Source organism: Hyla sarda, chromosome 1, assembly GCF_029499605.1.
Source record: "Hyla sarda isolate aHylSar1 chromosome 1, aHylSar1.hap1, whole genome shotgun sequence".
NCBI classification, from domain to species: Eukaryota; Metazoa; Chordata; class Amphibia; order Anura; family Hylidae; genus Hyla; species Hyla sarda.
The window spans coordinates 391,260,277-391,548,634 of NC_079189.1; the positions used below are offsets into that span (position 1 = coordinate 391,260,277).

General features: G+C 43.1%; 1 protein-coding gene across 11 annotated transcripts; it reads left to right on the forward strand.

Annotated features, from left to right (window-relative positions):
* The first annotated feature begins 68,484 nt into the window (after positions 1 to 68,484).
* Positions 68,485 to 192,905, forward strand: SYK (spleen associated tyrosine kinase). 11 transcript variants are annotated; one of them, XM_056525507.1, is made up of 15 exons: positions 68,485 to 68,560; positions 68,685 to 68,749; positions 118,978 to 119,416; positions 121,146 to 121,306; positions 153,446 to 153,584; positions 156,547 to 156,637; positions 157,189 to 157,238; positions 159,787 to 159,855; positions 177,990 to 178,065; positions 179,330 to 179,516; positions 180,139 to 180,348; positions 181,253 to 181,442; positions 188,339 to 188,479; positions 191,243 to 191,355; positions 192,201 to 192,905. In XM_056525507.1, exons 3-15 carry the CDS (start codon positions 119,015 to 119,017, stop codon positions 192,271 to 192,273), a joined length of 1,902 nt encoding a protein of 633 aa, XP_056381482.1. In that variant the 5' UTR covers positions 68,485 to 68,560; positions 68,685 to 68,749; positions 118,978 to 119,014; the 3' UTR covers positions 192,274 to 192,905. The 11 variants fall into 11 exon arrangements, with proteins under 11 accessions (XP_056381482.1, XP_056381557.1, XP_056381473.1 ...); XM_056525582.1 differs by lacking the exon at positions 118,978 to 119,416 and having other exon boundaries at positions 68,528 to 68,560; XM_056525498.1 differs by lacking the exon at positions 68,485 to 68,560 and having other exon boundaries at positions 68,581 to 68,749.
* The last annotated feature ends 95,453 nt before the right edge of the window (positions 192,906 to 288,358 follow it).

A 288,358-nucleotide genomic window follows, 5' to 3' on the forward strand; every position in this document is an offset into this window, starting at 1 on the left:
TGAATACTTTGGGGGGTGCAGTTTTTATAATGGGGTCTTTTGTGGGGTATTTCTAATAAGAAGACCCTTCAAATCCACTTCAAACCTGAACTGGTCCCTGAAAAATAGTGAGTTTGAAAATTTTGTGAAAAATTGGAAAATTGCTGCTGAACTTTGAAGCCCTCTGGTGTATTCCAAAAGTAAAAACTCGTCAATTTTATGATGCAAACATAAAGTAGACATATTGTATATGTGAATAAAAAAATTTTTTATTTGTAATATACATTTTCCTTACAAACAGAGAGCTTCAAAGTTAGAAAAATGCAAAATTTTCAAATTTTTCATCAAATTTTAGGATTTTTCACAAGGAAAGGATGCAAGTTACCACAAAAATTTACCACCATGTTAAAGTAGAATATGTCACGAAAAAACAATCTCAGAATCAGAATGATAACTAAAAGCATTCCAGAGTTATTAATGTTTAAAGTGACAGTGGTCAGATGTGCAAAAAACGCTCTGGTCCTAAAGGCCAAAATGGGCTTGGTCCTGAAGGGGTTAAAGAAGTTACAGGTCTGTGAGAGCCAGAAATCTTGCTTGTTTGTAGGTGACCAAATACTTATTTTCCCCCATAATTTGCAAATAAATTCTTAAAAAAATCAGACAATGTGATTTTATGAATTTTTTTTCTCATTATGGCCCAGATTTATCAAACCGAGTGAAAGAAAAAGTGGAGGTATTTTCCGACAGCAACCAATCACAGCTCAGCTAACGAGCTGTGGTAAAGTGAAAGCTGAGCTGTGATTGGTTGCTGTGGGAAAATACCTCCACTTTTTCTCTCACTCAGTTTGATGAATCTGGGCCAATGTCTCTCATAGTTGAGGTATACCTATGATGAAAATGACAAGCCTCTCTCATCTTTTTAAGTGGGAGAACTTGCACAACTAGTGGCTGACTAAATACTTTTTTGTCCCACTGTATATTATAATTTCTAACTATCACACATTTTACGTTAAATTAATCCCAATAAAAACTGTGAAAACAAAACACATTGATGTCATTTAGAATATTCGTGGTCGCATAAATACGTATTGTCTTTAGCTTTTTCTGGGAAAGGAATTCACACTTAAGCATAAGATGTGGATGCAGAGCAATAGGAAGACATGATCAATACTGTCAGTATGTTTCCTACAGCTCGCCAGAGAAGGATATATTTTGTAATTATATTTGACTCTGTTAATGAATGCACAGCAAGGAGAATGTGTGCCAAATTGTGATAAAAAAAAAAAAAAAGAATAAAATGTGTGGTAGCTGAAAAAAGCACAGTTCATTGTAAGCCTCTTAAATTATACCGCTCCTGATAATAGCTATTGCATATCAATGAACATGTGAAGGAAGCTGGCTTTGAGCATGCAAAAGCACTTGGGAAAATAGGTCTTTTGATATGAAAATCGGAACTACCAGACACCAGATGATGAAAACTGGCAGAATTTCCTTGAATCCACTTGTTTAGTTATATAATGGGGGTCATTCATAAATGGCTGTTGTTTTGCCAATGCTGCACCATCATATATAATGTTCCTGTTCAGCACACAGCTTTGTGCCACAGCGTGCAACTGAATTGTTCAGAATCTATTTTTCTTCTTGTGTATGTAGCACCAAAATAAAACAATCCAGAAAATAAAGCTTATTAGGCATTAGGTGCATGACTATATTACAATCTATATTGTACAGATCCTTTAAAAAGCTCCAATGGCTGCTAAGGTCCCACATGCTCCATTACAAGCTGAATTGGGGGGATGTTTTCTATTAGAAACATTGAACCAGATTTATTATTACAAATGAACTCTGATGTAATTTGTGCCAAAAAACATCTTTAGTTTTAGACTTATTAGACCCCAGTGCCCCATAAAATTGTTGTGGCCTTGGTAAAAGAGTCATGGCAGTTTAAGCCGTCTAATAGGTAATTTAAACTTAAACTATGCAGTCCACGAATACAACAGCATGATACACTTTGACAAATCTGGCACAAATTTAAAGAGTACCTGTTATTTCAGGTCACTTTTTTAAGATAAACTGCCATGTGTGTGTGCGTGAGGAGCAGCCCTATCTCTGGCAATTTTATAACTTGTCTATGGTATTTTTCAGCAGATTTTTACTCTGCAGGCTCCATCTCTAATTGGGAGTTCTCCCAGAGCTGGTGGTCAGAACATCTTCTTCCCCCTCTATACACTTGTATTAGTTGTCTTGCAGAGACAGAACAAAGCTGAACTGATTTTCAAAAATTGTTTTAACAGCAGAATAAGTGGGGAGAGGTTAAAAGTTTGATAACAGTAGAAAGAAGCATTTTTGTCTGATAATGTTTCTTATATTTGCTTGTAATATTGATCTTTTTAAATGACAGTGCCTATTAGAGATATGAGATATGATAAAAAAAAATGTAATTGCATAATTTTAAATATGCCACAATAAAATGTAAATCATCAAAAGCACCAATTATACAACCACCTTTGTGAAGTTGTAAAACAGCTCCCAATAAGTAACACAGACCAAAGTATAGGTAAATAGAAACAGTCTTACCACCAATGTGTTCATAGATATTCAGATCGTGTATGCAAGGAGGGGAGTTGAAGACCGTATCTGTTCCTACATAAACCACAAACACACAAACACCTGGCGTTTTCCCCAAAAGGGAACCTGATAAATTTAGTTTTATACATCATCTAGTCTATTCAAAAGGTTATCCTTTGAACAATGTTACTTCTTAGGAATCTTTGGTTTAATGCCTTCTAAATTAAACAGGCCATGGGGCAGGTGTTGTGTTTAGGGCAGCTGTTGTTTCAATATATGTTCACTTATGGGCTTTATTTTGCCACTATTTTGCAATTACTTTTAGTTACTTTTTGGAATGGGTGATGCATTTTGGAACCAATTCTAGATCTTCCTCTTTATAGTGCCTAGAGAAGGTTTTATGTCATTTTCTATTGGACACATTTTGTTACTTTATAAAGCGCTTTGAGTTTTCTGAATCAAAAGAGGAGATAAGGACTCAGCAACTACAGTTTCCTTCTCAGGTATTGAAATAATCATTTAGAGGGGTTATGCAGGAATTGATAAACAGAGAAATTTTTTTCCAAAGACCGCTCCTTGTCGGTCTCCAGGTTGTGTGTGGTTCTGCAGCTAAGTTCCACTGAAGTGAATGGAGCCAAGTTGTAATACCACACCCAAAGTGGAGACAGACAGGGAGTGGACTTTGAAAGAAATTAGGCCTGTTTTTTTAATTCTGCCCATTAATTTGGTTTTCCATTTGTCTTCCCAGAAAGGTGACTAAACTCATTGTTTTAGTGAATGGGTTTGCTGTTTACAAAGTGTCTTTGTGGCAGGTGGAGTTGTTAATAATTCTTCCAATTTTCTATTGTTATGTCCTGCTTGTGGGCAGGGTTTTCTCCGTGGCCTTTCCTTGGCAACTGGCTGGAATAAATGGGATGAATACTGACTACATACTGTATAACTGAGCTGTCCGTACTGATCTTCTAAGCTTTCTAAAACTGAATCCCTCCAAGTCATGCAGTTTGGTGCCATTGTGAATGATGTGCATCCTCTGGGCCCATTGCTTGGGCTGATATGTGCAATAATTTAACATAGTAATTTGCCCAAATTGTTCCATTGTTGAAATGTTGGAGTGTCAATTCTCTATCTATCTAGACCTAAATATATGGTTAATTTCTTAGCATTGTGCCCAGAGTTTAAAGAGAATCTGACAGCTATTCACCCACACTAAACCCAATATACTGGGTTATAGTGTGGGTGTATAGCTGTAAAAGGAAGGGTTACTTACATTTTTAGGAATTGTATGTCCAAAGTTCTGCCAGTTACAACTGCATTTTGATTGCGCTGCAGGGCACATTGGAAGTGGGGATCTGTGATCAGTATAAAAATAAATCACATCTAGGGGGCATTTATCATTACAATTGTGGAGATAATGGTACAAAAAGTCACATAAAAAGGTATTTGCATAAAAATGATATAACTTTTTGATTATATAAGTTTTTGATCGCCGAGTGGTTAGAGTTTTAGGGAGCTTCACACGAAGGTGGCGTCCCTTTGCCAACTTTAACAAAGTTTGCGCTTGCTAGCAAGAATAAACGGTTCTAAAAATCTCCCCCTGCTCAGAGCTACTGGAGATTTCAGGGAGAGTGCACAGGCAACCGGATACGCAAGAATTGATGTAAGGCTGCATGCTTTTACAAAAATCCTTTGAGCCTGTGTGCTGGAGAGGCATCTATTTCTATGGTGCCAGTCTTAAAAAAAAAAACCAAAAAAACTGTTTTTTTTAAATACAATTTATAGCTTTGGCTACTGTGATTCCAGCTGTTTTTATTTTGATGCTATGCCCCTTGTTTCCAAGGTATATGAAGTCTATTATTTGGTTGGCTATCATCTTTTCCCAGAATATATTGTAGGTAATGTGGATGTGAACTTTATTGCTGGATATCTCCACTGCCGACCCATTGTGCAATGAAAATAAATAAGGACACATTATAAAAGCAGTAGCAGTTAATGCCCAAAATCATGGGGGGATTACAAAAATGGTCTACAAATGCCCAAATAAGAACAGAATAAGTAAAGTTAATAACACCACAATTAAAACACTCAAATAATGTTGATGTGAAAAGCTAGGAGGGACAACATTGCTAGAGATATTTCCAAGTCAAAAGAAGTAAGAAACAGCTGAAATCAAGATGTTGTAAAGATGCTACTTGAGTGACCATATAAAAAGACTGCAGAGGGACTACAGACTGCAGAGGAGCTTATGAAATGGAAGTTGAGAGAGATGACATTGGGAATTGTGATGCAGGACAAGTAAAACACCTTTGCAGTTAGACACAAGTTTTTGAATGAGAAGTGAGTAAGCTGCTTTGTGATCAGGACCTTGGTAATCACGGCTTGTATTGTTCTGGGGACACCGCTGCTGAAGTTGGGTAGAAATAGTGCCCTGTCAGCTTGTGAGTAGCTGAATCTGGAGTTTGCTGAATCTGGATGTGGTCAGCCTAGTACCCTGTAAAAGTGGGGCAAGCAGTGGATTGCTCACACTCAATGGATTGTAGTAAGCTCTTAAATGAGGATTGAAGAGAATTCCCTAGAATTCTTAGTGGGCTGGTAGAGAGATGTATCCTGTGGACCTGTTAAGTGACCTAACTTAACCCCACCCCCACTTCCCCCCGCGCAATCTACTGTAAAACTATTTACCTGTCCTATGCACGATTCAACCCCCACCTTTGTGGACAAGCACAAGTGATGATCCGCATAGCCAATCACCTGCTTCAGTGATGTCCCACCTCAGTCGACGATTGGGGTTCCAGCAGTCAGGACTCACCTGGATGAGGGTATAAGGGTCTGATGATTTCAGTTAGGGGAAGTGTGTGTTTACTCTGTTTTATTGCAGGAACTGCAAGGCGGTGGGACACAATATTCAGCAGCATTGCCATGTTAGACTGTAAAGTTAGGTTCACACTACAAAATCTGAATCAGTCAGCAATACGACTGCATGGACATTGCCATCCACTTAGAAGAATGAACAAGACCAATTTTTTTGGCAGCAGAATTTCCGCATTGGAACGTCCACTGCTTAAATTCTGTGCACTGTGCTGCATAATTCTATTCCCAGCAGCGCGATTCTGCTAAACTGAAATTTTCAAACGAAATTTCTAAGCAAAATTCAGGTCAAAAATTCTGTAGTGTGTAATTCTGTAGTGTGAACCTAGCCTAATGGTTGGTAACAAGTGGGCGTCTTTTGGGTAGAAAAATATAAGGAAAGTTACATAGGCTTGAAGAGTCTGGTGCTAGCAGAAGTATGGCTGTGGTGATGCTGAAGCAAAGTCAATTTTGATCTAAAATTACTGTTTTCTTCTACTGAGATGAGTAGGGATAGATTAAAAATACTAAAACTGAACTTTGTTTTAGGGTATGTTCACAAGTTCAAGTTTTTAATTGCAATTATTATTATTATGAATAATATTATTATTATTATTATTAATGTCATTGCCATTACAAAGCCATAAACAGATCAGAAATGGAGGACATATGTAAAGGAAAATCTCACTGCACAGAGCCTCAATGCACAGAGCCCTGCTTGTTCTCACTGTTCAGAGCCCTGCTTGTCCTCACTGCACAGAGCTCTGCTTGTCCTCAGTGTACAGAGCCCTGCTTGTCCTCAGTGTACAGAGCCCTGCTTGTACTCACTGTACAGAGCCCTGCTTGTGCTCAGTGTACAGAGAAGTGTTTGTCCTCAGTGCATAAAGCCCTGTTTGTCCTCAGTGCACAGAGCCCTGCTTGTCCTCAGTGTAAAGAGCCCTGCTTGTCCTTAGTGTACAGAGCCCTGCTTGTCCTCAGTGTACAGAGCCCTGCTTGTCCTCAGTGCAGAGCCCTGCTTGTCCTCAGGCTACAGAGCCCTGCTTGTCCTCAGTGTACAGAGCCCTGCTTGTCCTCACTGCACAAAGCGCTGCTGGTCCTCAGTGTACAGAGCCCAGTTTGTCCTTAGTGTACAGAGACCTGCTTGTCCTCAGTGTACAGAGCCCTGCTTGTTCTCAATGCACAGAGCCCTGCTTGTCCTCAGTGTACAGAACCCTGCTTGTCCTCACTGCACAGAGCCCTGCTTGTCCTCAGTGTACATAGCCCGGCTTGTCCTCACTGCACAGAGCCCAGCTTGTCCTCACTGCACAGAGCCCAGCTTGTCCTCACTGTACAGAGCCCTGCTTGTTCTCAGTGAACAGAGCCCTGCTTGTTCTCACTGCACAGAGCCCTGCTGGTCCTCAGTTTACAGAGCCCTGCTTGTCCTCAGTTTACAGATCCCTGCTTGTCCTCACTGCACAGAGCCCAGCTTGTCCTCACTGTACAGAGCCCTGCTTGTACTCACTGTACAGAGCCCTGCTTGTCCTCACTGCACTTAACCCTGATTGTCCTCACTGCACAGAGCCCTGCTTGTCCTCAGTGTACACAGCCCTGCTTGTCCTCACTGCACATAGCCCTGATTGTCCTCACTGCACAAAGCCCTGCTTGTCCTCAGTGTACACAGCCCTGCTTGTCCTCAGTGTACAGAGCCCTGCTTGTCCTCAGTGCAGAGCCCTGCTTGTCCTCAGGCTACAGAGCCCTGCTTGTCCTCAGTGTACAGAGCCCTGCTTGTCCTCACTGCACAAAGCGCTGCTGGTCCTCAGTGTACAGAGCCCAGTTTGTCCTTAGTGTACAGAGACCTGCTTGTCCTCAGTGTACAGAGCCCTGCTTGTTCTCAATGCACAGAGCCCTGCTTGTCCTCAGTGTACAGAACCCTGCTTGTCCTCACTGCACAGAGCCCTGCTTGTCCTCAGTGTACATAGCCCGGCTTGTCCTCACTGCACAGAGCCCAGCTTGTCCTCACTGCACAGAGCCCAGCTTGTCCTCACTGTACAGAGCCCTGCTTGTTCTCAGTGAACAGAGCCCTGCTTGTTCTCACTGCACAGAGCCCTGCTGGTCCTCAGTTTACAGAGCCCTGCTTGTCCTCAGTTTACAGATCCCTGCTTGTCCTCACTGCACAGAGCCCAGCTTGTCCTCACTGTACAGAGCCCTGCTTGTACTCACTGTACAGAGCCCTGCTTGTCCTCACTGCACGTAACCCTGATTGTCCTCACTGCACAGAGCCCTGCTTGTCCTCAGTGTACACAGCCCTGCTTGTCCTCACTGCACATAGCCCTGATTGTCCTCACTGCACAAAGCCCTGCTTGTCCTCAGTGTACACAGCCCTGCTTGTCCTCAGTGTACAGAGCCCTGCTTGTCCTCAGTGTACAGAGCCCTGCTTGTCCTCACTGCACAGAGCCCTGCTTGTACTCACTGTACAGAGCCCTACTTGTCCTCAGTGTACAGAGAAGTGTTTGTCCTCAGTGCATAAAGCCCTGCTTGTCCTCAGTGTATTATTATTATTAATGTCATTGCCATTACAAAGCCAGAAACAGATCAGAAATGGAGGACATATGTAAAGGAAAATCTCACTGCACAGAGCCTCAATGCACAGAGCCCTGCTTGTTCTCACTGTTCAGAGCCCTGCTCGTACTCACTGCACAGAGCTCTGCCTGTCCTCAGTGTACAGAGCCCTGCTTGTCCTCACTGTTCAGAGCCCTGCTTGTCCTCACTGCACAGAGCTCTGCTTGTCCTCAGTGTACAGAGCCCTGCTTGTCCTCAGTGTACAGAGCCCTGCTTGTACTCACTGTACAGAGCCCTGCTTGTCCTCAATGTACAGAGAAGTGTTTGTCCTCAGTGCACAAAGCCCTGCTTGTCCTCAGTGCACAGAGCCCTGCTTGTCCTCAGTGTAAAGAGCCCTGCTTGTCCTCAGTATACAGAGCCCTGCTTGTCCTCAGTGTACAGAGCCCTGCTTGTCCTCAGTGTACAGAGCCCTGCTTGTCCTCAGTGTACAGAGCCCTGCTTGTCCTCAGTGCAGAGACCTGCTTGTCCTCAGTGTACAGAGCCCTGCTTGTCCTCAGTGTACAGAGCCCTGCTTGTCCTCACTGCAAAAAGCGCTGCTGGTCCTCAGTGTACAGAGCCCTGTTTGTCCTTAGTGTACAGAGACCTGCTTGTCCTCAGTGTAAAGAGCCCTGCTTGTTCTCAATGCACAGAGCCCTGCTTGTCCTCAGTGCACAGAACCCTGCTTGTCCTCACTGCACAGAGCCCTGCTTGTCCTCACTGCACAGAGCCCAGCTTGTCCTCACTGCACAGAGCCCAGCTTGTCCTCACTGTACAGAGCCCTGCTTGAACTTAGTGCACAGAGCCCTGCTTGTCCTCAGTGAACAGAGCCCTGCTTGTTCTCACTGCACAGTGAACAGAGCCCTGCTGGTCCTCAGTTTACAGAGCCCTGCTTGTCCACAGTTTACAGATCCCTGCTTGTCCTCACTGCACAGAGACCAGCTTGTCCTCACTGTACAGAGCCCTGCTTGTACTCACTGTACAAAGCCCTGCTTGTCGTCACTGCACATAGCCCTGATTGTCCTCACTGCACAGAGCCCTGCTTGTCCTCAGTGTACACAGCCCTGCTTGTCCTCACTGCACATAGACCTGATTGTCCTCACTGCACAAAGCCCTGCTTGTCCTCAGTGTACACAGCTCTGCTTGTCTTCAGTGTACAGAGCCCTGCTTGTCCTCAGTGTACAGAGCCCTGCTTGTCCTCACTGCACAGAGCCCTGCTTGTCCTTAGTTTACAGAGCCCTGCTTGTCCTCAGTGCACAGAGCCCTGCTTGTTCTCACTGCACAGACCCCTGCTTGTCCTTAGTGCTCACCTAGTGCATTTTGTCAAACAATAAGGTGAATAGGGGTGTTATGCTGAGGGCACAACACCTGTATGCGTATTGTAATGTCCCAGTACAGGATGCAATCCTGTACAATAACATTAGGCCGTGTCAGGTTGACACCTTTGGAGGACTAATGTAATTGTCTAAAGGACCTTTGAGAGGTCACACGATATGTTCACATGATGTTATCACATGTTACCCAGAAAGCACCAGCTTAACACATGACCCAGAGCTTGACCTATGGGCTTCTAGTACAGCCACCCTTTATAAGGTAGGGAGGCTCTGCAATCTGCCTCTTTTGGTTCTTTTGCTGCTGAGGAACAGAGAGACCAGAGATCACAGTGCTAGTGTCCAGCTACCTGGAAGGCCTCAAATCTACGGTCACTTCCAGGCAAGTCTATGTCTGCTGCCGCTACCTACAGTCCAGTCAAGCCTAAAGTTAATTATCTAAAGTCCATTACAAGTACAATTAGTCCCAGCAAGATGTGAGGTCCTTCTGTGTTCCTAGTCACCTCTCTGGGATTCTGGCCAAGCTGTAGAGACTATAACAACTGTCTGACCTCAGTAAAGCCTCCCATAAACCTTAACCTGGTCGTGGACTCTTATTTCACTGCCTAGCCATTGGGATAGCAGAGATATTGTTTGGGTGGTTCCCGATAGCCAAAAACCACTCTGGCAACACGAACATTAGGGGTTAATAACATCTTGCTCCTGAGGTTGCCCCATCCACCTACAATGCTACATCCCGTGGTCCCACCATTCACCGTGGCTCACCACAGAATATATAGGAGAAAAAGATCATCTGGATCCACAGTCAGGTCACCGGTAATAAACTGAACATCAAAGGGTGCTCCTTAGTGCACAGAGCCCTGCTTGTCCATACACACGTCTTGTATTTGGACTCCTCATAGAGACACACATGCAGTAGCTGCAGGGACAAAAAATATACACATTTTTTAACTGATGTAAATTACAAATATACATATAATGGCATTATCTACATTATATAAAACACTTTTGTTGATGACAGGTATACTTTAAACTAACCTACTGCAGTACCTTATATTTCAGATAGAAAATGCAAAGCAAAGGAAAAAACAGTGTGCATCTAGTGCAGCTCGTCAAACAAGGTGAAATGGAAAACGTGGATACAGATGGCACCTTACCAAGGGGTGTTATGCTGAGGGCACAACACCTGTATGCGTATATATAGGAGAAAAAGATGTATTCGGCAGCTCCAGGTTCCCTCTGGATCCAGTCAGGTCACCGGTAATAAACTGAACATCAAAGGATGCTTCTTAGTGCACAGAGCCCTGCTTGTCCATTCCCACGACTAGTATTTGGACTCCTCATAGAGACACACATGCAGTAGCTGCAGGGACAAAAAAATTCATGTTTTTTAACTAATGTACATATTACAAATATATGCACTGCATTATTTCAGATACTTACATCTATAAATAACCTCTCACAGCCCAGAAAAAGTCATCCAAAACACTTAACAAATGGAAGAAATAGAGTGGAGAATTACATTACTAATAATTAGGGCATTAAGACTATCCTGTTTAGGGAGAAAGAGCAATAATTATAATATTTCCATTTTTGTTGTATACTGGTTATGAATAGGATTATCTTGGGTGAAGTAATATCAGCTTTGCGGCGGGCTCTGGTGAATTCCAGTAGTAGCTTAGAACCGGTCCACCGATACGGTCCACGCCAATCCCTCGCTGACACAGAGGATCCACATCCAGCCTGCCGAATCCTAACAGTAGATCTGGCCATGGATCCCGCCGAGGTGCCACTGCCAAGTCTCGCTGACCTCGCCACTGTGGTCGCCCAACAAAGACAGCAGCTGTCACAGTTGTCCGCCATGCTACAGCAGCTTCTGCCTCTTCAGCAGCAACCATCTCCTCCGCCAGCTCCTGCACCTCCTCCGCAGCGAGTGGCCGCTCCTAGCTTCCGCTTGTCTCTGCCGGACAAATTTGATGGGGACTCTAAACTCTGCCGTGGTTTCCTGTCTCAATGTTCCCTACATTTGGAGATGTTGTCGGATCAATTTCCCACAGAACGGTCAAAGGTGGCTTTCGTGGTTAGTCTCCTGTCTGGGAAGGCTCTTTCATGGGCCACACCGCTCTGGGACCGCAATGATCCTGTCACTGCCACTGTTCAGTCCTTCTTCGCTGAGGTTCGTAGTGTCTTCGAGGACCAGCCCGAGCCTCTTCTGCCGAAACTGCCTTGTTGAACCTTGTCCAAGGAAATTCTTCTGCGAATACGCCATCCAATTTCGTACCCTCGTCTCTGAATTATCTTGGAACAATGAGGCCTTCTGCGCGACCTTCAAAAAAGGCCTATCCAGTAACAACAAGGATGTGCTGGCCGCACGAGAAATTCCTGCCAACCTGCATGAACTTATCCATTTGGCCACCCGCATTGACATGCGTTTTTCTGAAAGACACCAGGAGCTCCGCCAGGAAAAGGACCTTGATCTCTGGGCACCTCTCTCCCGGAATCCTTTGCAGTCTACACCCCTTTGACTCCCACCAAGGAGGCTATGCAAGTGGATCGGTCTCGCCTGACCCATGAAGAGAGGTCTCGTTGCAGAGATGAAAATTTATGCCTCTACTGCGCTAGTACCGAACTTTTCCTAGTGGATTGCCCTATTCATCCTCCACGTCTGGGAAATGCACTCACCCAGCTCACGTGGGAGTGGCGTCTCTTGGTGTGAAGTCTGCTTCTCCACGTCTCACTGTGCCCGTGCGGATTTCTCCTTCTGCCAATTCCTCCTTCTCAGCTGTGGCCTTCTTGGACTCTGGTTCTGCGGGAAATTTTATTTTGGCCTCTTTTGTTAATAGGTTCAGCATCCCAGTGACCCGTCTCGTCAAGCAGCTCTACATTTCTTCTGTCAACGAAGTAAAATTGGACTGCACTGTGCGTTACCGCACAGAACCCCTGCTTATGAGCATTGGACTGCATCACGAAAAAATTAAATTTTTTGTTCTGCCCAACTGCACCTCTGAAGTCCTCCTCGGTCTGCCATGGCTCCAACGTCATTCTCCTACCCTTGACTGGACAACCGGGGAGATCAAGAATTGGGGTCCTTCTTGTCACAAACGATGCCTCACATCTGCTCCCACTTGTCTAACTCCTGAGGTTCCACCCATACCGGCTCCTCCCAAGGCTTACCAGGATATTTTTGGCAAAAAGAAAACTGGGATTTTGCCTCCTCATAGCCCCCTTCCTGCTAACACTCTGCCCCGTGGCAAGCTTCACCCTCTGCCCCCCCCTCCCCATTCCACTTCTTCTGGATTGCCTGCCTTTGATGAAGTTTCCCAGGACTTCTCTGTCATCCGGAAGGAAACTCAAGAATCGCTCCCAATGGTCTCGTCTCGGATGAAGGGACAAGCAGACAAAAAGAAGGGGAGACCTAAGGGGCTGGGTACTGTTACGCCGAGCGCTCCGGGTCCCTGCTCCTCCCCGGAGCGCTCGCGGCGTTCTCCTCTCTGCAGCGCCCCGGTCAGACCCGCTGACCGGAAGCGCTGCACTGACACTGCCGACGGGGATGCGATACGCATCCCAATCCACTTACCTGTCCCGCTCCCAGGCTGTCACATCCTGGCGTGCGCGGCTCCGCTCCCTAGGGCGCGCGCGCGCCAGCTCTCTAAGATTTAAAGGGCCAGTGCACCACTAGTTGGTGCCTGGCCCAATCAGTGTAATTAGCTCCCACCTGCTCCACATCCTTATAACCTCACTTCTCCTTCCCAGCATTGCCGGATCTTGTTGCCCTTGTGCCTAGTGAAAGCGTTTCCTGTGATTGCCATACCAGTGTTTCCAGACCTTCTGCTGTTTCCTTTGACTACGAACCTTGCCGCCTGCCCTGACCTTCTGCTACGTCTGACATCGCCTCTGTCTAGTCCTTCTGTCCCACACCTTCTCAGCAGTCAGCGAAGTTGAGCCGTTACCGGTGGATACGACCTGGTTGCTACCGCCGCAGCAAGACCATCCCGCTTTGCGGCGGGCTCTGGTGAATACCAGTAGCAGCTTAGAACCGGTCCACCGGTACGGTCCACGCCAATCCCTCGCTGACACAGAGGATCCACATCCAGCCTGCTGAATCCTAACAGGTGTCGGGTTAACCCTTTCTATTCGTGATGCCAGGGTGAGGGCTCCTCTGTAATGCTTGTCCTACCGCCACCCTTCCCAAGAGCGATAGGGAGTTATAAAATAATTGAATGTGCACAACTGTAGAGTTTGCTGAAAACAGTTGGAACTTTACTGAAGATTTTATGCAAGCTTCATAACCAGAACAGTCTCTATACATGCAAAGTCTCTTGGAGATTGACAGTGATTGGGACCTTAAGTGTTTTAGAGTCTGTAGACTGATATGCGCTATTCCACTGGATTTTGGGGATTTAGTTGTGGTCCAGTAGTCACGCTAGCTTTAGCATGGATTCGTTTAGAACTCACAGTTTAGTTTAGGCTGAGGCCGGTAGGTTTTCTGGCCTAGCGTGTCTTTGAAAGTTGCGCAGATCTGTCCTGCTAGTCCGGCATCCAAAAGAGCAGCAACCCAAGAGAGCGATAATTGGCTACAGCTCCCTTATATGGGCAGGGGCTGCACTAGAGCTAATTGGTCCAATACTTCTGCCAATCACCTTCACATAGAATTATGGGTAGCATGTGACCCAAGGACCTCCAAAGGTCCTCTAACATACCATAGAGGAATTAACATGGTCACATGACCGAAGGTCCTGCGATGCTAACAAGGTAAGTACTAATATGCATTATATTAAATATACATTATTAAATATGTACATAGAAACATTATAAAATTAGAGTAGAAGAGAGGTGACTAGGGGCTGTCCCACCTGGGGGACCCTACCTGAGCGTAATAACTCTGACTTTGGGGACCACCATACAAGGTACGGTATGTAATACGGTACCTGGACACCACATTATTTTCCACAGTATTTACTAAGGTTTCCCTACATTTTCCACTTTCCCTACACTTTGCTTTTTTTACACATGTTCTGATCTGTCTGGTTTTCCTCAGCTCAAATCCACCACATTTTATGTGGAAACCTTAGTAAATATGTAGTTTTTTTGTGAAAATGTCGGGAACACGTCCCTTTTCGGAGACCACGCCCCTTTTTCGGGTTTTCTTACCAAAATGGAGAGTTAGTCTGGGTTTTTTAAATTCTGGCACACATTCTGGAGCAAAATCTGGCGCAGACAGAATTTCTGCCGCAATGCGACAGAATCTGGCGCACGACCCGACAAAACATGTCGGGTTTGCAATAGTAAATGAGGGCCATTGTGTAATAATTGACATGTATGTTTTTGCATAGGCATGTGCTGTATCTAAGCCAGACTAAAATACCGACATCATCCCATATCTGCTTCTAAGTTCCTTGAGAAACCCCGACATCATGGGGGGAAATGCGTCGGAACAGATAAAACTGTAATGTTTTAACTTTTCACATTATTCATGGGTGTTTATTTTTATCCTAGTCTGGTGCCTTTTGGTGAGTGACAGCATCCACACATATCCCATTGTGTTATATCCGTAAGGGAACTTCTATTAATATACGTGCTTGTCCCTGTGCATTTTACCTGGTGCATGAGTATAATAGGACATGGCACCATGACTTTTTGCATCAAAATGAGACTATCATGTGGATGATTGTTGGATGTTATCAGAAGACTGAAGAATCACCATTGTACACCTAAGCCCAAACAATAGAGGATATTATTGATGTCACTAAAAATTGTTTACACAGTTTGTCACAGGGGTATATATTTTAAAGCATATTAATAAATAAGTAATTTTATCAAAACAAGGGTTGAAAAAAGCTGTGAGAATTACATGGGTAAATAAGCCCAGTTAAAAAAAAAAAAAAATATATATATATATATATATATATATATATATATTTTTTTTTTTTTTTTTTTTTGTAAATAATTCTACTTTAGACAAATCAACATTTTTGTACAGTAAGTAAGGGATCTCAAATAATAATTCTACTATGCATAATTGCTCTTTTCTGCCATCTAGTGGTCTGAAGGTAATGTTAGCCTGAAAGGACCTTTGCTTCATTGATCTGCAAATCCACCCAGTGCTCAGGGACAGTGAGTACTGCAACAAATGAACTTGTGCTGCTACTTGCTTTTAGAAATAATCTAAATAAAATGGCTCATAAATGAAACAGTATTTCTGCAACAATAGAGAGTACAAATAATATATCATCTCTCTCTCTCCTTCCTTGTATGGGATGTTGCACTGGATCTGTAAACACTTTCAGCTGTTCAATAAAATAGTTCAGTTATAATATACCATTATAATGAAACAAGATAGCAAGTGCTCACATGATGCCAAAATACAGAGCTCAATATAGTACAGTTCTCAAATAGGACATCTAAACAATGCCTTAAAAACATAACCACACAGTGTCCTATCTATTAAAAGAAATATGTCATCAGTTTCTCCTGCATTAACCTGTTGGTACAGACAGGAAGTGCAGGTGACACTGATGACAGCCATCTTCCTCCGTATCTTCCGTTCCGGGGCACACTTGGAGCACGGGCGGAGCTTCCTGACGTCACTGCAGATTTTTGCTAGCAGCGGAACTCAGCAGAGAAACTCCGCCCCAGCTCCAAGTCGGCCCCAGAACGTACAGAGGAAGATAGCAGGAGAATGTGAGGATGGAGCGGGATCAGGTAAGTATGGTTGTAACCAATAGGTTAGTGCAGGTGACACAGATTTTCTTTAAGCCATACAGCGTTTAACGGCTATGTTCAGACATTGTAAAATAAATAACAAAAATCTGTCCATGTTTTTAATTTAATAATGTGCAGAATGAAGGTCTATGGAAAAGTGGCACACACTTTTTAAAAAAAATAACAAAACAGTGTGTTCACTTCCATTGACTTTTTTAGCACACATTATTAGATTTAAAATATGCATGTATTATAGACATTCATTTATCCAATTGAAAATCTATGGAACAAAATTGCTGTACACAGACTCTAGAAATGAAAAGCTCATAGAGACATACCCCAAAAGACTTGAAGCTTTATTTATAGAGAAGGTGGTTCTACCAAGTATTGACTAGGGCAGTGTTTCCCAATCAGGGTGCCTCCAGTTGTTGCAAAACTACAACTCTCTGCATGCCCGGACAGCCAACAGCTGTCCGGTCATGCTGGGAGTTGTAGTTTTGCAACAGCTGGAGGCACCCTTCTTAGGAAACACTGGACTAGGGAATATTTATGTATCCCACAAATGCCATCTTTTGTGTTCTCATTATTGTCTGTGTCACAATGAAAAGTATTTTGCTCTTTCAAAGTACTATGCATGTTGTGTTGACCAAATGGTAAAAGTCTATTAACAATAGCAAAATGGGCAAAAGAGGGTGAGTACATATGCAAGATACTGTAGATATAAAAGAAATTATATTGAACACAGAAAACAAATTGGACAGTGTGAGGAGGAAAAAACCTAATAAAATGACACAAAAATATACCCATCACAAACATATAAGAACCCCAAAATAACCTCACTGTTCACATTAACCAAAACAATAACCTAAACAAGATTATCACGGAAATACAGTGAAACAAAAATAATTATTTAAACCTTTTAAGGCACCCAATAGCATCATCAACAGTAGACAAAAGAGAAGAGCAAATTTTTTGAAAAATTCGATTAGGCCGATGCGCCAAATGTAAAAAAAAATCAGGTTCGGTCCGAATTTATTCGCGGCGAATCACTATCAACCCCTTAAGGACCAGGCCATTTTATACCTTAAGGACCGGAGCGTTTTTTGCAATTCTGACCACTGTCACTTTAAACATTAATAACTCTGGAATGCTTTTAGTTATCATTCTGATTCCGAGATTGTTTTTTCGTGACATATTCTACTTTAACTTAGTGGTAACATTTTATGGTAACTTGCATCCTTTCTTGGTGAAAAATCCCAAAATTTGATGAAAAAAATGAAAATTTAGCATTTTTCTAACTTTGAAGCTCTCTGCTTGTAAGGAAAATGGATATTCAAAATATTTTTTTTTTGGGTTCACATATACAATATGTCTACTTTATGTTTGCATCATAAAATTGATGTGTTTTTACTTTTGGAAGACACCAGAGGGCTTCAAAGTTCAGCAGCAATTTTGAAATTTTTCACAAAATTTTCAAGCTCACTATTTTTCAGGGACCAGTTCAGTTTGGAAGTGGATTTGAAGGGTCTTCATATTAGAAATACCCCATAAAAGACCCCATTATAAAAACTACACCCCCCAAAGTATTCAAAATGACATTCAGTAAGTGTATTAACCCTTTAGGTGTTTCACAGGAATAGCAGCAAAGTGAAGGAGAAAATTCAAAATCTTCATTTTTTACACTCGCATGTTCTTGTAGACCCAATTTTTGAATTTTTGCAAGGGGTAAAAAGGAGAAAATTTTTACTTGTATTTGAAACCCAATTTCTCTCGAGTAAGCACATACCTCATATGTCTATGTTAATTGTTCGGCGGGCGCAGTAGAGGGCTCAGAAGGGAAGGAGCGACAAATGCTTTTTGGGGGGCATGACGCATTTAGGAAGCCCCTATGGTGCCAGGACAGCAAAAAAAACCCATGGCATACCATTTTGGAAACTAGACCCCTCAGGGAACGTAACAAGGGGTAAAGTGAACCTTAATACCCTACAGGTGATTCACGACTTTTGCATATGTAAAAAAATATATATATTTTTTACCTAAAATGTTTGGTTTCCCAAAAATTTTACATTTTTAAAAAGGGTAATAGCAGAAAATACCCCCCAAAATTTGAAGCCCAATTTCTCCCGATACAGAAAACACCTCGCATGGGGGTGAAAAGTGCTCTGCTGGCGCACTACAGGTCTCAGAAGAGAAGGAGTCACATTTGGCTTTTTGAAAGCAAATTTTGCTCTGGGGGCATGCCGCATTTAGGAAGCCCCTACGGTGCCAGAACAGCAAAAAAAAAACACATGGCATACCATTTTGGAAACTAGACCCCTCGGGGAACGTAACAAGGGGTAACATGAACCTTAATGCCCTACAGGTGTTTCACGACTTTTGCATATGTAAAAAAAAAAATGTTTTTTTACCTAAAATGCTTGTTTTCCCAAAATGTTTACATTTTTAAAAAGGGTAATAGCGGAAAATACCCCCCAAAATTTAAAGCCCAATTTCTCCCGATTCAGAAAACACCCCATATGGGGGTGAAAAGTGCTCTGCTGGTGCACTACAGGTCTCAGAAGAGAAGGAGTCACATTTGGCTTTTTGAAAGCAAATTTTGCTCTGGGGGCATGCCGCATTTAGGAAGCCCCTATGGTGCCAGAACAGCAAAAAAAAAAACACATAGCATACCATTTTGGGAACTAGACCCCTCGGGGAACGTAACAAGGGGTAATGTGAACCTTAATACCCTACAGGTGTTTCACGACTTTTGCATATGTAAAAAAATATATATTTTTTTTTACCTAAAATGCTTGGTTTCCCAAAATTTTTACAATTTTAAAAAGGGTAATAGCAGAAAATACCTCCCAAAATTTGAAGCACAATTTCTCCCGATTCATAAAACACCCCATATGGGGCTGAAAAGTGCTCTGCTGGCGCACTACAGGTCTCAGAAGAGAAGGAGTCACATTTGGCTTTTTGAAAGCGAATTTTGCTCTGGGGGCATGCCGCATTTAGGAAGCCCCTATGGTGCCAGGACAGCAAAAAAAACCCCACATGGCATACCATTTTGGAAACTAGACCCCTTGGGGAACGTAACAAGGGGTAATTTGAACCTTAATACCCTACAGGTGTTTCACGACTTTTGCATATGTAAAAAAAAAAATATTTTTTTTTACCTAAAATGCTTGTTTTCCCAAAAATTTTACATTTTTTAAAAGGGTAATAGCAGAAAATACCCTGCAAAATTTGTTAGGCAATTTCTCCCGAGTAAGGCGATACCCCATATGTGGCCCTAAACTGTTGCCTTGAAATATGACAGGGCTCCATAGTGAGAGAGCGCCATGCGCATTTGAGGCCTAAATTAGGGACTTGCATAGGGGTGGACATAGGGGTATTCTACGCCAGTGATTCCCAAACAGGGTGCCTCCAGCTGTTGTAAAACTCCCGGCATGCCTAGACAGTCAACGGCTATCTGGCAATACTGGGAGTAGTTGTTTTGCAACAGCTGGAGGCTCCGTTTTGGAAACAGTGGCGTACCAGACGTTTTTCATTTTTATTGGGGAGGGGGGTTGTATAGGGGTATGTGTATATGTAGTGTTTTTTACTTTTTATTTTATTTTGTGTTAGTGTAGTGTAGTGTTTTTATGGTACAGTCGCACGGGCGGGGGTTCACAGTAGTTTCTCGCTGGCAGTTTGAGCTGCGGCAGAAATTTTGCCGCACCTCAAACTTGCAGCCGGATACTTACTGTAATCCTCCGCCCATGTGAGTGTACCCTGTACATTCACATTGGGGGGGGGGGGGGAACATCCAGCTGTTGCAAAACTACAACTCCCAGCATGTACGGTCTATCAGTGCATGCTGGGAGTTGTAGTTTTGCAACAGCTGGAGGCACACTGGTTGTGAAACACCGAGTTTGGTAACAAACTCAGTGTTTTGCAACCAGTGTGCCTTCAGCTGTTGCAAAAGCTACAACCCCCAGCATGTACAGCGGAAGGGCATGCTGGGTGTTGTAGTTATGCAACAGCTGGAGGCATACTACTTTGGCTGGGGATGCTGGGGATTGTAGTTATGCAACAGCTGGAGACACACTGGTTTGCTACTTAACTCAGTGTGCCTTCAGCTGTTGCAAAACTACAACTCTCAGCAGTCACCGACAGCCAACGGGCATGCTGCGAGTTGTAGTTATGCAACCACCAGATGCACCACTACAACTCCCAGCATGCACTTTAGCTGATTGTGCAAGCTGGGAGTTGTAGTTATACAACAGCTGAAGGTACACTTTTCCATAGAAAGAATGTGCCTCCAGCTGTTGCAAAACTACAAGTCCCAGCATGCCCATAAGGGAATGCTGGGATTGTGGTGGTCTGCCTCCTGCTGTTGCATAACTACAGCTCCCAGCATGCCCTTTTTGCATGCTGGGAGCTGTTGCTAAGCAACAGCAGGAGGCTGTCACTCACCTCCAACGATCCAGCCGCACAGGTCAGTCCCTCGTCGTCATCGCCGCCGCTGCTCCTGGGGCCCCGATCCCAACATTAACGCCGGGGATCGGGGTCCCCAGCACCCGGGGTGCACGTCCCGCACCCGCTCACGTCCTCCGGAAGAGGGGCGGAGCGGGTTGCGGGAGTGACACCCGCAGCAGGCGCCCTGATTGGTCGTCCGGTAATCCGGCCGACGAATCAGGGCGATCGTGAGGTGGCACAAGTGCCACCTCACTCCTGCTGGGTCTGGCTGTTCGGGGCCGTCTCTGACGGCCCCGATCAGCCAATAATTCCGGGTCACCAGGTCACTGGAGACCCGATTGACCCGGAATCCGCCGCAGATCGCTGGACTGAATCGCTGGACCATTGCCGACATGGGGGGTCATAATGACCCCCCTGGGCGATATGCCCCGATGCCTGCTGAACGATTTCAGCAGGCATCGGGAACCGGCTCCGCTCCAGATGGTTGCGGGGGGCCGGTAAAACACAAGACGTTCTCATACGTCATGTGTCCTTAAGGACTTGGAAATGGAGACGTATGAGAACGTCATGTGTCCTTAAGGGGTTAAAAACAGCTATTTCTGGCCTACAGAGAGGCTCAATATGGTGTAGAAGACTTTGCTTTGTCCTAACACGCATAGGGAGTGTGCTGTGTTAATGAAATAATACTATTATTCAGTATGACATGCAGATTACAGGCATCACTATTAGAATCACTGCCGCAGAGCGTCTGGACTGTGAAAGTTTGAATGTTTCATTTAATCAGTTATGGTTCATTGTTATCGCTCCAAGCTGTTTCATTCAATTCTTGTGATAATTCCACAGGTAATATGATGGTGACGACCATAGGGCCTCAGTCTTGTAAAGATTACATCATTTTTTTAACCCCTTAAGGACACATGACGTACTGGAACGTCATGTGTCCACTCCCGATCTATAACGCGGGGCCACGGCGTGGCCCCGCGTCATAGCGGTTCGGGCCCGGCCTCTAACAACGGCCGGGACCCGTGGCTAATAGCGCGCGACATTGATCGCTGTGCCGCGCGCTATTAACCCTTTAGACGCGGCGTTCAAAGTTGAACGCCGCGTCTAAAGTGAAACCGAAAGCATGCCGGCTAGCTCAGTGGGCTGTTCGGGATAGCCGCGGTGAAATCGCGGCATCCCGAACAGCTGACAGGACAGCGGGAGGGCCCCTACCTGCCTCCTCGCTGTCCGATCGCCGAATGACAGCTCAGTGCCTGAGATCCAGGCATGAGCAGTCATGCGGCAGAATCATCGATCACTGGTTTCTTATGAGAAACCAGTGATCAATGTAAAAGATCAGTGTGTGCAGTGTTATAGGTCCCTATGGGACCTATAACACTGCAAAAAAAAAGTGCAAAAAAAAAGTGAATAAACATCATTTAACCCCTTCCCTATTAAAAGTTTGAATCACCCCCCTTTTCCCATAAAAGAAAAAACACAGTGTAAATAAAAATAAAAATAAACATAAATGGTATCGCCGCGTGCGGAAATGTCCGAATTATAAAAATATATCGTTAATTAAACCGCACGGTCAATGGCGTGCGCGCAAAAAAATTCCAAAGTCCAAAATAGTGCATTTTTGGTCACTTTTTATATCATGAAAAAATGAATAAAAAGCGATCAATAAGTCCTATCAATGCAAAAATGGTACCGTTAAAAACTTCAGATCACGGCGCAAAAAATGAGCCCTCATACCGCCCCATACACGGAAAAATAAAAAAGTTATAGGGGTCAGAAGATGACAATTTTAAACGTATTAATTTTCCTGCATGTAGTTATGATTTTTTCCAGAAGTCCGACAAAATCAAACCTATATAAGTAGGGTATCATTTTAATCGTATGGACCTACAGAATACATATCAGGTGTCATTTTTACCGAAAAATGTACTACGTAGAAACGGAAGCCCCCAAAAGTTACAAAACAGCGTTTTTTTTAAATTTTGTCGCACAATGATTTTTTTTCCCGCTTCACCATAGATTTTTGGGCAAAATGACTGACGTCATTACAAAGTAGAATTGGTGGCGCAAAAAATAAGCCATCATATGGATTTTTAGGTGTAAATTTGAAAGAGTTATGATTTTTTAAAGGCAAGGAGCAAAAAACGAAAATGCAAAAACGGAAAAACCTCCGGTCCTTAAGGGGTTACATTTTAATTTAAGATATATATTAGATTCCCAAGTTTAATGTCCCGGTGTTTACTTTGAACTAATACTGTATGACCACAAAACCCAAATTAACAAGGTGTCACATGGCCTCACAATGACAGAGCCTAGAGGTGGCAGCAGCATGAGGAGACCATAAACTGGCAGAATGACAGGAATTGGCGGCACCAAGAGGAGACCATATATAGTGGCTGAATGACACAGCCTGCAGGTCACGGCAGCATGAGGAGATCATAGGGCCTCACAATACCTAAGATTAAAAGATGAATATTAAAATTTAAATTGAAGATTTATGGTAGCTAGTGCTATCATAAAAATTTGTAGGTAATGTCCTAGGCCCAGCAGCATCAGTAAACCATATAGTGGCTGAATGACACAGCCTACAGCTTGAGGCAGCATGAGGAGACCATACGGCCTCACAATCCCTAAGATTAAAAGATTAATTTTAAAATTTAAATTGAAGATTTAAGTTAGCTAGTGCTATCATAAAAATGTGTAGGTAATGTCCAAGGCCCAGCAGCATCAGTAAACCATATAGTGGCTGAATGACACAGCCTGCAGCTCGCGGCAGCATGAGTAGAACATATAGTGGCTGAATGGCACAGCCTAGAGTTGGCGGCAGATGAGGAGGCCATATAGTGGCTGAATGGCACAGTCTGGAGTTGTCGGCAGCATGAGTAGAACATATAGTGGCTGAATGGCACAACCTGGAGTTGGCAGCAGATGACAAAACAATAGGGCTTCACAAACCCTAAGATTAAAAGATGAATTGTAAAATTGAAATTGAAGATTTATGGTAGCTAGTGCTACCATAAAAATTTGTAGGTCATTTTCCAGGCCCATCAGCATCAGTAAACCATATAGTGGCTGAATGACACAGCCTGCAGCTCGCGGCAGCATGAGTAGAACATATAGCGGCTGAATGGCACAGCCTGAAGTTGGCGGCAGATGAGGAGACCATATAGTGGCTGAATGGCATAGCCTGGAGTTGGCAGCAGCATGAGTAGAACATATAGTGGCTGAATGGCACAGCCTAGAGTAGGCGGCAGATGAGGAGACCATATAGTGGCTTAATGGAACAGCCTGCAGTTGGCGGCAGCATAAGCAGAACATATAGTGGCTAAATGGTACAGCCTGGAGTTGGCGGCAGCATGAGTAGAACATATAGTGGCTGAATGGCACAGCCTAGAGTTGGCGGCACATGATGAGAACATATACTGGCTGAATGGCACAGCCTGGAGTTGGCGGCATATAAGGAGACCATATAGTGGCTGAATGGCACAGCCTGGAGTTGGCACCAGCATGAATAGAACATATAGTGGCTAATTGGCACAGCCTGAAGTTGGCAGCAGCATGAGTAGAACATACAGTGGCTGAATGGCACAGCCTGGAGTTGGCGGCAGATGAGGAGACCATAGGGGAACCAATCAGATCGCTTCTTTCATTTTTAAAAAGGCCTCTGTAAAATGAAAGAAACGATCTGATTGGTTACTATGGGCAACTGGTCAACTTTTCCTCTGCACAGGTTTTGATAAATCTCCCCCATAGTGGCTGAATGGCACAGCCTGAAGTTGGTGGCAGCATGAGTAGAACATATAGTGGCTGAATGGCAAAGCCTGGAGTTGGTGGCATATGAGGAGACCATATAGTGGCTGAATAGCGCAGCCTGGAGTTGGCGGAAGCATGTGAAGACCATATGGTGGCAGAATGAGACAGCCTGGAGGTGGCAGCAGCAGCATCAGGAGTCCTGAAAGTGACCCGGTGACGAGTGGCGAGTGGTGCAATGGGTGGCAATACCAGTACCCGGTGATGAAGGTGGGTGAAAAAAGGTCTGATGCGGAGGAATGTTTGTAACTGGGGAGCAGCGCCTAAAATCTGTTTGGCACTATGCATATTTGTGAAGTGTTGGTGTGGCACCATGGTCAATCTACTCTGATGCATCAGGGATTGGTGGGTGAAAATCCAGGCTGATCCATGCCTGATTCATCTTCACAAAGGTCAGTCTCTCCACATTTTTCGTGGACAGATGAGTTCTCCTTGGGGTGACTATGGCCCCCGGCGCACTAAACATCTGCTCTGATGGCACACTACTGGCCGGGCAGGAAAACTTTTCCAGGGCAAACTCTGCTAGTTGCGGCCACAAATCAAGTTTGGCTGCCCACAAGTCCAGCAGATCTTCAAGGTGTGTTGGCATGGGCATGTCAAGGTATGCCACCAGGCCACTGTTCAGGTCCTGCTCCAGGTCTACCTGCTGATGATGAGTTGCTTCACTATGCGGGTGAAGAAAGGTACTCAGCGACTGTAGACTCAGGCTGCTGCTGATGGAGCTGGTACTGCTCCTGCCATCCCACCCCTCCCTAGCAGCCATGGCAGTGGAAGGGGAGCACAGGAGGCCCCCCTAGTCAGACCTGCGAGAGGACTGACGATGGTGGCAATAGGCATCAGCCAACTGACTACGTAGGATGTCTCTGTAGTAGGTCAGTTTGTCCTCCCTCTCAGTGGGTGTAAAAAAGGCCCCCATTTTGTGGCAGTTGCAAGGGTCCAATAAGGTGGAGATCCAGAAGTCATCCCGCTGCTGAATGGTGACAATTTGACAGTCACTACGCAAGCAACTGAGCATGCATTGTGCCATTTGTGCATGTGACTCGGAGGGACTCCCTGACTCCATCTCCACTGCATACTGCCACGGTGTGTCTGGGTCCTCTGTCTTGCCTTTCTTATAACCCTCTAGCTCCTCTGGCTGCTCCTGCTCCTCCTCTCCTGTCAGATGACTAGAAAAACTGCCCATTTTGCGAAACCTAAACTGTGCACCACTGTGCCCCTCCCCCTCCTCCAGTTCAGGCTCCACATCTCAATTGCCCTGACCAGCCATCGTTTCCAGCACGTGTTGTAGGAAATGAAGCAGTGGAATGACGACGTTCATCCCATAACCCTGGCGACTTAATAATAATGTGGCTTCCTCAAAGGGCCTGAGCAAACGGCAGGTATCATGTATGAGCTGCCACTGGTTGACATTGAAGTTACACAGGGGAGTCCCCCTATCCGCTTGGATCATCAAGAAATCTGTGATGGCTTTTCTCTGTTCGCATAGTCGGTCTAACATATGAAGGGTGGAATTCCAACGTGTGGCAAAGTCTTTGCAGTGCTTTGCAGTGTTCGAGTGGCTGAAGTGCATGCAAAGTTTCCTTCCGATTGTCTAGACACGACCGCTAGCTCAGGCCTCTCGCTGCGACTCCTGTTGCCACTCGCCCCTAGTCTGCTGCGACCTCTGCCTGATGAATTTAGGTATTAAGCTATGCGCTCCGGCCTCATACGCTGGCCGTGAGCGCATGGTCCCCTTACCTTCTGCTGCCGACGGGGCTGGGATTCGCACTGCGGGACGCACCCGCATGCGAGCCCCAGTCCGTCCCTCTCTGGGTGTTTCCCCTGCCTCTGCTTCCACCTCTCTGATCCGGCGCATGTGTCCCCGTCCCTTAGGGCGTGCGCGTGCCGGAGCTTTAAGATTTAAAGGGCCAGTACGCTCATTAGTGTAACCACCTGTGTCTTGTTGATAAATGCCTCCACCCTCCTCAGTTCTCTGCCGGATCTTTGTTGCCTTGTGCCCTAGAGAAAGCGTTCCTTTGTATTGTCTTGCCGTGTACCAGATCTCCTGCTCTTGTGACCTTGACCTTGCTTCTCTACCGCCTGCCTACTGAACTTCTGCTACGTCCCGACTACGCTACTGTGCGGCCTGCCCTGACCTACAGCTATCCTGACTACGAGTTGTCTCATCCCTTCTGTGCTTCACATCTCCTCAGCCGCTTAAAACAGTATTTGTCTAGAACAGCAGCAGGTGTGTACTTTTGGCTGTCCTTTCACAGTATCTAGGCCCTTGACAGATTAACAGGTACAAAATAGTACACTACTTAGATGTAGCTATGTGGTATGCACTTATGTGGGCACAAAAATGCGCTACAGTACGCTTAAAGAAGTAGTGGAATAAAACACCAGCTGGTGATTACTTTTGCCTGGCCTTTCACGGTATCTAGGCCCTTGACAGATTAACAGGTACAAAATAGTACACTACTTAGATGTTGGTATGTGGTATGCACTTATGTGGGCAGAAACATGCACTACAGCACTCTTAAAAAACATATTTTTGCACAACACCAGCAGTACACAACAGTGCTGCAGCACACAGTCGCTGTGTACTAAACCCAAAATTTCACTCTCTCACAGACTATCAGGAATGGACTGCTGGGTGTGTATTATACCATCTACAGACTAATATAACCAGCAGACCATTTGTTGTGGAACAAAGAGGGCAGAAAAATGCGCTACAGTACACTTAAAAAAGTATTAGAGTAAAACACCAGTCAGTGATTACTTTTGCCTGGCCTTTCACAGTATCTAGCCCCTTGACATATTATAAGGTACAAAATAGTACACTACTTAGATGTAGGTATGTAGTGTGCACTTATGAGGGCAGAACACAGTCGCTGTGTACTAAACCCAAAATTTCACTCTCTCACAGACTATTAGGAATGGACTGCTGGGTGTGTATTATACCGTCTACAGACTAATTTAACCAGCAGACCATTTGTTGTGGAACAAAGAGGGCAGAAAAATGCGCTACAGTACACTTAAAAAAGTATTAGAGTAAAACACCAGCTGGGGATTACTTTTGCCTGGCCTTTTACAGTATCTAGGCCCTTGACAGATTAACAGGTAAAAAATAGTACACTACTTAGATGAGGGCAGAAAATTGCGCTACAGTATGCTTAAAAAACGTATTTTTGCACAACACCTGCAGTACACAACAGTGCTGTAGCACACTGTCACTGTATACTAAACCCAAAATTTCACTTTCTCAAAGACTATTAGGAATGGACTGCTGGGTATTATACCATCTACAGACTAGTACACAGAGTTGCACTGAAAAATTATTCCTCCATCCTCTGCTGTTTCTCAAGCTGAGCCAGCTTGTTCAAATGTATGAGGCAGCACACAGCTCTCTGCTCCTCTCTGTAATACACTGCTGTAGAAAGTGACTGTGAGGTTAATGGCTGCAGCAAAAATTATTTTCTATGAAAAATGCACTGCTCTCTGTGCATCAGAACGCTGATGTGACTATGAGGTGAAATGCTGCTGTAAAAATCTTGTCTGTGTAACACCCAGAGCTGTCCTATCTCTCTGCAGTGAAAGGATTAAGTGACAAGCCGGAATATAGCTGCCGATTATATAGGGATGTGACGTCACAGGGGTGACTGGCTGCTGATAGGTTGAATCCTGCATGTGAATCAGGGTCATCCCGCTTACCCTCGTTCCTGCCTTCCCAGAGTTCCTTGCCCCATGTCCTTACATATAGATCTGCCATTTTAGATGCCCTAGAGCCTGGACCACACTAAATAAAGTTTAACGAAGCAATTTGCGCGATAGAATCACGGCGATATTTGCATTTGTTGCAAACCAAATTTTTCATGAAATTCATAACGAATTCGGGTTCGTCAGATTTGATTCGCTCATCTCTAGTAGACAACATAAACATACCATGATAAAATCATGAGCCACAAGTGAAGCTACCAAGTCCAAACCAAATTCCTCCAGGCCTGAGTCTGTCCTTCCTCTAGGATACTTTTCCTTCCAGTGATCTGCCAGCGAGATCACACCCAGATCACTGCCAGAGATGCCTCTCCAGAAATGCCACAGCTGTCCACATAACCCAAGCCTAGATATTTTATCCTTATATTTTTTTGAATCCCTGCTGTGCACTTCTTATTCATGACGGAGATGCTGTTTCTCTGTGTTTAATCAAAGAAACTTTTCTGATCTGTTTGGGCTTTTTTCTCTCAATGTGCAAGAGAATCAAGACATTATGGGATGTACTTATCAAGAGTGATTTTTTTTTCTCTCCAGGCTACAAGTGGCAAAAAAAATCTATGTTTTGCCCAAGATCTAGCTGTACTCAAAGATTTAGCAATTTTTTACCATTTACACTAGCATGGTTGCGGGCATTAGCTATCAAAGCTGCTGACAAACCAACACAGAGGTTGGGGAGGAGAGTCCATGTATATACCTGATGTCACAGTCATGCAGCTTGCATGATGAGATAAACACTGCTGAAGATAGTGGGGACTGCTTCCACAGGTTGTCCAGGGGCGGGATCTTCTTCTTAGGTGTCCAATCAGGAGACTATATATGCTAATATTATAACCAAATGTGTTTTTTATTATCTAAGTAAAACACATGTAACACATTTGTATGCTTTAACATGTTAAAATGATTATAGTGCAAAAGATGAAAAGACAGGAAAATGTAATGTCTGCCTTAATACTTTATTTTAGATCAATGCCATATCCTGTTTGCTTTTCATATGAATTATACTTAAGGGTAGATGTTTTTTTCTATATTTTCAGCACAATGAGGTTGCATATAAAACAGCCTTCAAATAGCATGCATATATTAGTGGTGTATAAATTTAGACCCAAGAACAGTAAAGGATGGCTAGAACAGATGGATGTACTTTAACAGATTGGGCTCTCTAGCTAGATTGGATCTAAATGAAAGAGATGTCAGATTTTAGCAAAGACAAATGCAAAGCAGTAGCAGATAGAGATTCATCATTAAGTATTACTATTCTTCTGTACACTTGTGGCCTAGGACTAAAGGGGTTCTCTATTATTAGTATGGTCTCCATTAAAGGGGTAATCCAGGCAAAACCTTTTTTAATATATATCAACTGGCTCCAGAAAGTTAAACAGATTTCTAAATTACTTCTATTAAAAAATCTTAATCTTTCCAATAGTTATTAGCTTCTGAAGTTTTCTGTCTAACTGCTCAATGATGATGTCACGTCCCGGGAGCTGTGCATGATGGGAGAATATCCCCATAGGAACTGCACAGCTCCCGGCACGCGAGTCATCAGAGAGCAGTTAGACAGAAAACAACAACTCAACTTCAGAAGCTAATAACTATTGGAAGGATTAAGATTTTTTAATAGAAGTAATTTACAAATCTGTTTAACTTTCCGGAGCCAGTTGATATATAAAAAAAAGTTTTGGCCTGGAATACCCCTTTAAGAACCCTCAGCAGTTACCTGTATGTAAGTCTGACAGTGAGTGTTCAGTTTCCTGCAGCTCCACCAAAGGAGAAACTAAGCATTACACAGTATCCTGTCAAATGAATAGGCTGTCCATGTAATATGGAAAAAGAAAAGCACACACTACTTTCCATTGCATTATTTGATATTGACCCAGACCCAGATAAGGCCCAGACTAGTAAAGATGAAGATATATTCAGCAAACATCTTCTTGTCACTTTTAATAGATTGAAACAAATGTAATAAGTTTTCTATAAGAAGATGTATGTGGGACATATCTTCCCCTGAAGTGGTCTATGAAATGCAGAATAGGATGTGTCCTGGCTCTTTATAACTTATCTCCACTGTAGTAAAGAGATTAAGATCCAAAAGAAAGGAGGCCCTGTATTAAATTCCTTAAAAACATGTATGAAATTAGAATGTTGCACATAACTATCCTATTTTTATGTCATTGGGCAACCATACAGTTACCACATTTATGATCATATATATTTAGAAAGACAATGAATTATTAGGGAGACATGTGTTCAGCATTTTGTATTGGCCCTTACTTTGTAGCATGCAGAATGCATAATGCCTGATGTCAAAGGCCATTCCCCTGATTCTAATTATGGCAGGTAGGGATTTAAAATTCTTAAAGGGATACTCAACCCCAGGACATATTATCCCATGGATAGGGTTAACATGTCTGATCGCTGGGGCCACAGTCCCTGGGCCTGCGCTGTGGCTTTCATGAACACGGCTATGGTTGACCATTCATATCTATGGGAGGGCCATGCCGGCTAGTACACAGCTGCCACACCCCCTCCCGAAGACATGAATGGATGGTGCAGAGTGTGACATCATGAACGCCACAGCGCCATCACGGGGGGTCCCAGCGCATAGACCCCCCCGCGATCAGACATGTTATCCCCTATCCTATGTCTATGTAAAATACAATATATACATGTAATATATACAGAAGATTTCAGAGCGGCACCACAACTTGAGAACCACCCAATAGCATGTGCTTATGGATATTGGATACACACTGCAGGTACTTGGGCAATACACGTCTAATGGTGGTGCTAGGACATTGAACAAATAGTGCAATCAGATATCAATAGCAGCAGAACACAACAGCCGGCGCTGTTCTCTGTGAAATCCTCTCTGCGCGAAACCGCCGGCAGCTACCTCTGAGCGCCCCACGCTGATCCCGTCTGCCCGTCTGTTCGAGGTCCTGAGAGAGGAGCCATATGACCCGTACTACTGCGGTGAGTGCAGGATTGCTGTTGTGTTCTGCTGCTATTGGTAAAATATACTATCCAAAGCACTTCCTGACGTTAGTTGCCCATCCTCCAGCTCTGCATTGGAATGTTTATTCTGGTCCATATCCATTGAGTACAGCAGGAAAATGAAATGGATTGCAAGCCCTTTATTTAATCTGGCCTCTTATTGACATCTCTGTCATATGGGGCTTGGTTTTTGCGTGACCAATTGTACTTTGTAATGACATCACTCATTTTACGAACCCAATAATGTATTATTAATGTGAGGAAATTTAAATGAAAACCACAATTTTGCAGATTTTAGAATTTTTCGTTTTTACGCTTTACACTTTACAGTAAAAATGACTGTGGGCCAATACAATTAAAATGATACCCTTTTATTTTACTGCTTTAACCCCTTAAGGATGGCAGACGTATGCATACGCCCCCGTTTTAAAGTCCTTAAGGACTCAGGGCGTATGGATACGCCTGTGGGAATTCCGGTCCCAGCCGCTCGCCGGGCGGGGACCAGACCCATGCCACAAATCGTCGGTCAATTCAGCCCAACTATTTGCGGCTTTTCCGGGTCAATCGGGTCTCTGGTGACCCGGAAAAAAAGGGTGAATGGAGCTGTCCGAGACAGCCCCATTCACCCTTACCCAGCAGGAGGGAGGTGGCACAGGTGCCGCCTCACGATCACGTGATTGATCGGTCGGAACGACCGATCAATCACGACCCTGCTGGGTGGCAATCGGGACGGCGAAGATGGCAGCTGTTGCAAAACTTCAACTCCCAGCATGCAGAGACTACCAAAGGGCATGCTGGGAGTTGTAGCAGTGTGCTTCCAGCTGTTGCAAAACTACAACTCCCAGCATGCCCTTCAGCTGTCAATGCATGCTGATTGTTGCAGTTTTGCAACAGCTGGACACACATTGGTTGTGAAACTGAGTTTGTTAGCTAACTCAGTGTTTTGCAACCAGTGTGCCTCCAGCTGTTGCAAAAATACAACTCCAAGCATTCACTGAGAGACTGTACATGCTGGGAGTTCTAGTTTTGCAACAGCTGGAGGCACACTGGTTGCGAAACACTGAGTTAAGTAACAAACTCTGTGTTTTGCAACCAATGTGCTTCCATCTGTTGCATAACTACAACTCCCAGCATGTATGGTCTGTCAGTGCATGCTGGGAGTTGTAGTTTTGCAACAGCTGGAGGTTTGCCCCCCCCCCCCCCCCCATGTGAATGTACAGGGTACATTCACATGGGCGGGTTTACAGCGAGTTCTGCTGCAAGTTTGAGATGCACATATGGGGTATCTCCGTACTCGGGAGAAATTGTGTTCCAAATTTTGGGGGGCTTTTTCTCCTTTTACCCCTTATGAAAAGGAAAAGTTGGGGTCTACACCAGCATGTTAGTGTAAAAAACTAAATTTTTTTACGCTAACATGTTGGTGTTGCCCCATACTGTTAATTTTCACAAGCGGTAAAAGGAAAAAAAAAGACCCCCAAAATTTGTAACACAATTTCTCCTGAGTACAGAACTACCCCATATGTGGGCGTTAAGTGCTCTGCGAGCGCACAACATGGCTCAGAAGTGAAAGCGTGCCATGTACATTTGAGGTCTAAATTGGTGATTTGCACAGGGGTGGCTGATTTTACAGCGGTTCTGGCATAAACGCAAAACAATAAATACCCAGATGTGACCCCATTTTGGAAACAACACCCCTCTTGAAATGTAACAAGGGGTATAGTGAGCCCTAACACCCCACAGGTGTTTGACAAATTTCCGTTAAAGTTGGATGTGAAAATGAAAAAAAAAAAATGTCACTAAAATGCTGGTGTTACCCTACATTTTTCATTTTCACAAGGGATAATAAGAAAAAGCCCCCCAAAATGTGTAGCCCCATTTCTTCTGAGTAAGAACATACCCCATATGTGGATGTAAAGTGCTCTGCGGGCAAACTACAATGCTCAGAAGAGGAGCGCCATTGGGCTTCTGGAGAATGTGTACGAAATTGAAGGCCATGTGTGTTTACAAAGCCCCCATAGTGCCAGAACAGTGGACCTCCCCAACATGTGACCCCATTTTGGAAACTACACCCCTCACGTATTGTAATAAGGGGTGCAGTGAGCATTTACACCTCACAGGTGTCTGACAGATTTTTGGAACAGTAGTCCGTGAAAATGACAAATTAAATTTTTAATTTGCACAGCCCACTGTTCAAAAGATCTGTCAAACGCCAGTGGGGTGTAAATGTTCACTGCACCCCTTATTAAATTCTGTGAGGGGTTTAGTTTCCAAAATAGGGTCACATGTGGGGGGTCCACTGTTCTGACACCACGGGGGGCTTTGTAAAAGCACATGGCCCCTGACTTCCATTCCAAACAAATTCTCTCGCCATAAGCTCAATGGCGCTCCTTCTCTTCTGAGCATTGTAGTTCGCCCATAGAACACTTTTCATCCATATATGGGGTATTTCCATACTCCGAAGAAATGGGGTTACAAGTTTTTGGAGGCTTTTTTTTCCAATTACCCCTTGTGAAAATGAAAAATTTGGGGTAAAACCAGCATTTCAGTGAAAAAAATCTAATTTTTCATTTTCACGTCCACGTTCATTTTAGCGGAAATTTGTCAAGCACCTGTGGGGTGTTAAGGCTCACTGTACCCCTTGTTACATTCCCTGAGAGGTGTAGTTTCCAAAATAGTATGCCATGTGTGTTTTTTTTTTTTGCTGTTCTGGCACCATAGGGGCTTCCTAAATGCGACATGCCCCCCAAAAACTATTTCAGCAAAATTTGCTTTCCAAAAGCCAAATGTGACTTCTTCTCTTCTGAGCATTGTAGAGCGCCCGCAGTGCACTTGACGTCCACACATGGGGTATTTCCATACTCAGAAGAGATGGGGTTACAAATTTTGTTGGGCATTTTCTCCTATTGCCCCATGTAAAAGATGGGGGAAAACCAGCATTTTAGTGAACAAAAAAATTCATTTACATATCCAACTTTAACGAAAAGTCGTCAAACACCTGAAGGGTTTTAAGGCTCACTGGACCCCTTGTTACATGCCTTGAGGGGTGTAGTTTCCAAAATGGTATGCCATGTGGGGTTTTCTGCTGTTCTGGCACCATAGGGGCTTTCTAAATGTGACATGCCCCCTAAAAACCATTTCAGCAAAATTCACACTCCAAAATCCCATTGTTGCTCCTTACCTCCTGAGCCCTTTACTGCGCCCACGAACACTTGACATACACATATGAGGTATTTCCTTACTCGAGAAAATTTGTTTTTAAAATTTTTCTCCAGTTAAAATTTGAAAAACTGGGTCTACAAAAACATGCGAGCGTAAAAAATGAAGATTTTGAATTTCCTCCTTTACCTTGCTGCTATTCCTGTGAAACACCTAAAGGGTTAACACACTTTCTGAATGTCATTTTGAATACTTGGAGGGGTGCATTTTTCATAATGGGGTCATTTGTGGGGTATTTCTAATATGAAGACCCCTCAAAACCACTTCGAAACTGATCTGGTCCCTGAAAAATTCTGATTTTGAAAATTTTTCGAAAAATTGGAAAATTGTTGCTGAACTTTGAAGCTCTCTGATGTTTTCCAAAAGTAAAAACATGTCAACTTTATGATGCCAACACATTTTCATGAAATTTGTGGATTTGTCACTAAGAAAGGATGCAAGTAACAATGAAAATGTACCACTGTGTTGAAGTAGAATATGTCACAAAAAATAAATCTCGGAATCAAAACAATCGGTAAAAGCATCCCAGAGTTATTAATGCTTAAAGTGACAGTGGTCAGAATTGCAAAAAAGGGCTCAGTCCTTAAGGTAAAAAAGGGCTCAGTCCTTAAGGGGTTAAAAAAAATCACAAACTTTTATTTTATTTTTTTCATAATAAGTATGTTTAAAATTGTCGGATTTTGACCACCTAAAAAATTATGTATAGGCTTATTTTTGTGCCATGACCTGTAGTTTTTTTAGTACCTCTTTTGCATATTTATGACTTTTTAGTCACATTTTTATTAATTTATAATTTACTTTTTTGGGAATGAGATGGGACCAAAATACAGCAATTTTTTTTTTCAAGTTTACGCCATTAACCAAATGGATCATTAAAATAATTATTTGATAGTTGGGACAATGACAATACCAAATATGTTTATTAATTTTAATTTTTTTATGCTTTTTGGGGGTAAAATGGAAAAGGGGTTATTTAAAATGCGCTACAGTACACATAAAAAACATATTAGAGTAAAACACCAGCCGGTGATTACTTTTGGCTGTCCTTTCACAGTATGTAGGCGCTTGACAGATTAACATATACAAAATAGTACACCACTTAGATGTAGGTATGCACTTATGAGGGCAGAAAAATGCGCTACTGTATGCTTCAAAAATTATTTAAGTAAAACACCAGCCGGTGATTACTTTTGGCTGTCCTTTCACAGTATGTAGGCCCTTGACAGATTATTAGGTACAAAACAGTACACCCCTTAGATGTAGGTATGTGGTATCCACTTATGAAATGCAGAAAATGCACTACAGTACGCAAAAAATAATAATTTGCCCACAACTCCAGCAGTACACAACAGTGTTGCAGCACACAGTCACTGTGTACTATACTAAACCCAAAATTGCAAAAATACTCTCTCTCAAAGACTATTAGGAATGGACTGCTGGGTATGGATTATACCGTCTACACACTATTATAACCAGCAGACCAGTTGTTGGGGAACAAAGACACAGAGTTGCCCTAAAAAAATATTTCTCCCTCCTCTGAAAACATTACTGCAGCTGAGGCAACACACAGCTCTCTGCCCCTTTCTGTAATACAATGCTGTTCACAGTGACTGAGGGGTTAATTGCGGCAGTAAGAGTTCATTTCTGTGCAAAAACACTGTGCTTTGTGTCCAACAGAAGGCTGAGAGGACTAGGAGGTGAAACGCTGCTGAAAAAAGCTCTTTTCTGTGTAACACACACACACACAGCAATGTCCGTCCTATATCTCTGCAGTGTAATGAATGAAATGACGAGCCGGAAAATGGCTGCCGAATATATAGGACTGTGACATCAAAGGGGTGACTGGCTGCTGATAGGCTGCATCCTGCATGTGAGTCAGGGTCATAAAACCTTACCCGCCTTCCCGCCTTGCCTTCCCAGCATTCCTTGTCCCATGTCCTGACATGTGGATCCACCATTTTAGATGCCCTGGAGCCTGGAACGCACTAAATGGAGTTTAATGAAGTGATTTGCGCAATAAAATCGTGGCGATATTCGCATTCATTGCAAATTGAAATTTTCAGGAAATTTGTAACGAATTCGGCTTCGTCAGCTTCGATTTGCTCATCTCTAGCTGAAATATTGATGCATCCCTAGTTTTTGGTTAATTGTACTTATGTACATTTTTAGTTTATTACGCTTATTTACATTTTTATACTGCAACAATAAAAAAATTTTATAAAAAGTTATTATTAAAGGAATACATATCTCTGTCTGCTTTTTTTTTTACTTTATATTCAGCTAAATTATAGTGAAACTTTATTGGCAGAACGTCTTTACAAATCCCATTTACACTGAGTCAGTTGGCAATCCAATAGGAGTGGTTTAATGTATTCATGCTGGTATGTTTCCTTCTTGCTGGAACTTGCTTAACGTCTTGGGAGTGGAAAGAAAGAAAATGTAGTCAGACTGATGTAATGCTGGAAGCAGGATGTACTTGGCATATGAAGACTGGCATAAGTAAGGTATGATACATTTGCAAAAGGAAACTAAGTTACCATACAGTAGGTGAGACTCAAAAAAAACATTATTTGTGCGCTAAGCTTCTGGTTTCAATATAAGCCAGCTGTTTTTCTTACAATTTGTTTATTAGCCTAGTGCCGGTGAACCATGCCCTGACTACTCTCATAGCGACACACCTGTCTTTGAGGAGTTCTCACTTTATGTGAGAACAGTTTTCTTTCTCTGCTAGTACATACTTCTATTTAACTAAATTATATGTAGGTGACATTTTTCATATTATGTCCAATAATTACAAAGAGCTTTACCACGTATTACTACTTTATAAGGATTAACTAGGGTAAAATGTTATCGGTAAATAGGTGCTAAATGGTTAAAGTGTAGCTCCCACCATCCATTTTTTCTTTCTTTCTGTCCCTGCCTATTGCCCATCTCTCCCTAACCCCCTCCCTCCCTTTACATTTTTTTTTTACTATATTAAAATCCCTTTTTGTCTGCCTGGTAGTGTGCTCACTACCAGGCAGACTTCCCCAGCAGGCACCACGTCACTGATGCCTGCTGGAGCCGGCACTTCCGCCCTTAGCTCACTATACAGGGTGCCTCCAGCTGTTTCACCACTACAACTCCCAGCTTGCCCTAACATCTACTGGCTGTCAGGGCATTCTGGGAGTTGTAGTGGTGAAAAAGCTGGAGGCACCCTGTGGTGAAAACAATCACTTTATTAGCGCAGCAGTGCTACTTCGGGAGCAGCAGCAGCGGCGGCGGCGGCGCTCTCCCGAACCCCGCTCCCCACCCCCATACCTCTAGTGCTGAGCGGCGGCACTCCCCCGAACCCCGCTTCCCCCACCCCATTCCTCCAGTGAGGAAGACTTACCAGAGGATCAATGAGCTGCCTCCGGACACGGTAACGGCCTCCGGACAGGGTAAGGGGGGGGGGGGCGGGGCCGCGCGCGAGGCCAGTGGAGCTGGCCAATGCGCGCAGCCCCAGCTATCAGCGTGCTCGCTCTCGCCTGTCTGATTGACAGGCGCGAGCGAGCACCGCAGTGACTGGATTTCAACTCATTTGCCAGGCTGAAATGAGTCGAAATCCAGTAGTGACGTCACTGCAGAATGCATTCGGCCACTAGGAGGGCGACCCCTAGTGGCCGAATTTAAAAGTGATTTTAAACTTGTTTAAAATCACTTTTTTTAATTAAAGTATATTAGAGATATGTTGTAGTACTTAAGTACTACAACATATCAATTTTTAGATTTCATGACAGTGCCCATTTAAGTAAATAGAGAGTTAGATAAGAGATAGGTGGATAAATAGATAGATATAAGATAGATAATGGATATATATGAGATAGATAGATATGAGATAGATAGATAAATAGGTAGATAGCAACAGAAGAATACAGCAGCACACTGCTAGCACAAAGATATAGATAAAACATGAGTATATAGATAAAACATTAAAAGCTATACAGCTATAGTGCAATAAATGAAAATATGAAATTATGAAATAGTGAGGTACTTAGCTTGCAATTTGGCAGCCAAATAGCTTGGACCATCCCACCACGGTAAGGTGACCTAATTGGGACGGACCCTACACTATGAATATGCCTCTGTGTGAACAGTTCAGCAGGCACTGCAAGACCTGAAACATCCGAGACACCTTATATACACCTGATAGTGGTGGGTGGGGTGCAAGAGCCAACATGGAGGTAGCCACTCCCCTGTATATGTAATACTGACAAAGAATAAGTTAGCCAGCACTATTGATTCCAAACTATTATATGGACCTGGCCCAGCAGCGTGCACCTGTAAGCCAGGTCCATATAATAGTTTGGAATCAATAGTGCTGGCTAACTTATCCTTTGTCAATATTAGATAGGTATATAGATAGATAGATCGATGATAGATAGATAGATACATAGATACATACCCAAATAGGGAAGCAGCACGTCAAACAGAAGTCTCAATGATGCTGGTGCACGCTTAGTCAAGACCAGGGTCAAAGGTCCATATGCAATACAGAATAATCCAATATCAGCAGCACACAGATTCCAAACAAATTCAAAATATATTCCAAAAAGTGAGTGTCCATAGCAACGTTTCGGCTAGCTGAGAATGAGCTTGAGAATAGCTAGGTGAGCTAGCCGAAACGTTGCTATGGACACTCACTTTTTGGAATAAATATTGGATTTTTTTTGGAATCTGTGTGCTGCTGATATTGGATTATTCTAGATAGATACGTAGATAGATAGATAGATATTAGATAGATAGATAGATAGATAGATGAAAAGCAAGAAAAAGCAGCATCTCCACACATCAAGTAAAAGGAAGAACACTGTAGCACACCAGAGTGTAGTAAAAAATCTTGTGAAGATATTTATTCCATCATAGATGCAAAGGCAACATTTCAGCTGCTAACATGCAGCCTTTCTCAAGCCAAGAAAGGCTGAGAAAGGCTGCATGTTAGCAGCTGAAACGCTGCCTTTGCATCTATTTTGGAATAAATATCTTCACGAGATTTCTTACTACACTTTGGAGTGCTGTAGTGTTCTTCCTTTTACTAGATAAATACATAGATAGAAGCAGCACATCCAGAGTGTTCAATCAGTTGTGGGTGTATGTAGGCATAGGATTGTAGTAAATCAATCCAAAGCAATATTTCTTGGATAAATGCAGCACACAAACACACAAAAAAAAACATAGATAGATAGATATGGGATAGATATATCATTTTTATGACACTAATAAAGAAATCATGGTGTGCTCACCTATTACCATGGTCGATAGGCAGATAATATATATATATATATATATATATATATATATATATATATATATATATATATACATATATATATATATATACATATATATATATATATATATATATAAATATATATATATATATATATATATAAAATTTGAGTAGAAAGCCCAAAATAAAAATTGAAATTACATGGCAAATAAATTACATGGCAAAAGAATTGAACTTGTCAGTAAGATATTATTTTGTGTAAACTCTGAATGTCTACTTTAGAAATAATAATAATTATCATTATTAGTAGTAATTTGACTGCTACTACTACTTCTTTTATAGACAGTGTACAAAGAAAAAAAATTGAGTTATAACAACACCTTTAATATAAATATATAAATCTTTATTAAGAATGTTTTACGTAAAAAAAACCATGTATATGCAAGGATGAAGTAATGCAATGGAAGTCCAATGCAAAGAAAATTGGTGCAGAGCAATTAATTTACATATAAATAGATCAAGCTATCCAGCTACTATATACAGCGCCCATGGAGTATATAGTTTACCACTGTGGGTTATCCATGCAGGAGCTATACATATAAGTACAAAGTATTAATATGCATCATGATATTACCTGAGGCTAATGCGCCACCAAACCACAGAGTGCACAGTAAAATGAAGTGATAACATGAATAGTATATAAGAAATATCAATAGGATCTATGTATATCCTTACCCATGTGGGATAACGAGCTCTGTGACCGAAACATTTCATAGTTAAAATATTATTTTTTTTATATATAATTTTGTTTTTGATTCAAGAAACACATAATACTAATAAACGTATATTCTACTACTAAGTTAAAAAAGTATGTTATGACAAGACTTACCTAATCTCTTTTGTTTATTTGTGTAATATAAACATGTTATTGATCAATTATTTACTAGTAAAGTGGTCCTGTATTCTTCTTCAACCATAGGGTTTTATTCACTTATAAGATAAGGCTGTGTAATTGCTGACAACATTGTCATCAAATTTACACAAGTCAAAGTTCATATGAATAATTGGCTATGATGCTATGTCAGGTCTCCAGTACTATGGACAGAACAGTGCAACATGCAATACTATTCTACTCATCAAGGAGTAATGGAGTCCCAAAAGGAAAGAAGCAAAACAAAAGACCATGAGTTCTTCAGGGTTAGAAGATGGCAAACAAAAAAGCTGCACCCCCAATGCCCCCCCCCCCAAAAAAAAAAAAAAAAAAAAAAAAAAAAAACAAAGAAGATACAACAGCCCAACCATCCATGCACACTACATTGGTATATAAAAGCATCAAGCTTTTCGGCAACTAAGGATCTGGTTCCCTGTAAAAAAAACAGCTAAGATTCTTTAGAAAAAAGCTTAAGTACATACATAATTGGCATATCAAAGCATACAGAGGAACATGAATACTTTAAATGGGCTAGCACTCCTCAGTGCTCTCTCCTGTCTGATAGCACTCCTCTGTGCTCTCTCCTGTCTGATAGCACTCCTCAATGCTCTCTCCTGTCTGATAGCACTCCTCTGTGCTCTCTCCTGTCTGATAGTACTCCTCTGTGCTCTCTCCTGTCTGATAGTACTCCTCTGTGCTCTCTTCTGTCTGATAGTACTCCTCTGTGGTCTCTCTTGTTTGATAGCACTCATCTGTGCTCTCTGATGTCTGATGGCACTCCTCTGTGCTCTCTCCTGTCTGATGGCACTCCCCTGTGCTCTCTCCTGTCTGATAGTACTCCTCTGTGCTCTCTCCTGCCTGATAGTACTCCTCTGTGGTCTCTCCTGTCTGATAGTACTCCTCTGTGGTCTCTCTTGTCTGATAGCACTCATCTGTGCTCTCTCATGTCTGATAGTACTCCTCTGTTCTCATTCCTGTCTGATAGTACTCCTCTGTGCTTTCTCCTGTCTGATAGCACTCCTCTGTGTTCTCTCATGTCTGATAGTATTCCTCTGTGCTCTCTCCTGTCTGATAATACTCCTCTGTGCTCTCTCCTGTCTGATAGTACTCCTCTGTTCTCTTTCCTGTCTGATAGTACTCCTCTGTGCTCTCTCTTATCTAATAGTACTCCTTTGTGCTCTCTCCTGTCTGATAAAATTCTTCTGTTCTCTTTCCTGTCTGATAGTACTCCTCTGTGCTCTCTCTTGTCTAATAGTACTCATCTGTGCTCTTCCCTGTCTGATAGGAATCCTTTGCGCTCTCTCCTGTCTGATAGCACTCCTCTGTGCTCTCTGCTGTCCGATAGCACTCCTCTGTGCTCTCTCCAGTCTGATAGTATTCCTCTTCTCTCTCCTGTATGATAGTACTCCTCTGTGCTCTCTCCTGTCTGATAGGACTCCTCTGTGCTCTCTCCTGTCTGATAGGACTCCTCTGTGCTCTCTCCTGTCTGATAGCACTCCTCTGTGTTCTCTCCTGTCTGATAGTATTCCTCTGTGTTCTCTCCTGTCTGATAGTACTCCTCTGTGCTCTCTCCTGTCTGATAGTACTATTCTGTTCTCTTTCCTGTCTGATAGTACTCCTTTGTGCTCTCTCCTGTCTAATAGGACTCCTCTGAGATCTCTCCTGTCTGACAGTACTCCTCTGTGCTCTCTTCTGTCTGATAACATTATTTTGGGTTCTCTCCTGTCTGATAGCACTTATTTGTGCTCTTCCCTGTCTGATATGAATCCTTTGTGCTCTTCCCTGTCTGATAGGAATCCTTTGTGCTCTCTCCTGTCTGATAGGACTCCTCTGTGCTCTCTCCTGTCTGATGATACTCCTTTGTGCTCTCTCCTGTCTAATAGGACTCCTCTGCGATGTCTCCTGTCTGACAGTACTCCTCTGTGCTCTCTTCTGTCTGATAACATTATTTTGGGTTCTCTCCTGTCTGATAGCACTTATTTGTGCTCTTCCCTGTCTGATAGGAATCCTTTGTGCTCTCTCCTGTCTGATAGGACTCCTCTGTGCTCTCTTCTGTCCGACAGTACTCCTCTGTGCTCTCTCCTGTCTTATAGCACTTCTCTGTGCTCTCTCCTGTCTGACAGTACTCCTCTGTTCTCATTCCTGTCCGATAGTACTGCTCCGTGCTTTCTTCTGTCTGATAGCAGTCCTCTGTTTTCTCTCCTGTCTGATAGTATTCCTCTGTGCTCTCTCCTGTCTGATTGTACTCCTCTGTGCTCTCTCCTGTCTGATAGTACTCCTCTGTTCTCTTTCCTGTTTGATAGTACTCCTCTGTGCTCTCTCCTGTCTGATAGTACTCATCTGTGCTAACTTTTGTCTGATAGTACTCCTTTGTGCTCTCTCCTGTCTAATAGGACTCCTCTGCAATCTCTCCTGTCTGACAGTACTCCTCTGTGCTCTCTTCTGTCTGATAACATAATTCTGGGTTCTCTCCTCTCTGATAGCACTTATTTGTGCTCTTCCTTGTCTGATAGGAATCCTTTGTGCTCTCTCCTGTCTGATAGCACTCCTCTGTGCTCTCCCCTGTCAGATAGCACTCCTCTGCGCTCTTTCCGGTCTAATAGTATTCCTCTGTGCTCTCTCCTGTATGATAGTACTCCTCTGTGCTCTCTTCTGTCTGATAAAATTCTTCTGTGTTCTCTCCTGTCTTATAGTACTCATCTGTGCTCTCCCCTGTCTGATAGGAATCATTTGTGCTCTCTCCTGTCTGATAGGACTCCTCTGTGCTCTCTCATGTCTGATAGCACTCCTCTGTGCTCTCTCCTGTCCTATAGCACTCCTCTGTGCTCTCTCCTGTCTGATAGTACTCCTCTGTGCTCTCTCCTGTCTGATAGGACTCTTCTGTGCTCTCTCCTGGATGATAGCACTCATCTGTGCTCTTTCCTATCTGATAGTACTCCTCTGTGCTTTCTCCTGTCCGATAGTACTCCTCTGTGCTCTCCTGTCTGAAAGTACTCCTCTGTTCTCTTCCCTGTCTGATAGGACTCCTTTGTGCTCTCTCCTGTCTGATAGGACTCATCTGTGCTCTATCCTGTCTAATAGCACTCATCTGTGCTCTCTTTGGTCTAATAGTATTCCTCTGTGCTCACTGCTGTCTGATAGTTCTCCTCTGTGCCCTTTCCGGTCTGACGGTACTCCTCTGTGCTCTCTCCTGTCTGATAGTACTCTTCTTTGTTCTCTCCTGTCTGATAGGACTCCTCTGTGCTCTCTCCTGTCTCATAGTAGTCCTTTGTGCTCTCTCCTGTCTGATAGTACTCCTCTGTGCTCTCTCCTGTCTGATAGGACTCTTCTGTGCACACTCCTGTCTGATAGCACTTTTCTGTGCTCTCTCCTGTCTGATAGTACTGCTCTGTGCTCTCCCCTGTCTGATAGGACTCCTCTGTGCTCTCTTCTGTCTGATAGGACTCCTCTGTGCTCTCTTCTGTCTAATAGGACTCCTCTGTGCTCTCTCCTGTCTGATAGCATGCCTCTGTGCTCTCTCCTGTCTGATAGTACTCGTCTGTGCTCTCTCCTGTCTGATAGTACTCCTCTGTGCTCTTTCCTATCTGATAGTACTCCTCTGTGCTCTCTCCTGTCTGATAGCACTCCTCTGTGCTCTCACCTGTCTGATAGTACTCCTCTATGCTCTCTCCTGTCTGATAGAACTCCTCTGTGCTCTCTCCTGTATGATAGGACTCATCTGTGCTCTCTCCTGTCCTATCAGACAGAGGAATGCTAGCCCACCCTCACTCACTGGACTTTAGCCATGCCTGTGCTTCAGCTTGGACAAAAGCCATGATTTTATAAGCCATGATTTCCATAAAAAGGAAATAAAATGTTCTTATGATGTATATTAGAAAGGTTAATGTTTTGCCAAGATGTACAACATATAAAAAGTTTTTGTATCTGACAGTGCCCATTTAACCCGTCTGCTAGAATTCTTCTTCAAAAAAGATTTGCAAGGTTGAGCAAGCATTTAATTCATAAAAACTGGATAAGTATGTAAAGATGGGCTTATTCTTGCAGGGAGGATGATTTTTTGTGTAAGAGAAGATACTCAGAAAGGGAAAACAGTGGACAGCAGTAGACAACATGACTGTGGTCTAGAAAAGAGACCATGGATATTGTAGAAAATACTGGAGCACTATACATACAAAGTACATATAGAAAAGAGCTTTGTGGACTGTTAGCTACTGTCTTCCGAATCCTTTGCATATATATATATATATATATATATATATATATATATATATATATATACTAAACGGGATGAGTATTTAACACTCCTGGTGTGACGGAGCTTTCAACGGCCACTAAGCACTCTGCAGGCATTCTGGGTAGGGAAATATGCAAATCAGCTCATTACATCACCTTTTCAGGCAATGTTCCCTGGTATCAGTTTAGCTCCAGTTACAGAATATAAAAAGCTAATCGGGATTAATGCCAAGCCAGAACTCTCACACTATCTCCAGAAGGAAAGAGCACCCATCTGTACACAGCTGTTATGGGGTACTTGCCCCTCGTCAGTACAGAGCAGGGTAATCTGTCTTGGCTGAGATGAGGGGCCTTAGACCAACTAAATGGGATGAGTATTTAACTCAGGGAGAGCTCACCACTCCTGGTGTGACGGAGCTTTCAAGGGCCACTAAGCACTCCGCAGGCATTCTGGGTAGGGGAATATGCAAATCAGCTCATTACATCACCTTTTCAGGCGATATTCCCTGGTATCAGCTGTCTGCAGATGGGTGCTCTTTCCTTCTGGAGAGAGAGTTCTGGCTTGGCATTAATCCCAATTAGCTTTTTATATTCCGTAACTGGAGCTAAGCTGATAGCAGGGAACATTGCCTGAAAACGTGATGTAATGAGCTGATTTGCATATTCCCCTATATATATATATATATATATATATTTTTTTTTTTTTTTATGTGAAAGATGTTGAACAATGTCTCTGTACCTCTAGTTTCAGAATAACTTGATGCAGAATATAAAGTAACCCAGTATTTTGTTTTTTAGAATCATATTTGTAAATACACAAAGAGGGTCATTGACCACTAGGATGTTGTCCATTAATGTGCTGAATGTTTTTGTCTTCACATCATAAATATTTGGACGTTTCTCCTGCAAGGAGGCTGTTTATGATGACTGTTATGTAGTGGACAGGCAGGAAATTACTTTGAGTCAAGAAATTCTCCCTATGCCACAGCTAAAAATATAAAAATAGCAGATCTGCCTTTTATGAGTATATGAAGATCACATGCTAGCTCCTAACCACATGCTTCAAAATGCCGATTTTTCACATTCTCCTGACAACACTGACCATATTAGGTAATCCAATGAGCAGGGAATTTTATTTAATTGTAATTTATGTGAAAGAAAGATCAATCTTATTATGTGTTGTACTGATCTTTTGAGTATCTATTTGCTAGCAATTTGGAGCAAAGATATTTATGTGTTGTGCCAAAACAAAAGCATCATATTAATAAAAAAAATTTTTTTAATTTAATAAATAAACAAACCCCTGGTTTGGACAGAGATATATTGGTACATGAAGGGGTAGTCAAAGCTGGTCTGTGGTAGTGTATCCACCTCACAGTAGGTGTGTATTCAATTATCCTCTTCCCAGCAATAGAGACCAAAATCATAAGGGGAATAATTCCCAGGGGAAGTGCTCTAAAATATAGCTTTTAATGATTCATGATAAAATAACACCATTATCAAAATATGCGACCCATTAAAAAGTTATTAAACAATATTGGTACCAAAAAAGTGCAAACCAACGCGTTTCCAATGTATATGACAGTTTCTTCAGGGGAATAGCATTGGTACAATGACTACAGCCCAATCATGGGCTAAATGCAATAGTCAGAGTCTATATTGTGGGTATGCAATATTTGCCGGATTTCAGATCAGCCCTGGTTAGTGGGCCCTGACATCCAAACAGGCAAAAATGTTACTCACAATATGGTGTGTAGTTCATAACATTATATTGAACTGAGTTATTATAGTTCACATCAACTTGTTACTCAAGATAATATATTAACAATACAATGTATAAAATTGTTTATGCCTATACCGGACTGGTTGTTGTTCCACGGTGACCTAGGAATAAAGGACAGCAGAAATAGGAACAATTACTTCTAGTTTAACCAGTATATGGGATTGATCAAGTAAAACCCAACACAGTATCTACCTGCCGTCACCTGCGAAATAAGTAAAATAAACAGAGGAAAAAGAATTCCCCATCAGGGGTACTGTCTCACTCTTGAATACCTGTAAGCAAAAGAGTGCAGGCAAAAGCCTGGCTACTCACGATTAGAAGTCCGAGTAATTGGAGCAATGAGCGCTACCTACAGTGGTAGGGAGCCACGCTGCTGGCGCTCTGCTCGAACTTGGTGGTGTCCGGCCTAATATCCGGAACATCGCGCTCACGTGACCCGCATCATATGATGCGAGCCTCGCTCACCTAGATCGCCGCGATCTTGCGAGAGGCGCATTAATGCACATCCCCATCGTGTGCATAATCCGAACATGACCACGCCCCGGTGCGCTCATGTGATCAGTGCTGGTCACATGATATTAAACCCGTTCCGTAATGACAAACATGTATGAGCAATAGCGCCCCCAGGCTATAGATAGTAATTTACTACTAATAGACAAAATAGATGGGCATATTAATGAAACAGAAGTAATTTAGGCTGATGGGCAAATCCAGTTTAGGTGTTATGCCCATAACTATGACATGGGATAAAACAAAGGGGAGGGGGGGTGCTGGAGCGATCAGGAGATCAATTCACAGTATGAAGATCAAGAATGAGGTAAGGCACGCATAGAGTCACCGCAATCGCAAAAGTTTATGGAAAAATGCATATTCTTATTTTTCCATAAACTTTTGCGATTGCAGTGACTCTATGCGTGCCTTACCTCATCCTTGATCTTCATACTGTAAATTGATCTTCTGATCGCTCCAGCACTCATCCCCCCCCCTCCCCTTTGTTTTATCCCATGTCATAGTTATGGGCATAACACCTAAACTGGATTTGCCCATCAGCCTAAATTACTTCTGTTTCATTAATATGCCCGTCTATTTTGTCTATTAGTAGTAAATTGCTATCTATAGCCTGGGGGCGCTATTACTCATACATGACTGTCATTAAGGAACGGCTTAATATCATGTGACCAGCACTGATTACATGAGCACACCAGGGCGTGGTCATGTTCGGATTATGCACACCCCAGGAATGCGCCTCTCACGTGATCGCGGTATCGCGATCTAGGTGAGCGAGGCTCGCGTCATATGATGCGGGTCACGTAAGCGCGATGTTCCTGATATTAGGCCAGACACCGCCAAGTTCGAGCAGAGTGCCAGTAGCCAGCAGCGTGGCTCCCTACCACTGTAGGTAGCGCTCATTGCTGCAATTACTCGGACATCTAAATGTGAGTAGCCAGGCTTTTGCCTGCACTCTTTTGCTTACAGGTATTCAAGAGTGAGACAGTACCCCTGATGGGGAATTCTTTTTCCTCTGTTTATTTTACAGGTTTCCCAGGTGACGGCAGGTAGATCCTGTGATGGGTTTTACTAGATCAATCCCATATACTGGTTGAACTAGAAGTAATTGTTCCTATTTCTGCTGTCCTTCATTCCTAGGTCACCGTGGGACAACAACCATTCCGGTATAGGCATAAACAATTTTATACATTGTATTGTAAATATATAATCTTGAGTAACAAGTTGATGTGAACTATAATAACTCTGTTCAATATAATGTTATGAACTACACACCATATTGTGAGTAGCATTTTTGCCTGTTTGGATGTCAGGGCCCACTAACCAGTAGTGTTGAGCGGCATAGGCCATATTCGAATTCGCGATATTTTGCGAATATATGGCCGAATATTCGTAATATGAGAAAATTAGCATATGCAAAAATTTGCATATGCAAAAATTTTAATAAGCGAAAATTAGCATATGCGGAAATTAGCATATGCGAATTTTCGCATATGCGGAAATTCGTACGCTAATCTCACACAGTAGTATTAGAGCCTTCTTTACGCCACACAAGCTGGAAGCAGAGAGGGATGATCACTGTGATGTGTAATGTGAAAAAACAAAAAACGAATATTCGTAACTATGAATATATAGTGCTATATTCGCGAATATTCGCAAATTCGTGAATATGCGATATTCGTGAATAAAATTCGTATTGTGAATATTCGCGAGCAACACTACTAACCAGGGCTGATCTGAAATCCGGCAAATATTGCATACCAACAATATAGACTCTGACTATTGCATTTAGCCCACGATTGGGCTGTAGTCATTGTACCAATGCTATTCCCCTGAAGAAACTGTCATATACAGTGGAAACGCGTTGGGTTGCACTTTTTTGGTACCTATATTGTTTAATAACTTTTCAATGGGTCACCTATTTTGATAATGGTGTTATTTTATCATGAATCATTAAAAGCTATATTTTAGAGCACTTCCCCTGGGAATTATCCCCCTTATGATTTTGGTCACATGAAGGGGTATGTTTTACGTAATTATCTAATATATTTTATTAAATTAACTCCCTAAAAGAAGAAGCTAAGTTTAGTTTGTTTTTTCATGTTCATTTCTTTCTTGGCCACCTTCTAAAGGCTATAGATTGTTTACTTGATAAAGCAATATGAGGGTTTATTGGTTTAATGGCATAAGTTGTCATTTGTGTTGACACCCTTTATTTTAGTATATAATGTACAAACAAAAAACACAAAAATGCCTCTTTATTTTTTTACATTTCCGTTTTTACATGTTAAAAGTGTAAAAGTGACATGTTAACTGCAGATAACCTAAATGTACAGCAATACCAAATCAATATAGTTATAAAAATATCTTACTACGTAAACCCCTTAACCCCTTGAGGACGCAGCTCATTTTCACCTTAAGGACTCAGACCTTTTTTGCAAATCTGACCACTGTCACTTTAAGCATTAATAACTCTGGGATGCTTTTACATTTCATGCTGATTCCGAGATAGTTTTTATGTGACATATTCTACTTTTACATTGTGGTAAATTTTCATCGTTATTTGCTTGTAAGGAAAATGAATATTCCAAATAAATTATATATTGATTCACAAATACAATATGTCTACTTTATGTTGACATCATAAAGCTGACATGTTTTTACTTTTTGAAGACATTAGAGGGCTTCAAAGCAATTTTCAAAATTGTCACGAAAATTTCAAAATCTGAATTTTTCAGGGACCAGTTAGGTTTTAAGTAGATTTAAGGGGCCTTTTTGTGAGAAATACCCCATAAATGACCCCATGATAGAAACTGCACCCCTCAAAGTATTCAAAATGACATTCAGAAAGTTTGTTAACCCTTTAGGTGTTTCACAAGAATAGCATCAAAGTGGAGGAGAAAAATCTAAATCTGCATTTTTACACTAACATGTTCTTGTAGACCCATATTTTTTATTTTTACAAGAGGTAAAAGGAGAAAAGCCCCCAAAATTGGTAACCCAATTTCTCTTCAGTAAGGAAATACCTAGAGGGCTCAGAAGAGAAGGAGCGACAATGGGATTTTAAAGGGCGAATTCTGCTGAAATGGTTTTTGCGGGGCATGTTGCATTTAGGAAGCCCCCATGGTGCCAGAACAGCAAAAAACACCCCATATAGCATACTAATTGGGAAACTACACCCCTCAAGGAATTTAACAAGTGGTACAGTGAGCCTTAACACCTCACAGTTGTTTGAAAAATTTTCTATAAAGTTGGACGTGAAAATGAAAATTTTTATTTTTTTTCACTAAATTTCAGTAAAGTGTTACAGCAATTTTCACAAGGGGTAATAGGTGAAAATGTCCCCCAAAAGTTGAAACCCCATTCCTCTCGAGTATGGAAATATATCATATCTGGATGTAAAGGGATCTGCAGGTGCACTAGAGGGCTCAGAAGGGAAGGAGCGACATTGGGCTTTTGGAAAGCAAATTTTGCTGAAATAGTTTTTGCGGGGCATGTCTCATTTAGGAAGCCCCTATGGGGCCAGAACACGAAAAACACCCCACATGGCATACTATTTGGGAAACTACATCCATCAATTACATTTTTCATTTTCACAGACCACTGTTCCAAAAATCTGTTAAACACCTGTGGGGTGTAAATGCTCACTGGATCCTTGTTACGTTCTGTGAGGGGGGTAGTTTCCGAAATGGGGTCACATGTAGGTGTTTATTTTTTTGTGTTTATGTCAGAACTGCTGTAACCAGCAGCCACCCCTGTGCAAATCACCAGTTTAGGCCTCAAATGTGCATAGTGCGCTCTCACTCTTGAGCCTTGTGCGCCCGCAGAGCATTTTATGCCCACATATGGGGTATTTCCGTACTTGGAAAAAGTGTGTTACAAATTTTGGGGGTCTTTTTTTCCTTTTACCTCTTATGAAAATGAAAAGTATGGGGCAACAGCCGGATGTTAGTGTGAAAAATAAAAACATTTTTAACTAACATGCTGGTGTAGACCCCAATTTTACCGTTTCCTAAGGGGTAAAAGGACAAAAAGCCCCCAACATTTGTAACACAATTTCTCCTGAGTACGGAGATACCTCATATGTGACCATAAACTGTTGCCTTGAAATACGTCAGGGCTCCGAAGTGAGAGAACGCCATGCGCATTTGAGGCTTAAATTATTGATTTTCATAGGGGTGTACCCAGATGCAAGTGTTACACTTGCCTCCTCCACCAAAAATATTGTACGTCAGTTCTCCCCAAACAGGGTGCCTCCAGCTGTTGCAAAACTCCCAACAAGCCTGGACAGTCAATGGCTGTCGGGCAATACTGGGAATTGTTATTTTGCAACAGCTGTATGCTCCCTTTTTGAAAAATTGATGTACAAAAAGTTTTGACATTTTTATTGGGGGGGCGCTCTGAGCGCCATGATTATCTGCCGTCCAGGTCCACATTGGATCCCGGTCTGAGGAGCATCGAGTAGTCTACTTTGCGGTGAGTGTGGATATGCTTTTGTGGTGTCCCTGTACCGCATCCTATACGGTACCTGTTTATAGGTCCCTATAGCCAGAGTCCCTAGGACGTCGGGGTCCTTTTGTATAGTCCACCCCTAGTCACCTCTCACCCCTATAGTCATTCCTCTAGTCATATGCTCCTTATTTGTGGAAGTTTAACTGTATAAAATGTATATAAATAGTTAATTACCTGTGAGAAGCGTAGCAGGACCTGCAGGTCACGTGAGCAGGTGAACTCTATGGTATTTCTGCTTGAGGCCCTTTGGAGGCCCTTGTGACGAAATGCACTCATTTCCTTTGTGACGGTGAGTGACAGATGGCTGGACCAATCAAAACGGCCCCGCCCCTGCCCATATAAGGGCGCGGCGGCCATTAATCTCTCTCTCGGTTCCTGGCTGTTGACGAGAAAGGATCTGTGCTGCTGTCATCAGTGAGTCTAGGCCTTAGCCTTGCGGCGACGGCTGTTCTATTCCAAATTGTGAGTGTATCAATCCCTAAACACTCTGCAAGACTACCAGACCTTATCTATCCCCTAAATCCGGATGGATCTTCGCAATACACCCTGAATTCAGAGACTATTCTCTAAAGTAAAGGTCCGCAACATCTGTCAGTCATTGAAGTATAGAGAGACTGTTTGATTGAGACTGTTACTACTTTGTGGATGTACCGCAAGCCGTTAAGTAAAGTTTACTTTTATTCTTATGCACCTATCGTTACTGGGAAGGGCGGCGATAGGCCGGAGAGTCATCTCAGCATACTAGCCCTCAGCCTGGCGTCACGAACTATAGGGTTAACATTAACCCCTGATATACCAAAGCAAATCCCTGACTGTACTACCCCTACCCCTGAGGCCTACCACAAAGCCTTTTTGGCGTTGCACGAACAGGATACGGGTGTGTGCCTACTACAGTCGCCACTAGTGAAAGTGTACTCCCCCCCAGAAAAAGAACTTTATTCATGTGCTGGAAACCGTGTTGCTGTGTACAGAAACGGTGCTTGTGGTGCACCATACAAGGGGGCCAAGAGAAAAGTAAGGGGGGAGGCGAAAATTCTGTTACAAATGAAATGTGTAAACTGCGCAACGAGTTCATGCTGCGATCCTTTAGTCCGGTCGGCACAGGCAGAGCCGAACTGCTGCCGGAAAAGCACGCGAAGAAAGCCTGGGCTGCGCCACGCACCGCCCCTGGGCGTGGCCACGAAGTTGCTGTGTTGCAGCCGAAAGGGAACTCAGAGATACAGAAGTCATTTCTGGAGGGACCAGAAGTTGGGGCTGCACCGATAGTGTCCTTCCTGCCGGGCGCCATTTTGGAGAAGTCCACTATAAAAGACGCCACGCACAGTGACCTCTTCAGCCTGCATGGAGAGTCGGAGAGTACAGACATGGCGGAGAGCAGCGTTCCACGTGGTGAAGTTAGCAAAATGGCACCGGAAACACGGAAAGTTGTGACTTTTTCAAGAGCTTGCTAACCGTCTGCAGCGGTTGTCATTAGACGAAGAGGGGGCCTGCAATCTTCCCCCACTGGCCAGAGACACCTCCAGCGGAGAGCGCAGGGACACCTGGAGGTGCATCACCGGTGAGATTGTTCCCTCACCACAGAACCTGGGGCTCGTGGGCCGAGATCCCGTCAGAGGAGTCTGCTCTGAGTACCCCGTCAGAGGAGGTCTATTCTTCCTCCTCCAGCCCTGAGGTCATACCTCGATCAAGCTTGCCAAGTGCACGACCATGCTCCCCAAATTTGCCGTAATGGGTGTTCGGAGATGAGCCGGAGCTGATCAAGTACATGCACAGAGTACTTCAACCATTACCTGGGAAGCCACTCCCATCAATCCCAACTGCAGAAAGGGAAAGGGCCCGTCAAGAAGCCGAGCTGGCCGAATTGATGGAAAAGTTAAAGGCCCGACACAAAGCACTCTATGCCCCCAAGCACGTGCATTTGCCTTATGAAGAAAAAGTGCGGTATCAAGAAAATACCAAAGAAATGGAAGCATTGTACATATGTAAATGGAATCACCCCCGAGAAGGGGAGGAGCCATTAGAAAGAAGAGCAACTGTGGCCAAGTTCGACAAGGTCAGAGGTTATGGGACACTCCTTGACTGCCACACAGTGCAAAGGCCATATCTCCATAAGAAGTTCTACACCTTGGAGGTGGGTGAAATTGTGGAGTACACCCCCGTCCAGAGCCTTCGTGGACAATGGGCTGCAACGGTCACCAGGCCAACAGCCCCAACACAGCTTCCATTCAAATATTTTCCGTCAACGGATTTGGAGTCCGATCCCTTCAACTTGAGGCCGAAAAGGTCTGCTCCTAAAGCCTCTACCAGCGTACCCCAGGAGGAGGAGCTTCAACAGTCAAGTTCGTCCTCTTTTATGTACAGCAAAGAGCCAAGTTCTTCATTTTCTGCATATCGTCGAGAGTCAAGTCCTGCTCAAGTTCAGGAAAGTAAGCCTAAATTGCGGGCATCAAAGACTGTACCTAGACCCTCTTGGAGCAATGAGAGTTTGTCTGTTTCAGAGGTACCAACGCACGTACCTAGGCCCTCTCGGAGCAATAAGAGTTTGCCTCCTGCACAGGTACCAACGTCTGTACCAAGGCCCTCTTCTGACATGGAGAGTTTGCCTGCTTCCAGGGTACCAACGAAAGAGTCATGGGTCCATCCTAGTTTGGAGATGGTACTCAAGCCCTATTGCTCCACTTTGATCCCGGCTAAAAAGCCTATAACTCCTGCTAATGCTGCTTTTCACCACTCCATCCTCACCAATGTGGCGTGACAAAGCTATGTCAATTCTAATCCTGCCCCTGATGTTGGCAGATACAGAGGAACCCAGAGAGGCACTCGAAGAGTGAAGAAGAACATTCTCTAAAGAGACTCTAAAGTAATGTCCTATTGTTTCTTATGTTAACCACTTTTATTTTGCAGCAGCCAAATTCAAGAATTGTGCCTAGCAGGACTGTGCTACGATTGTTCCAGTTCAAAGTTCAGCAACGTAACCACTAAGCTTGTGCCTGACTATTAAGTCAAGAGACTCCTAGCCTGCAGGAGATTCATTAAGGACTGTACCCGGCTGAGTTGTGGTTAAAGCCGTGTTTACCTTTCCCTTCCTATGAACTCTTAGTGTAGGTGGACTGCTGATCCTTACACGCCACTTTGTATATTTACCTTTAATTGGACTCCTAGTGTAGGTGGACTGCTGATCCTTACACGTCTGATGTATGTATATACCAGCAGCTTCACAAGAACTCTTATGATAATTGTTGCACTTATCAGGTGAATGCGCCTGAACTATGTTGGAGTGTTGATAAATGTATAGTAAAAATTTATATGGTTCTTGTACACAGGAAGATATCCTCGTGTCTGTGTACAGAAAAAATGGGTAAGGTTTTTACATAGAAAAATAGTCTAATGTCTATGTACATAAAAAGTGAGTCAGAGCTGTACACAGAAAATATCGACGTGCTGCACGTGTACACTCAACACTAGAAACATAAATAATTCTTGTACATACAAATGTATAGAATGCTAAAGGTGTTTAGTAGTTACTAAATAGGTGACACCCTGGTTCCTCCGAGGATAGTATTATTGCTGTCGCCCATCGCTAGCACCTGTCTCAACAAAAATAATAGGGAAGATTGCCCTTAAAATAGTACTTACACACATAGTACTTTAACTAATTGACTTAAATTTATACCTCAAATTTCTCTAGTACATACATCAAAATGAATATCTCACTTAAGAAAAACACTTTAGAAATTGTAGCATATTGATACCCAATTCCTGCCACTGTTAGATACACTTTTTCTTCTCCTTCTTTGCGTGTGTGAGATGCTCTGCCTGGCCAGTAGGTGCTCTTGCGAATATAGAATTAAACACGCAATTCCTAAAATAACCTAGTTAGGTTGTTTTGAAAGTGCTCTGGGGGTAAGTAGCGTATAGCCAATAGACCCTAGCAGCCAACCTTACTGTGACCTAGCTTCCGGCTAGCCAGTATAACCTTTTGTGTACTAACAGGTAACTTAATGTTGGTGAATAAAATGTGTGAGATAATAAAAATGTCTAGTCAGCTTGAAACAAAAAGTATAGAGAGCTGTACTAATGTTTAGTTAGCCCCATAAAAATGTGTAGAGAGCAAATAAAATGTCTTAGGAGCAAGAAACGACATGTCAAATAGCTGCCTAATTGTCTAGTAAGCTAAAGTGTATAATAAGTTAATAGAATTTTTAAGAAGCTAGAGACTAAAGGATAGATAGCTTCATAAAGTCTAGATAGCATTTATGTCTAGATAGCACCAATGTCTAGATAGATTTCTATTGTGTAGTCCAGATACTAGTGAGAGTATCAGAGAATGTAAATGTGTTCAATGTTTATTTAGGATGTGTAGCAAATTTATAGATCATCCTGTTCTGGTCCTAGTCCCTCTGTCTTAGGGGACAGGCGTCGAAGTCAACTTATCTTAAGTAAGGGGGTTTGTGGTGTCCCTGTACCGCATCCTATACAGTACCTGTTTATAGGTCCCTATAGCCAGAGTCCCTAGGACGTCGGGGTGCTTTTGTATAGTCCACCTCTAGTCACCTCTCATCCCTATAGTCATTGCTCTAGTCATATGCTACTTATTTGTGGAAGTTTAACTGTATAAAATGTATATAAATAGTTAATTACCTGTGAGAAGCGTAGCAGGACCTGCGGGTCACGTGAGCAGGTGAACTCTATGATATTTCTGCTTGAGGACCTTTGGAGGCCCTTGTGACGAAATGCACTAATTTCCTTTGTGACGGTGAGTGACAGATGGCTGGACCAATCAAAACGGCCCCGCCCCTGCCCATATAAGGGCGCGGCGGCCATTAATCTCTCTCTTGGTTTCTGGCTGTTGACGAGAAAGGATCTGTGCTGCTGTCATCAGTGAGTCTAGGCCTTAGCCTTGCGGCGACGGCTGTTCTATTCCAAATTGTGAGTCTGTCTGGGCATGCTAGGAGTTGTAGTATTTAAACTCCTAGAAGCTGCAGTGAAGATCACTTTACGGCGATATTCACTTCAGCATCTGACACCGCCGCCGTACCACTTGCCTGCCGCCGGTCCCTGGTCCCCGCGTGATCGGAGGTATCTGCCGCCGTTCCCACCGCATCCACGGCCCCCCACACATCGCCGCCATCTTCCCCCACTCTGCCCCGATATCAAGGGGTGGGCAGAGCGGTGGAAATGAACTTTCACCCCCGCCCCTGCCCTGCGATTCGCCAATCAGTCCTGATCGACCAATCACAGGGGATAGGAGGAGGTGGCAGGTGTCAGGACCCCCCCAGGCATTTGCACGGGATGCCCGCTGAATGATTTCAGCAGGCATCCTGGTCTGGTCCCCGCCTGCCCGAAATTCCCACGCCCTTACGCCCTTCGTCCCCAAGAAGTTAAGGATGCAGGGATTTTGATGTAGGGGATGTATGAGGGCTCATTTCTGTGCCATGAACTGTAGTATTTATCGGTTTCATTTTTGTTGTGTTGGGACCTTTTGATCGCTTTTTATTATTATTTTTATTTTTTTTATGATATATGAAGTGACCAAAAATACACAATTCTGGACTTTTGTATTTTGTTACGTAAACATCATTGACCGGGTAATTAATGTTATATTTTAATAGTTTGGATATTTACTCATGCGGCGATACCACATATTTATGGTTATGTTGGTTTACATAATTGTATTTAAAACATGGGGAAAAGGGGGAAGGGGCTCCTTCACATTTATTAACATCTTTTAAACCATTTATTCTTTATTTTTTAGTCTCCATAGGGGACTTACAGGCAATCTTTTTATTGCATACACTGAACAATGCTTTGCCATTGTATATTATTAATCCTTGTTATCGGCGCTCAATTGCTCCTGCCTGCCATTGCTTTCTGTAGCACTGGAGTGCCGATGGGATGGCAAGGAAGCAGGTAAGGACCCATCAGCTGATCGGGAACCTGCAATTTCAATGCAGTAGTCCCGATCAGCTCTGCTGAGCTGCCAGAATAATATTTTTACATTTTTGACGCCGCAATCAGTTATGATTGTGGCGTCAAAAGAGTTTATGCCAGACATTACCCTGATCGATGATGTCCAACATTAGCCACAGGTTCCGGCTGGGACCCTCCCAATATGACACACGCTTGGCTACTGAATGCACATCATAGAACAGGAACGGATACAGGGTGTGCATTAAACGGCTGGACCCCCGCCATCAGACATATTATCCCCTATTCTTTGGATAGGTGATAAGGTGTTTAGGGGAGGAGTACCCCTTTAACTTTCTGGGTTTGGCTGTTTCATTTTTGGGCTGCAGAGATTGTCAGTATCAGGACATCCCTACACTTTACTGAATGCTGGAACATAAATACACACATGAATACACACATGTATTTACGTTGACTAAGGCTAGGTTGACATTGCCATTGTGCTCCATCCTGTTCTGGATTTGTTTCTATTTGTTCTATTTGTTTGCACCCAACAGCCTCAAAGCAGGTCTGGGCACAAGTGACTCCACTGGGTCACATCCAGGTCCCTACGGATCCGATTGACTTGAATTAGATTGCATTCATCATTTAATGCTATACTATTGCTTAGCGTTGGCCAGTGAGATCAGCGCTCTACTAATATAGCCTGGCTTTCCTAGGCTGCATCACTACAGCGTCAATTTGGCGGCTGGAGGCAGGTAAGGTGATCCTCTGCCACCATTTTAGCTTATTAGACACTACAGCATTTGTTAAGCTTCACTGAGCTACGGCAATAGTCATTTATGCTTTAAACATCATGATTGACATTATAATGGTGTCTGAAGGGTTAAAGGCAGCAGCCGTGGGATTGCCACTGCCCTCCATTAGCGGTAAGGTCATGGCCACTCTTCTCTGCTCCTGCACTTTCTTTAGAGGCATTTAAAGTGTACATGTCATCAACAAAAACTTTTTATATAATGGAGATAATACCAATATATGAATATTTGTAATATACATTGGTTAAAATAATGTGTATATTTTTGGGTGAAAAAATTCTGCCTCTACAGCCATTGCATGTGTGTCTCTGTGAAGAGTTCAAATACAGGAAGCAAGGGCAGGACAAGCAGGGCTCTGTGCAGGCTCCTGGCTTGTCAATCATCCTCCTGTGGGATCTGGGAGCATGTCACAGAGCCTCACTGCATCGGGTCCTTCTTGTCCTCACTGAACAGAGCCCTACTTGTCCTCAGTGCACAGATCCCTGCTTGTCCTCACTGCACAGAGAATTGCTTGTCCTCAGTGTACAGAGTGCAGCTTGTCCTCAGTGCACAGAGCCCTGCTTTTCCTCAGTGTACAGAGCCCTGCTTGTCCTCAGTGTACAGAGCCCTGCTTGTCCTCAGTGTACAGAGCCCTGCTTGTCCTCAGTGTACAGAGCCCTGTGTGGTGTCCCGGTACCGTATTGCATACCATACCTTGTATGGTGGTCCCCAAAGTCAGAGTAACTACACTCAGGTAGGGTCCCCCAGGTGGGACAGTCGCCTCTCCTCTATGCTAATTTTGTAATGTTTATACATGTATATATTTAAAGGGGTATTCCAGGCAAAACCTTTTTTTATATATATTGACTGGCTCCGGAAAGTTAAACAGATTTGTAAATTACTTCTATTAAAAAATCTTAATCCTTCCAATAGTTATTAGCTTCTGAAGTTTTCTGTATAACTGCTCAATGATGATGTCACGTCCCGGGAGCTGTGCATGATGGGAAAATATCCCCATAGGAACTGCACAGCTCCCGGGACGTGAGTCATCAGAGAGCAGTTAGACAGAAAACAACAATTCAACTTCAGAAGCTAATAACTATTGGTAGGATTAAGACTTTTTAATAGAAGTAATTTTCAAATCTGTTTAACATTCCGGACCCAGTTGATATATAAAAAAAAGTTTGGGCCTGGAATACCCCTTTAATGGAGTACTCTGGTGCAGAGTACTCCTGCTCCATCCTGCCTGGGCCTGGGTTCCCGTGGAGCGCCACTACAGCTGATCAGTCCTCCGGCCTATCTTCTCCATACTTCCGTGTGAACAAAGCATCACATGGCTCTCAGCCTATTATGGGCCGAGACAGAACATTGCGGCGGCCGACGATAGGCTGAGAGCCATGTGACGCTTCGTTCACACGGAAGTATGAAGAAGATGGACCAGAGGACCGATCAGCTGTAGTGGCGCTCTGCGGGAACCCAGGAATGTAAGTGATGGTTTATTTTCATTTTTTTTTTTTTTGCAGCCCGGGCAGGATGGAGCAGGAGTACTCTGCACCCAAGTACTCCTTTAATAATAATGTATATTTAATATAATGTATAGTATGCTTACCTTGCTAGCGTCGCAGGACCTTCGGTCATGTGACCATGTTAAATCCTCTATGGTATGTTAGAGGACCTTTGGAGGTCCTTGGGTCACATGTTAATAATGCTATGTAAAGGTGATTGATAGCAGTATTGGACCAATTAGCTCTAGTCCAGCCCCTGCCCATATAAGGGAGCTGTAGCCAATTATGTCTCTCTTGGGTTGCTGCTCTCGTGGATACCGGACTAGCAGGACGGATCTGCGCAACTTTCAAAGACAAGCTAGGCCTGAAAACCTACCGGCCTCAGCCTAAACTAAACCGTGAGTTCTAAACTAATCCCCGCTAAAGCTAGCGTGACTACTGGACCGAAACTAAATACCCTAAATCCAGTAGAACAACGCATATCAGTTAAAAGACTCAAAACTGCTTAAGGTCCCAACCTTTGTCAATCTCCAAGAGAATTTGCATTTGTAGAGACTGTTCCTGTTGTGAAGTTGCATAAAATCTTCAGTAAAAGTTCCAACTGTTTACAGCAAACTCTCCGGTTGTGGACATTCCATTATTCTATACCTCCCTATCGCTCTTGGGAAGGGTAGCGGTAGGACAAGCATTACAGAGGAGCCCTCACCCTGGCGTCATGAATAGAAAGGGTTGACCAGACACCCTTTAGTCACCGCACAGCTACACCCCACATACCCTACTCCCCCAGGCTATCACACCTGCTTGTCCTCAGTATACAGAGCCTTACTTGTCCTCAGTGCACACAGCCCTGCTTATCCTCACTGTACAGAGCTCTGCTTGTCCTCAGTGTACAGAGCCCTGCTTCTCTTCAGTGTACAGGGCCCTGCTTGTCCTCAGTGCAGAGAACACTGCTTGTCCTCAGTGTACAGAGCCATGCATGTCTTCAGTGCACAGAGCCCTGCTTGTCTTCAGTGGACAGAGCCCTGCTTGTCCACCCTCAATTCTTGTATTTGGCCACACATACAATAGCTGTAGGGACAAAATATACACATTTTAAATCAATGTATATTACAAATATACATATAATCGTATTATCTACATTATATAAATGTTTTTGTTAATGACAAGTACACTTCAACGATCAATGGCTTTTATGTATGCCTTGGAGTGTTAATTCCCAGATGGCAAGGCTTATGTCATCTAGGGATTAGATGCTGAAATGCTGCAGATTTTTTACTGCATTCATGTAACGTGTGACCCTAACCTTAGGGTGTGTTCATACATTAAGGTTTTTGATTGATTATTAAAAACATGTTTCCTACATGTATGATCTGTTCCTGACTTTGTTTTTAATAACTGCAATCAACCTCTTGGGGACGCAGGGTGTATGCATACAACCTGCATCCCGATCCTTAAGGACTCAGGGCATACCTGTACACCCTGGTCCAGTTTAAGGACCCACAGCTAATGCTGGGCATGGCCGATTGGGCTGCTGCCCTGCATTAACCCTTTAGACGCTGCGATCAAAGTTGATTGCAGTATCTAAAGCGAAAGTAAAAGAATCCCGGCAGCTCAGCGGAGCTGATCAGGACTATTGCAACAAAATTGTGATGTCCCGATCAGCTTACCGAACAACGGGAGTGTCCTCACCTGCCTCTCTGTTGTCCGATCAGCGATCTACTGCTCCATGCCTGCGCAGCAGGCTAGAGCAGCATATCACCGGTTACACTGATCAGTGCATTGCAATGGCTTAACACTGATCAATGTATGCAATCAGAAGGAAAAAAGTGTAAAAATAAAATTTTATAAAAGTTACATAGTTACATAGTTACATAGTTAGTACGGTCGAAAAAAATACATATGTCCATCAAGTTCAACCAGGGAATTAAGGGGTAGGGGTGTGGCGCGATATTGGGGAAGGGATGGGATTTTATATTTCTTCATAAGCATTAATGTTATTTTGTTACAGGAATGTATCTAATCCTGTTTTAAAGCTGTTAATTGTTCCTGCTGTGACCAGTTCCTGAGGTAGACCGTTCCATAAATTCACAGTCCTCACGGTAAAGAAGGCGTGTCGCCCCTTTAGACTAAACTTTTTCTTCTCCAGACGGAGGGAGTGCCCCCTCGTCCTTTGGGGGGGTTTAACCTGGAACAGTTTTTCTCCATATTTTTTGTATGGGCCATTAATATACTTATATACGTTTATCATATCCCCCCTTAAACGTCTCTTCTCAAGACTAAACAATTGTAACTCCTTTAATCGCTCCTCATAGCTAAGATGATCCATGTTAGTTTAGTCGCGCGTCTCTGCACCCTTTCCAACTCCGCAGTGTCCCTTTTATGGACAGGTGCCCAAAACTGAACAGCATATTCCAGGTGAGGCCGTACCAATGCTTTATAAAGGGGGATATTATGTCCCTGTCCCTTGAGTCCATGCCTCTTTTGATACATGACAATATCCTGCCGGCTTTGGAAGCAGCAGCCTGACATTGCATGCTATTCTGTAGTCTGTGATCTACAAGTACACCCAGATCCTTCTCTACCAGTGACTCTGACAGTTTAATCCCCCCTAAGACATACGATGCACGCAGGTTATTAGTACCCAGATGCATAACTTTACATTTATCCACATTGAACCTCATTTGCCAAGTGGATGCCCAGACACTTAGTCTATCCAAGTCATCTTGTAACTTATGCACATCCTCTATAGACTGTACCGTGCTACAAAGCTTGGTGTCATCTGCAAAGATAGAAACAGAGCTGTTAATACCATCCTCTATATCATTGATAAATAAATTAAACAACAGCGGGCCCAGTACTGAACCTTGGGGTACACCACTAATAACCGGGGACCAATCAGAGTACGAATCATTGACCACCACTCTCTGGGTGCGATCCATGAGCCAGTGTACAATCCAGTTGCAAACTAAAATTTCCAAACCCAAAGACCTTAACTTACCTGTCAGACGTCTATGAGGGACAGTATCAAATGCTTTAGCAAAATCCAGAAACACTATATCCACAGCCATTCCTCTGTCAAGGCTTCTACTCACCTCTTCATAAAAGCAAATTAGATTGGTTTGACAACTTCTATCCTTAGTAAACCCATGCTGGCTATCACTTATAATACAATTATCCCCTATGTATTCCTGTATGTAATCCCTTATAAGTCCTTCAAACAATTTACCCACAATGCACGTTAAACTTACCGGTAGTTTCCTGGGGAAGACCTAGAGCCCTTTTTGAAGATTGGCACCACATTCACCTTGCGCCAGTCCCTTGGGACAATACCAGACACCAGAGAATCTCTAAATATCATGAACAGGGGTACAGATATTACTGAACTTACCTCTCTAAGAACTCTTGGGTGCAATCCATTTGGCCCTGGAGATTTGCTTACATTTATATCACTTAACTTACCTTGTACCATCTCTACATTAAGCCAGTTCAGTACATTACATGATGTGTTACCAGCACTGACCTGGCCAATGTCAGCTCCTTTTTCCATAGTGTATACAGAACTAAAGAACCCATTCAGTAGCTCCGCTTTCTCTTGATCGCCTGTGACAACCTCCCCATTATCATTATTAAGGGGTCCTGCATGCTCTGTCCTTGTTTTTTTTTTGCATTTATATATCTAAAAAATATTTAGGATTAGTTTTGCTTTCTTTGGCCACCTGTCTCTCGATTAGAATTTTTGCTGTTTTTATTACATTTTTACAGATTTTATTAAGCTCCTTGTACTGTTTAAATGTTATAGCTGACCCATCAGATTTGTATTTTTTGAAGGCTATTTTTTTGTTGTTTATTGCTCTTTTAACATCATTTGTCAGCCATGTAGGATTTAGTTTTAATCGTTTATATTTGTTCCCCTTTGGTATATATTTAGCTGTATAGTTATTTAGAGTTGATTTAAAGATGTCCCATTTACCTTCTGTATCAGTATTTGGTAACACCTCCCCCCAGTCTATGTCCTGTAGTGCAGCCCTCAGCCCAGGGAAGTTTGCCTTTTTAAAGTTATATGTTTTTGCCTTCCCCGCCTGTCTTTGTTTTCTACATTTTAAGTCAAAAGTAACTATATTGTGGTCGCTATTACCAAGGTTTTCCTGCACAGTTACATTACCAACCAGCTCTGCGTTGTTGGAAATGATCAGATCCAACAAGGCATCACTTCTTGTTGGGTCCTCCACAAACTGGCCCATAAAATTATCCTGCAATAAATTTAGGATTTGTCGCCCCTTTGTAGTTTTAGCCAACCCCGGACCCCAATCTATATCTGGATAGTTAAAATCTCCCATTATTACCACTGTACCTGCCCGGGCGGCCCTCTCTATTTGTTTATGAAGCCGAACTTCTATCTCTTCAGTGATATTAGGGGGTCTGTAGATTACCCCAAATATAATTTTTTCAGTATTTCCCTCCTTTTGTAATTCTACCCACAGTGATTCCACCTCCTCAAAAGTTCATTAACCCCTTCCCTATAAGTTTACCCCTTTTCCCATTTTTTAAATAAAATAATGTAAGAAAGAATAAAAATAATCATGTGGTACCGCCGTGTGCGTAAATGTCCAACCTATTAAAATATTATGTTAGCTAAACCACACGGTCGATGGCGTACACGTAAAAAAATACCAAAGTCCAAAATTGTGCATTTTTGGTCACTCCATATACCATAGAAATATTAATAAAAAGCAATTGATACCAATAAAAACTACAGATGATAGCGCAAAAAATTAGCCCTCATACCGCCCCGTACACGGAAAAATAAAAAAGTTATAGGGGTCAGAAAATACAAATTGTAAACATATTCATTTTGTAGCATGTAGTCTATAATTTTTTAAAGTATTAAAATAAAACCTATATAAATTGGGTATCCTTGTAACTGTATGGACCTACAGAATAAATATATTTTTTATCAAAAAGTGCACTGCGTAGAAATGGGAGCCCACAAAAATTACAAAATGGCATTTCTTTTTTTTTATTTCACCCCAGAGATATATTTTTTTTAAACTCTAACAAACAAACACCCCTAAGTCTATGCTCACACAAAGATTTTTGTGGCATTTTTTCATGTATAAAACTGCCACTTTCAGGTGAAAACAGCTCGAAAAACAGATGTAAACATACGAGTTCAATAAGAAAGTGTCAGTTTGTTCCAAAACCTATTCATTTTATGGTTGTTATTATTATGGCCATAAAATCAGAGGTGAAGTCCTGGGGAACAAAGTGTGGGAACTCCACACCAAATGTTAAAGCTATCCCCCTAATCATGCCCTCAGCCACACAAAAAAAGAGATGTTGGCCTCTTGTGGCTTCGGGCATAAGAGTGATTAACAGGATAGGAAAAATAGGGGACATGTAAGGGCAGTTGGGTTGGGAGGTATGGCTTTCATTGAAAGTTTTGATTTGTTGGTGTCTCAGTGCTGAGACCCCCACTGGTGAGGAGAGACAGAGAGATAGAATCACAGGGGGTTCGAAATTTTGAATTTAACTTTTAATATAGACACTTAAAAAAGTAACCATAGCCCCACTCAGAATAAACAACACAAGCACAAACCATTGATGAGAAGAATGAGTCTATGGGGCAGTCCAGAGAAGCTGAATGGAAAGCGCTTCTCCCCACCAGACCATTAATGTGAAAAGGGGAGTAAATATTACTGCTCAATAGATTATAAGGCACCAGGAAGCTTTTCCATTACAAGACAGCAGTGAGCCTGTTCTAACTGAGGCTACTGTGCCTGAGAAAGGCTTCATGCTGCCTTAAAATCTAAACAGTAATATTAGTTCTTCACATCAATGGTCTTGTTCTGAGCAGACAGGAGGAAAGGGGAGGAGCCGGGACAAAGCAGGTTGCATTCAGAGAGTGTGACGTGATGTCCTTGCTACAAACCAGACAGCTCAGCTGATATGAAGAGACCTTTGCACTATGGCTAATAACAGTATATTAGTAAGGTGCTTTATTATACTAATACCATACACAGGCTGTTTCCAGAAAACCCCTTTATGGGTAAGTTTATATGTATTTACTGTGGATTTCACGCACAAAAGCTTGCTGATCACATACCTGAGGATTTATGCATGTGAAATCTGCAACAAGTAAGGTAACCTTAAAGGCAGAAGGACTCATTAATTCCCCACAAGAACAAATCAAACTTTATTTGGCGTCTTTTTTCTTTGGGGCAGTTAATTCTGTATGTAATACAATAGTCAGATGAGCATTGCTAGTGACTCCACCATTATAAAGTCTGCATTTTTGTTATTGGAAGTTGTTTGTTTAAGTATTATTTCACTCCACCCAAACATGATCGAGTTTTTCCACACTTGATCCACACAACGTAATTCTGAAGCAAAGCCCTCCTGTGTTACATACTAATTTCGTCACAGATTTTTTTCCAGATTTCAAGCTTTAAATCAGATAATTTCTGCGGTTGTAGGTGGTTGTAAGTTTTGCCAAAATTCACATCAAATCCAATAGAGATTAGCGAAGTTACAGTGATTTGATTAATCACTTGTCAGTTGCTGACTTTAGCCTGCATAAATTAGTTCAGTTTTCCGGTGCTCCGGTGGGCTGGAAAAGGTGGATACAGTTCTAGGAGACTTTTAATTAATTGCTGAGCCGCGAGGTTCATGACGAATCGAATCATTGTAACTTTACTCATCTCTAAAATCCAAGATATTTAAACATTTCATTAGGCTGAAAGCAGACACAGAGTTTAAAGAAAATGTCATGCTGAATGAAGTTTTTTTTGGGCACAAAACGCTAAAACCAGATGTTAGCTAAGAGTCAATAGCGTAATATAAAATGCCAAATCCATGTTTACCGTATATACTCGAGTATAAGCCGAGTTTTTCAGCACGATTTTTCGTGCTGAAAACACCCCCCTCGGCTTATACTCGAGTGAACTCCCCCACCCGCAGTGGTCTTCAACCTGCGGACTTCCAGAGGTTTCAAAACTACATCTCCCAGCAAGCCCGGGCAGCCATCGGCTGTCCGGGCTTGCTGGGAGTTGTAGTTTTGAAACTTCCGGAGGTCCGCAGGTTGAAGACCACTGCGGCCTTCAACATCATCCAGCCCCCTCTCACCCCCCTTTAGTTCTGTACACTACTCACCTCCGCTCGGCGCTGGTCCGGTCCTGCAGGGCTGTCCGGTGAGGAGGTGGTCCGGTGGGATAGTGGTTCCGGGCTGCTATCTTCACCGGGGAGGCCTCTTCTAAGCACTTTGGGCCCGGCCTCAGAATAGTCACGTTGCCGTGACAACGACGCAGAGGTGCGTTCATTGCCAACGTACTTCTGCGTCATTGTCAAGGCAACGCCTCTATTCCGGGCCGGAAGCGCGGAGAAGAGGCGCCCCCGGTGAAGATAGCAGCCCGGACCACCTCCTCACTGGACCACCTCCTCTCCGGACAGTCCTGCAGCACCGGACCAGCGCCGAGCGGAGGTGAGTACTCAGAACTAAAGGGGGTGAGAGGGGGCTGGATGATGTTGAAGGCCGCAGTGGTCTTCAACCTGCGGACCTCCGGAGGTTTCAAAACTACAACTCCCAGCAAGCCCGGACAGCCGATGGCTGCCCGGGCTTGCTGGGAGTTGTAGTTTTGAAACCTCTGGAGGTCCGCAGGTTGAAGACCACTGAGGGCGAATGATGAGAAGAGGATGATGAAGGGGGGGGGTGTGGGGATGATGAAGGGGGGTGGGGATGATGAAGGGGGGGGTGTGTGGGATGATTACAAGGGGATGATGAAGGGGGGGATGTGTGGGATGATAAGGGGATGATGAAGGGGGGGATGTGCGGGATGATAAGGGGATGATGAAGGGGGGATGTGTGGGATGATGACAAGGGGATGATGATGAGGATGTTAATGACGGGTCTGGATGATGACAGGGGGGGGATGAGGTATTTCCCACCCTAGGCTTATACTCGAGTCAATAACTTTTCCTGGGATTTTGGGTTGAAATTAGGGGTCTCGGCTTATACTCGGGTCGGCTTATACTCGAGTATATACGGTAATTTTTGACATTTTTCTCCATTTGGTATTGTTTTTAGGGTCAGTAACAGTTTTTTTTTATTGCAGCATTCTCTAAGTATGGCTTTTTTCCCCCTCCCATAGACTTCTTTAGGCAGAAGAAAACATCCCCCCCCCCCCCCCCCCCCAAAAAAAAAAAAAAAAAACAGTTCAGGACAGAACTTGAGTCAATGAAATAAAAAAAATTCTTTTTTTCATTGCTTATCATAATAAATCATAGGTATATGGACTTGGGGGTGACATCCTATACACAACTGGGATGCCATCCTATACTCAGGGCTGTATTTTCCATTAGGTTCCCTGTGGACCTTGGCCAGGTGAATCCACATGGGTCTGTGAATTTTATCTACAGTTTTTGCTGCGTGTTTGGACAGACCTGCATGGAAAAAATTCTAACACTTGTGGAATCACCCTAATGGGGTGTGCTCAGTCCGAGTGCCTAAGACAGCACAAGCTATAAATATAGCCTTGACTATACTGGCAGATCCTCTTTAAGCAATAGTATTATAGCTGTTGGTCCTGCCATGTATAAATAGATCTTATATTATGAACCTGCAATATGCAAAATTAAAATGAAAAGAATTGTCTCTGATACCGGATTTTGTACATGTTTTACCCATACAGTTCAATGCCTCTTTATTGACATTGGTTCAGTGACATTCTTCGAGCTTATGCAATGCATTCCCTCTGTGATAAAATAGTAAACAGAGAATGTAAAAGGAAGTAATGTGGCAAACAGCCGTTAAGGAAGTCAGTGCAAACTGAACAAGATGAGAAAATGAGGAAGCTACCGTTCAGTTCCAGTTGATAGATTTTGACCGTAGTCGTCTTAATACGAAACCGCTCCTTGTTCTTCTCATTAAGTAAGAACACTTAGCTGGGACATAAGGGACACCTGTATTCTTTTTATGTTTCTTTAAAAGAGTTACACTAGATTTCTGGGGAGAAATGGATATTCACAAAGTTTTACCTCTAAACTTCTGTTAGGAGTCAGGAGACCATCCTTCAAGACAAGAAAATAGCTACTTGAGAGCGAGTATTCCAAGCAACGGGTGAGTTTTAACATGTCGAATGTGTCACATGAGTTCTATAGACATTAAAGATAGACACCTTTTCTATTATAGTCTTAATAGGCATGGTGTTATATCTTTTCTATTATAGTCTTAATAGGCATGGTGTTATATCTTTTCTATTATAGTCTTAATAGGCATGGTGTTATATCTTTTCTATTATAGTCTTAATAGGCATGGTGTTATATCTTTTCTATTATAGTCTTAATAGGCATGGTGTTATATCTTTTCTATTATAGTCTTAATAGGCATGGTGTTATATCTTTTCTATTATAGTCTTAATAGGCATGGTGTTCTATCTTTTCTATTATAGTCTTAATAGGCATGGTGTTATATCTTTTCTATTATAGTTTTAATAGGCATGGTGTTATATCTTTTCTATTATAGTTTTAATAGGCATGGTGTTATATCTTTTCTATTATAGTTTTAATAAGCAGGGTGTTATATCTTTTCTGTTATAGTCTTAATAGGCATGGTGTTATATCTTTCCTAATAGTCTCAATAAGCATGGTGTTAAATCTTGCCTAATAGTCTTAATGGGCATGGTGTTGTCAATTGAAGTGACCAGTTTGCTAAAATAAATCAGCTGTATACATGTATATTGTAAACCTACAAGGACTCAAGGACTATAGTACTGTTATTTACGACAACTAGAACAAAAAGATATTAGTAGGAATGATAGTCTTTAGAGTTCCCCTATCTCACTCATGCAGTGTATTACGCTGTTCCCTTCTCCACTCCCATAGAGCATTTCCTCTAATATCTAAAAATGTCCTGTAAATAAGTTTCCTCTTCCATATCATCTACATGTTTGTTATATTTGTTGTTCTGGTTGACAGTTATTATGGCCACTATTACAGCTAACACAAGGCTTGTTACCCAGCTTTTTTAAAGATCTGAAAAGAAAATGTTCCTAGTTACACAATATTGCTCGCTCTTCTGAGACCTTAATTTACCTAAGCTTACTTCCCTCCCAAAGGTGGCTCCATCTATTGGCACTGTCTAGAATTCATACTTAAAGGAGATCTGCAGCCATACACACTTATCCACTATCTGCAGGATAGGGGATAAGTGTCTGATCGTGGGGGGTCCGAATCCTGGCTCGGCCGTGGCCTACACACTTCCTCCATGCATCTCTATGGGAGAGGCAGAGATGCAGCATTCATACATCCCCGCCTCTGCCATAGAGCTGCATGGAGGGGGTGTGACCTCAGTGAGGTCATTAGCCATGCTGAGCCGTCTTAATGCCAGGTCCCCATACGGGAGATTGCGGGGGGGGGGGGGGGGCAATTATTTTTATTTTATCTCATAATATAAGATCTATTCACATTAGAGCAGTACATTGCAGGGCTAACAGCTACACTACTATTGCTAAAAACAGATCTGCCAGTATAGTCAAGGCTATATTTATAGCTTGTGCTGTCTTAGGTACTCGGACTGAGCACACCCCATTAGGGTGATTCCACAAGTTTTAGAATATTTTTCATGCAGGTCTGTCCAAACAAGCTGCAAAAAATGTAGATAAAATTCACAAACCCATGTGGATTCACCTGACCAAGGTCCACAGGGAACCTAATGGCAAATACAGCCCTGAGTATAGGATGTTATCCCAGTTGTGTATAGGATGTCACCCCCAAGTCCATATACCTATGATTTATTATGATAAGCAATGAAAAAAAGAAAAACATTTTTTTTTTCATTTTATGGACTTAAGTTCTGTCCTGAACTGTTTTTTATTTAATTTTTTGGGGGTGTTTTCTTCTACCTAAAGAAGTCTATGGGAGGGGGGGAAAAGCCATACTTAGAGAATGCTGCAATAAAAAAAAATAAAAAATAAAAACTGTCACTGACCCAAAAAACATTACCAAATGGAGAAAAAGGCCAAATTTAAACATGGATTTGGCATTTTATATTACCCTATTGTCCTTCACTCTCTCTATTTCTAATAAATTGAATATGCATGCCACCTGCATCTCAAAACAACTCCAGAATCCACCCTTTTCTTACTCTGAAAGCAGCCAAAACCCTTCTTGTCATACTAATTCCTTCTCATCTCATCTTGCTTATTTTTACTCATTACTAATCGGTCTTTTGAAACTTTCCCCTATGCTATTTAACCTAAATGCAACAGCCAGGCCCATATTTTGTCTAATCGCCACATTTACCATCTCAAAGACTTTTCTCATGCTGCACCATAAGACTAACATGCTCCATAATCCCCCCCCCCCCTTCCCATCTCCAAGACTTTTCTCATGCTGCACCATAAGACTAACATGCTCCATAATCTCCCCCCTTTAACATCTCAAAGACTTTTCTCATGCTGCACCATAAAACTAACATGCTCCATAATCCCCCCCCTTCCCATCTCAAAGACTTTTCTCATGCTGCACCATAAGACTAACATGCTCCATAATCCCCCCCCCTTCCCATCTCAAAGACTTTTCTCATGCTGCACCATAAGACTAACATGCTCCATAATCTCCCACCTTTAACATCTCAAAGACTTTTCTCATGCTGCACCATAAGACTAACATGCTCCATAATTCCCCCCCCCCCCTTTACCATCTCAAAGACTTTTCTCATGCGGCACCATAAGACTAACATGCTCCATAATCCCCCCCCCCTTCCCATCTCCAAGACTTTTCTCATGCTGCACCATAAGACTAACATGCTCCATAATCTCCCCCCTTTAAAATCTCAAAGACTTTTCTCATGCTGCACCATAAGACTAACATGCTCCGTAATCCCCCCCCCCTTCCCATCTCAAAGACTTTTCTCATGCTGCACCATAAGACTAACATGCTCCATAATCCCCCCCCCCTTACCATCTCAAAGACTTTTCTCATGCTGCACCATAAGACTAACATGCTCCATAATCCCCCCCTTCCCATCTCAAAGACTTTTCTCATGCTGCACCATAAGACTAACATGCTCCATAATTCGCCCCCCCCCTCCCCCTTTACCATCTCAAAGACTTTTCTCATGCTGCACCAGTTCTATGGAAGGAGTCACAGTCACTAGATAATCAGATTAGTTCCCAACATTAACAGTGATAAGCATGTAGTTTTTAGGTAAACATACAATATACCGTCTCTATCTCCTTTCCTTTTATTACACCTCTTTCATTTAACATTACCCCCCCTTTATCCACTGTCCTAATGCTCTGCATGCCTTTATATACACAGATACCGGCTAGTGACAGGTCCATTTAACTTAATGTTTACTACCCTATTTTTTTTTTATAAAAGATGGCTGAACCATTGTGCAAAACAAGCACTTCCCTTATTTCCTCATAGATCATGAGCTCTTTAGAACACTGCTCCTTTTGTTTTAATTAGTTTGTTGTCATGAAATGCCTTTTTCATCTGTACATGTACCTGATGTGTTATAAATAATTGGCGAATATATTGATGCTATAAAATAATGTTATTATGTTATGCCTTTTTTTTTTTTTATGGTCAGGTATGCTTCTGGTATGCTACAGAGCATGCAAGAATGGAGTCCAGCATTTACATACTTTATATAGATTATTGGAGAAGCTCTCACAACAGTATATGTGGTGAATATTTGTTTTCCAGTGGGTCCCTGACTGGATGTAGCAGAGCTGGGCTTTATCAGGGTTTCCTCCTACAGTATTTTTCTACACATTTAAATATATGGTTGTTCTAAAAGTGGTTATGCCAGCAAGACATCCCATGGCCATACCCATTATTAGGGTACACAGATATCAAAGGCAATGTCCACCACTTAACACTATGTTCTTTTGGCAAAGAGTTGCTAAGAGAAAGTGGTACCCACATTGGTGCACTTGGCTTGGCTCCCATTACACTGTCACTCACCATGTGTGGTTGGCTGTAACATACCCTTTAAAAAATAATCCACTCAAGTTCTGGTTCTCACAGACAACTATATAGTACAGAATACATCTTCTAAATATAGTAGAGGGAAGAATGCAGTGACCTGGACAGGGAAGTAATTCAAATTAGGAACCACATACTATAAGGACATAAAGCCCCACAGGAGACCCAACTGTGCATTATGTTAGCATTTTATTAATTCATTATTAAATAAATTGTTTAGGAAATAAAATGTGCCTATATATTGCAGCACAGACTACTATAAAATGATGAAGTGTACTGTATTCATATTTTTAGTAATATGCCATAATTGTTTGCCATATTGACTATATCTGAGTCCTATATAAGTGCAGCAAGCTAAATAGATCAGTGACTTAGATCTTCTGTCCCTAGACTCACCTTATAGAGTATTAGATGAGGTACAGCTGCAGACTGTCTTCTTTTATGCCTTTTACTCTTGGTCTAACACACAGGAAAGCAATGTCCGATTGCATTACACTAGACATACCGCAGAATCTGCACACAGAGGCAGGCAGTTTGATCAGATGAGGTGTATCATAATGCAGTTAATCATTATATGGACACTGCCTTTTTGGTCTCTTAGGGCAAACAATCAAGCTTCAGCCTTATTTTTTGCCTAGGGAGACATGCAGACAAACAAGGAGGGTGGAGCTGGGTGGAAAGAGGTCTAAACTGCGAGGAGCAATCTAGGTGATAGGTGATGATTTAATCTTATAGTTCACAGAAAGTCAGTGACACAGGACAGACTGACCTCCTGTCTTAACATTAGAGCATGTTTTTTTTTTCTGGTTGTCAAACGGGTGATCACATGATCCAGTGGCACTAATGAAATGTATGGATGCAGCTACGCCTGGATGAAACAGATGACACTGTAGGAATGCTGATGGTGAGTTAGCAACATATGGGAAAACAATAGGAAATCTTAAACAAGAGTGTAAATGGGTCCAATTAGAAGTAATTGCTTTTAGTGCCAACACTTACCTATACCTGTGATGATGCCCCATGTGTGGCTAAATACGTTGGAAACAAGCTAGTGATGTTAGTTAATCATATTCATTATATATGCCAAAGCCAATTTATAAAGGGCTTGGAAATTTGGATTCCTAATCCACCTATGAGTCACTTCATACAGTGTGGATGGTATGTACTACCAACAAGTGTAATATAACAAGTGTTGTTACAGAGAGCATTTGATTTTACATTACTGCTCGGGTCCACACACACTATTTTTAGTTATGAATTACAAAATACTAGTGTAGTGCTTGTTCTTCTTTGGGGCCTTATAGATAAACTAGGTAAAAAGTCACTGCATGACATAGAATACATTATAGAGTTACAACATGATTTTCCATTAAATTCACACTTATAAAATTATAAAAGTTTTTACAGTCAATGACCAATAAGGAATTCTCCCTTATTTATATATTTTATTTTCTAGAGCATTAGATATTTTATTTAATAAGTTTAGGCGATTAGCTGGTAAATTTTTCAAACTATAGTTACTGATAATATAACACTTTATACCCAGTTGTGTTAGTTTTCCTTAGAGTGATCTTTGCCCTTATAATGGAATGTATGAGATACAAATACAGTACACACCAATGATTTACCAGGCATGGGGTAGACCTTTGTTTCTGAGATAGCAGAGGGTTTAGTTTATCTCTTTTAGTCATCACTTATGGTTTATTTGGGTATTCTTAATACTGATATGCAGTCGTATGCAGTCTGTGTAAAAAATTAGCAGTCTACATTTGTAGTGGAAGCCTCATATTAGTATAGTCAAAGAAATGAAAAAAAAATATTTTGTACTGTACATGCCAGAGCATATCAACAGCTACAACCATATAGAATATTTTCCTTCATCGTACACTTTATGTCTCCATGTTGTGTGTGGATCCATGCTTGTGAATTTACTGTATATCGGAAATGCAATGTGCTACATTTAGTTTGTCTTGAATTACTGTATAGTGTATTTGACTCTGTGGCATCTAACATCTTTGCATCTATTTGCACATCCACCCCTGAGAGCGTCTAGTAGCATTTGCATGCATGTGGAACTGAAATTTTTAGCTAGAAGGTGTAGACTTTACGTTTAGTGGACCTTGAAACACCATCACTTTCTGTCAGGTTATAAGAGACACAACAGGCTACCAGTAGATGAGTTTCTCTGGTGTTCCCATGGCAGCACTTCCTGTGGGCTAAATAGTTGGCTCAGTGTTGTCTGAGGTAGATATTTTGCTATAGAAGTTTATTTTATTGTTTATATAGAATTTGTTTTCAGTACTTCAGAAATAACCCCAATCCTGTTAGTTTAACTACTGAGATGCCACAGTCAATAGTGACTGGATTACTGGGTCGCTCCCCTAATGGGCGACATTAAAGAATAATGCAGGGGAAACTGTTGATGTGTTGTTTACACCTGTTTTAGCTGATGTGATATTTATGGGTTGCCTGCTATCTTAAGTTCTTCTTCCTTAATAATATGGTTCCACTAATGCAACCTATATTTCCCATGATGCCTTTGGCTATACAGAGGGTGTAGACTGTTCAAGCTGCTCGTGCTATGTTCTGATTCCTATGTAAGGAAGGGATAGAGCTCAGTGATATAAAACTTCACTACACTCCTTGTCCCTTAAAGGGGTACTCCAGTGGAAAACAAATTTCTTAAAATTATCTGGTGCCAAAAAGTTAAGCAGATTTGTAAATTACTTCTATTTAAAATCTAAATTTTTCAAGTACTTGTCAGCTTCTGTATGTGCTAGAGGAAATTGTATAGTTCTTTTCAGTCTGACCACAGTGCTCTCTGCTGACACCTCTGTCTGTGTCAGGAACTGTCCAGAGCAGGTGAGGTTTGCTATGGTAATTTGCTCCTGCTCTGGACAACTCATGACACGGACAGAGGTTTCAGCAGAGAGCACTGTGGTTAGACAGAAAAGAACAATACTAATTCCTCTGGAGCATACAGCAGCTGATAAGTAATGGAAGAATTTTTTTAAATAGAAGTAATTTACAAATCTGTTTAACTTTTTTGGCACCAGTTGATTTTTAAAAATGTGTTTTCCACCAGAATACCCCATTTAAAGGGGTACTCCGGTGGAAAACTTTTTTTTTATTATTATTATTAACTGATGCCAGTACTTATCTGCTGTATGTTACAAAGGAAGTACTTTGTCTTTTTGGACTTCTTTTCTGTCACGACCACAGTGCTCTCTGCTGACACCTCTGTCCATGTCAGGAACTGTCCAGAGCAGGAGAAAATCCCCATAGCAAACATATGCTGTTTTGGACAGTTCCTGAAATGGACAGAGGTATCAGCAGAAAGCACTGTGGTCGTGAAAGAAAAGAAATCCCAAAAGAAAATAATTTCCTCTGTAGTATACAGCTGCTAACAAGTACTGGAAGGATTAACTATTTTTAGAAGAGGTAATTTACAAATCTGTTTAACTTTCTGGCATCAGTTGATTTAAAAAAAAAAATTCCACTGGAGTACCCATTTAACCTGTTGGGGACGGAGGGCGTACCTGTACGCCCTTCGCCCACTCCCATTCTATAACGTGGGGCCACAAAGTTGAACGCTGCATCTAAAGTGAAAGTAAATTAATGCCGGTTAGCTCAGTGGTGCTGTTCAGGATCGCGGCGGCAAAATCATGGCATCCCAAACAGCTGTAGGACAGCAGGAGGGTCCCTACCTTCCTCCTTGCTGTCCGATCGCCGAATGACTGTTCAGTGCCTGAGATCCAGGCATGAGCAGTCAAGCGGCAGAATCATTGATCAATGATTTCCTACGAGAAACCATTGAACGATGTAAAAGATCAGTGTGTGCAGTGTTGTAGCCCATATGGGAGCTATAACACTGCAAAAAAAAAAGTGAATAAAGATCATTTAACCTCTTCCCTAATAAAAGTTTGAATCACCCCCTTTTCCCATTTAAAAAAAACTGTGCAAATAAAAATAAACACATGTGGTATCGCCGTGTGCGGAAATGTCCAAGTTATAAAAATATATCGTTAATTAAACCGCACGGTCAATGGCATACCAGCAAAAAAAAAATTCAAAGTCCAAAATAGCATATTTTTGGTCACTTTTTATATCATGAAAAAATTAATAAAAAGCGATCAAAACGTCCGATCAGTAAAAAATATGGTACCACTAAAAACTTCAGACCACGGTGCAAAAAATGAGTCCCTCATACCGCCCCGTGCGCCAAAAAATAAAAAAGTTATAGGGGTAAGAAAATGACAATTTTAAATGTATACATTTTCCTGCATGTAGTTATGATCTTTTCCAAAAGTACGACAAAATCAAACCTATATAATTAGGGTATCATTTTAATTTTATGGACCTACACAATAAAGATAAGGTGTCATTTTTAACAAAAAATGTACTGCTTAGATGCGGAAGCCCCCAAAAATTACAAAATGGCATTTTTTCTTCAATTCTGTCACACAATGATTTCTTTTTCCATTTTTGGGTAAAATGACTGTTGTCATTACAAAGAAGAATTGGTGGCGCAAAAAATAAGCCCTCATATGGATTTTTAGGTGCAAAATTGGAAGGGTTATGATTTTTAAAAGGTAAGGAGGAAAAAACGAAAGTGCAAAAACGGACAAACCCTCCTACCCCAAGGTGTTAAGGCTGACATTATATCTCCAGAACCAGTCTATATGTGGGGGGGGGGGGGCAGACAGTGTAACAGGAACAATGAAGCATAGTGGGTGAAGGTCGGCATCTGTGAGCTGCAGAATTGATGGTTGCTGATGTAATCCTGTAGTTCATTTAAAGTCCTTAGACTTTTTTCAGTTGGGCAAATCCTTTCATGATACCTTTCATATGGCTCACTTAATCCTGTCCACTTGAATGATCTCTGGATAATTTGTACGGCCCCTTAAATTCATCATTGCTGGTTCCACAGAACTCGTGCCTGATAACAATAATTTAACTGGCCGCTAAAAGGATCCAAACAGCACTTGCCTGTTCTTCCTCTGATCGCTGTCCAGTTTGAATAGGTAATCGATAAAAAGTGTTCCTAGAAATGTTCATTCATCCAATAATCGGCCTAGGTAAAAAGGACTAGATACACATGGAATAATGTATACACAAGAGATCAACTCTGAATTGGTCAGGTAGGATCATATGACACAGCTGCTCATAATAATACGGTTTAAAGAAGTTCTGTAAAGGATAGGGGATGAATTATAGATCACGCGATCTCCTGAAAGGGGCCCCAGCATTCTGCTGGAAGGGGGAATCCCGACCCCCGCACGGAGCGGCGGCTGACACCCCCCTCCATGTATCCCATAGAGATACATGGAGGGGGCATGTCGGACGCAGTTTGCTGTGAAGGTCGGAACTGTCCCTTCTGGCAGATTTCCGAGGCCCGTTTAAGAGATTGCGTGGGGTCCCAGCAGTCGGACTCCCTGTAATCTATAACTTATCCCCTACACTTTCAATAGGTGATGAGTTATGTTTTACGGCACTACTGCTTTAAGATGTATGGATACAATTAAGGTGGGAGTAAACAAATTAAACTGCAGGAATATTGCTGGGGAGTTAGTTTATAAGTCCAAAAACAAATTAACCACAGTGCTTTTTTTTTTTTTTTTTTTAAGTACATGGTCAGATAAACAGGAAGCAGTCAGCAAATAGTCTTTCTAACTCTGAACGACATACTGGGCCCCTGTGTAGCTGCATAGGTTGCACATATGGTACGGTATTTCTGCTTTTGGTTTCACACAAACTAGTATATGCCATATAAGCTATGTTGTAATAGAAATATTTTAAATACACAGTGCACACCCCAAAACCCTTTCTTCATATGTATTCAGGTCTAGATGTGCACAAAACAGTATATAAGAAGCTGTTTGCGTATGCATTAAATAAAACAGACTGAACTAGATAAAAATGCAGTAGACATGTACAAGTATGCTGATATAACAATGCTTGCACAATTATTAATGAGAGCTTGGAAATACAAAACTGAAATGTACACAGGCAAGATAAAGTATTTGTTATTGGTCACATATAAAATAACCATGTATTAGTTTAGCAAAAAAGTGATCCGGACGTGTAGATAGTGAGTTCTTGCAACATGCCCCCATTTTCCAGCTTTTCCTAACCACCTAGCCCCTCAGTAGTTTGACCGTTCACTTCCTGCACCTGACAGTATTTGTTATTGCTACCACTGGTCGATGCCCTCTGCAGCCTGTACACACATCTGAGTCCACGGCATGCCTTACCTGAAGCTAGTGCTGGGCCCCTTTTGCACGTGCCACACTCCATCTCCCGTGCTGTGTGTTTCCAAGTTTCTGGCATCTTGCGGTGCTGCCTTCAGTGTGCTGTGGTGCTGATCAAGGATGTTTCCATTCCTGCAGCTCGGTTTCCCCTCAGTGTTGTCAACCCAACATTAGTTTTGCAGCCTGGGACCTCCCTAAGCACAGAGATCAGGCTATATTGGGAGCTACTGCACTTTCTCCTCCTATCTGCACTGGGGCTCCTGCCTTTGATAACCCCAGTGGGGAATGACTTGTGACTTGTGGCCTTCCAAAGGCTGCCTGTGAGCTCTACCTCATATCCCCGTGGGGGGCCACCATCAGGACTTGTAAGTCTACAGTGGTTGGGGGAAACTTGAGGTAGTGCCGTCCCACAGTGTTTATCTGCTCTCCCTGTACTACTGTATTTCAGTTGGAGCCCACATTTGCTAAGAGATTCCTTATATATTGTGGGGTGTATGGACTTCTTGGAATCATCCTTAATATTTCTCTTAAAAGCAAGGTGGGGCGCTGCTTGCCTTTCACATTACTTATGTAGCTAAAATACTAAACTTGAGCAATTTTTTTGATATCCTGAAACATTCAACTACCCAGGACTCACTCCTGTTCATACACCATGCTGTTGCATGTTGACTCCCTGGTATTCCCCTTCTATGTTGCATCTCTCTATATTACAAATAATTTGTTTATTATGGGGCATGGAAAGGCACAAACAGCCACTGATAAACTTAAATCCTTTGCTCAGAGCCCTAATAGTAACCCAAACTGCAATCCGGTTACCCACTCACAGATACTTGCCAGACCCCACTCCAAAGACTTTAAACAGAACTGACACCAAAACATGTGCATTAGCAGTTTCTTGCTACATTCCACACTAGTACCAGAGTCAGCTCTCTAATTAGGCGATTTATATTTTAGAAAATATATTTAATCTTTTCAATTGTGAGGCTCTATGGTCTAGTTGGGCTGCTGCCACCTCTAGGCTCTGTCATTGTATCGCCATGTGACTCCTTGTTAAGTTGGATTTTGTGGTCATACAGTATTAGTTCAAAGTAAACGGTTCAGGCACCTGGGACATTAAACTTGTGAATCTAATCAAAATCTTCAATTAAAATGTAAAAAAATCTCTTAAATCTTTTCAAATTTGAAGCCCTATGGTCTTTGTCATATATTACCTCTGGAATTACCACAAGAATCATACAAAACAGGTTGGAGTGATAACAATAAACCATAATTGATTAAATGAAACATTCGCAGTTTCACAGTCGGGAGGGGGGGCGCTGAGAGGCAGGGGCTAAAACAGCTCGATTTTAAGATACAAGTACGAGCTTTTTCACTGCAGCCACTTCTACCTTTATGCGCCCACTTATCCAATGGCAGAGAAGCTGAATGTGCTGGTACTGCAGTCCCTCCCTTTTCAAGTGGACACTTAGAGCATGGGGGTGCGCTGAAAGGCAGGGGCTGGAACAGGTGGTAGCTCGCCTCGCGGCAGACCGCCAGCTCGATGCTCACCATAATGGGTCCTCAAAAAAGGATTTAAAAAAAATTAATAAATCCAAATTAAATTAAATAAAAATTACATTAAAAAGTCTCTTTAATCTCTTAAATTGTGACGCCATATAGTCTCCCGACCCTGCTGCCACATCCAGATGCTCTGCTGCAGTGATTCTAATAGCGATGCCTGCAATCTGCATGTCATATTGAATAACAGTATTATTTCGCTAACACAGCACACTCCCTATGCATGTTACGACAAGGCAAAGTGTTCTACACCCCTATTGAGGCTCTCTGTAGCCAAGAAATAGATGTTTTTAATAGCAATTCGCCGCAAATATTTTTTTTTCAAAAATTTGCTCATCTCTAGTAGATAGTGTTGGTAGTAGGGTTGCCATCTGGCCGGTATTTTACCAGCACAGACGGTATTTTGGCCACCCTGCAATGGCCAGTATTTTTCCAACCTAAATTCGGAAGTTGCAGTTAGTTACTAACTACAACTCCCAGCATGCCTTGATATAGCTTGTGGCTTAGCAGCTTCCCCAAACAAAAACTACAACTCCCAGCATGTTGGACATATAGTAGTATATAATAAAGGTTAGTGTTTCCCAACCAGAGCGCCTCCAGCTGTTGTAGAAGTACAACTCCCAGCACGCTGGGAGTTGTAGTTTTGCAATAGCTGGAAGCACCCCTGATCGGGAAACACTGACCTATATTATATACTACTATATAGTCCAACATGCTGGGAGTTGTAGTTTTTGTTTGGGGCAGCTGCTAAGCCACAAGCTATATCAAGGCATGCTGGGAGTTGTAGTTAGTAACTAACTGCAACTTCCGAATTTAGACACAGGAGGGTACAGCACTGAAATATTGTTTTACAATCTTGATACCACATCATATAAGTACTTAAGCGCTGAGGGTCTAACCTAAAGTGTATCAGTATAGCTTCATAAGTAGCTTGAACCAAAAAAAAAAAAAGAAGCAAGAGCAATTTCTACTGAAAAAAATCTCATCAACTTTATTTATAATACCGTTAAAAAAGGTCACCAGATGTGACTATGATGAAGTATAAGCAAGAAAAAACAGATATAAAATACAAAGCAATGCAATGAATGTGTACAGAGTATCGAACCCAAATACATTGGTGGGACACGTGAAAAAGGTCTCCAGCCAAATGGCAAACAGTATAACACATAACTTGTAAGGTGGAGACAGTAGTGGAAGGCTCAATAGTAAAAATAGTGGAAAATAAGGAGGGGGGGGGGGGGGTTCAAACAACCAGCCCTCTACCTGGTATCTAGCTGACTGCTCGCTAATACATGGTCCACTACGCTGGTCCACTAGGGATGCTTGAGAAAGTCCGGGTGACGAAACGTACATGGGACGGTGTGGACAGGTAAGGTCATGGGTAAGTGAAGTGGCTTCATATGCTATGTTTTACACCAACGATGTAGTGGCCCAGCTAGATACCAGGTAGAGGGTTGGTTGTTTGAACCCCCCCCCCCCCCCCTCCTTATTTTCCACTATATATACTATTGAGCCTTCAACTACTGTCTCCACCTTACAAGTTATGTGGTATACTGTTTGCCACTTGGCTGGAGACCTTTTTCATGTGTCCCACCAATGTATTTGGGTTTGATAGTCTGTATACATTCATTGCATTGCTTTTTATTTTATATTTGTTTTTTCTTACTTATACTTCATCATAGTCACATCTAAATAAAGGTGATGACATTTTTTTCAGTAGGAATGACTCCTGTTTCTTTTCTTTTTGGGTCAAACTTCCAAATTTAAATAAAAGTGATCAAAAAGTCCCATCAAAATAAAAATGGTACTGTTAAAAACTACAGATTGGGGTGCAAAAAATTAGCTCTCATACAGGTGTGGTGGCCCAGATCAGGAGTTGCACCCCTGTACCCTTGCTGCCCTTTCAGGCAGCCTCCATACAGTGACCCCTGGGCCCCCCCTGCACTTGTGTTCTACCTACTCCTTAAATGCCTATGTTATACCATATAATGTACAGTACATAAAATGTGTTATAGCTTTAAGACCTGTTGTTATGTGATTGTCACCCAGTGAGGTATCAGTGACCATGTGACTTAAGGATGACCTATGGGACCCCACCAGAGTCTCCCCCATATAAGCCCTGGGTGGAGCCTCCTGTCCCTAGGTATATGTCTGGAATCCTAAAGAAGCCTAAAAGCTACCACGCAGCCACGGATCCTAAAGTCCCGTACCCCACAGGTCAAGTCAAAGCCTGGTAAGCTACAGAAGGGGTGAAGTCAGTCATAGTCTGCCATAGTCCAGTCAGTCCAAGTCAATCTGTCTTTAGTCAGTGTGGCTCTGCAGCAAATTGTCCCAGTCCACCATAAGTCCCAGCAAGCCCTGAGGTTTCTGAAGTCCCTGGTCACCTCCTGGGGCCCAGCCAAGCTGTATAGACTGTTTCACCTGTCTGACTCAGTAAAGCTGCCGTTGTTCTGTAACGGCGTTGGAGTATTTATTTGCCCCTGTGCCTAGCTCAGGAACCAGTGGTATTCCTTCGGGTGGTGTATAGGATAAACCACACCCTGGCATCACGAACACAAGGGGTTAATGCCTTCTGCCTCTAGGGTAATTCCATCTGCCCTCATCACACCCTCACCACACAGGCCCACACAGGAGAAATAAAAAAGGTATAGTAGTCAGAATAGGACAAAATTCCCCCTGTATATTTGTATCCTGTGATGTCATGCATATATAATTAATTATGCAAATTAGCATGGGCAGTATTTTTGGGCAAGAAAGATGGCAACCCTAGTTGGTACACTGCGGAAACAGTGGATATAGCGGGCTACTCATTCTACCTACACTTCCTACTCTAGGGAAGTTTTTGTTTTAGTTCAAAAGGCAGTCCAGGAGGCCTTGGGGCAGGTTCCATGTGACCCTGATGGAAGATGTATGTTTACCTATGTTAATATAAACCGTGTCCCATATGTTATTCTTGGAATGTATATCCCTCTTCCCGCTTCTCTAGCTGTCCTCCATTAATCTGCTGTCTATACTTCTTAATATCTGCATGCCCATTTATTATGTATGGGTAATTTCAATTCAATTTTATACCCTGAACGCAATAGACTTCAAGCAGAGAAATATAGAGGAAACACTTTGCCACAGGTCATCACTGCACAGAAGTTTATATTAGGAGTGGGCTGGATCCATTACTGAAGACAAAGGTTCCCTTGTCTGAGGGAAAACTAGTTTCTCTTTTTAGCCGATGCCTTTCATATTTTGGCATACAGCCACCTTTCTTTTGCTCAGATATGTACAGCATTTGCAATGGTATCTCGGATCATTCCCCTGTGTACATGGAGCTGTATAACGCAACCCCAGCTTCGACCTCTGGTATTCACCTACATCCCTTTTGATTGACTCTAATATGAAAGCAGAATTGTATAGCTGTCTAAAATCTACAATATCCTTCATTACAAGAATGATTACTAGACAGGAGATTAAGCTTGTGGAGAAGCAGTGCCGGTTTTAGGCTTAGCGTGGCCCTGGCCAAAATCAAGAGTAGGGCAACAAAAGTCGTAATAGGGCACTAACCAGATTTGCACATTTTTGGTCACATCAAATACCATAAAAAATATCTAAAAAGCAATTGAAAAGTCCCATCAAAACAAAAATGGTACCGATAACTACAAATCACAGTGCAGAAAATGCATCCCCACATACAGAAAATAATAGTTATAGGGATCAAAATAGTACGATTTTATATTTTTGTATAGTTCCCCAACATTAGTTTGTAGTTCCCCCAGATTAGATTGGCAGCACAGTTCCCCCACATCAGGCTGGCAGTATAAGTCCCCCCACATTAGGTTGGCAGTATAGATCCCCCACATTAGGTTGTAGTTCCCCCACATTAGTTTGGCAGTATAGGTCCCCCACATTAGGCTGGCAGTATAGTTCCCCCCACATTAGGTTGGCAGTATAGTTCCCCCCACATTAGGTTGGCATTATAGTTCTCCCACATTAGGTTGGCAGTATAGTTCCCCCCACATAAGGTTGGTAGTATAGTTTCTCCACATTAGGTTGGCAGTATAGTTTCCCCACATTAGGTTGGCAGTATAGTTCCCCCCACATTAGGTGCAGTATAGTTCCCCACATTAGGTGCAGTATAGTTCCCCCCACATTAGGTGCAGTATAGTTCCCAACATTAGGTGCAGTGTAGTTCCCCACATTAGGTGCAGGATAGTTCCCCCACATTAGGTGCAGTATAGCTCCCCCATATTAGGTGCAGTATAGTTCCCCACTTTAGGTGCAGTATAGTTCCCCCACATTAGGTACAGTATAGTTGCCCTGACATTAGGTGCAGTATAGCTCCCCCACATTAGGTGCAGTATAGTTCCCCACATTAGGTGCAGTATAGTTCCCCACATTAGGTGCAGGATAGTTCCCCCACATTAGATGCAGTATAGTTCCCCCACATTAGGTGCAGTATAGTTCCCTACATTAGGTGCAATATAGTTCCCCACATTAGGTGCAGGATAGTTCCCCCACATTAGGTGCAGTATTGCTCCCCCACATTAGGTGCAGTATAGTTCCCCCACATTAGGTGCAGTATAGTTCCCCTTACATTAGGTGCAGTATAATAGTTCCCCCACATTAGGTACAGTATAGTTCCCCCACATTAGGTGCAGTATTGTTCCCCCACATTAGTTGCAGCATAGCTCCCCCTCATTAGGTTGTAGTTCCTCCACATTAGGCGCAGTATAGTTCCCCCACATTAGGTTGTAGTTTCCCCACATTAGGTGCAGTATAGTTCCCCCACATTAGGTGCAATATATTCCCCCTCATTAGCTGCAGCATAGTTTCCCCACATTAGGTTGTAGTTTCCCCACATTAGGTGTAGTATAGTTCCCCCACATTAGGTGCAGTATAGTTTCCCCACATTAGGTGCAGTATAGTTCCCCCACATTAGGTGCAGTATAGTCCCCCACATTAGGTGCAGTATAGTCCCCCACATTAGGTGCAGTATAGTTCCCCACATTAGGTGCAGTATAGTTCCCCCACATTAGGTGCAGTATAGTCCTCCATATTAGGTGCAGTATAGGTCACCAACATTAGGTGCAGTATAGTTCCCCACATTGGGTGCAGTATAGTTCCCCACATTAGGTGCAGGATAGTTCCCCCACATTAGGTGCAGTATAGCTCCCCCATATTAGGTGCAGTATAGTTCCCCACATTAGGTGCAGTATAGTTCCCCCACATTAGGTACAGTATAGTTGCCCTGACATTAGGTGCAGTATAGTTCCCCCACATTAGGTGCAGTATAGTTCCCCACATTAGGTGCAGGATAGTTCCCCCACATTAGATGCAGTATAGTTTCCCCACATTAGGTGCAGTATAGTTCCCTACATTAGGTGCAGTATAGTTCCCCACATTAGGTGCAGGATAGTTCCCCCACATTAGGTGCAGTATTGCTCCCCCACATTAGGTGCAGTATAGTTCCCCCACATTAGGTGCAGTATAGTTCCCCTTACATTAGGTGCAGTATAGTTCCCCCACATTAGGTGCAGTATAGTTCCCCCACATTAGGTGCAGTATAGTTCCCCTTACATTAGGTGTAGTATAGTTCCCCCACATTAGGTACAGTATAGTTTCCCCACATTAGGTGCAGTATAGTTCCCCCCACATTAGGTGCAGGGATGGGGGCCCTGGGCAATTGCCCGGATTGTCCCTCCCTAATGCCGTCCCTGTGGAGAAGTGTTTTACTCTCACAGTGGCCTATGTCGCTGAATGGCTTCGGTAGAGGGAGACAGTGGCAAAGCTATAGAAGTCGCAAAGGTCGCAACTGAGACCGGGCCTGTAGCCACTACCATATCTCCCAGCCGTACTGGAAACCCCTTACCATGTAGCGCTTCCCGACTCTGCACAGTTTGCTTGCAGAGCAGAGATTAGCAGTGCTGCTGCAAGGAGACAGTACGTGGATGCAGTCAGGGGTTAATTTTTAGTATTCCTGACCTATGCTTCTCTGTATGGGAGATGCGCGGAGGTTACATGCACTGCTACGTGGGGACGTCCATCTCGGAGTGTGTGAGGAGCAGCGCAGAGCCGGAGCATAGACTTAGTGATTTATTTACGTGTGGGAGAGAGTGTTATACAGGGTGTATGCAGGAGTCACAAGAGCAAGCCCCTGGTAAGTCACAACCCTCCTCCTCGCAGGAGCTTGGCTTCACAATTCAGCCAGCCTTGGACCCCCCTGTCACTACAGACCCTCTGAGCGTCTATCCCACCAAGCAGTCTGCTCACCCCTGCCTTATCTCTTCCCATGACAAAAAACAAACACACAAAACTATTCCTTACATTGCAGGCAGATCAGGATGAGGGGGCACAGGGGCCCCACAGTAAATATTAGGGAACAAAAGTGACTAAAGTTCAGGAGGGAAGCATTCTGCCAATAAGACTAATAGATGGGAAGGGGTACAGGACATATACACTCCTACCTTCATCTGAGAGGATAGGGATCTTTGCTACATCATTTTCTACTTGGCTCAGTATAGGAAGTGGTTCTTCTCTATGTAACTGGTAGGGTTAGGGTATGTATACACTGAGAATTCCGCTTTGCAACAGCCCCATATTGCTGTCAATTGGATTCTGCTGCTGAATTGCAACTGCAGAATTTCCTCTGCAGGATTTCTGCCAAAAGAATGAACATGTTCATTCTTTCGACGAAATTCAGTGTGGACTGGAATTGTTATCAATGGTGACAGTGCAGGCCTGTGCGATCCTAGTGCCAGTGGTACCTAATGCACCGAGAATCTCTGCCTTGAATTTGTACAGGTGGAAATTTTCAGTGTGAACATACCCTTAAATGGTTTTCTGCTTTTTCAAATAATGCACCTTAGTCACTAGAACATTAGTAACACTGCACAAATACAAATTATATGGAGAACGATCCATTGTATAGGATGATCTCTCCCAGATCCAGTACTATGTCAGTATCATGCTTGGGTAAATGTGCAGAAACAGTGTGAAAATAACATGGAATAGTAGGGCATCTATCAAGGCGCTTCTCCAAGGAATAGATGATGGGCCAAATCATATGGATAATAAAATGAGCTTTATTTTATTACGGAGCATGCACTTTGGCGTTTCTGGCCCAAACAGGGATATTTATCAGGCATGAAACATACAGATAAAAGGAGGCATTGTAAGTGCCAATACGGAAGAGTGGTTCCAGGTCACTAGTGTGACTGAACCGTCCAAAAAATAATAAGTAACAATAGCACAGAAAGATAAACACTACATAAAAAAATGTAAAATTGAAGTAGCTTCATAGCATGGATAAAATATAAAGGTACATTCAAAATGAAAATGCACCAACGCAATTTCCATAGGTTGAGGTGATTTTTATTTTATCTATTTATAATAGTCATGCATTTTATTACGGTTTTATGGTGTTTAGCTACCAATCTACCTTATATTTCATCCATGTTAAGAAACTACCTTATATTATGTTGTATTTATGTTTCCGTGTTCTTACTTATTGTGTTTTTTGTTTGTTTGTTTGCATTTCTGTCACACTCGCTAGTGATCTGGAATCTCTCTTCCGTGTTGGCACTTTTAATGTTTTTTTTAAGCTATATCTTTCATGCCTGATAAAGAGCCCCATTCAGGCCAGAAACGCTAGAGTACATAGTACTTTATAGTCGGGGGGCCCAGGGCAATGTTTTGCATTGTGGCATGGTGGTTTCCAGCTACGCCCCTGGAGGGAGATAGAGGGGAAGCTTATCTGCATTACATTTAGGAAAAGACCTAACACTGCTTTTTTTTTCACTAAACAAACATACTCTTAGATGGAAAACCAATCCAATAAAGTCTTGGCTCATATAGTGTTGCTGCTCATACTGTGTTGAGTATTTGGCCCAATTAGTGTGCTGTCCTCCTCTCGGCCACTGAGATAGTGGATCAATTCAGAGCTTTCTATGATTACCTATACCTCACTTAATCACAGTATACTGGCTCTAATATATAATAGATTCCACCTCCTTTCTACCTTTTAGACGTGGGTATCTCCAAGGATATGCCTTGTCTCTACTTGTTATTAATGTACCTGTGAAATTATTCACTAAAATAAGTTTGAAAAAAATAATCCCCATATATAACATAAACATTCATGTATTCTCTATTGGGTTCAGGAAGGGTAAGCTATGGCTAGAACAACTTTGGTGCTGGAGGAGAGTCAGGAGACCGTCAAACATCTAAGACTAAAGATGAGGGTTTTGGCAAACTTTAGTCGAAGGTATATGGGTGCCTTTGGACTCTGTGTATTAGGTATATATGCTGAAATAAGCTTCAAGAGGGGGTTTAATGAATGTTTGGCACTTGAAAATTGGAAAATTAGAAAAGTTGTACATTTTTGTGCAAAACACTGAAGAAGTCACTGTTACAAATCCAAAGGATTGAGGATAAGATGTCTGATCGTGGTGGGTCTGGCCACTAGGACCCTCTACAATCTCTGGGCTGGCACCACTGTGCTCCAAACACAGAAGCTTGGGGCTACTGTGTTTGTGATGTCACACCACTCCATTCATGTCTATGGAAGTGGACGGGATGGCGGTGTACTAGCAGTCATGCCCCCTCCCACAGACATAAATGAAGGGACACGAACACAACCCCCCCCCCCCAGGCCTGGAGATCGTGGGGGCTCCCAACATCCGGAACCCCTGTGATCAGACATCTTATCTTCTACCCTTTGAATAGGGGATGAGATGTATAAGGGCAGAGTACCCCTTTAAGGTTCTTTTAGATAAGGCGATAAAGGCAGGATGACTAGCCCTGAGATCTGTGATCAACACACACCGAGGGGTGTACTATATTGAATATATATTGTGTATTATATTTAAGGCACCCATCCCTTTTAAGGGTGCATGCACACCACATTTTTGCTATACAGTTCCCGTATACGGTTTCAAGTTAAAAACCGTAGGGAACCGTATAGAAAGCCATATGCATTGACTTAACATTGTAAACCGTATGTTATCATCCGGTTTAGTCCGTTTTGCATCTTATACGATTTTGTCCATTTTTTTACCCGCCCCTAAAACTGTAGTCTACCACGTTTTTTGGTCCGGGTGAAAACCATTTTAAACCTTATATGTTTTTTTTTTTAACATGGGAGTCAATGGGAACCATACAGAACCATATGTGCGTACGGTTCCATTCGGTTTTCTCCATACGGTTTTTGACTTTGCACTCTATTCTTTCTTGGAATGTCAATCAAACAAGTGAAACTTTATTCAAAATGGAGTGAAAAGTTTAAAACATATACGTTTTTTTCTTAAAAAACGGATGCAACCAGACATCATTTTTCAAACCTTATACGTTTGTTAACCGTATACTGGTTGAAATTTGTACACTCGTTTTGATACCATTTAGTCAGGTTTGGAGGAAACCGTTTTTCATCAAAAACCTGATACGGGAACTGTATTGCAAAAATGTGGTGTGCATGCACCCTAACTGAGAAAGTCTGAGAGAGGAAGTTTTGGAGTGGAAATTGAGGTCAAATGACGATAGTTTCATCAGTGGGAATCAGTGGTGTAACTCCTGCCTATGGCTCCCTGTCCTTCTATTTAGTCTTGTAGGACACCAAGAACAAGTCTAGAATGCCAACAGCCTTGTACATTCAACGCAACAGCATCCTATTACAACAGGATCCCACACAGTCACTGTATCCCACTGCCTGTGCTGGACTGCAGACCCCACAGTCAAGAAGAAGTGCCAGCTCATCATAAGAATAGGGTTGGAGGGGTTCAAGTTGTTTTCTTTTCTTTTTAAGCTGTGCATTATAAATGGGGTTACCCCAAAATATGCTACTACTGTGTGGCGGCATAAAGTGGGAAAATTACTACTCCAGGAGCACAAAGTCTGGGTCGGGAAGAGAAGCCCTAGAGCACCTTTACGGTATGTGGTCTCATTTCAGGTTGTTACTGTATGTGGCAAAATCAAAGCAGCACTATCTTTATGTGGGGCATATATGGGGTGTATTACTAAAGAGCCAAACATTTCACGGCAGCCTTGCTGGAAAACCTTGCTGGAAAAAGTCTTCATGGCAGTCTCAGCTACCTCAGAGCACAATTCGATAAAATGAGAAATGTGACTATTAACTGGCCCAACTGTGCTCACATCACCTGTTCCTTCCCAAATAGCTTAGGAACAATTTCAGACCACACAATAATGAGTAATTTACAAAAAATTTAGGAAGATGTTCCAGATAAGCTCACATAAGGGTATGACACTCCGCTAATCTTACATGACATAGATAATTACCTCCCCTCCATGTATGGTTAGTATGGTCCAGAGACTGACTAATAGCCAAGCCAGGACTTTAGAGAGGACCTGAGGCCAACAATGTCCTTTAATTCCGGTCCAGAAGACACCAACTCCCAAAAATCTAAAATTTCTACCAAGAGGACAGATTTCTGCCCGTTAAGTAGCCCCAAAAATTAAAGAATATATCACTGGCCTAGTAGAACCTGAAAAGCTAAATTTAATGTCCAAAAGAAACTCCGACCTAACACAGCGAGCAAAAGCATGCAGAACACCACTTCCCAATATGTTGAACTTCAAGATTCTAGTAAACTCACCTTGGAAGCCTCAGTGGCAGCGCCAATATAAAAAGAGTGAGTGCTAAACTCACTAGAAGAAAACCCAAGAGAAAAAATCCAGTGTCTAAAAATAGACAAAAAATAAAAAAAGAGAAAGAAGAAAAAAATTGTACTATTCTGATCCCTACAACTCCTTTATTTTTCTGTATATGGGGATGTATTAGGGCTAATTTTTTTGCGCTGTGATTTGTAGTTTATATCGGTACCATTTTTGTTTTGATGGGACTTTTCAATTGCTTTTAAGATATTTTTCTTATTGTATTTGAAGTGACCAAAAATGTGCAAATGTGGTTAGTGCACTCTTACGACTTTTGGGGCCCCACTTTTGATTTTGCCCAGGGCCACACCGGCCCTGCATGTATGACCCAATGTTTGTTTCCTTAAATTGTCTCTGCCTTGTGATTTGTACTGTGTTGCTATCTAGGTTTCACCCGATGCTTGTCCTGACTCTGGTCCTCTCCTTTGTCATTCTGTACCTTGTTGCCCATTTGTTGCTGACCCAGACTGACTATTCTGACCACTCCGATACCCTTGCATGTAGTCCAATGGAGGGACCGTCATCCAGATGGGGGTCGCCATCTAGGGTTGATCATCCAAGTAGGTTGGGACAGTATGTATGCTCTACACCAGACATTACAGTAGTTCACATTGGTATGCCACTTCATTGTTTTCTTTTCCTTTGGATCTCCCTTATTTTCGGTGCTGCAACTGGGAAATATTCATTGAAATAGGCACTTATATTGTTAATTTCAGTATAGAAATGAAATTGAAGTTAAGCTAGAAATGCCAAAAATATGAAAAACAATATTAAATGTGAGCTATTTATTAATGTGAAGAATAATAATGCTGAAAATTATATTTATGTGAGGATTACTCTTTTCTTCAAATTTATATTATTCAAATATATTTCCTTGAAGATTTACTGCATGGCATTTTCTGGCTGTATTTTATGATATTATCAATTACTTTGCTTTCATGCAGAGACTGGTTTCATATGTGAATGAGGCTATTGTGTCCTCCCAACGCTGCTAAATTAATTTATGGAGACTAATTTGCAAGTGAACTTGGATATAAATTCTATCTTTCGGGAGTTTATTTTTCTTATTTATAATTTTACTACACAGGAGGGGCTTTATAGGTTTTCTGTTTGAAATAAATGCAGCTCGCTGAAATATATGCAAAATAACTATATTAAGGGAATTTTATTTGGCTTCTCTTTAGACAAAATTCATTGTGCTCTAACATTTTTTTTATTATACCTTACTGATCTTTATTATTGTAAATGTCAACAGAAGATCCATAAATCAATGTTTATTCGCTGACAATACTAAATGAACATGTAGATTAAGATTTCCTTACAGTAGTTAACTCCTGGACGATCAGTGTTTTGGTCCTAAATAACTAGATACTTAAAGGGGTATTCCAAAGGATAGTGGATAAGATGTTTGATCGCTGGGGTCCCGCCGCTGGGGACCCTGTGATCTTTCCTGCAGCCCCCCAGTCATTAGCTGCATGAAGCAATGCTTTGCTCCGTGGCTGATGACTCACAATACAGGGGCCAGAGTATCGTGAGTCTTTCACGCATGACGTCACGAGGGGCGTATCCGCGACATCACAATACTCCGGCCCTTGTATCGTGAGTCATCAGCCATGGAGCAAAGCTTTGATGCCTGAAGCTAATGACTGGGAGGCTGCAGGAGAGACCGCGGGGGTCCCCAGCGGCGGAACCCTGTGATCAGAAATCTAATCCCCTATCCTTTGCATAGGGGATAAGATGTCTAGGGGCCCCTTTAAGGACTCAGCCTATTTTGATCTTGAGGACACAATGTTTAATATGAGTATTTATGAGCCATATGAGAACTTGTTTTTTTGCGTGACCAATTGTACTTTTTTAATGACACCTTCCATTTTACTTAAAAAATATTATATGTGGGGAAATATTTAATGTAAAACTTAGCAAATTTGCACATATTATGCAGTGCACTTCATGGTAAAACTGAAGTATAACCTTTATTTTGTGGGTTAATATGATTAAAATATATATCCATCTTTACATGTTTTTCTTTTATTTTACTGTTTAAAAAAAAAAGTCAAAATTTTTTAACAAAATAAGTATACCAAAATTGCTTTTTTCTGCATCCTATAACTTTCTTATTTTTCCATATATGCTGCTGAATATTTTTGTACCCTGATATGTAATTTTTATCGGTACCACTAGAGATGAGCGAACTTACAGTAAATTCGATTCGTCACGAACTTCTCGGCTTGGCAGTTGATGTCTTTTCCTGCGTAAATTAGTTCAGCCTTCAGGTGCTCCGGTGGGCTGGAAAAGGTGGATACATTCCTGGGAAAGAGTTTTCTAGGACTGTATCCACCTTTTCCAGTCCACCGGAGCACCTAAAAGCTGAACTAATTTATGCAGGAAAACTCATCAACTGCCGAGCCGAGAAGTTCGTGACGAATCAAATTTACTGTAAGTTCGCTCATCTCTAGGTACCACTTTAGCAAATTTTGGACTTTTGCATTTTTCCTGGGATGTGACCAAAAATCTGCAATTATGGACTTTGGTATTTTTTTTCACGTTTACATTTACACCATTCACCATATGGGATCACTAATATTATATTTTATAGTTTGGATATACCAAGTATGTTTCTTTGCTTATTTACATTTGTTTTTAAAAAGTGTGAAAAGGAGGGTGATTTACATTTTATTTGGGGATAGGCTTATTTATGTTGTTTTAAAAAAAAAAAATGTATTACTCACTTTTTTCTAAGTCCCCATGGGGAATTATTAATATGATTCATTGTTCAGTGCTATGCACCAGCATAGCACACTGATTAGAAACATCAACAATCCACTTGTACAGTCTGCCAGACGACAAACTATTCAAGAGAATCCCCAAAAAGCAGAGCAGCGCAGGGGAGGAGACCTACATCCACCATCCTCACTTATAGGATCCACGTGATTGTGATCATCGCCAATGTATGATCACTAATGTCCGGCATTAGTGGTAAGACTCCTGCACTTGCTTTATAGATTGTATATGCAGCAGGGCGCAAATGTATGCCCTGGTGAGCTACGTACCAGGTAGCCAGCGTGTAAAAACTCAGCATCCTCTAGGGGCTAAACAAACCTTTTTTTTTTTTTTTTTTTTTTTTAGCAAACAAAATAATATGTGTTTGGTGTTTTTTTGTCATAACACATTAGACTGTAAAAACAGCTTTGAAGAGGAGATGTCAGAGCTCTCACTGGCTGAGATGAGATACTACTGCAGCCAGTGATTGGCTTAGCGGGCAGGTCTTACTCCGACATCTGACATCAGGGAGAGGAGGAGCAGCGTCCTAGAAAGAGCTGCAACAGGAGCTGTGGGATACCAGGGTAGATAAACATCACTTTGTTATTGGAGCCAAGTCACACTCAAAAAAATCCATATTTCTCTATGTTTATATACTTCAGGGATTACTTGTACCTCTATACAGCCAACCTGGGACTTATGCCTTTTAGAAAGTTTCTGGTTGCTGATAATTTGGCGTATAAAGATGTAACAGGACACCTACTTGGAGGATTTTCACAATATTCTGGAGAAACTCTGTTTGTGGAACTTCCTTATTTTTGAAGTTTCACCCTCCTGGTGACAATTTTTGCCACTTCTTGCTGCTTGGATTTAGTATGACTTATTTCCTTAAGTATTTTAACAAAATATGTCTCTTTTGCATATTGTGAGTATGTATAACCTGCCCTTATTTGCATTGATGAAACTTGTTTAAGAATAGCATTTGCATTTTTTTCCCCTTCAAATTTTTAACCAAACTGTAAGTGCTTCTAACCTTTCAAAGTGAAAAGTCTGACGTTTTGATTGATGGTGTCCAGATACTGAGACGCTTGGATTTATCAGAGTTATTATAGTTTAAAGATGCCACCAGAACCCGGGTAAGTAGTTCTTACCTGGTTCCTGGTACTTCCTGTCCAGCGGACTTGAGTGACGCCTCTCTCCCTATACACTGGTAGAAAGAGACGGGTCACTCAAACTGGCGGGATAGGGAGCAATTATTGAGACCCACCCTGGGGACTACTTACCCGGGTCCCAGCAGCATTTTTAAACTTTGATTACTCTTAGGTGCCCAAGCAGGTTCCCTTAAAATGCTAGCTTGAGCGATAATCCTAGTGTCAGGATATTGTTGTTCTCAGCAGAGCAAAAATCTAACTGATCAATGCTATGCAATATATTGGGAGCCCTTCAGTCTGTATGAAAGGGCCTTACTATGTGTGAACTATGTAAACCTTGAACTTATTTTTAGGATGAGTTATGTGTCTTGGACTCTGCTTGGGTCACATTTAGCCACAAATGTTATATTATTTTTATTAATTACTTTGTTTTACAGAATAGTATGCTTGAGTGCAAAATCGCATGAAGATGCCTTATCAAAATCTACCACAAGAAAAGTCTGAGAGCAGCTTGCTCTGACGCCCCCCCCCCCCCCCCCCTCTCTACATTTAGAGAAGCATTGACCTTTATTTGTATTGGGGGTCAGACAAATAGCCAGATGAATGAGCATTTGTCCAACAACTATTGTATATGTCTGGATGCTCTTTAGCGCATACCTAGGCACTTAATGCCCAACCAAGAGTTGCAATAGGTGATCCTTGAGGAGATTTGTTGGACCATAGTCTTTTATTATACAAACTGAAACTCCAGTAATAGCAATGTCAGGATTTACAGTAATGGGACAGTCATGGAAATTATGAAATTGTTAGTTTTGTTGCTCTTTCTGTGTAGTAAAACATCTTTAGAATTTTTGGTGACTATGAAGTTGGTTAATCAACTGTACCATGTAAACACTTGTGATCCTCTTGTTTTAAAGTAATGCTATCACTTTGTAATGCAATTGAAAATCAGTTTCAAAACCAAGGTGCACAGGCTTACACAGAAATCATAGGTCCTTATGGCAAAGCTGAGAATGGGCATTACAACCACTATGTGTTTTGTGCTTTGTCATCATTTGTTGCAGATACAGTATCTCATATCAGTGAATACACTCACTCACATTTTTATAAATATTCTTTTATATTTTTTTATGTGTCAAAACTAAAGTAATTACACTACAATGTAAAGTAGTGAGGGCACAGTCTGTATAAGTGTTTCATGTTGTGTCCCCATGCAGCCATTAATGTCTAAATCATGGCAACAAAACTGAAAGCACCACTAAGTGGAAATATCCAAATTGGGCCCAATTAGCCATTTTCCCTCACATTGCCATGTGACTTGTTACTGTTACAAGGTCTCAGGCTCAAATGGGAAGTAAGTGTCTTAAATATGGTGTTATCGTTCTCACACTCTCTAACAGTGGTCACTGAAAGTTCAACATAACACCTCATGAAAAAGAACTCTCTTAGGATTTGAAAAAAGGAATTGTTGCTCTACATAAAAATGGCCTAGCCTATAAGAAGATTTTCAAGCCCCTGAAACTGAGCTGTAGCTGGGTTGGCAAGATCATACAGCATTTATAAAGGACAGGTTCTACTCAGGATAGGCCTCGCCATGGTCGACCAAAAAAGTGCATGTGCTCAACATCATATCCAAAGATTGTCATTGGTAAATAGACGAAAGCTGTGGTGGCCAGTGGGTGTTAGGAAGACATACCTTGAAAACTTAGTGACACCAGGGCACCATTTATCCAAATCACGCTCCGAAGGTGGGAAGCAGTCTTTCTGGACCAGACACGATACGTCAATAAACACACCGATGTAAGGTTACGGTTAACTGCTTTTACTGAGTTTGTGAAGTTGGTAAAACACAAACAGCTGGCCTTAGTGTGAGAGTGCAGTGTACCCCTTTCGAGCCTTGTTGCCCTTCTGAGACTTGTGGTGCTTTTCAGCTGACGGAATTGTAGGATTTGAGGTTCTGGTAGCTAGGGTCCTTCCAAGGCACTGTAACTGATTCTGCAGGGACATATAGTTCTCCCACGAGTGACACTAGGATGACCAGCAATAAGCTGGAGTAGGCCTCGGCTTAGGAGACACAACACAGCACACACCTGAGCTTAGCTGTTGCTCAGGAGTACACACTGGGGTGGACTAACTGCGTACTAACTAACTCTTCACCTGTACCTCACTACACAGAAGGAACTTTTGGGTTCTCATTGGCTCACATGGTCACATGATACAGTGATACATTAAACTTCCATATATAAAATAACAATCAAATTAATTTAAGAAAAATATACAGTGGTCCCTCAACATACAATGGTAATCCGTTCCAAATGAACCATTGTTTGTTGAAACCATCGTATGTTGAGGGATACGTGCAATAGAAAGTATATGATGTTATACTCACCTGTCCCCGCCGCTCCGGACTGTCACCGCTCCTCACCGCTGCCCTGGATGTCGCTCTCCATCGCTGTAGCTGCGTCTCCACTGCTCCGGACGTCTCTGCTTCCCCGGGATCCTCGCTCTCCGTCGCCACCATCACGTCACTACGCGCGCTGCTCCTATTGGATGACAGGACGGCGTACGTGGCGACGTGATGACGATGAAGGAGAGTGCCGGCGATGGAGGGGATCCCGAAGAGGACGCTCCGGAGCCCCGAGGACAGGTATGAGACCATCACCGGAGCACACTGGGCACCGTAAACGGCTATCCGGCGGCAGCTGAAGCAGTCTGCGCTGCCGGATAGCCGTTTCTGCGATGGCCCCGACATACAAAAGCATCGTATGTTGATGCTACCTCTGAGAGGCCATCGCATGTTGAAATTATCGTATGTCGGGGCCATCGTAGGTCGTGGGGTCACTGTATCATCTTATATTACATTATATACATTATTTATACTATAAAGGAACATCACTATATGCTGCCAGGCTGCACAAGCTCCCCCTCTAAAACACAGCTGCTGTCACCACCCAGTCCCGGAAGTTGAGGGGTGGCGAAGGGTATTCCTGAGGTGGGAGAGGTGTAAAACAAAGTATCTTCCTTGCGTAAGTATAGTTGGTGCCTTTGATGGAAACCAAATGCTTTGTGCCCATTGAGTATTTGTATTGTGATAGGGTTTAGTTGCTTTGTAACTTCTTTTAGAATGACAAAGGACTAGACAAACATATAACAAGACATGGTCGCACACCATGGGCTGCAGCCGTAAAACTCCAAGGGAACTCAGTGGGCCGGTGCTGCCGTAGGCTATCATTTCACAACTGGTCCGATGCCACATTGGCTTCAAGCACTTCTCCCTGTGACGAGAATCCGAGTCCTCCTCTGTGGCCACAACCTGGGACTAACAAAGACAACATAGGGACTCCTCCATCCACAGCAATTTTCACTACCAAGGTGCCACCTTGAATTTTGGGGCCCTCATGTGCTTCAGGAGACACTTAAAACGTACACCATACAACATGTACAACACGAGAAGAGAACATCCTGAAATTTTTTTTACTAACTGTTTGGCTTTAAGCATTACTACGTGTCACGATGCCGGCTGGCAGGTGGTGGATCCTCTGTGCCAGAGAGGGATGGCGAGGACCGCGCTAGTGGACCGGTTCTAAGCCACTACAGGTTTTCACCAGAGCCCGCCGCAAAGCGGGATGGTCTTGCTGCGGCGGTAGTGACCAGGTCGTATCCACTAGCAACGGCTCACCTCTCTGGCTGCTGAAGATAGGCGAGGTACAAGGGAGTAGGCAGAAGCAAAGTCGGACGTAGCAGAAGGTCGGGGGCAGGCGGCAAGATTCGTAGTCAGGGGAGATAGCAGGAGTTCTGGTACACTGGCTTTTAAACACACAAAACGCTTTCACAAGGCACGATGGCAACAAGATCCGGCAAGGAAGTGCAAGGGAGGAGGTTAGATATAGTCAGGGACCAGGTGGGAGCCAATTAAGCTAATTGGGCCAGGCACCAATCATTGGTGCACTGGCCCTTTAAGTCTCAGGGAGCTGGCGCGCGCGCGCCCTAGAGAGCGGAGCCGCGCGCGCCAGCACATGACCGCAGGAGACGGGAACGGGTAAGTGACCTGGGATGCGATTCGCGAGCGGGCGCGTCCCGCTGTGCGAATCGTATCCCCAACGGCCGAGACAGAGCAGCGCTCCCGGTCAGCGGGACTGACCGGGAAGCTGCAGGGAGAAAGACGCCGTGAGCGCTCCGGGGAGGAGCGGGGACCCGGAGCGCTAGGCGTAACAGTACCCCCCCCCTTAGGTCTCCCCTTTTTTTTGTCCGGTGACTGCCTCCCCTGGGATGAGGACACCGGGAAGGAATGTATGGTTTCCTCAATGGCAGGCAGTACAGCAGGAGTAGGAATGGGGAGGGATGGCAGAGGGCGAGACCTGGCACGGGGCAGTGTGACACCAGGACGAGGGTCATGAGGGGACACAGAGGTTTGCCTGATGGGACTGGGAGGGGGGGAGAGGCATTTCCTGTGGCAGGCAGAGTCCTTAATGACCTTAGGGGGAGCGGATACAGGAGGAACCACAGGGTCACGGCAGGGATTACTGGGAACCGGTTGAAGGCAGTCCTTGGAACAAGAGGGACCCCAACTCTTGATCTCCCCAGTGGACCAATCCAGGGTTGGGGAATGATGTTGAAGCCAGGGTAGTCCAAGGAGAATTTCGGAAGTGCAATTAGGAAGGACAAAAAATTTAATTTCCTCGTGATGAGGTCCGATGCACATTAGGAGGGGCTCCGTGCGGTAACGCACGGTGCAATCCAACCTGGCTCCGTTGACCGCGGAAATGTGGAGTGGCTTGACAAGACGGGTCACCGGAATGCGGAATTTATTCACTAAGGACTCCCGAATAAAATTCCCAGAAGCTCCAGAGTCCAGGCAGGCCACGGCTGAGAGGGAAGAGCTGGCTGAAGTAGAGATCCGAACAGGCACCGTGAGACGAGGAGAAGCCGACTTAGCATCAAGAGACGCCACACCCACGAGAGCTGAGTGCGAGCGTGCGTTTCCCAGGCGTGGAGGACGGATTGGGCAATCCACCAAAAAATGTTCAGTACTGGCACAGTACAGACAAAGATTCTCCTCCTTACGGCGATTCCTCTCTTCCAGGGTCAGGCGAGACCGATCCACTTGCATGGCCTCCTCGGCGGGAGGCCTAGACGCAGATTGCAGTGGAGACTGTGGGAGAGGTGTCCAGAGATCTAAGTCTTTTTCCTGGCGGAGCTCTTGATGCCTCTCAGAAAAACGCATGTCAATGCGAGTGGCTAGATGAATGAGTTCATGAAGGCTAGCAGGAGTCTCTCGTGCGGCCAGAACATCTTTAATGTTGCTGGATAGGCCTTTTTTAAAGGTCGCGCAGAGAGCCTCATTATTCCAGGATAGTTCAGAAGCAAGAGTACGGAATTGTATGGCGTACTCGCCAACGGAGGAATTACCCTGGACCAGGTTCAGCAGGGCAGTCTCAGCAGAAGAGGCTCGGGCAGGTTCCTCAAAGACACTTCGAATTTCCGAGAAGAAGGAGTGTACAGAGGCAGTGACGGGGTCATTGCGGTCCCAGAGCGGTGTGGCCCATGACAGGGCTTTTCCAGACAGAAGGCTGACTACGAAAGCCACCTTAGACCTTTCAGTAGGAAACTGGTCCGACATCATCTCCAAGTGCAGAGAACATTGCGAAAGGAAGCCACGGCAAAACTTAGAGTCCCCATTAAATTTGTCCGGCAAAGACAGGCGGAGGCTAGGAGTGGCCACTCGCTGCGGAAGGGGTGCAGGAGCTGGCGGAGGAGATGGTTGTTGCTGCTGAAGCTGAGACTGAACTTGCTGTAACTGTGACTGTTGCTGCTGTTGCTGTGACTGGAGCTGCTGTAGCTGCGACTGGAGTTGCTGTGTCATGGTGGTCAAGTACGACAGCTGGTGCTCTTGTCGGGCGACCAATGTAGGGAGGTCGGCGGCAGCTGGCAGAGGAACTTCAGCGGGATCCATGGCCGGATCTACTGTCACGATGCCGGCTGGCAGGTGGTGGATCCTCTGTGCCAGAGAGGGATGGCGAGGACCGCGCTAGTGGACCGGTTCTAAGCCACTACAGGTTTTCACCAGAGCCCGCCGCAAAGCGGGATGGTCTTGCTGCGGCGGTAGTGACCAGGTCGTATCCACTAGCAACGGCTCACCTCTCTGGCTGCTGAAGATAGGCGAGGTACAAGGGAGTAGGCAGAAGCAAAGTCGGACGTAGCAGAAGGTCGGGGGCAGGCGGCAAGATTCGTAGTCAGGGGAGATAGCAGGAGTTCTGGTACACTGGCTTTTAAACACACAAAACGCTTTCACAAGGCACGATGGCAACAAGATCCGACAAGGAAGTGCAAGGGAGGAGGTTAGATATAGTCAGGGACCAGGTGGGAGCCAATTAAGCTAATTGGGCCAGGCACCAATCATTGGTGCACTGGCCCTTTAAGTCTCAGGGAGCTGGCGCGCGCGCGCCCTAGAGAGCGGAGCCGCGCGCGCCAGCACATGACCGCAGGAGACGGGAACGGGTAAGTGACCTGGGATGCGATTCGCGAGCGGGCGCGTCCCGCTGTGCGAATCGTATCCCCAACGGCCGAGACAGAGCAGCGCTCCCGGTCAGCGGGACTGACCGGGAAGCTGCAGGGAGAAAGACGCCGTGAGCGCTCCGGGGAGGAGCGGGGACCCGGAGCGCTAGGCGTAACACTACGACAGTGGTATTAGGCAAGCAGGATGGAATAACAAGACATTTTTCATTATTCTTGGCAATAAATTAAAGAAAACACACTAGAAGGAATTATTATAAGCACGATTCAAGACTAAGTTATGCACATATCTCCACTAGACAATCCTGACTAGGAAAAGAAACAATTTGGAATGGCACGCATAGCATTTGTGGCAATCTACATGGGGGGAATAAGAATATGTAATAAAGTTTACGTCATAAGTCGGGCACATTTACGCATTTTGATTACCTCTTGGCCCAAGGACAGGCACAGTTCTTGAACGTTGCAACTTAGAACAGAACATATAGCAGTCCTGGGGCATTTATACCGAATGTCCTGCACAGGCTGGGGTATTGGTATAGGTATCACTCCTGGGGCATTGATGCCGAATGTCCTACTCAGGCTGGTACTAAACAAAGGCAGGAACTGGAAACTCAGGCTCTGACACCAAAACAGGTGTAAATAAAAACAAATGCATGGGTAAGACAAATAAGGCACATGAAGGGGTGAGCATTATTGTGTCTCACCTTCCTTCGCCATAAACAGCTTGCTTCTTTAAAAGGATAGAGCTTGGGGTTCCCACTCTGGTGGACAACCTTCCTTTTCTCTCTTCATCAAATGGCAGGTGGACAAGGAACCTCTGACGGAGTAACTATACTCTGGATCCAAGAGACTCTTGATAACTTTGAGCCAGAGATGTGGGGACTCACAGTGACCACAACCTGGATGGATGCAGCATCTGCTGCTGGAGCTGCAGATGAAACGGTTGGTGCCCGCTCTTCCGGCCAAACCTTCAGGCAAGGGGGCCATGGTGCGGGAGTCGGAGACCGTAACTTTTCGCTTGGCATGGCCACAGCTTGTGGAAAGGAAGCTGTCGCAGACTCTTCTTTCTTGGGCAAGGTAACATAGGAACTGCTGTTCATCCCCGAAGACCCACTTTGGATGCGGAGAGGATTTGGGCCTACCAGGGCTTTCCAGCTCTGGTTCCAGTTCAGGTTCCAGTATTCTAGCGCACACTGGTTTGGGACTAGAGTAGGGTGAGGGCGAGGTGAACCCCATCCTGGAAAGGGTACTGACCTCAGAGGCTTCACTGCATAGCTCCGCTCCATGATCCCCACTAGGAGAAGTGAGGCGACAATCTCATCAACGATTGCACCCGGCATGATACAGTACACACTGTATTTTTATTCACTTTTTTCATGTAACACTTTTTTTTATAAATAAATGAGCTATTGTTCTTGTAATTGTCTGTAATGTAAACATATTCACAATCTGTATATTTATGTATAAACACTGTCACTTTTTTGCACTTTATTTATGCCCAGAATTACAATTATTGTCACCGTATTGCACATTATATAAGCAGCTAGAGTCAAATTATTGACTTAATATGGGCTGCAGATGGATAACTCACTGTCCCAATACATACCTTTCTATAGTAAGTTATCCATACTTGATGTCTCTCCTATGCTGTGCTCATGACTGCTGTGATATCCGGCTGTGGCCACACACTCCCGTGTCAAAATAAACGTTGACGTGCATCCCACGTGATATGCACACGTGGTTATGAGTGACGTCACTGTGACACAGAAGGTAGGCGGCGCTACGACGGTGGTAGGAGTGGAAGTAGCTGTAGTGTTCCAGAAATAGAATAGAATCCTCTGATATATAACGCACATCCACACAGTAACAATTAGTCCTCTGAGGAAGGAGCGAAAGTGCGCTCGGTGCCAGAGCGCAGTGTCGAACCTAGAATGTGTGAGTGATTTATATTACAACTGTTTGTTTACATATAGGATAGTTGGGTGAACGGTTGGACTATACAGGTCATTACTGTGGTATGTCTCCACTAGTGAGTGATACATATTGCATGTACCCCGTTTCTCCCCGCGGCATTGTATAAGGAGATTGAATCTTTGTATAGTGGATAAGTGAGACCCACTAGGTTTTATACACTTGAGTTGTACGAATGGCACTGTACTGGCATTTTTGTCTGAAGTACTTTTAAACATCTAGAATTATTATACATCCATTGTATTAGATTGATTAAATAAAAAAAAATATATATATATTTATATATTATTTTTATTTTTTTTCAAATTCAAAGTTTATTGAAAAGATATTTAGAAATGACATATAATATCAACAGTGCAAAATAAAACAATGTATATAAGGCAGGAAGTCATGTTGTAAATCAGTAACAACATACAACAAGGCAATCCAAGCAGTGGCTTGATGTCCTAGTCACAATCAAGTTCCTTGGCTAAGGTGCGATCATGGGACATTAACATACGGCAGAACAGAGAGCAGAGATGTAGCGTGTCAGAGTGTAGGCTCATAGGAAGTATAGAAGAGTACCTGCGAGTAGAGCCAGTTCCGGACCTCCGCTACGAGCAGCATTATGTCGTAGACAAAGCAACCCGTACTAAAGGATGGTGATATGGGAATGTCATGGGGGAGGTAAGTGGTGGTGACTGGATCATAAGTAAAGGCGCACTCCCAATTTAGTCAGTAAGATGCAAGTTAGTGAAGCTCGGGGAGGCACTCCATTGGTGCCATGTCATGGTGTAACGTGATACTTGTGTCAGCGGTCAGTTCCTCCATCCTATGGATGTGGGATACTTCCTGAAACCACGAGGAGATCGTGGGAGGGGCAGTAAATTTCCACAGTCTCGGAATAACCGATCTAGCGTCCATCAGAAGGAAGGTGAGGAGTTGGGAGGAGTCTGTAGGAATAGGGTGAGGTAAGATGGAGAGGAGGGTGACCTCGGGGGGGGGGGGGATGGGAGGCAGACTGAGGTGATGTGGTGTATGACATCCAGGACTTTCGTCCAGAAGGTAAACAGAGGTGGGCAGATGAACCATATGTGTAGCATACTGCCTTTTGCTGAGTTACAACTCCAACAGGTGTCAGGTATTCCTGGATAAAAGGTCGCTAGCATGGCAGGGGTTCTATACCATCTTGTCTGGATTTTATAGTTGGTCTCTTGGGCTTTGCATGATATGGACGATCTGTGGCATTTAAAAATCGCTTGTGTGCCAGTTCTCATCCGAGATAACATGGCCCCAGTCTTTTTCCCAGACTGATTTGAATGGAAGAGGCCGGTCAGTGGTGGAATTGAGTAGTAGGTTATATAGGGTGCTAATTGTACGTGTCCCAGGATTTGCGGCAATATACAGCTTTTCAAAGTGTGATAGTGGGCAGTGAAGTTGTAGGGTATGTTTGTTAGTTTGATAAAAGGGTATAAATTGTGCGTATTGTAGCAGTTGTGTGAAGGAGGGGGTGGGGACAGGGATCAATTCAGTGAGATGTTTAAGTGAGGTTTGGTTCAGGAGATCATGAAACGTAATTCCACTGCCTCTCTGGTAAGATAAAAAGCTAGGGTTTGAGAGTGGTGGAGGGAAAAGGGGGTTATCAAAGAGAGGTGTTAAGGGACCTTCTGGGGAGAAGAATCCCAATTGGGACAGACATGATTTGCATGCAAGTTGGATTGAGTGCAGCACTGGAGGGAGCATTGAGGGAAGGATGAGAGGAGGAGCGGTTCGGGGGCACCACATAAATGCCATCAGATCACAAACAATCAATCGCCTTATGATGGCAGCAGTCCAGTACTCTAGTCAATAGAGATGCCAGGTAATAGGAGAGGAAGTCTGGGAGAGCCAAACCTCCCTCTCGTTTCCTCCTAATGAGGATATGTCTGGCAAGTCTGGAGCGTTTTTTAGCCAATATAAAGCTTGATTGGAGCAAAGAGAGTTCTCCAAAAAATGGTACGTGGCAAGTGGAGAGGGATACATGAGAAGACATAAAGGAGGCGAGGGAGCACATTCATCTTAAAGATGTTGATTCTGCCCAGCCAAGAGAAGTCCCTTCGCTCCCATCTGGCCAGATCTTGCTTCAGGGAAATTTAAGAGGGAGGGGGGGGGGGAGTAGAGAAGATAATCGTCAGTTAGTTTAGTCGGAACCTGGATCCCCAAGTACTTGAGGGATGTGGCTTGCCACTTAATGGGGTAAAAAGAGTGAAGATGGGAGACTGTAGGTAGAGGGAGGGTCACGTTAAGCACTTCGTACTTGGATGGGGTCAGTTTGTAGTTACTGTGTCAGCTGCCATGGAGATGGCTAGGGGATGGTCGTGGCTTCCTCAGGTGTAGGCAAACTGGGATCTATTGCCGGGCCGGGCGGGTCAGACAGGCGATCCATGTTGCGAGGGCGAGTTGCAGCCTCCTATTCTCTGTCGGGGTGTCATCAGAGGAGTGCCCCATTCTAGAGAGATGAGAGGAGGTCGACTTGCGTTTTTTTTTAAACAGGGTCTTCTTAGCAGGAGGGCTAGCTCCCCAGTAGTCTGGGGGGTCGCTATCTGCAGCAGAGTCCTGGGAACCCCTAGGAGAGTCAGAGTCCATTTCTGCTGACCAGTCAGTCACATCTTGGGCTGGAGGGCCCTGAACTGGGACAGGTGAAGTGACATTAGAAATATAAGAAGCTGTTTGCTGGATTAAGGAGGCAGAGTGAGAGGGATGGTGGGGTCTCTTCTCAGGCAGCGATGCTGATGCTGCAGCAGCATAGATTGGCATGGTTGTAGGCAGTATTTGTAACTGGTATGAGGAGGGGGAGCCTGCCCATATGGGTTGAGGTGGTATGCCCACGGAGGAATGGGGGGCATTCATGGCTTCCGGGCCTTCACTTGAGTCCCCTGCATGTTGCGGCTTTTCTGTAGGCCGAGGGGAATGAGGTTTGGGATGCAGAGGAAGAAGATATACCCAAGGCTGATGTCAGCACTGCAGAGGGGCCTCCACTCCCATGCTGTGATTTTGAGAGCAGGGAGGGGCCTCACTCTGCGTCATAGCGCCGTATCTGGAGGTGTCGATGATGAGGTACACTGAGCTCCTGGAGCTGTTAGTTGGCAGCCGGCAGGTGAGGTCAGTCGTCTGGCGAAGCATGCTCCGGCAGCTTCTCCTGATTTGGCATATGGGGAGCCTGCACTGAGTCCACTGCGGGAAGGAGGTGGGTTGTTCCGGGGATAATGGCGGCTGCACAGTGGAGGGCCGCACTGACTGTGGCGGGTCTGGGGGAGCTCTGGAGAATGCCGCGATACCTCCAGGTGGGACCTCGGGTGTCGCGACAGCAGGTTTGCGGGCTTTATTGCTTTATCTGCCTCCAATAGCAGAGTGGGTCGCCTCTGTTACTGTCGGCTCTGTAGGAGCTCCTACACCATGCTGCTCATGCCTCTTGAGCCAAGCTATGCCCCCAAAGATATATTTTTTATTACGATTTATGCGACCTGTTCTTTGTGTATAAAATAGTGTCTTCAATCAAGTTGCCCATAATCATGTTATACATTAGTCTTCAAAGTGGTACTCCGCTGCTCAGCGTTTGGAGCAAACTGTTCTGAACGCTGGAGCCAGTGCCAGGAGCTCATGACGTCGCAGGGTGACATCAGGAGGGGGCGGGGCTATGACGTCACGAGCTCCTGGCACCGGCTCCAGCGTTCGGAACAGTTTGTTCAAAATGCTGAGCAGCGGAGTATCCCTTTAATGTGGCCTCCACGCCCCCTCCCATAGACTTGCATTAAGGGGGCAGGGTGTGATGTCACACGGGAGCAGAGTCATGATGTCACGATACTCCGGCCGCGTGGGCGTCACGCTGTACACTTGGAGTGTCCGTCGCTGTGGAGAGCTCGCAAAGGTGGGTGCTGAGTGACAGATTGCTGACCCCCGCAATCAGATGTATTAGGGCCATAGTACCCCTTTAATGGCTAGTGTTGTGTTGAGTTATTTTGAGGGAACACAACATTAAACAATATTTACAAAAATGTGAGGGGTGGACTATCTTATGTGAGATACTGTATATTGCCACTCATACATTGTCACTCTACATTAAAATCAATGGTCAATATGCAGTTTATGGGATGAATTGTGGAGAAAGTGGGTGCACTGTAAGATCAGTCTTTTGTTTTACATCATATAGCCAAAAGTATGTGGACACATGACCATCACACCTATATGACTGTGTTGGGCATCAACATAGAGTTGGATCCCCTTTGCCTCCATACCAAGTGACACTTCATTGTGTATGCTGATTTTAGGCTTGTGAGAATCCACCATGGAAATGCATTTTAGGAAGCTCCCAATGTAGTTATTGTTCTGAGGTCAGGAATAGTTTACGATCCTGTAGTAGATGATGCAACAGAGGATAGGCAATTTTAACACATTATGCACATACACTTTACAAAAATGACACTTACATTTGAAAAAGGGAAGAACTAGCAGATTAGAAGGTTTGTAAATTGACTAGTGGTAAATGTAACATCCCAAGACAGTGCCACTTTTAACTTAAATTTAAATTCACCGAGCTCTTAATTGGATGCAATAGGTGTGGCTTAAATTAACAAATTGGTAGGGTGTCCACATATACTGTGTATAAGGGAGACGATCATTTCTGTATTAGCTGATGACACCAAGAAAGGACCTTTACACAGTGCCTAGCTTCTGACTCTGTAGGGGACATTTCAGCACATTGTCATTGCGGCTGAGGTGATTCCATGTAACCTTGAATTTTTGGTGCCCTAGAGCAGCGTAGGTACAGCAAGTAAATGAATGACAATGAAACCTACTGTGAGACTGAGCAGAGGTCTAGACCTGGACAGGCACCTAGAAGCAAATCTGAGTCTGTGAGAGATTAAAAATCCTCCCAGAGCATAAGAAAGAGTAAAGCCCATGAAGCAACCACGTAATGATGGGGTTAACTAAAATGTCCAGTCCTAAACAAAAAGTAACCTAAGGCCTAAAAAGAACTGGAACTGTTCTGCTGTTTTATAGACTATTGCTAATAAGCAACAAGCTGGGCACCTCTCCCAAACACTCTTAATTTAACACAAGTACTACATAAGCAGTGTGCAGGACTGCTATTAGAAGTTTTACACAGCTCAAAGCCTGGCCCCTCCCTTTCTTCCAAATATTACTCATTTCCACAGAATCTGCCAGATAACATGTTAAGCTTCTCAATTGTTTAGCACATTGCCCACCTGTTCCCTATTCTCAGTGCCCCCAAACAATGCCCCCCCCCTTGATGCCCTGCATAGGATGAGGGACTAGGAAAGTGTGTTGGGGGAAAAGGGTAGGGGAATTGGGTGGAGGTAGGTAGTTATTTTTCTCTCCTCTATTATTTAGTGATGGTAGTAATCCCCCCTCTGAGATAGAAGCCCTCAGTAGGCCAGTAAAGCCCCCAGTAGGTATTTAGTATGTAATGCTCCCAGATAAGTAGGTGGTAGATGATGCCATCAGTAGGTAGGCAGTAGATAATGCCTTAATAGGTAGTAGGTAATGCCCCCAGGTAGTTTGTATGTAATACCTCCAGTCGGTTATGCCCCCGTAGGTAGGTAGTGCCCCAGATATGTTGGTTAATAGGTAGTGACCCCAGTTAGGAAATGCCCTCCATGTACATAGTATCTCTAATAGGTAGTGCACCAATAGGTAATGCTCCCAGTAGGTAATGGCCCTAGTAGGTTGGCAGTGCCCCCAAAATGTAGGTAATAGGTAATGCCCCCAGTGGGTAGTACCATCAGGTAGGTAATGCCCCCAGTAGATAGTGCCCCATTAGGTAATGCTCCATAGGTAGATAGTTCCCCCAGTAGGTAATGTTCCTAGTACATAGTGCCCTAAGGTAGATAGTGCCCTCAGGTAGGTTGTGCCCCCATATAGGTAATGCCCCTCTAAAAAAAAAAATTCTACTCACCTTTACACCGATCCTGCGCTGAGGCCGGGCTCCCTGGATCCTCTGGAGCTGGGGGGGGGGGGGGGGCCGCATGATGAAACAACATCATCAAGCAGTCTCTAGCATAAGTCTACGCTCCTGTAACTAAAGTACATATGCTACATGCGTAAGGTACGTACAGTAGCAAAAGACTACTGTACGTACATTACATATGCAATTTGTTTAATGTACATACAGTAGCAGGAAGGAGACTGCTGTACCCTGTATGTGCATGTGGTGTCCCGGTACAGGACCTGGTCCTGTCCCTTGTCTAAAGTCCCCTCAGCCAGAGTCCCTCCATTCTCATAGGGCTCTCCTGTAGGGATTACCCCTAGTCACTTCATATAAATATGTTATTTAATATATATATATAGAAAAAAAGAGGATTGCAGCAGCACATATTGGTCAAAAAAATTGAGGCTCTTAGCGCACTTTTTGATCAAAACGTGTCCCCCATCCACCACGGGGAGGTGGCCTCATTTAGGATGGGAACCTAGCACAAATTCTGAGCTTAACACTCAACTATCCACTCACCTCTGCTGGGCATATAGCCTCTGACTGGGTGACATGCTGGATCCATTTAAAACTCCACCTGTGAGAAAGGGGGAGGGGTGCACAGCTAAAGAGGGTGCCATTTCCCCCTGAATTGTACATACAAGAAAAAAGAAAGATAGCCGGCACAACAAATATATATATTTGATCTATAGGAAATATCTATGCATAAGACCTTAGCAGGTCACGTGCCTTTTAATTAGGTTGTACCATGGTTTGAGGACCTTACAAGGTCAGGTGATGTACCCAGTTCACTGGGTTCATAACTTACAGGTTTGCTGACCAATGAGTTTAGTCCAGCCCCTTATTATATAAAAGGCTGTAGCCACTAAATTCTCTCTCTTATGTCCTGGAGACTAGTGATGAGCGGCATTGCCCATATTCGAATTTGTGATATTTTGCGAATATATAGACGAATATTTGTCCTATATTCGCAAATTTCGCGCATTTGTTATATTCGGGTATTGGAGGAAGAGAACAGTGAGGGGGTGGGCAACTTTACTATTGGTTGCTAGGGATGTTGTTGATAACCTCTGACAAGTGTATTTGCATCATTCTAATTGGCCCACAAGTGAAAAGAAGGAATATGTGAATATTCACATATGCAAATATTCGCACATGTGAATATTTGCACATGCGAATATTCACATATGCGAATATGCGAAAATTCAAATATGCAAATATGCGCATATGCGGAAAAAACTAATATTCGCAATTTCGAATACATAGCAAACATATTCGCGAATTTGCGATATTTGCAATAAAAATTTAAAATGCAAATATTTGCGTCCAACACTACTGGACACTAAAGAAGCATAACAATCTCAGCAGAAATCTCAATTCATCCAGGCCAAAGCCTAAGAACCTGCAGCCACTAAACGTGAGTTACTCTAAAGCTCAATCTATCAAATCCTGTGTGACTACTACAAGCTCAAATATTATAATTAGTAGCAAACTGGCCTGCATCAAAGCTCATTGCTTCCAAGTCCCAGCAAACCTGTGAGGAACCTGTATGACAGTTCACTCTTGAAAAGACTGTTATGTTAAAGACTGTTTAATAAAATTTCACAAGTAAAGTTTCTTCAGTTTATTTCTAAAATATGGGACGGTTGGCGGTAGGTACATTACTATTGAGGAAACCTCACCCTGGCGTCACAACATTCAAGGGTTAATACCACCAGATCCTACACTATTACCGCAATACCCTAGACACCGTTATTTTCCCGGCACCACATACATTACGTACGCAATTTGCGTACTGTATGTGCAGGAGACCGCTTTTTAAACAGCAGATTTCTGTTTCTGTGCTGGGGCTCCAGGGCCCGGGCCCATTACAGGAATATTGGCTGTACCCCCTGAAAGCGGCATTGGCAGTGTGATGTTACTTTTTGCAAATATATCAAATGTAATGATAAAGAAAAAAATCAATTTAACTCTTTGAAAAGGTCACATTGGGCAGTGTACTATATCTGAGCAGTATGTTTATATCTATACACGTCACATGTATACATCTTGCCTCTATTTCCACAGGAAAGAGCAAAACTGTTCTTGTGTTTTGGTCATTTCTAGTTTTAAGTTAGACTGAATGAGACATTATTTACTAAATATAGAATGGTTTAGACAGAATGACTGAATTTGAGAGAAAAAGTGTGTTTGCCATTTATATTTTTGCATGTCCTCCCTAGTAACAGAGAGGTATTAGAGAGAGAGTGCAGATCAGACGGAGCCATGCAGAAAAGCATGGAGTAATGTGCTCTCTGACCCCACAATTCAGTATTCTCGGGTGGGTTCCTTGCATTCCTACTACCACAATACACATGGTTTCCAATTCTTAATATAGATGTTCACTAATATGTATCTTTTCTTGGCATGTTTTATTTTTCATATTAACTTACTGCTATGGGGATCCAATCATCCAAAATGGCGGACGGTGGTCCCCTCACCTGGCTCTGTCCGTCCCCCTGGCATCTTCTTTTCTGGTCTGCTTTGCATAGCACTGATCAGTATCTGCAATTTAAAGATTGCAAAAAATAGTCCGAGTGGGGACATAAAAAGTGTAAAAATGTTAAATAGTTAAAATAAAGTTTTAAAAAAAAATGTGAAAAGGCCTGTCCCCCAGTAAAAATATAAATGGCCCCTTTTCCCCATTTTACCCCATAATAGCATTAAAAGATACTTAACAAACATATTTGGTATCGGCACATACGTAAATGTAGAAATAATCAAAATAAAATGATAATGACCCTGTACGGTGAATGGCATAAACGTTTAAAAAAAAAGTCCAAAATTGCTGCTTTTTTGTCACATCATATCCCAAAAATATTTAATAAAAAAAATAATTAAAAAAAAATCACATATACACAAACGTGTGATCATGTGATTTTGTGCACAAAAGATGAGCCCTGATACAGCCTCATAAAAAATTAGAAAAAATTAGAAAGTTATAGGTGGTCAAAATAGGGCAATTTTAAACATAGTTATTTTGAAAAAAAAGTTTTAGATTTCTATTATTGTACTGCTTTAAAAAAAAAAAGTACATAATCATGGGTATCATTTTAATGGTATTATCTCAGAGAATAAAAAAACATGTAATTTTTACCATGGGTTGTACAGTGTGAAAACAAATCCTTCTAAACTTTGTGGTTTTCTTTTCACTTTCCCCACACAAATGTATTTTTTTGGTTGTGTCATACATTTTATGGTACGCAAAAAATATCACGCAAAAAATAAGCCCATGGATGTGTGGATGAAAATATGAAAGAGTTATGATTTTTAGAATGCGAGGAGAAAAAAATAAAATGCAAAAAAATATTTGCTGTGTCCTTAAAGGGGTACTCCAACCCTAGAAATCTTATCCCCCCATGATCTCTGCTGCGGCACTCCAGTCATCTGTGCACAGAGCGAAGTTTGCTCCATGCCGGATGACTAGCAATGTGGCGCTGGAGGCTTGTCACATCACGGCCATGCATTGAGAGGGTGTGTTGTGATGTCATGAGGGGGCGTGACCATGACATCATGAGCCTCCTGCACCGCAGTTTGCATTCTAAATGAACACCGGGTCCAGCTGTGGGACCCCCGCGATCAGACATCTTATCCCCTATCCTTTGGATAGGGGATAAGGTGTCTAGGGGCAGAATGGGCTGTTTTAATGCTTATTAGGTCTGAAATTAATGGTTATGAGACCAACATTCTTTGCCAAAAGAAAGTTAAACAGATTTGTAAATTACTTCTATTAAATATCTTATTCCTTCCAGTACTTATCAGCTGCTGTATGCTCCAGAGAAAGTTCTATTCGTTTTGAATTTCATTTCTGTTTGACCAAAGTGCTCTCTGCTGACACCTTTGTACATTTCAGGAACTGTTCAGAGCAGAGAGGTTTGCTATGGGGATTTGCTCCTACTCTATACAGTTCCTAAAATGGACAGAGGTGTCAGCAGAGAGAACTGTGGTCAGGCAGAAAGGAAATTCAAAAAGAAAATTACTTCCTTTGAGGCATACAGCAGCTGATAAATCCTGGAAGGATTAAGATTTTTAAATAGAAGTAATTAACAAATCTGTTTAAATTCCTGGCACCAGTTGATTTAAAAAATAAAAGTTTTCCAGCAGAGTACACCTTTAACTATAAAATATGATACAAAGCAATATTACAGTAGAATCTCCCAGTGCCATTTAATCCCCCCCCCTTTTCAACACCCTGTAACATTTCATCCCCCCTTTATACCCTGTGCCACTTTATTTCCCGTGCCTTGTGTCAAATCATCCCCTTTACATCATGTGCCACATAGTTTCCCCTTGATCCCCCCTGTGCCATTTCCTTTCCCCTTTCTTACCCTTTGTGCAAATGCCTCACCCCCTCTTTACCACCCCCTGTGCCATTTCTTCCCTCTTGTGCCATTTCATTCATTTCATTTCACCTGTGCCAAATCAACCCCCCTCACTCCTTGAGCCACATCACTTTCCCCTTCCCTCCTCCCCCTGTTGTTCTTCTTACCTGGCCAGCAGACTCAGGTGCAGGAGCTCTGAGCGGGTTTGACATTCTCTTAATGTCCAATACGCTGCACTTACTGAGAGCAGCAGCTGCGGGCACTGACAAGTGACGTCAGGATATTCACTTGTCAGTGCCCGCAGCCGCTGTCACACCCACTCCCATAGACTTGAATTGAGGGGGTGGGGCGTGACATCATGAGGGGGCGGGGCTATGATGTCAGACACTCCGGCCTCTGTATCGCCCATTATAAGGCACGAAGCAAAGTTCGCTCCATGTTGCAGATAACATGGGGGGCTAGAAGAGAGATTGTGGGGGTTCCCATCAGCAGGCCCCCCGCGATCAGACATCTTATCCACTATCCTTTGGATAGGGGATAAGATGTCTAGGGGCAGAGTATCCCTTTAAGGACACAGCCCATTTTGGCTTTAAGGATACAGCCAATTTTATTTTAGCATTTTCGTTTTTCCTCCTCGCCTTCTAAAAATCATAACTCTATTATATTTTCATTCACAGACCAATATGAGGGCTTTTTTTTGCGCGATCAGTTGTCCTTTGCAATGCAATTGCTCATTTTACCATAAAATGTATGGCGCAACCAAAAAAATATTATTTGCGTGGGGAAACTGAAAAGAAAAAACACATTGATTATGAAAACAGGAACAGATAGTTTTGGCACCGCTATCAATAAATGCGTTCCTAAATAACTCCCCGATCTGGACACAATATTGCCGTGCGTTAGGACATGTATCTGAACAGGTAGAGGTCCCCATCCAGGAAAGCAAAAAAATGCTAATGCAGAATTCTTTACAAAAAACGTATGGAAGTGCATGTCAGTTGTGCAGCCTTTCACCTTTATTTTCATGAAGTGCAGGGTAAATTGCAGCAATCTCACAGGGATGGTACGGTAGGCCGCTACAAACACTGAGCTCGGTGTGACAGCTGTTTCACCCGGATGTGCGGTCTTCGTCAGACCGAGCCTGTGCATGTGGGTGAAACAGCTGTCACACCGAGCTCAGTGTTTGTAGCGGCCTACCGTACCATCCCTGTGAGATTGCTGCAATTTACCCTGCACTTCACAAAAATAAAGGTGAAAGATTTATGTGGTGAGTGCTTCCATATGTTCTTTTGTGAAGGAAAAAAATAAGTTAGAAGGTTTCGTTTTCACGCTGTATACTTTACGGTAAAAATTAGATGATTTCTTTATGCTGTGGGTCAAATCGATTAAAATGATACCCATGACTACATATTTTTCTATTACTCTACCATTTTAAAAAAAAATCTCATTTATTTTCACATTTTGTAATTTTTTTAAAACATTTTTTATCTTTTTTTTTTTACACTTTTCATGTTCCCATAGGAAACTATTTATAGCAATCATTTCATTGCTAATACCGTTCAGTGCTATGCAACCCTGATTAAAGACGATCCCTCAAACATTCAGGCCTCTTGAAAGAAAAAACAAAACTCCTAAATGTAAGACTACTTTTTGGGGAGGGGACATTCCATGTCCCTTCCCTTCATGCCATGTACCCCCATTCAATTTCCAATCTCCCCAATTTCATATCCAATCCTCTACATTTCATGTTCATTCAAATGGATTGGCTATGAAATGGGGAGAAATGAAAATGGAATGGAGGGGAATTGATATGGCATGGGGAGGTAATAACTTGAAGGGGCATTCCAGGCCAAAACTTTTTAATATATATCAACTGGCTCCGGAAAGTTAAACAGATTTGTAAATTACTTCTATTAAAAAATCTTAATCCTTCCAATAGTTATTAGCTTCTGAAGTTGAGTTGCTGTTTTCTGTCTAACTGCTTTCTGATGACTCACGTCCCGGGAGCTGTCCAGCTCCTATGGGGATATTTTCCCATCATGCAAGGGATATTCTCCCATCATGCACAGCTCCCGGGACGTGACATCATCACTGAGCAGTTAGACAGAAAACTTCAGAAGCTAATAACTATTGGAAGGATTAAGATTTTTTAATAGAAGTAATTTACAAATCTGTTTAACTTTCCAGAGCCAGTTGATATATATAAAAAAAGGTTTTGCCTGGAATACCCCTTTAATTTCTCCCCATTTCATGCATACCTGGCCTCAGGTATACCTGTTTTGTACTCTTGCTTTGTTCCTCTTTGCTGTACCCAGCTCGCGTGCGCACCTCTCAACAGTGCCTAGCGCTAGGAGAATGTGATTTGGTGATGTAACTTCCTCCCAATGCTAGTCATTGCTGGAGGTGCGCACTGGAGCCAGGAGTCGCTGAAGAGGGGCCACACGTAAAATATCTGTTTTTGGTTTAGGTATTTATCATTTGAATACCCATATTCTTTATATTACAGAAATTGCATTTTCTATCATTCTTTACAACTCTTTTTGACACAACTGACAACCTACTATATTGAAGAACATATAGCGGGACATTGATCAATGTTTTTGCACAATTTATTTGGTGTGCTTTAAGTGGTTTTCTAGCTTGAAAGCCTGTATGCCTGATTCATGATTGTTTTGGTCAATTGTTTTTAAGCTTGAGCTCACTTTGTATTTTTGCGTTTGGAGGAGTGGGACTATGTGGGCAGATAGATTTGTTGCATTTATCATCTGTTACACCCCTGCTGTCTTTTTTCTGTCTTGATTTTGCTCGAATAAAGAGAAATACTTGACTACACTAGCTGAGTGATACACAGATTTTTTTTACGATACTACTATGTTTGTAAAAATTGTTTTTGCGACCCAAAAAGAAAGGGGTTTATTTTCCTTGTATGCTTTATTTTTGTGTCTGCGAACCTAGAGCTGATTTGATTTGACAGTTTTGTCTTATCTGTACAAAGGACAAGCCACAAAGCCACATGGACAGATTTGCTAATAAAGTCTGCCTCAGACCTAATAACTTCTCTCAGGAAATCCTGCTATATGTTTTTTTGTTCCTATCCATCCATTATTTATCCAGATTTATTTATATATTTTGGGCACAACTGAACATTGGCAGAAGTAAATATATGTATTGATTTTAATGTTTTTATTTGCATTGAATAAATTTTGTTGTTCACATTGGCATTTTAGATGTGTGCAACTCATGTGATTGTATGTGGGTGGTCCTGATGATGCAATCAGATTCTCCGGTTGCGCCACCTGTTCTCCCCATATATAAGGAGATCCATGTGTGTCTAATCTGACTAAGGCCTTCCTGTGAGGCCGAAACGCATCACTTTGTCAGAGTTCCTGTGATGTCTTCCATGGCTACTTAAAAAGGAATCGTTCCTGAGTTTGGCGCTGGACATTCCTGTTTTTCTTGCATATTCTGAGAGACGCAGTCCACCTCAGGTCTGTGCGCCTACTGCGGGGTGAGCTGAAACGCATCTTTGTTTCCAACAAGTTACAGTGGACATAGGATGTTGACCCAGGCACTTATTCAGATTGCCATTTTTGAAGTGAGAAAATAATTATTTCCCCAGTATGTGGTCCTTAGTATCTGCCTCATAAGGCTTTTTGCCTTCCTCTGAATAAACACAGTAGGGTTACTGGTTGGACTTGATGATCTTTTTTCAACCTTATCAACTACATAACTATGAAACTCGTTTAATTTACCGTATTTATCGGGGTATACCACGCACCGGCCTACAACACGCACCCTCATTTTACCAAGGATATTTGGGTAAAAAAAGTTTTTTACCCAAATATCCTTGGTAAAATGAGGGTGCGTGTGTGTGCATGTGTATACCCCGATACACTGTTTCTGACCCCGCAGAAGCCCCCAGGAAAGGCAGGGGGAGGCCGTCGCTGCCCGCTTCTCTCCCCCTGCCTTTCCTGGGGTCTAGAGCCCTGCTGCCGCCACTTCTCTCCCCCTGGCTATCAGCGCCGCGGCCCCTTCTTTCCCCCTGGCCATCGGTGCCGCTGCCCCATTGCCGGCACCGATATCCAGGGGGAGAGAAGCGGAGCCTGTAATGGGGCACCGACGCCGATAGCCAGGGGGAGAGAAGGGGCAGTGGCACCTACTGCCGGCGCCGTTGCCCCGCTGCCTCCCTCATCCCCGGTTGCATAATTACCTGTTGCCCGGGTTGGGTCCACACTGCTTCTGGCCTCCGGTGTGGCGTCCCCTGCGTCGTTGGCAGCGCAGAGTAACGACGCAGGGGACGCCACACCGGAGGCCAGAAGCAGCACGGACCCGACCCCGGCAACAAGTAATTATACAACCGAGGATGGGGGAGGCAACAAGGCAGCGGCGCCTTCTCTCCCCCTGGCTATCGGCGCCGCTGCCCCATTGCCGGTGCCGCTTCTCTCCCCCTGGCTATTGGCACCGGCAATGGGGCAGCGGCACCGATAGCCAGGGGGAGAGAAGGGACAGCGGCGCCGATTGCCATGGGGAGAGAAGCAGCGGCAGCAGGGCTCCAGACCCCAGGACAGGCAGGGGCACAAAAGCCGGCAGCGACGGCAGGTCTCTCCACCTGCAAAAGCCGCTGCAGTTCATTGATTTAAAGCGCCCGCTTTAAATCATTGAACTGCAGCGGCTTATCGGCGTATAACACGCAGATAGACTTTAGGCAAAACATTTTTGCCTAAAAAAATGTGTGTTATATGCCGATAAATACGGTACTTGCTTTATTTATTATGCATAAGTAATAGATATAGCTTATCGCCGCCCACTTCCTTTACAGTTACCTCTGCACAGGTCACGGGGTATGCCCAGAAAATTCCCAATATATTACATCGCAAGTCACCAGTTTTCTTCTGCCTGCTGTAGAGCATATCTGTAAATGTTAACAGCAGAGGAGCAGCTCTGTTTTTTATTGGTAAAGTATGGGTGATAGATTCCTTTAGTTGCTTCAACTAATTGTTGACTTCTGTTGACTATAATGTAGAGCACAAGAACTTCTCTAGCTTAATTTGGTAACTTAAAAAAGGACCAATACATGTAGCGGACTTCATAGAAACAGTGTTTCTAGAATGTAAAAAGAAGTTTTGATTAAAATGCCCTCTTTAAATTTATTTTTTTAGGTCCCAGGCTACAACTTCCTTAGTGTTCTTAGGGAACATGGCAGAAGGCACAAACCATTTGCCATATTTTTTTGGCAACATAACACGTGAAGAATCTGAGAACTATCTTAAACAAGGAGGACTGAGTGATGGCCTTTATTTGTTGCGGCAGAGCAGAAGTTACCTTGGAGGTTATGCTCTATCAGTTTCTCATGGTCGAAAATACTATCACTATACTATTGAAAGAGAGTTGAGTGGAACATATGCAATATCTGGTGGAATATCACATAGCACTCCAGCTGAGCTCATCACTTACCACACTCATGAAAGTAGTGGACTTGTCTGTTTGTTGAAGAAACCCTGCAGTCGCCCATCTGGTGTTCAACCAAAAATAGGACCTTTTGAAGACCTCAAGGAAAGCCTTATCAGAGAGTATGTACAGCAAACATGGAATTTACAAGTAAGGTCATATTTCATGTACTTGAATTGAACTAAGCTTGCATATACTTAAAGGGGTACTCTGACCCCAAGACATCTTATCCCCTATCCAAAGGATAGGGGATAAAATGCATGATCGCGGGGGTCCCACCGTTAGGGACCCCCACAATCTTTCATGCAGCACCCCGCTATCATCAGCATCCGGAGCAAACATCGCTCCGGGTCTGATGAATGACGATAATGGGGCCGGAGTATCGGGACATCACTATAACCGTGCCGGAGTATTGTGCTGTATGCTCCACAGGAAGTTCTTTTCTTTAAAAAAATGTTTTCGGTCTGACCACAGCGCTCTCTGCTGACACCTCTGTCAGTCTCAGAAACTGTCAAGAGCAGGTGCAAATCCTCATAAACTTTTCCTGCTCGAGAGTTCCTGTGACAGTGTCCGCAGAGAGCACTGTGGTCAGACAGAAAATAAATTTAAAAAGAAAAGAACTTCCTCTGGAGCATACAGCAGCTGCGAAGTACTGAAAGGAGTAAGGTTTTTTTAATAGAAGCAATTTAGAAATCTGTTTAACGTCCTGGCATTGCACTGATTATACTGATCAACATTAAGACCACATGCATAATATTGTGCATTACGTGGCTACACAGACCCATAGGTAGCAAGCTATGATGCACAGACTAGCTGTCCTTCACTCCCACATGTGTAAATAATCCTTGGGTGCCCATAAACCTGTTGCTAATTCAATAGTTGGCCTGCCTTGGGCCATTTTAAAGATGTTCTGACCTAGTCGTCTAAATATTATAATTTTGCCCCTGTCAAGGTCACTTACAACCCTTAGTATTCCCATTTTTTTCTCCTTATAACACATCAATTTCAAAAACTGTTCACTTGTTGCCATTAATATGTCATTCTTGATAGATGACATTGTCATAATATATACATTTTTATTTAGTTTACCCATCATTGGTTCTTGTCCAATCCCTTTATCTAAATACCACGCATAAGGGCTTGTGACTTCCACCCTAAGCCACCTAGCATTGGGGCAAATGGCCTAACTAACTATACCCCTTTATTGTATATCATCTTTAAACCTGAATTTATCCTTCTAAGCCAGTGTTTCCCAAGCGTGGTCCGTAAGTACCACCAAAAGTCATATTTTCAGGTGTCTCCCTACCTGTCCAGAGCACATTTCCCCCCATCTTTTGCACAGACTTTGGACTCCTGCTGGCCTGGCAGAAGTCCAAAATCAGGAAATGCTGAGGGGGTGCGTGCAGCATTATCCAATCATAGCTCCTCTAACACTTAAATGCCATTTGCTGTTGGTTGCAGAGTAAGGGAGGAAGTTCTCCCCTGTATGGCTTCAGATGATGTCACGCCTGCTGGGTAACGCCCCTTCCCAGTCTGTGGACCTGAACCTGAGGCTGAGCAGAAAATACAGAGCAATATCAAGGTAGAAAACTAACAAATAATAAAAATAAAGGCAGGGGGTTTATCATGATGGGGGCAGTGAACTGGGAGGATTATAAAATATATTAAGTTAATGAGAGGTAATCTTTAAATTTGGCTGAGCACCAAGTTGACATGTATCAGGCCATGTAGGATGTTGCACATTGGGCACACTGTTGACACACAAATATGGAGAACACAACGGCAGCACTGAGGTCAGGAGAGGGACTATGGCTGGACAGTGCATTGGTCAATGCCCCTTTATTACCATTACTGTTTTTTGTTATTTTGTAATTTACAGGGTGAAGCTCTTGAACAAGCCATTATCAGCCAAAAACCCCAGCTAGAAAAGTTGATTGCCACCACTGCTCACGAACGGATGCCTTGGTTCCACGGCTGTATTGCTAGAGAGGAATCTGAACAACTACTACTGAATGGCATAAAGACCAATGGAACTTTTCTGTGAGTAATACGCTTGTCTGAACATACCCTAATATCAGTGACCTGAGTGACCTCTTCTCTGTTGGTCCAGGCACCAGGTCTTCTTCCAGCTACATCTTCTCTGCAGTGTCTGACGCTTAGACATCATTGGCTCCTCACTTTGTCATCAGATCCTCATCCTCTATATGAAAAAATAAATCATTAAAACACTGCCAGACACTGTGCCACCTGAATATATTCCTGACACACATTGGCCCAGATTTATCAAACTGTGTGAGAGAAAAAGTGGAGGGATTTTACAACAGCAACCAATCACAGCTCAGGTTTCACTTTACCAGAGCTTGTTAGCTGAACTGTGATTGGTTGGTGTGGGAAAATCACTGCACTTTTTCTCTCACACAGTTTGATAAATCTGGGCAATTGTACCCATAATAATAATAATAATACTGCCACACATAGTTTCTTCTCAGTTCGGCTGAATTCTATCCCTGCACTGTCTTCCTTCATCTTCCTTCTCCAGACCCCTCTTGCCTCATTTATCCTCCTCCTCCAGACCCCTCTTTCCCCTTCTCCATCAGACCCCTCAGTCTTCCTCATCTTCCTCTTCCTCCAGACCCATCTGTCCTCCTCCATCCTCCTCCTCCAGACCCCTGTCCTCCTCCATCCTCCTCCTCCAGACCTCTCTGTCCTCTCCAACTTCCTCCTCCAGACCCCTCTTTCCCCATCTCCACCAGACCCCAGTCTTCCTCATCTTCCTCCTCCTCCAGACCCCTCTATCCTCCTCCTCCAAACCCCTCTGTCCTCCTCCATCCTCCTCCTCCAGACCTCTCTGTCCTCTCCAACTTCCTCCTCCAGACCCCTCTTTCCCCTTCTCCACCAGACCCCAGTCTTCCTCATCTTCCTCCTCCTCCAGACCCCTCTATCCTCCTCCTCCAAACCCCTCTGTCCTCCTCCATCCTCCTCCTCCAGACCTCTCTGTCCTCTCCATCTTCCTCCTACAGACCCCTCTGTCCTCCTCCAGACCCCTCTTTCCCATTCTCCACCAGACCCCTCAGTCCTCCTCATCTTCCCCCTCCTCCAGACCCCTCTGTCCTTCTCCATCCTCCTCCTCCAGACTCCTCTGTCCTCCTCCATCCTCCTCCAGACCCTTCTGTCCTCCTCCATCCTCCTCTCCCTCCAGACCCCTCTGTCCTCCTCCATCTTCCTCCTCATCACCCCTCTGTCCTCCTTCATCCTCCTCCTCCAGACCCTTCTGTCCTCCTCCATCTTACTCCTCAGGACCCCTCTGTCATCCTTCATCCTCCAGACTCCTCTGTCCTCCTCAGTCCTTCTCCAGAATCCTCTGTCCTCCTCCATCCTCCTCCTCAAGACCCCTCTGTCCTCCTTCATTCCCCTCCTCCAGACCCATTTGTCCTCCTCCATCCTCCAGACCTGTCTTTCCTCCTCCATGCTCCTTATCCAGACCCCTCTGTCGTCCTCCATCCTCTTCTTCCTCCAGAACCCTTTGTCCTCCTCCATCCACCTTCTCCAGACCCCTCTGTCCTCCTGGATCCTCCTCCTCTAGACCCCTCGGTCCTCCTCCATCCTTCTCTTCCTCCAGACCCCTCTTTCCCCCTCTACCCTCCTCCTCCAGACCCCTCTGTCCTCCTCATCTTCCTCTTCAAGACCTCTCTGTCCTCCTTCATACTCCTCCTCCAGACCCCTCTGTCTTCCTCCATCCTCCTCCTCCAGAATCCTCTGTCCTTCTCCAACCTCCTCCTCAAGACCCCTCTGTCCTCCTCCATCCTCCTCCTCCAGAACCCTCTGTCCTCCTCCATCCTCCAGACGCCTCTGTTCTCCTTCATGCTGCTTATCCAGAACCTTCTGTCATCCTCCATCCTCCTCTTCCTCCAGAACCCTTTGTCCTCCTCCTTCCTTCTTCTTCAGACCCCTCTGTTGTCCTCCATCCTCCTCCTCCTCCTCCAGAACCCTTTGTCCTCCTCCACCCATCTTCTGCAGACCCTTCTGTCCTCCTTGATCCTCCTCCTCCAGACTCCTCTGTCCCCTCCATCCTCCTCCTCCAGCCCCCTCTGTCCTCCTCAATCCTCCTCCTCAAGACCCCTCTTTTCCCTACTCATCCGTCCTCCTCCTTTCTCCTCCTCCAGAGCCTCCCCTCCCCCTTCTCCTGAGGCCATTTTCACATGGTGTAATTTGTGGGGAATGTAAGCACAGAAAACACATGTGGACATTCCGCACATTTGAATAAACTAGCAGGCACTAGGACTTCTCAGAAATGCACCCGTAGATGGCAATGCATTTCTAAGCGAAATCCACAAAAGAATAGACATGTCTATTCTTTTAGCAGACGCCAAAATTGGGATTTCCACAGTAGATTCCGCAGTGTGCACGCTGCAGCAGAATTCAATTGAAGGCAACGAGACTCTGCTGCAGTGGAATGTCCGTGCAAAATACTCTTGCAGAACTCCACATGGATATTCCGCCAGGTGAACATACCCAGCTCCTTTGTTAAACTTCCCACACCCAACCCAAATGTCTGCCAGACTTCTCTGTACCTCCCCCCCCCCCCCCGTCAAACCCCTAACTAAGTCCCTCCAGGCTCCTCTGTCACCTTTCCCCAGACCCCTGAGTACAATAGATTTGTTTATGACCAGTGTGTGTATTATGATAGATGTGTGTGAGTTTGATAGATGTATGCATGATATACACATCTACCATACGTGCACACATCTATCATATCCACAGCTATCATGCATACACACATACACACATTTGTCGGCGTCTGAGCTCCCCCAATTACACCATCGCCCCCCTGCAGAAGTCACCGGAATCGGGACCTCCGTTTCAGCATTTTTGATCCGAAGGACAGTGATCGTGTGAGTTCTCCATTTATCTTTCTTCTTTAAATTATGAATTGCTATTTGTTTTACACGTAATGCACCGCTATCGACTCATAATGGACATTTGACACCACCTCTTCATCCATTAGTGCATTTACTTGTTTGGTATTTTCCAGTGCCAATTGTTCACTATATACCTCTGTACTTTTCCTTATTCTGGTTGCATACATACACACATACATCTATTATATATACACACATGTATCATACATACACACAAATCTATCATACACCCATCTATTATACATACACACATCTATTGCACACACATCTATCATGTATACACACAACATACATACACACATCTATCACACACACACACACACACACACATCTTTCACATATAATACATACATAACACATACATACATAGACACATCATACGTACATAATATGTACATAATACATGCATAATACATAACAAGGAGAAAAAAAGTGTAATTACAGCTACCAGGTTGGTGTAAAGTGTAATTACAGCTACCATGTTAGGTCGGTGCTGTAGTAGTTTTGAGTATATTTGCTGGCAGAAGAGCACAGACTGCAGAGAGTGGGCCTTGTCCCCTGTCTCAGAACAAAGGAAAAAAGAAAGTTGCCTCCAGCTCTTCCAAGGAAAACAGTGCCTGTAGTAGTAAAACATCAAACGTTTAATCTTTATGCATTAAAAATAAAAAAAGGTAGACATCAATCGTAAAAGAGAAGCGAAACACCAACATGTTTCGAGCTACATGTCGCCATAATTAAGAGTTCTTAATCATGGCTACATGTAGCTCAAAGCGCGCTGGAGTTTCGCTTTTTTATGATTGATGTCCACCTTTTCCTATCTTTAATGCATACAGATTAACCATACATAGTAATATAGTTCATAAGGTTGAAAAAAGACTAGAGTCCATCAAGTTCAACCTATAACCCTAATGAGTCCCTACTGAGTTTATCCAGAGGAAGGCAAAAAAAAAAAAAATCATACTAGAGGTAAAAATTCCTTCCCGACTCCAAATATGGCAGTCAGAATAAATCCCTTGATCAACTTTCTGTCCCTATAAATCTAGTATACATAACCAGCAATGTTATTCTCCAAAAATGCATCCAGACCCCCAGACCCTTTTTTTTTTTTTTTTACTCTTTTAAAGAGTTCACCATGACCACCTACTCAGGCAAAGAATTTCACAGTTTCACTGCTCTTACAGTAAAGAACCTCTGTCTGTGCTTGTGTAGAAACCTTCTTTCCTCTAGACGTAGAGGATGCCGCCTTGTTATATATACAGTCCTAGGTATAAATAGATCATGGGAGAGATCTCTGTAAGGTCCCCCGATATATTTATACATAATTATTAGGTCTCCCCTAAGCCTTCTTTTTTCTAAACTAAATAACCCCAATTCTGATAATCTTTCGGGGTACTGTAGTCCTCCCATTCCCTGTATATCCTCTCCAGCTCCAATATATATTTCTTATATACTGGTGCCCAGTACTATACACAGTATTTTATGTGTGGTCTGACTAGTGATTTGTACAGCGGTAGAATAACTTCCTTGTCGTGGGCATCTATGCCCCCATTGATGCACCCCATGATTTTATTTGCCTTGGCAGCAGCTGCCCGACACTGGCCACTACAGCTAAATTTACTGTTAACTAAGACTCCTAAGTCCTTTTCCACGTCAGTCGTCCCAAGTGTTTTCCCATTTAATACATAATCCCAGCCCGGATTTTTCTTCCCTATGTGCATAACTTTACATTTATCAGTGTTGAACCTCATCTGCCACTTCTCAGCCCAAACCTCCAACCTATTTAGATCCATTTGTAATGATGCACTGTCCTCTATTGTGTTAACCACTTTACAGAGTTTAGTATCCTCTGCAAAGATTGGTACTTTACTATGCAACCCCTCTACAAGGTCATTAATTAATATATTAAATAGAACAGGACCCAAGACGGACCCCTGTGGTATCCCACTAGTAAGTCACTCAATCTGAATAAGTACCATTAATAACCACCCTCTGTTTCCTATCAATGAACCAGTTACTTACCCACTTACACACATTCTCCCCCAGCCCAATCCTTCTCATTTTATGCACCAATCTTTTATGTGCTACCGTATCAAATGCTTTGGAAAAATCCAGATATATGACATCCAGTGATTCCCCCCAGGTCCAGTCTGGAGCTCACCTCCTCATAAAAGCTGTTCAGGTTAGTTTGACAGGACCGATCCCTCAAACAGCCATGCTGATATGGAGTCATACATTTATTTTTATCAAAATAACATCCCTTAGAAAACCCCTCAAATAATTTACATACAACAGAGGTTAAACTAACAGGTCTATAATTCTCGGGGTCAACTTTTGACCCCTTTTTAAATATTATTACCACATTTGCCATGCGCCAGTCCTGGGGAACCGTCCCTGTCACTATAGAGTCCCTGAATATTAAAAATAGGGGTCTGTCTATTATATTACTTAACTCCTTTAGAACACGGGGGTAAATGCCATCTGGACCTGGTGATTTGTCTATTTTGATTTTTTGTAGGCAGCACTGTACCTCTTCCTGGGTTAGACAGGTGATCTGTACTGGGGAGTTCACCTTATCTCTCTGTATTTCAACTGGAATTTCATTTTCCTGTGTGAATACAATGGAGAAGAATTTGTTTAATATATTTGCTTTTTCCTGATACCAGTCTATAATTTCTTCCTCATCATTTTTTAAAGGGCCTACACTTCCATTTTTGACCTTTTTGCTATTCATATAGTTAAAGAACATTTTGGGGTTAGTTTTACACTCTTTGGCAATGAGTCTTTCTGTCTCTATTTTTGCATCTCTGTTTTTTGAATATTTTACATCTTTCTCTATAGCTTTTTAGTACTTCTTCACTGCTGTACTGTTTTAGTAGGATGTTTTGATACTACAAGCACTGTTTTCCTTGGAAGAGCTGGAGGCAAGATCATACATACATAACACACACACACACACATATACACATTATATATATATATATATATATATATATATATATATATATATATATATATATATATATATATATATATATTGTGACGATCCGTCTTGGGGGATTAGCTCTGGGATCGTCCTGGACCATGCCACAGGATGCGTTTCTTCTCAATAAACCAGCAAACAAACGTTTATAATGAAAATCTGGCACCTTGCCAGTTTTATTAGACAGGTTGCAGGGAAAGAAATAAACAAAAAGCAGGAACAAAACAAAATCCTAGACCGTCTGGTCACTGACTAAACAGATCAGCTTGTCCTGACTAACAACCGCTGAGCTTCCCTCAGCCGGTTAAACATATGTCCCCTGCAACCTTGTACTCACAATTCATGTCACTCTCATTGAGTCACTCATAGCTCGGGCTGTGTACTCCTCAGCAGACTCTGTCTCTTCCTTACAGCCCACATGCTGTCTCCTAGGAAGAGCCCACATTAGACTGAGTCTCCATCTCATATACACCTCCCTTCCATCCTGCCTCATTACTTAAGAAGCAGGTGAGAGCTTCTGCAGGGTGAGCCAAGGAAATACACCCTTTCCTTGCCACACTGCCACATATCCCCCCCCCCCCTTTGCTCAGACCACCGGTAAGGAGCACATGTATGTGAAAGGCAGAAACCATCAGCCTTTCCTTTCTCTTGGACAACTTTTGTCCCACAGTCTCTGAAGTCCTTGACTTTTTTCTTCCGGACTTTTACACAGCCACCAATTGCAAGTCTCTCGGTCACACCTCTCCAGTACCAGGTTCTTCACCCTGGTGTGGGCAGGGTTCTTGAAATTAAGGAGTAAGAGGACCGATACTTCTAACCTTTGTCTTCTTCTGGCTTGCCGGACCTCTGCCTCTGCTTCAGAGAATCTTTCAGCCTCAGTGGCTTCACCAACCACTGTCTTGTTCTCTGTACCATCAGAGGACCTCTGACACGGGTCCATCTCAGTTTCAACTTTAGAGGACTTCCCACCTGGTTTCACCTCAGTCTTGACTTCGGTGGATTTCTCACATGGTTTCACCTCATCCCTTCCAGCTTTCTCTTCAGGGCCACCAGCTTCCTCAGGTTTGGCTTCAGAGTCTTTGGCTCCTTCAGATTCTTGTGTAGAATCAGCTTCTACTACTGCAGCTTCTTCAGGCTTACTCTTCTCTTCACCTGTAGCTTCAATTGTGCCATTCTCTCTACTCACAGCTTTTGAGGTTGACTCTGGTTTAGCTTCTGCTTCAGAGGATTTCTCTGCCTCAGCATTACCTTCAGAATTTTTGGTCTGCTCAGGTTCAGAGGTTTTCCCACCTCTCTTCTCCTTAGTCTCCACTTCAGAGGATTTCCCACCAGGTTTCAGCACAGTCCTAGCTTCAGGGGACTTCTTACAGGACTTCACCTCAATCTTAGCTTTAGAGGACTTTTTGGCATTCAGAGAAAGCATAACTGTATCCTGTAATTTCGGCCCCAGAAGTCTTTCTTGAGCCAATTCCGCCATATCTTGGTCTCTGCTCTCTTTTAGGACTTCCTGGTCCTCTTCCTTTTTCTCACATTTTCGCAGCTTACACTGGAGCTTAGCGGACTTCATCCTCTCACTGTCAAGTAACTCTGTCAAGTCCCTGACAGTATCTTCCGAAGACAGCAATTGTTTCCTCAATTGTTCATTGTCCGCCAGCACAGCCACCTGCTCGTAGAGTTGTGCTCCCAGCAAAACCAAGGCAGCTACGTGGGACCTTCTGCGCGTTTCGTTCTGCGCTTCCAGGCTCTCTTTTAAGATCTTCATGTCATCTTCCAGCTGCTCACTCTTGAGTTGTGCAGAGATCATCTTCTCACTGTCTAGCAACTGTTTCTTGGACTTCACTAACTCATTGATAGATTTTCCACTCTCACCAATCTGTTCAGATAAATCTGAGATCTCCTGTTGCAAGTTCTTGTTTTCATGTTGCAGAGTCTCAACTTGTTCCAGGGCCTCCTCATACTGCTCACGGAGCAAGTCATTGTCATGACGAGCAGATTGAAGAGCATGTGCAAGGGCACTCTTCGCCTTGACTTCCTCCTCAAGTTGTCTCTTAGCTTTAGAGACACTCTCCAGATTGCTGGCAAGAGCTTCAGCTTCCATCTTCATTTCATTCTTCTCTTTTTCAATTTTTTCCATGGCTACCAGGCTAGCCTTGTGATCACTCTGCAGAGCCTGATATGCACCATGTAGAAGACTCACCACTTCTTCCTGGAATGACATCCGCTTGGCCAGACTCTGCACTTCACTCTCCTTGCTGGTCACAAGACCCTGGGAGCGGGACAGTTCAGCCGGCAGAGCCACAAACTCACTTCTATGGTGCTCCATTATTTTTTCCAGCTGAAGTCTCGCTTCTTGCTCTTTCTTAAAGTCAGCAAGTGATTTGTCCTTCTCCTCTGTCAAGCGATGTACCTCTTTTTATTTCTCCAACAACTTCACAGAAACCATCTGCAGGGTTTCTTCCAGATTCTGGATCTGCTCCAGTTTTTTTCCAAGGCCAGCTCGTCTTTTCCGAGACATTTTACTGACAGCGGTCTCCTCACTCTCGCTGTTAGACCTCAAGACATCCTCTGGTCCTCTGTCAGACACTCGACCCAGCTCTTCTCCATCTCTAGATGAAGTCTCCCCCTTTTTCGGGGTTGAGGCCACTTGTGCCTCATTATTATCATCCACAACAGGTGCCACTGACACCTGGCACTCTTCCTCTCCCACCACGTTGGCAACTCTGGAGACTCTCGCTAAACACTCCCGTCGGACCGGCAATCCCTTGGCGGTAAGTTTGTTGCCCCTAGCAACAACTTCAATGGCTCTTGGCACCAGCGAGTCAGGGAGATTCCTGATCAGTTCCTCTGAACTGTTTCTCGGCTTCTTGGCAGACTTTTTTGCCTTGTCACAGTCTCCTTCACTTAGGACTCTGTCTGTGACCGTAAGTGCAGCCCCCAGCTCCACTGGTACTTTCTTTCGGAGTTTTGGTTTTTCCGCAGCCATCTCCATAGCTTCTATTCCAGTCACCACTTTAACTTGACTCGTGGACTGTTCTTCAGCTCCCCTAGTGGCCTGGCACACTCCCACCCCACATATACCTAGGGTCTGCTGACACTCCCCGTCCTCAGCCTCTGCGGAGTTACTGTCCCCTGCTATGTGGTGAAACCAAGTGTTGTGAGCCTATCAGGTGTTCCTGCTCTAGTCACCTGACTATCTTCCCACAACTGCTGAAAAAACGGAAAATCCTTCCCCAGCACTACTTCATACTCTAAGGTAGGCTCTATTGCAACCTTGTGACTTATGGTACCATAGGGAGTAGAAATACACACATTAACTGTTTTATAACCCCAAATACCGGCCTGTATAGACACTACAGCAGGGTCCGGCTTTCTGCCACTGGTCTTTACCAGACTTATTACACATTTTGGATCTAACAAAACTGGCATCTTTTTACCTTCTATTTCCAGCTCACACAGGTTTTCTTTTGTCCTGCGAGAGGTGGGAATAGAACTCTTTACATCAGAACACATTAAAATAAGTGTTTCAAGAAAAACATTATCAGCCTGCATGGGTTCACAATATACAGCACCATTCACACAGTCCAGTAGAGACCCCCCAGTCCTCACTCCTTCCGGAACCTTTGTGTGCAAACTCTCAGGTGCACTCTCAGTATCCCACAGCTGCCAGAAATACGGAAAGTCTCTGCCCAGTACAAATTTCCACTGTAAGTTCCGCACATACCTCCATCATATGGCTTACTGTCCCAAAACATGTATCAAAGGTAATTTGAACACTCTTACGGGGCTCCGGGCAGGACTTCACAAATGGAATTATTTCTGGCATAATCCGAGATACAGTCTAGCAACAATCCAAGTCCACCCACAGTGGGATTCCGCCCACCGACAACTCACGGGACCTCGGCTTTGTCTTGGCGACCACAGCTTGTGGCCAACGTCGGTTGCTCCCAGCAACGGCCTTTCAAGGTTGTCCCATTTTCTTGAAAAAAATTCTCGATCCGTTGCCCCTAGCAACGCTCCTCCACAGACACCAAACTGTGCTTGAACTCCTCTGCTGGGCTACTCCGACTTGCAATCTTGCAGGGGGTTGCTCCTATCAACAGCTCCTCTCAAACTCGCCCGTTGGTATCCCTTGGCAACGGGTTGCCCTTAGCAACGGCGTGCCCGCATCCTCCACCAAAATGTGACGATCCGTCTTGGGGATTAGCTCTGGGATCATCCTGGACCACGCCACAGGATGCGTTTCTTCTCAATAAACCAGCAAACTAACGTTTATATTGCAAATCTGGCACCTTGCCAGTTTTATTAGACAGGTTGCAGGGAAATAAATAAACAAAAAGCAGGAACAAAACAAAATCCTAGACCGTCTGGTCACTGACTAAACAGATCAGCTTGTCCTGACTAACAACCGCTGAGCTTCCCTCAGCCGGTTAAACATATGTCCCCTGCAACCTTGTACTCGCAATTCATGTCACTCATAGCTCGGGCTGTGTACTCCTCAGCAGGCTCTGTCTCTTCCCTGCAGCCCACTTGCTGTCTCCTAGGAAGAGCCCACATTAGACTGAGTCTCCATCTCATATACACCTCCCTTCCCTCCTGCCTCGTTACTTAAGAAGCAGGTGAGAGCTTCTGCAGGGTGAGCCAAGGAAATACACCCTTTCCTTGCCACACTGCCACTATATATATATATATATATATATATATATATATATATATATATATATATATATATATATCATACATACCTAATGCATAAATACAAACATACATAACTAGATGCATACACACACATCATACATATACAGTCATGGCCATAAATGTTGGCAACCCTGAAATTTTTCTAGAAAATTAGGTATTTCTCACAGAAAAAGATTGCAGTAACACATGTTTTGCTATACACATGTTTATTCCCTTTGTGTGTATTGCAACTAAACCAAAAATGGGAGGAAAAAAAGCAAATTGGGCATAATGTCACACCAAATTCCAAAAAATGGGCTGGACAAAATTATTAACTGAAAGGAGTATTCCAGGCTTTTTTTTTTTATTTGACTATGCTACAGGGGCTGTAAAGTTAGTGTAGTTCATAATATAGTGTATATACCTGTGTGTGACGGTTTTCTCACAATTCTGTGATTTTCACTACAATATTTATTTTTAACAGCATACAAAATGACTGTTGTCTCAGATTATTCCCAGCTTGCAATGCGGCCGAGACCTGACTCCCTAGTCAGCTGATGACAGGGAGCCTGTCTGCTTCAGTGGGTGGAGGGATCGCTTGGTGGGAGTGGGATCAATCTGCAAATAATGCAACAGCTGTAGGCACCCTGATTGATGGATGCAGCTTATTTTGTTTCAATGGGTGGGGTGGCTGATGTGTGGGGGGGAGGAAAATGGAATTGTGGGATTTGTAATCAAAAAAAGAAAAGTCAAACAGGAAATACCAGTTCACAAACAGCTAGCCACAGTGTTATTGTAATCTCATGACATAGCCATTTAGCCCCAAGACAATCCTTCCTAAGCATGTCCATTACTGCCTTCCAGGTACATACTAAAATACATTATGGTGGATAACCCCTTTAATATTTGGCTGCACACCCTTTGGAAAAAACAACTGAAATCAGTCATTTCCTATAACCATCAATGAGCTTCTTACACCTCTCAGCCGGAATGTTGGACCACTCTTCCTTTGTAAACTGCTCCAGGTCTCTCTTATTGGAAGGGTGCCTTTTCCCAACAGCAATTTTCAGATCTTTCCACAGGTGTTCAATGGAATTTCGATCTGGACTCATTGTTGGCCACTTCAGAACTCTCCAGCTCTTTGTTGCCATCCATTTCTGGCTGCTTTTTGACATATGTTTGAGGTTATTGTCCTGCTGGAAGACCCAAGATCTCAGACGCAAACCTGGCTTTCTGACACTGGGCTGTACAGCATGACCCAAAATCCGTTGGTAATCCTCAGATTTCATGATGCATTGCACACATTCAAGGCCCCCACTGCCAGAGGCAGCAAAACTACCCCCAAAACATTATTGAACCTCCACCATATTTCACTGTAGGTACTGTGTTCTTTTCTTTGTAGGTCTCATTCTGTTTTTGGTAAACAGTAGAATGATATGCTTTACCAAAAAGCTCTATTGTGGTCTCATCTGTCCACAAGACGTTTTACCAGAAGGATTTTGGTTTACTCAAGTTAATTTTGGCAAAATGTAGTCAAGCTTTTTTAAGTTTCTGTGTCAACAGTGGGGGTCCTTCTGGGTTTCCTGCCATAGAGTTTCATTTAATTTAAATGTCGACACATAGTTTGAGCTGACACTGATGCTCCCTGAGCCTGCAGGACAGCTTGAATACCTTTGTAACTTGTTTGGGGCTGCTTATCCACCAACCGGACTATGCTGCGTTGATACCTTTCATCAATTTTTCTCTTCCATCCATGCCCAGGGAGATTAGCTACAGTGTCATGGGTTGCAAACTTCTTGATAATGTTGCGCACTATGGACAAAGGCAAATCTAGATCTCTGGATATGGACTGGTACCCTTGAGATTGTTGATATTTTTCCACAATTTTGGTTCTCAAGTCCTCAGACAGTTCTCTTCTCCTCTTTCTGTTGTCCATGCTTATTGTGGCACACACAGACACATAATGGAAAGACTAAGTGAACGTCTCTCCTTTTTATCTGCTTTCAGGTGTGATTTTTATATTGCCCAGGCCTGTTACTTACCCCAGGTGAGTTTAAAGGAGCATCACATGCTTGAAACAATCTTATTTTTCCACAATTTTGAAAGGGTGCCAATAATTTTGTCTAGACCATTTTCAGAGTTTGGGGTGACATTATGTCCAATTTGCTTTTTTTCCTCCCTTTTTTGGTTTAGTTCCAATACACACAAAGGGAATAAACATGTGTATAGCAAAACATGTGTTACTGCAATCCTTTTCTATGAGAAATACTTAATCGTCTAGAAAAATTTCAGGGGTGCCAACATTTACCGCCACGACTGTATAATACATCATACATAATATATACATTCACACATCATACAAAATACATATATAATACACATCATACACACATCATACATAGATATATCATACAATCCGCCCCCTCCCATCCTCAGTCGCCTTACCCCCATTCCACGCACTCTTCTCACATGCAGTCACCATGTTGGGATCAGAGGCAGGTGCCATCTGCTAATTTGTACTTTGCACCGGCCTCCACTTCTTCTTTCTCACGCCAAGGTATGGCCACTCGGTGCCAGGAGTTGTGGGCAGGGCCATATCAGGGGGTGGAAATAGACGTACAGATGTGCGCACCTGTGTGGGGCACTTCTACTGCCAGCAGCCCCTGCACCTGTGGTTTAAACTGAAGTGTGCACCGCCGGAGAAAGGGGACAGAGCGGCTGGAGAAGGGGGGCAGAGCACCGGAGCCGTACACAAAAAAAAAATTTAAACATTGTCCGAGACAGACAGCCCACTGGACGGCCCGGCCCACCAAATGCCCAGTTTACTCGATGGCCAGTCCGGCCCTGCCCCTGTAGTAAACTGGGACCTTTCAGTAAGAAGGAAGTTTTCGCATTTAGGTAGGTAGTTTCCCCTCCTTAGGTAGATAGGGCCCCTACAATATATAGGCCCCATAGTAGACAGACTGGTTGCCTCAGTAGGAAGGTCCCCAGGTACCACCAATAGATAGATAGGTGCCCCAGAAGTTAGGTAGTTTTCCCTTTTAGGTAGGCCACCACAAATGGTGAAGGTATCTCCATAAGTTAGTTAGTTCCACCTTAAGGTAGGCCACCATAGTGCCACCAGTATGCAGTTTCCCCCATTAGGTAGATAGGTCCTCCAGTACTAAGGTAGGCCAACAAGTAAGTAGACAGGCCCCATTATTTGGTAGGTAGTATCCTCCTTACATAAGTCAACACAATAGGTAAGTAGTAAGTAGTAGTAGTGCCTCAAGGAGGTACTAACTCCCATAAGGTGCATGCCAGCATAAAGCCAGCATAAAAATTAAACTGATATAAAACAAACTCAACTCCTGGTTCGCATACAGAGCAACAAGTGAGATCAATGTGCACCCATGGCAGTATGCAAACATTAGAATTTACGATCAGCCTCTTGCTGGTCAAACGATTACAGTTGCTTCTGGCTACAAGAGAAAGTGACATGGAAAGGAGCCAATGCCTTTTTGCTCCATCACAATTTTCTACTTTTCATACAGTTGAGTTCACCATGACCACTTCCCCTGGCATATAGTTCCATAGTCTCAGTAAAGAACCCCTGTCTGTGCTGGTGTAGAAACCTACTTTCCTCTAGACATAGAGGATGATCCCTTGTTACAGATACACTCTGTACTGCCCCCTGATATATTTATCCAAAGTTATTAGGTCACCCCTAAGCGCTCTATTTTCTAAACTTAATAACCCTAATTCTGATAATCTTTCTGGGTACTCTGGTCCTCATAATCCTTCTATTACTCTGGTTGCCCGTCTTTGAACCCTCTCCAGCTCCACTATATTTTCTGTGGTAGAGGGTGTGATGCAGGGCAAATGGAATTACCCTAGGGGCAGATGGCATTAACCATTTGTATTGGTGACGCCAGGGCATGGTTTAACCTCAGTACCACCCAAAGGTATACCACTGGATCTTGACTGAACCTCAGCAACGACTGAGAGAGAGTGCAGAGGCTCCACCCCGGGCTTATATGGGGGAGGGTCTGGAGGGGTCCCATTGGTCATCCCTAGGTCACCTAGTCACTGATACCTCCTGTGTAACAATCACATGACAAATTACATGGTAAACAGTCTTTATCAACAGTTTGCTACAGTGCTAATCTAGACATTACATTTGGCTAGACTAAATTAGTTATACTAATAGACAATGTGGTACAACTTTATACAATATATTGTGACTTACTCTTTGTACTGGCGGTGAGGCAGTTATGTTTCTCCAGACCTGGTCAGGATACCTCCTATATAAATCGCCATAGACACAAAGAGACATCTTAGACAATTCTGTCTATACATGTTATGTAAACAAACAACAAAAAACGTGGTCTCAAATGGCTGGAGGTGCTCAACCCCAAATGCGGTTGTGCATTTATACTGGGGGAGCAGATCCTGCCCTTGTAGTCCGTTGCTAAGGGCGATCCCCAGCATAAAAATGCATACAATGGAGGATGCCTGCAGCGGACTGCAAGTGCCACAATAGAATCCTACACCAGATAAACGGTGTGGATGTGTAACAATTAGAATACAATACAGGAATATGGGTGCACTACTGTGGTAGATGTATACGATGACATTGGCTATCCCTCAACACTGATGTTAAAATTGAGACATTTGCCAGTGTATCCTTATATGAAGGACACACCAGAGCCCGCACACCAACGCCAAGGTTTCTCAAGATGGTGCGAGACCTAACGCTAATCCTACCTGTGCTTGATAAGTAAAACAGGGGCCAGTGGGCAATTACGGCAGCATTCGGTCGACTCACAACTTCCTCCCAGATACCCTCCAGCGTGACTGAGCACACATGCAATGGGAGGAGGGAGGCAAGCTGCAAGCCCCACCTGAGTTGGCTAATATGGGTGCCTGGCCTCACAGGTGCTACCTTAATGCTGCCTTGAAGGTATTCAAGGCGCATTAATTTTGGAGTTTACACACCTCCAAATTTTTATACTTGGAGGTGTGTAAACTCCAAAATTAATGCGCCTTGAATACCTTCAAGGCAGCATTAAGGTAGCACCTGTGAGGCCAGGCACCCATTTTAGCCAACTCTGGTGGGGCTTGCAGCTTGCCTCCCTCCTCCCATTGCATGTGTGCTCAGTCACGCTGGAGGGTATCTGGGAGGAAGTTGTGAGTCGACCGAATGCTGCCGTAATTGCCCACTGGCCCCTGTTTTACTTATCAAGCACAGGTAGGATTAGCGTTAGGTCTCGCACCATCTTGAGAAACCTTGGCGTTGGTGTGCGGGCTCTGGTGTGTCCTTCATATAAGGATACACTGGCGAATGTCTCAATTTTAACATCAGTGTTGAGGGATAGCCAATGTCATTGTATACATCTACCACAGTAGTGCACCCATATTCCTGTATTGTATACATGTTATATACATTTTATTACAACACTCCATAAACAATATAGTACAGAAATGTGTGCATTCACCTGTGCAAAGATATAGACAAAATATATTGCTCTGCACTGTGGCCGGGCAACTTTCCATCCCAACCTGGGCGGTCACCTTGTTTTCTAGGCTGGGACATGTACCTAGGACCACAAAACTGTGCCCCCTCCATAGGGCTGACATGGGTATACCAAGATACATGGGACAAACTGGATTCAGTTATGGTCGGGCTTACAATGACCGCCACTTGAACAGCAGCAGCTTTCGCCACTGGGGGGGGTCAGGTGTAGGTGCCTGTTGCGAAGGCCAAACCTACCCCTCAGCAGGAGTAGGCTGAGGCACTTTGGTTGGTGTCCGCTGGGTAGGACAAACTTCCACAACAGCAGATGTAGACGACCCTTGGCGCAGATACTTGGGGTCCATAACAGGTGACTCAGGATACCATTCTTCTTGGATGACTTTCCCCTTGATGCTTGGTGGCAGGAGACCAAATGGATCTGAGTCCCAATCTTCAGAGGGGAAGTAGGCAAAGGGAATTTGTGTGGGATTCTTGGGTCTGGTGAGGGGGTGTATTCTACAATCTCCCTGCTCTCTAGGGAGTGTAGAGGTGGAGGGAGGTAGTCTTTCTTCACCACTCTCCTATTGACCAGAATAGTACCACCATGGTGACAGTCCATTAATGTGCCATAACCCCTCACTCTGTCAAACTTGATGACTGTAGCTCTTCGCCGTTCTAGGGGTGGCCCCCCTCTCGGGGTTGTTCTAGCCTCCTGATATATAAGGCCTCAAGGCTCTTGGTGTCCTGTTGCTGGATTACCGTACTTCATACGGCATAAGTTTAGGGCCATACTCCCTTCTCCTCTGTGCCCTTAACTCGGCCTGGGATGCTGGGATGGGAGGATGGGACTTCCCTGGCAGGGGTAGGAGATGGTCCCTCATGAACTGGACTAGTGCTGGCTTGTCACCAAATAGCCACTAGGTAATGGTGGTGACCGGGGAAGTGCTGGGGGCTGCTGGACCTGGGGCGCTGGCTCTGGACTGGGGGTAGATGGAGGGATAGAGAATGCAGATCTCCACTCAGGATCCCCAGGTCCGGTGATGGAGAGACAGTATCACCGGGGACGATACTCGTGATGATGCAGGCGTTCCACCCACTGGAGTTGCGGGCCAATCCCCATCGTCCACACAACATAACTTTCATGTGGGCGTCTTCGGCCCCGATGGAGAATTGCTGCAGAAGATCTGCTAACTCCTGGTACATCTGTGCCGCAGCACATTTCCGGGCCTCCATCATGGGACTCTCTGCTCTCATGCTCTGCTGCACATCCACCATCTTCTTGCTCTCACCAGGAACTTCTGCAATACTTCTTATACCGGTCTCCAACAAAATGGCCACCGGATGGAACTTCTTCATCAGCAGGGCCTGGGACCGGACGTGACTCAGCGGTGCGTCCTCTTCTTCCGCCCCCCGGCAACAAGGGGCGGACCTTTCAATTCCACTTAGGCCTGGGAACTGCAACTTGGCTTCAACACCCAGGTGCGGGATGCTTGCTTTGGCGTGCTTTCCGTCCAACAGATTAACCCTTTCAGGTATGGCAGCAGACATTTTGGCTCACATTTTGCACATGGTATTCACGACTTCAGAACTGTTCCAAATAGCAGGCAATAAACTTTTCTTCACCTCCCCTTTTATTTCACAAGCGCCTAGGGTAAAACATTCCACTGGTAAAGTCCCGTACACTTTCTAGTGCAAATTTTATTCGCATTGGCATGCAATTTTCACTAACAATACTGGATACAGTTCTGACTGGGGGAGGACTTGTCGCATAAGGTGCGTATCCTGTTTGTGAAGTTGTGGTAGAGGGTGTTATTCAAAGGGCAGATGGAATTACCCTAGGGACAGATGGCATTAACCCCTTGTATTCGTGGTTTATCCTGTATACCACCCAAAGGTATACCGCTGGATCCTGGGCTAGGCACGGGGGCAATAATGACTCTGATGCCAAGTTACGGACAACGGTAGCTTTACTGAGGTCAGATAGGTGGAAAAGTCTATACAGTTCAGCCAGGCCGATGGAGGTGACCAGTGACTTCAGAGACCTTAAGGGCTTGCTGGGGCTTGTAGTAGAGGTGGACAGTTTAGTGCATGCCACGTTGACTAGACAGATGACTTTGACTTGACTGACTTATGACTGACAAAACTGTGACTGTGGCTTACTTGCAGGTTTGTAGCTTGTGGCCGCAGACTTGATTTGAGGCCTCCTATTATTCTGGACACACACTTAGGCACGACCTCAACAAAGACTAAGAGAGCGTGCAGAGGCTCCACCTAGGGCTTATATGGGGAGGCTCTGGCGGGGTCCCACCGGTCAATCTTAGGTCACCTGGTCACTGATACCTCCTGTGTAACAATGATATGACAAATCACATGGTAAACAGTCTCAAAGGTATAACACTCTTACATATATAACATAGGGATTATATACAATTACAATGAACAGATGCGGGAGGGGGGAGGTCAGGGGACACTGCAGGAGGCTGTCTGATAGGACAGCAAGGGTACGGGGTAACACCTCCCATACTGGGCTACCACACTTTCATGTACACTGGTGCCCAGTACTGTACACAGTATTCCATGTGTGGTCTGACTAGTGATTTGTGCAGCGGTATGGGCATCTATGCCCCTATTGATGCACCCCATGATTTTATTTGCCTTGTCCTTTTCCATGTTAGTCGCCCCCAGTGTGTTCCCATTCAACACATAATCCCAGCCTGGATTTTAACTCTCCATGTGCATGGCGTATGGACTCTGAAGGAAAGCTGTAACATATCTCACTGTAAAGGCATACAGTGGTATATGTTGCATGCTCCCAGGGAGAATCCCTGAGGAACCTGCAATGACATATGTCCTTGTATCGATAGATACCATATATATATATATATATATATATATATATATATATATATTTATACATATATACAGTCATAGTAGAAACTGTTACATTATCATAGCTTTCTAGGGAAGCCAGTCAGTCTTCCTCTTTTCCTCCACAGCTCCCTACAGAGTGTTGGTACTGCTTACAGACACCCAATGCACATATTAGTGCACCTCTCTATAGGAAGCTCAAAAGGAGGAAAGTAAACAGTTCCTTGCATCCCTGCCTTAGAAGACTTTGGTGAGAGCTTCCACAAAAGGACAGTGATGTCACTGGAGCTTCCAAAGGAATCCATTAAATGGATGACTGTGACAAATGTTACACTTTTGCAATTGTCACCCTTGGGCTAATGTAAGTTTTTTTTTTTTTTTTACATAAGCAGTCCTATATGTGTATATGGAGAGTAAAATTATTATTGGACATTATGTAACTTTCCCTCTTGGTACCAACCTCCCCCACACACACATCTTCATGTTTTCTGAGCTTAACACCAAAGTGAATGAAGCCTAGCCTCTTTGGTGGATCCCACAAATAATGCACTCAGAATACAGGGGACCCAGCAGCCTGAAAGACATTATAGAGCTGTACTTAATCCATTTTATTTGTAAATACAGTACTTTGAGAATTGAGACAGAAGTCTGGGCTTCTTACTGCACTGCCTCTACTTTTCACTCATCCCCTCACCCATCCCCTCTTCATAGACTTCTATGGGCAATGTAATATGATCTCAGAGAAGCTAAAAACTTGTTTTCATTGTCCTAAAGATAAATATAAATTTCTATCAGTGATGAGCAGACAAGAAGTCTGGAAGCCTTGTAAGTAGATAAGGATATTGATGAATACATTTTTGGAAATTACAGTTACACTTTAACTGATAAAAGGAAGCATGCATATAAAACTGAGTAGTTTGCTATGCTGTTCTATATTTCATTGTTGTGATATACAGATGTACAAACCCATAGCTAACATATATGCAGTGAAAAGCCCCCTGCTGTATGTGTTTAAAATAGTCAAGTACAGGGCCGGACTGGGTGTAAAAACCAGCCCTGGAAAAAATTACATACCAGCCCCATAGTGTTGCGTCATTATACCAGCACGTCGTCATTTTCTTGTTCATAAAAGGTAAAATCATGCATTTTAAAGCATATTAGTTCCCCCCACATTAGGTGCAGTATAGTTCCCCCCACATTAGGTGCAGTATAGTTCCCCCCCACATTAGGTGCAGTATAGTTACCCCACATTAGGTGCAGTATAGTTCCCCCCACATTAGGTGCAGTATAGTTCCCCCACATTAGGTGGAGTATAGTTCCCCCACATTAGGTGGAGCATAGTTACCCCACATTAGGTGCAGTATAGTTCCCTTACATTAGGTGCAGTATAGTTCCCCCCACATTAGGTGCAGTACAGTTCCCCCACATTAGGTGCAGTATAGTTCCCTGACATTAGGTGCGGTATAGCTACCCACATTAGGCGCAGTATAGTTCCCCCACATTAGGTGCAGTACAGTTCCCCCCACATTAGGTGCAGTACAGTTCCCCCCACATTAGGTGCAGTACAGTTTCCCCCACATTAGGTGCAGTACAGTTCCCCCCACATTAGGTGCAGTACAGTTCCCCCCACATTAGGTGCAGTACAGTTTCCCCCACATCAGGTGCAGTACAGTTCCCCACATAAGGTTCAGTACAGTCCCCATATTAGGTGCAGTATCGTTCCCCACATTAGGTGCAGTCACTAAGGACAAGCAGTGCTCTGTACACTGAGGACAAGCAGGGCTCTGTACACTGAGGACAAGCAAGGCTCTGTACACTGAGGACAAGCAGGGCTCTGTACACCGAGGACAAGCAGGGCTCTGTACACCGAGGACAAGCAGGGCTATGTACACCGAGGACAAGCAGGGCTCTGTACACTGAGGACAAGCAGGGCTATGTACACTGAGGACAAGCGGGGCTCTGTACCTGAGGACAAACAGGGCTCTGTACCTGAGGACAAGCAGGGCTCTGTACACTGAGGACAGCCCCCCCCCAATCCACAAGTAGAAAAACAAAGCCACCCCCCACCCGCATCTCCCACTTGCCAGCTAGCTGTTGGAAGACTAAACTCCCAGCATGCTCTTACACTGAGGACAAGCGGGGCTCTGTACACTGAGGACAAGCAAGGCTCTGTACACTGAGGACAAGCAGGGCTCTGTACACCGAGGACAAGCAGGGCTCTGTACACTGAGGACAAGCAGGGCTCTGTACACTGAAGACAAGCAGGACTCTGTACACCGAGGACAAGCAGGGCTCTGTACACTGAGGACAAGCAGGGCTATGTACACTGAGGACAAGCGGGGCTCTCTACCTGAGGACAAACAGGGCTCTGTACCTGAGGACAAGCAGGGCTCTGTACACTGAGGACAAGCAGGGCTCTGTACACTGAGGACAGCCCCCCCCCAATCCACAAGTAGAAAAACAAAGCCACCCCCCACCCGCATCTCCCACTTGCCAGCTAGCTGTTGGAAGACTAAACTCCCAGCATGCTCTTACACTGAGGACAAGCGGGGCTCTGTACACTGAGGACAAGCAAGGCTCTGTACACTGAGGACAAGCAGGGCTCTGTACACCGAGGACAAGCAGGGCTCTGTACACTGAGGACAAGCAGGGCTCTGTACACCGAGGACAAGCAGGGCTCTGTACACTGAGGACAAGCAGGGCTCTGTACACTGAGGACAAGCAGGGCTATGTACACTGAGGACAAGCGGGGCTCTCTACCTGAGGACAAACAGGGCTCTGTACCTGAGGACAAGCAGGGCTCTGTACACTGAGGACAAGCAGGGCTCTGTACACTGAGGACAGCCCCCCCCCCAATCCTCAAGTAGAAAAACAAAGCCACCCCCCCGCCCGCATCTCCCACCTGCCAGCTAGCTGTTGGAAGACTAAACTCCCAGCATGCTCTTACAGTGAGGACATGCTAGGAGTTGTAGTTCTACCAGCTAGCCAGTGGGAGGTAGATGCGGGCAGATGGCCAGGGAGCGGAGCTTCATAAAAAGTTGTACAAAAAGTAGCAGTTTCCAACTTTTTGTGCACCTTTTTTTAAAAATGCTACAACACGTTTTGTAAGCCAGGTTTGACCTGGCTTAAATTTGGGACTTTTTTTTAAGGGGGTTCGGACTGGGAGCAAAAATACACCCTGACATTTAGGAATAAGCAGTCCATTTTTTTCTTGGTGGGGTCTGAATGCTGGCACCTCCACCAATCACCTCGCTTCAAGTTGCTCTCCAGCTGTTGCAAAGCTACAACTCACATCATGTCTGGAGCCTCAGGCATTATGTTATGCCATTTTGTAACAGCTGAAGGCCACAGATTGGAGTACAGTGTCCCCATCATCACTGCAGAACTTACAAATTACAGCAGTGATGGGACAGTCAGGAAAATGCACAATGATATCACTGACCTGAGTGTTGTCGTTCCTTTCTCTGTTGTCGTTCCTTTTCCTCTGGTCCAGACGCCAGGTCTTCTTCCAGCTCCATCTTCTCTGCAGAGTCTGAGGCCCAAACTTCATTGTCTCCTCACTATGTCAGCAGATCCTCATCCTCTGTATGACGACAATAATCATTATAATACTGCCAGATACTGTGCCCTAAATAAAATACTGCCACACTCTGCACCCATTGAATGTAATACTGCCACACACTGTACCCACTGAATATAATACTGCCATACACTGAACCCTAAATATAATACTGGCATACACTGCGCCCCAAATATAATACTGCCATACACTGCGCCCTGAATATAAAAATGCCATGCACTGTGCCCTGAATATAATACTGCCATACACTGCGCCCTGACTATAATACTGCCATACACTTTGCCCCAAATATAATAATGCCATACACTGCGCCCCAAATATAATACTGCCATACACTGAGCCCCGAATATAATACTGCCATAGACTGCGCCCCAAATATAATACTGTCATTCACTGAGCCCCAAATATAATACTGCCATACACTGCGCCCTGAATATAACACTGCCATACACTGAGCCCTGAATATAATACAGCCATACACTGCGCCCTGAATATAATACTTCCATACACTGTGCCCTGAATGTAATACTGCCATACACTGCGCCCTGAATATAATACTGCCATACACTGCGCCCTGAATATAATAATGCCATGCACTGTGCCCTGAATATAATACTGCCATACACTGCGCCCTGACTATAATACTGCCATACACTGCGCCCTGACTATAATACTGCCATACACTTTGCCCCTAATATAATAATGCCATACACTGCGCCCCAATTATAATACTGCCATACACTGAGCCCTGAATATAATACTACCATAGACTGCGCCCCAAATATAATACTGCCATACATTGAGCCCCAAATATAATACTGCCATACACTGCGCCCTGAATATAGTACTGCCATACATTGCGCCCTGAATATAGTACAGCCATACACTGCGCCCTGAATATAATACTGCCATACACTGCACCCTGAGTATAATACTGCCATACACTGCGCCCTAAATATAATACTTCCATACGCTGCGTCCTGAATATAATACTTCCATACACTGCGCCCTGAATATAATACTGCCATGCACTGTGCCCTAAACATAATACTACCATTAGTCTTTGGATTAGCCTTTGGATAGGGGATAAATTATAGATTGCGGGGGTCCAAGCATTGAGACCCCCCACGATCTCCTGCACGGGGGCCCAGTCATTATGCCAGAAGCCGACGTCTGACCCAACAGGAAGCCGTGGTCGGCACGCTCCCTCCATGTATCTCTATGGGGTATACGGAGGGGTGTGTCGGCCGGCACTTCGTGCAAGGTCGGCATACCTCTTTTCCAGCTGACTGCCAAGGCCCGTACTTGAGATCGCGGGGGTCCCAGCGCTTGGACCCCCCCACAATCTATAACTTATCCCATATTCTTTGGACCCCGCATCTATCAATCATGCATCTACACCTCCCCCCTTATCCTTGGTTTCCTCAGCCTCACACCTCCCCAAACCCCCCCATCCTTGTTATCCTCAGCAACACCCCCCAGCCTCCCCCCCTTTAATCATAAATATATACCCCTCCCCTCATCCTTGGTCCTAACCCCCCAGCCTCCCCCCCCCCCATTAATCATAAATATACACCCCCCCTCATCCTTGGTCCTAACACCCCAGCCTCCCCCACCATTAATCATAAATATACACCCCCCTCATCCTTGGTCCTAACCCTTCCCATCAATCATAAATATACACCCCCCCTCCTCATCCTTGGTCCTAACCCCCCCCCTCATCCTTGGTCCTAACCCCCCAGCCTCCCCCCATCAATCATAATTATACACCCCTTCCTCCTTGTTCATCACCCCCAGCCTCCCCCCCCATCAACAATACATATACAACACCCCCCTCCCCTCAGTCTTACCTTAATCACACGCAGATCCGTCCCGCGCTCAGCAGCAGTGCTGGGCTCCCAGCTTTACGGAGTGAAGACGCAGGGGGGAATGACGCCGCACGTGATGTCACACGTGACATCGCACGTGACTCCCCTGCGCTCCCAGGGCTACGGACAGACAGAGTGGACAGGGTGGCAGACAGGGCGGGCGGACACAGACCGGAGCGGGCGCTTGGTCCGCCTAGTTATAGAGCCGGGCCTGTGCGGCCGCCTGTGCAGCCCACTGGTCCTATTTTCATGTAGGGGCCTGGAGCCCCTACGTTATTCCGGCCCCAAAGCGGCCCCAGGCCCACCGGGATAGATCCCGGTATCCCGGTAGGCCAGTCCGGGCCTGGTCAAGTAATTTCTGGACAATTACATATGACTGATAGTTCTGGTATTTGTGGTAATATTAACATTTAAGCAGGATAAAGAATATATAGAATGTACCTTGAAGATATGGCTTGTCCCATATTTCCATATGCCTACATGTTGTCATATCCCTATTTGCCATAATTGTCAGTAAGAATAATTAGAGGGAATATAAGAGAGTTAATAGATACATTGTATGCGACATATTTTCTATTTACGTAAATACCCAGTTTTATGAAATTTGGCTATAGACTGTTTATATGCTGAGGAGATATATTGGCTTGTAAGTTAGCAGGATATAGGCTTTTCAGGCTGATAAGACCTGAGTATATTTGATGAAGAATACACATCACACATCATTCAGCTGTCAGTTTATTTATAAAAATGCTGTGTTAGGCGTGTGCCTATAAATAATGTATAGAACATCTTCAGCTACACTGCCACTATACCTTTCAATGGTTATGAAAATTTTACTCAGCCTTTACCTATTTATAGAACAACAGTAGCCTTCAATATAGAAAGATTTGTTCCATGAACCAGACAAAACTTTCCCAGATAAAATGCCCAATGTGCAAGTTAGAACCTTCCAATGAAGGAGCAGAGTAAGGGTCCCACTGTCAACAAGCTATGATCTTGTAGATTGGCGCCCATTTAAAAAGCTTGTCACAACTAAACCTATATATCCCCCAGGAAAGATGCTTATCAATAAGTATGTACTATACATTTTTAGTAGGCTACACAATAGGCACAACACAACCCCTATAAAAACCTTTAAAGCAGGTACACAGTAAGAATGGATTGGAGAGACGTGGCTTACATATATTGTGAGATGACCAGTGTATATAGACCACGTGCAAAGTACATTGTTATAGTGATGTCTAAAGCATGCATACCATGTACAGTATACTAATGGATGTGTCCTTAAATTCACAAACATAAGAAACCACAATGTGTACATTGCAAGCTTTACATGAACACTATACTGGTCAAAACTCAAAATGTTTTAGTGCTGTCTGTAGACTTAGAGCCCAATGAGTGCTTTCCCAGGGCTTGTATGCTAATATTCTATGCTTCAAGGCTTATTAACCCCTTAAGGACACAGCCAATTTCATTTTTGCATTTTTGTTTTTTTCCTCCTCTCCTTCTAAGAGCCATAACTTTTTTATTATTCCATCCACAGATCTATGTGGGGGCTTGTTTTTTGCAGGACCAATTGTACTTTCAAAATGATATTACTCATTTTACCATAAAATGTATGGTGAAACCAAGGAAATATTATTTGTGTATAAAATTAAAAACAAGACCACAATTTTGTAACTTTTGGTTTTGTTTTCACAGTGTACACTTTATGGTAAAAATTACTTCTTTCGTTTATTTTGTTGGTCAATACGATTAAAATTCTACCCAAGTTTACATACTCTTCTATTACTGTACTGTTTTAAAAAAAAAGTAAAACTTTTTCAACAAAATAAGTATGTTTAATATTGCCCTTTTCTGACCCTATAACTTTATCATTTTTATGAATACAGGGATGTATGAGGGCTAATTTTTTGCACCATGATCTGTAGTATTTAATGCATATATATGTGGCTTTTCAATTGCTTCTAATTAAGTTTTTATGGAACGTGATGTGTTTTTTTTACATTCTTTTAGTTTTTTACATTTATGCTGTTCACCGTACAGGATCATTAACATAATATTTTGATAGTTTGGACATTTACGCACACAGCTGAACCAAATATGCTTTTTTGGGTAAATTGGGAAAAAGGGTCGATTTACATTTTATTGGGGAGGATTAAAAATTTTTAAAAAATGTTTTAATCAGTTTTTACAATTTCGACAAATAATTAGATTGCTAATACTGTTCTGTACTATGCATAGGCATAGCATTTATCAGTGTTATTGGCAATCTGCTTCTCTCTACTTCTATTAAAAGGCAGACCAGAAAACAAGATCCTGTTAGAGAGGCCGTAGGCAGGTGTCTGGTCGCCATCTTGGCTTACCGGATCCCCACGGTCATGCCTTGGTGGTCTGATGAGCCATACAAAGCTGCTTCAATGCCGCAGATGCTGTGATCATTATCAATCATGGCATTTGAAATATTAATGATAGGCATTAGCGTGAGAGCAGCCGTGACCCATCATGCATAAGAAAAGCCGTTCGTATAAGGGACATAACATGTGCGTCCTGTTGCGTAAAGCACTAGTGAATCAGAACATGAATTTATGCCTAATGTGGGTTGTCTGCTTTAAACAATCATGTCTATTAGCAGGATCCCCGGACAATAACCCCCCAGTGATCTGTTGTGTGACCATACAGAGATTTAGCTGCACTAATCTAGCATTGATGTGAATTGGTCTTCCACTGACCCATTTGCATTGCAGAATTTCAGAGGCAGAAAAGACTGCTGCAGAAATGTAAAAACAAAAAAGAAGTTAATTCTTTCGGCAGAATTACGTGCCGACTGCATTGCTTGCAATGGTGATGGCGCAGGTTCGTGCATTCCTAGAGCCAAAGAATTTTGAAGGCTGACACTCAGACCGAATCTCCGACCAGAAATATCTTTGGATGGAGATTCTGCAGTGCATAAACATACCCTAATCTGGCAACAAAACCTTTCAACATAAGAAACATATTCTAAGTAGAAAATAGTCACATATTATGTGGAACTATAATAGGATATCGCAAGGTTACTTGTCAATGGTTCCCTGGTAATAGATTTTAATAAATTTAAGTGTTGTTATAATATATCACAATTTATTGTCTACGTTGTAGCCCCAGAAGAGCTGCACCGCTATATCTGTAGATAGGATTAAACACCTAAAACCTGCTGAAGTGTGAGTGGAAATCTGGGCCTAAACGGCTGTCAAGGGTTACACTGGTGGATGTAGAGGCAGAGGGGAAGAGAGTCATTTTGCCTGGAGCATTTTACTAACCTCAAGCAAAATCAGCCTTATTCTGTGGACTGGTTGGCATGGTCAGAGACCCAAAGAAAAACCGAGTGGGTGCTTATTTTGGAGGAAGTAGGATGAAACATTTAAAGGTGTCCATTCTAATGTCTGTAGTAATCTGCCTCTTGCAAGAGGAAAAACCACAGTGAGTATAGAAGATTTTTAGTCAAGGGAATTTGTGGTCTGCTCTGAAGTTAAAGTCTCTTGAAGGGACAATGACCCTAACATGGGCTTTGAACTCGCTTGCCAAGTTTATTTCCTAAGAAATAATCCTAGCAGTCTAACCTAGTAATGACAACAAAGGTACCAGAGCATTAACAAACAAGAGTCTCGAGCAACCCTCCTTAACAAGTCGTCCTTTAGGTGGTCTGTAGCTGCCCTTAGACCCACGTCAACACGAATAGTTTGACGCAGAATTTATCATAGCTGCAAGCCGACCTAAAGGATGTGTGGTATGTTGCACAGTCCTCCTGGCCCAGGAAGGGACTGCAAACATTATGACACTTTTCTATGGTTCAAATGCAAGTATCACGCTATGTGTATAACCACTAAGCTTGTACTACAATACTGTAAGTGCCTGTATCTGCTAACCTTCAAGTGCCTGCTTGTGAGAAGTAAACCTTGATATATTGTATCAGTGGTCTACAACAGTTTAGTAGAGTGTAGTCCCTAATACACACCATTCATAAGGAACACAGATGGCAACTTATAGGCCTCATTAACCAACCCAAATCCAGGACTGTCCCAAAGGACAGAGTGGAACCTTTCCCCTCTAATATCCTGGCCAGTTTCCAGGTTTTTCTCACAACAACTGAGAAGAAAAGATACTTTCTCTACCAAAATACTTTACATGCTGGTCATCAAACACTTTGTCATTCTCAGTGACAGAAACCCGATGTTCCGTAGCTGCACTGCTACACTATGCAACATATTTATGTGCCTAAATACTGTTGTGTACATATTAACTTCCTAATACTGATGTAGATTCAAATCTGTTGAAATATTTTATCTTTAATTCTCCCTATTATGGGCTAGTGAGTAACATGAAACGAATCATATGTCTGATCTAAATGGACCCAAAACCCAAAAGGGAACAAAAAGTTATTGTTTACTAGATGACACGTATTGTTCAGAGAACTGAGTTGTTTTCAGCTACATTTGTGATAACAGTGTATGAACACTAGACTGTGTACAGCCACAACAGCTCAGACTTATTGAAATATATGGTGTACCTAAATTTATCAATATGTTACCGTATAAGAAATGTTTGTTTTATCTCTAGAGTAGTACAGAAATGTGCCCCAATGATTGTTCCCTGAGTCCATTACGTGTATGAATACTATAATGAATTTCTCTATAATCTTTGTCAGTATCTTTACCATATACCAACAAGTCTTTGCAAAATTGACTTGCATGGCCCTCAACTATTGTTCTCTGCTATTTTAAGAAGATGTGCAAATGGTTACCTTAAACTCTTATCAACTGAGCAGAGGCATAGTTATTGGACATGGAGAAGTAGCAGTTGGACCCATGCCCTGGTGTCTAAATGGGCCTGTTGAGCCCCCATAAGAAGATACAAATATTGTAAAGAGCATAGTAGGTGGGCAGTGGTGTAACTTGTAGCTTCTGGGCCCTGATGCTAAATTATCAACAGGCTCCTATGTGTCAATTATAATTTTGGTCTCTTATGGGGCAGATGTGCTTTGGGGCCCCTTAGGCACCAGGGCCCTGGTGCGACTGCTATCTCTACACTTCCTATAGCTGTGCCCCTGAAGATAGTCCATGGGGCCCAAGAGCTTCTGGAATCTCAAATATACTAGCTTAATATATATATATAAAGAATATGTACAATGATGCAACTTGCTAGCGCCTCATTACCACACAAGGCATGATCTGTACTTACTCTGAATTTGTTTGTAGTTTCTGAGCTGTAAAATAAATGTTTTGCCACATCCTGTACTGACCAGTGGTTAGTAACAAGCAGGTTGTCTAAGAGCGAAACTGGCTCTTTCTTCACAAATAATAGATGCAGCAAAAATTACCGTCCTGAAAAAAAGAAAGTACACCCTCTTTGGTTTTATGTATCAGCACGTAAAGCTATAGGACACAACATATAACATACAAAAAAAACTTAAGGACATAAAATATAACATACAAAATGTATAATTTTATTACCCTTTTTTTGTGTTGTTAATTTGTGGCATGATGTGTCTCAGTTGTTCAGTTGCAATTCATCATGTGCAATCAGTCACACAATTTGTTAGAAAGCCCTCAATTTACCACAGCACATACCTGGCTTGTGGACTGGTTGTGGACAGCATTTGTAAAAAGTCGCACAGTTTGGCGCATCGGGTTAAAAAGAAAAAAAGTACTTGCACCATATTCATCACATGACATGCGAACATTAATTAATATATACACACTGCATAAATTAAAGGTATAGATAAATCATTCATCCACACCATCTTTGATAAATTCCCCTCCTCTCCAACCCCAATGGTCCTTATGGGACCATTCAGAGATCACTGCAAGCACTTAAAGGGGTATTCTAGGAAAAAACTTTTTTTTACATATATATCAACTGGCTCCAGAAAGTTAAACAGATTTGTAAATTATTTCTAATAAAAAATCTTAATCCTTTCAGTACTTATGAGCTTCTGAAGTGAAGGTTGTTTGTTCTTTTCTGTCTAAGTGCTCTCTGATGACACCTGTCTCGGGAAATGCCCAGTTTAGAAGAGGTTTGCTATGGGGATTTGCTTCTAAACTGGGCGTTTCCCGAAACAGGTGTCATCAGAGAGGACTTAGACAGAAAAGAACAGCCTTAACTTCAGAAGCTCATAAGTACTGAAAGGATTAAGATTTTTTAATAGAGGTAATTTACAAATCTGTTTAACTTTCTGGAGCCAGTTGATAAATAAAAAAAAAAGTTTTTTCCTGGATAACCATTTTAAGATGTCTTAAAGGGGTATCGTGGCCAATTACATCTTATCCCCTATCAAAATGATAGGGGATAAGATATCTAATAGGGGAGGGTGGGGGGCCACTGGGACCCCCGCAATCTTTGTGCAGCACCCCCACTCTATGCGGGGCTGGTTCTCCAGTCTTGGAAACTTCTGTGTTTCCAGGACTGGAGATGTGACGTGATACCATGCCCCCCCCCTAGTGATGTCAAACCATGCCCCCTTCATTAATGTCTATGGGAGGGGGCGTGATAAGATGTATTGGGCTGGAATACCCCTTTAAGCATTTGTTCTAATGATCAGTGGGGGATCAGTGACATGTCAAACACTTTTTTATCTACAGGTAAACTTCATATACCTCAAATAAACCTCATATAAACAATACACAACAGATTCCACCATGTTAGATACATATAAATCTATATATATTTAATACAATTTGGCCAAAATGGAAAAGTATCTTTATCTGTATGACTTCCTCAATCAAGTTATATTTAAAGGGGTTATCCACCATAAGGTGATTTTATTACGTACCTGGCAGACAGTAATGGACATGCTTAGAAAGGATCTGCGCTTGTCTTGGGCTAAATAGCTATGTTGTGAGATTACCATAACATCGGGGCTAGATTTATGTGAACTGGTATTTCCTTTTTGAGTTTTCTTTTTTGCCTACAAATCCCATAATTCAATTTTCCTCCCACACACACATCAGCCGCCCCACCCATTGAAACATAAATGAGCTGCATCCATTCAAAAGACCTGTGGTTTTCAAGCAGGGTGCCTACAGCTGTTGCATTAGTTGCAGATTGATCTCTCTCCCACCAAGCGATCCCTCCACCCGTTGAAGCAGACAGGCTCCCGGTCATCAGCTGACTAGTCAGTCAGGTCTCAGCCGCATTGCAACCTGGGAAAAATCTGAGACAACTGTCATTTTGTATGCATAAATATTGGGGTGAAAATCACAGAAGAATTCTGAGAAAACCGTCACACACAGGTACAGACACTATATTATGACCTACACTAACTTTACAGCCCCTGTAGCATAGTCAAATAAAAAAAAATCCTGGAATACCCCTTTAATATACCATATATTGTATGGAGCCAGAACTGTGGAAATGTGTAAAAGAAAAGAAAACATAATTGCAGCATTTTTTGAAGCTTTCACTTTAAGGAGTTCACCATTCAGCATGGATGACATTTTAATTTTATTCTGCAAATTAAAACAATTATGGCAATACCAAATATATATGTTTTTGTTTTTGTTTTACCACTTGGGGGGAAAAAGTGTTTTTTATTTTTGTTTGTTTTTTATTTAAATTTTTTATGCTTTTTTTATCAAATGTTTTATATTGTTTTCTTTATATACATACATTTTTTAATTATTCTTTTAACGGTCAGTTAGCGATCGGTATATCTGAGGCATATTACCAAGGCATTACAACAATGCAGTATTGGTTATTTAAAAGCAATTTATTGTTCATAGAGTACAATTTCCATTACATTGTATTTTTTTCTTTTTTAGAATAAGAGAACGGGACAATAATGGATCGTATGCTTTATGTTTGCTTCATGATAGAAAGGTTTCACATTATCGCATAGATCGGGATAAAACTGGAAAACTGTCAATACCAGAGGGAAAGAAATTTGACACTCTGTGGCAGGTATGACTGCACTTTGAACAAAATGATTGAATCCAAAGCAGTATGGCTTCCTAGTCTGCTGACTCCTCTAATAGTGCCCTACCACTTCAAAAATAATGTGACACATACAGTATGCACACAAATACTAGTAGCACACTGTGCTAATGCCCCCTTCATGACAACATTTCCTGCAGACTTTCTACAGACAGCTGGCTCCAGCAGAACATCCCACCGCTAGGACCCCTCGCACCAAAGCATTTTCGAACAGATTCCACAGAAAGAATTGACATGTCAATTCTTTATGAGAAGGCTGAAATATGAATTTCCATGGCAGATGTTTCTGTAGCAGAAATTCCGCAGTGTGCCCGGTGCACCAGAATCCCACTGAAAACAATGGAACTCTGCTGCAATGGAAATTCTGTGAACAAGGCCTTATAGTGCCCACATACATAAAAATGGCCCATGTGTGGCAAGACAGTAATAGTGCCCTCTGTCCCCCACACACATTTCTTATGCCCGCCATATGCCACACACAGAAATATTGCTCCTGTACAGTAATAGTGCTTACTTGGTACCCCCACACAATAATATCCCCCCTTTTTGCACCAAGCACAGTAATCATTTCCTCTATACAGTAACTATGATCCTTAAGTAATGATTTCCTCTTAGTGTCTCCCACGCAGTAATAGTGCCTCACAAACAACAAACAGACCAGCTCAGTCTCCAAGCCTCTTCTCGCCTGTATCATGCCAACCTGTGCTGGCATCCTATCCAGTCATCTTGTTTTTTGGGCCCGAGGCATCCAAGACAAAGGAACACTCTTCACATATTGTCATTAAAGGGGTACTCCGGTGGAAAACAATTTTTTTTTTAAATCAACTGGTGCCAGAAAGTGCCAGATTTGTAAATTACTTATATTTAAAAATCTTAATCCTTATCAGCTGCTGTATGCTCCACAAGAAGTTATTTTATTTTTAAATGTATTTTCTGTCTGACCACAGTGCTCTCTGCTGACACCTCTGTCCATATCAGGAATAGTCCAGAGCAGGTGCAAATCCCCATAGTAAACCTATCCTGCTCTGGACAGTTCCTGACATGGAGAGAGGTGTGAGCAGAGAGCACTGTGGTCAGACATAAAATAATTTTAAAAAGAAAAGAACTTCCTCTGTAGTATACAGAAGCTAATAAGTACTGGAAGGATTAAGATTTTTAAATAGAAGAAATCTACAAATCTGTTTAACTTCCTGGCACCAGTTAATTAAAAAAAAAAAAAATTCTCTGCAGTACCCCTTTAAAGAGGTTTTCTGGGACTTAGTGATTAATGTGCAATCATTCTGAGCTGAGCTGAGCTGCAATAACCCCATATGGCCACAATACGGCACCCCCCACTGATCAGATCTCTATAGCACTCCATTAAAAGCAGCATGGAACACATTATGAAGCACTACGGGGTGGTGTAAGCTGTAAATAAAGCTCAAGAATTGAATATGATGTAACACTTACTAGGACATTCATCAGCACTTCTGTGTGGCTCTTTCTGTCCCTTTATCACTATAGTACCCCAACAGAAGCAGCATGAAAGACATTACAGAGAAGCTTTGAGCAGTGCAAGCTGTAAATGAAGCACTGGGATTGAATGAAATGTAGCACTTTCTAGGTTTAAAGCATTTCTATTTGTCTCTTTGAATGTCCTTTGAGACACTCCATCCTCCCCCTCCCATCTTCAGAGACCTGAGCAATTTTTCAAAGTTGAAGAGGTACTCCGGTGGAAAACTTTATTTTTTTTGTTTAAATCAACTGGTGCCAGAAAGTTAAACAGATTTGTAAATGACCAAATCACAGAAAAAAGAGTCCAATGGTTGGCACTGCCACAGGATATATTGGATCTTATGCACTTTGTCATGGCTACTCACGGACCCCAGCTTGCTCCCGGTGCTCGTCCAGACATCAAGAGGCAAAATCAAACAAAGAAGATAAGGAGGCACTTCAGGTAAGTTGCGGGTGCTTTAATGTGAACAGGTCATACAGCATTGCTCAGTCAACGAATCGTTTCACGCACCTGCGCTTAATCAATGACTACAGGTACGTGTAGTCAATGATTAAGTGCAGGTGCGCGAAACGATTCGTTGACTGAGCATTGTAAATTACTTCTATTAAAAAATCTTAATCCTTCCAGTACTTATTAGCTGCTGAATACTACAGAGGAAGCTCTTTTCTTTTTGGAACACAGAGCTCTCTGCTGACATCACGAGCACAGTGCTCTCTGCTGACATCTCTGTCCATTTTAAGAACTGTCCAGAGTGGAGAAAATCCCCATAGTGAACATATGCTGCTCTTGACAGTTCCTAAAATGGACCAAGATATCAGCAGAGAGCACTGTGCTCGTGATGTCAGCAGAGAGCTCTGAGTTCCAAAAAGAAAAGAGTTTCCTCTGTAGTATTCAGCAGCTAATAAGTCCTGGAAGGATTAAGATTTTTTTTTTAATAGAAGTAATTTACAAATCTGTTTAACTTTATGGTACCAGTTGATTTAAAAAAAAAAAAAAGTTTTCCGCTGGAGTACCCCTTTAATAGCGACTTTTGGAGACAGGAAGGGGTGGAAAGAAATCTGATAAGTGTAGTAAAATGCATTTATTTCCCTAGTAAGATACATTACAAATGTTCTAATATTTTCATGTACTACTGATGTATACAAAGTTTGTGGAAGGTACAGTGACTGTGAAATATATATTGATGCATAAAACATTAAAAGCAATAAATTACTTTTTAATGCATATGCTACTAAAACCACAGACTTGTGTACGCTAAGTAAAACATTGTTGCTTGAGAATAAATGTGTTCTTTGCACCGATTTCGATGTAGTACTTTTAGAATAGTATTGTAGCATCTTTAGTTACGGTTAAATTTATATAGGACGGATAGGAGTAGTTATTAACTTTTTTTAAAATGTTACCTATTGTATATGTATTATGTTACTTTTTTAGTTGGTTGAACATTACTCCTACAAACCTGATGGGCTGTTAAGGGTATTGACAAATCCATGTCCGCGATCGGCTGCTAATGGTAGTACTGCAGGTAAGTATTTAACTCATGTATAGTACAGCAATAGAGATGAATCATTTTTCCATAATTCGTTTCAGAAGTCAGATTCGTAAGTAACTTGTAGCTGTGACGTCACTGTAGCCTCTGCTGACACTTCAGCATATACAACTCACTCTTCATCTGTGGCACCACCACTGCCAATCCGAGATTATTTTGGGGACTGCCACCTAAGCATTCACCTGTAGAGAAGTCTGTATCCCCTAAGAAAGGTTATAGTTTGAAAATTAGGAGATCCCTAAGACTCTGCATCAGTCAAGTCAACATTAATTGGTTTAAAAACGTTACTACCAGTACATAAACTGGACAGATCCATTCATTCAAGGTAAAATGTTGAACAGTAAAAACATTTGTAAGGGCCACATAAACAGGTGACATATTGTTAGTATCAAATGATGTTGGTGATAACTTAGTAAATACGCACTAGATATATTTTTTTCAACTCCGGAAATGGCTACTATTTTTAAGTTAAATAGTATATTTAATGCACGGGAAGATATAATTTTTTTTTTTTTACTACTTTGTAGGACCGTTTACTGCACGTGAACAGTTTGGGCTTCCTAGGCTGCCTTCAAGGGTAAGCTACGTCAATTTACTACACAGGTTCATAGCAACGGAATGTATAATAGAAACATAACTTTCTTCTGGTCTTATAAGAAAAGCATTCATCTTGCATTCTTCATCTTTATCTTATAAGTGATCGGGATTAGTGAGTCACAATCTATGTTTACATGCAAAATACATTTGGTGACAAAAATATCAGCTAAATTTAACAGATACTGTATAGTTTATTCAAGAGGTGTCAAAATGCTATGTTTCTAAGTAACCACTTTTATATGAGCTCATTATATATTATGAATTTGATAATCCCTTCATCATAGTGACTTATAAAAATCCATTTAGTAACACATCTCACAATTTCCACAATGCAGAGAAATGAGTTAACACAACATGCTGAAGTGTCCCTGCCATTGTATACAACTTTTGACATATTGCACGGACCTGTTAAAAGTTTTGTTTAGTCAGAATAGCCCTGTATCAATAACTAGGCCAACAAATCCATTTTTTTCTTCAATCTTTGCGGTTGCCACCAACTTCAGACAACCCCACCCCTGACACTGTGTCAGCCACGTGATGAGTCTGGGGCAGTACTTTCTCTGGGAGGGGGCATAGCAAAAGAAATGTTCATAAGAAGCCGAGCGTAGCCACCAGATAAGCATCATGCAATGAGAAGACAGAAAAGTCCTCCGTTAGTATCGGCTAACATTGTTAACTCAGCTCATTGGATGATGGGGACCTGGTGCTGATGCTCAGCTTGTTACAAGTCATATGTGTGAAAGTGAGGCCACCCCTCAACTGTTCTGCCCTGCATTCATGAGGCAGCTGTTATTTATTCTAAAATAAATTGATAATAATTCAGTCTCAAGCGGCCTTTCTTGATGGGCAAAGGGAGAGAACAGGGCATTGAGCCAATGAGGAGACAGACACACCCTGACTCTGGGAATTAAACAGCACAATTCTGAATGCTGAATGTCAGCAGTGTGGACGAGACCTTAAAGGAAAACTCCAGCAAAAATGCTCTTATCCCTTATCCACAGAATAGGGGATAAGGAACTGATCGGGGCGGGACTTACAACTGCTGTGACCCTCTGCCATTTCTGGAACGGGACCCGACTCTCAGTGAGGAGCGCATAATGCAGTCAGCATGCGCTCCATTCATTTTTACGGGAGTGTGAAGAGACCCAAGTATAGCACCCAGAAACCATCGGCACTCCCTCTAATGAATGGAGCGCATGCCATCTCCCGTTAGACAACACACGCTCCTGGATCCCATTCCAGAGATCATGGGGGGTCCCATCAGTCGGACCTCCTGCGATCACATTCTTATCCCCTATCCTGTGGATAGGGGATAATTTAGTTTTTGCTACAGTTCTCCTTTAAAGTGCGCAAGCATAGATGAGCAGACTTTTGTTTAATAACTTGAGTCACTAAACTATTTGGTAGATTTGTAGTTAGCTCAGGGTCAAACACACACTGTACCAGCAATGGAAATACTGTATAACCCATGCTGTACCAGTGATTAATTTATCTGACCCTGTGGTCTTCATGAATCATTCATCACCTATTATTGCCGTTCTTGTAGAAAGAGAAGGTAACTATAAGCTGTTCTAAATGATTAGACCCATTACAGTATTTTATGTTTTTGATCTATGTGAGACACATTAATAGTGATCCTCACACTATATTGACAGATCTTACTGAGAAACTAGTATCCATGAAGACATTAAAGGGGACCTGTCATATTAAAATAACAGTCTAATGTGAAACATTTAGAATTTAGATCTGCTGTGATCAGATAGGAATGTATTTTTAATATTCTCTGTGTTAAAGGGGTACTTAATCCCTAGACATCTTATCCCCTATCCAAAGGATAGTGCTGCATGGAGATCACGGGGGTCCAAGCCGTGGGATCCCCGCAATTAGGCATCTTATCCCCTGTGCTTTGGATAGGAGATAAGATGTCTAAAGAGTACCTCTTTAAGGAAGCATTAGAGGAACCTTTTCCTCATTTAAACATTTACATTCTGCGTAAATTTTTAAGTGTGCAGCATTAGGGGGGCATAGCTATAGGTGACGCCAATGTGGCATAGGACCAGTGTCTTAGTGTACCCAAAAACCCAAATGCCACATAGGAAGGTGCAAATATAAAAAAAATGTCAGGATGGGGCCCTGTTTCAAAAATTGAGTCCCATTCAGGCCCCGAAGCTTCAAGTAATGATGCAAAACACAGCATCATTTACTATTCCTTGGATCAAGAATCACAAGCTGTACAGCCCTGGTAGAATATATGTATGAGACTTTCTTACAGATCACAAGTGCCTCTCTGGTAACGTGCCTACTGTGGTAGTGAGTAAAGCAGTGGGGAATTGGCGTGCTCCAGCAATGGATCATCCTACTCATTTGTATCATCTGAAACCTCTGGCTGGAATACTGAGGTGTAAATATTACTACCCAAGACATCAGTTACTACTGGATACATGACATATTACAATAGTAATGACAATGCATTTTGTAAAAAGGTATTTATAGCTTTTACTTTTCCTCTCTGACATTATGGTTTCTAGAATTGGTCAGCAGGTGGAATAATCTCAAGATTCAAATCCTACTCCTTTCCCAAGGCTGGCAGCAAAAAGGTGCAGAGTTCACGCTTTTTCAAAGCTTTATATAGTTTATACCGCTGCTTTGCTTATACAGCTTGCATAAGGCCAGTTTCACAAGGACGTATTACGGACGCATTGTTGCATCCATAATATGGCCACAAGACCTGGCCAAACTGATGACCCGAACTGACACCTGTCTGTGATACAGATTCAAAAATATGCATCTAACACGCTTGTATGAAACCAGCCTAAGGATGATTCCTTTAACCAGGCTGTTAACAAGTGCATGATTTTGCAGGTACGCTGCATTTTTAGGGTGCATTCACACACAGCAGATTCTCTGCACTGATTTTTCTTGATGTTATCAAAATGGATGAATTTAAAAAAATAAAATAGCAACACTTCATAAAAAAAACGCAGCATTAAATACTAATGTTCAATAAATTTTCCCTTTAGATAATAATAGGCTGCATTAAATCTGTGCAGAAAATCTGCTGCAAAATACGCTTTGTTTGGTACAGTTTTCTGCTATTGACATCCCTTGCAGATATGCTGCATATTTTCTGCATATTTGCTAAATGTGACTATACCATTACCCAAAAAACAATATGGCCATTAACAATCACTATAGTTTACCTGCAAAATAGTGTGCTGGCTAACAGTCCAGCTGAAAGCGTCATTCACAGTATGTGCACATGGTTTTGAAGCAACCGCTTAATGTGAATCTAACCTTAAAGCAGCAATGCAGGATTCATGCACTTGTTGCATCAGAAATTATATAATGAGTTTATAAATTTTACTATGGAAAAATTAAAGATGTTTCATAAAAGATGTGTTATATAAACATTTCATACTGTGTTCCTAAAGGAGTACTGTGGCCAAAATTAATTTATCCCCTATCCACAGGATAGGGGATAAGTAGCTGATCGCAGGGGGTCCGACCACCCCCTGTCGTCTACCTCTAGGCCAGTGGTTCTCAACCTGGGGTATAAGTTCCCCCAGGGGTACTTAGCAGTTCTCCAGGGGGTACTTGAAAAAAAATCAGTAATGGTAGCCACAGCCACTGGTTACTGGTCTGAACACTTTGAAAGAAATGGTAGGCTGATGTCACTGCACCGAGGGGCAGGAGGACAGCAAAGGGGAAGTATGGGCACTGGGCTGCTGTGGGCAGAAACTACTATCAGTTTTGTTGCTCCACTGCCCCTGCAGACCGGGGACCTACTTCTATAAGCCATAGCAATAGGTCCCAAGACCAGAGAAGCAGTGGAGCACCAAAGCGGGACAGTATGGTGGCCTACAACTATGGGGGCAGTTTGGGGGGCTACAGCTATATTTGAGGACACAGAAGGGGCCTAACAAATTTATGGGGATGCAAAGCGGGAACTATTACTGTGTGTGACAATAAACATGGGGAGTTTGTAAATAGGTGGGTATTGTACTGCAGAAAGGAGCCTAAAATGTTTGTTTGGCTGGTTCTGTGGAGTAGTCTTCTATGGGAGAAATCTTAATGGCGATCTAGGCCAGATAGTGAAGAAAAGAAAAGTAAACAACTCCAGTTAGAGAAGATGTCACCTGTAAATCGGGGGACTGAGGAGATAGGGAGAGGAACAGGGCGCCTGTTATAGAGGAAAGTAAAGAATATGTATTATACTATGATCATTGCAAAATGTCTTCAATATGGGGGTGCAATGTCAAGGGGTACTCAGGGCAAAAAAATGTTGAAAACCACTGCTCTAGGCGGAACAATAAAATGAAGGGAGCGCGTACCGTCTAGAGATGGATGACACACACTACTGACTGAGTGGAACAGGGTCTTGTTCAGGAGATCGCGCGGGGGGGGGGAGGGGTCGGACCACCCGCGATCAGCTACCTTTGCCTTATGCTTTGGATAGGGGATAAGTTAAATTTGGCCACAGTACTCCTTTAAATCTTTAACACTTGCAGAAACCAGCAATGTTGCTTTAATCCTACTAACCGTGTGTTTAACTACTAAATTCTCTTAGCTTTTAGCTTGTAACTCCCTAACAACTTGCTTAGAGATGTTTAAAGCCACTTTCACATGTGGAAGATCTGCTGTGGAAAAACTCTCATTCAAGGGGTTTTCTGACTTAAATGAACTTACTCTATATTCACTGGATAGGGATGAGTATGAGATTGCTGTGGTCCGACCGCTGACAGCCCCCACCCAGAGCGACCTCCAGATTTGCACCCCAATAACTTTGTTCATTGTCTATGAAGCTGCTGGAGATGGCCAAGCACTGTAATCGGCAGCAGCTCGGACAGCTCCATAAACAATTAATTCAAAGCAAGTTTATCGAAGCGCCATTCTGCAAGTCATAGATATTAAATGGAGCTGCATCGCACGTGCTGAGCCATCACTTCATTCAAAACAAAGGAGTCGGCGCAAGATTCTGAAGATCATTGGTCTTGGTCGTACCCCCTATCATTTTACAAATTTTTTACCCCAATCTGCTTTAAAAATCTTTAACTATTATTTTGAGAAAACTGCATATTTAAAAATGCACAACATGCACTCTATTCCATGCAGTTTTTTTTTCCAATATGTCAATGGTTTTTTACTGGCCACCCTGAATTTGACATTTACAAATTTAGCCTTTAGGCTCTACTCTAGGTGCTTTTTAAAAGTATATACTAGCTTGGCCTTCTTCATGTTTTATTGACTCACAACATTGAATCACAGTACAGTCTAGATCTAGAGCATTTTCTTTGATCTAGACTGAAGCCTTTAAATTGAAACAAAAGGGTTAAAGAACCCTTTAAATTGAAACAAAAAATAAATAGATGTACCAAGAAACTTGTTGGAATCAAATGAATCTTCCAAATATTGAGATATACAGTATATAAACTGCTCAATATTTCGAAGATTCATTTGCTTCCAACACCATTCTTGGTACATCTATTGCTGTTGTGCAAATGGAACAGATAACAGGTGGAAATTATAGGCAATTAGCAAGACACCACCAATAAAGGAGTGCTTCTTCAGGTGGTGACCACAGACCACTTCTCAGTTCCTATACTTCTTTGCTGATGTTTTGGTCACTTTTGAATGCTGGCAGTGCTTTCACTCTAGTGGTAGCATGAGATGGAGTCTACAACCCACACAAGTGGCTCAGGTAGTGCAGCTCATCCAGAATGGCACATCAATGCGAGCTGTGGCAAGAAGGTTTGCTGTATTTGTCAGCGTAGTGTCCAGAGCATGGAGGCACTACCAGGAGACAGTCCAGTACACCAGGAGAGGCTGTAGAAGGGCAACAACCCAGCAGCAGGACCGATACCTCCGCCTTTGTGCAAGGAGGAGCCGGAGGAGCACTGCCCCTTGTGAGACCATGTGCTGGTGCGGTTGGCCATGGGTTCCTCCTAATGAAAGACAATGCTAGACCTCATGTGGCTGGAGTGTGTCAGTATTTCCTGCAAGAGGAAGGCATTGATGCTATGGACTGGCCCTCCTGTTCCCCAGACCTGAATCTGATTGAGCACATCTGGGACATCATGTCTTGCTCCATCCACCAACGCCACATTACACAGACTGTCCAGGAGTTAGCGGATACTTTAGTCTAGGTCTGGGAGGACATCCCTCAGGAGACCATCCGCCACCTCATCAGGAGCATGCCTAGGCATTGTAGGGAGGTCATATGGGCACGTGGAGGCCACACACACAACTGAGCCTCATTTTGACTTGTTTTAAGGACATTACATCAAAGTTTGATCAGCCTGTAGTGTGTTTTTCCACTTTGATTTTGAGTGTGACTCCATATCCAAACCTCCATGGGTTGATAAATTTGATTTCCATTGATAATTTCCGTGTGATTTTGTTGTCAGCACATTCAACTATGTAAAGACGAAAGTATTTCATATGATTAGTTCATTCATTCAGATCTAGTATGTGTTATCTTAGTGTTCCCTTTATTTTTTTTTGGGCAGTGTATATAATATATATATATATATATATATATATATATATATACATATATATATATATATATATATATATATATATATATATATATATAATGTGTGTGATAACAATGTTAAGTCAAAATAATGTGAGAGCTTCTCTCAGTCCAGTGATGTGTAGCACACAAGGACAGCTAGGGGTAGTAGTACTTCAAATGTTGGGTCAGGTGACAGGGTAGTGTAGCTAAACCTTGTGAACCCAATCAATGTTTGGCATAGTGCAACATGTAGGGATGAGACCTTTGGACACTAGGATTCTGTGAAACAGCTTTCAATGGACCTATGGTAGTAAATTTTTGGTGATGGACAGGATTATACAGTCGGGAGGTGTAAATGTTACACAATGAGGGGCATGCCTAATACACCCTATAACTGTAAAATTGGGGATTTTATTAGTCCTGGTGATGGAAAATATAGATTATATTCAAGACAGGAGACTCATATTATGCTAATTCTTCTTTACTAGCACATATAGCAGCAAATAAAGGGTCAGAGAAAAATAGTACAGTGCAAAAAACTTAGTGTAATCATGACTACAATATATGTAAACAGCCAATCACATCAAGGCAACATAAGATATATGGTCCCAACTGAAACATCCTCTTCTTTGTAGCGAAGATTAAATTGCCAAAAACATATGTAGTTCAACAAAGAAAACTGGAACTGGGAGTATGAAACTTACAATGAAGAATCCATCCATAAGACGGCAGAACAGCAGAAAACAAACAATCTTCCATTAGGAGTAATTATGCTGAAAAGAGAGGAAAAATTATGATAAATGGGATAATATTCGCCTCCTGTCTTTAATAAAATCTATATTTTCCATTATCAAGACTAGGAAAATCCCCAATCGATTACAAGACTGGAAGCTCATAGTATGCATTTTCAAAGCTATACATTATAGAATAATAAATTCACATAAATATATAAATTACAGTATACACATAGAAACATGAGAAGAAGGTTTAAAATATAAAGTTCGAAAAGTAGACTCAGAGGACCAATTGGCTGCTTCGAGAATGTCCAATAAGGAACCTCCGGCTTGGAAGACCTTAGTGGACATAGCACTCCTAGTGGAATGAGCATGAAAAATAGAACCGTCAATGCCTGATAAAGACATAAGTTGTCTAATCCATCTAGCCAGAGTAGGGGGAATAACTGGAGCATGAGGTTTACAATATGATAATAATAATTGAGAATAAGATGGAAGTATAAAAGATTTTGTTTTATGTTCATAAACCTGTATACAGTGAACCACACATAAATTGACATTATAAGGAAAAACTGGGTAGAAAACAGATTGTAGATTAGTTTTTGTACGTCTGTGAATAAGGAATTGGACACCATGAGGGGGGAATTGTCTGTGTGATACATCCAATGCATGACAGAGACTCTTTTGAAAGATATAAGACATAATAGCATAGTCAGTTTGAAAGATAAATTCTTAAGAGAAAGAGTGTCATTCTCACCAAGAGAGTCAATAAATGATAGAACAATGTTAACATCCCAAGTTAACATTCTTCAGACAGGACTGGATATCCTGCTCCTGTGACCTGTTGGGCTCTGCAGTTCTTCTCCACCTAGAGCATATTGAAACCCCAATTTTAGGGGTTATAAGCGCTGATTATCCATTACAAGGTGAGCGGCCATCCGCAAGGCTGGTGTTTGTTCACTTCACATCTCCATCTGGTGTCTTAGGTATTACACGAGGCACGGTCCCTCTTTTTTCTCAAGTAGACTGGTATCTAGATAAGGGAGGTCTCCTAAATTTGATACCTTTAATAAGTCTACAAACTAAAGGGTGTTTGCCAACAGGTAAAGAGTCAATAATGTGTGATAATAGGATAAAGCTGATCGATAGACATTGATGGTGCGATAAGCCTTTCCTGAATCAAAAGATGTGGAAAGAAAATTCAAGATGAAAGAGAGGAATTAAAGGGATCCAAATCCCATTGTGAGCACCAATGAGCCCAAAGTTTCCAAGCAGATCGGTAAGCTGATCCCAAGCACCTGATAGGAGTTCTTTAGATGATTGAGAAAAGTCGACGAAAGATGAGGAAGACCAAAAATCTGCCATGCAATGAAATGTAGAGATTATGAAAGAACAAGAGGGTGTGGATTCCCTGATGGATCTAAGATAATTGATTGGAAGCAAGGAAGAAGACGAGGGAAATCTATGCATATTCCCAGGATCTGAGGGAGCCAAGATTGGGTCGGCCATGAAGGGGTTATGATGATCAGATTGGATTTCAACATCCATGTCTGGAGAAGAACTCGTGGAATCATTGCAAAAGGAGGAAACGCATAAAGAGTTCCTGGTGGCCAAAGTTGACGGAATGTGTCCACTCCTGATGCTTCCGGATCCGGACGCCAAATGAAACATTTTGGAAGTTGGCAATTGAGTTGAGAAGCAAACAGGTCCATTTGAAGAGGACCCCACAGATTGTTCATTTTGAGAGAAAATGTAAGGATCCTAGCGCCAATCGATAGAATCTGTTAGGAAACGGGTCTTCCAGTCCGCAACCGAATTCGATAGACCTTGAAGATATTCTGCTTTCAGGACGATATTCTTGTCCAAGCAGAAATGCCAAAAGTCTTTTGTAATGTCTGATAGAAGTTTTGATCTTGTTCCACCTAGACAATTGACATACTGGACCGCAGAAATGTTGTCCATCTTCAAAAGAACACAACAATGAGATTTGTCTTTGAAAAAACTCTTTAAAGGCAAAAAATCCTGCCAGGAGTTCTAGACAATTGATATGCAATTATAATTCTTCTGTGGACCATTTTCCTCCTGTGGACAATGGACCGCAGTGAGCGCCTCAACGAAGCATCTCGCGTTGGATTCTATAACAAGATCCGGAAAAGAATAAAAATTAGACCAAGATTCTATATGGTTCAACCACCAAATCAATTCATCCCTTGTCTCTGGAGTAAGACATATCAAATCCGTGTAACCTAGAATGTCTCTCAAAAGCTGTATTTTGAGACATTGAAGGGCTCTGTAGTGAAGGGGAGCTGGAAAAATGGCCGGTATCGAAGCTGAAAGTAGACCTACTATGCGAGCAATGGTTCTCAATGAATTAATTTGTTTGTTCAAAACAGGGCGAATTTCTCTTCGAATAGTCTTCAATCTCCTGGAAGGAAGGCTCAAGGTTGCAGATTGGTGTTGACAAAGAATCCCAAAAATTGTACTTCCCTGAATGGGGTCAGAACAGATTTCTTGAAATTGATTAGAAACCCTAAATCTGTTAACAAGGACAGAGTCCAATGCATATGAAGATGGCATAGGGAACGAGATTGAATGGGTTTGTTAGAAGCTATGGCTTCTTCAGAAAGATCCATCATTTTAGAAAGAGGCCCTAACATGTCCAATAATTTCTCTTGACAGGATTTAAAGGACCAAACTTGTAAGTATTTAGCGTCATTATGGTGAGGCACTAATTCACCTGATCTGGGGTGTCTAATTTGACCAGGGTAAAAATAGGGTAAACCCTTGTGTTCGTTATGCGCTTCAGACACACGCTGGCCGTGAGCGCATGGTCCCCTTACCTGCTGTTGCCGATGGGGCTCGGACTCACATCACGGGACGCGCCCCCATTCGAGCCCCAGTCCGTCACTCTCCAGGGTGTTTCTCCTGCCTCCGCATCTGCCTCTCTGCTCCAGCGCGCGCCGGAGCTTTAAGATTTAAAGGGCCAGGACGCTCATTAGTGTAATTCACCTGTGGCTCATTTATAAATTCCTCACTCCCCTGCCAGATCTTTGTTACCTTGTGCCTTAGAGAAAGCGTTCCTCAGTATTATCTTGCTGTGTATCTGATCCCTTGCTTTGTGACTTTGACCTTGCTCCTCTGCTGCCTGCCTACTGAACTCCTGCCAAGTCTTGACTACGCTACTGTGCCGCCTGCCCTGACCTTCTGCTATCCAGACTACGAGCTGCCTTATCCCTCCTGTGCCTCGCATCTCCTCAGCCGACAAAAAAGGACTGTCAAGCTGGATTAAAGATGCCCTTGCAGCACGTGATCCTCCATCTTCTTTGAGAGAACTTATCCACTTGGCCACCCGCATTGATGTGCGGTTTGCTGAGAGACAACAGGAACTGCACTTAGAGAGGGAACCTGCCCGCTTGGCACCCATGTTTCAAAGTCCACCTCTTCAGTTTCCTGCGCCTCTTGCCGAAGAGGCTATACTAGGAGATCGTTCTTGCCTTACACAACAGGAGAGATCATGATGACGCAATGATAATTTGTGCTTGTATTGTGCTAGCCAGGAGCACTTCCTAAAGGACTGTACTGTTCACCCGCACCTAGGGTACATGGGAGAGGCGTCCCTGGGTGTGAAAACTACCTCTTCATGCTTAACTATTCCTGTACAAGTCTTCGCTTCAACCAAGTTTTCCTTCAGCACTACAGCATTTTTCGATTCTGGATCAGCAAGTGACTTTATTGATGCAGCTTTAGTCCACAAGTATCCTCTTCCCCTTACTCGGCTTGCCAAGCCCTTGTTCATGGACAAAATCTGGACTGTAAGGTTCACTTCCGTACTGAATCTCTTGTCATGCAAGTGGGAGTATCGCATAAAGAAAATATTGAATTCTATGCTCTGCAACACTGTACTTCTGAGATTCTTCTTGGTCTTCCTTGGCTGCAACGCCATTCCCCACAACTGGATTGAAGAACCGGAGAAATAATTTGCTGGGGACAATCCTGTCAACATTTTTGCCTCCAACCATCTTCCTCCTTTACCTGGCCTGCCACCACATTACCAAGATTTATCTGAGGTTTTCTGCAAGAAACAGGCTGAGTCTCTGCCTCCACATCGTCCTTACGACTGCCTGGTACCACTCCTCCTCGTGGAAGGAGTTAATCAAATCCTTGAGACTTATGTTCGGCTCTTGTTTCAGCTTGCCAAGATGATTGGGTCGACCTTCTACCCTGGGCTAAATTCTCATATAATCATAAGGATTCTGAGTCCACAAGGTCATCCCCCTTTTTTGTTGTCAAAGGACTCCATCTCCGTTCTCCTCTTCCTTTCCCAGTCTCCTCCGGTATGCCTGCTGTTGATGAGCTGGTCCGTGACTTCTCCACCATCTGGCAAACCCGACAGTCGTTATCACAGGCTTCTTCATGCATGAAGGTGCTAGTGGATAAAAGTAGAAGACCTCCTTCCTCCTTCTCTCCTTGTGACATGGTGTGGCTTTCATCCAAGTACATCCGCTTCAAGATCCCTTGTTACAAGCTTGGTCCCCGCTACCTTGGTCCCCTCCAGATTCTACAAAAAAATTAATCCTGTCTCCTACAAACTCTGTCTACCTACTACATTACATATTCCCAATTCCTTCCACGTCTCTCTCCTCAAGCCTCTTGTCATAAACCGGTTCTCTCAGAAGAATCTCGTCCCCACACCTGTCTCCGGCTCTTCTGACGTCTACAAAGTTAAACAGATTCTTGCGACAAAAACTGTAAGAGGTAAACAATTTTTTTTGGTTGACTGGGAGGGTCACGGTCCTGAGGAGAGATTTTGGGAGAATGAGGAGAATATCCTGGACCGTGACCTTCTCAGGAGTTTTCTCTCTCGTAAAAGGAGGGGGAGACCAAAGGGGGGGGGTACTGTTATGTTATGCGCTCCGGACGCAGAAGCTGGCTGTGAGCGCATGGTCTCCTTACCTACTGCTGCCAACGGGGCTGGGACTCGCATCGCAGGATGCGCCCCCATGCGAGCCCCAGTCCGCCACTCTCTGGGCGTTTCTCCTGCCTCCGCCTCTGCCTCTCTGGTCCAGCACGCGTGTCCCTGCCCCCTAGCATGCACGCCCCGGAGCTTTAAGATTTAAAGGGCCAGCACGCTCATTAGAGTAATTCACCTGTGGCTTATTTATAAATTCCTCCTTAATCCCCTGATGGATCTTTGTTGCCTTGTGGCTTAGAGAAAGCATTCCTCAGTATTGCCTTGCCGTGTATCTGAATCCTACTGACCTCCTACTATGTGTTGACTACGCTACTATGCCACCTGTCCTGACCTTCTGCTATCCAGACTACGAGCTGCCTTATCCCTCCTGTGCCTCACATCTCCTCAGCCGCCTGTGTGGTCGAGCCGTGCCAGGGGTAGCGACCTAGGTGCCGCCTGCCGCAGCAAGTCCATCCTGCTTTGCGGCAGGCTCTGGTGAAAACCAGCGGCACCTTAGACTCCGCTCCCTGGTACGGTCTGAGTCATCTGCAACACAGGTCCAGCGGATCCACATCCACCCTGTGTTTCTGTCTTCTGAAACGTGAGTGTTACACCTTGCAATCAAGAATCTGAGAATCAGAGGTGTCAGAGGTGCCATGTAAGGATAAAAGGTCATCTTCGTCCTCTGAAATGTCCTTATATTCTGAGTTTTGATCAGAGTCATCATGAACGGACAAATCAGAGGAAGAGCCACTGAAGGCAATAACATATGAGTCTGGTTTATTTCTAGTAGACTTATGAGCCCGTTTGTATGGTTCTTCCTCATGGTTTGAGGGTTTAGAGTGTGTTGGTACAACACCAGATTATTTGCTGCACTTTTTATGAGCGCTGTCATGAGTAACTTGATCCCTTGTATCAATAGCATATTTTTTAGATAAATGATTGTCACGATCCGGAGTGGTATGCAGGTAAACACAGGTAGTGGATCCTCTATGTCAGTGAGGTGATGGCGTGGGCCGTACCAGGGGAACGGAATCTAAGGGGTTACTGGTTTTCACCAGAGCCCGCCGCAAAGCGGGATGGACTTGCAGCGGCAGGTAACCCCCAGGTCATTCAACCTCACTGACTGCTGAGTCAGGCGCGGTACAAAAGGACTAGGCAAAAGGCAAGGTCAGACTTAGCAGAAGGGCAGGGCAGGCAGCAACGGTTCGTAGTCAAGGGCAACGGCAAGGGTCTGGATACACAGGCAAAGGACACACGGGAGGAACGCTTTCACTGGCACAAGGCAACAAGATCCGGCATGGACAGGAAGGGGAAGTGGGTTTTTATAGTGTTGGGAGTGCTTGGAACTAATTGGGCCAGGCACCAATAAATGGTGTACTGGCCCTTTAAATCTGAGAGACCCGGCGCGCGCGCACCCTAGAGAGCGGGGCCGCGCATTCCGGGACTGAGCAGGAGGATGGGGCAGGCGAGAGACATGGGGCGCGATCCGAGAGCGGACATGTCCCCTCCGGAGACACGGGAGCAGCGCTCGTGGTCAGCGGTGCCGACCAGAGCGCTGCATGAAGAGGCATGCCGCGAGCGCTCGGAGTGACAATGATCAAAGTAATCGTCCTGACAATGATGCCTTTTATGTGACACCTTACCACTTTTTTAGAAGCCTTTAGCTAAATGAGAGGACGACTCATCAGCCGATCAATATGTATCAAAGGGAGTTGAAAAATGTGCTCTCGAGGATTTTTGCTGTGCAGACTGACTGGACAGATTTATTCACAGTCTCAGTAACAAGTGAGTGGATGTGATCCTCACTAACATAAGTGACTTCCTTAATATCAGCGGAAGGAATGTCCATTTCCTCATCGGCCATAATGTGATAATTATATTAATACCTACTTATAATAAATAATATCAATAAATATAAATTATTAAAATATATAAATATTAATAAAGTCAATAATATAAATAAATAAATAGGTAAAAATATAAATAACCAATATATATATATATATATATATATATATATATATATATATACATATATATATATATATATATATATATATATATACATATATATATATATATATATATATATATATATATATATATATATATATATACAGTGGTCCCTCAAGTTACAATATTAATTGGTTCCGGGACGACCATTGTATGTTGAAACCATTGTATGTTGAGACCATAACTCTATGGAAACCTGGTAATTGGTTCTGAAGTCTCCAAAATGTCATCCAAAAATAGGAAAAAGTGAGGATTAAAGAAAAATAAGTAAATAACTAATACAGATAAAGCAAATCCTTACATATAAAAGTAATACAGATCTGCTAGGAGCTGTAATCACTATCTATGTTGAGGACAGGAGCTTCTTCAGGGTCCTGTACAGTACACAATGTCCTAAAAAAAAAGTAACATGGAGCCGCCCTCACCTTGTGTCCAAAGGAGCAGCTAACCCTGGCACAGGTAAAGAGTAATACAGAACATGTAATACCTCCCTGTACTGTAGGGGGCACTACCAGACACCAGTCAGTGCATACGCTTCAGTAATACAGGGGTTTTACCAGTACATGCCCATTCTGATTGGTCAGTTCTTCCGGCCATTGACACGTTTCACAGATCTGGACTGGCTGTACCATTGTATGTTGAGTCTGGTTTCAAGTTACAATGGTCCAGAAAAGACCATTGCATGTTGAAACTATTGTATGTTGAGGCCATTGTAAGTTGAGGGATCACTGTATATATATATATATATATATATATATATATATATATATATATATATAGAAGCAAATCATAAAATGTTGCAGTATCTTGTAATACCTTTTTTATTGGACTAACAGCATTTTGTAGAGACAAGCTTTCGGAATTCCTCCCTTTATCAAGTCCAAAGCAAAAATAAGCTCACAAGTAGAAGACACAGGTTACATCTCACAAATATGCAGGGGTTAAGTCTTAACCCCTGCATATTTGTGAGATGTAACCTGTGTCTTCTACTGTCTTAACCCCTGCATATTTGTGAGATGTAACCTGTGTCTTCTACTTGTGAGCTTAGATTTGCTTTGAACTTGATAAAGGGAGGAATCCCGAAAGCTTGTCTCTACAAAATTCTGTTAGTCCAATAAAAAAGGCATTACAAGATACTGCAACATTTTATGATTTGCATCTGCATCACTGGACTAACACTGCTACTCAAATTTACTATATATATATATATATATATATATATATTGCAGAAATATCAGGCAAAATGCACCTGCTAATTTATCTAAAATAAATACTAGATGTAGGGAAAGAAAAGGGCCAGAGAGAGGCAGCAGCGTATCACTATTCAGAAGCTCCCGCACCTGAATGCAATAATGTATCTGTGTAACAACTAATAAGTAGCTGTGCAACAAATCTCGCGAGACCACCGGAGAAAATACAACTGTGTCACACAGCAATGAACTTGGGACACTGAAGTTAATGGAAGAGAGCATACGTATGGAGCAGCGCTGGAAACCGGGCAAAACCAAGTACCGTAAGTACAAAGGGGGGAATAGAAAATAAGATGAACAATGTATTTTATTAAGGATATAGTGAAAGAAATAAAAGAATGAAAAAGGGGGATAATGATAGATAGGAATGGAGCTGAACCGTAAAAAAGTAAAGCAATAAATGAAAAATAATCAAATAGGGATAGAAAAAGATGTAAATATAAATGAATACATATAATGAGAAAAAGGAGTAATAAAAAGAGCAATAAAGATGATATATATATATATATATATATATATATATATATATATATTTATATATATGAAAAATTATATGTATAAGTACAATATAATAAATATAAACAAAACAAATATATATATATATATATATATATATATATATATATATATAATATATATATATATGTATATATATATATATATATATATAATAAAGGTACAAAATAATGGATGAAATAAATAAATAAGTCAATATATATTTAAAAATATAAAAATATAAATAAGTAAAATAGACAACAATATATGAATAAATACATAGAAAATTTCCCAGCAACTTAACTTATGAAATGAGCAGCAAGGAGGAGGTTTCAGTTGGGACTCTACCATATATCTTATGTTGCCTTGATATGATTGGCTGTTTACATATATTGTACGCATGATTACACTATGTTTTTTCTTTAACCCTTAATTTGCTGCTATATGGGCTAGTAAAGAAGAATTAGCATAATATGAGCCTCCGGTCTTGTAATAAAATCACAACTATCACCTTATATTTAGTTCACAACCAATTGACTGATTCCCTAAATTGTCAATCAAACTATAAACTCACATGTCTCAGGAAAAGGAGAAGGGGATCAGGGTATGCTAGGCTATTTAATCTCTAGTTAATTGAGTCAGACGCTTGGCTTAAGCAATTCACATTCCTGTGAGCCTAAGTATAGCGATTTTCAGGCACACCTCCAACAAATATGCCAAATTTTCACTAGTCCTGTCTACAAGCAAGTTCAAGACTGTTACCTAGACAGAAAATTCCCACTGCAAGGATTATTTAGATCATTAGCAAGGGGTATAGTAGCATAGTTAAGTTGTCTTCAATGGATCTAGTTTTTTCTCTGGTTGGACCAGTGCCCATCTGTTAAGTCTGGGGAATTTCAATTGGATACGCTTCTCACCGTTTGTACTTTCACAGTTTGCCACAAATGTAAGTGGAGTGGAATTCTAAAATCCCTTTAGCCACGGTTCACCCCTGTGAAAATACTTGTTCAGTCCACCTCAAGTAAATAGGACATGCATGAAGCTAGGGTCACACATTTGTCTGCATCTGCATTAGACATTCTCAAGAGCAAAAGTCATATTTCTCTAAAAATAAAAATATTTCCTGCAAAAGTCACATCATCTTAAAGGAACAGTCACTAGAACCTGATTCTAATGAGTTTAAAGTTGTACTACAAAGCTGTACTTCACTAAGCAACATTTCAAGTACATGTACTGCATAGGAAGTTAAGTAAAGTTACAGTTGTTCACCAAAAACCTGGCTACCAGAAGTATCATTCCTGGGCTTTATGTAAGGGAACAACTTAATTTAAAAAATGACATAATGGGGTTTACAAAGGGTTGGTTACACCCCTTAGCCATGTAACATATCATGGACTATTACCCTTGTCATCAACCCATTCTTCATCCAATTCACCAAAATGGCATCATTCATCTGTTATACAATAATGCCCAGATGTTTACCCTTAATACTCATGACAGTGAATGCAATTGATATGTTGCAATGCACATAGATACATTGGCAAACAAACTACTAGTACTCACACATTTATACAGAAAACCAACCATTTTTTCCTTAGCCACACAACTGCTTCTTGTGGATAGTAGCTGGACAACTGGTACTGGGACAGTACAGATGTGCCCCCTCGCAAACTGCATTTGAGTGCATTGTAGAGGTGTATTGCAGTCAACAATATCACACCAAGAACATTTTTAAGTACTTTTAGTAGTTTTGGAGCAATCGAACATTTCTACCTGGGTGCATTATTTATCTTTTTCTGTAAATGAGTGTAAATCTCTAAAAAAGATTAATCGCAGACACAAAATAATTGGATGCAGAACTATTCCCCATCTTTATCTCAGCATTTGTATTATTGCACCTTTCAGCAAACACAGTAGAGGGGACAGTTATCTTGCAATATCGTAAAAAGGAAAAAAAAAGTTTTGCAATAATTTACCTTAACTTTCCAATAGGGTGGGGCTTAGTGCAGGGGGGTGGCTTTACATGAAGAGGGTATGGCCACCTTGCAGGTCTAATTTACTACAATTTACACCTGCTGGTAGATTTTTTATTTCAACTGCACTTTACACCTGCTAGTGGGTATAAACTGTTATAAATTTGGTGTGTTTGGTACAAAGGCTCCTTTTGTGTGAAGCAATGCCCCATCTGTGCCGCCGCCTATTGAGTACTGTGCAGATTAGTCAAAAGTTTATCTTGGCTTGCGCAAACATTTTGCCGATCTTCAACAAGCGTAAACTTTAATTAATTCTGCCCTGGAGTCTAAATTGGTTGCTGCAGGACATTAATGGGGTAGCCACTCTTTTCTTATAAACTAATATGGTGCTGGGGCAAGGGTAAAAAAAAAATTATACTTACCTAGCCCCATTCCCCCACTGCCCCTCCCCCTCCCGCAACTCCTGTTCCCCTCCGTCTTGTCTCCCCTCCCTCTTGTCTCTCTTCTTCTTGCTTCCAAAATGAGTGGACAAAACAGGATCTGCAAACTTAGGCAAGCACTGGCTGCAGCGGTGTCCTTTCTCAGCAAGGGCTTGGCACAGCCAGCAGGTCTTGCTCCAAGCACTAGTCTCCAAGCTTGAAGAAGAGAGAAAATTAGGTGAACATATGGAGGTGAGCAAGGGTTGTGAGAGACAGAGGCTAGGTAAGTATGTTTTCAGGGAATGTTTCCCACCGCCTCAGCTCCATATTAGTTTATAGAAAACATGGCTACATTTATGTGACTGTAATATGGCCATATTTTGCCATCAGTATCCAAAAGTACAACTACACAAAAAAAGACCAAATCCATTTTTGGGTTTGCAGTGAAACTGCACTGAATCTGTTGTAAAATCTGAATGTGTCTTATACAGACTTTGCTGGGGATCTTACCCCTATATTGTAAGGAGTGATACCCACAGTTACAATTCTAACTACCGTAATCAAAGTTCTGTTCTGAAATTCTGAAATTTATGAAAGATTTTATCCATTTTGTTGCCACTGAATTTTGCTAATCCATTACATGGGAACTTATATATAGTGAACAGAACTTGACAAAAGTTTTATGTTGTTCTACATTTGGTTCGATAGATCTGCAGGGGTCTATGGTCATGTAAGCCATTCCCTGTGTAGCTTTGGCCTTTACGTTTGGCTTCCGAACCTTCCTGGTAAAGAAATCTTTGCTGAAGATATAGGGGGAGATTTATCAAAACCTGTCCAGAGGAAAAGTTGCTGAGTTACCCATAGCAACTAATCAAATTGCTTCTTTCATCTTTCAGAGGCCTTTTCAAAAATGAAAGAAGCGATCTGATTGGTTACTATCTCCAAATTACCTCATTTGTATTGCATTCATTTTCCCTTTACCACCACAAGACTTCCAGGGCCTGCTGCAGACTAGCACCACCAGCATGAGCTGTTACCACTGTATGTTATAGTAAGTGTTTTTCGTGGTCTTCAGTATTTTGAAACTCATACCAATGACCTTTCTGCTCATTGTTCTGATAGCACATGGTGTTATACTTATTTTTTACTTTCATTTTTTTATATGTGAATTACATATCCAGTTGGCCCTTTAGTGATGGTTCTGGTCTTTCATAGAAGTCACAAATCTATTCAATTATTTTTTATGCGTGAAGGAACATGCCAGGACCCAAAAAAGTATGCACAGTGTGAGGGCTCCTTGAAAAATATGGTTAAATGATCTCTATACAAAGAGCCAGTTTATATAGCTTCCCTCACTTGATTTTTGGATAAATGTGATCTGTGATAACCTATGAATATGTGTAAAGAATGAAGTGATTTCTATTAACTGATGTCGAAAAAAGCTAAATCTGCAGGGATTCAATGTTGTAACACAATAAAACATGTTACCCGTGCATACTCTTTATAGTCCCTATAAATGTACAAAAATTCTCATTACTATTGTGTTAATGATCATGAATATTACTATGATTATTTACTACTACTATAAAGCAAATAGTGAGTCCATGTAACCAGGTATGGAAGTACATACCAGTATGAAGGTAATGAATTCTGTTTTAAGAGTGCAAACCATTTCCTTGTGCATGCATTTGTGATCTATTCTATCGTAAGTGTTCAGATCAATTAAAAATATATCTGCTTTATAATACACATTCAGCATTGCTTATACTACAAGAATCTTTATTTAGATTGTTACATAAGTGGTACTTTACAACTATTCCTACGCACTGTTCTTTAGGAACCTATGGGTCTTAAAAGGGCTTACCCGGACTAGAATAGGCCATCAATATCTGTTTGGTCATGTTCTGACATCCTTGCATACCTGTTTTAGTCAGAGCTGTGTACACTGTGAACGGAGCCAGAATCCTCAGCTCCATTCATTGTGTAGTGACCATGATGTGTTGCTGCAGTAACTTTACACAATCGCTGAATAATGAACGGAGCTGAGGCTCTCTGATCAGTTCACAGTGTACAGTGTTCTGCTCCGTGGACCAGCTGAGGGGGGTATCAGGTGTCAGAACCCCATTAAGCAGATACTAGTGGCCTATTCTCAAGATCGGTCATCAATAATAAAGTCATGGAAAGCCCGATCAAATATCAATGGCCTATCCTGAGAATGTCATCAATGAAAACAAATCAACTATTTGATTGTCCTCATATTTGATTGTCCTCATATTTGAATTGTTGAGGACTGTTTATTTACAGTTTTAGGAAGTGATTATGATATTAAGCAGTTTTACACTATTTTATATTCACTATTTATACTTATTCTACCAGGCTGTTAGTCTTTCACGAAGTGAAAGTGTTTCTTCATCAAACCCTTATGTGTCCAGAATAAGACCAAGTGAGAGAGGTAGGTTACAATTTCCATATACAGCCCAACAAAAGGTAATGTCTTCCAAATGACTGCATATTAAAGTACAATTCATTTAGCTTTAAACAGTGTTCCCAAGCTTCCTCTTGTAGACACTGGGGTACTTTGAACCCAATTTTAATTGTATATGCATCCCCAGCCATGCTGTGGATGCAGGCCCCAAGGCACTGGGGTCCTCTGTGGTTGATACAAGCAGACATCATTGCATCCCACCACCTATGCCACGCACAGGAATGGGTTTCAGGCGTTGTGTTTAAGGGGCATAAAGCATCCTGAAGGTGAAATGAGCCAAGACCCAAGACTGGTAATAAAATGGTCTGTGCAGTTTTATTTAAAAAAAAGGAAAGGGGCAGGTCCAGGGTCTGTTAATTTTGTGGATTTTGCGCTAAAACTGCCCGCAACAGTAGTTTGCCAATAAAACTTTTTTTTATTACTGCCCTTTAATCTCGGTAGAAAATAAAGTTTTAATCTGGCACATGCTGTAGTATGCAAATTCAGTGTAAGTACTGTAGTCATTCAGTGTAAGTACTCTAGCCAGAATTTAGTCATCTACAGTATTCACAGCTGACAAGCCTCACTACGTATACATCTTTTTTTTCTCTCCCATACCAGTTTCTCACCATGTATCTGTCAACACTCATCCAAAGTCTTCTGTGTTTGGGTGCAGGTGTAGTGTAATGGAGAAGCTGCCGCTGGGAGAGGGAAGGATGATGTAGGCGTAGTGCGGCTTGTCAATTACACCTCAATAGACATTATTACAGCGGTGACAATATTACTGGTTCCCAGCAGCTGCCTGCCCCAATGACTACTTAAACTTAATTTCCGTAAATATGTTATATTCTACAAATATCAGGACTGAAGGGCGGTAACAAGGGCAAAGCAATAATCATTGGCAAAGTACTGTACTTATTATGTGCTGTGGAAGGTTTTAGCACAATATTCATGCGTACAGGTTCCCTTTGAGTCTGATAATTTTGGTATCTGGTTTGTGAAAATAAAATGGGTCTGATTTGAGGTTTATATAGTAGAAATGTGTTTATTTACAGTAAGTGTATAACTGACACATCAGAGTTGTTGCACCCCCTCACCAAAGGAGGCAACACCCTGGACTAGCTACAACTGTGATGTCAGTGTGTACAGCTAATGCAATGTAAATATAGACCAACCATGGAAGTGTCAGCGGTGGAGCAGTGGGAGATAAAAGGTCATTTACAACACGGTTATGCCTGTAACTTTATACCAGCAGGTACAGAATCATCAGTGCATTCAATGCCAATGGACACTGATGTCTATCGTGGAATATATGAAGATCCCGATGAGCTAAGGGCTCAAACTGTCAAAATAAAACGAGAACAACTTACATTAGATGAAATTGAACTAGGTGCTGGAAATTTTGGAACTGTGAAAAAAGGGACTTTAAAAATGACAAAGTAGGTATTCAAGATATATGATTCCTCATTCGTTGATTATTGCATGTACACTTTACTACAATGTCTAGACTGCCACCATCAAAATAGATTAGCTTAGGTTATTGCATATTAATGAGCGCTGATGGTTTATATTCAAATCAAATCGCTCATTGTAGTGACCCCATTGCTGTAAGTCAAGGGCCCCACATTTTTGCAACCATTCACTTCTATTATTGTCAGCAGCACAGCTAATGTTTACCCAGGAAGATTTGCTGCTGATAAACAATGATTTTTATTTCCGCAAAAAAGATTGCTTGGGCTTTCTATATAGGGCAATGTTTCCTAAGAATGTTTATTTGGCCAATGCTCTGTGTAAAAGGGCCTTAAAGTAAAAAAATTAAAACAAAAAATCCACACTGCAATAAAAACAAAAACAACATTTTAGGGTGGACTAAGAATTAAAAATAATTTTCAATGCGGCACTTCGAAAGGCAGAAATTTGCTACAATAAAAAGGTCTTCATGAAAGGGTTAAGATATATTATAGCGGCAAACACCATTAAATTTTTTTTTTAGTTACATATTTAGTTTTCATGTACAAAAGTCTGAACCCTGATTTAACAATATTCTGTCAATACCTTCAGAACTGAAAGAAAAGTTGCAGTTAAAATTCTTAAAAATGATGGCAATGATCCTTCTGTTCAAGAAGAACTCGTAAGAGAAGCAACAGTGATGCAGCAATTGGATAACCCATATATTGTTAGAATGATTGGCATTTGTGAATCTGACGCCTGGATGTTGGTGATGGAACTGGCAGAACTTGGACCCTTGAATAAATTTTTAACCAAAAACAGGTATGCTTAAAAAAAAAAAACAAACACAGGAGTAAAAGCTCTAGGAACGAGGAGCATAACCCAAGGCCCAAGTGAAAATGTTTGGCAACCTCCAGCTACATCGCCCTTGTAGCAAGAGAGAGGGACCTCTGCAGATTGAAATCTGAGACAGATACAGTATATAGGGTCACATAGCATTCAGCCATATATAATGACTGATGTCAAAATGTTTTAGTAGTGCAGCGTATGCAATGTATAGCGTAGGGTCTTTAGCCTTGTACTGTTATTGCTTGTGTGCTATAAAGTAATAATATACTATTTATTGGGCTGTCTCTTTGCTTGGTCTATGTTGCAGTACACAGTATAAATGCATTTTTTTGTGGCCTGTAAATTAATCTATTTTCAGTCAAGAAAATAGCATTAAACAGTATCAATGTCTAGTTCAGTGAGAGTTGTTGTCTGCAACTCTGGTGATCTCGGGCAGTGAGGGGGTTATTATTTGTATCACTGGTGGTCTAGAGTAGTGAAAAAGAAAAGTCTGTAATGCCAGTGGTCTAAGCAGTAAAGGTGTCAGTATCAGCATTCTTTAATGCCTGAAATTCGCCTAAAAAGGAATTAGGAGATGCAGTTTCTGTGAATAACAACAACAAGATTGTATAACACATACAAGGAATATAATACAAAAAAAAAAATGGTAAGCGCCTCCAAACAGAGTGAAATGGGTGCACAATGCTAAAAATGACAGAAGCACTGGATGTCACTACCATCTCTGATGATATTGCTGGAGATTTAGTAGATTTCTAGTCTAATCTTTTGTTTATTACAATGCTAGCATGCAGTATTAAAACAAATGTTTATGCGTTATGTTTTACATTTTGTTTAGCTCTTTTTCATGAATTTTTTTTATTTTTACTATGATATTTAGGGATCTTTCCGAAAAAAATTTAACAGAACTCGTCCATCAAGTTTCGATGGGGATGAAGTACTTGGAAGAAAAAAATTTTGTCCACAGGGATTTGGCAGCAAGAAATGTGCTTTTGGTGACTCAACATTATGCCAAAATTAGTGATTTTGGGCTTTCCAAAGCAATTGGTTCTGATGAAAATTACTATAAAGTAAGTTGTAAATGCCAATGAAATGTATCCTAATATCATTTGTGATAGAAATAACTGACAGTCCTCAAATGGAAGAGGGATGCTTTTGACACATTTAATTTTTTTAACTTTTTTTTTTTTTTTTACAAGTATACCTACATTATAGTAGTTTAATTGATATTTCAATCTGTTTTTGGGAAGAAATTCTGCAGGAACCAAAAGTGAAACATACACAAATATATTTTAATTATAAGGATTAGAGTTGAGCAAACTTTTGAAAAGTTTGGTTCATCGGAGTCGCCAAACTTTTCGGAAATCGCAATTTCAGCTAGGCTCGGTATGACTCGAACCGGCAATGAAATAAGCCCCTAAACATGCTTATAACACTGCCTAACACCTGTAAATCTCTTTTGAAAACTGTTAGAAATGTTTTAGGCTTATTCACACCAAAATAAAGTGGCATAAATTATCCCTGGATTTCGATAGATGCCTGCCGGTGTTAATATGCACACGCCGGCTTTATCCCAACGTGCCAAACATTATCCTTTTTTTGGGAGTAGCAGCAGAATTGGCGTTCTAAAATAGTGAAGACTGAAGAAGAAATAGCTCTTGTATGAAAAGCCGAAAAAATTATCCCTTTTCTGGGGATGATGGGTTGTGTATGTATAGGTCTGGCTGGAAGTAGGGTAAAAGGGGATTGGTGTTACACTAGTTCCCCGCATACAGCAGGTGGTGGCTGAGTAATGTTAATAGCGTACAGCATGAGATGGAAGACAGATGTCACTAGCGTACAGCATGGGATGGTGGACTGGTAGTGGCAGGAAGATGGTGAACTGGAGGTTAACTGATTTTATTATTGTACAGCATGAGATGGCATACAGGTGTCACTAGCATACAGTAGGAGATGGCGGACTGATGTCACTAGCGTACAGCATGAGATGGCGGACAGATGTCACTATTGTACAGCATGAGATGGAGGACAGATGTCACAGGCATACAGCATGAGATGGAGGACAAATGTCACTAGCGTACAGCATGAGATGGCGGACTGGTAGTGTCAGGAAGGTGATGGGCTGGTGGCTAACTGATGTGACTATTGTACAGTTAGACAGTTGTACAGTAGACACATTTTTTATTTTGTTTACTTTTATCCTTTTTGGGTGAATTTTCACCAACCATATTGTCATATCTAAATTGCAACACTTTGAATGCCTTTTGCATGGCAGACATGATAGCACAATGAGTACTGAAGGTGTTTTCGGAACAATGTTAAATGCACCAGAACTGTATTAACACTACAGGCTAGATACGTGTAACTTCAACACGATTTCTGTGTGGCAGGATTGACAGCACAATGAGTACTGAAGGTGTTTATGGAACAATATGAAATGCACCAGAACTGTGTTAGCACTACAGGCTTGATACGTGCAACTTGAACACGCTTTTTGAATGCCAGAGATAACAGCGCAATAAATACTGAAGGTGTTTGCAGAGCAATATATAATGCACCAGAACTGTATTCACACTACAGGCTAGATATGTGTAACTTCAACATGCTTTTTGCGTGCCAAGGAGGACAGCACAATGAGTACTGAAAGTGTTTGTGGAACAATAAGAAATGCACCAGAACTGGATTTACACTACAGGTTAGATACAGATAACTGCACCTCATTGGCTACTGTGGCTGGTTGAGGAAGGTCTCTCATTCTAATCTGTATCTCTCTAGCTTTCCAATCACTAACTGTCCCTAGTTCTTCTTTGTGTCTACCTGTCAGCCTGCATTCACACTACATTTGGTCCATACAGGGACCGGATCTGGCTGGGAGATGGAAAAACCGGATGCTCCCGTATCCCAGCCAAACCCAGCCCCCATCTCATTCATTTGAATGAGCCGGCCGGATTCAGATAGTGACCCTGGTCAGTTCATTTATGTTCCATATCCGCTTTTCTGGCTGGACTGAAAACCGTGGTATGCTGCGGTTTTCAGTCTGGCCACTCACTCTCATCAGTTTTGGCCCTCTGCATGCAGTGGGTGACGTCTCTGCCCACTTATCTGTTTAAAGATGGCCTCATCCCTTGCTTTGTCCTATTGGCCTTTTTGCTGATTGACACTGTAAGCAGCCAATCACATGATAGACCTGGGTTATGCTGATGTCCTTGATGTAATCTCGGGGATACAGAGACAAAAAAAGACATGGTCGCACATCCACAAAATGCACTAATGATCTAACGCTTCTCAGCAAAATATATAAAACAAACAAGTCGTTTGTGTACTTTATGATCATAAAGTGCATAAAGCCCGCCAGCCTCGTCACGGCCACCTGGATGTGGCGGGTCCCTAACATCCCTAGCATAAAATGGCACGGCACCACGCGGCGACCACCACCGCCACGACACCAGTGCCCACGGGAGGGGAATGACCCGCTGGCCGAGCAGCCCCAAATGCCACTCGAACCAGCCCAAGGGATGCCCCCCCCACGCAGACACGGCGCCACGGCAGGAGCAGCCGCCACGCAGTACCACACCAGTGTGAACAGAGTGTAATAGTTCACCTACCATGTACCTCCAGCCAGAGACTGGAAGCCTAGCCAGGAAGGGAGGGGCCCTATAGCACTCCCTGCTCACTTATATGTGCAAGGGCTATGGGGGAGGGGTGAAGTGCAGACCAAGCAAAAGCAAAAAAACGGAAAGGAGAATACAAAAATGGGGATACAGAGACAAAAAAAAAAAGGACATGGTCGCACATCCACAATATGCACTAATAATCTAACGCTTTTCAGCAATATATATAAAACAAACAGGTCGTGTGTGTACTTTATGATCATAAAGTGCATGAAGCCCGCCAGCCTCGTCACGGCCACCTGGATGTGGCGGATCCCTAACATCCCTAGCATAAAATGGCGCGGCACCACACGGCGACCACCACCGCCACGACACCAGTGCCCACAGGAGGGGAATGACCCGCTGGCCGAGCAGCCCCAAATGCCACTCGAACCAGCCCACGGGATGCCCCCCCCCCCCCCACGTAGACACGGCGCCACTGCGGGAGCAGCTGCCACGCAGTACCACACCAGTGTGAACAGAGTGTAATAGTTCACCTACCATGTGCCTCCAGCCCAAGACTGGAAGCCTAGCCAGGAAGGGAGGGGCCCTAGGGCACTTCCTGCTTACTTATATGTGCAAGGGCTATGGGGGAGGGGGGAAGTGCAGAAAAAGCAAAAAAAACGGAAAGGAGAATACAAAAATGGGGATACAGAGACAAAAAAAAGACATGGTCGCACATCCACAAAATGCACTAATGATCTAACGCTTCTCAGCAATATATATAAAACAAACAGGTCGTTTGTGTACTTTATGATCATAAAGTGCATGAAGCCCGCCAGCCTTGTCACGGCCACCTGGATGTGGTGGGTCCCTGATGTACCGGCGCGTTGGGTCCACGCCATAAATGGCAGATGTCCACTGCTATCAGCAGCTGACATCTGCCAGTAATGCCGGACATTGGAGCTTGCTCAATAGTGATCACAGCATTTAAACATCAAATGCCTGTAATCCCTGGTGTCTAGGGGTCCCATCGGCAGCTCTGCGATGTAATCCAGTGCTGCTGATGGTTTGCTGTGGAAGAATGGGATCTTACCCCTCCTTCCCGGTGCTCAGTGGATCAGCCATTGCTTAAAGCTGCCTTAAGCAGTCCTTATCAATCAAGCACCGATAACATAGATCAATGTAATACAACAGCATTACATTGATCTGTGTAAGCCATCTACTGATGGCTGATGATATGGACAAAAAATGTTGAAAAAATAAAATAAAATAAAAATACCCCCCCCCCAATAAAAATTTTAATCACCCCCTTTAATAATAATAATAGAAACATATTTGGTATTCCCGCATGCGTAATTGCCTGAAATAAAAATTCAGGGCATTCCTGATCCTGCAAAATTCCAAACACCAAAATTAATGATGTTTGGTCACATCAATTCCCCCCAAAAAAATTTATAAAAATTGATCAAGAAGTAACATAAACGCAATGTGGTACCAGAAAAATAAACTCTAATACAGCTCCACAGAGGGTAAAATAAAAAAAAGTTATAGGGGTTTATGGCATTACATGTTATGGCATTATAAGTTACATGGCATTGAACAATTTTTTTCTTTTTTAGGTTTTCTTTTTTTTTTTTTACCATAAAACTAAACAAATATTTTCCAAATTTGGTATCATATGAATTAGGGATGTCCCGATACCGATACTAATATAGGTAGTGGGGCTGATACTCGGCATTTGCATGGTATTGGGGACTCGTTTAATGTCCCTGATACCATGTCCGGTACCTGCTTCTGTGGGGCCCCGCTCCGCTGTCCCGTTCTCCCGATCGCATCATGGCGTCCTATGGAGGAGCATGTGACACACACGTCATTCCTCCTCCCCTGTGCCCAGCGTAACGCTACGGAGGAAGCCAGGATGCCATGATGCGATCGGGAGAACGGGACAGCGGAGCGGCAACCCCCAAGGACAGCTGCAGGTGAGCACTGTCTACAAGAGGAGAGGGGGGCCTATAAGGGGGTCTATAAGCGTGTGCCTGCTGTCTACAAGGGGGGCCTGCTGTCTATAAGGGGGGCCTGCTGTCTATAAGGGGGGCTGCTGTCTATAAGAGGGGCTCCTGTCTATAAGGGGGGGCCTGCTGTCTACAAGGGGGGGACTGCTGTCTTCAAGGGGATGGGGCATGCTGTCTACAAGGAGATGGGGCCTGCTGTCTACAAGGGGGGACCCTTTTGTCTACAAGGGGGGACCCTGCTGTCTACGAGGGGGACAAGAGGGAGTGCTGTCTACAAGGGGGGGGGCTTCTGTCTACAAAGTGGGGGGGCCTGCTGTCTACAAGGGGGGCCTGCTGTCTACCAGGGGGACAAGGGGGGGGCGCTGTCTACAAGGGGGGTGCTGTCTACAAGGGTGGGTCCCTGTCTACAAGGAGGGGCCCATTGTCTACAAGGGGGGCCTGCTGTCTGTAAGGGGGACAAGAGGGAGCACTGTCTACAAGGGGGACAAGAGGAGGTGCTGTCTACAAGAGGGGTGGCGCTGTCTACAAGGGGAGGCTGTGGTCTACAGGGGTGGTTGCTACTAATGTCTGCAACTATCTATACTAACTACAAGGGGATACTACCTACTATGAAAGGCAATCTTACAGCAGAGTCACCTGCACTAACTTGAATTTATAGGTAGATAGTGCAGGTGACCTGTTTTCTATCGCTGCTCACCATGTGATCATCAGCACAATCGCTCCGGAGACATCGATCTTGCCGCCAATGCAAATTCCCTGTTCTGTTCAATGGAGAAGAGAGAAATCTTGGCTCATACTACAGCAGCCGCCTCCATTGTACACAACAAGAAACCCACCTATCAGAACGGTAAGCAGTGCCAGAGACTGGTCACCCTGGTGTCAGATTCCCTTTAAAATAAAAGTACTCGTACTTGGTATCGGCGAGTACTAGAATTAAAGTATCGGTAAATAAATGGTATCGGGACATCCCTATTTGGAATCGTACTGATCCATAGAATAAACTTAGCATCTCAGATTTACCTTATTTTAAGCTCTGAAAAAAAATTTCCCACAAAATTCTGCAATTGTACATAATTTTCAATTTTGCCTTACGTACCGTATTTATCGGCGTATAACACGCACTTTTTAGGCTAAAATTTTTAGCCTAAAGTCTATGTGTGTGTTATATGCCGATACACCCCCAGGAAAGGCAGGGGGAGAGAGGCCGTCGCTGCCCGCTTCTCTCCCCCTACCTTTCCTGGGTTCTAGAGCCCTGCTGCCGGCCCTTCTCTCCCCCTGGCTATCGGTGCCACTGCCTGTTCTGTCCCCCTGACTATCGGTGACGGCGCCCCATTGCCGGAGCCGATAGCCAGGGGGAGAGAAGCGACGCTGACAGCCAGGGGGAGAGAAGGGGCAGCGGCACCCATTGCCGGCCCCGTTGCCTCCCCCCATCCCCGGTGAAATAATTACCTGTTGCCGGGGTCGGGTCCGCGCTGCTTCAGGCCTCCGGTGTGCGTCCCCTGCGTCGTTGCTATGCGCTGCACGGCGCGGCGCATGACGTCAGTGCACCGCGCCGTGCAGTGCATAGCAACGACGCAGGGGATGCACGCCGGAGGCCTGAAGAAGCGCGGACCCGACCCCGGCAACAGGTAATTATGCCACCAGGGATGGGGGGAGGCAACGGGGCAGTGGCGCCGGCAATGGGTGCCGCTGCCCCTTCTCTCCCCCTGGCTGTCGGCGCCGCTTCTCTACCCCTGGCTATCGGCGCCAGCAATAGAGCGCCGGCACAAATAGTCAGGGGGACAGAACGGGCAGCGGCGCCGATAGCCAGGGGGAGAGAAGGGCCGGCAGCAGGGCTCTAGACCCCAGGAAAGGCAGGGGGAGAGAAGCCGGCAGCGACAGCCTCTCTCCCCCTGCCTTTCCTGGGGGTGTATCGGGGTATACACGCGCACACACGCACCCTCATTTTACCATGGATATTTGGGTAAAAAACTTTTTTTACCCAAATATCCTTGGTAAAATGAGGGTGCGTGTTATGGGCCGGTGCGTGGTATACCCCGATAAATACGGTATATTTTATTTCTGGCTTCATAATATATTATATGATAACATAAAGTGCACCAATGAAAAGTACAATTTGTACCACAAAAAAAGAAGCCCTAATACAACTTGTCAGTGGCAAAATAAAACGTTATGGGTCTTAGAATGTAAGGGAAAAAAAATGTAAAAGATGATTTTGATAAAATAAGGAAAATAAGGTAGAATGCTAGTGTTAGAAATTATTTCTACAAAACACACATCACAACTATAATGGTTACAATTTCATTGTTTTAGAGGCAGAAGAGAGATTATCTAGTCTGAATTATCTTGTTTTCTTTTCAGGCAAAGAGTTGTGGAAAATGGCCAGTCAAGTGGTATGCACCAGAATGCATTAATTTCTATAAATTTTCAAGCAAAAGTGATGTATGGAGTTTTGGTGTACTTATGTGGGAGGCATTTTCATATGGACAAAAACCATATAAAGTAAGTTCTATATATATATTTCATAAATGTCCTCATAAATGTATGTGCAATGTAAATGCACAGTATATACATATTTTTTTTACACCAAAATATTCACATAACATATAGTTAGTATATATAGCTACAGTATAAACGTTGTGAAAACTTGTGTAATTTAAAAGATTGAATGAGTTGTCAATGAAAAAAAAAAAGTGTTATTTTCTTACACAGGTTGTATGTGGTATTTCAGCTCATCCCTATTTACTTCAATGAGATGCCTTAAAGGAGTGCTACACCTCAAGACATCTTATCCCCTATCCAAAGAATAGGGGATAAGATGTCTGATCGCGGGGGGTCCGACCACTCGGACCCCCGCGATCTCAGGGCCGTCACCACAGCGTTCTGAACCTGGAAGCTTGAAGCTTCTGTATTTGTGACGTCACACCACGCCCCCTCTCTTAGACATGAATAGAAGGGGTGTGGCGGCTGGAGCACAGAGCGGAGTTCCGGATATCGCAGGGGGTATAGGGGATAAGATATCTAGGGGCAGAGTACCCCTGTAAAGAGAATCTGGCAGCTGGATCACCCACAGTAACTTGAATTTATGGTACAGGTGATCCTGATTAAAATGATGTATAACCTACTTAGAATGGATCACCCATTGCAGAGCTATCAATAGTATTGCTAATGCAAATCTATGCAAATTTTTCTGCGCAATTGAAGCAGGAGATGACATTTCTTCCTCCGTCCCCTGTGTTTCAGGGATCCCCTCCTCATAAATATTCATGCATGCTTCATGTCTTCATCCCGAGCAGAGCGGTCATTTGTTGAATGACTCTCACGTCATGAAGACACCCTGAATATTTACATGGGGGGAGGAGGAAGGGATGCTAGGAATGCCAATTCCCACCTCTGTTGTGCAGTAAGAAGAATTTGCATATTAGAAAAGCTGTTGATATCTCTGCAACAGCTGTATTGATCTAAGTAAGTTAATACATCATTTTAATCAGCATCACCCGCACTGTATTCTGGTTAGTGTGGGTGTTCCAGCTGTCAAATTCCCTTTACACACACACACATAGACTGGTGTGGCAATATTACGGGTACATTTGCCTGTTTTAAGGGTATTCCATTTGGGCCTACTAACCAGAATTCACATCTTCATAGCCCTCTAGAACCGCAGTCGTGCCAGAGCACAAGGCCATTAAATAAGCACATTTGTGCTTGTGTGCACATATACAAGTCATCAATGTGCTTTGTTGAATATTCTTTTAGGAAGGAGTTTGAGCCCCAGAATTGTATACATTTCCTGAGATGAGACATGATGTTCAAACACAGGCAAGAACGGTAGACATAAAAGCATACTACTCTAGACTGCTTAAACACATAGTTAAATCTAAGACCACTTTGGGACTGATCTTTCTGGTGTATAATAGACTGTTGATGGTTACTTAGGAAATCTGATCAGAACAAATGAGACTGAAATGGCAGAATAACATGGGTACACTACCAAAGGAGGAGTGGGAGAAAATAACCGTATCCCATTCTGTCATTTCAATTATTATAACACAAAGAAAGTGTCAGCTTCTTACTTCATAGAGTTTATAGAACTCCAAAAGTGCTTTGGAAGATAGTACTTGGGGAAGATGGGTGGATTAAAAATGTCCAAAATGCGAGGAAGAAAGAGTTGACTTAAAACAGATGCTTTGGTCCTGTGTGAAATGCAGGGTTTCTGGAAGGATGTATTGGAGATGAAACCTGAAGTGTTTGGGGTGTTATCAGATTAGGAACAAGTATGGAACAGGGGGAAATAGCAAAAATACTTTAACAAACCTGCAATAGGTAAATCCTGGTTACAGACACTGCCATTAACCCCCCCCCCCTCCCGGTGATCATTTTTCTTAAAATGAAGATCTACTTCAAATGGGGCTTTCTTCAGAAGTCTTCCAAACAATGTAGCAAATAAATGAACTGTGTACATGTAGCTTCAAAAATGTTGAAAAGTGATCTCTTAAGTATTTGTTGATTCACTGCAGCAACACGTCAAGGTTCAGAAGAAGAGAGGGGTATAGGCAGTAACATCAAGAATAAATAAGCTGGTCCTGCATGGGGTAGGTAGGGGGAGTGGGGATTTGTTAAAACATTCGACTGTAGTATAGTCACAGAGCGACAGTTCATACGTGTGACGTTTGTTAATGTTAATATTTGTTAATCAGCATAATGTGTTTCTTCTCACAGTATAACTGTTTACTGGGTGTCGCTATGCAATTTTGTATCAATAAAAACCGGGGGGGGGGGGGGGGGGGGGGGTTATGAACGCTGTATGATCAAGATCAGACATGAAATCGTCACAATGTTTTAGACAAGTCTCTTGGTTACTCAAAAAAGTGTCATCAATACGCTCCCAACCATCCCACATACACAAGCCATAAACATTACTTATCTGTTATAATAACAACAGAATGTACACAAGGAGGAATACATTTCCCTTTATATTCTTTAGGATTATGCATATCTGTTGGTTTCCAGTCTACTTCAAGTCAAGCATATCTGTCTCCTACACAAAACATATTAAGATGTTTTGCCAGCAGAAACAACGTTCGTTGACATTCAGCCTGTCATCTCCACAGTCGCGGATGACAACCCGAGGAGAGATGACAGGCTATATTTTCAACAATACTGGCCTATGTCTTTTCTATGTATATGTGACTGAGATAAATATATCTGAAATATATGTAGGATATATTGCTGTGTATATATTTATGTTTAAATATTTCTCTGTAGGGAATGAAAGGTGGAGAAGTGTCACAAATGATTGAAAGTGGAAAACGTATGGAGATGCCTCCCAGGTGTCCACCAGAAGTTTATGAACTAATGAAATTATGCTGGACCTACAAGTATGTATGAACTCCATAGTAATGTGCATTACAGAATATAGACACATTTCAAGCATAACATTTTATGTGCTGTCATTAGGTTTTGTAGCATTTTGTACAACACACAAATACGGTAACATTTTACCAACAACATAAAATAGTTTTGCACCGACAAATAAAACAGTTATTACAAGGTATATACAGCAAGGGAGGAAACCTTTATGCCATTCATGTAATGCATTGACAAGCTGGGTCTTCCTAGAGAGAACTGTTTTCACTATATATGAGATCTGTAGAAGAAAAAAACATGAGACCAGAGGACAGCGCCTTGCATATTACCCAGGCGTCACATGACCCTGTTTTAGGCTCTGCACACAAACAGGCCTCTTCAAGATGGCTGCTCAAGATGGCATACTAATAAAGAGCCTCTCACCCCTATCCTTGTGGTATAGATAGGAGGTTGCTGCTGATAGGGGCAACCAGTCCTATCACCTCTTGGGTTGTATTTTCTTCCCACTTTTGAATAAATCTTAGACTTTTTTTTTTTCCTGAGCCAAACACAGATGATGGAAAAACTATACAGTTTGTGTACTCTTTCCATGTCCACAGCCAAATGGAGACATGTAGGTAGTTAGTACATTCACAACTGATACCATTGGATTAGAAACTTGACTCCATAGGAATCTGTAGGATCAGTTTTGTCATCATTTTCCCTTTGACATTTTAGCACTATGCCAAATTGCATACTGGTGTAAGTGTGCTAAACGTATGTGAACAGGCACTAAATAAAAAGATGAAATCATATGCACTTCGATCAATTGTGCTCTGTCCAGTAACAAAACCATGTTTCCTATTATGTCTTACAGAGTTGAAGATCGTCCTAATTTTGTCAGTGTTGAGCTACAACTCCGAAATTACTATTATGAAATTGCTCAGTAAGCTCTAGCAGCCATTTTTGTGAAGATGATCTCTGCTACATATTTACTTCCCTGGATCTAAGAAAAGTGTATAAATTGTTATTGTTATTTACAGACATTGCTTTTTGTATGAACCTAAATTTTAAGGAAAAAAGGGTGCTGTATTACTCATTTGATATCTGCTAACTGCGGAAGACTCGGAAGATTCTTAAGGCTAGGGTTACATGCCTCAAACATCACACGTAATGTTAGAACATGGTGTCGCATGTGACTGTGACACGGCAGTCGCAAAAAAATTAACTTTAATGGATTTTTGGTTGCAGTTCGCACACGACTTCCACCTTTGACCTGAATGCAAGTCGCGGTCTGCAACTTGGCTATTTTGTTAACAACTGTAATAAAGACTGGTGACTGTAAGTCACAGACAGGTGGATGAGACTTCTTGTCACGTATGTTGCGTGACAAGAAGTCTCATCCAGGCAACTTGACCAACATTTTTGGTGTGTGTGTCGCCATGTCACCATGTAGCCCTAACCTAAAGCGATGGGATTTTCTATGCAATAGGCTCTGTTGTTATGTTATAAAATATTGCAGATTAGGTACCTTCTGTTTTATTTTTATTTTATTTTATAAATGACACAATAAAGTGATCTTTTTTTTCCTGCTGGAATATTTATTAACTGGTCAAATTAATAATCCTATTGAAGAGTCTGTGAGTGCTATATCCATTTTAGAGTTTGCTTATGAAGGTGAAGACATGGTAGATGGATAGATAGATAGGAGATAGATCGATATGATAGATAGATAGATAGATAAAAACAAAGAATAAGTTGGCCAGCACTATTGATTCCAAACTATTATACGGACCTGGCTTACAGGTGCAGGCTGCTGGGCTAAATATACAGCAACAGGAGAATACAGCAGCAGACTGCTAGCACAAAGATATAGATAAAACATGAGTATACAAACACAACATGAGAAGCTACTCAGCTATGGTGCAGTAATGAAATAGTGAGATACTTAGCTTGCAATTTGGCGGCCAAATAGCTTGGACCGTCCCACCACGGTAAGGTGATCTCATTGGGATGGACCCTACACTATGAATATGCCTCTGTGTGAATAGATAAGCAGGCATTGCAGGATCTGGAACATCCAAATCACCTTATCTACACGTGATAGAGGTGGGTGGGGTGCAAGAACCAACATGGAGGTAGCCACTCCCCATATGTGTAATACAAACAAAGAATTAGTTGGTCAGCACTATTGATTCCAAACTATTATACGGACCTGGCTTATAGGTGCAGGCTGCTGGGCTAAATATACAGCAAGAGAAGAATACAGCAGCACACTGCTAGCACAAAGATATAGATAAAACATGAGTATATAGATACAACATGAGAAGTTATTCAGCTATGGTGCAGTAATGAAATAGTGAGATACTTAGCTTGCAATTTGGCGGCCAAATAGCGTGGACCGTCCCACCACGGTAAGGTGATCTCATTGGGACGGACCCTACACTATGAATATGCCTCTGTGTGAATAGATCAGCAGGTCCAGGTGGGACGGTCCAAGCTATTTGGCCGCCAAATTGCAAGCTAAGTATCTCACTATTTCATTACTGCACCATAGCTGAATAGCTTCTCATGTTGTATCTATATACTCATGTTTTATCTATATCTTTGTGCTAGCAGTGTGCTGCTGTATTCTCCTGTTGCTAGATAGATAGATAGATAGATAGATAGATAGATAGATATGAGATAGATAGATAGATAGATAGATATGATAGATAGATAGATAGATATGAGATAAATAAATAGATAGATACAGTAAATAAATACATACAGGGGTGGACATATCGCCGGTGCAGCCGATTCAGCTGCACAGAGGTGCAGTGTGTGAGGGAGCCCGCCACCCTTTGAAAGGGCAGCGGGCCCCCTCACACGACACATGTGAGCAGCGGTGTGGCGACGCCGCTTCTCGCTGTTCTAAAGCCGCCTGGTGCACAATAGTGCAGTGGGCCGACCCGGGTCTGACGAGGGTCGTCACTCAAGTGAGGTCCCTCTGCAATCCCGCACAGGAGGACGTCAGTGACATCACTCGTCAGGCCACTGCCGGAGTGGAGAAGAGCTGCGCAGGCCAGGTAGGTGAGTCTGTGTGTGTGTGTCTGTGTGTGTGCCTGTGTGTTGGGGGGGCTATGCTACCTAATGTGGGGAAACTGCTACCTAATGTAAGGGAATTTATGCTACCCAATGTGGGGAAACTGCTACCTAATGTGGGGAATCTATGCTACCTAATGTGGGAAGACTATGCTACATAATGTGGGGGGGCCTTAATAAATAATTAACAACTGATATTAGAGGGGTACTCCTGAGCAACTGATATGCAGGGTCCACGTGAATAAGTGACATATGAAGGGAAGGGTTCCTGAACAATTGACTTATGAGGGGGGGTGGGTTGGGTTGACGTTTGATAGGGGCCCCGGCACATTCTTTGAAAAGGGGCCCTCTGCTGTCTGTGTCCATCCATGGATACATAGATAGATATATGATAGAGATAGATAGATGATAGATAGATAGAGATAGAAAAATCCCAGGAGAGCAGCACAATGAAGGTGTGGATAATGTGGAGTTCAAGCTGTTTGCTATTCATGAATCCATTGTAATTCTTTGTTTTAGCATACTTATGTGGTCGCCTCCTTGTCTAGACATGGGGAAGTGATCCAAAAGCATGAACCTTAAATCCTTCTCTGTATATAGAAGGTTACAGGGACACCACAGTACATAGATCACAAAAGAAGAGGTAAAAGTTTTTGGGTGGATAAATGTATTGTAAGGGAATAAACCTTTGTTGGCAGACGTAACTAATCTTTGATTATCCTTATGTATAGAGATATCGGTTCTAACTTAAACTGCAATTTTTTTGGGCGTCTATAGGACAGTAAAGGGGTATTCTGCCTTTAGACATCTTATCCCCTATCCATAGGATAGAGGATAAGATGTCTGATCACGGGGGTCCTGCGGCTGGGGCGGGTGCTTCTCTAGTCTCGGAAAAGCTGGGTTTCCGAGACGGAGATGTCACACCACGCCCCCTTTTCACTTAACGCCATGCCCCCTCCATTCATTTCTATTGGAGGGGGCATGACTGCGTTTTTGAGACTGGAGCAGCACCCGGCACAGAATGCATAGTGCTGCACGGAGATTGGAGAGGGCCAGCGGCGGGACCCCCGCAATTAGACATCTTATCCCCAATCCTTTGTCGAGGGGCTAAGATGTCTAAGGGCGGAATACCCCTTTAATGGTGGAGTATAGGATTCAGAAATATGGTTCACCACATCATGCAAAGTATGTAAGAATGTAAGTGTAACTAAACATGGATTAACTCCCGGGGGGAGTGGAAATGGTTGCTGCGTTGCATTAAGATATTTTCTTAAAAGTCAATTGTAGTATCTCTGGCAGAACGACAGTTTCGCAGAAGAAAAACACATTTTCCCTCAATCTGCAATAAACGTTAAGCTGCTCTTTTCTCTTCTTTTGGGGTATTAACTCCTGCAGGTTTCACTGTCACTCTAAAGCTAGGTTCACACCACGGAATCTCAAAGAAAAAATCTGTCTAGAGATTCCAAGTGCGGCCAGGACCGTACGGACATTGCCGTCCCCAATAGACTGCAATGTGTTCTGCGAGTAGATCTGCCTTAAGAATGACCACCACCATTCTTCAGGCGGAAATTTGAAAGTGAATTTTGCGTTCACAAATTCCGCTTTAAAAATTATTAAGTGTGAATTGATGGATGGAAAACCCATTGACTAGCTTGTACATTTTAGTAAGCAGAATTTCTGTCTGCAATTTCTAAGTGCACCTAGCCTAGGGGTGTGTTCACGCTTAGTAATACATGCTGAATCTCCGCTCGCGGAATTAACATGTTCATTCTTTGCGCGGAACAATTTCAGCAGCAGACTTGTTCGACGCTGCAACTGCTCAGTTTGAACAGGCCTTGCGGAAGACCTATTCACACTGATGTTAAAGTTCACCGCACAGAATTCCACTGGAATTAGGTAGAGTGAACACACCCTTAGGCAAAGGCAAAAAATTGGTCAGTCCAATAATTTGACGTCACATAAACATATCAAGCCATAATCCTGTTTGTGACACCAGAAATTGCCTTGTGGAGAGCTGAGGGAATGATGTTACAACACTGAGCTGGCTGGGACCTGTGGTACTGCTCAGGTGCCACTGGTGGTTATGTCACTGGTGGTAATGTCACTTGTGGTGCAAGAGGTTAACAGTCCTATGTAAACCCAACACACTTGACATTTTTGTCAATGGAGGGCTGCACTTGGTGATAATTTGGTGGGCTCCTCTGGCACATCCCAGTGTGCTGAATGCTGGTGATGGTAATCGGAATGACCTTGGTGTTGTAGGTGCAGATAACCCAACAACAGAAGTGAGTACAGTGGTCCCTCAACATACGATGGTAATTCGTTCCAAATGAGCCATCGTTTGTCGAATCCATCGTATGTTGAGGGATTCGTGCAATGTAAAGTATAGGAAGCTGTACTCACCTGTCCCCGCCGCTCGCGATGGTGTCCCCGCCGCTCCCGATGGTGACCCCTGGCCTCCGCTGGGCTCGCCTGGTCTTCTCCGGTCCTCCGCAGTCTTCTCCGGTCCTCTGCTGTCTTCCGCAAGGCCTTACTGGGCCTGCGTAGCGCCGTCATTACACCGCTGCGTACGCCATTCCTATTGGATGAGGTGCGCAGCAGTGTATTGACGTCATCGGAGAAGGCCGAGAAGACACCGGAAGACCAGCGCTGGACCCGGAGGGCACCCCAGAGCATCGTGGAGGGGTAAGTAATACTTACTGCACCACATGGGGAACATTAAGCTGCTATCCGGCAGCAGCTTAAGCATTTTGCGCTGCCTGATAGCACTTAATGCGATGGCCCCGACATAAAAAAGCATCGTATGTCGATGCTGACATCGACATGCGATGGCCTCTGAGAGGCCATCTTATGTCGATTTGATCATATGTCGGGGCCATCGTAGGTCGGGGGGTCACTGTAGACAGTGCAATACAGTTTTACTTATAGTAACTTTATATGATACGCAGCAGTTCATTCACAACTCCCAGACCGTAGCGCTGCAAGGGTTACTACTGTGTGCAGAAGAGAGGTTTCTGTCATAATGAATAAGTGACAGAATAAACTTGATTTGAGAATGTTCTATTCTTGGTTATGAGTTCTGAACTGAGCGGTTGGCTCTATCCCTGGACATTAAATAAGGTGATAGCCTAACCTGTTACTTGACTCTAGAAATGTGACTACCACTTGTGGGAACTTTCTAGAGGAATCCAATATTGTACTCACCAAGTCTTTTCAGGGATGTAGCATATAGATAACTTTTGAAGACTTTAGCACAGGATCCCACACCAAACGACTTGGCCCTGCTAAGACATGTTCCTGCTGGCACATTCAGGTGGGTATCCCCGACTTGTAATCAGCCTCCTCAACCGTACCAGGACCTCAAGGTAAGCAATGTGTTATTAGCCCCATAAAACGTCTCCTGAATGCTCCCTTGAGTTGTTGTGGACACCCTGTCAGTGAGGAATAGGCTAGGTGAACAGACAGCTTGTTCCATCCCCCTTTTTTTGGTCTCAACTCCTCCTCCTCGAACTCAACAGGACATGTGACCATGGCAGGTGACAAAAAAGTCGCAGGTGAGACCTTTGTGAGACTTTTTGCCTATGTCCCACTTTTACACATCATAAATACATCACCACTGCGAAGTGAAAACTGAAAATTGCTTAGGTGAGGCTATTTACAACTTTTTGCTTACCCACAAAAGACGCACAAAAAAGTAAGCAAAAAAAGGCTTGAAATACCTTGATAAATGTCCCTTGATAAGGGACCTAAATTAAAAGCATCAAAGACAACAGTGCTCTTCCGCAAACCAGGGTTTTACCCGTTCTGGGACATTACAATATTCTCTAATGGCATTGATGATTACTTTCACAGTAGGTGGTATTGTTTACGTATAATATAGAGTTATCTGGAATATAATATTATTCAATCCCAAATTGGCCATTGGGTGTTATTCACTTCAAAAGAGTCTGTTTTGCTTTACACAGGGCCAAAGTTATTTGTTAGTTGCTTATTTCTATGTGGTGACTAGTTTGCTATATAAGACTTTTAATATCAAGGCCACTCACCCTGACATAGTTACAGATGTTTGTCCATTAAGTTTCGGGCTATTAGCACCACTAGGCCCCCATAAGATCACTTCCAGGTCTAATGCAGGGATACACTCTCAGTTTCCAAAACTAGAGCCTCCACCAGGTTTAAGTGCTCACAGCTCACCCCCAACTTGTTACCCATAAAGGGCTGTCCCAGCATATTCTCCAGAGCTAACTTCTCACAGTCTGATTATGTACTGAGGAAAAAAGGAGTAGGACCGGCACTGCGTTAATCTGTGAGTGTGGAGTCTCTCTCAGCAGATAAGGTGAAGAACAGTTGCAATGTGAGATGTGGAGGTGCTCGGAGGGACACATAACAGGGAGGGGGTATGTAGAAGGTGACAGCAGCCGTTGTTTCGCACGGGTTACGTGCTTCGTCTGGCCTTATCTTCTCAGGATTACACAGGGGTTAAAATACAGGTGTGTGAAGACAAATCAACCAATCACCGTATAGACCGATAATATCATGTGATTAAAACATTATTAAAACATAACCAATACGAGGACACAGGTAGGTCTAGTAAACTTTGTGCTTTGTTATTATTAAAATCCCAGCAAGGAAAGAAATTAGCTAAAAACATACTGACATATCTACTTTGTCGTTGAGACCTAGTACACCTGTAGCCTGTGTTTTTATTATCCATTGTGTTTCTCTCTGCAAAAGATGTTTTTCAGCACGTATACCAGGTAGAGCTTTGACTCTTTCAATCCCAGCGAAATGCAACACGTCAGTATTGCCAGCGTGGGATTCATTCACATGGGCAATAAGACGCAGAGCACCCCTTCCAGATCGGAAGGAATAAAAGTGCTCTCTAATACGGACACAAAGCTGTCCTATGTAGAAAACCCCACAAGGGCAATAAATGACAGACTGCACTTTTGGTTCTGCACGTGATACAATCCTGCATCATATGTGTTATAGCTCCTAATCTCAAAAGTTTGACACCTAAGTTGCATTTACAGAAATTACAATTCCTACACGGATGGTTACCTTGTGGGATTACAGTGGGGATCAAAAGTTTGGGCACCCCAGGTAAATATTTGTATTAATTTGCATAAAGAAGCCAAGGAAAGATGGAAAAATCTCCAAAAGGCATCAAATTACAGATTAAACATTCTTATAATACGTCAACAAAAGTTCGATTTTATTTCCATCTGTGGTATAAAGCAGCTGATAAGTACAGGAAGGATTAAGATTTTTAAATAGAAGTAATTTACTTATTCAGGGCATAGCTTCCCATGGCTGAACAGCTGCATGCTAAGCCTTACATCCCCGATCACAATGCCAACCACCAGATGGAGTGGTGTGAAGCATGATGCCACTGGAGTCTTCAGAGGTGGAAACATATTCTGTGGAGTAATGGCTCGTGTATCTCTAGCTTGCAGTCTGGTGGATGGGTTTTTATTTTAGTGAATACCACAAGAACATTCTGTGCTTGACCTTCTTCCAGTGTATTCTTCCAATTATTTCCTTTTTTTTTTTGTTCCTGTATGACTATCCCACAGTGCACATGATCAATAAATACATGGTTGAATGTGGCACAAGTATAACTTGGGACTAGAGATGAGCGAATTTACAGTAGATTCGATTCGTCACGAACTTCTCGGCTCGGCAGTTGATGACTTATCCTGCATAAATGAGTTCAGCTTTCAGGTGCTCCGATGGGCTGGAAAAGGTGGATACAGTCCTAGGAAAGAGTCTCCTAGGACTGTATCCACCTTTTCCAGCCAACAGGAGCACCTGAAAGCTGAACTCATTTATGCAGGAAAAGTCATCAATTGCCGAGCCGAGAAGTTCGTGACGAATCGAATTTACTGTAAATTCGCTCATCTCTACTTGGGACCTTACAAAATTTGTGACCACCTTACAAATGCTCATCTGCATGAATGGGCAAACATTCCTTTAGACACACTCCAACAGAAAATCTTCCCAGATTACCCAAATCTTTTATAACTTCAAAGAGGTTTCAACTCTATAAAAATGCCCAGGGATGGGATGTCTTATGCTCCTGTATATGGAATGTGTTGGTGCCCAATGCTATTGTTCATATAGTAGATAGATTTTCAATGGGCGTTTAACTAATTCAATACTGCAAAGTACACAGCTGTCTCCATACTTTCTGACCACTGGCTTGAGCTAGAATGTATATATTTAGAATCTAAATACTCTGCTTTCAGGGATTTCTGTGTCTTTATTGTTACATCATTTGCTAGCAGATGTTGTCATTTCCATATGAAGAGATTCTTTATGTTTTCTGCTCCTGCTGTATCTCAGTGAATATTCTGTAAAACGTTTGTGTCAGGAGTTTGACAACTGCAGCAATTACCATTTATAGTTAAAACATCACAGAATCTTCCCATTCATTCTAAAATTGTCTGATTGCAATTACGGGTGTATTCACACATACAGGATCTGCTGCAGATTTGGGTTTAATCATTTAGTTACATTAAGATCTGCAGCATAAAATCTGCAGCAGATCCTTTTATGTGTGAATGTACTCTTAGCCTGTATCTTCTGCATGCCCCCATTGTATAGCTACCAGGAATCTAGAGAATGTGTATTCTACAGAAGCTACTAAATGCTTAGTATATAACACATTAAACTGAATGGGCAACATCATTGCATATAGCTTGTCCTCAGGTTAATCTACAACAATCCCTCTCCTGTAACCCTCAGCTTCTTTTACCTCCGTTTAAGTCCAAGGGCTTATCAAACAACCTTGGGGCATCGTAGTAATCTTTGGAATGGTGATCAACTCCATCATTACTGTGGTAGTCACAGGGATGATGAGAGCCGAATTAAGGAACTGTAGGCCCAACCACCCAACCACTGCACTTTCCCCTCCCCCACACATGTCCGACCCTGGCTGTGAGTAGAAGCCCTGAAGATATGCGATGTGGCAGGGTTCTGTAACTAACCTGGTGTTCCCCTCCTAGCCCCAGTGACTTTTTGTCAATTGAGTTGTTTGTTACATATGCCCCCTGGGTCCATTAGACCCAGGGAGCATTCGTAGCCTGACACTCACTGTTGGAGCCTCTTTAGCCATGACATCTGCCCTGACGCAGGCACAGATGGTGTCACTCATCAGCACCTGCACTGTTGAAAAAAGAGGATGCGGCCCTGCTCTTCTGGGGATTGCTGCTCTTCTGGGGATCGTTTTTCATTATTTATTTATTGATTATTTTCTGGGGGTGAGATAATACCTGGCTATCTAGCTACCTACCTACCCAGCAATGTAGATGCCTACCTTCCTGGCTGTCTTCCTACCTACCAAGTTACCTACCTGGCTATCAATCTACCTAACTACCTAGCTGGTTGTCTGCTTACCAAGCTACCTACCTGGCAACCTACTTACCTGGCTATCTATCTGCCTAACTACTTAGTTATCTACCTTACTACCTATCTACCTGGCTACCTACCTGGCTAGCAAACAAGCTACCAACTTAGATAGCTACCTACCTGGCTACTTACCAACCTAGCAGGCTACCTGAGCATCTAAACTGATCAGAACTTCTGACATATCAGATGTTTGTTAGAATAGGTGTAGGTATCTTTTTCATGCTCTCTTGGTAGGAAAATATACCCCTGAATTATAGGCTTCAGCAGATAAAAAGGTAACAGTATCTATTGATCACCTTTATTTTCTATCTGTGGTCAAAATATCACATAACTATAAAAGAATGTTATAAACACTGTGAACACTAGATGGCGCAAAAGCCCTTTGGATTTTTTTTTTAACTATCTATAGTAAACGGAATGGAGTTTGCATTGATATACATACACTGTGCTCGTGGTATTTGTTTAATTCAGCATAATAATAACACTGTTCATAGTGAAATTGCGCACTCTCTGTACAACATGAACATTTTCTAAATCTAACTCATTGACGTAACAATTCTGCCCCTCAGTCCTTATTTCTTTCTAAAGGGCTGTTTGCTGTAGACCAGTGGTCTCTGAACTGTAGAACTCCATTTGTTGCAAAACCATAACTCTACAAGCATTCTGGGAGTTGCAGTTTTGCAACAGCTGGAGGCCCACAGTTTGGAGACCACTGCTGCAGACTGATATTTGCAAAGTGGTTCTCCCAATCTTTATCTAAGGTGGTAAATGTCCTATCCAGACTGTACCCCTGAGCAGTGACAGACACCAACAGCAGAGGGCTACTGTGGAACAACGGTGTTGGTCCTCTTGGTCTCCAAATGCTTATATTTGGTATGATGGTACATATAGTACGTCTGCTCCTCTGCTAACCTGATTGACACTAATTGTGATGTCATATTGGCTTACCGGCTTACCAGACGAAAACACACTTGTGATGTCAGAGCTGATTACATGACAGTAAGGCTGCATTCGCATCATGATTTCTCCAATGTCTCCATACGACCTGAGTACATGATTTTTATAACTTAAAATCGTATGAAATCGTATATAAAGTCGGATCCATTGACCTCCATTAAAAAATCGGATCCATTACACACATCCAATTTGATCCGCATCTGATTTCACACGATTTTTGTTCAGGTCTGAAATCGTGGTCAACCCCGATTTCAGACCCGAACAAAAATCGTGTGAAATCGGATGCGGATCAAATTGGATGTGTGTAATGGATCCGATTTTTTAATGGAGGTCAATGGATCCGACTTTATATACCATTTTAGACGATTTTAAGTTATAAAAATCGTGTACTCAGGTCGCATGGAGAAATCGTGATGTGAATGCAGCCTAACATAGGGTCAGCAGAAATTTCTTCATGGAGCAAGGGGGGGTTGGACATAATTTTAATTGGGTACTGCACTACTTTTCTAAGGACAGAAAAAAATAGAACGGGTCCTCTTCTCACCCTCCATGCATTCTTTATGGGAGTGCCATACTCAGGAATCTCCAGCACTCCCATACACATTGCATAGATAGATAAATATGAGATAGATATGAGATAGATAGATAGATAGATAGATAGATAGATAGATATGAGATAGATAAATATGAGATTTACACCCTTTTCCAAATTATTATGCAAAAGATATTTTTCTTATTTAACTAAATAATTTATGTAAATAACACTCAGCATAATTATCATGTTATCAACTATTAAGAGTACAATTCAAATTTAATGGAACAAACATCATAATGATAACAGTATATTTTTCTAAACTTAAAAAAACATATAATGCACTGTTTATAATTATTACGCACAGTGTGGGAGATTTACCAAAGCCTGTCCAGAGGAAAAGTTGCTGAGTTGCCCATAGCAACCAATCAGATTGCTTCTTTCATTTTTCACAGGCATTTTCAAAAATGAAAGTAGCAAATTGATTGGTGGCTGTGGACAACTGGGCAAGTTTCCCTCTGGAAAGGTTTTGATCATTTCCACCAGTAAGATTCAAAACACTTTATAGGTTGTAAAGTTGTTGTCATTTGTTGTGTTTGCAGCATATTTACTGAAATGAAACTTTTAACAACATTTTAACTTTTTAAACATTTTAATAGGTCATGTTACATTTAACATAGGACCCCTTATTTGATAGCAGTTTTACAAGTCTTGTGTCCATTGAACTTGTGAGTTTTTGGGCAGGTTCTGCTTGAATTTGTTTGCAAGATGTCAGAATAGCCTCCCAGAGCTGCTGTTTGGACGTAACTGCCTCCCACCCTCATTTATCTTTTGCTTGAGGATGCTCCAAAGGTTCTCAATAGGACTGAGGTCAGGGGAGGATGGAGGCCACACCATGACTTTCTCTCCTTTTATCCCTATAGCAGCCATTGATGCAGAGATATTCTTTGCAGCATGAGATGGCGCATTGTCATGCATGAAGATGATTTCATTATGGAAAGCGTAGTTCTTCCCTCTGTACCAGGGAAGAAAGTGGTCAGTCAGATACTCCACATACTTTGCAGAGGTCATCTTTTCCCCTTGGGGGATCCTAAAGGGGCCGACCAGCTCTCTTCCCATGATTCCGGCAAAAAATATGACTCCACCAATGCCTTGCTGATGTCGCAGCCTTGTTGGAGCATGGTTGCCATCCACCAACCATCCACTACTCCATCCATCTGGACCATTTAGGGTTGCACGGCATTCACCAGTGAACAGGACTGTTTGAAAATTAGTCTTCATGTATTTTTCTGCCCAATGCAGCCATTTCTGCTTGTGAGCATTGGTTAGTGGTGGCTGAATAGGTTTATGCACAGTTGCAAGACTCTGGAGGACTCTACACCTTGATGTCCGTGGAACTCCAGAGGCACCAGCAGCTTCAAATATCTGTATGCTGCTAGGTAATGGTATTTTAGCAGCTGCTCTCTTGATCCGATGCATGGATATGACAAAAATCTTCCTCAATGTACCTTTATCTGCACGAACGCGTCTGTGCTCTGAATCAGCCACAAATCTCTTAACCCCTTAAGGACGCAGGGTTTTTCCGTTTTTGCATTTTCATTCTTTCCTCATCACCTTCTAAAAATCATAATGCTTTCAATTTTGCACAGAATATTCCATATGATGGCTTATTTCTTGCGCCACCAATTCTACTTAGCAGTGACATTAGTCATTTCACCCAAAAATCCACATCGAAATGAAAAAAATTCATTGTGCGACAAAATTGAAGAAAAAATTTCATTTTGTAAATTTTGGGGGCTTCCGTTTCTATGCAGTTCATTTTTCGGTAAAAATAACACCTTATCTTTATTCTGTAGGTCCATATGGTTAAAATTATACCCTACTTTTATAGGTTGGATATTGTCGTACTTCGGAAAAAAATCATAACTACATGCAGGAAAATGTATATGTTAAAAAGTGACCAAAAATACACTATTTTAGATTTTGGAATTTTTTTGAACGCACGCCATTGACCATGCGATTTAATTAACGATTTATTTTTATAGTTCGGACCTTTCCGCACGCGGCGATACCACATATGTTTATTTTATTTTTATTTACACAGTTTTTTTTTTTTTTTTAATGGGAAAAGGGGGGTGATTCAAACTTTTATTAGGGAAGAGGTTAAATGACCTTTTTTTTTTTCTCCATATTAAAGTTTTTATTAAAGTTTCACAACAGAGTATATAAACACCACGATGAGTAAGCATCTGGTCACAATATCAGAAATCAATTGTATGTAGTCACAAAGAAAAACATGGCAAGCGAGGAGTGCTGTTATACAATCATCCCCCACTGGTCTAGCATTTCATATGGCCAACGTTGTTGACCACTTTCAGTGAAGGGAAAGAAGGGTTAATGGACTATAAGCACTCTCAGCTACATAAGCTCAAGGGGGGGAAGGGGCCAAGATTGTAAACTTTTTTTTTTTCACTTTTTTTTTTCAGTGTTATAGCTCCCTTAGGGAGCTATAGCACTGCACACACTGATCTCCTATGCTGATCCCTGCAAAGCCACGGATCAGTGAGATAGGGGCTTGATTGCTCAAGCCTGTAGCTCAGGCTTGGAGCAATCAATCGACGATCGGAAGCCAAGGAGACAGGTAAGGAGACCTCCGCCTGCGTCCCAGCTGATCGGAACATCGCGATTTATTTGCAATGTCCCGATCAGCCCGACTGAGCTGCCGGGAAGCGTTTACTTTCGCTTTCAGACGTGGCGGTCAACTTTGATCGCCACATCTGAAGGGTTAACAGCGCGCGGCACAACGATCGATGCCACGCGCTGTTAGCCAAGGGTCCCGGCTATGATTAGCAACCGGGACCGACCCGGTGTGATACGGGGTCACGGCGTGACCCCGTTTTAACCACTGGGACCGGGCGTAGGGTGTACTGGTACGCCCTACGTCCTTTAGGAGTTGATAGTGCACTGATCACGCTTAACCTCTTAAAGATGCAGGGTGCACCTGTACGCCCTGCGCCCAGTCCCTGTACGCCCTGACCCCAGCTGTGACCCTGCATCATACCGGGTTGGTCCCGGTGGCTTATGATAGCCAGGACCCTGGGCTAATAGCGTGCGGCACCGATCGTTGATAACCCTTTAGACGCGGTGATCAAAGTTGATCAAAGTCAGGCTGATCAGGACTATCACGATAAAATCAGGACTATCGCGGTAAAATCGTTATGTCCCGATCAGCTAGGAGGCGAGTGGAGGTCCCCTTACCTTGCTCCGTCGCGTCCATTCAGCGTTTGATTGCTCCAAGCCTGAGCTACAGGCTTGAGCAATCAACTCCCTATAACGCTGTTCCATGCAAAGCTATGGCTTTGCAGGGATCAGTGTAAAAGATCAGTGTGTGCAGTGTTATAGCCCCCTATGGGAGCTATTACACTGCAAAAAAAAAAAGTGAAAAAAAAAAGTTAATAAAGGTCATTTACCCCCTTCCCTAATAAAAGTTTAAATCACCCCCCTTTTCCCATGAAAAAAACTGTGTAAATAAAAATAAACATATGTGGTATCACGTGGTATCATGTGCGGAAATGTCCGAACTATAAAAATATATTGTTACTTAAACTGCACAGTCAATGGTGTACGCGAAAAAAAATTCCAAAGTCCAAAATATCGTATTTTTGGTCACTTTTTATGTCATGAAAAATGAATAAAAAGCGTTCAAAAAGTCCGATCAATACAAATATGGTACCGATAAAAACTTCAGAACACGGCTCAAAAAATTAGCCCTCATGCCGGCCAGTATGCAGAAAAATTAAAAAGTTATAGGGGTCAGAAGATGAGAATTTGTAACGCATTAATTTTCCTGCATGTAGTTATGATTTATTTCAGAAGTACGACAAAATCAAACCTATAAAAGTAGGGTATCATTTTAACTGTATGGACCTACAGAATGAAGATAAGGTGTAATTTTTACCAAAAAATGCACTGCGTAGAAACGGAAGCCCCAAAAAGTTACAAAATTTAATTTTTTCTTCAATTTTGTCGCACAATTAATTTTTTTTTTCCGTTCTACCGTGGATTGTTTGGTAAAATGGCTAATGTCACTGCAAATTAGAATTGGTGGCGCAAAAAATAAGCCATCATATGGAAGTTTATGTGCAAAATTGAAAGAGTTATGATTTTTAGAAGGTGATGAGAAAAAAATTAAAATGCAAAAAAGGAAAAACGCTGAGTCCTTAAGGGGTTAAGTATTTGTGAAATATCTAATGTTTTCATACCTCGTCAAAGGCATTGAACTATTTCAGCCTTTTTCGGCAGCAGAAAGATCCTTTTTCTTCCCCATATTGCTTGAAAATGGTGTCTGCTTAAAAATGTGGAACACCCACCTTTAGGGTACATTCACACGAGCGGATGTACAGCGTATTTTATGCTGCGGATCCGCTGGTGAAGGCCCTCTCTATGCTGTCTTTACATGTGCCTGCTCGTAGCGGCAATACGCCGCAACGAGCAGACACACTGCAGCGATGTCCGCGGCGTACTCGCACATCACGGCCACTCTCCCTGCTCTGAGCTAGGCAGAGAGCTCCCGCGAAGTGCGAGTATACTGCGACTCGCACATCGCAGTGTGTCTGCTCGTAGCGGCGTATTGCCACTACGAGCAGACACATGTAAAGACAGCATAGAGCGGGCCTTTACCCTTAGTCGATTTTCCTTAAATTGGGCTCACCTGGCAATCTGATTATCACAGGTGTCCGAGATTGTTTTCAGTGATCAAAAGAGCCCTGAGACACAATGCCATCCATGAGTTAATTGAAAACCAAATATTTAATCTTTGTGACACTTAAATAGAATTTGCTAAATAATTTGGAACAGGGTGTAGATAAATAGATAGATAGATTGAATGAAGAGATGCAGCACTACTTAGCCAATAGTAATAGATGTAGGTGTCAGCGTCCCAGACTTGATCACAGTCCACTTTAACAGAAACACAATAGCACCTCATGCAAAACTGCAGTGGGTTTATTCGACTCATGTCCCATGAATTCCATCTAATTATATACATTTATAATGATTGATCACATGTGTACAGTGCATTACTCCATAGACTGAGTAGTGGTCCTGCTCCTCCCCACAGCGGCTCACACAGTTGGGATATCATAGTAGCTTTCCAGACTAACATAACCAGGCTGAAACACGCTTGTTATGTCGCAGCAGTTACCTGTCATTAACAGAGTTAAAATATCATAGTAGCTTGTGATGTTACTTTGTCCTTAAAACCTATATGTGTTGTCACAGTTTACCTGGCAGAAACACAGTGGTGCACGTCACGGCAGCTCACTCAATGGAAACACAGTTGTGATGTCACCATAGCTTACCAAAAAACACCCAGTTGTGATGTCACAGTTTAACTGCTTGTTCTGGGCTTAAGAGTCCAGTGGGTGGGACTACTGATTGACAGACCATCCACTGAAATCCTAAACTCTGAAGGAGCAGGGATTTAAATGATTATCTTACAACTTATACCGATTTTTTTCTGCAAAACTATATATCGATCGGCTCAGTGTCTCCTGTTTTAAAACATCTTAGACATGGAGCAGTGTGACAGGTTTTCTTAAGTTAGCACTTTGCTAATACTTAATATTGGGAATTATCTCAACATAGTTGTTGTTCCAACTGTGAGCAGGTCTAGATTGTAATATGATTTGTAGATACAAGACCAAGTAGGTTGATCAGCATGTGCTTCTTTATACCCTTGGCTACATCTGTCATAAATGTACACCGGATGTGTGCCAGGGATATATGGAGCTGGTTCAGGGGCAACCAACATTAGAAGCTGGCATTTTCCATCAATGACTTTTATCAGAGTTACCCAGAGACTATGGACACCTTTGAAAAGCAAAATGTTTTTTATTATAGGTTAAAAAATAATGAGGGAGATTCATCTAAACCTGTCCAGAGGAAAAGTTGCTGAGTTGCCCATAGCGACCAATAAGATCACTTCTTTCATTTTTCAGAGGCCTTTTAAAAAAATGAAAGAAGTGATCTGATTGGTTGCTATGGGCAACTCAGCAACTTTTCCTCTGGACAGGTTTTGATAAATCTCCTCAATATTTCTAATCTCCAGACAGTTTACACGAAATACTATTCCCACTACTCTCATTATTAGCGCATCTGCAGTGAGGCCACTCTCTCTCTCTGCATTATATACTGGTCATACAAACATTACATACAGAATGGCCCTCATTTACTAAGAAAATCGGGTTGTAAGTCTATCTTGCTTTCTTACCCGACTGCTTTTTTCCCCTGGTATTTATTATTATGTCACATCCTGTTTGTCGCACTGGGTTTTGTTGGTTTTGGTTTCCAACTCCTCTAAGTTGTCGGGAAAAAAATCCACAACAATTCAACAAATTCGGGTTGGAATACGTGGGAAAGCTCAGAAATGTCGGGTTACGCCCCTTTTTCGGGTTTGGGAGAATCCACATCGCAGACAAAGATGCGCCAAAAAAACCAGACAAAACAAGTCGGGTTTAGAATAGTAAATGAGGGCCAATGTGTCTATACTGAAGTCATGTCAATACGACAGCTCCTCAAATCTCTGCCCTATTCTAGTGTTCTGTTCAGTGCACAGATAGTGAAGGTGCTGTCACATCAGTGCCTCTAGGGGAACTAAAAAATGTCCAGTTTAACAACAAAAAATATCTCAGAAAAAAATCTCCCATTTAACAAATTCATAACACCCTCTTTTGCCATTGTTCAAATAAAAGAAAATCTACAACATTGTATCACTGCAATGTGCAAATGTCTGAAATATAAGAATATGTTATTTATCCCACACAGTGAACTCAATAACACAACACTGAATAACTCATATCCCACAAAACATGGAATAAAAGAGATTAAAAAGTTCCAACTACCTTAAAATGCTGCCGAATGTCACACAATAGAACAAACACATAGTTCTGTAGATGAAAAATTAATGTCATATGGGTCAGAATTTGGCGATGCAAAGCAATTTTTTTTTAACATAACCAAAACTACACATAATTGGTAACTGTAATGGCTCTGATCACACTGTAAATGACATAAAAACAAGTTGTAGAATTGTGGGGGGGTTTTTCTATTCCACTTGACAAATAATAGTTTTTTGTTACTTTGCATTACATTGTGTAAAAAAAATAAAGGGTGCCATTAAAAAGTACAGCTTGTCCCATAAAACAACAAGTTCTCATACTGCTCTGTTGTTGGAGAAATAAAAGTGTTATAGCTCTTTGATTTCGAGGAGAAAAATATGTAAATGACAAATAGCTTTATCCATTTACTAAGGGTTAAATATATAATTTCAAGTGAGAATTGTCCACACATAGGGCCTCATTTACTAAGAGTGTCAGGTTTTTACTAGTGGGAAATGTTGTTTCAGACTTGTAGGATTCCATCCTTTACTATAGGGATTCACAGATTTACAAGTTGGGAACATTTTCTGACCAGCTTTTTCTAGGTGGAAATTTCCAGCCATTTATTCACATGATTTTCTGTGAATTCAATAGTAAATAGGTCGGGTTGTGAAACCATGCACCTTTTTGGACCGACCACACCCCCTTTGTGATAGACCACGCCCCTTTTTCATCTTTTCACAATGCAATGTGGGGTTAGTTGGATTTTCCTGGTGCACACTGTCACACATTGTCTGAGACTTATCTCAGACAGTCTCAGACATGTATCAGACACTGTGCACCAAAATAACTTGGAAAAACCTGACAAAAACTATTGGGTTTTAGCTTAGTAAATGAGGCCCATAGAGTGAATTGGCTGCAGCAGTGCGCTTAGTGCAGTTAGCCCAATAATTGTCACCAAAGGTTAAGCAGAAGGTAAACCAATCTGATCTGAATGGAGCCAGTCATTTATCACTAGGCTATTTCTTTTGAGTATGCTCACAAATAACCAATTTTACCATATAAAGGATACGTGCAGAGATATACCTAGTGTGCCTTGTGATCAGCCTTCCCCACTGATTCAACCCTACCTCTCCCTTGGCAACACCCTTCTCCCACCCCTTCCCATACTGTTAAATCAAGTGACTTGCAATTGATGTCTTCTTTGATCGGAGTCGCCCTCTTTCCTTTTCTTCTCCAGGTAGCTAGTTAAGTGTCTATGTAGCCTGGTAGGTAAACAGCCAAACACTGCAGCCTTGTCCGTACTGTCCAACATTGGAGTATAAATTCATCAGTGAAGAGGTGAGTGCGGGGTTCTTTGTGGTGCATTCGCACTCACGGTACTCACCTTAATAAATACTTGTTATTACTATGTTAATCCCCAGCACCTCTGGACCACGACCCCAAGTACCTCTGCCCTACAGCTTGAGTGTATGACCTATATCTAAGCCTATTAGCCGTTAGGGCATATAGCGGTGCCGCCTGAGCTCCTGTTATATGTTAAATCACATTTAATAACTTTTTTTTTCACACATTTTTAGTCCCCATAGGGGACTATAACATGCAATCTTCTGATTGCATACCCTGATCAATGCTATGCCATAGCATACCATTGATCAGTGTTATCGGCACTCTGCTGCTCCAGCCTGGATCTCAGGCATGGAGCAGTAGATCGCCGATCGGACACCGAGGAGGAAGGTAGGGACTCTCCTCGCGTCCTCTCAGCTGATTAGGACACCGCAGTTTTACGCGGTTTGAGGGGATTGGAGTCTAGGTTTCTTCTTAAGTGAAGAGTCCTCCAGCTGTTTAATAAAATTTCCCTCAAACTGTTTGATCCATATGATAACATCCTGCACAAGAGATTCAGTATTAAGTAACGCCTGGCAACTCAGGAAACGGCTGAATTTGTAAGCATCCTCAAGATGTGTTCCACAACTATGACAGGAGAAGCATTTATACTTAGGAATATGGTCAATTTGGGATAACATAAAAATAATTGTGTTCAATAAAATACAAATTGTTTTAATAAAGCTAGCACCTACCCTAGGTAGGGTGAGCAAGAGAAAAATAAAGAGCATTTGGTGCCACACTGCTAACCCACCCTTCTAAAATAAATTGCAGAACCTTTCAAAAACTATCCGGTACGAAACCGGAAGTGATGTCACTTGTCATGAGTCGTGCCGCAGCCAGTCATGCTGGCCGCGAACGTACTCACAACCCGTCTCCCTGTACAGCTTCAGGGATGGGCAGTGCCACAGCCAGCATGTCCGGCTGCGGTCGCACTCAGTCAGCCGGCGGTTACTAACCTCACCATGCTCCTGGCTCCCCTGTTTCCTATGACTGCTGGCGTACGCATACCCGTTTCCTAGGGCGCATGTGTGCCGGCTCTCTGAAATTAAAAGGTCCAGCGCACAGGTTACTGGTCCTTGCTGGGCGCTGACCCTATAAAGTGTCTGCACTTCCTCTTGACCCCTGCTGGATTTTTGTGCCTTGTAGCCATTGAGAAAGTGTTCCTTGCAGTGTCCAGTCTAAACTGTGTACCAGTACCGTTTTTCTACGTTTCCTGACCACGTACCGAGCCGCCAGCCCTGACCTTCCTACCAGTCCCTGTCTCTGAGTTTGATTATTAAATTGTATCACACCTCACCTTGGACACCACTGTGGGTAAGTTGTACCAGGGGTAGCGACCTGGGAGTTTGCCTGCCGCAGCAAGTCCATCCCGCTTTGCGGTGGGCTCTGGTGAAAACCAGCGGCTCCTTAGACTCCGCTCCCTGGTGTGGCTTTCTCCAGTGGTACAGTGGATCCACTGCTTTGACCATTACATCCCTGATGGATAACGTGGCCATCTGTGAGGTCAAGATGGCGCCAGAGCCAGAGGAGATCCCCACAAGGAGAGCAGGAAGATAACACCGAGAATAGCACGACAGTTGTCCAGGAAGGCAATCACAGCTTCCGTCAAAGCTTATGCCGTATAGTTTCCACAGGGGACAACCACCAGTCCTTTATGTCCAATTTACAGGAAAAAGCACACAGCTGTTTGGTGAGGGAAGGGTTATAGGGGCTATAAGAGCTTATTTACTGCTTAATGATGAGGAAGAAATTATAAAACAGGGATCAGGAATAAGCAAATATATAAAAAAAAATCTTCTCCACTGTATTCACCGAGGAAAATGAAATGCCAGGTGAAATACAGCGAGATAAGGTAAACTCCCCAGTACAGGTCACCTGTCTAACCCAGGAAGAAGCACAGTGCCTCCTACAAAAAATCAAAATAGACAAATCCCCAGGTCCAGATGGCATTCACCCCCGTGTTCTAAAGGAATTAAGTAATGTAATAGACAGATCCCTATTTTTAATATTCCGGGACTCCATAGTAATAGGGACTGTTCCCCAGGACTGGTGCATGGCAAATGTGGTGCCAATATTTAAAAAGGGGTCAAAAGGTGACCCCAGGAATTATAGGCCTGTTAGTTTAACCTCCGTTGTATGTAAATTGTTTGAGGGTTTCCTAAGAGATACTATTTTGGAGTATCTTGATAAAAATAAATGTATGACTCCATATCAGCATGGCTTTATGAGGGATCGGTCCTGTCAAACTAACCTGATCAGCTTTTTTAAGGAGGTGAGCTCCAGATTGGACCAGGGGCAATTGCTGGATGTCGTATATATGGATTTTTCCAAAGCATTTGACACTGTGCCACATAAAGGTTGGTGCATAAAATGAGAAGGATTGGGCTGGGGGAAAATGTGTACAAGTGGGTAAGTAACTGGCTCAGTGATAGGAAACAGAGGGTGGTTGTAAATGGTACTTATTCTGATTGGGTGACTGTTACTAGTGGGGTACCACAGGGGTCAGTATTGGGTCCTGTTCTATTTAATATATTCATCAATGACCTTGTAGAGGGTTTGAATAGTAAAGTAGCAATCTTTGCAGATGATACTAAACTCTGTAAAGTGGTAAACACTATAGAGGACAGTGCACTGTTACAAATGGGTCTGGATAGGTTGGAGGTTTGGGCTGGGAAGTGGCAGATGAGGTTCAACACTGATAAATGTAAGGTAGCGCACATGGGGAGAAAAAATCCGGGCTGTGATTATGTATTAAATGGGAGCACACTTGGGACGACTGACATGGAAAAGGACTTAGGGGTCTTAGTTAATAGTAAATTTAGCTATAGTGACCAGTGTCGGGCAGCTGCTGCCAAGGCAAATAAAATCATGGATGGGAATCAATAGGGGCATAGATGCCCACGACAAGGAAATAATTCTACCGCTGTACAAATCACTAGTCAGACCACACATAGAATACTGTGTACAGTAATGGGCACCAGTGTACAAGAAAGATATAGTGGAGCTGGAAAGGGTTCAAAGGCGGGCAACCAGAGTAATAAAGGGAATGGGAGGACTACAGTACCCAGAAAGATTATCAGAATTGGGGTTATTTAGTTTAGAAAAAAGAAGGTTTAGGGGAGACCTAATAACTATGTATAATTATATCAGGGAACCGTACAGAGATCTCTCCCATGATCTATTTATACCCAGGACTGTATTTATAACATGGGGGCATCCTCTACATTTAGAGAAAGAAGGTTTCTACACCAGCACAGACAGGGGTTCTTTACTGTAAGAGCAGTGAGACTGCAGAATTCCCTGCCTGAGGAGGTGGTCATGGTTAACTCGGTAAAAGAATTTTAAAGGGGTCTGGACAGGGCCGGTGTTAGTCTTAGTGTGGCCCTAGGCAAAATCAAAAGAGGGGCCCCAAAAGTCGTAATAGTGTACAAACCAGATTTGCAAATTTTTTGGTCACTTCAAATACCATAAAGATATCTAAAAAGCAATTGGAAAGTCCCATCAAAACAAAAATGGTACCCTCACATTAGGTTGGCAGTATGTTCCACCACATTAGGTTGTAGTTCCCCCCACATAAGGTAGACACTATAGTTTCCCCACATTAGGTAGACAGTATAGTTCCCCCACATTAGGTTGGCAGTATAGATCACCAACATAAGGTTGGCAGTATGTACCCCCACATTAGGTTGGCAGTATGTTCCCCCCCATTAGGTCGGCAGTACAGTTCCCCCACATTAAGTTGGCAGTATGTTCCCCCACATTAGGTAGACAGTAAAGTTCCCCCACATTAGGTTGGCAGTATAGATCCACCACATTAGGTTGGCAGTATGTTCCCCCATATTAGGTAGGCAGTATGTTCCCCCACATTAGGTTGGCAGTATGTTCCCCCACATTAGGTAGGCAGTATGTTCCCCCACATTAGGTTGCAGTCCCCCCCCCCATTAGGTTGGCAGTATGGTCCCCCACATTAGGTAGGCAGTATAGTTTCCCCACATTAGGTTCAGTATAGTTCCCCACATTAGGTTGGCAGTATGTTCCCCCACATTAGGTGTAGTATGTTCCCCCACATTAGGTTGAAGTTCCCCCCCATTAGGTTGGCAGTATGTTCCCCCACATTAGGTAGGCAGTATAGTTTCCCCGCATTAGGTGCAGTTCCCCCAATTAGGTGCAGTATAGTTCCCCCACATTAGGTTGGCAGTATGTTCCCCCACATTAGGTAGGCAGTATAGTTCCCCCACATTAGGTGCAGTTCCCCCCATTAGGTTGGCAGTATGTTCCCCCACATGAGGTTGGTCAAGATATCACTGATATGACTGTATATTTGGCCTGCCTGTGTCCTATCAGTATTGTGTTCACTTATAAGATATGGTGATGGGTGAAACAACAAAACCCAGCATACAGCCACCATAGCTCCGATCATATTAAATCAACATGTATGGTGTGAAATACTCAGCTCACACCTGAAGTGAAGGCAATTAATTCCTACATTAAAGGGGTACTCCGCCCCTAGACATCTCATCCCCTATCCAAAGGATATGGGATAAGATGTCTGATCGCGGCCCACCTGGAGCTAAGTTTTCTCCAAGACTGATGACAGGCAGTGCAGGGGATGGGGCATAGTGATGTCACAGCCCCGCCCCCTCATGATGTCACGTCCGCCCCCTCAATGCAAGACTATGGAAGGGGCGTCACGCCCCCTCCCATAGACTTGTATAGAGGGGACGGGGCATGACATCATGAGGGGGTGGGACCGTGACATCACTATGTTGCGCCCCCTGCAAAACTCCGCCTAGGAGAAAACTTACTTTGGGCTGCTGAGGTGCCAGGCTGCTGCAGGGGGGATTGCTGGGGTCACCAGCGGCAGGCCCCCTGCGAACAGACATCTTATCCCTATCCTTTGGATAGGGGATAAGATGTCTAGGGGTGGAGTACCCTTTTAACTACTATGGCAGGATGCTATGGAGTCTCATCTGCTGGTTTCTCCAGCTGCAAACAGCAGGCTGGCTCAGCTCTTTAGAATACAACAATGTAATTTGTCCCCTACTCATCTACATAAAATGGGAAGTATTTTCTTTTCAGAATGTCATAGAATGTAGACTTTATACACCTCATGTAGCTATATCCCTAAAGGCCTCACTACATTTTGCCATGCAGTACTTTATTCCTAAGGCTGAGTTCACACATCAGTTCTGCATAATTGAAAGTTTTTGCAGACCCTTCTCATGTCTTCTCATACACGGCAATGCATTACTGAGCGGAATCCGCAGGAAGAATAGACATGACTATCCTTTCTGCATGCGCCGTTATCGGTATTTCTGCTGCAGAAATATCTGCTGCAGAAATTCCATCATGCGCACTGTGAAGCAGTATCCCATTAAAATCAATGGGACTCTGCTGCAGCAGAATTTCTGACTGAGAAACAATTCCACTCAGAAATTCTGCTGTGTAAACATAGCATTTAAGGATAGGTGTTGCCTGAAGAAATTCCAAAATGTTTCTGATTCCTGTGTGATTCACCTCTGACTATTTTCTCCACTCAAGTTTACAACACCTCATTTCATCCATTTACATCCCGCTATTATTTGCCTATATACCCCACTGTACATCTTTATTGCCAAGTGCTTATTACATCATGGCAGCCATCCTCTATACTGACTTTTTCTTTTTGCTAGCTGTGATTGTACTTTTTCTTCCTGTGGATTTGTGCATATCACTTTATTAATGTTTACTTTGTAAAAAAAACTTGCCAATGACTAGATTTAATTGTTGATGTAGAACTATTTATCTGTGGTGCATAGTCTGGTAGATCCCTCATAGATATGATCTTAGTTTGAAGGGTCTGTATGCTGCAATGTGGAACAAGATAAGGTTTGTTCCCAGTTAAAATGGTTATTGATGCTTTATTAAAACTGTAACTTCATAGACTGATACAGACAGTCCTCTTCGCCTGTACTGTTCTAACAGGAAGGTACTTACAGTGCATTTAGAAAGTTTTCAGACCTTTTCACTATTTTCTCATTTTGTTATGTTGCAGACTTGTGCTAAAATAAAAAACTATGTTTCCCATCATTCTGCACTCAATACCCCAGATTGATAAAGTGAAAACCCATTGTTAGAAACCATTGCTAATTTATTGAAAGGAAAAGCTAAAATATTACATTCACAAGATTATATTCAGTCATCCCAGTCTGAGGTCCAGAGCACTCTGGATCAGGTTTTGAATAATAATAATAACATCTCCATTCAGCTTTCCCTACACCCTGACCAGTCTCTCTGTCCAAGCTGCTGAGAAGCTCCCCCACAGTATGATGCTGCCCCCATCATGCTTCACTGTAGGGATGGTGTTGGGCAGGTGATGAGCAGTGCCTGGTTTCCTCCAGACATGACACTTAGAATTGAGCCCAAAAGCTATTGGTTTCATCAGACCAGAGAATCTTGTTTCTCAGTCTGAGGGTTCTTTAGGTGATTTTTTTTTCCAGGAGGGCTTTTATGGGTCTTTTACTGTGAAGAGACAACACTGATACTCATCTATTTTCAGAAAAGCCATCAATGAGGTGGTCTATAGCTATTGTCCATATACTGTCTTTGCACATGGTTCTCTGTTGGTGCTGTCTGTTCCTGTATGAATGATAGCTACATATTGGTCTTTTTATTACATTTTACAAAGTTAATACATCTATGACAGTATATCCTAGGTGTTATAGCCAAATGTTAATGCTTAATATATTTTACATATGATGCCTTCAATGTTTTTTTTTTATCATGCAAACAATATAGGCAACACTTCTCTATGCAGGTAAAGGTGCATAGACACATATCCCCTTATCCCACCTGATCTTTAGGGGTCTTAGCAATCAGAACCCCTGCAATAAGACAATTATCCCCTACCCTGTGGTAAAACCCCTTTTAAGGCATAGTTTTACTATTGCACCTTATGTTAGTCATTGAGCTCTTACTTCAAATATTTATTTCTCTGACCTTCAGCGGGAGGAATTTGGTTATAAGGTGCAGAAATGTAAAGGTTCAACATCTGCTCCAGGAAAAGTCATCAGCATTCTATATGGCTCTTTTGGCATTTTCAGGCATTAAAAAATGAACCAGAAGACGTTGATGCAGCTGCTGATCATGTAATTGCCCTTTTCAATCTTCTCATAAGACAAATTGTTGCAATTAATGCATATTACATAAAAACAAGCATTTGATTAAATATTGTAAACCAATCAGAATAAATAAGAATGCGCTGCTTTATTTCCTTGCCGCAGCCTCATCTCGCTTCCTTAAAGTCTGCATTAATGAAGAAAATGTTGCCTGAATCATTCGGAGAAGAAAACCTAATCAAACGCTATTAATAAACTCAACCCATTTGAAAGTCGATGACTTCATTCAATGAATGAGCAAAATAGCATCTGTTCATCATTAGAATTATTAGAAAAAAAGACAAGGAATCGTGAGAATAAGAGAAAAAATATTTTATACTGAAATGACTTCTATTAATAAGACTACGGGATTTTATTCTAATCAATGCTTCTATGTCTGATCAGAGGGGCAAGGTGTCCATCAGATATCTTCGATTGTTTCTTATTCTTAAACTTCAAGGCTGAAGTTCCTTGATCCAGTCACTTTATACTTAGTGTTTGTTTTTTACTATTTAACTTTACTATTATGCTAATAAGTAACTTTACCCATCTGAGACCACTGTTCAACATAAATAAACCTGCAATGTGGGTCTTAAGTTTGGGGAGCAGGAGCAACAATGATTGACCCCCCGATAGGGGATATAATATAGGTAAGTGTCTTTGCATATGTGTATGCTATGGAAGACACAATGTCAGTCTACAAAAGTACAAGTATTCCCTTGTTGGCAGCAATTCTATATTCTGAAGTAGATTGTTGTAACATATGTTGTTGGCAGAAAGAACCTTTATTCTTCAACAGAATAAAATATTGACAATTACCTTAAGGAAGATCTTCATTACTACAGTTCTTCTATACCAGTATAGTGGGAGCTCACTTCTTCTGGACAGTAGATTTGATATCCGTCTTATCAGGGCCGGCTCCTGGTATATGTGGTTCCTAAGGTGACAGAGTAACACTAGGCCGCCTATCTACTGCATTATATACTTAATACTATTTTCTCAAATTGTTATGGGTCCCCAAATCCATTGGCCAAGACATCTGCCCATTTTGTCTAGTGCTTGCCATGTATTTAATATATCTAGATACTGGTTGTAATATAGAATGAACTATTCAGTCTATAATATTTTCTCAATTTTTAGAATATCATATGATCTGTACCTGCATGAATCCATATCTTTAGTGTGACCAACCCCTCTGTTTGTTAAGTGATTCATGTCTTTTATAATGTCACAGTAAGCCTGGGCTTTTTCAGTTTATATCTATAAATAAATGGTAATAATCGAAAAAATAATCTGTGTATAAATATATTTAAATATTGTAGTATAGCACACATTTGGCATGGTTGATATTTGATTTTGACAATCTTATTATATAAATATATGATAGATATTTGTATGTTACTATATATTCTTTGGCTATTCTAAACATTTGTTTTGTAGATATAGAAAACTAGAAACTAGTAGGGGTTACAAAAATATGTCAGCCTTGTCATAAATGATCATAAAACACATTTGAAGAAGTCAACATAGTAATATAGTCTTTGTCTTGTCAGAAAAAAATACACATATATTTTACGCAACTTTTTTTTTCTTTGTGGTGGGATCTCAAGGCCTGGTATCTGGGACATCTGCCGGAAACAGGTCCTTCTTTGTGGGAGTCAACTCTCATCTCAGCTGTCCGCACTCTACTGGTTATTCAAGCCACAACCAAGGATGGCTCTTCAGGTCTGGTTAAAAAACATTGCATGTTTGAGCTGATATCATCCCTTATGTTTCCATATTAGGTGGATATTGTACAAATTAGAGAACCTGAGGCTAGCCCTATTTCTGTAAAAAGCACAGAAGTGGGGGCCGGTTACCATTCATTCTTGTGGTACACAAGTGTTGGGACCTCAACACATGTTTCTCCTAAATATAGGATATTTAGAGGAGTTTAATATAAGTGACATATAATAAACGGCTCAACTGTCACTTGTCAACTCTTGTTCCGCACACTGGGATAAAAATAAAGAAGCATACACGGTTGCTTTTAACTTCTTATTATTCTATAAAGTGAATACAAGTTAAAATATATATTTTTTTTTATTTACACTGATATATGTAAGTATGTATTGATTTCTTTCTGTAAATCATGCCTAATGCAAATGCATGCAGTAGATGTCACATGATCAAATTAACAATAACTGATGAGTAACAATAACAATATGAGTTAACTTACATTACATTGAGGGAGATTTATCAAAACCTGTGCAGAGGAAAAGCTGACCAGTTGCCCATACCAACCAATCAGATTACTTCTATTATTTTTAAAAAGACCTCTGAAAAATTATAGTAGCGATTTGATTGGTTGTTATGGGCAACAGCTCAACTATTCCTCTGCACAGGTTTTAATAAATCTCCCCAATTGTGTTTAAAGCTCGTATTCCATTTTTATACAAGAGCCTCAATGTGGATAAGGCTCTGTTTATATCAAAGAATGTGTCAGACATCTTTAACATTTACAGCAAAAAAACACTCTGGGCAAATGTATTGACACAGATCACCCAGATTATTGTGCAGGAATCAGCATATGCAAGTAACAGTTGTTTTGTAGCATTAAATAAGATACTTATAAATTAAACAATAAATAAATAAAACATTTAATGAGCCAACAGAGGTTTAACAGCATAAGTAACGTTACCCCTAGTAGTGCCGATACAACAGTATGCAGCTAGGCCTTAAAACTAAGAGAAAAACCAATTACTTTTGAAGAAATGGACACATACACTTTGCTTTGTTTGGGTGCTGAACCTGGTAGTGCTCTGTCTGGGACAGAAATATCCTTGCAGAAACTTGAAGGACAAGGCAACATTACTAGACTAAACTTAAGATAATATAAGAAAAAAGGAGACTGCACTCACCGTCCAGTCATCTTTATTTTACTTGAGTCCGTAAGGCATATTACAGTACGTGTGAAGCAGGCAGAGAAAAGCCGGAGGCAGAGGTGATAACGGGACAGTACTGTTTTGCACGTTAAGCGTGGTCCCACTAGCCGACACCTCCACTAGACTAAATTTAAGACATGTTGCTTTTGTGGTGCCTGGCCAGACCTCTGCACAGAAGTTGCTGAAAGAGGAAGGTGATCTATTCTTCATTTAGGAGGAATAGCAAAAGGAATAATAGTAGATCTACTAAGAGCTAGAGATTAGAGAACAGAAACACTTTGATCCTATATCTAACCTGTCCTACTTCTCTGTCCTCTAGAACTTGGATAAGGATAGCTAGTTGAAATCTGTTTGTTTGCAGAGTATTAGATAACACAAATTAACTCTTTTCCAGAAACATACATACTCCTAGAGATTATTGCCTGTAAAACGTCCTTAACCAAATGGATCTCAACATGGTAAAACAGTAAATCCTGCGTCAAAGCCAAGCAGTACACTTATCTGTATAAACTAGGAGCCACTAGTGGTTGTGTCATTGTCTGGCAAGCATTTTCTTGGGATCTCCTTTGACCACTGGGCCTCACACCACAATCCTTGTATGGTTAAAACTAAGACCTGTTAGCTTACCATCTGCACCCATATCTTCTTCTTTCAACAGGACAGTGCTCCCTGTCACCGAGCTTGGATCATTACAGAGTGGCTGAACGAACAAAAGTGGCCTTTCTCTGTATCACAAAATATTGAATGTTTCTATTTGACCACAGTTAAAAAAAAATTATTTCCATTTAGTCCAAAACAGCCATGCTTCCAAGTTATTTAACTTGTTAAGGTGGGTGTGGGGTATGTTGGTCATTCCAAACCAGTGACATTTACATTATCTGTTTTAGTGCAAGTTAATATCAACATGATTTTTGCAGAACTTTCTCCAGGACTTTCTTGATAATTTTTATGTAGCCTTTTGTGTTTGCTTGTATAAACAAAAATGACATTTTTAACTTCTAGCAATAATTTATCATAATCAGTGTAACAGTAAAATCAAATTCATATTTTTGTTCTGTGTTTTCCTCACCCTTTGATTTCAATTCGGAAAGTGTTCAAATACATGTCTTATTTAAAATGCTTGTTCAGGCATTTCAGCTTCCATGCAAATCAATAGACAAGCTAAAAAGAGCACTTAAGTTGTTTTTTATTTTATTTACATGCGCAAGTTTATGGTGTAGAAAATGTGCACCTACTCTAAATCTGTAAATGGGTAGCATTGCCTATAGGACTGTGCTATAAAGAGAAATGTAGGCAGACACCACTGTGAAAAACAAATGGAAAAACACAATGCATAAATATCACGAGGCAGGGAGTGGAAAAAATGTTTGCACATTTTAACATGAATGCCTGTGTCGGTTTCTCCAAAACTGTAGCAAAGAATAACCAGAAAAGCAAGATGGCACTCACCAATTTAAACGTCAAGCCTTTTTTGTATCTTTGGTTAAAACATATCCATAGGAAGAGAGTCCTAGGAAGAAAAGACTAAGTGGTCAGCAAGGAGACATATCCATAGGAAGAAAAGACTAAGTGGTCAGCAAGGAGACATATCCATAGGAAGAAAAGACTAAGTGGTCAGCAAGGAGACATATCCATAGGAAGAAAAGACTAAGTGGTCAGCAAGGAGACATATCCATAGGAAGAGAGTCCTTGTATAGCCAAATACTAAGTGGTCAGCAAGGAGAGGCTGACAAGAGGCTTATAGAAAGCATGAAAACCATAAACCGATATGTCAGCCTCTCCTTGTCGACCACCCAGCCTTCACTGAACACAGACTCTCTGCAATAAAGTTTGGATAATATAACGGGTGAGTGTAATTTTTCGTTTTTGCTACATTGCCTTTTAGACTGCATGTCTACCTTTAGTCTGCCCTGTCACTAACACATCCTTCTCTTTCAAATATTGACATCTCCAATGTGCAAAGTGTCTACTTCTTTTCTAGCTATATTTCTAAAGGCTCTTTTACAGGAAACAATTACCAATTGAATAAGTGTTAATAGAAATGCTAATTCATGATAATTGGCCCATGTAAAAGGGACATCGATAAACCAAAAAATGAGAAACTGATTTTTCATTGGCTGATCACATCTTTTGTGCAACCATTTAAATCACTGTGATCCCCCTGTTAAAATGGGGCTGTGTGGTTGTCATGATGAAATTAAAGTGTTGCATAAACAATCCAGTGATCGTTTATGTGGCTGGCCTGCAATAGATTGAGCTGTGTGAAGGTTCATGAAACAAGTGCCAATTACTCAATATTGCACTTTTAAAGATAATACAGTATCCCACATAAGTGAGTCCAACCCTCACACTATTATAACTTTTCATGTGACAACACTGAAGAAATAACCCTCTGCTACAATGTAAAGTAGTGAGTGCACAGCATGCATAACAGTGTTTAATGTTGTGTCCCCTCAACCCACAGCCATTATTGTTTAAACCTTGACAAAAAACCTGACAAAAAAGTGAGTACACCCCAAAAGTAGAAATGTCCAAATTGGGCCCAATTAGCCATTTTCCCTCTCTGGTGTGATGTGACTCATTAGTGTTACAATGTTTTAGGGCAGAATGGGAGTATGTGTCTTAAATTTTTTGCTATCGCTCTCACCCTTTCTAATACTGGTTGTTTAACATGGCACCTAATAGTAAAGAATTCACAGAGGATCTGAAAAATAAATAAATGTTACTTTACATAAAAAGAGCCTAGGCTTTAAGAAAGTTTCGAAGACATTGAAACTGAGCTGCAACATGGTGCTCAAGACCATACAGTGGTTTCACAGGACAGGTTCCATTCAGAACCAGCCTCATCATGGCCGACCAAAAAAAAGTTGCATGTGCTCAGCATCATATCCAGAGGTTAAAGGGGTAGCCTGTCAGTGGGCAGACCGTATCAAATTGGCCTGCATGGCCCACAAACAGTTTGTTGAAATTAGGCAGACTAAGGACATGGATTACGGGAACCATGTGCTGTGGTCACATGAGGCCAAAACAAACTGATTTGGTTTAGCTGATGTCAAGCATGTGTGGTGGCAACCAGGCAAGAGACAAATGTGTCTTACCTACAGTCAAGCATGGTTGTGGGAGTATTGTGGACTGGGCATACATGAGTGCTGCTGGCACTGGGGAGCTACAGTTCATTGAGGGAACCATTATTGCCAACATGTTCTGTGACATACTGAAGCAGAGGATGATCCCCTCCTTTCGGAGACTGGGCTGTAGGGCAATATTTCAACATGATAATGACCCCTAATACATCTCTAAGATGACCACTGCCTTGCTAAAGAAGCTGAGGGTAAACAAGATAGACTGGCCAAGCATGTCTCCAGACCAAAACCCTATTGAGCATTTGTGGAACATCCTCAAACAGAAGGAGGGGGAGTGGAAGGCTTTCAACATCCAATAGATCCAAGATGTTGTCATGGAGGAGTGGAAGAGGAATCCAGTGATAACCTGTGAAGCTCTGGTAAACTCCATGGGGGGAATTTATCATTGTATATAGAGCTATTTTTTGCGTCTTTTTTTTTTACGCAAATTTTGATAGAACTTTTCATCCCCTTGTCTACGGTTAATTCTACCATAGAGCATTTTCTACTGTAGAATCAATTTACTAACTGCGTAGTTTATTTTTATTTTTTGGCGCAAACAGCATTTTCTTGCGCAAATATACACCACCTCGGAGGACACGTACCAAAAGTGACTATTTTGGCACAGTAAGGACTGCAACTCCCATCATGGGACAGACTCTGCCCATGATGGGAGTTGTAGTCCAGGGGCTGAGATGCAGATCTCACTGGATCATTCTCTAGAGACCCGCTGCGATCTGCATTTATTAACTGTAAAAGTCGGCGGTACAAGCGCTACACTGCGCTGTCACCGGCTCATGTATACACTGTCATAATTCATAATCCCCGCCGCCGGGAGAGGAGAGCTCTGATTGGTCAATAGCTATTAACCAATCCGAGCTCCCCTCTCCCGGCGGGGATTATGACTTATAAGAGCTGTATATAGGAGTCGGCGGGCAGTGCAGTATAGACGCATGTGCCGCCGGCTTCTATAGTTAATAAATGCGGATCACAGCAGGTCTCTGGAGAATGATCTGCTGCGATCTGCCCCTCTGCCCTTGGACTACTACTCCCATCATGGGACAGAGTCTTTCCCATGATGGGAGTAGTTGTAGTCCCGCAACGCTGAGGGATGGCACTTGCACATCCCCCAGCTGCGGGACATTCTGAACTACTACTCCCATCATGGACAGACTCTGCCCATGATGGGAGTTGTAGTCCAGGGGCTGAGGTGCAGATCGCACCGGGTCATTATCCAGAGACCCGCTGCGATCCGCATTTATTAACTATAGAAGTTGGCGGTACATGCGGCTACATCGCGCTGCCACCGGCTTCTATATACAGCTGTCATAATTCAAAATTGCCGCCGCCGGGAGAGGAGAGCTCTGATTGGTCAATAGCTATCCACCGATCTCAGCTCCCGTCTCCCGGCAGGGATTATGAATTATGACAGTGTACTCTATATAGGAGTCGGTGGCAGCGCGATGTAGACGCATGTACCACCGGCTTTTCTGTTGATGGTCCTGGTCAGTGATCACTGTGATTGGTCCCTATTGGACCAATCACAGTGAATGAGCTGACTGGGGGGTAAAGTTCATTTCCCCTGCTCTGCCCGCCGCTAGAAGTCCGGGCACAGCAGGGGAAGATGACTCCGACAGCTGCGGCGGGGACCGCGGCACTTACCGAACAGCTGGAGGAACACGGGTTGGCGGCGGCGGGTAAGTGGAGGCGGCGGCATCTGCATCAGAGGCAGCAGTGAAGCTCTTCACTGCTGCTTCTGGTAGTTTAAAAACTGCAGCTCCCAGCATGCCCGCCCACACAGCCTTTGGCTGTCTGGGCATGCTGGGAGTTGTAGTTCTGTAACATTGGTCCTTCAGATGTTGCCAAACTACAATTCCCAGCATGCCTTGGCAGTCGGGACATGCTGAGAGTTGTAGTTTTGTAACATCTGGAGGACTACGGTTTGGACACCACTACACAGTGATCTCCAAACTGTTCTCCTCCAGTTGTTGCAAAACTACAACTCTCAGCATGCCCTTCGGCTGCTTGGGCATGCTGGGAGTTGTAGCTTAGCAACAACTGGAGGCACACTAGTTGGGAAACATTGTCTGTTTCCTAACTCAGTGTTTCCCTACCTGTGCGCCTCCAGCTGTTGCAAAACTATAAGTCCCAGCATGCACAGACAAACCGTACATGCTGGGAGTTGTAGTTTTGCAACAGCTGGAGGTGCACGGGTTGGGAAACACTGAGTTAAGTAACAAACTCTCAGTGTTTTGCAACCAGTGTGCCTCCAGCTGTTGCTTAACTACAGCCCGCCATGATGGGAGTTGTACTTTAGCAACAATTGGAGACTCCCTTATTATGAACACACTGCATTATGTGCGCTCTTCCCAGGGGAGAGCAAAAAAAATTTACTAACCCATATTTCTTGTTTTTCTTTTCTTCTCATTTCAGATACGTGAATGTGGAGGACTACGTCGGATTCGGTGGACTGCGACGATGACCAGCGTTTTGTTTTTTTTTCAATAAAATGGTTAACGAGGGCTGTGGGGGAGTGTTTTTTTAAATACTTTTTTTTTCAATGTGTCCGTGTTTTTTTTTATAATTGAATTTTCAGGGTTAGTAGTGGAAGCTGTCTTATAGACAGAATCCATTACTAAGCTGAAGCTTAACGTTAAGCCCCATAACAGCTAGCACCAACCCCCAATTATTACCACGGTACCCACCGCCACAGGGGTGTCGGGAAGAGCCGATACCAACAGGCCCGGAGCGTCAAAAATGGCGCTCCTGGGCCTAGGCGGTAACAGGCTGGCGTTATTTAGGCTGGGCAGGGCCAGTAACAATGGTCCTCGCCCACTCTGGTAATGTCAGGCTGTTGCTGCTTGGTTGGTATCTGGCTGATACTAAAAATAGGGGGAACCCTATGCGTTTTTTTTTCCAAATAAATAAAAGGGTGTGGTTCCCTCATTTTTTCAGTATCAGCCAGATACCAACCAAGCAGCAACAGCCTGACGTTACCAGGGTGGGTGAGGACCATTATTACTGGCCCTGCCCAGCCTAAAAATCGCCAGCCTGTTACCGCCTAGGCCCAGGAGCGCCATTTTTGATGCTCCGGGCTTGTTGGTACCGGCTCTTCCCGGCCCCCCTGTGGGTACCGGGGTAATATTTGGAGGTTAGAGCTAGCTTTTTTGGGGGCTAACGCTAAGCCCCGGCTTGGTAATGGATTCTGTCTACTAGACGCCTTCCACTACTAAGCCTGAAAATTCAATTATAAAAGACACAACACATTGAAAAAAAATTTGATTTAAAAAAACACTGTTCATCGTCGCAATCCGCCAAATCTGACATAGTCCTCCACATTCACGTATCTACATTTCAAAGAAAAAGAAAAAAAAGTTTAGTACATTCTTTTGTTTCCACACACCAGCAAAAATGCTAGTAAAAAACACAAGAAAAACTGACAAAATGCAGGAAAAACTGGGACAGTTTTTCTGGCTTTTTTTAAGATGCATAAAAACCCTCAATGGAATACTGGGCTCAAAGCAATAGAACAAAATCCCTACGTTCACTTTTCCTGGGAGGTAGAGAAGGAGTGTACGGTAGAGTGTGGGGGGGCATTTCTATATTTGCACAAGATTTATCAAAGGAGTGCACAACCTTAGTAAATTCTGAGCAAGAGTGTAAATTAGACAGCAGTGTAAAGGGGTAGAACTGTGTCTACAATAGACACATAATGATAAATTCCCCCCTACGTCCACGTGGCTTAACCTCTTAGGGACTCAGCCTATTTTCACCTTAAAGGGGTACTCCGGTGAAAACCTTTTTTCTTTTAAATCAACTGGTGGCAGAAAGTTAAACATATTTGTAAATTACTTCTATTAACCCCTTAACGATGCAGTACGTATATTTACGTCCTGCGCCGGCTCCCGCGATATAAAGCGGGATCGCGCCGCGAACCCGCATCATATCGCGTCGGTCCCGGCACTCATCAACGGCCGGGACCCGCGGCTAATACCACACATCGCCGATCGCGCCGATGTGCGGTATTAACCCTTTAGAAGCGGCGGTCAAAGCTGACCGCCGCTTCTATAGTGAAAGTGACCCGGCTGCTCAGTCGGGCTGTTCGGGACCGCCGCGGTGAAATCGCGGCGTCCCGAACAGCTTGCAGGACACCGAGAGGGCCCTTACCTGCCTCCTCGGTGTCCGATCGGCGAATGACTGCTCCATGCATGAGATCCAGGCAGGAGCAGTCAAGCGCCGATAACACTGATCACAGGCGTGTTAATACACGCCAGTGATCTGTGCAAGAGATCAGTGTGTGCAGTGTTATAGGTCCCTATGGGACCTATAACACTGCAAAAAAAAAGTAAAAAAAAAGTGTTAATAAAGGTCATTTAACCCCTTCGCTAATAAAAGTTTGAATCACCCCCCTTTTCCCCTAAAAAAATAAAACAGTGTAAAAAAATTAATAAATAAACATATGTGGTATCGCCGCGTGCGTAAATGTCTGAACTATAAAAATATATCATTAATTAAACCGCACGGTCAATGGCGTGTGCGCAAAAAAATTCCAAAGTCAAAAAAAGCGCATTTTTGGTCACTTTTTATACCATTAAAAAATGAATAAAAAGTGATCAAAAAGTCAGATCAAAACAAAAATCATACCGATAAAAACTTCAGATCACGGACCTGTACATGGAAAAATAAAAAAGTTATAGGGGTCAGAAGATGATATTTTTAAACGTATAAATTTTCCTGCATGTAGTTATGATTTTTTCCAGAAGTGCGACAAAATCAAACCTATATAAGTAGGGTATCATTTTAACCGTATGGACCTACAGAATAATGATAAGGTGTAATTTTTACCGAAATATGCACTGCGTAGAAACGGAAGCCCCCAAAAGTTACAAAATGGCGTTTTTTCTTCGATTTTGTCGCACAATGATTTTTTTTTCCGTTTCGCCGTGCATTTTTGGGTAAAATGACTAATGCCACTGCAAAGTAGAATTGGCGACGCAAAAAATAAGCCATAATATGGATTTTTAGGTGGAAAATTGAAAGAGTTATGATTTTTAAAAGGTAAGGAGGAAAAAACGAAAGTGCAAAAACTGAAAAACCCTGAGTCCTTAAGGGGTTAAAAAATCTTAATCCTTCCAGTACTTATTAGCTGCTGAATGCTACAGAGGAAATTCCTTTCTTTTTGGAACACTGATGACATCACGAACACAGTGCTCTCTGTTGACATCTCTGTCCATTTTAGCAACCATGCATAGCAGATGCATAGCAGATGTATGCTAAGGGCAGCATGGTGGCTCAGTGGTTAGCACTGCTGCCTTGCAGTGCTGGCGACATGGGTTCAAATCCCACTAAGGACAGCAATTAATAAAGTGTTATTATTATTATAATAACATCAGCAGAGAGAACTGTGGTCGAACTGTGTGTCATAATAGAGCATTCCAAAAAGAAAATAATTTCCTCTGTATTATTCAGCAGCTAATAAGTACGGGAAGGATTAAGATTTTTTAATAGAAGTAATTTACAAATATGTTTAACTTTCTGCCACCAGTTGATTTAAAAGGAAAAAAGGTTTTCACAGGAGTACCCCTTTAAGGACTCAGCAAATTTATGTTTTTGCATTTTCACTTTTTCCTCCTTCCTTTTTAAATATCATAACGCTTCCAATTTGGCACCTTCAGACCCATTTAAGGGCTTGTTTTTTTGCATCACCTATTGTACTTTGCAATAACATCACTTATTTTATAATATAACCTGCAGCGAAAACCAAAAAAATAATTATTTGTGGGGGTGAAATAAAAAAAACTCCATTTTGCAATTTTTGTGGGCTCCCATTTCAACGCAGTACAATATATAGTAAAAATGACACCTCATATTTATTCTGCAGGTCCATACGGTTACAAGGATAACCAATTTATATAGTTTATAAACTATATCCACCAAAATTAGTAAGTTTAAAATTGGCCCCTTATGACCCCTATAACTTTTTTATTTTTCTGTGTATGGGGTGGTATGAGGGCCCATTTTTTTTTGCCGTCATCTGTAGTTTTTATCGGTACCATTTTTGTTTTGATGGGACTTTTTGATCACTTTTTATAAAAAATTTTATGGTGTGTAAAGTGACCAACATTTTCTTTTTTACGTGTACGCCATTGACCGTGTGGTTTAGCTAAACTAATATTTTAATAGTTCGAACATTTATGCATGCGGCATTACCACATATGATTATTTTTATTCTTTACTATATTATTTTATTTTAAAAAATGGGAAAAGGGGGGTGATTTAAACTTTTAATAGGGATGGGGTTAATGAACTTTAATTTAAAAAAAATTTACACTTTTTTTTTCAGCCCCCATAGGGGGCTACAACTTTCAATCTTCTGCAATCTCAGACATGGAGCAATAGATCGCCGATCGGACAAAGTGGAGGCAGGTGAGGACCCTCCCATTGTCCGGTAAGCTGATCGGGACATTGCGATTTTGTTGTGATAGTCTCAATCAGCTCCGCTGAGCTTCCGGGATTCTTTTACTTTTGTTTTAGATGCCACGATTAACTTTGATTGCAGCATCTAAAGAGTTAATGCCGGGCATCGGCCTGATCGGCCGCGCCTGGCATTAGCCGTGGGTTCTCACTTGCCTCCACTTTGTCTGATCGGCGATCTATTGCTCCATGTCTGAGATTGCAGAAGAGCCCTGCTTGTTCTCAGTGTACAGAGCCTGGCTTGTCATCAGTACACAGAGCCCTGCTTGTCCTCAGTGCACAGAACCCTGCCTGTCCTCAGGGAACAGAGCCCTGTTTGTCCTCAGTGCACAGAACCCTGCTTGTCCTCAGTGCACAGAGCCCTGCTTGTCCTCAGTGTACAGAGCCCTGCTTTTCCTCAGTGCACAGAACCCTGCTTGTCCTCAGTGTACAGAGCCTTGCTTGTCCTCAGTGCACAGAATCCTGCTTGTCCTCAGTGAACAGAGCCCTGCTTGTCCTCAGTGCACAGAGCCCTGCTTGTCCTCAGTACACAGAGCCCTTCTTGTCCTCAGTGCACAGAACCCTGCTTGTCCTCAGTGAACAGAGCCCTGCTTGTCCTCAGTGCACAGAGCCCTGCTTGTCCTCAGTGTACAGAGCCCTGCTTGTCCTCAGTGAACAGAACCCTGCTTTTCCTCAATGTACAGAGCTCTGCTTGTCCTCAGTGCACAGAACCCTGCTTGTTCTGTATTTGGACTCCTCATAGAGACACACATACAGTAGCTGCAGGAACAAAACTATACACATTTTTAACCAATGCATATTACAAATATTCATATAATGTTACTCTCTACATTATATAAAAGTTTTTGTTAATGACATTCTGTACCTTTCCACAGTGCCAAGTTTTGTTGCCAAGGTTTAGACATTAATGGCTTGTGTTGTGTTGAGTTATTTTGAGGGGACACAACATTAAACACTGTTCTACAGGCTCTACACTCACTACATTGTAGCAGAGGGTCATTTCTTCAGTTTTGTTACATGAAAAGATATAATAAAATATTTACAATGTGAGGGATGGACTAATAATGTTGTAGATATCACTAATTAATTTGCTTATTGTTGCAACCTACATATCCAACTTCAGTGATACATAAAATGTTTGGCCTGATGATGACATGTGCTATATGATGTCTCCTAGCAACAAACCAATCTGTTTCATCTGGGGCCAAGCAATGCATTGGGTCCACTTGCAAACAGGTGAGATGGAACATGAATGAACTGTAGCAGTGCAGACTGTCACACCGCTGTGGTATCATGCTCCATTTGCAGTCAACAGTGTAACTAGATACAGTAAGCCCAGTCAGAATCTGCTGTTGCTACTCACCATGAATAAAATAATAATATTCCTATAGCCTCTGACATTCAGAGCGCCTAAATGTGATTAAAAAAAACATGTATGTAAGAACATATAAATATGTGTACTCACACTCACATTGTCTAGATAAATTTATTATTTCCTTGTGTACAATTAACAGAGTCTATTACAAGAGACCTTACATGACATTATTACTTAGTATATACTATCACTAAGAGAATTCATAATAAATGGCAGCTTAGTAGGAATATTTGTTGGAAGAAAGATTTTAGTTTTAACATAAACTAAGGAATTATAGCAATGTTTTACTGTGTCATACTTATTTATACTTCCTTCTTTTCATAACTGTAAGCAGTTTACATTGTTCTTTTTGGCATCAATATATTTATCGCACAACTGATACAAGATATAACAGTACCGCTTAGCTCATTCCACTGGTACATGTACTTTGGTAGTTGTGTGGTCAGTAGCCTTTGGAATCCTCTGCTTCTATTTTCAAATTCTGTTCGTGCCTCCGCTTGGTCCCCTGTACAATAAAAAGATGGTGCGGTTTGTATTGTCTTTCCTGCCGTGGTATTTGTAACTGCCTATGTTTAACACTTTGGAGCACAAGACATTCACAAGATCTTTCCCCACTACATAAAATGTCATTTCAATAATAACTTTAATTTGATTTACCATGTTTAGCCTTTTCTACTTACAATTTGCTTCTACATAGAAGGGCAACATTCTTCATCAGTGATTCCCAACCAGGCTGCTGCAGAAACCCAAAAGTGTTGTGAGAATTCCCAAATTCAAGATGGCATCTAGAAAATGTACCTGCACCTCTAGTACATTAGGCACATTAGAAACATCTCACCAGAAGGGGGCTTGTGATCATCCTGTTAAAAGCAGTCTAGTTAAGATGGCAGGCACTGTGTATACAAATGCTTTAGCAGGTACATGTGCATGATTACTTGGTTACTCTTGGGGAAAGGGGGTCTTGAGATGCCAGAAAGAGACTACTGTTGAGTAGAAGATGGGTTATAAGCTGCTTGAAGATCATTACTGCTGGCGGATGTAGGTACATGTGCATGATCACTTTAGCAGGTATATGTGCATGATTACTTGGTTACTCTTGGGAAAAGGGAGTCTTGAAATGCCTGAAAGTGACTACTGCTAAGTAAGGGGGAGGGATATGAAATATCAGAGATTTAATACTGTTGAGGGAATATGAGATGGCAGAAAATGAATATGAGTTGAGTGCTCTAAAAATGATTACTGTAGGCCAGGAAATGAGATGTGAGTTCTGTACATGATTAGTGCTTGGGAGATGAGGCATGAGCCATAAATATGATTACTGCTCGGGGTGTGAGAGATATGAGCCCTAAATGTGATTACTGCTGGGGGTGGGAGAGATGTGAACCCTAAATATGATTACTGCTGGGGGTGGGAGATATGTGAACCCTAAATGTGATTACTGCTGGGGGTGGGTGAGATGGGAGACCTACATTTTATTACTGCTGGGGGTGGGTGAGATGCAAGCCCTAAATGTGATTACTGCTGGGGAGGGGGAATTCTTATTGCTAGAAATACCACACTACACAAAGCTGAGACTAGCAATAGTCCAGTAAAGCAACCATTACAAACTGTTGCTGTCTGTAGCCCCAATTGGCCTATGCAAGATGGCCAGTTGGCTGTGCTGTGTTTACTGATGGAAGAGGACTCAGGAATCAAACTAAATGGGTGTCTCTTTTTTCTCTCTTCAAGTACCCATTGGTAGAAAAATACCAGCAAAATATGCATGTGTGAACTTATCCTAAAGTTTAAAGGGGTATTCCGGGCAAAAACATCGTATCCCCTATCGAAAGGATAGGGGATAAGATATCTGATCGCGGGGGGCCCGCCGCTGAGACCCCCCACGATCTCCCTGCAGCAGCCCGCATTCTATGCGTAGCTGCGTCTGCAGTTTTGGAAACCCCCAGGCTTCCGAGATGGGGATGTGACGTCACGCCACGCCCCCTCCATTCATTTCTATGGGAGGGGGCGCAATGGCTGCAACGCCCCCTCCCATAGGCAAGTTTAACTTTTTTGCTAAACAAGCTTAATATTGCAAGACTTGACTTTTTCTGCAGGATCTTCTCTAGAGCAGTAATGTTTTGGGGCTGTAGCTGGGCAACACGGACTGGCTAGGCCACTCCAGCACTTTGAAATGCTTCTTACGAAGCCACTCCTTCATTGTCCAGGCGGTGTGTTTGGGATCATTGTCATGCTGAAAGACCGAGCCATGTTTCATCTTCAATGTCCTTACTGATGGAAGGAGGTTTTCACTCAAAATCTCTCTATACAGTAAAGGGAGATTATCAGTGGTCTTGTATGTCTTCCATTTTCTAATAATTGCTCCCACAGTTTTGATTTCTTCACACCAAGCTGTTTGCCTATTGCAGATTCAGTCTTCCCCGCCTGGTGCAGGTCTACAATTTTGTTTCTGGTGTCCTTCGACAGCTCTTTGGTCTTGGCCATAGTGGTGTTTGGAGTGTGACTGTTTGAGGTTGTGGATAGGTGTCATTTATACTGATAACAAGTTCAAACAGGTGCCATTAATACAGGTAACAAGTGGAGGACAGAGGAGACTCTTAAAGAAGTTACAGGTCTGTGAGAGCCAGAAATCTGTCTTGTTTGTGGGTGACCAAATACTTATTTTCCACCATAATTTGCAAATAAATTCTTTCAAAATCAGACAATGTGATTTTACGGATTTTTTTTTTCTCATTATGTCTTTCATAGATGAAAATTACAGGCCTCTCTAATCTTTTTAAGTGGGAGAACTTGCCCAATTGGTGGCTGACTAAATACTTTTTTGCCCCACTGTAGTTGCCCCCTACTAATTGTTGCCTCCTGCCTCCATAGTAGATGGTTGCCTCCAAAGTAGATCGTTGCACCCTGTAGGTAGACCCTCCCCCCAGATCCTGGGTGGTTGGGAAAAAAAAGCTGAAAGGATTCCTGCTAATGGAAAATGACTGGAGTTCTCTTTCAATCTTGGCTTATGTGGATATGTCCTTCCCAGTAATACATGTTAGAGTTCAGTAAATCCCTAATGCTGCTCATTTTAGACCAATAGTAGCACTGGAAAAAATATATAATTGGTGCCCCATGTACAAACAAGTAACACCCGCTCTGGTGTAACCATTTGGTTAGGTGCTGTGAGGCAATGCTAGTATCTAGTAGTTCCATGGGTAATGTTAATGTTGAAAGATTAGGGGAATATAGACTTGACTTGTGCCTGCAGTTTTCTGCCAAGACATCTTTGACTTCTCAGTTTTCCAGCACTCTTCTGATGTTTTACCAACCTACGCAAACTTCCTGTCCTGCTGGTGCCTATTGCTTTCATATTTGCCACTTTTACTGTACTTGTTGTGTAGCTAAATGCCTCCAAATACTGTATATAAGATTATCATGACTATACTTATTTTAAAAAATGAATGTCACACAGACTGCATCTCTGATAATAATAGTGCCAAACAGAAATTGCATTTTATTGTAGCATATACTTTAACTTTTTACCCTATACAGTAATAGTGGCCATACATAGTAATAGCATTGCAATTAATGTTACACAGAATGCTCTAATGTCCTCTTCTTTCACACAGACTGCTCCGTATCGTGCATCTGGTCCATCAAATTATCCCTAGACCCCATCTCTCACGTACAATACTCCCCTACGCTGTCCTCTATTACACAGACCCACTGCTCCTCCTTTCTCAGAGTGCTTCCTAGGCTTTATCTATGACACAGACTGCTTCCTCATGCCTCCTATGCTCTCCACGCCCACCCTATCACACAGACTTCTCTTCATGGACTCCTTTCTTGTACCGACTGCGGCCCATTGCATTCCCCTTTATAGGCATACCTCCATGCCTAATTCTCACACACTGCTACCCATAACCCCATTACTCAGACTGCTCTCCCTAGTCTCTTTTTACAGACTTTACAGGGTGTACAGAATTGGCTGGGCTCCTTAGCAAAAAACGTACGGGTTCCTCCACAGGCCCATAGTAGTTGTATGGTCTACCTCTACAGCCGCTACGCCAGTAACTCCTTATACCTCCTTTTTCACACAGAAAGATCTTTTTGTGTCCTCTCACATACTGCTTATGGTTTCCTCTATGACAAACTGCTCCTTTAGCCTACCGCTCCACTCTTCACACAGACTTCTCCCTATGTCCCTTTACCTTCCATGGTCAATAGGAGGAGGATAAACCTTTCCTTACTGATCAATGATATAAGTGCAGGGAGGAAATAATGAGTTGTAGCTGTAACTGTACAGAAGTCCAACTGTACAGTCCTTTCTAGATTCAGGCATCATTAGAGATTTGCCTAATTATGAAGGGAAAAAAGGGGGGGGGGGGGGGTTAAGCTTCATAGCCACAGTAACAGTGCCCATGGAGTCCCTTTAGGGCTTGGAGCCCATGATTACTGTAGTATGTCCCATCTAAAATCTGCCCTGTTTCTATTGTGCAAACAGTCACACAAATAATGCTTTAGTGTGTAACCTCTACAGAGTTTTCTCCTCTTTTTCTACCTAGATAAAGTCTATGGGGAACATTTATCATTGTTTGCTTTGGTAAGCGAGTACTGTAGGCATTTTTTTTTCTGCTTTGGGTTTGTTAATGTGTGACATATTTGACATACTATCACAGGGGGTTGATAAATTTGGCTCACATAATAAAAAATCAATAAAATCACTTTGGAATACCATTTTCTTAGCACACATAAGCAAACAAAATGTATGTGTGTTTATGTACTAACCCATTTTTTTTCTTTTGATTTCAGATCTGTCTATCCTGTGGGCTACTTCATATTTGGTGGACTACGACTACCAGCATTTTTTGTTTTGTTTAATATTCACAACATTTTGTAATGAGGGCTTGTGGGGGAGTGTTTTTTTGGTATAAAAGTTTTTAAAATGTGTTTTTTTATATATATACTTTACCGGCTTAGTAGTGGAAGCCGTCTTATAGATGGAGTCCATTACTAAGCTGGATCTTAGCGTTATCCCCAAAACCGCTAGTGCTAACCTCCGATTCTTACCCCAGTACCCACCACTACAGGGGTGTCGGGAAGAGGCCCGGAGCATCAAAAATGGTGCTCCTGGGCTTAGACCGTAACAGGCTGGTGTTATTTATGCTGGGGAGGGCCAGTAACAATGGTCCTCGCCCACCTTGGTAATGTTAGGCTGTTGCTGTTTGGTTGGTATCTGGCAGAGAATAAAAATACAGGGACCCCTATACGTTTTTCTTTTATTATTTAATTATCTATGGGGAAAAAAACGCAAAGGGTTCTCCATATTTTCATTCTCAGCCAAATACTGACACGTCTTCAGAGCAACAACATCATGATACATAGGTGGTTGTATACCCTTCATACCTGCCACATCTGCAGGGGGATACATCTGTCACGCCCCCTCCCATAGTATTGCATTGAGGGGGCGGAGCGTGACGTCACCCGAGGGCAGAGCCATGACATCACAATACTCTGGCCCCATGATTGGCAGTCATCAGACCCAGAGCGAACATGCTCCAGGGGCTGATGGTAATGGGGTGCTGTGTGAAAGATCACCCCCGCGATCAGGCATCTTATCCCCTATTCTTTGGATAGGAGATAAGATGTCTTAGCACTGGAGTACCCCTTTAAGTTTAATGTCATTCATGCAGGTATGTATGTATCATAATCACGAGCACGAATGTGAAACCCCGAGCACAAACAGTGTTAATTAAAAGATTAGCGGATAAGGATTTAATTTACCTGAAATTATCATTATTAGTCATCTGACATTCCCTTTCAATGCAATGCAGAACTAGATAAAAAGTGAAGGAAGAAAATGTCTTTGTTCTTTAAATGAGATCTTGTTATTTAGCCAGGCAAATAGTATTCATATTCTGATTACAATAATAAAAATACAAACTCTATAGTGTATTTCACTTCACCACATTGCCCTCAAGGGGGCAGTGTTAACCACTAGAAAGTTGCTATAGGTAGACCAGCTCATTGTAGACTAGTGTTTCTCAAAACCAGTCCTCAGACAACCCATAGCGATCATGTTTTAAAAAGTTCCCAAACAGAAAACACCTGTGTCCGGTATGGATGTAGCAATACTAATGTTCAGGAACACTTGTGGTCTAGAGAAACACTATAGATAAAAGTATTTAGTTTATATGTAACTTAATTCATACTGTGTCAGTGTATGAATTTATATAATATTTACTTAAATTCATTTTTCTTTAAAATGGCCATTATTTAGTAATTTATAGAACACCCAAATTACCAGAACATTCTGAATGAACTTGAACCCCTTTGATGGATTTTAGCAATCCATAATTTCTGTACTTCTAGAAGGACTACAGTGCCCAGCAGGAGTATAAAAATTAGAGTTACTGTAATGATACTGGCAGATTGCAGAACCGGGCTTCACCTTTAGAAGTTGCCTTTCCCAGGTCTTAACAATAGCTTCCAGTATTCAGATATTCCTAGGATTTATGGTAAAACAGAATAGATAGATCCACCAACAGGCTTGCAAGGAAAGCATATAAGCTTATATAAAAGTCAGAAGTAAAAACCAAGGCAACTCTCCATAGATACCAGTGGGTCAGTGACTGATGGAAGTAGTATTCCTGCAGGGAGTGGTAGCTATTTGCAGAAAGACTCTGATAAATTTAACAACCAACACACAACAGGACAATGTAACTGCAGAATTATGTAACACAGAGAGGATCCGAAAAACAGAAAAGCAAGCAGACATAAACAAACTGCCAAGGTAGTAAAGACTAGTAAACAATATTTCTGGAAACTGTAGCTAGCAGCTGGACCCTCAAATAAATGCAAACATAAGCCAAAACCCACATGGAACAACATGGCAGCAGAAACTAACGCTGCTGCCGGAAACATTCTGATGGTTAATGTCAGTGAAGGAAGACATGTTGGAAAAGTTACTTACCTTTCAAAAAAAGCCAGCTGGTGATCTAACAACAATGTATTGTAAAGGATACTGATAGGTGTCCAGACTGTAGAACGTGATTTTGTATATTTATAGCCTATAGCTGTAGCCATTTTTTCCTAAGAATAGCTCCCAGTATACTGATACCCCCATTAGGACAGAATAGGTTAACCGGTCGTCAGCTGTGTAAGGAAATCATACAGACACACATCATGTCAAATGCACTAATACAAAATATTAACTCACCATTAGATGACAGGAACTGATGATTATGGTTTGCAGGATAGTTCAGATGAAAGTCAAATAACAGCCAAGGATGGGACAAAGCAGCAGGACAACACCAGAAAATATAAAACAAGCTGAGGGCACTAAGAGCCAGGAAACCACAGTAATATGTTTAATCTGTTGGGGATGGAGGGAGTACAGATATGCCCTCGCGTCCTGGTACTTAAGGCCCCTTTCACACTACATAATTACTCCGTTTTCGAAGTTTCGTCAGAAAATAGGTAGTAGTTACAAAATCCTATACGGCCATTAGAAAATCCCATTATAGTCTATGGGATTTTTCTAATAGCCATTTTAACCCGTTATAGCCCGTTATTAAAAACGGCCGTTAGACTTCCGGCGCTGCCATGAGAGGACACGGCTAGCAGAGCTCCCGCGCCTCCCGACTCTTATCCGGTCTCTCTAACAGCCTTGTGACCCCTCCGGGACCCCGGTACCCACGGATACCCGCTACACTCTCCAGCCCTGCTGTATGGAGCGTTACCTGCTCCGCCGACCCCGAGAATCACCGGCCTCCCGCATCTCCCGCCCGACTTAAGCGGGTCGGTGTCGGCAACACGAACACTGCAGAAGCGCCTGTCCCGCTTCTCCTACGGGCAGTCTCCCACCCGCCGGAGCCCGGTACCTGCTGGACAGCTCTGCTCCTCTCCGGTGGCGGCCTCGTCAGCGCAGCTCAGTGCTCCCTCTTCGGACTCGGCATCTCCAGCAGCGGAGGACGTCCTCAACGAGCCTCGCACCCTGCAAGTGGAGAGCGCTCATATCGGAGATACTGCTTACCCAGCGCAGGTCAGTGTTTCCCCGGTGGGGCCAGCTGATCCCCTACCGATGGCTCTGTCTCCTGCTCAGGACTGTAACTCACTTAAGAGGCCTGCATCTCCCTCCCTGGTCCCCTCAGGGGGCGCAAGTGGCATCATGGCGTCCAACAGGCCCTCTAACTCTGGCCCTCCTCTCTCTCAGTATCCAGCAGAGTTGCAGGTGGGTTCCCCCCCCCACCTCCTCATCCATGCAGTCCATCCCTACCAACCTATTGGGCAGTCCTGGGAGCTCATCTGTCCCTGCTCATCCACAGCCTGCCTTTACACCACAGACTGTCAACTTTAAAGCATTGGCTGCACAGATAATGGCGCAGATTGTCCCAGACATACAGAAGTCTTTGGAAGCAATGCTGCAGGCGTCCTTTGATTAACTGAGAAGGGACATTTCTCAAACTAATATATCTGTGGCTGCAGTGCGCTCTGATGTTACTGATCTCCAGGCCCACCAATCTGATTTATTTAATCAAGTTTCTAACCTAGCGCAGGAAAACGCCAACCTCTGGGCTAAGCTTGATGATCTGGAAAACTGCTCGAGGCGAAATAACCTACGTATTGTGGGGCTTTCTGAACGGATACCCTCCCTAGACCTTCAGCACTTGTGCGAGATTGAATTGACCGAGGCTCTGGGCCTGGATCATTACTGTAGGGTGGAAAGGGCTCATAGACTGGGACCTGACCTGGGGAATCGACCTGACGCCCTTCGTTCATCTCAACCTGGCCAGCAGAACAGACCACGCCAGGTCATCTTCAAACTGTTGGACTATAATGATCGACAATCCATCCTAAGAGCCTTTCGGAGGCGCACTGCACCGCTAATTGTTCGGGACTGTCGCATTCTTATTTTCGAAGATTTTTCTGCACCTGTTGCTAAGAGGCGCAGAGCCTTCAGTGGCGTTTGTTCCGACCTGTTCAATAAGAAAGTCAAATTCCAATTACAGTTCCCTGCTATCCTGCGCATTTTTCACGAAGACGGGACTTCCTCGGTTTACCGAACCCCAGCCGCAGCGGAGGCAGCGTTGCTTAGTCCGGCTGGACATGATTGTTTGAGAGGGCCCCAGAGAGACGCTACTGCACCTCTCCCTGCCCGCTCATCTGGACGGGGGAGTCCACTCCAAGATGTCTCCTGATCACTCCCCTGTTTATGCATGTGTCCCTCTGCTGTGCAGGGCTAATAGCTGGAGGGGGGTCTAGGTATCCTGAGTGATTATTTTTGTTATTGTTCATTTTTGGGTCCTTGGCGACCTCAGGGGAGCAGTGTTTGCACTTATGATGGACTAGAGGGTGATATTGCTCCTCCACCGGGATTCTGGGTTTGTTGGACCTGAGACTGCCGATTTCTTTTGAGGGGTAGCGGGCTAATAAATCAGTGGGTGGGGGGAGGGGAGGTTGGGGTTGAAATTCACCTGGCTATGTTTTCACTTACATGTTTAGTCGATAGGTTCGCACACTTTCTGGCAGAAAAAAGCGAAGTCTTGAGCACGGTGCTGACGGTCGACTGACTATCTTTACGCACGTAGTGCAAATTCAGTTCTTGTGTTAACTAGAAACGTTAGAGCTTAGTCGCCTCGAGCCCGGTCCCTGGATTGTTGGTTGGGCGGCAGTCTTTAACGGTAGTAGGGTTGTCGGTATACATTGAAGGAGTGTGTGGTGTGTGCGGTGTTTGAGAGGCCTGCCTGATTGTGTGTTTTTTTTTTTCTCTCTCTTTTCTTCTCTCCTTGCTCTTAGAGACATGCGGATCATCTCGTGGAATGTGAAGGGGCTCCGTTCCCCTAACAAAAGGATGCAGATACTTAGACATCTGAAACGTCTTCATCCCGATGTAGTGATGCTACAGGAAACCCACTTAGCCGCAGACGATATTGCACGCATGTCCAAACTATGGGTAGGTTCTGTTCTGGGATCCCGGCAGTAGGAGGTAAGGGGGGTACGTTACTGCTTCTTCACAAAAATTTTGGGGGGACGATTGTGTCACATGAAACGGATTCAGAGGGGCGGTGGACGTGGGCTCACGTTAGATTCGAGGGCCGTGACTTTAGTTTATACTGTTGCTATGCACCTAACGGGGATAATAGACCTTACTTTCAGGCTTTGGAGGACAGGCTCTTGGCGGACACGCTTCCTAATAAGATTGTAGGAGGAGATATGAATGCTGTGGCTACGACAGACGAGGATAGGAAAGGTGGGACGGCTGACCAGACGGTTCCTCGTACGAGCGACAGGGTGTTTGGGGCCTTTCTGGGTTCGGTAGGTCTGAAGGACATGTGGAGGTTAATGCACCCAGATAGTAGGGACTTTTCCCACTTTTCACACAGTCACTCATCATGGTCCCGTATAGACTACCTGCTGGTTTCCCCCGATTTAGTGCCCCGGGTAGCGGACACGGACATACATACCATGGTGATTTCAGATCACTCTCCCATCTCATTGCTCCTAGCGGACTCTTTCCCGAAAGGGTCCGACTTCCAGTGGCACTTCCCAGCTTACATGTATAAGGACGACAATTTCGCGGACTCGTTGAGAAGCTGGTGGCAAGAGTTTACTTGGGCTAATGGTACTCATACCACTAATGCACCACTTTTCTGGGAGTCTGCTAAATCTGTTTTACGGGGTCGCCTAATTGCTTATATGTCAACGGTAAAGAAGAAATCTCTTCTTCACTTTCAAGAGGCTAGCACGGCACTACAGAAGGCCTACACTGATTATATTTCTCGTCCCTCGGCGGCGCTGTGCCAGGCTTGGAAGGCAGCAAAGACGACCTTTGATCTGTGGTCAGAGCGAAAATGTATGGCGACTTATTCCCGTTTTAGAGCGGAATTGTTTCGATTCGGCAATAAATTGGGCCGCCTCTTGACACGCCTTGCCAAGGGACGACATTCTCCCCAACACTTTTCCTCCCTAAGGGACGAATCGGGCACGACACACTCCGACCCCAAAACTATCAACTCCCTCTTCTGCTCATATTATACCGCGCTTTATGCTACTTCGCCTGCTGACTAGTGTTGCTCGCGAATATTCGCAATTCGAATTTTATTCGCGAATATCGCATATTCGCGAATTCGCGAATATTCGCGAATATAGCGCTATATATTCGTAATTACGAATATTCGTTTTTTTTTGTTTTTTTTTCACAGTACACATCACAGTGATCATCCCTCTCTGCTTCCAGCTTGTGTGGTGTAAAGAAGGCTCTAATACTACTGTGTGAGACCGGTGTGCAAATGTTCGCATATACGAAAATTAGCATATGTTAATATTCGCATATGCGAATTTTCGCATGTTATTTTTCGCACACGCGAATATTCACATATGCGAAAATATAACGAGAATATTACAAATATGCGAATATTCGCGAATATGACGAATATTCGTCCATATATTCGCGAATATTCGCGAATTCGAATATGGCCTATGCCGCTCAACACTACTGCTGACATGGTTGCTGGCGGGGCGTTTCTGGAGTCGGTCATCCTCCCGACCATGACCACTGATCAGCGTGATCTTTTGAACGCTGACTTTACAGAGGAGGAGGTGCGCAATGCGATCAAACACCTTCACAACTCCAAGGCACCTGGCCCGGATGGGTTCACGGGCGAATTTTATAAGATCTTGGTGGAACAGGTGGCGACTCCTCTGACATCCTACTTCAACCATGTTTTGCGCACTGGCTCTCTCCCCCTTCACTCCAACACGGCCACGATCAAACTGTTGCTTAAACCGGGTAAGGACCCCCTACTCCCCCAATCTTATCGCCCCATCTCGCTAATCAACCAAGACCTCAAATTAATGTCTAAAATAATGCCGGATCGCCTCAGTATCTCCCTCCCTTCGTTGATTGGTCCCTCACAAGTGGGCTTCATACGTAATCGCTCAGCTGTGACTAACATTCGAAAGGTCCTCGCGGTCCTGGATAGCACCGCCCCAGACCGGATGAACATCCAGTGCTTTTGGCACTGGACGCTGAAAAGGCGTTTGATAACGTCAAATGGGACTGACTTGGGATGGTGCTGGACAAGATGGACATTACCGGGAGCTTCTGGACCTTTCTGAACAGTATGTATTCCTCGCCACAAGCTAGGGTGTTCACTTCCGGTGTCCTCTCCCCCTCCTTCCCCCTTTTTAAGGGGACGAGACAGGGATGTCCACTCTCTCCGCTATTATTTAATGTAGCACTTGAAACTCTGGCCAGATATCTCGAAGATTCTTCGATTTATCGTGGTATCCCTATTCAACACACGGAGGTCAAATTGACTCTCTTTGCAGATGACATTCTTATCTTTATGGCAGATCCCAAGGCTCATTACTCTAACCTGATGTCAACGTTGACTCACTTTGAGACTTTCTCGGGATATAAAATTAACCAATCTAAAAGTGAACTTTTGTCGTTGGGACCCCCGGGATCCTCCTCCTACTGGGCTGCACTCAATATCCCCGAGGGGCTCCTTAAATCTTCTATCACGTATCTAGGGATCAAAATAGGGAAGTCCCCGTCCTCCATGTATACCTTGAATTACCCCCCACTTTTCCAACAGATCTGCAACGAACTACAAAAATGGAGTCACCTGCCAATCTCTTTCCTGGGCAAATGTCCCCTGGTAAAGATGATTAGTTTTCCTAGACTCCTATATCATCTGCAAACTTTACCTATTCTCCTGAAGCACAAGGACATCAACACTCTTAATTCAGCCTTTACTCGTTTTATCTGGTCGGGCAGACGCCCTCGCATTTCCCTCCAAAAATTGATGCTTCACCGAGTGGATGGGGGAGTGGGTTTCCCCAATCTCCGAGGCTACAATTTATCGTGCCTCTTTAGACATGTTCTGGACTGGATATACATATCCAGCTTTCACTCCAATTTTGAGGTGGAGGCGGATTACGCATCCCCCTGGAATTTGGTGTCCTGCTTACATTCTAAATTATCATGCCTGCCCGCACATATAAAATGCTCTGTCTTGATTAGGGACACGGTAGTGACATGGCGGTCAGTACGCAAGGCCTACAATCTACCCTTTCTATTGTCTGGGAGGCTACATCTGTGGGGTCATCCGGAATTTCCCCAGGGTAGGGAGAATGCACTGTTTACTCAGTGGAAGCGCAAAGGGTTGAGCACCGCTAAGCAACTAATGCATCCTGAGGCAGGTCGCTGGTTTACCCCAAACGAGCTCTTACAGCAATTTGACATGCCTCCCTCTCACTTTCTCCAGGTGTCACAAATGATGTCCTTCTGTACCTCTAGGCTCCGGGATCCTAGTTCGGAATTACGGCCCTCACCCCTGGAGGATTTGATAGGGACGCAGTCCAAAAAGTTGTCCATCTCTACCTTATATAGATGTTTCAATGAACGCTTTTTGAGAGTCTCTAAACACACTCTTTTTGACAAGTGGGAAGCTATCTTGCAGGACCCCGAGACTAGAGAACACATACTGAAAGGATGGACAAAGGTTAGGCAGAATGTCATAAATGAAAGGTGGCAGGAATCTTACTTTAAAATGATGCACTTTGGTTATCTGGGCTTTAACATCCCGGCCTCGGCAGCATTTCCTGACAGGATCACGTCATGCCCGAAATGTAACGCACCTGCTACGGACTTTCTGCATGGTATCTGGTCCTGTGAGAAAATTCAGCTATTCTGGAGGGAGGTGATGGAATACATATCCAAGTTTTGGAAGGTTAGCTCACCATTGACACAGCGTGCTCTCCTGTTCCAGTCTGTTGATGCATCCATTATGGAAGAGACAGGCCTACGGTCACTACCCAGGTTCACTCATGTCATACTCCTGGTGGCTAAACGTATAATTTTACGTGAATGGATCAAACCCGCAATGCCGTCTTTAGTGGCAGTGGTGGAAGATCTCAAGGACTTTTTGGAGGTCGATAGACTGGACACGGAGAGGCATCGTGAGAGGGATGCTAGGAAATTCTTTGCTAAATGGCGCACCTTCTTGGCTGCCCACTTCACAAAACCACAAATAGACGAAATTGTACTGCCGTTCCGTCATACGGAATGGTACTCTTTGGCTTCTCTCAGCAACACTTTGGGCCCACTCCGCCTTTCTGATGACAGGGGTTGATTCTTTCGTGCTTCTATATTCTTCTTCCACAATTACCTCTTCCACGCTTCTCCATGTCATCTACATCCCCCTTTTTTTTTTTTTTTTTTTTACTTCTGTGTGTGTGGGTATGTGTGCTTGGAAGGATGTCAGGTGTGGTAAGTGGAGGAGGCCCCTGTGTGTGGGAGTGAGTGTTTTGCACCATGCTGACAATCGTACTGATTTGTTTCCCTGTAATTTGGATTGTGATTGCCTGTTGTCCGGCGATCTGTTTGCCCTCGAACGAGGACTTATTTATCATATTTGCTTTTATGACTGTTGGGTCCGGAGTGACCCTCTCTTTGATTGCATACCTGCCTTATTATCCTGATTGTTGTTTACCTTAATTGTAAAATTTTGAAAATCCTTTCAATAAACAAAGTTTGAAAAAAATAAATAAATAACGGCCGTTATTTTGTGATGGAAAATAGTTATGGGAGAAATAGTTCATGAACTATTTCTCCTGTTACTATCTTCCGTTACAAAATTACGGAACTTCGAAAACGGAGTAATTATGTAGTGTGAAAGAAGCCTAAGGACGGAGGGCGTACCTGTATGCCCACTGTATTTCCGATCACCGCTGCTCACCAGGCGCTTATCGGAACGGGATGCCTGCTGAAATCATTCAGAAGGCATCCCCTGACATCGCTCAGGGGGGGTCCTGAGACACCTCCCATAACGGCGATCGCTGTCATTGGATGGTCAATTCTGACCATTCAATGACAGCTTTTCTAGACTGATCGGGTCTCTGGTGACCCTATCGCCCGGAAAATAAGGATCATCATACTAAAGGATAGGAGTGAGGTGGCAGTGGTGCAATCACCTCCTATCCCCTGCCATTGGTCTGTCAGGACTGACCAACCAATGACAGGAGGGGGTGAGGGGGTCAAAAGTCAAGATCCCCCACTGTGCCCACCAATAGAAATCCGGGCAGAGTGGGGGTAATGGAGGATGTGGCGTCACTTACCCCTGGTGGCAGCTGCATAATGTCGGAACGACAATCGCATGACCAGCAGCGGGGACAATCAGCGTGGGCAGGCCACAGTATGAAGATCGCTAGTAAATGATCTTCAAATGTGGCCCTCAAGAAGTTATAAAAATACAACTCCCAGCATGCCTAGACAGCATTTGGCTGTCCGGGCATGCTGGAAGTTGAAGTTTTGCAACATCTGGAGGGCCACAGATTGAAGACCACTGTGCAATGGTCTCCAAACTGTGGTCCTTCTGATGTTGCAAAACTACAACTCTCAGCATGCCCAGACAGTCCAGGCATGCTGGGAGTTGCAGTTCTGTAACATCTGGCCCTTCAGATGTTGCAGAACTACAGCTCTCAGCATGCCTGGACAGTATTGGCATACTGTGAGTAGTAGTTTTGCAACATCTGGAGAGGCACAGTTTGGAGACCACTATACAGTGGTCTCCAAACTGTAGACCTCCCGATGTTGCAAAACTACAATTCCAAGCATGACCAAACTGTTAGGCATGCTGGGCGTTGCAGTTCTGCAACATCTGGCCTTTCAGTTGTTGCCAAACTACAATTCCCAGCATGCCTGGGCAGTCTAGGAATGCAACATCTGGAGGTCCACAGTTTGAAGACCACTACACAGTGGTCTCCAAACTGTTCTCCTCCAGTTGTTGCATAACTAAAACTCCCAGCATGCCCTTCGGCTGTCAGTGCATGTTGGGAGTTGTAGTTTTGCAACAGCTGTAGGCACACTTGTTGAGAAACACTGAGTTAGAGTCTGTTTTCTAACTCAAAGTCCAGCAACCAGTGTGTGTTCAGCTGTTGTAAAACTACAACTCCCAGCAAGCACTAACAGACCGTGCATGCTGGGAGTTGTAATTTTGCCACAGTTGGAGGCACACTGGTAGGAACAGTTAGTCTGCTACCTAATCCAGTGTTTCCCCACCAGTGTGCCTCTAGCTGTGGCAAAACTACAACTCCCAGTATGCACGGTCTGTCAGTGTAAGCTAGGAGTTGTAGTTTTGCAACAGCTGGAGGTTTGCGCACCCCTCCCTCGATGTGAATGTGCAGGGTACATTCACACGGGCGTGGGTTTACAGTGAGTTTCCGGGTGCAAGTTTGAGCTGCGGCAAAATTACAGGTGCTGCTCAAACTCCCAGCGGGAAACTCGCTGTAAACCCCTATCCACCTGAATGTACCCTAAAAATACTACACTACACTATACTTACATGAAATAAAGCATAAAACACTACATACACTTATACCCCTACACAGTTACCCCCCCCCCACCCCCAAAAAAACAAAACAAGAAAAAAGAAAAACACATAGTTTAACACTGTTTCCTAAACGGAGCCTCCAGCTGCTGCAAAACAACAATTCTTAGTATTGCCGGACAGCCATTGACTGTCCAGGCATGCTGGGAGTTTTGCATCAGCTGGAGGCACCCTGTTTGGGAACCACTGCCATAGGGTATTTTTTTTGTGCAGGAGGCAAGCGCCATGCTTGCATCCGGGTCCGCCCCATGCAAATCCCTAATTTAGTTCTCAAATGCGCATGGCGCTCTCTCACTACTTATTTCAAGGCAACAGTTTAGTGCCACATATGGGATATTTCTGTAGTCAGGAGAAATTGTGTTACAAATTTGGGGGGCTTTTCCTCATTTTACCACTTATGAAAAGGAAAAGTTGGGGGCTACACCACCATGTTAGTGTAAAAAAATTTCATTTTTTACACTAACATGCTGGTGTTGCCCCCCATACTTACATACATTCACAAGAGGTAAAAGGAGAAAAAGACCAACCAAAATTTGTAACACAATTTCTCCTGAGTACGGAAATATCCCACATGTGGACGTAAAATGCTCTGCGGGCGCACAACAAGGCTCAGGAGTGAGAGCACCATGTACATTTGAGGCCTAAATTGGTGATTTGCCCAGGGGTCGCTGATTTTACAGCGGTTCTGACATAAACGCAAAAATGGAAAACACCCACATGTGACCCCATTTTGGAAATGACACCCCTCAAGGAACGTAACAATGGGTAAAGTGAGCCTTAACACCCCACCGGTGTTGGACGTGAAAGGAAAAATTTGATTTTTTTTCACTGAAATGCTGGTGTTACCCCAAATTTTTCATTTTCACAAGGGATAATAGATAAAAAAAGTCCCCCAAAATTTGTAACACCATCTCTTCTGAGTTAGAAAATATCCCAAATGTGTATGTAAAGTGTTCTGCAGGCGCACTACAGGGCTCAGAAGAGAAGGAGCAAAATGTGTTTTTTGGAGAGAGAAATTGCATTTACAAAGCCCCCCCCCCACACACACACACACGTGACCCCATTTTGGAAACTACACCCCTCAAGGAATGTAATAAGGGATGCAATGAGTACTTACACCCCACATGTGTTTGAGAGATTTTTTGAACAGTTCTCCGTAAAAATAAAATGTTTTAATTTGCACAGCCCACTGCTCCAAAGATCTGTCGACAGCCACTGGGGTGTAAATGCTCACTGCACCCCTTATTACATTCCGTGAGGGGTGTAGTTTCCGAAATCGGGTCACATGTGGGTGGGGGTTTACTGTTCTGCCACCATGGTGGCTTTGTAAATGCACATAGCCCCCGACTTCCAATTCCAAACAAATTCTCTCTCCAAAAGCCCAATGGCGCTCCTTCTCTTTCAAGACCTGTAGTGCACCAGCAGGGCACTTTGCAACCACATATGGGGTATTTCTTTACTTGGTAGAAATTGGGCTTCAAATTTTTGAGGCCTTTTTCTCCCATTACCCCATGTGAAAATAAAAAATTAGGGGTAACAACAGCATTTTAGTGTTAAAAATCTAATTTTTAATTTTTAAGGCCCACTATTCAAAAAACCTGTGAGGTGCAAGTACTCACTCTAACCATTGTTATGTTCCTTGAGGGGAGTAGTTTCCAAAATGGTGTCACATGTGGGGGGTTTCTGCTGTTCTGGCACAATGAGAGCTTTGTAAATTCACATGGCCCCCGTCTTCAATTCCAGCCAAATTCTCTCTCCAAAAGCCCAATGGCGCTCCTTCTGTTCTGAGCCCTCTAGTGTGCCAGCAGAGCACTTTATGACCACATATGGGGTATTTCCTTAAGAGAAATGGAGTTTTACGTTTTGGGGGGCATTTTCTCCTATTACCCCATGTGAAAATGAAAAATTTGGGGTAATACCAGTATTTTTGTATTAAAAATAAAATGTTTCATTTTCAAGTCCAACTTTAACAAAAAGTTTTTCAATCAGCAGTGAGGTGTTAAGGCTCACTGTACTACTTGTTAAATTCCTTGAGGGGTGTATTTCCCCAAATAGCGTGCCATGTGTTTTTTATTTTTTATTTTATTTTTATTTTTTGCTGTTCTGGCACCCTGGGGACTTCCTAAATGCAACATGCCCCCCAAAAAATAAAGTGCAATATTCGTTCTCCAAAATCCCAAAGTTGCTCCTTCTCTCCTGAGCCATGTTGTGCGCTCCCAGAGCACTTTACATGCACATAAGAGGTATTGTCATACTCCAGAGAAATTTGGTTACAGGGGATTTTTCCCCTTTTACCCCATGTAAAAATAAAAAATGGGGCTACAAGAACATGTTAGTGTAAAAATTGGAGATTTGTTTTTTTTCCCTCCACATTGCTGCTATTCCTGTGAAACACATAAAGGGTTAACAAACTTTCTGAATGTCATTTTGAATACTTTTAGGGGTTCTGTTTTCATAATAGGGTCCATTATAGGGGATTTCCTACAGAAATGCCCCTCAAATCCACTTCGAACTGAATTGGGCCCTGAAAATGTCAGATTTTTAATTTTTCATGAAAATTTAGAAAATTGCTTATTACTTTGAAGCCCTCTAATGTCTTCAAATAGTAAAAACATGTCAACTTTATGATGCCAACATAAAGTAGACATATTGTATATGTGAATCAATACATAATGTATTTGGTATGTCCATTTTCCTTACAAGCAGAGAGTTTCAAAGTTAGAAAAAAGCTAAATTTTCAAATTTTTCATGAAGTTTTGGCATTTTTCACCATGAAATGATGCAAGTATTGAGAGAAATTTACCACTAACATAAAGTTCAATACATCGCGAAAAAACTATCTCAGAATTAAATTCATAAGTAAAAGCATCTCAGAGTTATTAATGCTTAAATTGACAGAGGTAAGATTTGCAAAAAATGCTCCCATCCTTAGGGTCAAAATGTGCTTTGTCCCCAAGGGTTTAATATAACCAAGATCATGAACATAAAACAAGAAACAGGTCAGAAGACAACATGAAGCCTCTATTATCAGCATCGTATAAATCTTGACTAGTCATAGAAAAACTTTCTCTAAGCATCCAGACCTAAGCAACCCCACTCTGGCATCAGATAAAGAGAACTGTTGTCAAGCTACAGGCCCAATGTTAAAACACAGATTAAATTGAGATGGATTTCAAGGCATGTATAACTATACCAAAAGACAATACAGGCATCAAGATGCCAAGTTATATGGAGAAGGATAGATGTGCTGTAGATTGTAATCAATGTAGCACACATTGACCCTGTATGAGACATGAGGGGCATTATTTAGTAGGGGTTTTGCGGCCAACCCCCCTTAACTACTACTGTGACTAGAGATGAGAGAATTTTTGAAAAATTCGATTCTGCTGATTTGTTGAATTTTTTTTTTAAAAATGCGCCACCTGCATATATGCGCCAACTGCATATAAGAAGAATAAGGGGCCTATGTGCTGGGACATGTGTGTCAATCACACACTGGTCCCAGCGATGACATACAGGGGATATCTCATTGTTGCTGACTTTAATAAAAAGCATTTTTTTAACCTGATTAAAGCTGCTAGAAAGCAGCAAAAGGTATGCTTGCACTGTAATTTTAACAACTTTGTCATCCTAGGGCTAGTTTATGGGGGATAAAATCCATGACAGTTGCGCTTTAAGGAAAGATCGCCCCGGGTGTCACTTCTGAATGCGATCCTCCTGAATGTATAGATGCAGGTGGCCACTCTTCTATGGTCCCCTGCACTGACGTATTTATACACCTATTTATTTTTCCTGCAGAGAGCTGTGATTGGCCAGATGGTTCCAGCCAATCACAACTCTCTGTGGGAAATATGAATAAGTGTGTATATATTAAATAGTGAAGTTGAAAAATCAACTAGGAACCAGTCCTCAGGGTATATTAGATATAAATAGACAGAAGAGAGATGGAAAAAGGAGTGATCCTGATATAAAAAAAATATTTATTTTATGTTATTTGATCACTGATACTCTCTGTCCCTGCTGGGCCCTAGCATGGGACGCAGAAGTCAGCGAAAATAGAAATTCAATTAAAAATTAAAAATTGCATTAATAATAACATTACTAAAAATGAGATAAAACTTGCAACTAAATAGGTGATGTGTGGAATATTCAATATTGCGCTAAAAATAGCAGAGTGCTGTATTGTTCAATAACTAGAAAGTTCCAAATTCAACAGTCTTTATGATTCCAATAGTTAGATAGTAACACAGTTCAACAGAGTTCCGACGTATCAATCTTAGTAATAGTCATTGGTGGTACAATGTAGCAAGTTGTCACTTCAGAACACTTAGTATACTGAGTGAATATGAGGTCTGGTGCACAGCACCACTCACTGCTCCTGACGCCGTCTATGGTAGCTGGCTGGATGGGCTGATGTGGAGTTGTCAACCTCCGGTGATGCCCGATGTCTGTGCGGATCTCCTTCGATTAATGCTAAGTGAGCTACACAGATTTTTAACCCTTTTAAGTGTGTATATATGTTAGTGTAGGGGACCATAGAAGAGATATGCATTATAGAGGAGGATCACAACCGGTGTCAGAAGGGACACCTGGGGCAATCTTTTCTTAAAGAGCAACTGTGATGGATTTTAACACCCATGACAAATGGATGACAAAGTTGTTAAAATTACAGTTCAAGCTTACCTTTTGCTGCTTTCTAGCAGCTTTATAAAGGTTAAAAAAAATGCTTTTCATTAAAGTCAGTAACAGTTAGATATCCCCTGTATGTCAGCACTGGGACTACTGTGTGATTGGCACACATGTCCCAGCGCATAAGCTCCCTATTCTTCTTATATGTGGGTGGCGCATAAACAGTGCCCGTTCTCCTGTGCCCAGCAGTGATGTGATGCGGGCGGCCACAGCAAGTGCTTGGTAACTAAGGCCCTATGCGCAGCGTAATGCAGTAGCGGAATGAGTAGCCGCTTATTCTCCTGTCTTGCTAGAGTGCACAGCAGTGATGCCATGCGTGCGGCCAGCTCATTCCGCTACTACATTATGCCGCCCATGGGGGCGAGCGCTTGCTGTGAGAGCTGGCCGCCCCCATTAGCCCAATTAAAGCTGCTAGAAAGCAGCAAAAGGTATGCTTGAATTGTAATTTCTAACAGCTTTGTCATCCTGGGGTTAGTTTATGGGGGTTAAAATCCGTGACAGTTACGCTTTAACTGCAGGTACTACTGCTCCCAACATGAAGCACACTCAGCTCCATGCTGGGAGCTGTAGTACCTGCATTAATAGACAGATCACAACAGGTGTCAGAAGTGACACTCGCTTAGATCTGTCCAATAATGCAGGTACTACAGCTCCCAGCATGGAGCTGAGTGTGCTCCATGTTGGGAGCAGTAGTACCTGCAGTTAAGGACAGATCACAGTGGATGTCACTCCGGACACCCACTGCGATCGTCCTGTATAATGTATAGATTTGTATATATAATTCATATTTCCCGCAGAGAGTTGTGATTGGCTGGAGCCATTTGGCCAATCACAGCTCTCTGGGGGAAATATGAATCTGTGATGTGAAGAACTTTACAATGCAGAACATAGAGCAGGATCGCACAGAAGAGTGTCCAGCTGCCGCATCTATACATTATATAGGAGGATCGCAACGGGTGTCAGACCCTGGGGCGATCTGTCTATTAGTACAGGTACTACTACTCCCATAAAAAAAAAAAAAATTAAAATAGAAAAAAATAAGTCAAAACACACATACTTTATTAAACATGTTATTAAAAATACATTACTAATAAAAAGTTTAACAAAATGAATTCTAAAAAATATATTTTTACATTTAAATGGCCCCTTTCTACATTTTTATTATGGTCGGCTTCATTTTTAGGTCCCTGCCACCCACATAAATTGGTCTGTGTTTAAAAATTAATAAAAATGTTGTTAAATACATATTTTTTTTACTGCAAAAACTCTGTGGAATCTTAGCCTTAGAGTAATAACAAAATGGAGTGAATGAAGAAATTAGTAATTTCGAATTGAGTGTAAATTTGGATTTCATGAAATTTGGAACAAATTCAGATTTGTCCAATTTGATTAGCTCATCTCTAGCTGTGACCCTTGTAGTTAAACAACTGGTTACTGGTTCTGTAATTTGGGAGGGGGGGGGGATGAATATGTTTCCTTTACAGGAAATGCGCCCACAGGTGATATGCTAAATTTTTCAGAAATGTCCTCAGCCTTAGAGATCAATATGTATATTGGCATGTAATATGTTATAGTAAACCTTTTTAGCTGTGTATTTTCCATAAGGATAGTAATGGAAGGCGTTTAAAAATACTTAGAAGTCACACTTGCAGGGAATTGCTATCCATTATGCATTTAAATTTAGATGCTTTGGAAAATTGCTAGCAAAGGGATCATTAACAATGAAAAATTAAAATGCAAACAGGTGCAAATTAGCATAAGTGTTTTATCCTCCTTGAATTGTATAAAGGGCTAAGCATATGAACCCATGAATAATAAGGGAAGCTAAGCCATTGCATTATTGGTGACACATTTTAAGCAAATGCAATATAATTCTAAAAAAATTTCCATAAAGAGAATACAGTGGCTGAGGTACAGTTGTAATGTGAGGTTTCTCTTTCTCCCACATGGTTTGCCATTAAAAGAAGACAACTGCATAGAAAGCAGAGATACCCTACTAGCTGGCCAGGGACCAATCAGCTTTAATGCCAGCTGGAATTACCTGTAATATACTAATAAAGATTTACAAATGACAAAAATCTGATGTCATCAAGAATGAATTCATGCTCAGACATTTTTTATGGCTTTTTTTCAGTTGTTTTCACTAAAACAGCAGTTTGTTGTACTGCCTGGAAGCACCGATAAAAAAAAACTGCTGTTTTTCCACCCACATTTGGATAAAAGAAGAACAAGTCAATTATTTTATGGCTATAAAAATTACAGTACTCAAAGCAACTGAACCTAGATCATAACCCAGCATACAAATTGTAGAACAACCACTGCAAAAAGTAGCCTCGGTAGAATAAAAGGTTTAATAGACACTTGAAAGACAAATATTGAGTAATCCATAAAACAAGTGTTTCAAAATAAAAACTTCAAGCAGGACCTGGTTGGTTTAAGGTGTTTTTAATTACACACTAGAGATTTAATTATAAATAGGTACCACCCTGCCTATAAACAATAATCCTCGTCTTTATCCTGGAATTCTCTTTCCTGTACATAAGACCATAGTAATACAACAAAAATATTGTAAAAAAAACAAATGCATTTTTACTCTGTTAAGGATATTGGGCGAAAATGTCCACCCTTGACATCTAGGACTTAATGCAACAGGGCGGAAATATACAACCTAGAGTGTTTAGTGGTGTTGTGGCTTGCTTCATAGCAGTGAATGTCAGCTACAATCAGTAGCCGGAAACTCAACACTAAAGACGGGGGCCGCGATCTCGCCACTCTCCGTCTTTAAATGTCATGATCAATGCGAAGCAATAAATCATAAATGAGGGCTAACTCTGTGGGCTCATCAGATTCCTGCCATTTCGTCACAGGGGTCCGATAAGCTAAAATGGCGGCGGAGGGACCCAAAACCAAAGCCGCCAGATCATTGATTCACTAATGCAGCCTGGCTTAGCAAGGCTTTATCAGTGAAGCGCCGACAACACTGTATAATGCTATGCAATTGGCAAATCATTAAATAGTGAATGCAACCCAATGATTGCATATAAAAGTCCCTTATGGGGATTTAAAATGTTTAAAATAAAAAATAAACAAATCTTTTTTAAATTAATTTCTCCAAGAAAAAATTTAGCTCAATAAATAAATATTATAAGCATATTTTGTATTGCCACATGCAGAATTGTTTAAATTATTAAAATATAACGTTTATGATCCTGGACGGTGAACAACGTAAATATAAAAACTAGAAATGCTGATTTTTGCTCATAACATATTTTAGAAAAAAATTATAAAAAGTGGTCAAAAAGTCCCATCTAAACAAAAATTGTACTGGTAGAAATTACGGTGTAAAAAATTAGCCCTCATACAGTATATGGAAAAATAAAAATGTTATAGGGGTCATAATAGTTCAATATAAAGCATACTGATTTGGTAAAAAAATAGTTTGACGATTGTTTAAAGCTGTACAATAATCATATTGACCCACAGAATTAAAAGAGCATGTAATCTTTACCATAAAGTGCACTGCGGAAAAAAAACTCAAAAATTTGCTAAATTATAGTTTTCTCTTCAATTTGCCCCCAGAAATAATATTTATTTGTTTTTCCAATACATTTATGGTAATATGAAAGTTTTCATTACAAATTATAATTGGTTGCACAAAGAACAAGCTCCCATATCAGTCTGTAGATGCAAAAATAAAATAATTATGTGTTATCTGTGGAGGACTCTAAAGAATTCCTCTGAAAAACTATTTTTGGAGTATAAAGGCCTGTTCTCTATTGATCTCTTGTAAGACCTTTGGGACCATTAGTGTAGGCAGAAAAGCATATGCATTATGGAAGATCCAAAGGATAGAGATTACACCCAGAGACAATGTATTATCATTTCTCAGCAGGGTACAGAATCATACTATTTTGGCATTTTTGGAAGGGGCCAGTAGGTCCACTTGTGATGACCCCTAAGGTCTGTCATCGGTTAAAACATCATCTGATCCAGATGCTACTGGCTACTATTTTACTAGAGTGACAAACTGGGACTTTTAATGGGTAATTGATCTTTTACCTCCCTGGTGTAAGATATTATAGTCATGTCATGCCACTTGACCTTTACTGTTCTGCCTTGGTTGGCTGGGAGGAAAGGAATTAGAAATTTCTGAATAGCTCTTATCTTTCTAATGTTGGACGATAACGACATGTCTGTCAGAGACCATGGTCACTTCATCCTTTGACCACCATGTGGGTGCTCTACTCTGCTGAGCATACATTGGCCAATATTTTCGTCTGCATAGGAGGGCTGAGTGACTTGTAATTTTTTAAGGGAAAGCCACAACCTCAACGAGGTTCTTTGTATATTTGCAAACAATTGTTACAGCATCAAGAGTGGCCATATAGCAGTCCCAATTCTGCAGTCTCTTTTGCTGCAATGGACGTGTGAGATTTTGCCTACTTGGCAGCATTGATGGCCGATGCCATAAAATCAAGCCTTCATTAGTTGACAAAAAGACAATAACTTGAGTTTTCAGACATTTGACCATGTACAAGATCTTTGTTGTTTTTTTTTTGTTTTTTTTTGTGTGAAAGAACAACAGTTTTTTCTAACAGAAACCCCATGAACTGTTTCACCTGAGCTGACCAAAAGATTTGATTTCTCTATGTCGACTATCCACCCCAGAGGCTACATGTATGGTGTGAATATTTGCTGTTAGAGTCTTCCCTGATCTGTTTTAACAGCCCTTCTTCCAGGTAGGGAAGATGGTAATGAATGATTTTCATATGAAACCTTTCCTCTTTGATGAAACTGTTGTAGGAAGATCTATTATGGGTTTTATTTGGTTTTAATGCTTTAGAACAGCAAAACTCTTAAATAAATTCCTATTTCTTTCTAGGCCTCCTGCAGCTGAATAAAGTCTTTTTCTATTGAAGCTCGAAGGCATCATAGAAGTGATCAAGAATCTTTCTAGAGGGAAATCTGAAAACTCTATATAATAAACAATGTTCTACAATCTCTGGATTCCAGAGATGTTTTACACCATAGGGGAAGAAATTGAAATAATCTAACCCCCACTGGCCTTCTGATAATGTAAGAAAGACTACCCACGGATGGTAGAGGAGGAACCTCTGCTACATCGCCCTTTTTGGTGCTGACCAACTGAATCTGAGAAAAAAAGAGTCAGGATCCCATTAGTAAATCAACCCTATGTGTTTAGTTTTATATATATATATATATATATATATATATATATATATATATATATATATAATTTTTTTTAAAGACATTTACAGAGAAGTTTGAAAAATTGGCTAATTTTTTAAGTTAACATTCTGCTTCTAAAATAAATAATGTGTGTAACCAGTTTAAGGTTTATAAGTATATTTTTTAGATATCAATTCAGTTCAGAAATTTGCGGTCATACTGTCCATAGAATAGTAAATGTCTGCTAGGTGCTGTACAGCTGAGCTAATTTATAAACTACAGTGGTCCTTTAAGTAACAAGGTTTCAGGACGACCATTGTATGTTGAAATAATTGTATGTTTTTGTTATAACATATTTTTTATTAAAAGTTACAAGATACAGGATGATAACAAAGCATGTAATGACCATGAGGCAATATGAGTGCGGTATGCACTCTCTCAATATCAGTAGGGAAGACATTGAATAGACTGCTCTCGGATTGAAGTTTACACAAAGCAACATTCATCCCGTAATCATAATAGCTACATAGTGTGAATAACCATATAACCAAAACAAAATAACCAACGAAAGTAACATAACCTAGTGTACTCCTGGCATAAAAATGAGTTCAAGAAATTTAATCACAATTCAACATGGTCAATTATATACATACATATTGATAGCAATGACCATAGCAATGACGAATCCAGGAAGCTAAAGTACTGGCACCATATCAATGACTAAATATGAGACGGGTGTCCCAGTGTTTCCTTGTATTCTAACATTTGGCCCAAGTAATATTAAATTGGGAGGTTTTTTTTTTTCAATGTTGAAGCAATTCAGCATTCCATCAGATAATTTAGATGGGTAGCATTGATTAAATGGCAGATGGTTGGGATGACATCACTTTTGCACTTGCCAGCGATGTTTGTTTTAGAAACAGTGAGGATGTGGACAATTATAGCAACATTCATAGATGGGATGTCCTCCAATTTCAAATGTAGCAGGGCAACCTCTGATCCCCATGGGATAGGGTACCCCACTATCTGACACAGTGGCCCTCATTTACTAAGAGTGTCGGGTTTATCTCTGAGTGTCTCTTCATTTACTCCCTGTATTTTTCTCCATGATTTACTAATGTGTCGCACGCAGGGCCGGATTAATGTAGGGGCAGATGGAGCTGCCGCTCCAGGCCCTTACATTAAAATAGGCCCAGTGGCCTGGACAGGCGGCCCGCATAGGCCGCCCGGACCGGTGACCCGCCTCCCATTCTGCCGCCAACACCTAACGCCGACCCCCCCCCGCTCCCCACTATCTTACAACACCCGGGCCGTCGTCACCTACGCCAGACACACGCGCTGCGGCAGCTGTCAGTGAGAGCTGCGGTGACGTTATCCACTTCACGGCGGCGCCCGGAAGTCACGTCCCCGCGGCTCCCACTGACACAAGGACTGAGCAGCAGCCGCCGCAGCGTGTCAGTCTGAGTCACCGAGTCCCGGAGAGAAAGGTGACAGCTCTTGGGGCCATTTATAATGTAAGGCACTGTGAGGGGCACAATTTAACATGTCAGGGGGGCAGCAACCGCATTATAGGTTGCAAGACATGGTTTATTATATATGAGGGGGACATTATATGTGGGGGCACATTACAGAACCCCCCTGTCATGTGCCCAAATAATGCCCCCCTTTCATGTGCCCATAAAATGCCCCCCTGTCATGTACCCCTCATATATAATACCCCATGTCCTGTGCCCCTCACATATAATGCCCCCCTGACATGTGCCCCTCACATATAATGCCCCTGGCTGTCCTGCCCCCTCAGGGGCATTATATATGAGGGGCACATGTCAGGGGGGCATTATATGTGAGGGGCACAGGACATGGGGTATTATATATGAGGGGCACATGACAGGGGGACATTATATGTGAGTGGCACAAGACATGGGGTATTATATATGAGGGGCACATGACAGGGGGACATTATATGTGGGGGCACATGACAGGACCCCCCCCCTGTCATGTGTCCATATAATGCCCCCTGTCATGTGCCCCTCATATATAATGCCCCTCATATATAATACCCCATGTCCAGGGGGCATTATATGTGAGGGACACATGTCAGGGGGCATTATGTGTGGGGGGCAAATGACAGGGGGGCATTATATGTGGGGGCACATGACAGCGGCCCCCTGTCATGTGCCAATATAATGCACATATAATGCCCCCCTGACATTTGCAGCTTACTTATAATACCCCCTGTCCTGTGCCCCTCATATATAATGCCCCGTCATGTGCCCCCACATATAATGCCCCCCTGTCATTTGCTCCCCACATATAATGCCCCCTGACATTCTTATATTCTTATAGTCTTATATTCAGAGGATACAGTGTGTAGTAGTATCATATTCAGAGGGTACAGTGTGTGCCAGTATTATATTCAATGGATATGGTGTTTGGCAGTATTATAATAATTGTTTTCATATAGAGGATCAGAATGCGCTGACATAGTGAGGAACCATCTGGGTATCAAGTTCTGCTGAGTGAACATTTAGCTGAAACAAGTCCTGGCGGTATGTACCATCTGAATTAAATAAGAAAAGACTATAGAGAAGACCTGTAGTCACTGATATCATTGTGTATTCTCCTCACTATAGAAAAGACGTCACCTGTAGTCACTTATTTCATTGTGTATTCTCTTCACTATAGAGAAGACGTCACCTGTAATCACTGATATCATTGTGTATTCTCCTCACTATAGAGAAGACGTCACCTGTAGTCAGTAATATCATTGTGTATCCTCCTCACTATAGAGAAGACGTCACCTGTAGTCACTGATATCATTGTGTATCCTCCTCACTATAGAGAAGACGTCACCTGTAAACACTGATATTATTGTGTATTGTCCTCACTATAGAGAAGACTTCACCTGTAGTCACTGATATCATTGTGTATTCTCCTCACTATAGAGAAGACGTCACCTGTAATCACTGATATCATTGTGTATTCTCCTCACTATAGAGAAGATGTCACCTGTAATCACTGATATCATTGTGTATTCTCCTCACTATAGAGAAGATGTCACCTGTAGTCACTGATATCATTGTGTATTCTCCTCACTATAGAGAAGACGTCACCTGTAATCACTGATATCGTTGTGTATTCTCCTCACTATAGAGAAGATGTCACCTGTAATCACTGATATAATTGTGTATTCTCCTCCCTATAGAGAAGACGTCACCTGTAATCACTGATATCATTGTACATTCTCCTCACTATAGAGAAGACGTCACCTGTAGTCACTGATATCATTGTGTATTTTCCTCACTATAGAGAAGACGTCACCTGTAGTCACTGATATCATTGTACATTCTCTTCACTATAGAGAAGACGTCACCTGTAATCACTAATTTCATTGTGTATTCTCTTCACTATGTCCTATCAGAGCTGGAGTCACTTGTAAGTTCTGCAGTAATGATGGGTGAAACAACAACTCCTAGCATAGCCTTACCACTACTTAGGTCATACTGGGAGCTGTAGTTTTAAATGGTAAAAATGTTTTTAGCCCTTTCCCATTCTGTGGCAATTGGTATATTTGATTATTATACTGGAATTAATTTTCTGCAACATGCTACAGCGCGGGCATCACAACATGCTACAGCGCGGGCATCACAACATGCTACAGTGCGGGCATCACAACATGCTAAAAAAATCAGGGCCTATATCCCTTAATGTTATGCTTTTGGAAATATTCATCCAGTTGCTGTTTAAACGTCTTTACAGATTCTAATAAGATCATACCTGCAGGCAGAGGATTCCACATCCTTATTGTTCTTAGTCTAAAAAACCCTTTCCTTTGCCTTAGACAAAATCTCCTTTCTTCCAGTATAAAAGTTGCTGAGTTGCCCATAGCAACCAATCAGATCCCTTCTTTCATTTATGAAAAGGCCTCTGGAAAATGAAAGAAGCGATCTGATTGGTTGCTATGGTTAACTCAGCAATTTTTCCTCTGGACACTACCATATATTCAGCTATCCTGGTAATTTAATGTGCATAAAACATGTGACAGATGCGCTTTATTTGTGTTAAGAAAAATTACTTTGTGTTGCATTTTCATTTTATATATTCCGATAAAAAGGCCCATCAAAATCTTCAGCACCAGGCCCATGATGCTCTTAATCCGGCCCTGGTCGCACGGATTGTGTCGCACGGGTTAGAAATTGTGTCGCACGGTAAATTTTATATATGCCCCCGACACAGCGTAATCATATGATCCCAGCAGTGCATGTATATATATATGCCCCCCGCACAGCGCAAACATATGCCCCCAGCAGCGCATGTATATACAGTATATATGCCCCCCGCACAGCGCAAACATATGCCCCCGGCGCATCTATATACATATGCCTCAAGCGCTATCAAGGACAAGCATTTTATTAGCAGAGCATCACTCCGGGAAGCCGCTACACGATGCTCTGCTAATGCTCCGCTTGTCAATCATAGCACTTCAGAGGCATATGTGTATAGAAGTGAAGTGGGGAGCAGACATATAGCTGTATCTGGTCCCCACTTCGCTTCTATACACAATCCTCAGCAAACACCTCAGCTGCCCCATCGCCTCCCCCATCCCCGGTGTTATAATTACCTGTTCCCGGGGCCCGCGCTTCTTCTGGCTCCGGCGCTGTGGCTGTGCGCTGCGATGCGCAATGACGAGTGACGTCTCCAAACGCGACGTCACCGTAAGTGCGCACAGTGACAGCGCCGGAGCCAGAAGAAGCGCGGGCCCCGGGAACAGGTAATTATAACACCGGGGCTGGGGGAGGCGATGGGGCAGCTAAGGTGTTTGCTGAGAATTGTGTATAGAAGCAAAGTGGGGACCAGATACGGCCAGATATGTCTGCTCCCCCACTTCACTTCTATACACATATGCCTCTGAAGCGCTATGATTGACAAGCGGAGCATTAGCAGATCATCGTGCAGCGGCTTCCCAGAGTGATGCTCTGCTAATAAAATGCTTGTCCTTGATAGCGCTTGAGGCATATGTATATAGATGCGCCGGGGGCATATGTTTGCGCTGTGCAGGGGGCATATATACTGTATATACATGCGCTGCTGGGGGCATATGTTTGCGCTGTGCGGGGGGCATATATACTGTATATACATGCGCTGCTGGGGGCATATGTTTGCGCTGTGCGGGTGGCATATATACTGTATATACATGCGCTGCTGGGGGCATATGTTTGCGCTGTGCGGGTGGCATATATACTGTATATACATGCGCTGCTGTGGGCATATGTTTGCGCTGTGCGGGGGGCATATATACTGTATATACATGCGCTGATGGGGGCATATGTTTGCGCTGTGCGGGTGGCATATATACTGTATATACATGCGCTGCTGGGGGCATATGTTTGCGCTGTGCGGGGGGCATATATACTGTATATACATGCGCTGCTGGGGGCATATGTTTGCGCTGTGAGGGGGCATATATATATACATGCACTGCTGGGATCATATGATTGCGCTGTATATATAAAATTTACCGTGCGACACAATTTCTAACCCGTGCGACACAATCCGTACGACACATTAGTAAATCATGGAGAAAAATACAGGGAGTAAATGAAGAGACACTCAGAGATAAACCCGACACTCTTAGTAAATAAGGGCCATTGTGGTATAGTTATGTGGTGCCCACTTGTTTGCCAATGTAGAATAATTGTTGTGTGATGCAACAGCCTCTATAAAGGAGTAGTCCAATGGTGAAAAATTCTATACAGTTAGCAACAGTTTAAAAAGTTATATAACTTTGTAATATACTCACATAACCCATCTGGAACAGAAATAACCTTTTTCAGTGATTTCTCTCTAGACAGGAAGCGCTGCGTAATTCAGCATCTCGACCTACACTTCTTCTACAGCCGCAGCCATTTTGTGGTCAGCTCGTCATTCCTTTCCTCATAGCTGCCAGCCTCGTGCACTGTGTCGCCCGACCCATAGTTTGTATATTCATTCATTCATTCATATCCTCCCCCAGTACAGCCCCTCTCCTCCACCGTGCAGTGATTGGCACCTAAGCTAGAGCGGGGAGGAGACAGGGCAGAGCCCGAGGTCCGCACGTCTGCAGGAGATAATTAATCCACGCCCCCTCATCCCCCCTCCCGGAGGATGGAGAGCGCAGCTCTGCATAACACAGGAAGACAGGGGGAGAATGAGGACACAGCTCCTCCCCTCCCCCAGCTCTGTCTACACAGGACCTAACTTATCACGGGGAGGTTTCAACTTTGCATGGAGGGGAGGGGAGGGAGGGAGAGAGGACGTGTGTGAAGGAGACATAATACAGGGCTGGGGATGTATGGACTGCAGGGGAATAAATATTTACTGGAGATGATTTCTATGTGTGAGGGGGGGCTCCTGAATGACATGCTGGGATTTGTAGTCCCTGTTATGTGTGTGTATGCTAGTGTTTACAAACCAGTGTGCCTCCAGCTGTTGCAAAACTACAACTCCCAGCATGTCCTAACAGATTTTGGGCATGCTGGGAGTTGTAGATTTGTAACAGCTGGAGGCACACTGGGTGGGAAACACTGTTCTAGCCTATTCAGCATACACATCATGTTACACCAGTGTTTACCAGCCAGTGTGCCTCCAGCTGTTGCAAAACTACAACTCCTAGCATACCCAAAGTCTGTCAGGGCATGCTGGGAGTTGTAGTTTTGCAACACCTGGAGGCACCCTGGTTGGGAAGCACTGGCATACACACACATAACAGGGACTACAACTTCCAGCATGTCATTCAGGAGTCCCCCCTCACACATAGAAATCATCCCCAGTATATTTATTCACTGTAGTCTATACACCACCAGCCCCTGCAGTGTAATATGTCTCCTCACATATAGAAATCATCCCCAGCCCCTGCAGTGTAATATGTCTCCTCACATATAGAAATCATCCCCAGCCCCTGCAGTGTAATATGTCTCCTCACATATAGAAATCATCCCCAGCCCCTGCAGTGTAATATGTCTCCTCACATATAGAAATCATCCCCAGACCCTGCAGTGCAGTATGTCTTCTCACATATAGAAATCATCCCCAGCCCCTGCAGTGTAATATGTCTCCTCACATATAGAAATCATCCCCAGCCCGTGCAGTGTAATATGTCTCCTCACATATAGAAATCATCCCCAGCCCCTGCAGTGTAATATGTCTCCTCACACATAGATATCATCCCCAGCCCGTGCAGTGTAATATGTCTCCTCACATATAGAAATCATCCCCAGCCCATGCAGTGCAGTATGTCTCCTCACATATAGAAACCATCCCCAGCCCCTGCAGTGTAATATGTCTCCTCACATATAGAAATCATCCCCAGCCCGTGCAGTGCAGTATGTCTCCTCACATATAGAAATCCTCCCCAGCCTGTGCAGTGCAGTATGTCTCCTCACATATAGAAATCCTCCCCAGCCCCTGCAGTGTAATATGTCTCCTCACATATAGAAATCATCCCCAGCCTGTGCAGTGCAGTATGTCTCCTCACATATAGAAATCCTCCCCAGCCCCTGCAGTGTAATATGTCTCCTCACATATAGAAATCATCCCCAGCCCCTGCAGTGTAATATGTCTCCTCACATATAGAAATCATCCCCAGCCCCTGCAGTGTAATATGTCTCCTCACATATAGAAATCATCCCCAGCCCCTGCAGTGTAATATGTCTCCTCACATATAGAAATCATCCCCAGCCCCTGCAGTGCAGTATGTCTCCTCACATATAGAAATCATCCCCAGCCCGTGCAGTGTAATATGTCTCCTCACATATAGAAATCATCCCCAGCCCCTGCAGTGTAATATGTCTCCTCACATATAGAAATCATCCCCAGCCACTGCCGTGTAATATGTCTCCTCACATATAGAAATCACCCCCAGCCCCTGCAGTGTAGTATGTCTCCTCACATATAGAAATCATCCCCAGACCGTGCAGTGTAATATGTCTCCTCACACATAGAAATCATCCACAGCCAGTGTAGTGTAATATGTCTCCTCACATATAGAAATCATCCCCAGCCCCTGCAGTGTAATATGTCTCCTCACATATAGAAATCATCCCCAGCCCCTGCAGTGTAATATGTCTCCTCACATATAGAAATCATCCCCAGCCCGTGCAGTGCAGTATGTCTCCTCACATATAGAAATCATCCCCAGCCCGTGCAGTGTGATATGTCTCCTCACATATAGAAATCATCCCCAGCCCGTGCAGTGTAATATGTCTCCTCACATATAGAAATCATCCCCAGCCTCTGCAGTGTAATATGTCTCCTCACATATAGAAATCCTCCCCAGCCCCTGCAGTGTAATATGTCGCATCACATATAGAAATCATCCCCAGCCTGTGCAGTGCAGTATGTCTCCTCACATATAGAAATCCTCCCCAGCCCCTGCAGTGTAATATGTCGCATCACATATAGAAATCATCCCCAGCCCCTGCAGTGTAATATGTCTCCTCACATATAGAAATCATCCCCAGCCCGTGCAGTGTAATATGTCTCCTCACATATAGAAATCATCCCCAGCCCCTGCAGTGTAATATGTCTCCTCACATATAGAAATCATCCCCAGCCTGTGCAGTGCAGTATATCTCCTCACATATAGAAATCCTCCCCAGCCCCTGCAGTGTAATATGTCTCCTCACATATAGAAATCATCCCCAGCCCCTGCAGTGTAATATGTCTCCTCACATATAGAAATCATCCCCAGCCCCTGCAGTGTAATATGTCTCCTCACATATAGAAATCATCCCCAGCCCCTGCAGTGAAATATGTCTCCTCACATATAGAAATCATCCCCAGCCCCTGCAGTGCAGTATGTCTCCTCACATATAGAAATCATCCCCAGCCTGTGCAGTGCAGTATGTCTCCTCACATATAGAAATCCTCCCCAGCCCCTGCAGTGTAATATGTCTCCTCAAATATAGAAATCATCCCCAGCCCCTGCAGTGTAATATGTCTCCTCACATATAGAAATCATCCCCAGCCCCTGCAGTGCAGTATGTCTTCTCACATATAGAGATCATCCCCAGCCCCTGCAGTGTAATATGTCTCCTCACATATAGAAATCATACCCAGCCCCTGCAGTGTAATATGTCTCCTCACATATAGAAATCATCCCCAGGCCCTGCAGTGTAATATGTCTCCTCACATATAGAAATCATCCCCAGCCCCTGCAGTGCAGTATGTCTCCTCACATATAGAAATCATCCCCAGCCTGTGCAGTGCAGTATGTCTCCTCACATATAGAAATCATCCCCAGCCTGTGCAGTGCAGTATGTCTCCTCACATATAGAAATCCTCCCCAGCCCCTGCAGTGTAATATGTCGCATCACATATAGAAATCATCCCCAGCCCCTGCAGTGTAATATGTCTCCTCACATATAGAAATCATCCCCAGCCCGTGCAGTGTAATATGTCTCCTCACATATAGAAATCATCCCCAGCCCCTGCAGTGTAATATGTCTCCTCACATATAGAAATCATCCCCAGCCTGTGCAGTGCAGTATGTCTCCTCACATATAGAAATCCTCCCCAGCCCCTGCAGTGTAATATGTCTCCTCACATATAGAAATCATCCCCAGCCCCTGCAGTGTAATATGTCTCCTCACATATAGAAATCATCCCCAGCCTGTGCAGTGCAGTATGTCTCCTCACATATAGATATCATCCCCAGCCCCTGCAGTGTAATATGTCTCCTCACATATAGAAATCATCCCCAGCCTGTGCAGTGCAGTATGTCTCCTCACATATAGAAATCCTCCCCAGCCCCTGCAGTGTAATATGTCTCCTCACATATAGAAATCATCCCCAGCCCCTGCAGTGCAGTATGTCTCCTCACATATAGAAATCCTCCCCAGCCCCTGCAGTGTAATATGTCTCCTCACATATAGAAATCATCCCCAGCCCCTGCAGTGTAATATGTCTCCTCACATATAGAAATCATCCCCAGCCTGTGCAGTGCAGTATGTCTCCTCACATATAGAAATCATCCCCAGCCCCTGCAGTGTAATATGTCTCCTCACATATAGAAATCATCCCCAGCCTGTGCAGTGCAGTATGTCTCCTCACATATAGAAATCCTCCCCAGCCCCTGCAGTGTAATATGTCTCCTCACATATAGAAATCATCCCCAGCCCCTGCAGTGTAATATGTCTCCTCACATATAGAAATCATCCCCAGCCCCTGCAGTGTAATATGTCTCCTCACATATAGAAATCATCCCCAGCCCCTGCAGTGCAGTATGTCTCCTCACATATAGAAATCATCCCCAGCCCGTGCAGTGCTGTATGTCTCCTCACATATAGAAATCATCCCCAGCCCCTGCAGTGTAATATGTCTCCTCACATATAGAAATCATCCCCAGCCCCTGCAGTGTAATATGTCTCCTCACATATAGAAATCATCCCCAGCCACTGCCGTGTAATATGTCTCCTCACATATAGAAATCACCCCCAGCCCCTGCAGTGTAGTATGTCTCCTCACATATAGAAATCATCCCCAGACCGTGCAGTGTAATATGTCTCCTCACACATAGAAATCATCCACAGCCAGTGTAGTGTAATATGTCTCCTCACATATAGAAATCATCCCCAGCCCCTGCAGTGTAATATGTCTCTTCCCATATAGAAATCATCCCCAGCCCCTGCAGTGTAATATGTCTCCTCACATATAGAAATCATCCCCAGCCCGTGCAGTGTGATATGTCTCCTCACATATAGAAATCATCCCCAGCCCGTGCAGTGTAATATGTCTCCTCACATATAGAAATCATCCCCAGCCTCTGCAGTGTAATATGTCTCCTCACATATAGAAATCCTCCCCAGCCTGTGCAGTGCAGTATGTCTCCTCACATATAGAAATCCTCCCCAGCCCCTGCAGTGTAATATGTCTCCTCACATATAGAAATCATCCCCAGCCCCTGCAGTGTAATATGTCTCCTCACATATAGAAATCATCCCCAGCCCCTGCAGTGTAATATGTCTCCTCACATATAGAAATCATCCCCAGCCCCTGCAGTGTAATATGTCTCCTCACATATAGAAATCATCCCCAGCCCCTGCAGTGCAGTATGTCTCCTCACATATAGAAATCATCCCCAGCCCGTGCAGTGCTGTATGTCTCCTCACATATAGAAATCATCCCCAGCCCCTGCAGTGTAATATGTCTCCTCACATATAGAAATCATCCCCAGCCCCTGCAGTGTAATATGTCTCCTCACATATAGAAATCATCCCCAGCCACTGCCGTGTAATATGTCTCCTCACATATAGAAATCACCCCCAGCCCCTGCAGTGTAGTATGTCTCCTCACATATAGAAATCATCCCCAGACCGTGCAGTGTAATATGTCTCCTCACACATAGAAATCATCCACAGCCAGTGTAGTGTAATATGTCTCCTCACATATAGAAATCATCCCCAGCCCCTGCAGTGTAATATGTCTCTTCACATATAGAAATCATCCCCAGCCCCTGCAGTGTAATATGTCTCCTCACATATAGAAATCATCCCCAGCCCGTGCAGTGTGATATGTCTCCTCACATATAGAAATCATCCCCAGCCCGTGCAGTGTAATATGTCTCCTCACATATAGAAATCATCCCCAGCCTCTGCAGTGTAATATGTCTCCTCACATATAGAAATCCTCCCCAGCCCCTGCAGTGTAATATGTCGCATCACATATAGAAATCATCCCCAGCCTGTGCAGTGCAGTATGTCTCCTCACATATAGAAATCCTCCCCAGCCCCTGCAGTGTAATATGTCGCAACACATATAGAAATCATCCCGAGCCCCTGCAGTGTAATATGTCTCCTCACATATAGAAATCATCCCCAGCCCGTGCAGTGTAATATGTCTCCTCACATATAGAAATCATCCCCAGCCCCTGCAGTGTAATATGTCTCCTCACATATAGAAATCATCCCCAGCCTGTGCAGTGCAGTATATCTCCTCACATATAGAAATCCTCCCCAGCCCCTGCAGTGTAATATGTCTCCTCACATATAGAAATCATCCCCAGCCCCTGCAGTGTAATATGTCTCCTCACATATAGAAATCATCCCCAGCCCCTGCAGTGTAATATGTCTCCTCACATATAGAAATCATCCCCAGCCCCTGCAGTGAAATACGTCTCCTCACATATAGAAATCATCCCCAGCCCCTGCAGTGCAGTATGTCTCCTCACATATAGAAATCATCCCCATCCTGTGCAGTGCAGTATGTCTCCTCACATATAGAAATCCTCCCCAGCCCCTGCAGTGTAATATGTCTCCTCAAATATAGAAATCATCCCCAGCCCCTGCAGTGTAATATGTCTCCTCACATATAGAAATCATCCCCAGCCCCTGCAGTGCAGTATGTCTTCTCACATATAGAGATCATCCCCAGCCCCTGCAGTGTAATATGTCTCCTCACATATAGAAATCATACCCAGCCCCTGCAGTGTAATATGTCTCCTCACATATAGAAATCATCCCCAGGCCCTGCAGTGTAATATGTCTCCTCACATATAGAAATCATCCCCAGCCCCTGCAGTGCAGTATGTCTCCTCACATATAGAAATCATCCCCAGCCTGTGCAGTGCAGTATGTCTCCTCACATATAGAAATCATCCCCAGCCTGTGCAGTGCAGTATGTCTCCTCACATATAGAAATCCTCCCCAGCCCCTGCAGTGTAATATGTCGCATCACATATAGAAATCACCCCCAGCCCCTGCAGTGTAATATGTCTCCTCACATATAGAAATCATCCCCAGCCCGTGCAGTGTAATATGTCTCCTCACATATAGAAATCATCCCCAGCCCCTGCAGTGTAATATGTCTCCTCACATATAGAAATCATCCCCAGCCTGTGCAGTGCAGTATGTCTCCTCACATATAGAAATCCTCCCCAGCCCCTGCAGTGTAATATGTCTCCTCACATATAGAAATCATCCCCAGCCCCTGCAGTGTAATATGTCTCCTCACATATAGAAATCATCCCCAGCCCCTGCAGTGTAATATGTCTCCTCACATATAGAAATCATCCCCAGCCCCTGCAGTGTAATATGTCTCCTCACATATAGAAATCATCCCCAGCCCCTGCAGTGTAGTATGTCTCCTCACATATAGAAATCATCCACAGCCAGTGTAGTGTAATATGTCTCCTCACATATAGAAATCATCCCCAGCCTGTGCAGTGCAGTATGTCTCCTCACATATAGAAATCCTCCCCAGCCCCTGCAGTGTAATATGTCTCCTCACATATAGAAATCATCCCCAGCCCCTGCAGTGTAATATGTCTCCTCACATATAGAAATCATCCCCAGCCCCTGCAGTGTAATATGTCTCCTCACATATAGAAATCATCCCCAGCCCGTGCAGTGTAATATGTCTCCTCACATATAGAAATCATCCCCAGCCCCTGCAGTGCAGTATGTCTCCTCACATATATAAATCATCCCCAGCCCCTGCAGTGTAGTATGTCTCCTCACATATAGAAATCATCCCCAGCCCCTGCAGTGTAATATGTCTCCTCACATATAGAAATCATCCCCAGCCCGTGCAGTGTAATATGTCTCCTCACATATAGAAATCATCCCCAGCCCCTGCAGTGTAATATGTCTCCTCACATATAGAAATCATCCCCAGCCCCTGCAGTCCAGTATGTCTCCTCACATATAGAAATCATCCCCAGCCCCTGCAGTGCAGTATGTCTCCTCACATATAGAAACCATCCCCAGCCCCTGCAGTGTAATATGTCTCCTCACATATAGAAATCATCCCCAGCCCGTGCAGGCTAATATGTCTCCTCACATATAGAAATCATCCCCAGCCCCTGCAGTGTAATATGTCTCCTCGCATATAGAAATCATCCCCAGCCCCTGCAGTCCAGTATGTCTCCTCACATATAGAAATCATCCCCAGCCCCTGCAGTGCAGTATTTCTCCTCACATATAGAAATCATCCCCAGCCCCTGCAGTGCAGTATGTCTCCTCACATATAGAAATCATCCCCAGCCCCTGCAGTGCAGTATGTCTCCTCACATATAGAAATCATCCTCAGCCCGTGCAGTGTAATATGTCTCCTCACATATAGAAATCATCCCCAGCCCCTGCAGTGTAATATGTCTCCTCACATATAGAAATCATCCCCAGCCCCTGCAGTGCAGTATGTCTCCTCACATATAGAAATCATCCCCAGCCCCAGCAGTGTAATGTGTCTCCTCACATATAAAAATCATCCCCAGCCCCTGCAGTGTAATATGTCTCCTCACATATAGAAATCATCCCCAGCCCCTGCAGTGTAATATGTCTCCTCACATATAGAAATCATCCCCAGCCCCTGCAGTGTAATATGTCTCCTCACATATAGAAATCATCCCCAGCCCGTGCAGTGTAATATGTCTCCTCACACATAGAAATCATCCCCAGCCCCTGCAGTGTAATATGTCTCCTCACACATAGAAATCATCCCCAGCCCCTGCAGTGTAATATGTCTCCTCACATATAGAAATCATCCCCAGCCCCTGCAGTGCAGTATGTCTCCTCACATATAGAAATCATCCCCAGCCTGTGCAGTGCAGTATGTCTCCTCACATATAGAAATCATCCCCAGCCTGTGCAGTGCAGTATGTCTCCTCACATATAGAAATCCTCCCCAGCCCCTGCAGTGTAATATGTCGCATCACATATAGAAATCATCCCCAGCCCCTGCAGTGTAATATGTCTCCTCACATATTGAAATCATCCCCAGCCCGTGCAGTGTAATATGTCTCCTCACATATAGAAATCCTCCCCAGCCCCTGCAGTGTAATATGTCTCCTCACATATAGAAATCATCCCCAGCCCCTGCAGTGTAATATGTCTCCTCACATATAGAAATCATCCCCAGCCCCTGCAGTGTAATATGTCTCCTCACATATAGAAATCATCCCCAGCCCCTGCAGTGTAATATGTCTCCTCACATATAGAAATCATCCCCAGCCCCTGCAGTGTAATATGTCTCCTCACATATAGATATCATCCCCAGCCCCTGCAGTGCAGTATGTCTCCTCACATATAGAAATCATCCCCAGCCCGTGCAGTGTAATATGTCTCCTCACATATAGAAATCACCCCCAGCCCCTGCAGTGTAATATGTCTCCTCACATATAGAAATCATCCCCAGCCCCTGCAGTGCAGTATGTCTCCTCACATATAGAAATCATCCCCAGCCCGTGCAGTGTAATATGTCTCCTCACATATAGAAATCATCCCCAGCCCCTGCAGTGTAATATGTCTCCTCACATATAGAAATCATCCCCAGCCCCTGCAGTGCAGTATGTCTCCTCACATATAGAAACCATCCCCAGCCCCTGCAGTGTAATATGTCTCCTCACATATAGAAATCATCCCCAGCCCGTGCAGTGTAATATATCTCCTCACATATAGAAATCATCCCCAGCCCCTGCAGTGTAATATGTCTCCTCACATATAGAAATCATCCCCAGCCCCTGCAGTGCAGTATGTCTCCTCACATATAGAAATCATCCCCAGCCCCTGCAGTGCAGTATGTCTCCTCACATATAGAAATCATCCCCAGCCTGTGCAGTGCAGTATGTCTCCTCACATATAGAAATCATCCCCAGCCCGTGCAGTGTAATATGTCTCCTCACATATAGAAATCACCCCCAGCCCCTGCAGTGTAATATGTCTCCTCACATATAGAAATCATCCCCAGCCCCTGCAGTGCAGTATGTCTCCTCACATATAGAAATCATCCCCAGCCCCTGCAGTGTAATATGTCTCCTCGCATATAAAAATCATCCCCAGCCCCTGCAGTGTAATATGTCTCCTCACATATAGAAATCATCCCCAGCCCCTGCAGTGCAGTATGTCTCCTCACATATAGAAATCATCCCCAGCCCCTGCAGTGTAATGTGTCTCCTCACATATAAAAATCATCCCCAGCCCCTGCAGTGTAATATGTCTCCTCACATATAGAAATCATCCCCAGCCCCTGCAGTGTAATATGTCTCCTCACATATAGAAATCATCCCCAGCCCCTGCAGTGTAATATGTCTCCTCACATATAGAAATCATCCCCAGCCCGTGCAGTGTAATATGTCTCCTCACACATAGAAATCATCCCCAGCCCCTGCAGTGTAATATGTCTCCTCACATATAGAAATCATCCCCAGCCCCTGCAGTGCAGTATGTCTCCTCACATATAGAAATCATCCCCAGCCCGTGCAGTGTAGTATGTCTCCTCACATATAGAAATCCTCCCCAGACCGTGGAGTGTAATATGTCTCCTCACATATAGAAATCATCCCCAGCCCCTGCAGTGTAATATGTCTCCTCACATATAGAAATCATCCCCAGCCCCTGCAGTGTAATATGTCTCCTCACATATAGAAATCATCCCCAGCCCGTGCAGTGTAATATGTCTCCTCACACATAGAAATCATCCCCAGCCCCTGCAGTGTAATATGTCTCCTCACATATAGAAATCATCCCCAGCCCCTGCAGTGCAGTATGTCTCCTCACATATAGAAATCATCCCCAGCCTGTGCAGTGCAGTATGTCTCCTCACATATAGAAATCATCCCCAGCCTGTGCAGTGCAGTATGTCTCCTCACATATAGAAATCCTCCCCAGCCCCTGCAGTGTAATATGTCGCATCACATATAGAAATCATCCCCAGCCCCTGCAGTGTAATATGTCTCCTCACATATAGAAATCATCCCCAGCTCGTGCAGTGTAATATGTCTCCTCACATATAGAAATCATCCCCAGCCCCTGCAGTGTAATATGTCTCCTCACATATAGAAATCATCCCCAGCCTGTGCAGTGCAGTATGTCTCCTCACATATAGAAATCCTCCCCAGCCCCTGCAGTGTAATATGTCTCCTCACATATAGAAATCATCCCCAGCCCCTGCAGTGTAATATGTCTCCTGACATATAGAAATCATCCCCAGCCCCTGCAGTGTAATATGTCTCCTCACACATAGAAATCATCCCCAGCCCCTGCTGTGTAATATGTCTCCTCACATATAGAAATCATCCCCAGCCCCTGCAGTGCAGTATGTCTCCTCACATATAGAAATCATCCCCAGCCCGTGCAGTGTAGTATGTCTCCTCACATATAGAAATCCTCCCCAGACCGTGGAGTGTAATATGTCTCCTCACATATAGAAATCATCCCCAGCCCCTGCAGTGTAATATGTCTCCTCACATATAGAAATCATCCCCAGCCCCTGCAGTGTAATATGTCTCCTCACATATAGAAATCATCCCCAGCCCGTGCAGTGTAATATGTCTCCTCACACATAGAAATCATCCCCAGCCCCTGCAGTGTAATATGTCTCCTCACATATAGAAATCATCCCCAGCCCCTGCAGTGCAGTATGTCTCCTCACATATAGAAATCATCCCCAGCCTGTGCAGTGCAGTATGTCTCCTCACATATAGAAATCATCCCCAGCCCCTGCAGTGCAGTATGTCTCCTCACATATAGAAATCCTCCCCAGCCCCTGCAGTGTAATATGTCGCATCACATATAGAAATCATCCCCAGCCCCTGCAGTGTAATATGTCTCCTCACATATAGAAATCATCCCCAGCCCGTGCAGTGTAATATGTCTCCTCACATATAAAAATCATCCCCAGCCCCTGCAGTGTAATATGTCTCCTCACATATAGAAATCATCCCCAGCCTGTGCAGTGCAGTATGTCTCCTCACATATAGAAATCCTCCCCAGCACCTGCAGTGTAATATGTCTCCTCACATATAGAAATCATCCCCAGCCCCTGCAGTGTAATATGTCTCCTCACATATAGAAATCATCCCCAGCCCCTGCAGTGTAATATGTCTCCTCACATATAGAAATCATCCCCAGCCCCTGCAGTGTAATATGTCTCCTCACATATAGAAATCATCCCCAGCCCCTGCAGTGCAGTATGTATCCTCACATATAGAAATCATCCCCAGCCTGTGCAGTGCAGTATGTCTCCTCACATATAGAAATCCTCCCCAGCCCCTGCAGTGTAATATGTCTACTCACATATAGAAATCATCCCCAGCCCCTGCAGTGTAATATGTCTCCTCACATATAGAAATCATCCCCAGCCCCTGCAGTGCAGTATGTCTTCTCACATATAGAGATCATCCCCAGCCCCTGCAGTGTAATATGTCTCCTCACATTTAGAAATCATTCCCAGCCCCTGCAGTGTAATATGTCTCCTCACATATAGAAATCATCCCCAGGCCCTGCAGTGTAATATGTCTCCTCACATATAGAAATCATCCCCAGCCCCTGCAGTGCAGTATGTCTCCTCACATATAGAAATCATCCCCAGCCTGTGCAGTGCAGTATGTCTCCTCACATTTAGAAATCATCCCCAGCCTGTGCAGTGCAGTATGTCTCCTCACATAAAGAAATCCTCCCCAGCCCCTGCAGTGTAATATGTCTCCTCACATATAGAAATCATCCCCAGCCCGTGCAGTGTAATATGTCTCCTCACATATAGAAATCATCCCCAGCCCCTGCAGTGTAATATGTCTCCTCACATATAGAAATCATCCCCAGCCTGTGCAGTGCAGTATGTCTCCTCACATATAGAAATCCTCCCCAGCCCCTGCAGTGTAATATGTCTCCTCACATATAGAAACCATCCCCAGCCCCTGCAGTGTAATATGTCTCCTCACATATAGAAATCATCCCCAGCCCCTGCAGTGTAATATGTCTCCTCACATATAGAAATCATCCCCAGCCCCTGCAGTGTAATATGTCTCCTCACATATAGAAATCATCCCCAGCCCCTGCAGTGTAGTATGTCTCCTCACATATAGAAATCATCCACAGCCAGTGTAGTGTAATATGTCTCCTCACATATAGAAATCCTCCCCAGCCCCTGCAGTGTAATATGTCTCCTCACATATAGAAATCATCCCCAGCCCGTGCAGTGTAATATGTCTCCTCACATATAGAAATCATCCCCAGCCCCTGCAGTGTAATATGTCTCCTCACATATAGAAATCATCCCCAGCCTGTGCAGTGCAGTATGTCTCCTCACATATAGAAATCCTCCCCAGCCCCTGCAGTGTAATATGTCTCCTCACATATAGAAATCATCCCCAGCCCCTGCAGTGTAATATGTCTCCTCACATATAGAAATCATCCCCAGCCCCTGCAGTGTAATATGTCTCCTCACATATAGAAATCATCCCCAGCCCCTGCAGTGTAATATGTCTCCTCACATATAGAAATCATCCCCAGCCCCTGCAGTGCAGTATGTCTCCTCACATATAGAAATCATCCCCAGCCTGTGCAGTGCAGTATGTCTCCTCACATATAGAAATCCTCCCCAGCCCCTGCAGTGTAATATGTCTCCTCACATATAGAAATCATCCCCAGCCCCTGCAGTGTAATATGTCTCCTCACATATAGAAATCATCCCCAGCCCCTGCAGTGCAGTATGTCTTCTCACATATAGAGATCATCCCCAGCCCCTGCAGTGTAATATGTCTCCTCACATTTAGAAATCATTCCCAGCCCCTGCAGTGTAATATGTCTCCTCACATATAGAAATCATCCCCAGGCCCTGCAGTGCAATATGTCTCCTCACATATAGAAATCATCCCCAGCCCCTGCAGTGCAGTATGTCTCCTCACATATAGAAATCATCCCCAGCCTGTGCAGTGCAGTATGTCTCCTCACATATAGAAATCCTCCCCAGCCCCTGCAGTGTAATATGTATCCTCACATATAGAAATCATCCCCAGCCTGTGCAGTGCAGTATGTCTCCTCACATATAGAAATCCTCCCCAGCCCCTGCAGTGTAATATGTCTCCTCACATATAGAAATCATCCCCAGCCCCTGCAGTGTAATATGTCTCCTCACATATAGAAATCATCCCCAGCCCCTGCAGTGTAATATGTCTCCTCACATATAGAAATCATCCCCAGCCCCTGCAGTGTAATATGTCTCCTCACATATAGAAATCATCCCCAGCCCCTGCAGTGTAGTATGTCTCCTCACATATAGAAATCATCCACAGCCAGTGTAGTGTAATATGTCTCCTCACATATAGAAATCATCCCCAGCCTGTGCAGTGCAGTATGTCTCCTCACATATAGAAATCCTCCCCAGCCCCTGCAGTGTAATATGTCTCCTCACATATAGAAATCATCCCCAGCCCCTTCAGTGTAATATGTCTCCTCACATATAGAAATCATCCCCAGCCCCTGCAGTGTAATATGTATCCTCACATATAGAAATTATCCCCAGCCCGTGCAGTGTAATATGTCTCCTCACATATAGAAATCATCCCCAGCCCCTGCAGTGCAGTATGTCTCCTCACATATATAAATCATCCCCAGCCCCTGCAGTGTAGTATGTCTCCTCACATATAGAAATCATCCCCAGCCCCTGCAGTGTAATATGTCTCCTCACATATAGAAATCATCCCCAGCCCGTGCAGTGTAATATGTCTCCTCACATATAGAAATCATCCCCAGCCCCTGCAGTGTAATATGTCTCCTCACATATAGAAATCATCCCCAGCCCCTGCAGTCCAGTATGTCTCCTCACATATAGAAATCATCCCCAGCCCCTGCAGGGCAGTATGTCTCCTCACATATAGAAACCATCCCCAGCCCCTTCAGTGTAATATGTCTCCTCACATATAGAAATCATCCCCAGCCCGTGCAGTGTAATATGTCTCCTCACATATAGAAATCATCCCCAGCCTCTGCAGTGTAATATGTCTCCTCACATATAGAAATCATCCCCAGCCCCTGCAGTCCAGTATGTCTCCTCACATATAGAAATCATCCCCAGCCCCTGCAGTGCAGTATTTCTCCTCACATATAGAAATCATCCCCAGCCCCTGCAGTGCAGTATGTCTCCTCACATATAGAAATCATCCCCAGCCCCTGCAGTGCAGTATGTCTCCTCACATATAGAAATCATCCTCAGCCCGTGCAGTGTAATATGTCTCCTCACATATAGAAATCATCCCCAGCCCCTGCAGTGTAATATGTCTCCTCACATATAGAAATCATCCCCAGCCCCTGCAGTGTAATATGTCTCCTCACATATAGAAATCATCCCCAGCCCCTGCAGTGTAATATGTCTCCTCACATATAGATATCATCCCCAGACCCTGCAGTGCAGTATGTCTCCTCACATATAGAAATCATCCCCAGCCCGTGCAGTGTAATATGTCTCCTCACATATAGAAATCACCCCCAGCCCCTGCAGTGTAATATGTCTCCTCACATATAGAAATCATCCCCAGCCCCTGCAGTGCAGTATGTCTCCTCACATATAGAAATCCTCCCCAGCCCCTGCAGTGTAATATGTCTCCTCACATATAGAAATCATCCCCAGCCCCTGCAGTGTAATATGTCTCCTCACATATAGAAATCATCCCCAGCCCCTGCAGTGCAGTATGTCTCCTCACATATAGAAACCATCCCCAGCCCCTGCAGTGTAATATGTCTCCTCACATATAGAAATCATCCCCAGCCCGTGCAGTGTAATATGTCTCCTCACATATAGAAATCATCCCCAGCCCATGCAGTGTAATATGTCTCCTCACATATAGAAATCATCCCCAGCCCCTGCAGTGCAGTATGTCTCCTCACATATAGAAATCATCCCCAGCCCCTGCAGTGTAATATGTCTCCTCACATATAGAAATCATCCCCAGCCCCTGCAGTGTAATATGTCTCCTCACATATAGAAATCATCCCCAGCCCCTGCAGTGTAATATGTCTCCTCACATATAGAAATCATCCCCAGCCCCTGCAGTGCAGTATGTCTCCTCACATATAGAAATCATCCCCAGCCCGTGCAGTGTAATATGTCTCCTCACATATAGAAATCACCCCCAGCCCCTGCAGTGTAATATGTCTCCTCACATATAGAAATCATCCCCAGCCCCTGCAGTGCAGTATGTCTCCTCACATATAGAAATCATCCCCAGCCCCTGCAGTGTAATATGTCTCCTCGCATATAGAAATCATCCCCAGCCCCTGCAGTGTAATATGTCTCCTCACATATAGAAATCATCCCCAGCCCCTGCAGTGCAGTATGTCTCCTCACATATAGAAATCATCCCCAGCCCCTGCAGTGTAATGTGTCTCCTCACATATAAAAATCATCCCCAGCCCCTGCAGTGTAATATGTCTCCTCACATATAGAAATCATCCCCAGCCCCTGCAGTGTAATATGTCTCCTCACATATAGAAATCATCCCCAGCCCCTGCAGTGTAATATGTCTCCTCACATATAGAAATCATCCCCAGCCCGTGCAGTGTAATATGTCTCCTCACATATAGAAATCATCCCCAGCCCCTGCAGTGTAATGTGTCTCCTCACATATAGAAATCATCCCCAGCCCGTGCAGTGTAATATGTCTCCTCACACATAGAAATCATCCCCAGCCCCTGCAGTGTAATATGTCTCCTCACATATAGAAATCATCCCCAGCCCCCGCAGTGCAGTATGTCTCCTCACATATAGAAATCATCCCCAGCCCGTGCAGTATAGTATGTCTCCTCACATATAGAAATCCTCCCCAGACCGTGGAGTGTAATATGTCTCCTCACATATAGAAATCATCCCCAGCCCCTGCAGTGTAATATGTCTCCTCACATATAGAAATCATCCCCAGCCCCTGCAGTGTAATATGTCTCCTCACAAATAGAAATCATCCCCAGCCCGTGCAGTGTAATATGTCTCCTCACACATAGAAATCATCCCCAGCCCCTGCAGTGTAATATGTCTCCTCACATATAGAAATCATTCCCAGCCCCTGCAGTGCAGTATGTCTCCTCACATATAGAAATCATCCCCAGCCTGTGCAGTGCAGTATGTCTCCTCACATATAGAAATCATCCCCAGCCTGTGCAGTGCAGTATGTCTCCTCACATATAGAAATCCTCCCCAGCCCCTGCAGTGTAATATGTCGCATCACATATAGAAATCATCCCCAGCCCCTGCACTGTAATATGTCTCCTCACATATAGAAATCATCCCCAGCCCATGCAGTGTAATATGTCTCCTCACATATAGAAATCATCCCCAGCCCCTGCATTGTAATATGTCTCCTCACATATAGAAATCATCCCCAGCCTGTGCAGTGCAGTATGTCTCCTCACATATAGAAATCCTCCCCAGCCCCTGCAGTGTAATATGTCTCCTCACATATAGAAATCATCCCCAGCCCCTGCAGTGTAATATGTCTCCTCACATATAGAAATCATCCCCAGCCCCTGCAGTGTAATATGTCTCCTCACATATAGAAATCATCCCCAGCCCCTGCAGTGTAATATGTCTCCCCACATATAGAAATCATCCCCAGCCCCTGCAGTGTAATATGTCTCCTCACATATAGAAATCATCCCCAGCCCCTGCAGTGCAGTATGTCTCCTCACATATAGAAATCATCCCCAGCCTGTGCAGTGCAGTATGTCTCCTCACATATAGAAATCCTCCCCAGCCCCTGCAGTGTAATATGTCTCCTCACATATAGAAATCATCCCCAGCCCCTGCAGTGTAATATGTCTTCTCACATATAGAAATCATCCCCAGCCCCTGCAGTGCAGTATGTCTCCTCACATATAGAAACCATCCCCAGCCCCTGCAGTGTAATATGTCTCCTCACATATAGAAATCATCCCCAGCCCGTTCAGTGTAATATGTCTCCTCACATATAGAAATCATCCCCAGCCCCTGCAGTGTAATATGTCTCCTCACATATAGAAATCATCCCCAGTCCCTGCAGTGCAGTATGTCTCCTCACATATAGAAATCATCCTCAGCCCGTGCAGTGTAATATGTCTCCTCACATATAGAAATCATCCCCAGCCCCTGCAGTGTAATATGTCTCCTCACATATAGAAATCATCCCCAGCCCCTGCAGTGTAATATGTCTCCTCACATATAGAAATCATCCCCAGCCCCTGCAGTGCAGTATGTCTTCTCACATATAGAGATCATCCCCAGCCCCTGCAGTGTAATATGTCTCCTCACATTTAGAAATCATTCCCAGCCCCTGCAGTGTAATATGTCTCCTCACATATAGAAATCATCCCCAGGCCCTGCAGTGTAATATGTCTCCTCACATTTAGAAATCATTCCCAGCCCCTGCAGTGTAATATGTCTCCTCACATATAGAAATCATCCCCAGGCCCTGCAGTGTAATATGTCTCCTCACATATAGAAATCATCCCCAGCCCCTGCAGTGTAATATGTCTCCTCACATATAGAAATCATCCCCAGCCCCTGCAGTGCAGTATGTCTCCTCACATATAGAAATCATCCCCAGCCTGTGCAGTGCAGTATGTCTCCTCACATATAGAAATCCTCCCCAGCCCCTGCAGTGTAATATGTCGCATCACATATAGAAATCATCCCCAGCCCCTGCAGTGTAATATGTCTCCTCACATATAGAAATCATCCCCAGCCCGTGCAGTGTAATATGTCTCCTCACATATAGAAATCATCCCCAGCCCCTGCAGTGTAATATGTCTCCTCACATATAGAAATCATCCCCAGCCTGTGCAGTGCAGTATGTCTCCTCACATATAGAAATCCTCCCCAGCCCCTGCAGTGTAATATGTCTCCTCACATATAGAAATCATCCCCAGCCCCTGCAGTGTAATATGTCTCCTCACATATAGAAATCATCCCCAGCCCCTGCAGTGTAATATGTCTCCTCACATATAGAAATCATCCCCAGCCCCTGCAGTGTAATATGTCTCCTCACATATAGAAATCATCCCCAGCCCCTGCAGTGTAGTATGTCTCCTCACATATAGAAATCATCCACAGCCAGTGTAGTGTAATATGTCTCCTCACATATAGAAATCATCCCCAGCCCCTGCAGTGTAATATGTCTCCTCACATATAGAAATCATCCCCAGCCCCTGCAGTGTAATATGTCTCCTCACATATAGAAATCATCCCCAGCCCCTGCAGTGTAATATGTCTCCTCACATATAGAAATCATCCCCAGCCCCTGCAGTGCAGTATGTCTCCTCACATATAGAAATCCTCCCCAGCCCCTGCAGTGTAACATGTCTCCTCACATATAGAAATCATCCCCAGCCCGTGCAGTATAATATGTCTCCTCACATATAGAAATCATCCCCAGCCCCTGCAGTGTAATATGTCTCCTCACATATAGAAATCATCCCCAGCCTGTGCAGTGCAGTATGTCTCCTCACATATAGAAATCATCCCCAGCCTGTGCAGTGCAGTATGTCTCCTCACATATAGAAATCCTCCCCAGCCCCTGCAGTGTAATATGTCTCCTCACATATAGAAATCATCCCCAGCCCGTGCAGTGTAATATGTCTCCTCACATATAGAAATCATCCCCGGCCCCTGCAGTGTAATATGTCTCCTCACATATAGAAATCATCCCCAGCCTGTGCAGTGCAGTATGTCTCCTCACATATAGAAATCCTCCCCAGCCCCTGCAGTGTAATTTGTCTCCTCACATATAGAAATCCTCCCCAGCCCCTGCAGTGTAATATGTCTCCTCACATATAGAAATCATCCCCAGCCCCTGCAGTGTAATAGGTCTCCTCACATATAGAAATCATCCCCAGCCCCTGCAGTGTAATATGTCTCCTCACATATAGAAATCATCCCCAGCCCCTGCAGTGCAGTATGTCTCCTCACATATAGAAATCATCCCCAGCCTGTGCAGTGCAGTATGTCTCCTCACATATAGAAATCCTCCCCAGCCCCTGCAGTGTAATATGTCTCCTCACATATAGAAATCATCCCCAGCCCCTGCAGTGTAATATGTCTCCTCACATATAGAAATCATCCCCAGCCCCTGCAGTGTAATATGTCTCCTCACATATAGAAATCATCCCCAGCCCGTGCAGTATAATATGTCTCCTCACATATAGAAATCATCCCCAGCCCCTGCAGTGTAGTTTGTCTCCTCACATATAGAAATCATCCACAGCCCCTGCAGTGTAATATATCTCCTCACATATAGAAATCATCCCCAGCCTCTGTAGTGTAATATGTCTCCTCACATATAGAAATCATCCCCAGCCCGTGCAGTGTAATATGTCTCCTCACATATAGAAATCATCCCCAGCCCCTGCAGTGTAATATGTCTCCTCACATATAGAAATCATCCCCAGCCCGTGCAGTATATGTCTCCTCACATATAGAAATCATCCCCAGCCCCTGCAGTGTAATATGTCTCCTCACATATAGAAATCATCCCCAGCCCGTGCAGTGTAATATGTCTCCTCACATATAGATATCATCCCCAGCCCGTGCAGTGTAATATGTCTCCTCACATATAGAAATCATCCCCAGCCCCTGCAGTGTAATATGTCTCCTCACATATAGAAATCATCCCCAGCCCGTGCAGTGTAATATGTCTCCCCACATATAGAAATCATCCCCAGCCCCTGCAGTGCAGTATGTCTCCTCACATATAGAAATCATCCCCAGCCTGTGCAGTGCAGTATGTCTCCTCACATATAGAAATCATCCCCAGCCTGTGCAGTGCAGTATGTCTCCTCACATATAGAAATCCTCCCCAGCCCCTGCAGTGTAATATGTCGCATCACATATAGAAATCATCCCCAGCCCCTGCAGTGTAATATGTCTCCTCACATATAGAAATCATCCCCAGCCCGTGCAGTGTAATATGTCTCCTCACATATAGAAATCATCCCCAGCCCCTGCAGTGTAATATGTCTCCTCACATATAGAAATCATCCCCAGCCTGTGCAGTGCAGTATGTCTCCTCACATATAGAAATCCTCCCCAGCCCCTGCAGTGTAATATGTCTCCTCACATATAGAAATCATCCCCAGCCCCTGCAGTGTAATATGTCTCCTCACATATAGAAATCATCCCCAGCCCCTGCAGTGTAATATGTCTCCTCACATATAGAAATCATCCCCAGCCCCTGCAGTGTAATATGTCTCCTCACATATAGAAATCATCCCCAGCCCCTGCAGTGTAGTATGTCTCCTCACATATAGAAATCATCCACAGCCAGTGTAGTGTAATATGTCTCCTCACATATAGAAATCATCCCCAGCCCCTGCAGTGTAATATGTCTCCTCACATATAGAAATCATCCCCAGCCCCTGCAGTGTAATATGTCTCCTCACATATAGAAATCATCCCCAGCCCCTGCAGTGTAATATGTCTCCTCACATATAGAAATCATCCCCAGCCCCTGCAGTGCAGTATGTCTCCTCACATATAGAAATCCTCCCCAGCCCCTGCAGTGTAACATGTCTCCTCACATATAGAAATCATCCCCAGCCCGTGCAGTATAATATGTCTCCTCACATATAGAAATCATCCCCAGCCCCTGCAGTGTAATATGTCTCCTCACATATAGAAATCATCCCCAGCCTGTGCAGTGCAGTATGTCTCCTCACATATAGAAATCATCCCCAGCCTGTGCAGTGCAGTATGTCTCCTCACATATAGAAATCCTCCCAGCCCCTGCAGTGTAATTTGTCTCCTCACATATAGAAATCCTCCCCAGCCCCTGCAGTGTAATATGTCTCCTCACATATAGAAATCATCCCCAGCCCCTGCAGTGTAATAGGTCTCCTCACATATAGAAATCATCCCCAGCCCCTGCAGTGTAATATGTCTCCTCACATATAGAAATCATCCCCAGCCCCTGCAGTGCAGTATGTCTCCTCACATATAGAAATCATCCCCAGCCTGTGCAGTGCAGTATGTCTCCTCACATATAGAAATCCTCCCCAGCCCCTGCAGTGTAATATGTCTCCTCACATATAGAAATCATCCCCAGCCCCTGCAGTGTAATATGTCTCCTCACGTATAGAAATCATCCCCAGCCCCTGCAGTGTAATATGTCTCCTCACATATAGAAATCATCCCCAGCCCGTGCAGTATAATATGTCTCCTCACATATAGAAATCATCCCCAGCCCCTGCAGTGTAGTTTGTCTCCTCACATATAGAAATCATCCACAGCCCCTGCAGTGTAATATATCTCCTCACATATAGAAATCATCCCCAGCCTCTGTAGTGTAATATGTCTCCTCACATATAGAAATCATCCCCAGCCCCTGCAGTGTAATATGTCTCCTCACATATAGAAATCATCCCCAGCCTGTGCAGTGCAGTATGTCTCCTCACATATAGAAATCATCCCCAGCCTGTGCAGTGCAGTATGTCTCCTCACATATAGAAATCCTCCCAGCCCCTGCAGTGTAATTTGTCTCCTCACATTTAGAAATCCTCCCCAGCCCCTGCAGTGTAATATGTCTCCTCACATATAGAAATCATCCCCAGCCCCTGCAGTGTAATAGGTCTCCTCACATATAGAAATCATCCCCAGCCCCTGCAGTGTAATATGTCTCCTCACATATAGAAATCATCCCCAGCCCCTGCAGTGCAGTATGTCTCCTCACATATAGAAATCATCCCCAGCCTGTGCAGTGCAGTATGTCTCCTCACATATAGAAATCCTCCCCAGCCCCTGCAGTGTAATATGTCTCCTCACATATAGAAATCATCCCCAGCCCCTGCAGTGTAATATGTCTCCTCACGTATAGAAATCATCCCCAGCCCCTGCAGTGTAATATGTCTCCTCACATATAGAAATCATCCCCAGCCCGTGCAGTATAATATGTCTCCTCACATATAGAAATCATCCCCAGCCCCTGTAGTGTAGTTTGTCTCCTCACATATAGAAATCATCCACAGCCCCTGCAGTGTAATATATCTCCTCACATATAGAAATCATCCCCAGCCTCTGTAGTGTAATATGTCTCCTCACATATAGAAATCATCCCCAGCCCGTGCAGTGTAATATGTCTCCTCACATATAGAAATCATCCCCAGCCCCTGCAGTGTAATATGTCTCCTCACATATAGAAATCATCCCCAGCCCGTGCAGTATAATATGTCTCCTCACATATAGAAATCATCCCCAGCCCCTGCAGTGTAATATGTCTCCTCACATATAGAAATTATCCCCAGCCCGTGCAGTGTAATATGTCTCCTCACATATAGAAATCATCCCCAGCCCGTGCAGTGTAATATGTCTCCTCACATATAGAAATCATCCCCAGCCCCTGCAGTGTAATATGTCTCCTCACATATAGAAATCATCCCCAGCCCGTGCAGTGTAATATGTCTCCTCACATATAGAAATCATCCCCAGCCCCTGCAGTGCAGTATGTCTCCTCACATATAGAAATCATCCCCAGCCTGTGCAGTGTAATATGTCTCCTCACATATAGAAATCATCCCCAGCCCCTGCAGTGTAATATGTCTCCTCACATATAGAAATCATCCCGAGCCCCTGCAGTGTAATATGTCTCCTCACATATAGAAATCATCCCCAGCCCCTGCAGTGTAATATGTCTCCTCACATATAGAAATCATCCCCAGCCTGTGCAGTGCAGTATGTCTCCTCACATATAGAAATCCTCCCCAGCCCCTGCAGTGTAATATGTCTCCTCACATA

Excerpts from the sequence above, each read along its gene's own strand:
- SYK (XM_056525507.1), top strand. The coding sequence starts at position 119,015 with ATGGCAGAAGGCACAAACCATTTGCCATATTTTTTTGGCAACATAACA. Across the intron at positions 153,585-156,546 it reads AATTTGACACTCTGTGGCAG|TTGGTTGAACATTACTCCTA; the intron begins GTATGACTGCAC and ends TTACTTTTTTAG. Across the intron at positions 178,066-179,329 it reads AATAAGACCAAGTGAGAGAG|CAGGTACAGAATCATCAGTG; the intron begins GTAGGTTACAAT and ends ACTTTATACCAG.